Source organism: Diceros bicornis, chromosome 34, assembly GCF_020826845.1.
Source record: "Diceros bicornis minor isolate mBicDic1 chromosome 34, mDicBic1.mat.cur, whole genome shotgun sequence".
Lineage (NCBI taxonomy): Eukaryota > Metazoa > Chordata > Mammalia > Perissodactyla > Rhinocerotidae > Diceros > Diceros bicornis.
In genome coordinates, this window is record NC_080773.1 from 24,327,629 (window position 1) to 24,597,776 (window position 270,148).

At 51.6% G+C, this 270,148-nt stretch overlaps 21 protein-coding genes across 38 annotated transcripts in view; 8 read left to right on the forward strand and 13 right to left on the reverse strand.

The window, feature by feature from the left end:
- Nucleotides 1-7,561: 7,561 nt before the first annotated feature.
- MAMSTR (MEF2 activating motif and SAP domain containing transcriptional regulator) lies at nucleotides 7,562-12,222 on the reverse strand. Of its 2 annotated transcripts, none has more exons than XM_058529765.1 (8): nucleotides 12,123-12,222; nucleotides 10,873-10,911; nucleotides 10,089-10,234; nucleotides 9,727-9,911; nucleotides 8,893-9,352; nucleotides 8,426-8,605; nucleotides 8,291-8,345; nucleotides 7,562-8,120 (listed from the first exon to the last, which is right to left on the reverse strand). In XM_058529765.1, the coding sequence occupies exons 1-8, from the start codon at nucleotides 12,178-12,180 to the stop codon at nucleotides 7,837-7,839; spliced, it is 1,407 nt and encodes a 468-aa protein (XP_058385748.1). In that variant the 5' UTR covers nucleotides 12,181-12,222; the 3' UTR covers nucleotides 7,562-7,836. The 2 variants fall into 2 exon arrangements, with proteins under 2 accessions (XP_058385748.1, XP_058385749.1); XM_058529766.1 differs by having other exon boundaries at nucleotides 10,089-10,264.
- A 1,419-nt stretch (nucleotides 12,223-13,641) lies between these two features.
- RASIP1 (Ras interacting protein 1) lies at nucleotides 13,642-27,610 on the reverse strand. 2 transcript variants are annotated; one of them, XM_058529768.1, is made up of 12 exons: nucleotides 27,256-27,610; nucleotides 26,958-27,098; nucleotides 25,681-26,366; nucleotides 23,736-24,091; nucleotides 20,414-21,067; nucleotides 19,386-19,423; nucleotides 19,000-19,151; nucleotides 18,778-18,881; nucleotides 16,462-16,705; nucleotides 16,084-16,256; nucleotides 14,630-14,777; nucleotides 13,642-14,070 (listed from the first exon to the last, which is right to left on the reverse strand). In XM_058529768.1, the coding sequence occupies exons 2-12, from the start codon at nucleotides 27,092-27,094 to the stop codon at nucleotides 13,871-13,873; spliced, it is 2,892 nt and encodes a 963-aa protein (XP_058385751.1). In that variant the 5' UTR covers nucleotides 27,095-27,098; nucleotides 27,256-27,610; the 3' UTR covers nucleotides 13,642-13,870. The 2 variants fall into 2 exon arrangements, with proteins under 2 accessions (XP_058385751.1, XP_058385750.1); XM_058529767.1 differs by having other exon boundaries at nucleotides 18,778-18,893.
- Nucleotides 27,611-27,619: 9 nt separating this feature from the next.
- Nucleotides 27,620-32,118, reverse strand: IZUMO1 (izumo sperm-oocyte fusion 1). 3 transcript variants are annotated; one of them, XM_058529771.1, is made up of 9 exons: nucleotides 30,902-32,118; nucleotides 30,471-30,545; nucleotides 29,989-30,075; nucleotides 29,715-29,735; nucleotides 29,291-29,371; nucleotides 29,015-29,115; nucleotides 28,596-28,749; nucleotides 28,078-28,279; nucleotides 27,620-27,776 (listed from the first exon to the last, which is right to left on the reverse strand). In XM_058529771.1, exons 1-9 carry the CDS (start codon nucleotides 31,134-31,136, stop codon nucleotides 27,653-27,655), a joined length of 1,080 nt encoding a protein of 359 aa, XP_058385754.1. In that variant the 5' UTR covers nucleotides 31,137-32,118; the 3' UTR covers nucleotides 27,620-27,652. The 3 variants fall into 3 exon arrangements, with proteins under 3 accessions (XP_058385754.1, XP_058385755.1, XP_058385756.1); XM_058529772.1 differs by lacking the exon at nucleotides 29,291-29,371 and having other exon boundaries at nucleotides 28,080-28,279; XM_058529773.1 differs by having other exon boundaries at nucleotides 28,080-28,279; nucleotides 29,989-30,545; nucleotides 30,969-31,033.
- Nucleotides 32,119-32,283: 165 nt separating this feature from the next.
- On the reverse strand, nucleotides 32,284-36,219 carry FUT1 (fucosyltransferase 1 (H blood group)). Of its 2 annotated transcripts, none has more exons than XM_058529770.1 (2): nucleotides 35,646-36,219; nucleotides 32,284-34,707 (listed from the first exon to the last, which is right to left on the reverse strand). In XM_058529770.1, the coding sequence occupies exon 2, from the start codon at nucleotides 34,703-34,705 to the stop codon at nucleotides 33,593-33,595; it is 1,113 nt and encodes a 370-aa protein (XP_058385753.1). In that variant the 5' UTR covers nucleotides 34,706-34,707; nucleotides 35,646-36,219; the 3' UTR covers nucleotides 32,284-33,592. The 2 variants fall into 2 exon arrangements, with proteins under 2 accessions (XP_058385753.1, XP_058385752.1); XM_058529769.1 differs by lacking the exon at nucleotides 35,646-36,219 and adding an exon at nucleotides 35,233-35,506 and having other exon boundaries at nucleotides 32,285-34,707.
- A 283-nt stretch (nucleotides 36,220-36,502) lies between these two features.
- On the forward strand, nucleotides 36,503-39,320 carry FGF21 (fibroblast growth factor 21). The gene is made up of 3 exons (XM_058531003.1): nucleotides 36,503-37,975; nucleotides 38,135-38,238; nucleotides 38,910-39,320. Exons 1-3 carry the CDS (start codon nucleotides 37,741-37,743, stop codon nucleotides 39,198-39,200), a joined length of 630 nt encoding a protein of 209 aa, XP_058386986.1. The 5' UTR covers nucleotides 36,503-37,740; the 3' UTR covers nucleotides 39,201-39,320.
- A 29,261-nt stretch (nucleotides 39,321-68,581) lies between these two features.
- BCAT2 (branched chain amino acid transaminase 2) lies at nucleotides 68,582-83,543 on the reverse strand. 7 transcript variants are annotated; one of them, XM_058529805.1, is made up of 11 exons: nucleotides 82,364-83,540; nucleotides 79,165-79,239; nucleotides 78,631-78,834; nucleotides 74,175-74,285; nucleotides 73,966-74,085; nucleotides 73,718-73,881; nucleotides 72,072-72,214; nucleotides 71,817-71,902; nucleotides 71,459-71,599; nucleotides 71,312-71,386; nucleotides 68,587-70,178 (listed from the first exon to the last, which is right to left on the reverse strand). In XM_058529805.1, the coding sequence occupies exons 1-11, from the start codon at nucleotides 82,562-82,564 to the stop codon at nucleotides 70,140-70,142; spliced, it is 1,359 nt and encodes a 452-aa protein (XP_058385788.1). In that variant the 5' UTR covers nucleotides 82,565-83,540; the 3' UTR covers nucleotides 68,587-70,139. The 7 variants fall into 7 exon arrangements, with proteins under 7 accessions (XP_058385787.1, XP_058385792.1, XP_058385793.1 ...); XM_058529804.1 differs by having other exon boundaries at nucleotides 68,582-70,178; nucleotides 73,718-74,085; nucleotides 82,364-83,543; XM_058529809.1 differs by lacking the exon at nucleotides 82,364-83,540 and adding an exon at nucleotides 82,252-82,326 and having other exon boundaries at nucleotides 68,582-70,178; nucleotides 73,718-74,085.
- Nucleotides 83,544-84,231: 688 nt separating this feature from the next.
- On the reverse strand, nucleotides 84,232-111,171 carry HSD17B14 (hydroxysteroid 17-beta dehydrogenase 14). The gene is made up of 9 exons (XM_058529835.1): nucleotides 110,999-111,171; nucleotides 110,480-110,518; nucleotides 110,180-110,262; nucleotides 109,508-109,574; nucleotides 105,537-105,628; nucleotides 85,630-85,734; nucleotides 85,324-85,391; nucleotides 85,122-85,218; nucleotides 84,232-85,020 (listed from the first exon to the last, which is right to left on the reverse strand). Exons 1-9 carry the CDS (start codon nucleotides 111,084-111,086, stop codon nucleotides 84,847-84,849), a joined length of 813 nt encoding a protein of 270 aa, XP_058385818.1. The 5' UTR covers nucleotides 111,087-111,171; the 3' UTR covers nucleotides 84,232-84,846.
- A 112-nt stretch (nucleotides 111,172-111,283) lies between these two features.
- Nucleotides 111,284-135,758, reverse strand: PLEKHA4 (pleckstrin homology domain containing A4). Its single transcript, XM_058529850.1, has 20 exons — nucleotides 135,249-135,758; nucleotides 134,701-134,790; nucleotides 133,438-133,545; nucleotides 132,025-132,097; nucleotides 131,811-131,911; nucleotides 131,543-131,652; nucleotides 130,478-130,693; nucleotides 129,829-130,108; nucleotides 129,241-129,315; nucleotides 128,358-128,405; nucleotides 128,145-128,225; nucleotides 127,831-127,980; nucleotides 126,779-126,877; nucleotides 124,491-124,631; nucleotides 123,163-123,262; nucleotides 123,015-123,091; nucleotides 113,671-113,832; nucleotides 112,700-112,758; nucleotides 112,166-112,278; nucleotides 111,284-111,857 (listed from the first exon to the last, which is right to left on the reverse strand). The coding sequence occupies exons 2-20, from the start codon at nucleotides 134,782-134,784 to the stop codon at nucleotides 111,595-111,597; spliced, it is 2,340 nt and encodes a 779-aa protein (XP_058385833.1). The 5' UTR covers nucleotides 134,785-134,790; nucleotides 135,249-135,758; the 3' UTR covers nucleotides 111,284-111,594.
- Nucleotides 135,759-136,913: 1,155 nt separating this feature from the next.
- On the forward strand, nucleotides 136,914-140,388 carry PPP1R15A (protein phosphatase 1 regulatory subunit 15A). Its single transcript, XM_058529787.1, has 3 exons — nucleotides 136,914-137,326; nucleotides 138,058-139,536; nucleotides 139,957-140,388. The coding sequence occupies exons 2-3, from the start codon at nucleotides 138,067-138,069 to the stop codon at nucleotides 140,305-140,307; spliced, it is 1,821 nt and encodes a 606-aa protein (XP_058385770.1). The 5' UTR covers nucleotides 136,914-137,326; nucleotides 138,058-138,066; the 3' UTR covers nucleotides 140,308-140,388.
- A 66-nt stretch (nucleotides 140,389-140,454) lies between these two features.
- Nucleotides 140,455-149,273, reverse strand: TULP2 (TUB like protein 2). The gene is made up of 12 exons (XM_058529802.1): nucleotides 148,796-149,273; nucleotides 148,519-148,551; nucleotides 148,009-148,060; nucleotides 147,473-147,599; nucleotides 146,731-146,868; nucleotides 145,419-145,540; nucleotides 144,432-144,743; nucleotides 143,422-143,534; nucleotides 142,785-142,899; nucleotides 142,601-142,699; nucleotides 142,194-142,365; nucleotides 140,455-141,900 (listed from the first exon to the last, which is right to left on the reverse strand). Exons 1-12 carry the CDS (start codon nucleotides 148,852-148,854, stop codon nucleotides 141,767-141,769), a joined length of 1,476 nt encoding a protein of 491 aa, XP_058385785.1. The 5' UTR covers nucleotides 148,855-149,273; the 3' UTR covers nucleotides 140,455-141,766.
- Nucleotides 149,274-149,536: 263 nt separating this feature from the next.
- Nucleotides 149,537-168,910, forward strand: NUCB1 (nucleobindin 1). Of its 2 annotated transcripts, none has more exons than XM_058529811.1 (13): nucleotides 149,537-149,603; nucleotides 150,013-150,179; nucleotides 152,766-152,873; nucleotides 155,357-155,489; nucleotides 159,901-160,004; nucleotides 162,628-162,813; nucleotides 163,048-163,138; nucleotides 166,185-166,243; nucleotides 166,475-166,567; nucleotides 166,666-166,758; nucleotides 166,997-167,167; nucleotides 167,625-167,721; nucleotides 167,996-168,910. In XM_058529811.1, exons 2-13 carry the CDS (start codon nucleotides 150,024-150,026, stop codon nucleotides 168,106-168,108), a joined length of 1,404 nt encoding a protein of 467 aa, XP_058385794.1. In that variant the 5' UTR covers nucleotides 149,537-149,603; nucleotides 150,013-150,023; the 3' UTR covers nucleotides 168,109-168,910. The 2 variants fall into 2 exon arrangements, with proteins under 2 accessions (XP_058385794.1, XP_058385795.1); XM_058529812.1 differs by having other exon boundaries at nucleotides 149,540-149,603; nucleotides 150,013-150,149.
- Nucleotides 168,911-178,895: 9,985 nt separating this feature from the next.
- Nucleotides 178,896-186,547, forward strand: DHDH (dihydrodiol dehydrogenase). Its single transcript, XM_058529828.1, has 7 exons — nucleotides 178,896-179,012; nucleotides 179,454-179,565; nucleotides 180,258-180,421; nucleotides 182,898-183,150; nucleotides 185,066-185,190; nucleotides 186,005-186,158; nucleotides 186,400-186,547. The coding sequence occupies exons 1-7, from the start codon at nucleotides 178,923-178,925 to the stop codon at nucleotides 186,507-186,509; spliced, it is 1,008 nt and encodes a 335-aa protein (XP_058385811.1). The 5' UTR covers nucleotides 178,896-178,922; the 3' UTR covers nucleotides 186,510-186,547.
- A 5,351-nt stretch (nucleotides 186,548-191,898) lies between these two features.
- BAX (BCL2 associated X, apoptosis regulator) lies at nucleotides 191,899-195,832 on the forward strand. 2 transcript variants are annotated; one of them, XM_058529846.1, is made up of 6 exons: nucleotides 191,899-191,982; nucleotides 192,555-192,606; nucleotides 192,702-192,848; nucleotides 193,203-193,338; nucleotides 195,157-195,261; nucleotides 195,647-195,832. In XM_058529846.1, exons 1-6 carry the CDS (start codon nucleotides 191,949-191,951, stop codon nucleotides 195,749-195,751), a joined length of 579 nt encoding a protein of 192 aa, XP_058385829.1. In that variant the 5' UTR covers nucleotides 191,899-191,948; the 3' UTR covers nucleotides 195,752-195,832. The 2 variants fall into 2 exon arrangements, with proteins under 2 accessions (XP_058385829.1, XP_058385830.1); XM_058529847.1 differs by lacking the exon at nucleotides 191,899-191,982 and adding an exon at nucleotides 192,032-192,325 and having other exon boundaries at nucleotides 195,647-195,831.
- Nucleotides 195,833-198,870: 3,038 nt separating this feature from the next.
- On the forward strand, nucleotides 198,871-200,446 carry FTL (ferritin light chain). The gene is made up of 4 exons (XM_058529825.1): nucleotides 198,871-199,180; nucleotides 199,347-199,493; nucleotides 199,831-199,956; nucleotides 200,127-200,446. Exons 1-4 carry the CDS (start codon nucleotides 199,079-199,081, stop codon nucleotides 200,277-200,279), a joined length of 528 nt encoding a protein of 175 aa, XP_058385808.1. The 5' UTR covers nucleotides 198,871-199,078; the 3' UTR covers nucleotides 200,280-200,446.
- Nucleotides 200,447-201,491: 1,045 nt separating this feature from the next.
- Nucleotides 201,492-217,041, reverse strand: GYS1 (glycogen synthase 1). Its single transcript, XM_058529784.1, has 16 exons — nucleotides 216,729-217,041; nucleotides 215,026-215,207; nucleotides 212,599-212,790; nucleotides 211,549-211,734; nucleotides 211,163-211,307; nucleotides 210,608-210,725; nucleotides 210,190-210,310; nucleotides 209,791-209,897; nucleotides 208,548-208,607; nucleotides 208,379-208,457; nucleotides 206,731-206,844; nucleotides 206,331-206,457; nucleotides 204,791-204,886; nucleotides 204,432-204,595; nucleotides 203,893-203,973; nucleotides 201,492-203,713 (listed from the first exon to the last, which is right to left on the reverse strand). Exons 1-16 carry the CDS (start codon nucleotides 216,844-216,846, stop codon nucleotides 203,390-203,392), a joined length of 2,214 nt encoding a protein of 737 aa, XP_058385767.1. The 5' UTR covers nucleotides 216,847-217,041; the 3' UTR covers nucleotides 201,492-203,389.
- A 365-nt stretch (nucleotides 217,042-217,406) lies between these two features.
- Nucleotides 217,407-236,869, forward strand: RUVBL2 (RuvB like AAA ATPase 2). Its single transcript, XM_058529814.1, has 15 exons — nucleotides 217,407-217,653; nucleotides 221,304-221,358; nucleotides 223,299-223,354; nucleotides 223,660-223,801; nucleotides 225,645-225,774; nucleotides 225,934-226,000; nucleotides 231,735-231,841; nucleotides 231,927-232,020; nucleotides 232,409-232,532; nucleotides 232,982-233,076; nucleotides 233,170-233,288; nucleotides 235,513-235,632; nucleotides 236,055-236,184; nucleotides 236,529-236,643; nucleotides 236,759-236,869. The coding sequence occupies exons 1-15, from the start codon at nucleotides 217,642-217,644 to the stop codon at nucleotides 236,782-236,784; spliced, it is 1,392 nt and encodes a 463-aa protein (XP_058385797.1). The 5' UTR covers nucleotides 217,407-217,641; the 3' UTR covers nucleotides 236,785-236,869.
- Nucleotides 236,870-236,988: 119 nt separating this feature from the next.
- On the reverse strand, nucleotides 236,989-237,861 carry LHB (luteinizing hormone subunit beta). The gene is made up of 2 exons (XM_058529848.1): nucleotides 237,588-237,861; nucleotides 236,989-237,298 (listed from the first exon to the last, which is right to left on the reverse strand). Exons 1-2 carry the CDS (start codon nucleotides 237,852-237,854, stop codon nucleotides 237,056-237,058), a joined length of 510 nt encoding a protein of 169 aa, XP_058385831.1. The 5' UTR covers nucleotides 237,855-237,861; the 3' UTR covers nucleotides 236,989-237,055.
- Nucleotides 237,862-239,013: 1,152 nt separating this feature from the next.
- SAXO3 (stabilizer of axonemal microtubules 3) lies at nucleotides 239,014-242,581 on the reverse strand. Of its 2 annotated transcripts, none has more exons than XM_058529827.1 (5): nucleotides 242,198-242,581; nucleotides 241,079-241,279; nucleotides 240,818-240,979; nucleotides 239,941-240,068; nucleotides 239,014-239,403 (listed from the first exon to the last, which is right to left on the reverse strand). In XM_058529827.1, exons 1-5 carry the CDS (start codon nucleotides 242,267-242,269, stop codon nucleotides 239,037-239,039), a joined length of 930 nt encoding a protein of 309 aa, XP_058385810.1. In that variant the 5' UTR covers nucleotides 242,270-242,581; the 3' UTR covers nucleotides 239,014-239,036. The 2 variants fall into 2 exon arrangements, with proteins under 2 accessions (XP_058385810.1, XP_058385809.1); XM_058529826.1 differs by lacking the exon at nucleotides 242,198-242,581 and adding an exon at nucleotides 241,560-241,959.
- Nucleotides 242,582-243,696: 1,115 nt separating this feature from the next.
- NTF4 (neurotrophin 4) lies at nucleotides 243,697-246,269 on the reverse strand. 2 transcript variants are annotated; one of them, XM_058529842.1, is made up of 3 exons: nucleotides 246,157-246,269; nucleotides 244,997-245,570; nucleotides 243,697-244,400 (listed from the first exon to the last, which is right to left on the reverse strand). In XM_058529842.1, the coding sequence occupies exon 3, from the start codon at nucleotides 244,386-244,388 to the stop codon at nucleotides 243,756-243,758; it is 633 nt and encodes a 210-aa protein (XP_058385825.1). In that variant the 5' UTR covers nucleotides 244,389-244,400; nucleotides 244,997-245,570; nucleotides 246,157-246,269; the 3' UTR covers nucleotides 243,697-243,755. The 2 variants fall into 2 exon arrangements, with proteins under 2 accessions (XP_058385825.1, XP_058385823.1); XM_058529840.1 differs by lacking the exon at nucleotides 246,157-246,269 and having other exon boundaries at nucleotides 244,997-245,653.
- A 4,161-nt stretch (nucleotides 246,270-250,430) lies between these two features.
- On the reverse strand, nucleotides 250,431-252,811 carry KCNA7 (potassium voltage-gated channel subfamily A member 7). Of its 2 annotated transcripts, none has more exons than XM_058529834.1 (2): nucleotides 252,175-252,811; nucleotides 250,431-251,276 (listed from the first exon to the last, which is right to left on the reverse strand). In XM_058529834.1, the coding sequence occupies exons 1-2, from the start codon at nucleotides 252,727-252,729 to the stop codon at nucleotides 250,467-250,469; spliced, it is 1,365 nt and encodes a 454-aa protein (XP_058385817.1). In that variant the 5' UTR covers nucleotides 252,730-252,811; the 3' UTR covers nucleotides 250,431-250,466. The 2 variants fall into 2 exon arrangements, 1 of the variants encoding a protein (XP_058385817.1); XR_009216725.1 differs by lacking the exon at nucleotides 252,175-252,811 and adding an exon at nucleotides 251,753-251,837 and having other exon boundaries at nucleotides 251,214-251,276.
- Nucleotides 252,812-261,751: 8,940 nt separating this feature from the next.
- SNRNP70 (small nuclear ribonucleoprotein U1 subunit 70) overlaps nucleotides 261,752-270,148 on the forward strand; it is a 16,575-nt gene continuing 8,178 nt past the window's right edge. For both annotated transcript variants that reach the window (XM_058529822.1, XM_058529824.1), the window contains exons 1-5: nucleotides 261,752-261,949; nucleotides 262,687-262,843; nucleotides 264,800-264,862; nucleotides 264,975-265,029; nucleotides 270,143-270,148. The exon at nucleotides 270,143-270,148 is cut by the window's right edge and continues 59 nt beyond it. In XM_058529822.1, coding sequence (XP_058385805.1) covers nucleotides 262,697-262,843; nucleotides 264,800-264,862; nucleotides 264,975-265,029; nucleotides 270,143-270,148 — 271 coding nt within the window. In that variant the 5' untranslated portion in view covers nucleotides 261,752-261,949; nucleotides 262,687-262,696. The remainder of the gene's footprint in view (nucleotides 261,950-262,686; nucleotides 262,844-264,799; nucleotides 264,863-264,974; nucleotides 265,030-270,142) is intronic.

A 270,148-nucleotide genomic window follows, 5' to 3' on the forward strand; every position in this document is an offset into this window, starting at 1 on the left:
AGATTCCATTGTAGTGATCAACTATGACACATCCGTACTCCAGCTGAAGGTTTTTAGGTTGTTTGCTGGTTTTTTGCTACTACAAATAACGCTGAGGAGAACGTCCTTGCCATTTGCCACTTTTGGCTGTCGCATGAGAAATGTTTATGCACGCAGGCTACTATTTCTTTTTTTAGGCTATATTATTAGAAATGAAATGCTGGGACATGGAGTATGCATTTAAAATCAATACTCCTGTGTGACTTGTGAAAAATTTATATTCCGTCCAATCCTGTATAGATGCCCATTCTCCCACAGTCTTGCAAATGTTGGAGATTACCATGCTTTTAAATTTTCTCCAACTTCTTGGGAGCAAAATGGTATCTTGTTTCAATGGCATTTTTCTTGGAGTGAGATCTCTTTTAGTCTTTTTCTCACTTTTCCTGAGCTTTGAAGTCAGTCTGCTAAGTGAGAGTCTGCCCTCTTGTTCCTCAAACTCAATAGGTCAGAGTGAATTCAGTACTTCTTCCCTCTGTTCCCCCAAACGTATTTATCTTCTGCTTGTTTTCTTTCCAGCCACACCAAGTTTTCTGGGTCAACCCAATCCAGAAACTTATTTTTAATTCTTCCCCTTTCTTTCTTTGTCACCTTCAGTTAGTTATGAAGTCCTGATTAGTTTTTTAAAATTCTAACATCAGGCGTAAGCGGTTAAGTGTGTGCTCTCCGCTGCGGCGACCCGGGGTTCATCAGTTCCGATCCCGGGCACGCACCGGTGCACCGCTGGTTAAGCCACGCTGTGGCAGCATCCCATATAAAGTGGAGGAAGATGGGCACGGATGTTAGCCCAGGGCCAGTCTTCCTCAGCAAAAAAAAAAAAAAGTTTCTTTGGGCTGGCCCCATGGCTTAGTGGTTAAGTGCACGCACTCCACTGCTGGCGGCCCAGGTTCGGATCCCGGTTGCACACCAATGCACCACTTCTCCAGCCATGCTGAGGCCATGTCCCACATACAGCAACTAGAAGGATGTGCAACTATGACATACAACCATCTACTGGGGCTTTGGGGGGAAAAAAAGGAGGAGGATTGGCAATAGATGTTAGCTCAGAGCCGGTCTTCCTCAGCAAAAAGAGGAGGATTAGCATGGATGTTAGCTCAGGGCTGATCTTCCTCACAAAAAAAATAAAATAAAATAAAATTCTAAAATCATACCTGTGAAGCAGTCACAAAACGCATACAGTTTAAAGAATAATAGGGCAGAAACCCCCATCCAGTTAAGGCTTAGTGTGTCAGGGAACCGCCAGACAACTCTTGGGTTCAGTGATTTGCTGGAAGTTTCAGTGAACCCTTATAAGAACCCAGCAAAGCCATTATACTCACTGTTGTGGTTTATTACAGTGAAAAGATACAATTTATTTATTCATTTATTTTTATTTTTTTGCTGAGAAAGATTAGCCCTGAGCTAACATCCGTGTCAATCTTCCTTCACTTTTTATATGTGGGTTGCTGCCACAGCACGGCTGACGAGTGGTATAGGTCTGGACCTGAGATCCAAACTTGCAAACCCAGGCCACCAAAGTGGAGCATGCTGAACCCAACCACTACGCCACAGGGCTGGCCCCAGGTTACAGTTTAAAATCAGCAAAGCAAAAGGTGCATAGGGTAGAGTCTAGGAGAGACCAGCAGGAAGCTTCTGGTTGTCTTCTCCCAGTGGAATCATGTGATCAGCACTTAATTCTCCCAACAACGGTGTGTGACAACACGTTCAAAGTATCGCGAACCGGAGAAGCTCACATGAGCCTTGATATCCATGGTTTTTATTGGGGGTCAGTCATGTAGGAATGCCTGGATGCCCACATGACTGACCTTAGCTATTCATTCCCCAGCCCTTCCAGAGGTCAAGCTGATGCCACATTACCCAAGGCCCCACCATAAACCACACTGTTAGCATAGACCATCTGGTGTGGCCCAAAGCCCCAGGTAAACAAAGACACTCTTATCAGGCAGGACATGCCAAGGGCTCAGAGGTTATGTCCCAGGAGCCATTCAAGGGCCAGTCCTTTCTTTGGAATGTGCAGGGTTTGAGCATTCCAAGACTGTTGAGTTAACCCTTGACTGCACACCTGGGATGCAGTCAGGATCCAGAAACATGCAGAAAGCCTCTCTCCCGGTGACGTTGATTCGCACTTTTGTTGGCATATTCCTACCTTTCTTTCTCCTTTCACCGTCTCTGGAAGTGTCTCTAAACAAAATAGTTTAGTTCTGCCCGGTCTTTATTTCCCAGCTTTATTGAAGTACAACTTATATGCAATAATGCCCACCCATTTCATACCAGCATTATTCATAATAGCCAAAAGGGGAAACCACCCAAATGTCCATCAACTGGTAAAGAGATAAACAAAATGTGGTCTATCCATGCAATGGAATGTTATTCAGCCATAAAAAGGAGTGAAGTACTGATACATGCTAAAACATGGATGAAGCTTGGAAATATTATGCTCAGTGGAAGAAGGTGGACACAATGGACCACATACAATTCCATTTATATGAAATGTCCAGAATAGGCAAATCCATAGAGAAAGAAAGTAGATTAGTGCTTTCCTAGGGGGAGAGGTTTGGGAGGAAATGGGCAGTGACTGCTAATGGGTATGGAGCTTCTTTCTGCAGTGATGAAAATCTTCTAATATTGATTGTGGTGCTGGATGCACAACTCTGTGAATATACTTAAAGCACTGAATTGCACACTTAAATAGGTGCATTGTATGGTATGTGAATTACATCTCAATAAAGCTATTAAAAGATTCAGCCACTTAAGTGTCCAGTGTGACTTTTGATAATTGTATAGTTGTGTAACCAACACCACCCTCAAAATATAGAAGAGTTTCTTTGTGCTCCTTTGCAGTTAATCTCCCAAATCCCAGCCCCAGGCAACCACTGATCTGCTTTCTGTCACTTTAGTTTTGCCTTTTCTAGAACTTTACATAAAGAATCGTTCCGTGTTTAGCCTTGTGTGTTTGACTTCTTTCACTTAGCATCGTGTTTCTGAGATTCATCCAGGTTCTTGCACGTATCAATCATTCGCTGCCTTTTCATTGCTGAGTAGTATTCCACTGTGTGGATGTTCCACACAGTGCCATTATCCATTCACCATTTGATGGGCATTTGGGTTATTTCCAGTTTGGGGCTATAATGAATAATGCTGTTATCCACATTTGTCTACAGGTCTTTGTGTAGACATATGTTCTCATTTCTCTTGGGAAAATACATAGGAGCAAGGTCTTCCATGAGGTCAGAGAGGAGAAGGGACTTGTCTGAGGTCCCCAACTAGGAAGAGGTTGGGCTCAAAGTCTTAACTCGGGTTTGGCACCAAAGTTGGTTTCTATGGCCCAAGGGGAGGAGAGTGGCCTGTCCTCTAGGGAATGAAGGCTCACAGCTCCCATTTCCCTGTTTTCCAGGTCAGCCACTTGCCCACTCCCTGCCCTGGCTCTGGGGTCCTCATGGCCAGGCTGCATGGGCTCTGGCAGTCCCCATCACCCACCAGGAAGAATAAACAAGACTTGAGGGCAAGAAGAGGCAACAGCCCAACAGACTGAAAATGAGAAAGCTGGACAACACCAAGGACAAGGCAACCATTGTGCACGGATGGTGGTCATGTGGGTGGGCACAGCCATTCGGCAGAGGAATGGAAGTCAAATCAATCCTGTGGGTCAGTGACAATCGCTGACACTTAATGAGCCCTCACTATATGCCAGGCATCATTCCAAGGACCTTACACAGGTTAACTCATTTTATTCCTCACGCCAACCCCACGAAGAAAGTACCGTTGCCTTTGTGCCCATTATATGGATGATGAAACTGAGGCTCAATGGCTTGCCCTAGGCCACACAGATAGTGATGGAGAGATAAGTCCACCCAGGTCAATCTGGCCTCATAGATGAGACTCTCAACCACTGTGGTACCTGCCTCTGTGTCAACCCACTCCTGAATGTGTTTCCCAGGGAAATTCTTTCACGGGCCAGCAGGGGTCTGTGTTTGATGATGATAATGATGATGAAGATGATGATCGAGGGGTGGTTGGTGGAGTTGGGAACTGAGGGGTGGTCACCACTAGGGCAGCAGAGGGAAAAATAAGGTGGAGGTAAAATGCAGAATAGAAGTCAGCGATAGAAGCAGCAGACTAGATTTGTGGTAACATACAGAAGGGAGGGGGAGAGAGAGACAGGGAGGGAGGGAGAGAGAAATAAATGGGGGAGGAGAGAGAAGAGGAAGAAGATGAGGGGGAAGGGAATGAGAGGGAGAGGAGAAGGAAAAGAAAAGCAAACAAAACACACTCTTCTCCATTCTACCCAATGAATATGAATGTATCCCTCCAGGGAATATGTCTATAAGATAAATTGGTACTTTTGGTAATTTGGCAAATGTATTCTTGGCTTTTTTCATGCTTCAATTGAGATCATGGGATGACAGATGGTGCAAGGGGTCTCCATCTGATCTTATCCTTCCTGGGTACCCCCATAGGTCCAGCCCTCGGGTTTCCCTGTCCCCTTGGGGGAAGACCAGCCCTCTCCTCAGTGGCAGGAGAGAGCCACTGAAATGTCTGGAGAAAGGCTGGGTAACAGGCTGCGGAGTATGCGGGACCCAAGCCCTTCCCCTCTGGCCCTGGGTTCAAACCCGCACACTCCACCCAAGCCTGCACCTGTCTTTCAAATCTAAGGAATTCCGGAGAATTCCTTAGCCGCCTCTAGTCCTCTCTTTGGGGCTGCCTACAGGCCCTGCAGAGTCTCAGTCCAAGGCCGCCCTCCTCTGGATGCAGGCGAGATGGGGACAGAGAGAGACAAGGAAACATAGTCAGGTAGAGATGAAGATAAGGCATAGAAGTGTCAGAAGGGAAATGGAGACAGACAGAGGGAGCCCCGCCACACCCCTTCTTGATCTTTCCAGAGCTGACTGCACCCCTTTCCCACCAGTTTTCAGCCTGACATGAAGTGTCCTGCAAGACCCAGCCACCACCCACCTCCTCTGCCCCAATTCTGCCGCAGCCCCGCCACCCACCTTGTGCTTCAGCAACCCTAACCTCACAAGGTTTCCCACATGGCCATGCCCTTCACACCTTCAGGCCTTTGCATGCTTATCTCCATCCACAAGGATGCTGTCTTCCTGGAGGCTCCTCTGACCAGTCCCTCTTCATCCTTTAAGTCTTAGCAAAAACGCTTTCTCTGACCACCCTATCCCATTTTCCCATGGCTTCTGGTACTTTCTAGGAGTCATGGCCCCATAATCCTTTGTACCACTGCCATGAAAATACTTATCACCCTGCACTGGGACTCTCTCTTTGCAAATGTGTGAGCCTCACCGGAGCAGATGCTGAGGCTCTCTGAAGTTCAACTCAAAGGGCACGGCCTGTGCGCTCTGATTAATCTAATTTAAACCCCCGCTCCAACACCTCCTGTAGGGCTGACGCTGGGCAGATCACTCCCCTTCTCTGACCTTCAATTATTTAATCTGGAAAGTGAGGATGACTAATTCTACGTGATTGGTTTGGGTGACAGCAAAGATTGCCTTTGCCACATGGAAACGAGTATTCATTCCTTTCCCTTTTTTTATCACGGATCTCTAATGATTGCCAGAGTTTTCAGATGTTGAGGCACTAGAATTGGAGATCAGCAGCTAATAACGATGACGAATATTGATTAGCATGTGTCACATGCCAGGTCCGTTTCGTGGACAGTCACCGTGAACACTCTCATCCACACTGGGCTGTAGGTACAGATGAGGGAACTGACAGCAAGACAAGGGGAAGTCACTGGCTCCAGGTTCTGTTGCATGTAACTGATCTGCTGTTCTTTTCCACCTGTGGTGGACCCAGGTCCCCTCAGACTCCTCTTACGGGCTCTGTGCTCCAAGCCCCCAGCTGCTGTGTGCCTTGTACATTAATCATGCCTTTTTATTTTCCATATTTCTGGTACTTTGACAGCTGGGGCCTTGCTGACATTGGAAAGACTGCCCCTCCCGGGGCTAGCCAATTGCTAGCGATAATAAAGGGTTGCCTGTGAGTGTTCCTCTCCTATGCAAGGCAGCCAACCCAGAGCCCAGACCCCCAACCACTTCCTTTATGGAGCTGTTATACCCCAGGCCACTATTGCTCTGCCTAAGCACCCCAGGACCAGAGTCCAGACAACTATGATCAGTCCCCACACCCCAGAGCCTGCTGAAATTATTCAAACGAGGCATTCTTACCCTGCCTCATATTTCCTTCCTGAGGAACCCACAATAAAGACACTTGGCCACAGTTCCCCTCTCCCCTTCTGCCTCTTGAATGACCCTGGTGCTTCCCCATGTGGCCCTGTGTGGTTTGGTGCACCCCCTTCCTTTGGGATCTGTGAGAATAACAAACTATCTTTCCAATGGCAGTCGTTTCTTGATCTCTTGACCATACCTGAATAATAAGAAAACCTACATTTGAAAACACTTTGCTGCCAACGGCTTACCCTGTGACCTTCTTTGCAGGACCGCCCTTGGTCTTGAGTTGCCTGGGAGTTTATGCCCCGCCCCCTTCACATGATCCATGGCCCATGATTGACTATAGGGGTGTAGTGGCAAGTTTCCAAATATGGCCCCCAATGACCATGCCCCCGATATTCACACGTTTGTGTGCTCCCCTCCCATATTCAGCCTAGGCTGGCCTGACTTGCATTAACCAATAGAATGTGGTGGAAGTGACATCGTGTGAGTTCCAAGCTTAGTCTTGAAGAGAATGGCAGCTTCTGCTTCCTCCCCTAGGAATGCTTGCTTTGGGGAGCGCTGAGCTACCATGTAAGAAGTTCAGCTACCCTGTGGAGAGACCACATGGACAGGGAGAACACTGAGACTACACAGAGAATGAGAGAAGTCCAGATGTCCCACAGCCCAGTTGGGTCCGGCCTACTAGCCATCCTGCCAAGGCACCAGACACTGCTGAGTGCGCCATCTTGAATGTTGCAGCCCAGCTGGGCCCTAAGATGACCAAGCCCTAGTTGACATCATATGCTGCTGAAGAACTGCCTCACTGAGCCCAGTCAGCCCATAGGAGTGTGAGCAATCATAGATAGTTATTATTTTAAGACTCTAAGCTTTGGGGTGGTTGGTCATTTAGCAATAATAAACCCAAACAGGGATCTCCCTTTGCCTCAAAGTTGGAAAGACTCTGTAACTTAATTTATCCTCCAGAGCTCCCCAAGGGATCAGGTTGAGGTTGGGACTTCATCTGAAGTCATCGTCTTGCTGGTCTTCTTCCCCTTCACTGTCCTGTTTCATCCACTCCTTTGTGGTTCCTCCAGGGAGCATTTCTTTAATAAATCATGGGCACATGAATCTTGTCTCAGGCTCTGCTTCCAAGAGAATCACCTCAGAGACGATGCTTCTGACTTTCTCTTCACCAACGAGGACCCAGGATGTGACTCCCTCTTCTCCCTCCCCACTCTTCCCTGCCCCTCTCCTGCATCCAGAAAGCACAGACCACCTTCCAGACTCCCCAGCAACAGGCAGCCATCTAGTCAGTGGGATGGGGGAAGAAGGTGGGAACAAAGACATCCATGAGGTCTCTGAAGGAAGCAGCAAGCAACTTGTTTGCCCTGGCCAGCAGCAAATGAAACCTCCCTGTCCCCCATCACACAACCATGGAGGGGATCATACGGAGGTTAGGCAGGCAAAATCAGGTGGTTGGCATATCAGCAGCAGATCTGGGGCCAGGTGGGGATATCTCTGATTTTGTGTCTGTTGTGGGAGGGGCTCTGCAGTTTGTTCCAACCCCTCCCTCAGGGAGTCTGTCTCTGCAACCTCCCCATCCCCACCAGTTCTCAGTCCCCGGAAACCCCAGAATCCATCACCATGGATCCTCCAGCAGATCCCACAGCCGGGTGCCACTGGAGTCACATAAGTCAGCAGAGAAGATGCTGGGGGCTGGGGGGCCACATCCCAGCGGGGGACCCCCACTCAGAGCCTCCAGCCAGTCCAAGGAGTCCGTGGGCCCCCTGGGAGAGGGGGATGGGGAGTTCGTGGGAGACGGGAGCGAGGAAGAGAAGACAGACGAGAGGCCTTCAGAGTCCGGGGAGGGGGAAAGCACGTCGAAGGAGCCGGGGAAGTCCAGGGGGATGGGGGGCAGCGGGACTGCAGGGGAAGAAATGGAGTGTGAGCTTAGGAAGTCAGGGATCCGGACCTCAGCCAGCCCTCTATTCCTCGTTTCCAGGAGTCTAGGTCTCCAGCCCACTCCTCCCTAGGACCCATGAGTCCAGAACCTCAGCCCTCTTTTCCCCAAAATCTAAAAGTTCGGCTCTTACCATCAGGTTCCACTTGATCCTCCAGGATGTCATCGATGCCCCGGTCCGGAAGCAACTGCGGACGGGCAGAGGCAGCGTGAACCTGAGACTCCGGCCCAGATCCTGACCGGAGACCCCTAGCCCGCTCCCTCTCACCTGAGCCCTGCGGATCGCTTCCTGCAGCTCCTCCTCCAGAGTCAGAGTCGCCGAGGCTGGTGCTGAGGAAGGGGTCAGCGCTGGAGCCGGAGCCGGAGCCGGAGCTGGAGCTGGAGTTATCACAAGGGTTTCCGCGGCACGTGGAAGAGCCGGCAGGTGAGATGTTGGGCTTGGCTTTACCTGGAACCAACAGGGGGGCGAGTTCCTATAAGCCACGCCCACTGGGCGCAACCCCAGCCACTCGCAACTTGTGGCTCCACCCCCTGGTCGCGTCCTGGCCCTTTGTTCCTCGACACCTCCCTTCGGCCCCGCCCCCTATTCTTTCATTGGCTTCTCTTCCTTTAAGATCCCCTCTCTTTGCTCTTAACCACGCCCCTCGCACTTCATTGGCTATTGTTTTCGACTTCCCGCCCTGTCCCGCTTTATTTTCTTCTCATTGGTCCACGCGCGCATAGCCCCGCCCTCACCGAGACCTGCCGCCGGGAGGCTCCCAGAGCCTTGGGCCTGAGGCGCGGCCAGGCAGCACCCGCGGGACTGTCCTCGCGCCGCGGCTTCGGCCTCTCGCGGGGCGTGGCGTCGCCGCGCATGCGCTCCAGGAGCATCGACTTGGTCCCTGACACCGGGAGGCCCCGCAGGCGCAGCTGCTGCCGGAGCTCCGAGACCTGGGGTGGAGGGCGGAGAGAGGCCATACTGGGAGGGCTCCGGGACGTAGGCGGGAGCTGGGGCTGGACACCTGGAAACCGAGAGACGAGGGACTGGGGACCCGGGCTCTTGGTCCCCACCGAAGGAGAGGGCCAGCCGGGGAAGTTACTCCCCACACTCACCGTCAGCTCCTCCAGTTTAAGGGTCTGAAGTTCCAACTTGTGTGGAGGGGGCGAGGGGCTGGGGATTCCTGGTAGGGAGGGAGTGAGAGGAGTGGGCTTCATCCTGGCGATAGTCATGAGGGGGAAACAGAGGTTAGAAGGGGCAGAGAAAGAAAAGACATTCCGGATTCCTCAAAGACAGGGGCTCGTGAAAATGCAGGAAAACGAGGTCCCAGAATTCCAGGAGTCCGAGGGAGCCAACACAAGAGGCTAGTTCTTGTGCATGGGAGAAGAGGGGCTTCTCTTGGGGGCTTAGACTCTTGGGTCGGAGGCCGGGACTCCTGGGAACTGAAGGAAGAGGGGCTGGGGACCTGGACTCCTGAGTCCCGGGAGCGGAGGGAGTTCGGGGCCGGGTTCCCCTGATCTTGGATTCTGGGTTTGACGGAGGAGGATGCTGGGGGCCTGAACTTCCTGCAGAACAAAACTGGGGGGTCATACCTAAGAGGTGGCTGCTGTGAGTTTCTCTCTTCCCACAGAGGTGGCCCTGGAGGACCCAGGGCTGACCCTTCAGCCTGGGGGTCTGCCCTGGACCGTTGTCTCGGCTCTGGGGGCATGTACTGGTGGTATGTCAAGTTCCCCTTGGGCTTGGGCTCCCTCCAGTGTTGGGAGATCTTAGGAGACTCCTGAAAAAGCAGGTATGATGTCATAGGCTTCAGCTGAATTCCCACTTTCCTGCCCCAGAGCCCCATGCAAAGGATGGGTTCAGCTTAGCACCCCAGAGAGTAGCAAAAAGGGCAGCAGCAAGGAAGACCAAAGCTAGACTATCAGGGGGACTTCCCCTCACACTGGTCGAGACTCACCTTCTTCAGGGACCTCCAAGCGCAGTATTCTGGCTCAGGGAGCAGGACCCCAGGGCTGAAGAGGGGAGGAGCGGGGCCCAAGGGCAAGGCTGGGGCTGGAGCCAGAGCCGGGGCTGAGGCTGAGATCCACGGATCTGGATCTGAGACTGGAGAGGCAGTGAAGGACCCTGAGAGGCCCGCAGGCAGCAAGCCAGGCAGGGAAGAACAAGGCTGTGTGGGAAGGAGGGCCCTGGAGGCCTCAGCCCCTGGGTACAGGAGGGCAGGCCCAGCAAGCAAAACCCAAGTGGTGGGAGCTGGGTGCCCAGACTCCTGAGTCTAAGGGCAGAGATGCTAGGGACCCAGAATGTACATTCTCAAGAAAGGCAGGAATCATGTCCTCAGACACCAGGGAGTGCGGTAGCTGAGGAGCACAGATTTCTGGGGTTTTGCTGGAAAGCAATGGGGCCAGCAGTCCTGGTCCTTAGGGAGAGAATCTGAAAGCCACATCCTGAGATTCGTATGTGTGCCAAGTGTGGAGTCTGGGACCCCCGTCTTCTCCAAAGAAACAGGATCTGGATTCATGCATTTCATTGGAGTGGGAAGAGCCACAGAGCAGGAAGCAGAGCTCCTAGTGGTGGGGTGGCCGGGGACCTGTACTCCTGGGTCCTCGGGAAAGGACAGGATGGAGTTTCAGTGTATCCTGGGGCATAGGGACAAAGCCAGCGCAGGATATCTGGTGGCTGCACTCCAGGGTGCCCCGGGGGAGTGGGGCCACCATCCCCTCCCTTTCAGGGCCCACACTTACTCGGGTCCTGATACCGTCTGTGGATCCGAAGCTGGAGGACTGTGGAGGGAGGAGGGAGGAGAAAGGCGGGAAGGGAGTGTCCAGGAGCATGGCCTGGCAGGCGAGTGCAAGCTGCAGTTGGCGGGACACGCGTGCCCAGCCTCCTTACACACTGCGTGCAGGCGGGTGGGCCGTCAGCCTGCTCCCTTTCCAGGGCCTCCCGCCTGCTCGCTGCCAGCACAGTGCTGAGGGCCAGAGCAGTGCTGGGGCTAGGAGCCAGCCAGTGTGCAGGCAGGAGCCCTGCCCCCAGCTCCACCTGCCCCCTTCACGAGTGTGTGCCCACCCCACCCTCGGCACAATCGCCATCTTGGCAGCCTGGCCCGTTTGCACTTTGCTGCCCTGTATCAATGCACCCTGCTTTGCACACGCATGCTCCCCTCTGTGCTACCTCTGGACCTCCTCACAGTCACCCCCTCTGCACACCTCCTTTCAAACATGCATTTCCCTGGGCTATAGTTTTGCACATTCGCCACTTTTGTGCTCTTGTCCCCTTTGATACTGTTCATCCTCGGCTCATTCTGTCTTGGCACCCACCCAGCCACATTAACACCCTTATTTGCACATTCAGGATTTGGCCCCCAGTTTTGGAGCAAAAACCTCTCTTTGCACAAAAATCTCTCTTCTGCTCTTTGTACACGTGCACTCTTTTGCACGCTCCTTGCTCTTTGGTTACTGGTGTCTTTGCACCCACCCAACCATGAAAGCACACTCATTTGCACACTCGAGTACGCTTTGCCTACTCAGGAATTGACCTCCAGTTCCACCCACTTGCATACTTTGTGCCTGCACTGGGACCTAAAATACAATCTTTGACACTTTCAAGACTTGAGAGCTCATTGTCCCCTCACCCCACTTCCACACTAGTCACTCTGAAATCCCCACTCCATGCACTCCTCTGCTTTATCCACCTGTCAATTTAAACCCCTGTTCCTTTGTAGTACCTGACCCTCTGCACACCCACCCTTAGCTCCCCACTCCCTGCTGTTCACATGAGCAGTGTATTAGCCATTTGCACACTCATTGATCCACCACAACTCGACCCCTTTGCTGGTGCCTGCTTTATGTACAAGTGACCTTTTGCACAGAAAACCCAAGCTTCGTGGGCCCCACCACCACCTCCCAGTTCACCCCGCCGTGCACGGTCCCAGAGTTACAGTATTCCCAGGACCCCGGGGACCCCTTCCCTGCATGCACAGAGAGAAGCCTCTCACCGGATCGGAACTTGGAGCGAATGATCTGGGAGCGCTGGGAGGAAGCCGCCAGGGTCATTGCCAAGGCTGGGATGGGGACCTGGACTGGGGGGAGGGCAGGGCCCCCACAGGAGGCAAGGTCAGAGTGGACGTCAGCAGGCTGCCCCTGCGTGTGAACGCAGCAGGGAAAGGGCCTAAGAGACTTAGGGATAGGAGACGCCTTGGGCCATAACTTCTGGATCTTGGGGGAAGAGAGGGCTGAGGGCCCGGACTCCCCGGTCTGAGGGAAGAGGGGCTGGGGGCCTGGACTCCCGGGTCTGAGGGAGGAGGGGCTGGGGGCCCAGACTGGGAAGGAAGGACCTGGGGTCTGGGACTCCGAGGTCCTAAGATAAAGGGCACTGGGGGGCCTGGACCCCAGGCCTATGGAAGGAGAGGAAGGAGAAGGGGCTGAAGGGCCAGAACTCAATACTCTGAGGGGACTAGAATCCAACATCCTTGATCAAGAGGGGAAAAGGGACCTGACAGTTCCCTGGGGAATGGAAAGGTCTCTGCCATCGGCATTTGAGAAAGGAGTAGGTGGGTGTCAGCCACCCAGGGTCTGTGAGGAAGGGACAAGGACCAGAGAGGTGACAAGAGAGTTAAGGCGGGTCTCCCCACCCCCCATCCCGGGGGCTTCTCACCAGGTGGGCTCGGCGCAGCTGTGCTCTGCAGCGGGTTGCGTCCCGCGGTTTAGGCTGGAGGCCACAGGCTCCGCCCCACCAGCCTGGGGCCGCCTCGGACCCCCCTTCCTGGGGCGTGCCGGGAGCCACGCCTGGGACCCTGCGAAGGGGCGGGCGCGCGGGCTGGGAGGGCCCGGGGCGGGGCGGACGTCGGGGTTCCCTGGCTCGCTCCTCCTCCGCGTCCTGGGGCTGCGGGGTCGGGCGGGGCAGCAGCGGGCGGACTGACAGAAGCAGGTGCCGGGAGGGGGGCGCCGGGTGAGCAGCAGGGGCAGGTGGTCGCGTCCTGGCCCTGCAAGGCAGGTGCCACCTGTCGCTTACTTTTTCCCTGACGCAGCAGCAGGAATCGGATTCAGAGGAGGGAAAAGTTCAAACTGGAGCCCCGGACTCCTGATTCTGAGGGATAAGGGGGTTGGGGGCCCCGATTTCCGGATGTGAGGGAGGAGGGATGCCAGAACAGGGACAAGAGGTGTTGCGATTCGGCAGTGTACCCAACAGGCAGAAAAGTCGAGAAGGGGGCTGGGAACCCGGACTCCTGTGTCTGCGGGAAGAGGGGGCTGGAGTATGGGCTTTTGGGGTCGAAGGAAGAGACGGCTGGTTCCCACTGGCAGGACTGAGGGCCTGATATTTGGCAGAGCAAGCGTAGAGCTCTGTCCCGAGATGCGTGGGAGGCCCCAGTGCTCCTGGGTTGAATTACATGCAAGAGGGCAAGCTGAGGCCGTGGCTATAAATACCTCCTTGGACTCGGCAGGAGCCCAACGCTCCAGTTAACGGCCCTGGTGCTATATTCCGCAGAAAATCATCATCTCTAGAGCTCTCGAGTCTTAACAAGCGAGGTGTTGCCAATACCACAGATACCTTTATTGCTCCTGGCGCTCAAATCCCAAGCCCATCTTCCCACCGTCCCATCCTCTACTACCCGAAAACTCAAACTCCCAGCATTCCATGCGGGGAAAAAAACTACAACTCCCAGAAAGCTCTGCGCTAAGGCGGGCTCCAGTGAGTAGAAGCCGGTGAATTTTCAAGGTTCGCGCGCTCGTTTTCTATTGGTTTTCAAGGAGGCGTGGCCACGGGAGGTCCGTGGCGGTGATTAGCCGGCAGTTCCTGCTGCTCAAGATCCCAGAGGAGGCGGCGGAGCCTGCGCAGTTCACGGTGCAGGGCGTCGTCCGTCACGGGGCCCGTGAGGCGCAGGCGCGAGCTGCCCAAGGGCAGAATGAGGGGAGGGTGGGAGGAGAAGCTTTCGAAGATGTCCCCTATGAGACCGAAGAAGACGGAGTTAAATTCTGAAAATGGGCGTGAGGCGGCAGTGACAGGGAGGCTGCGTCACCCCCGAAGGAAGGGAAAACTTCAGTCCCCAGCAACTTCTGGAGCAGGCTTCAAATGTGACTCTTGGAGTCCCCAAGCATCATGAGAGTTGTAGTTCAGACTATGAGAGGCCACCGTTGCCTAGGAAACGGGCGATGTAGTTGGGTTCTTGGGTCCATGAGGAAGGAAGGGCTGGGAACTTAGTTTTGTGGATTCCTTAGAGTGGAGTGGGCTGGGATTTGGACTCCTAGGTGAGGGGGCTAGATTATAGGGGGATGAGGCTGGGGCCTGAACCCCCGAGAAAAAAGAGAGCGCTAGGGGCTTGAGGTCGTGTATCCTGGGGGAGAAGGGGGTTTGGGGTCCAGCACTTAGGTCCTGGGGGAGGAGAGGGCTAGGGGTCCAGAATCCTGGGGCAGGAGGAGGAAAGGGCTGGGGATATGGATTCCTAGGTCCTGAGGACAGAAGAAAGCTGACAGCCCCAGTGCCTGTGTCCCCATTTCTCCTCACCTGTGTCCACAGCATCTCGCTCTGCAGGGGGAGGCTCCCACGTAGCTGGTGGCACACGGCCAGGACCCAGCTGGTAGTGGCTGAGCAGATGGTGGAGTTGAGCAGGGGTCAGTGTGGGGTGATCAGTTCGTAGGCTGCTCCATGAAGCCTGGTGGGAAGATGAGGTGAGGAATCTACAGCCACTTTGGGGCAACTAAAAAATTCTAAAGGGGAGGCCCTCCGTAAAGGGGGTGGATGAACTGGGTAGACAGTGGTGTGCCTGTACAGTGTCTTCCGGGCCTGGTTGTCACAGATGTGAATGTTGGGAAGGGCATGCTCTCAACTTTAAAAAATATGTGATTTGCTTCTGAATAAATGAGGATATAGGAGTAGGCAGGGGCGGAGAAGAAACAAAACTGGCCATTAGCTTATCATTCATTTCTATTCGTGAAGCTGGTGATGTGTCCGTGGGGATTCATTATTCTACTGCGGCTACTTTTTGCATCTGTTTGAAAATTTCTACACCTAACCTAGCTGGCATCAGAATCATCAGTGTGGTCAAAGCCAGAGGCTCTGGACCCAGCTGGTCTGGGTTCAGAAATCCCAGCTTGGTGACTTATTACCTTCTGCAAGTCATTGTGCCTCAGTTTCCTCATCTGTAAATTGGGGGAGAATAGAAACTACCTACGAGAGTTGTTATGAGGATTCAATATGGCAAGATTAGAAAGTACTTAGAACACTGCCTGGTGCTTATTAAACGCTCTGTGAAAGTTTGATAGATAAAAGTAAACAAATGAGGGGAGAATGGTGGCGTAGCGGTTAAGTTTGCACGCTCCGCTTCGGTGGCCCAGGGTTCACAGGTTTGGATCCCAGGCGCGGACCTACATACCACTTATCAAGCCATGCTGTGGCAGGCTCCCACATATAAAGTAGAGGAAGATGGGCATGGATGTTAGCCCAGGGCCAATCTTCCTCAGCAAAAAGAGGAGGATTGGCAACAGATGTTAGCTCAGGGCTAATCTTCCTCACCAAAAATGAATGAATGAATAAATAAATAAAAATGAAATTTTAAGTGACCTATCCTACCTGATTCTCAGTTTCCTTCTCCAAAAATATTGTCAATTGATAACCTACTTCATGGGGCTTAGTCAGCATCAACTAGAAACACTAAACACAGTGTCTGAAATGTAGTTTATGTTCAATGACTGGTTTAACCATCACATTCCTTGGTCTCATACCAGACTTCCTGAATCAGCATGTCTGAGGGAGGGGGCCCTGGAAACTATTATTAATAAGTCCCAGAGGGATTCAGATGCAGCCCAGTTTGGACACTGTTGTTGCTGGCTTCCTTCACCCAGGGTGTATGAGCTGAGACTGGGGATAAAATGGAGTCCGCGGGGAGATCCACAGGTGAGCTGAATGCAGAAGATGGCTGAGTGGGGCTGGGGAGTCAGAGGTCAGGGGTTAGGAGTCACCTTGAGTAGGGAGGTGCGGGGAATGCAGAGCAGGTTTACAGCCATGGAGAGTTTCCGGAAGAACTCAGTGGCAATGTCGCCCAGCCCAGCCCCCTGCAGCCAGTCCGAGACAAGGTCCAGGTTGGTTCGGATTTGGACGGCTCGAGACCACTGATAGAACGGTTGGCCTTGACCTGTGAGGGAAGGATATGAAGGGTGATGGGTGCGTGGACCCTGCCCTCCTGCCTCCCAGACCCTTCCTATCCTTCAGCTTGGGATCTGGAGCTTGCTCTCCAGAGTCCTCAAAGGTGAGACCTGAGCCTGTGGCATGTCTGACTTGACATGACTCTCAGTGGCTCCTGTCCCTACCTCCCTTCCCCTTCCCAGTCTGACCCTTACCTCGTTCCATCAGCGAGTTGAGAAGGGACGCATTGGAGAAGAAGAACAAGTAGCCAAAAGTCTGAGACACGAGGTCTGGGTGCAGCTCGCACTGGCTGGTCAGTTCCAGAGCTGCCTGGAACACGCCCAAGGTAGGTCTCAACCCCAGAGGCATGGACTCCAGATCTGCACCAGGCCCTGGCAGCTCTGCCCCACCTGTGAAAGGGTTACTATCCAGGAGAGCAGGCAGCGTTGAATACAGAGTCTGAGGAGATACAGAGATGCAAACAAGCGATCAGACTACAACTCCCAGGAAGCTTCAGGGTGGTAGAGCATGAAGATACTAGGGCGCTCCACCAAAGACTTCTGGGAGTTGTAGTCCATTCCATCTTTAACACCCTAAAGGTCTCCATTAGCAAATCTCTACTTTCTAGATGGGTTTCTAGCATTCATCAGGCCTGGGACACCTCAAGTCTTAAGAAAGCCATTTGTGGGGCCGGCCCCGTGGCTTAGCGGTTAAGCGCACACGCTCTGCTACTGGCAGTCCGCGTTCGGATCCCAGGCGTGCACCAATGTACGGCTTCTCTGGCCATGCTGAGGCCACGTCCCACATACAGCAACTAGAAGGATGTGCAACTATGACATACAACTATCTACTGGGGCTCTGGGGGAAAAAAAAAAGGAGGAGGATTGGCAATAGATGTTAGCTCAGAGCCGGTCTTCCTCAGCAAAAGAAAAAGTGGAGGATTAGCATGGATGTTAGCTCAGGGCTGATCTGCCTCACAAAAAAAAAAAAAAAAAAAAAAAAAAAGGAAAGCCATTTGTGACAACATGGATGGATATTGAGGGTATTATGCAAAGTGAAATAAGTCAGAGGGAGAAGGTCAAATACCGTATGATCTCCCTCATTAAGTAGTAGATAATAACAACAACGAACAAACACATAGAGACAGAGATTGGATTGGTGGTTACCAGAGGGGAAGGGGGGAGGGAGGAGGGCGACAGGGATAATTCGGCACATGTGTGTGGTGATGGATAGTAATTAGTATTTGGGTGGTGAACATGATGTAATCTATGCAGAAATAGAAGTATAATGATGTACACCTGAAATTTATACAATGTTATAAACCAATGTTACTGCAACAAACAAAAAATAAAAAAATAAAAGAAAGGCTTTCTAGAAGTTTCTTGGGTATTTTAAGACCACCTCTGGTGCCTTAGGGGACTTGCAGTTCTCAGCAGAGACAGCTCAAGGAGGACGTAGGATACTGAAGAAGAGGCCCCGTTCAGTCAAAGAATTATTTATCCAGAATTCCCGAAGGAAAGAAAAAGAATGAAGAGTCAGGAAGTGGGAGTGGGGTGGCAGTTAGCCAGTGGAAAGTAAGATCAGGCCAAGGACGGGAAATGAGGTCAGAGCCAAAGGAGAAATAAAAGCACGCTTGGTGGGGATGTACAGGAAGTGCAGCTTGGAGGAAAGCGCTTCACAAATCAAGGCTGCTCGAGACGTAGGAGACTATCTGTTCCATAAGATACCCTTTCGTTTTACAGATAGGAAATCAGGTCCATCATAAGCCAGAAACCCTGAGAATTCCTCAAGAAGCAACATCAAGATCAAGGGTGAGGGTGGGGAGCTGGGGCAGAAAGCAGGTCCTGAGGGATGGGCACTCCAGGAAGAAAAGGTTTGTGGCTCAGAAAAGGGAGTGAATTCAGAGCTATAAGAAGTGAAGTCAGCAAACACATGCAGTGAGGACTGATTCAAGAGGACCTTTAGTTTAAAGATTTTATTTGTTTATTTTTCCCCCAAAGCCCCAGTAGATAGCTGTATGTCATAGCTGCACATCCTTCTAGTTGCTGTACGTGAGACGCGGCCTCAGCATGGCCGGAGAAGCGGTGCGCACCCGGGATCCGAACCCGGGCCGCCAGCAGCGGAGGGCGCGCACTTAACCGCTCAGCCACAGGGCCGGCCCATGGACCTTTAGTTTAAATGACAGTGCCAACACTATTTGATCAATCTATCAGACTTCTCAGTGGCTGAAGGGTGGACTTAGAAAAAGGGAGCTTGAGAAAGTGATAATAGTGACACAACCAGGTAATGAGGCCAGCCTGTCAAGAGGAGATAGTGGCAGAGACAGGAAGAGAAGCCAGAAAGGCCGGAAGTGATTTCAGCTCAAACAGGAAGTAGTATCAGAAGAGCAAAGTGCTGGGGTGAAACAGGAAGTGATGTCACAGAAGCAGGAAATCTTGCACGGTCAAATAGAAAGTGACATCAGAGCAATGTGATAGAGTTTGAACAGGAAGTGATGTTCTATCCAACAGGAAGCAAGGGTCAAGCCAAACCTTGGTGAGGTAGTAGACAGACTGCTGGAAGGTGCACATGATGACCTCATCCAGGAGGGCCATGGCCTCGTCACATAATTCCAAGTCATTGCAGAGCTGTGGGTCTGAGGACAGGCCTGGGGGTGAGAGGGAGAACCAGAGGATGGCAGGCAGGAGCCCAGGTCCCCAGGGGCAGAAAATGGCAGGGAGCTGGGACAGGCCTGGGCCTGGGTCAGAGCTCACCCTCCTGGTCGGCCTCCTTCTCCATCTCCATCACCTTCTCCTGCACAAAGCTCAGCAACTCCGTCGTGTTGGCCATCCACAGCATGAGTGGCCGCAGCTCCACGGACACAGCCTCGGGGGTCAAGGGCACCTCAGGGACCCCTTCAGGGTGGCTGGAGAAGGAGGAAGGGACCTGTGACCCTTGCCCAACCCCCACCACAGTGTCCAAACCCCGAGATCTGGGTCTAATTGGTGACTGAGTCCAATCCCCATTTCACAGCTGGAAAAGTTGAGTCCCAAGGAAGAGCAGAAACTTGCACTAAGATATGCATGGGGTGAACACAGAACTGGCTGCAAATCCCGACCTCTGCATCCCTCTAGACCCTTCTCCCCAGAATTTCTCTTACTTCTCTGGCTGACGGTCTCCAATTTCTTTAATTTTTTCCTGTGGAACAGTAAGATCAGAATCAAGGTGAGGGGGATTGGAGAGAGAGGCCTATGAGTTAATACCCTGGTTTTTCTAGAAGCATCTTTTAGACAGAGACTCTCCCCACTTTTCAAATGGACTCTTAACTCTCAAACTTCAGAATGGTCTTTCCTCTTCCTATCTTTTTTTTTTTTTTTTTTTTTTGTGAGGAAGTTTGGCCCTGAGCTAACATCTGCCAATCCCCCTCTTTTTGCTGAGGAAGACTGGCCCTGGGCTAACATCCGTGCCCATCTTCCTCCACTTTATATGGGACGCCGCCACAGCATGGCTTGACAAGCAGTGCGTCGGTGTGTGCCCGGGATCCGAACCAGCGAACCCCAGGCCGCTGCAGTGGAGCGCGAGCACTTAACCGCTGCACCACTGGGCCAGCCCCCGCTCTTCCTATCTTTTAAAACACACAGTCCTATGATTGAGTGGTCTATCTCCCTCAGGTCCGCTTCTGCTCAAATGGAGTTTCCTTCTCACCCCAAGGAAACTTCCTAGACCTTGTCTCTAACTAGACCCAAGCTCAAGAGGATGGAAACTTTCCTCTATCTGAATGGTTTCTCCCTGACCTTTCCATCTGTAGGTCCAATGGGTTTTTTCTCCCTCGCCTCCAAGAAGGGTCTCGCCCACTACCGCTCCAAGCTTCAGGACCAGTGAGCTGCCCACTTCACCTCTCACAATGGTCTCTCCCAAATTCTTATCCAATGGGATGTCTTCCCCCCTCCCATCTCCCAGAATGGTTTTTTCCATTGTCCCACGGGTGCTCTTTAAGCACTGTGGAGGAATCCACAACTCCCAGCCTCCTTTGGGACTCCTTGCGCAATAGCGCAAGCCTCTCCTAAAGCATCGTGGGAGGTGTAGTTTTCTCCCACCCAACTACCAAATGAGTGGACGGTGGCGAGGGGAGGCTGGGGAAAGGACCCGAGGCGCAGCTGGGGCTGGAGGGCGGTTGGGAGCACTCACCCAGACAGCCTCCTTGATGAGACGGGCCAGGCGGCCCAGCAGGCGCGGCAGGTGGCCCAGCTCCAGCTCCCGGGCTGAATGCTGCACGCACAGCGCTAGCAGCGTGGCGGGCCCGAGCGGTGGCAGGTCCCCGGCGCCGGCGGCCGCGGTGCGCACGATCTCGCCCAGCAGCGCCTCTTCCTCGCGCGGCCGGAAGCGCAGCACGGGCTCGCGGCCGTCCAGGTAGGCGGCCAGCGCCTCCCCGCGCTCCTGCAGGCCTCGGCCGCACAGGCGGCAGGAGAAGGCCCAGCCAGGGCCCGGTGGCGAGGCCCCGGGGCGCGCGGGCAGCCATGGCGGCCGCGCTGGCCCCGAGCCCCCCGTGCGGGGGTCCTTGTACATGAATAGGAAGTGCTCGCCCAGCCCCAGCAGGTCGCCTGGGTGCAGCTCGGCTTCCCGCAGCAGGAGGCACCCGTTGTGCGTCACCGGGGCTCCCCGGGACGGGCGCACCATGGCCGGGGGCTCAGGGCCCGCTCGCACTGTGCAGTGACGTGGCAGGATGTCCGGGGCGTTGAGAAAGGTGTCCACATACGGGGCTGGGGATCCACCGCGGGTCGAGGAGTTCCCGCCCCGGCCGAACACGTGCTGCTCCCGCGTCATCACGTACACCACGAAGTCCTGGAGGGAAAGTGGAGACGCACTAAGGACACCAATCCACGAGGAAGGGACGGTTCCAAGGAGATCTCTTTCCCACAATCAACTTCCCCGTCAACCACCTCCCTTGAATGAACACTTCCAAGGAGCTCTCCTGGGATCCCAAAGGACTCACCAATTACCCCCACCTGCATGAGTGGACTCTTCAAAGGCACTTGAAGGACTGTCCTATAACACTCATCCTGAAGACTGGATACTTACAAGGAAACCCCTTTCTTACAAGGAAACATGGGTTCTACCATTTCCCTCCCTCAAAGAATGGATGCTTCTCAGGTCTTTCTCCAATGGACTCGCCCATCTTCTTACCTCCTCTGAATGGACTCTTTCAAGGCAATCCCTTCTTGCAGTGGATTCTCCCATAACATCCAGCCCAAAGAATGGGTGCTTCCAAGGACAACACACTCCCATTACTAAAATGGACTGTCCCATTACCCTCATCCTCAAAGAATGGACCTTCCCAAGGAAACCTTCTTTCTCCAAGGAGCTCTCCCATTTCCCTACCCCTGGCCCCACTTGCCCATCATCCTACCCCCATGATAGAGGCTTGCAAAGACATTTCCCCCTCCAATAATAGTTTCTCTCAATATTCCCAAGGCAAGGAATGGATACCTTTAAAGAGACTCCCCCTTTGAACAAAAGTTTCTTCCATTATCTCCACCCCATGAATGTACATTTCCAAGGAGACCCCCTGTCTACAATGGACTGTCTCATTTTTTTTCCCCACTCCATGATGAACTCAATTCTAAGGAGACATAATCCTACAATGGACTCACCTATTACCTCCACTCCCATGATGGAGGATTCTGAAGGTGCTCTCCCTTCCATCAATGGATGCTCTCAATATTCCCATCCCAAAAAAGAACATCTCCAAGGAGATCTCCATATAGTGGCTCTTCTAGTAACCCCATCTTATAAATAGATGTTTTCAAAAAGACACTCTTCTTATAACGGAGTGTCCCATTTCATCCACCAAATGAAGAAATGCGTTCCAGAAGACCCCATCCTAAAAGTGACTCTCACATCTCCATCCTATAAAAATGGAAGAGCTCAGTCTGACCTGCTTCCTAAAATAGACCCTTCTGTTCTCCATGCATGTCTGAGAGAATAGTCATCCTGATATCCATAAATCCCCTTCCTACGCTGAACTCTTCCATTACCTTTACCCCGTGGATGGATGTTTCCAAAGAGACCCCTTCCTGCAATGGATTTGCTCATCTGTTTCTCTAGAAAAACAGACCTTTCCAGTCTGACCACCTTCTGAAGGTAGAATCTCCCCTTTTCCATCCCTGTCTGAAGGAATGGAGTGATCCAAAAGACATGAACCCTTTTCTAAAATGGGCTCTCCTGTTCCTTAACCCAAGAAGAGATGCTTCCACAGCACATACAATGAACTCTCAGGTTACAGCCACCCATGAATAGACAAGTGCAAAAAAATTCCTTTCTATAATAAATTCACCTCTTACTCCTGTTCCCAAGGAATGGATACTTCCAATGAAGCCTCTTTCTTACAAAGAAATTTCTCATGAACCTCACCCAAAAGAATGGGTGTTTCCAATGTTTCCCCCTCTTCCTGTAAGAGACTCTCCTGTACTCCCAGAATAGATCCTTCCAATTTGACTACCTTCCCAAAATAGACCCTACTATTCTCCAACCTTGTCTGGAGGAATGGGCTGTTATAATATATGCAAACCCCTTCCTACAATGAACTTGCCCTGTCACCTCGCCCCAACAAGGATGAATGAATTCTTCCATGCAAGCCCTTCTCTGAAGAGTCTTAACCTCTCACCCATACACACAGCCAAGCCACCTAACCCAATTGGATCCCTCTCTGACGGTAACAATAGAACTGGTCGATAAGCTCCACCACCTTCTAGAGTGGGCTTTCCCATTGATCCCAGCAGTACCTGTTGAGCTTGGCTCTACCACTGTTACCCAAATGTGGACAAAACCATACGGCTGATTCTCCCAATCACACAAAAAAATGAATATTTCCAATACTATATTACATTTCTATCAGTGAAATAATTTCCCACTGACCCCCAACTGCTAATCCTTTCTCCCTCTCTGCTCCCTACCACTCAAACACGTTCTCCTGTTACCACCGAAATAGTAAAATAGAATTATCAGTCCTACCTGCCCCCATCAACAATGGTCAAATCGTTCCAATGTAAACCATCACTTTAAAAAAATGGATTAGTCTACTCCTCCCAAGAAAATATAGGCTTACCCAGAACAAGATCCCAGGCATCAATCAAATTATCTCCCTCCTCTAGAAGACAGACTCTTCCATTATCCCTCCACTCCAAGAAATAGATGCTTCCAAGGAGATCTCCTTTCTACAATAGGCTCTCCCATTCTCCCTCCACGAAGACAGCTCTTTCCTCCAACTTTGAGTGAAATGAACCATTCCCTACTTGTCCCTCCAGCAGAATCTTTCTCAGCCATATATCCTCCAGCACTACACCCCTAGTCTCTGACAATGATATCTTCTACTCTGGAACCTGGCTGGGACCTCACCTTCCAGCACACCTGAGACTACCGCGACCCAAGGAATTCTGGGAGTTGTAGTTTTGTCGCCCTTCAATCGAAGGGTGGGGCATAGGGCTCTCCCGGTAGGACAGGCTGCGCTCACCTGGGCGTCCTGGTAGCCCTGGAGTAGCAGGAAGTAGGGGTGGTTGCTGGGGGCCTGGATGAGGCACTGGGTCAACTGATCGAAGTCGCCGGGGTCTGCAGGTCCGATTTGGGCGTCGGCTGCCCCTGGGGCCATGCTAAGGGCCTGCTGCCTGCGCTCCTGCTGCCGCCGCCGCCGACCCTGCAGGCTGAGCTCCGACACGCTGCGCCGCAGGGACAGGTTTTCCGAGCGCTCCTTGCCCCCGGATCCAGCCGCGGGCCCTGACCCGGACCCTGGGCCAGGACTAGCCAGCGCCGCCCCACCGGACGCTGCCCGGGAGCGGTTCTTCTGTGGCCGCCACGAGGGGGCGCCCGTGCCTGCGGAGAGAGAGGGAGAGCGGTGAGGCCAAGACTGGAAAGAGACATAGGAAGGGATAGACAGACTCAGAACTGGAGATTTTAGAGACAAAGTATGGGCTACAGGGAGGCGAGCTGCTTCCCACCTTTGCGATTTTGCATATGCTGTTCCCTGTGCTGGAACACACTTTCCACCTGACTCCTACCCATCTTGCCGTTTTCAGCTCAGAAATTAATTCATTTCTTCAACTACTATTTTTTGAGGACCTACTATGTACCGGTCACTGTTCTAGGCACTAGGGACTCCACAGTGAACAGAGAAGACCCTGCCCCCAGGGAAACAGAAACCACCTTCTCCTGAACACCCTTCCCTGACTTTCCAAGTTGAAGCAGAGAATGGCACCACTGGGCACTCTGGGCTTTGGGCCCAGAACAGCCCTGGCACATAGTAGGTGCCTAGTGGAAATGAGCTGAACCAATGAAAATGATGTGTTTCTCACTAGACTGTGAAATCTAGGAGGGTGGGGACTTCACCTGTCAATGTGTCCACTGTATTCCCCCGGGTCCCTAAATAATGTGTGGCCCACAGTAGGTGCTCAATGAATGCCTTTTGGGGGAAAAAAAAGACAATGATGGCTATCATTGCCATCCTTAAGTAAGCAATGTGCCAAGCCCTGCGCTAAAATCCTTTATATAGATTATCTCTTTGAATCTTCATCTAGGATTTTGCTGAGTTCAACTGGCTAAGAATGGATTGGAATCCAAGTCTGAGTTCAAAGCCCATGATTTTAATTGGTACACAACTCTATCTCCAAATGGAGACTCTGAAACACAAAATCAGTTAGAGGGCTCCCTGAGCAGCCCCTCTAGCCCTGTGAGCCAGGCCCCACCCCTGCGAGGCTCTGCCTCGAATTTGCTATTTCACCACTGGCGCCACCTCCTGTTCCAGGCCCGGCCTTCTCAAAGACCAGGCCAACATGTAAGCCTAACTTTCCTTGGCCTCTACAAACCCCTCTTCGTTTCCCATACGCCACCCTCAAGCCCCCACTCACACTTTGCAGCCAACCCAGCACCTGCTCCAAAGCCCGCCCCTCTGAGGCTCCGCCCATTCTCAGTCCGTGACCTAGCAGCCCAATTCTTGCTCTCCAGGTCCCTCCCCCTTCTAGGCTCCGTCCACATAGGCCCTGCCCCTCACTGACCACTTCAACCTACTGCTCTGGGAGACCTCCTGCCCCGAGGATCCGCGCCCCCACGCATCTGCCCCGCCCAACACCTCTTGCTCCGGGCGACTCTATTCCGCAGGCCCCGCCCCAGCATCACAGGCCCGGGCCAGCGGCTCTGCACATTCCCCAAGTGCATCACCCTCTGGCCTAGCCCATCTAGCTGCCGCCGACGCTGCCCCAGCTGCGCCCTCCACTTGACCGGGTGCTTTAGGTCCCGCCCAGTCCCCGCGGGCCCCGCCTCCAGCCCGCCTTCTGGCCCCACCAGCCCCGCAGGCCCCGCCCACCCGGCTCCGCCCCCCAAGCCGCAGCCCGTCCCTCCCACTGGTCCCGCCCCACGCCCCGCCCCGTCCCGCAGGCCCCGCCCCCAGAGCCCCCGGGCCGGCTCACCGTCGCTGTCTGCAGCCCCGAAGGCCTCCTGCTCCAGGCGGCGCGCCTCCTCGCGGCCGCGCAGCTCGAAACGCCGCGCCCAGCCGGGCCGCGCCCGCCACAGCTCCTGCACCAGCAGGGGGCGCTCCGAGTCGCCCAGCACGCGCAGGTGCTCGGCCCGCCACTCGCCGCTGCCCACGCCGCCCGCCGCGGGCCGGCCCAGCGCGTCGCACAGCGCGAAGGCGTCCACGCAGCTGCTCTCGCCCGGGCCGCCGCCGGGGCTGCCGGCCAGCCCGTAGCGCTCCAGCGCCTCGGCCACCAGCTCGCGCGCCGTGGAGCGCGCCGTGGCCAGCACGCTCTTGTAGTTAGCGCCCGACGCCAGCCCCGCGCCGAAGATCTTGAGGACCCCCGGGGGCGCTGTGGCGCGGGCGGCCAGCGGGGGCTCCGGGGCCACGCCCGCCGCCAGCTCTGGCAGCTTCTTCTCGCTGGCCCAGCGCTGCGCGCCCCCCGGAGTCCCGGGGCCTCCCGCGCTGCCGGACCCCGTGGCCCCGGTCCCCGAGCCCCGAAAGAGCTGGGAGATGCGCTTGGCGCGGCTCCCCGAGGCTCCTCCGGCCGCCTTGACCGCGCCCACCCGCCGCAGCTCCACGTGCGGCGGCGGCGGGGGCAGCGGCTCGCTGCTGCGGCTCCCCGTGTCGGAAGATGAAGACCTGGGAGCCCGCAGAGATGCGAGAGAGAGACCCAGACAGGCACGCAGAAACAGGAGTGGGGGTTAGAGAAGGAAGAGGGAGGTGGGCAAAGATCCAGATGGAGGGGACAGAGACCCAGAGAGGGAGGGACAGAGACCCAGAAAAAGAGGGCAACAAAGAGTCAGAGAGGGAGCGAGACCCACAGAAGGGAAAGAGACGAGGGGCATAGGGAGATGGGAGGTGGACAGAGGCGAGAAGCAAAAAGAGAGAGAAAATACATAAATAAAGGTGAGTCCCACAGAAGGAAATTCCAAGAGGTGAAAAAGGAGGGGAGGAAGGAAGGTGAATCAAGGCACTGCTCCTATGTCCCCATCCCCAGGTCCACCCGGCTTAAGCCCATCTCCAGACCCAGCACTTCCCCCACCAGGCCCTATATCCCTGTGGCCCAGTGTCTCCTCCCGCCTGCCAGCTTGCTTGCCCATTCAGGTCAGGAACAGAAGCCAACCTTTTCGGGGTCCCTGGCATTACCCAGTGCAGGGACGCGGTCATAAACAGGGACCGATAGGAGTTAGGTGGGGCAGGGGCGGGAGTCCCCAGGAGGTGGGCACTCACTTGACGGAGGCGGCGCTGGGCCAGCGCCGCCCCAGCTTGGCCAGCTGCTTCCGGGGAGAATTGATCCACAGGCCCACCGGGAGATGGAGCTTTCCGAAGCGGGGGCTTCCGCCCTCCTTCCGTTCACCAGATAGCATGGCCCTAAGGAAGGGTGGGCATCCCCTGAGTGGTGGGGATGAGGTGGAGGGGGACTTGGACTCCTGAGTGAGGGCGGAGGGGGCTGGGGCTCCGAGGAGTCGGGGTGGAGGAGAGGGATGGGAGGCAGCTGGGGATGGACTCCTGGGTCCCAGAGTCTTACCCTGCTTCGGGTCCCCGCAGCACCCGGGGGCCCTGGCTCCGCTGGCCTGGGTTGGTCCTGACCCCACTGCTCCTGCTCAGCCTCTGCCCCAGCTCCCGGCACTGGGTGGGGGACAGGAAAAGGAGAGAGGAAACCCGGCAGGAAGAGCGGGGAGGGGGCGTCCTGTGAGGGGACCGGGCCTGGGGGAGGAGATCTGGGTAGGGTTGGCCCTGCCCCGCTCCTTGATTCTGGAATTAAACACCGCAGCCAGTTGGTCCCTTCCAAGACCCAGGGGGCCCGGTTCCCAGCCCCTCCTTCCTCAGACAGGAGACCATCCCCAGACCTCTCCTCTCGAGGAAGGAAAAGTTAGGATCAGACCCAAGGAGTGAGTCAGATACTTAGACAACCAGATAAATCTTTATTTGCTCCTTGATTTCTTGGCCTTTTCCTCTGGAACCTGGGATTGCTGAGCAGCTCCACTGACAGTGCCAAACCAGGACTTCACGGAATCGAGGATCTTCCCAGACCGCAAGCAAATTATCCTGGGGGAGGGTAGGTGCAAACAGCGGAACCAGGTGAGGTCCTAACCGAGTGAGGGATACCCCTCCCAGCCTCCCGATATCTGACCTCGTTCTAGTAATTATCCAAGCTTCGCCCCCCCCCCGGTAAGCCCCGCCCCGTTTTCTAAGCCCCGCCCCGTTTTCTAAGCCCCGCCCCGTTTTCTAAGCCCCATCCCCAATGGAAGTCCAGCTCAGAGCACCGTAGCTCCCAGAAACCCCGCTGCGTTAGGTTTTTGGAAGCGCCGCCCCGCACTCCAAGCCCTGCCTTCAGTGGGCGGCTCACACGGTCGCGACGCAGGCTATTAGCACCACAGAGCCCCAGATCAGCAGCCCTATCAGGCGCCCTCGCAGCATCTTCACGGGATTCAGCGACAGTGACGGCGGAGATTGCAGGGTTGTGGGCGACTGGGGGCGAGCCAAGGTCACCTCACCCTGGGTTGGGACGCCTGGTAACGGTATCTCCTCCTCAATTCTTTTGGGCAACACTGATAGAAGAGGAGGAAGGAGCCGTCCTGGGAGGGCGCGAAGGTCCCGCCGTGGCCAAGGCAGGCCCTCCCCACCTCAACCCGCCGCAGGACCCAGGCCCTCCAGGAGATAATCACGCCTCCGACTGCGTGAAGCCGGAACCCTGAGGGGAACACTGCCACCATGGCCAGAGGCCACACCCAGGGCGGGAAGCCACACTCCGAAACCACACCCCAACGGGAAGTTAAGCCCCATAGGCCGCCCCCCTGAAATTGACAGCCCCCACCCCAGGACCTTGAATCCCACCCACACTTCTCTCAGCTCCCCTGTGCTGACCTGTGACGTGAAAATGGATGACCGTGGCTGGGCCGGACCTCACGGTGCCCAGCTCGCAGCGGTAGGTGCCTTCATCCTCTGGACCCACCATGGTCTTGGTCAGGGTGGGCTCTTTCCCCTTGGACACCAAGGTCTCAGCATTGTTCCCCCAAACCTAGACCCAAGCTCAAGGGGTCACAGAGGCCTGGGGAATTCAGGGGTCGGGGGAGTCCAGGGGTGAGAAGATCACAGGCCCTCGGTGTGGGAGATGGGAGTCCAGGGTGTACTGGTCGGGGCATGGGGTCCCCGGGGGGTCAGTAGAAGCCAAACTTGGTGGGCCATGGGTCATGGGGGCGCAGGCGTGTGGATACAGGGACCAGGGGGCTCACACGGCCTGATGGACTTGGAGTTCAAGGGTTACAGGAGTTGGAGGGCCCCACCCTGTAAAAGCTGTAATCGGTCAGGCCTTGAGACACTTGATGCCAGTTGAGGTGACAGTCCAGGATCATGTCTTCCATTTGATGGACCTTGACCTTGCGCTCTGGGGATGGGGGGGTCACTGTGAGATTCTTGGCCCTTCCCCCACCCCCTTCCACTCGGTCTCGGCCCGCCTCTTCTTGTCTGCTGGCTCCAGCATCCGGCCCCTCTAGACTCAGTCTCTCCTCTGGCTCCGCCCCTCTCACGCCCACACCTCCTGCTGGGCCCAGCTCTCTCACCCCCGCAATCCAAGGACTTGCGACAAGCGTGAACCTGCTTCTCGCAGTTACTGCACCAGATCATAGTCTGCAACATCATACCTGAGGGGGCAGGGTCAAGACTGTGTTCACCTACTAAGAGGAGGGGCTAAAAGAAGAGGGCAGGGCCAAGGGCTGGGGCGCGGTCCTGTGCCGGATCCCTAGGAGGTCAGCCCGAGGGGCGGGGCTCGAACGCAGCCCTGTAGGAAGGCTCAGCGAAGAGCGCAAATAGAATGTGACTCGCTCCCCAAGAACTCAGAAGCGCGGAAGGAATCCTGGAGACCCAGGAACCTCTTAGACGCGGAGAATGAAGAAACCCCGAGACCCAAACGGGGGAGGCGAAAGGCTGGGTATTCACGGGGCAGGGATGAGGCATAGAGGACCAGCTCCCATAATCCGGACTCACCACATTTGTTGGGACAAAAAGCTGCCTCCGGAGAAAGAAAAAAAATGAGAATCAGATTTCTAAGTTAAAGGGGATGACAGAGGGGGTGAAGGAAGAGGCTGGGAGCTCTTGGGTTTGAGGGAGGAAGGACCTGGGTGCCTGGACCCCTGGGTCTGAGGGAGGAGGGGGTTGTGAGAGCTGAGGGACCAGACTTGGAGAAGCAAGGGGCTGGGGACAGGGACTCTTGGACTGTGGAGGGAGGAGGCTGGGTTGCTGGGGTCCCATTTTCCCTCACCCTCTTTTTGGAACTGAGCAGCGTAGCTGGCAAAGTTGTCCTTTTCCAGGCTCAACATCCAGAACAGCTCCTTCACGAAGAGCTCACCTGGGAAGAAGCAGGATGACGCGGAGTGGGTCCACCCCCCACCCCTTCCCAGGTGTGAGGTACAGGAAGTTTGCCTCTGTCTGCAGAGCCTGGCATTCTGCTTTCGGGCATTCTCAGGGAAGAAGAGTGAAATTGAATGACCACTTAACATAATACTGGCCACTTGACTAAGCAACAACTGGGATGAAGACACTGTTATGGTCTCCATTTTTAGAGGTGAGGAAGCTGCGAAATCCCTCGCTCAAGGCCATACAGCTGGAAAGTGGCAGAGCCAGAATTTGAACGTTGGCAGTCTGGCTCCGGAGCCCGGTATCTGACCACCAGACCAGGCGCCACTAGCGATTACTTCCCTGAGAGATTCTGGAGCCCCTCCCCTGGCAGCTCTGTGCATTTACCTTTTACATCACTGTCCGTGATGCGTTTCAGATCCTTCAGGAAACTCCAGGATGCCTTTTTCAGTGTGGGCTCATCTGTGGGGGGAGATAGAACACCAGATTTCAGCGTTACTGGAGTCTCATTGGCTCTCCTAGTCTTAGAAACTACAATACCCATGGGTCCACTGGGCAAGAATAGGCCTGGTTAAGGGGGTTACCCGCCCGTTGCCTTCTGGGAGTTGTAGTTTTCTTTGCATAAAATTACAGGATAAGGGGTACGAGAACACGATATCCGCTGGCCCTGGGGAACCCCGGAATCTGGGTCCCACCCTTCTCCATTTCCGAACCCAGGAGACTCCGCCTCCAGCTCTTTCCCCCCTGGACCCAGCAATTCTGGCCCCAGACCCCTCCTTTCCCAGGTCCCAAAAGTCCGCGCTCCGCCCTGCCCTCACCGACGACCCCCATATAGGAATCCTCGTCAAACGGCAGTTCCTTGAAATCCTGCACGGCTTGCTTTACCCTTTTCATCACGTTTTTGTGATGCTTGGGCTCCAGGTGGCCAGGCAGGTAATCCTTCTCCAAGGAGTTTAGCGCCTCCACGACCTCTGAATCACACATGACACAGCCTCGGGCAGGAAGCAGACAGCCGGCCAGCGCGACCACCAGGAGGGGAAGTCGTGGCCCCATCGCGGCCAGAGCGCGCAGAGCCGGGGGGTGGGGGGTGGTTCTCTCACCCCAAACCGAGAGGAGGTGAGAGCCAAACCGAGAGAAGCCCCTCCCCGAGACTAACGGACCCCGCGTTTGCAGGGCTCACCCTTCTCTTTAGGAAACCGAGAAGTCCCGATGCACCCTAAACAACCGCTGCCCGACCTTGACTCCTGACTGTTGTACCCTCAAACACTAGGGTTCGCTGAAGAGCCGAGTCCAAGTTCCGAGGGCTTTTAAGAGAAGGCGACGGGGCCACGTCCTTCCAATCTAATATTTTCCCACGACTAAAATTAAGGATCTTGTTGGGGGCGAGGATGAGGATGGTTGCATGGTATAGGGGGCTTTTGACTGGGGTCAGAGTCACGGTTCGCTCCTATCTACAGGGAACTCCCACAGCCTCCGCCTTCTAGCTTCCCACGAGGGGCCCAATTCCCTAGACATATTCCCTGGGGTTTCCTTGGCCCCGCCCAGAAGCCCAACTCTGAATCTGATTGGACTCCAACAAAAGGAGGCCCCGCCTATCGCTCTGATGTCACAGAGGCGGCCGTCTTTTCAGACTAGAACTTTCCCAGCATCTACAGAAAGGGAAGTACCGTGTCTGCTCTAGCTTTCCAGGGCCAAGGAACTGGCTTCTGACCTTCAGCTTCCTCCCCTCCCTGGGCCCAGGACCGAGGCTTCCGGCTAGATGCCCACTGCCCTTTGGAAACCCTGGCGTCGAGCCACAAAGACGAGGGACGTGGCCCTTTCTAGCCCTAGGACTACGACTCCCAGAAGGCCTCGGGGTCTCTCCCTAGCTGATTACCGCAGCCAACCCCATAGCTTTATGGGAAATGTAGTTCAAGAATTACACTCTGGCCCACTCCCTCCACTTTCTCTCCCGTTTCTGGGACCGGGCGCCAAGGCCTCAGAGGAAGAGAGGTCTGGGGGCCAATACTGAGTCCCGAAGAAAAGAACTGGGGCTCAGAGACCACAGCTCACACAAGTCCGGCAACAAGAGGCTGCCAGATCTGAGCAGAGACAATACCCCAAGACATGAGTCATGACAGTCCCCGGAAGTTCCCCACTTTTCATCCTACTCACTCACACACACACTCGGGCACACAAGACTCCAAAAGAAATTGCAGACACGGGTTGGTGAGGTGGACTTTTAATTCATATCTCCCACTCTCCCACCTATGGCAGCTGAGTAGGGAATGGTCCCCCAACACTCCCTGAGAAGACTAGAAAAGGGGCTTAGATTCTTAGACAACTGTGATAAAGTATCTACCTTTACCCCCTTCAAAAAGCACCAAGGGGCTCCTGAAATCTGAGTCAAGAATCCCAATCTCCTTGGCCAGACCCCTCCTGGCTGTGTCTGAGGCCAATCCCGGGTCTGCATCCCTTCAGACCCTTTCATCTCCGACTTGCCCAAAGCCAGATTTAGTGGCTCTGTGAATTCAGGGGCAGACGATGATTGCCAAGGGGAACAACTCCTGCAGCTTTCTGCAAGCCCAGAGGGCACGTTTATGCCAGCTGACTTCCAGAAAGTTCCAGAAAATCGATCCCATCACCCCCAGCAGCCCAGCTTAATTGGGAAGAGACAACCCGAACTCGGAGCCAAGATGTGCAGTGCCTGTCTTTGGCAGTTTTTGAGCTTAAAAAAAAAAGTGTCCCTGGATTTCTGGAAGCCTTGCTCCAAAAGCTGCAGTACTTCAGCAAGACAGCCCTCTTCCCCACTTCCCACCTTTTAAGTCTATCTGCTCCCCAAAAAAGTCTTTGTGGTTTTTTCAGGTGCTGAGAGGTGGGATAGAGTTCCGCTCTGCTCACACACTTCTGCAGCTACTGAGAGACTGTCTTCTATCAATCTTTCTGGCAGTGGTGACATGTTGAGCTTCTGGTAGTACCTTCATTAGATTCTTCGCTGAAGTCATCTGGAATTCCAGAACCCCATCCCCTCTGGAAGGGCCCTGCAGGCTTCTTCACAGGCATTAGAACTGGCCCTCTCTAAAGCAAGTCCTCCCCTCTAAAATCACCCCAGAAACACAGAAAGGGAGTTGGTGAGTGCTTCCTCTAGAACCACCCGAGTTCCTTCAGTCCTGAGGATCCAGGGGAGGAGAAACATCTCTTCTAGAAAAGACCAGGATGGTCAACTAGAGGGGGGAGTTCCCCGTTCCTGGGGGGCAGTCATCTAGAAGTACTCTGGATATGGGCTTGAAGAGCAGGTGGGCACTGTGCCTTCTAGAACTGCCAGGAGCTTCTCCAGACATTGCCAGCCATCAGGAAAAAGATCTTCTGATGGTTCTAGAACATTCAGGCAGTTGCAGAAAGCCCCCCTTTCTTTCAAATTCTAGCCAACTAGAATCACTCTAGAAGTGGGTACCCACCTGCTGCAGGACCACAACCTTCTCCAGAAGCTGCTAGGCCTCCAGAGAAGCACAATGCTGGCCCTTGATCAATCAGGCTATTCCAGGAAGTCTCCCTGCCAGTGTCTGGAGTGGAGACAAGTCTGCATTAATGCCCACCCACTCAGGCAGGAAGGCAGCCTCAGGTTTAAAGATCTTCAGGAAGTTGGAGTCGGGCAGGGTGAAGTTGGCCAGGTAGACAGTGTCTCCACCAGCCAGGTAGGCAGCCCAGAAGCCGAAGGTGCCAATAGTCATGATGGTGTGGTTGCACTGCATGAGCAGCGCAAAGTCCTTCCCCGGTGAGCCCTCCTGCCCATTGCCAGCAAAGATCACATCCCCCCGGGAGGTGTCAATGTTTTCCCGGCACCACCCCATGCCGTTGCTGGTGACCACGAAGATGGGGGCTTCATGCCGCTCCCGGAACCAGTCCATAGCCTGCTGGAGGTAGGCGCGATCGCCCACCACACCCTTCCAGCGCTGGGGCATAACCTGCAGATAGTCCCCACGGCGCACGTGGACACCCACAAAGGTGCTCGGGCGGCCCCCCGTGCGGCCCAGGTGGAGCTGACTCAGTAAAGCCTGGGCCTCTTGCCGAAGGTGGTCATGCAAGGTGAACTCGCTGCGGATCTGTTCTCGGAGATGGTGGAAGAAGGTCCAGGAACAGGGGAAGCCAGTGAACTTCAGCAAGGGCTCCTTCAAGCGGGCATACTCCTCCGACATCCAGTCATGCAGCTCCAACTCTCGCCAAGCCGTGTGGCGGTCCACCTCGGGCGCCAGCACAGGCAGGGTGATGCGGAACACGGGGGCCAGGGCGGCGTGCATGGCGGGCAGGATGAAGGCCTGGCGGCCGTTGAGCTGGGCCAGGGCCAGCAGCGTGGCATACTGCCCCATCTGGTTACCAAACCGGCCATCTGGGTAGATGGTCCAGGTTCCTGTGAGGGAGGCAGGCTGCTCCGGACAGGAAAGGGAGGTGTTGGAGGTCATTGGCGTGCCCGACAGGCATAAGATGGACACACGAGATGTCACCACGCGGCGGTCTGGACACAGGGCAAACAGGTCTACACCACTGTGAAAGAGGTCTTGGTGGACGTGGAGGAAGAAGACTGACGAAAGAACACAGACTAGCAGGAAGGTCAGACAGAGATGACGTGGGCTAGGGGCCCACATGGCTGCAGGGGAGGAAAGGTGAATTAGCAGGTGCTCAGAGCCTGAGACACAATGAGGAAACTAAGGTTTCGGCCCCCTGGGTCTGAGAGAAAGGGGGATCAGGGTCCAGGACTCCTGGATCTGAGAGAGGAGAAGCTGGGGGCTTGCAATTTCAGGGGATGAGGATGGGAGATGGTGATAAATTGGTGGTTTCCTAGACAGCAGTGGTCCAGGATCCAGCTCCTCATCCCCACATCTTGGAATCTCGCTCTCCAGGCCTGGAAGGGCCACTGAAGTTGGACCAATGTTCCACCAACTCCTTTCCCAGGTGTATGAGGGGCAGAGTCCACCACCGAGGTGACCAGGAGCAACAGGCCAAGAGGAACATGTGAGGCTGTAGGCCCAGGACTGGATGAGGGATCTTGGTCCCTGGAGGAGCAGGAGTGGGGAGTGGGGGTGGGGAGACTCCTCCGGTTGCACGGGGTTAGGAGTTGGGCGGACTGAAGGCCCCGATTGCTGGGTCCGAGGCATCCGCAGTTCTCACTCACCTGAGCTCCTGGCGGGTGGCAGATCCACAGACGGCCTGGCGTGGCTGGAGCGCACGGTCTGGAAGTGCGGCCCACATCCGGCCGTCCCCGGAACCCCGGACTCCAGGTTCCCAGGCCCAGCAGCCCTCCCCTCCACGCCGCCTCCCGGGACTGGCTGCAAGGGCTCGGGGAGGGGAGGATGGAGACGGGGGCGCGGTCCGGAATTCACAGCCTCCGCCCCTCCTGGGCTGCCTCGCAGGTAGCTCCTAGGCGGAGCCCCGCCCCTTCCCTGGCGAGGAGTCCTGGCGCCCGGGGCTAGGGTGGTAGCCCCCGCCTTCTGCCCCCACCACCACGCCCCCAGACCCGGGGACCGCGACCCAGCCCCCTCCTCCCCGGCACTGGCCAGAGAGGAGGCTCCGCCCGGGGCAGCCTACCTGGCCTCCTAGCAGCCGCATCCTTCCGTGGACATGGAGATCTAGCGCCCAGCTGCAATGCTGGACCTAGGCGTTCTGGTCTGTCGATCTCTCTCCCTTCCCCTCCGGTGCCTGGGTCTGCACTGTGTACCTGGATGCACACAGCCCGGCCACGCCCCAGCCGCTGGGAAGGGCTGGAACACCAGGTCCCGGCGGGGAGGGAGATCCTCCTCCCCTGCCGCAGCCTCCCGTTGGAGATGGAGAACCTGTTTCGCCAGGCTGCTCCAGGAGCGCCTGGACAGCCTCTTCCAGCTCTCAGGGTCCCAGGCGTGGGAGCCTCCAGCCTGAAGGTGTCCCCGCGCCCACCAAGGGCAGCTGATCCCCATATCCGCCCCGTCCACTCGCAAATTCGGGCCCCAGCCTCTCCTTTTGGGGGATTCTAGGGTCTGGCGCCTGACTACTGCTTTCTAGACCGGCACGTGGCGAAGGCAGCCTTTGTCGAGGAGGGGAATGAAGAAAGCTGGAGTGGAAGAGAGTGTGTCTTCCCTGCCTCCCGCTGAGGGCGCGGCTGCTGGCGCAGAACAAAGGCCTCTGCTCCCCTGCAGACCTGAAGCTGTTTCTACTGCGGAAGGCGGCTCCCCCCTCCACCCACCCGGCCGAGCTGTCTGACCATTGTCATTCAATAAATCAAAGTCAAAGACTCAGGAATTCGACCTAACGCTTCAGAGACTTGACCACAATTTCTCCAGACCCAGAAATCCCAGCCCCCAGCCCCTCCTCCCTCAGACCCGGGAGTCCAGCCCCCAGCCCCTCCTCCTTCAGACCCGGGAGTCCAGCCCCCAGCCCCCTCCTCCCTCAGACCCGAGTGTCCAGTCCCTGCACCCGTAGGTTTCAGGAAATTGCCCACACCGCATTCCCTTTGGGCTCCCTCAGCCCCCTCAAGAGTCTGGCTCTGCTGCCAACTCTGAGTCAGAGACTTTTATCCTCCCCGCCCCCACTCCCACGCTATTTTTGGAGCGCCTGTTTGGGCCTGCCGTAGCTTCTCTGGTGAAAGAAACACCAGGATTACATCAGGGAGGAGGAGGCGGCCTGGACCTTGGGTGTCTGGGCAGGGGTTAGTGACGTTGAGGTTGGCTTGAGGTCAGGCGAGAGGCTAAAGGCCAGGACACCTGTGTCCCTGTGCAGGATGCTTTGTCATGTGGCAGTTGGTGCTTTCCTGATGATCAAGGAACCTCAGTGACCCCCAGAAACCTAGAAATTCAGGTGGAATGCAGAAATTCCAGTGGTGGGACACAGTCTGCATCAGTCAGCCAGGGAGGCGGTTTTCCAACATTCCAGACCCTCCTCCCTCAGACTCAAGAGTGGGGCCCCGAGCCCCTCCTCCCTCAGATCCCAGAGTCCAGCCCCAGCCCCTCATCCCTCAAACTCAGGAGTCCAGACCCCCAGCCCCTCCTCCCTCAGACCCAGGAGTCCAGGGCCCCCAGCCCTTCCTCCCTCAGACCCAGGAGTCTGGGCCCCAGCCCCTCCTCCCTCAGACCCAGGACTCTGGGCCCCCAGCCCCTCCTCCCTCGGACCCAGGGGTCCAGACCCAGCCCCTCCTTCCTCAGACCCCGGAGTGCAGACCTGCAGCCCCTCCTCCCTCAGACCCAGGGGTCCGGGCCCCCAGCCCCTCCTCCCTCAGACCCAGGGGTCCAGGCCCCCAGCCCCTCATCCCCCAGACCTGGGAGTCCAGGCCCCCAACCCCCTCCTCCCCCAGACTCAGGAGTCCAGGCCCCTAGCTGGAAGGACCCCCTGATTGCATCATCCGTTCAGGCTGACCTGGCCACGGTAGAGTCCTAGCTACCGCCAAGTGGGTCAAATATCATGGGTCAGGCATGGGGAAGGTGATTGGGCAGGTCTGTCAGGATATAAATTCCCGAGCTTCTGCATCCATCCCAAGAGACTTGGCTGTCCTCTCAGCTGGGAGTCCACATGCGAGAGGACCCAGGCACTTGGGCTCTCTGAGCAGCAATCCGTGAATCTGCTTTCCCAGACCACCAGGATCTGAAACAGAATCTAGACCATTCAGCTCTTCAAATCCTAGACCCCAGACCTCGCCTGAGGACGTGAGCCATTGATGGACTGGAACAAGGCCGGGTTGGAGCACCCAGGACTGTGGGTCCCTGTGCTGGCTGTCTTTCTACTGGGAGCCTGCCAGGCACACCCCATCCCTGACTCCAGCCCCCTCCTCCAATTCGGGGGCCAAGTCCGGCTGCGTTATCTCTACACAGACGACGCCCAGGAGACAGAGGCCCACCTGGAGATCAGGGCTGATGGCACAGTGGCAGGGGCTGCCCACCGGAGCCCTGAAAGTGAGTGTGGGGGCAGGGCCTAGTCCTGAGGGAGGAGGGGCTGGGGGCCTGGACTCCTGGGTCAGAGGGAGGAGGGGCTGGAAGCCTGGACCTCTGGGTCTGAGGGAGGAGGGGGCTGGGAAAAGGCCCTGTGAATCCCTGACCAATCTCTCCGCTCAGGTCTCTTGGAGCTGAAAGCCTTGAAGCCAGGAGTCATACAAATCTTGGGAGTCAAGACATCCAGGTTTCTGTGCCAGGGGCCAGATGGGACGCTGTATGGATCGGTGAGTCTCCGGGACCCCCCTCCTTGCACTCCACCCTTCCTCCAATCATCTTCACAATCTGGGGTAGCACATCTTGCACCTGTGGCCCCAGGCCAGGCTTGGTTGGTTCTACACTCTCTGCATGCCCCAACCTCACCGAAAGCCCTGGAGGTGGGAGCCGTTGTTAGCGACGTTTGCGAGAAGAGGAAACCGAGGCTCAGGCAGATCCAGGACCAGCCCTGAGTCACGAGGCCTGCGAATGGCAGAGTGGCCTGAGAGGCCAAGTCTTGTGACTAGTAACCCCTGCTGACCACACGGGTTCCTGTGGGCCTGGCTCATCCTGGACGTGGGGTCACTCAGGGAACCCATGGCCTGTAGAGGGACCAAGACCTTGGGTGGCAGCCAAATGCCTCTGCTTGACCTTAGCCTTGACCTGTCCCTGGGCTGGAATGTTCCTCTTTTTGAAGTGGGGGCAGGAAGGTGGGCCTTAAAGAGGCATGAAAGAGAAGCCTGATTCTGTGGTGTCCTGGAGGAGGGGCTGGGGCCTGGACCCTGAGTCTGAGGGAGGAGGGGCTGGGTGCCTGGACTCCTGGCTCTGGGAGAGGATAGGGTGGGGGCCTAGACCCCTGGGTCCTGCAGCAGGAGGGCGTAGAGGAATCTCATGTCTCTGATCTCTGCTCTTGTCCACTCAGCTCCACTTCAACCCCGCGGCCTGCAGCTTCCGGGAGCTGCTCCTTGAGGACGGCTACAACGTCTACCAGTCCGAAGCCCTTGGCCTCCCGCTCCGCCTGCCCCCCCACAGCTCCCCACACCGGGATCCAGCCCCTCGGGGACCTGCCCGCTTCCTGCCGCTGCCAGGCCTGCCCCCAGCGCCCCCGGAGCCTCCAGGGATCCTGGCTCCCGAGCCTCCAGACGTGGGCTCCTCAGACCCCCTGAGCATGGTGGGGCCTTCACACGGCCGAAGCCCCAGCTACGCCTCCTAAAGCCACAGGCTGTTTGTCGTTGGGTCTCCTCTTTATTTATTGGGTTATTTATCTTATTTATTTTTTTATTTTTCTTACTTGGGATAATAAAGAGTCTGAGAGGAGGATCAGAGTGAGCACGCGTGAGTGTTTGAGGGAGAAAATTGTGTCTTCCTCCTTGTCTCCCATTGACCCCCAAAGGCCCTCTGCCCCCCGTTGCTGTAAGGCTGCGAGAGGGTCCCAGCCTACCCCTGGGCCTCAGTTTTCTGTTCCGCTAAGGTGTCCCTCGGGACTCTGGACTATCCTCACCTTTGCTCTTTGACAGGACCGGACTTGCCATCCCCACCACCCCACCCATGCCCCAACTTCGTGTTAGTGTTGTGGAACTATTTCTCAGGGGTACCTCAGTAACAGGATTTTTTTGTGTGTGTGACGCTGCAGACCCACAGCCTCATGGGAGATGTAGTTTTCTGGGTTCATTTAGCACTAGGAATGGGAAGACATCTTGGTCCTTAGGGCTGGGGGAAGGACTCTTGCATCCTGAGGGTGTAATTGGTGCTAGGATGGCACTGTTGGGTCCTGCCTGGATCAGAGGGCCAGACATCTGGACACCTGGGTCCCAGGAGAACAGGAGAATAGGAGCTGGGACCCTGATCAGTGGGAGGAAGGGTTGGGGGCCCAGACTCCTGGTTCGAGGGTGGAGGAACTGGAGATTGGGAGTCCTGGGTCTCAGGAAGAGGAGTTGAGGATCTGAATGCTTCCATCCAGGTGCTTATGGGCTTTGGAGTGTAATGACATCCTTTCACAAGAAGGGACTTTGTCCAACCACCAAAAAGAAAGGATAATTATGTAACACGATAGAGGTGCTAATCATCGCTACAATGACAATCATATTACAATATACAAATGTGTCAAATCAACGTGTTATGTGCCTTAAATTTACACAATGTTATATGTCAAATATATTTCAATAATAATTTTTTTAAGTAGGAGCTTTCTCCTTCCAAAAGAGAGATTCTATTGAGTAAGTATGAGATCTCTGAGGACCCAGAACACCCCGGCTTCTTCCAACCTTCCTATAGCCGCTATACCCACCTACTGATTGAAGACCCAAAGACACACACACACACACACACACACACACACAACACGCACGTGCACAGAGGATTTGACAGTCGCTGTTCTCAGATTCTGCAACCACGTCCTGAGCTGTGAGGGCAGCCTTCCCCTCTAGGGGGTGAGGACTGGTGGGAAATCTTCAATCTTCACAACACTTGTGTTTCTTTCTTTTTCTTCCTGTTCTGGTACTGGTTTGGCCCCACACACTTATATTTTGGCTCATGGGGCTCCATCGTGAGCTGGTTTTGTGGAAGATGTTGTTTGTGAGTTTTGCTTGCCCTACTTGGGCATGTTTTTGGGGGCGGGGGGTGGGATTTGGGAAGATTAAGAAACTGTGCTGCCTAACTTGAATCTAATCGTGAGGCCACATCAGACAAATTCCAATTGAGGGACCTTCTGCAAAACAACTGGCCTTGACTCTTCAAAAATGTCAAGGTCGAGAAAGAAAAAGGGAGGAATGTTTCAGATGAACGGAGACCAGAGAAGTGGCACAGCAAAATACAGTTCATTGAGCAATCCAGATGACATCCTGGACATTAGTAAGATACTTGATGAAAGTGGATTGAGTTCCGTACATTAGATAGTAGTAATTTATCCACATTAAATTTTCTCATTTTGACCCTTGCGTTGCGATTATTAAAAAGAATGTCCTTGTTCTTAGCAAATACACACTGAAGTATTTAGGACAAAGGGGCATGATATCTCCAATGTTTTGTCAAATGTTTCTGGAAATGTAAATATGTAATAACATGGAGAGATAGAGGGTGACTGATAAAGCAAATGGGAGGGCGGGAATAGTGATAATTGGGAAGCCCAGGTAAAGGATACAAGGAGTTCTTTGTACAAGTCTTCAAACTTCTCTGTAAGTTCAAAATTAGATCAAGTTACTCCTGCCTCCCCAAAATTCCACGCTGTAGCTCTGACTGCTCTCTTGCCTTCTTCCAAACATTCTTCTAAATGCATGGGGTGAGCTTTTAAGAAGAAAGAGAAATCTTCAAAAAAAGAAAGAAAAGGAAGCAAAGTGGAAAGAAAGTTCAGAGAAGCAGAAGGGATGAGAGGGAAGAAGAAAACTTAAGAACAAAGCAAAACTCTCAGTGGAAAGTGTGAAATGACCATGCAGCTTCCTGGAATTTGCTGACACTGTGATGTGGACACAGGTTTCAAGGTGAAACTCAGAGGGTCACAACTTCAGTGAAAGCCTGGTGTTTAAAACCCCAGCAACCTACATACAACGGAATACTATTCAGCCTTAAAAAGGGAGGAAATTCTGACACACGCTACACCATGGATGGACCTTGAAAACATTCTGCTAGGTGAAAGACGCCAGACACACAAGGACAGATACTGGATGGTTCCACTTAGATGAGGGACCTAGAAGAGGCAAATTCATAGAAACAGGAAGTAGAATGGTGGTGGCCATGGGCTGGGGAGGATGGGGAGTTAGTGTTTAATGGGGACAGAGTTTCAGTTTAGGATGATGAAAAAGTGCTGGAGATGGATGACGGGGATGCTTGCACAATAATGTGAATAAACTTAATGCCACTGAACTGTACACTTAAAAATGACTAAAATAGTATACTTTATGTTGTGTGTATTTTACCACGATAAAAAAAAAAATCCACCAACCTGTCCTAAAAAAATCTTCAAAGAGATTTTCCTGTTTCTGTTGGGGCTCTGGATGAAGAAAAATAATTCTCTGTTGAAAATTGTGTCAACACCCGACCAGTCTCATATGGGATGGGTGTGATATCACACTGGCTGGTTGTGGTACTCCCACGCTGAGAAATCAATGGGATAGTGGTTGGGCTCGTGATGTCCCTGGGGCTTCTGGCCAAAACAAAGATGAAGCTTCTCTGGAGAGACGCTGCTCAACTCAGATCTCACAGAGGAAGGCTTGAATGAGCTCATAATCCAAAATCACAAAATACACAAGAGAACAAGGCAAGTGGCATATGCCAGCAAATACATTGAGCACCAGCACTAGACAGCCCCTCCCCACCCTGGAATAACTTTAGAGTGTAAAACCGTCAAAGAAAAACAATTATTCAAGATGTTTCCTTAATATTATGATCAAGGGCTGGCCAGGTGGCATAGTGGTTAAGTTCACGCGCTCTGCTTCGGTGGCCCGGGGTTTGCCGGTTTGGAGCCCAGGCGCGGACCTACACCACTCATTGAGCCATGCTGTGGCGGCGTCCCGTATACAGTATAGAAGAAGATAGGCACAGATGTTAGCTCAAGGCCAATCTTCCTCACCAAAAAAAATAAAATAATAAAAAATAAAATAAAATTATGATCAAATACACACAACATAAAATTTACCATTTTAACAAGTTTTAAGCCTCCAGTTCAGTAGGATTGAGTATATTCTCATTAATGTGCACCAATCCCCAGAACTTTTCCATCTTGCAAACTTGAACCTCTGTACCCATCAAACAACAGCTCCCCATTTCCCCCTCCTCCCAGTCCCTGGTCACCAGGCCTCTACTTCCTGTTTCTATGAATTTTACTACTGAGGACACCTCATATAAGTGGGATCTTACAGTATTTACCTTTTTGTGAATATCTTATTTCATTTAACATGTTTTCAAGATTCATCCATGTTATAGCACGTGTCAGAATTTTCATCCTTTTTTTTTTTTTTGGCAAGGAAGATTAGCCCTGAGCTAACATCCATTGCCAATTTTCCTCTTTTTGCTGAGGAAGATTGGCCCTGACCTAACATCTGTGCCCGTCTTCCTCTATTTTGTATGTGGGACACCGCCACAGCATGGCTTGATGAGCAGTGCATAGGTCTGGCCCTGAGATCTGAACCTGAGAACCCTGGGCCACCAAAGCAGAGCACACGAAGTTAACCACTATGCCACTTGGCAGGCCCCAATTTTCTTCCTCTTTAAAGCTGAATAATATTCCATCATGTGGCTAGACCACATTTGAGTATGCATTCACCCATCGACGGGCATTTGAGGTGCTTCTGTCTTTCGGCTATTGTGAAAAATGCTGCTATGAAAGTGGATATACAAATATCTCAAGACGCTGACTTCAATTTTATTTTATTTTTTTTTTGAGGAAGATTAGCCCTGAGCTAACATCTGTTGCCAATCCTCCCCTTTTTTGCTGAGGAAGATTGGCCCTGGGCTAACATCCATGCCCATCTTCCTCAACTTTATATGGGATGCCACCACAGCATGGCTTGACAAGCGGTGCATCGGTCCGTGCCTGGGATCCAAACCTGCGGTTCGCCGAAGTGGAGTGCACAAACTTAACCACTACGCCACCGGGCCGGCCCCTCAATTCTTTTGATTATATACCCAGAAGTGGAGTGGCTGGATCATATGGTAATTCTATTTTTAATTTTTTGAGGAACTGCCCATGACGGTTCATTTTATGTGTCAACTTGACTGGACTAAGGGACGCCCAGATAGCTGGTAACACATTGCTTCTGGGTGTGTCTGTGAGGGTGTTTCTGGAAGAGATTAGCTTTTGATTCAGTAGACTGAGTAAAGAGACTCACCCTCACCAATGTGGGTGGGCATCATCCAGTCTGTTGAGGGTCTGAACACAACAGAAAGCCCAAGGAAGGGCAACTTCTCTCTTTCTCTCTTCTTGAGCTGACACATCCATCTTTTCCTGCCCTTGGACATTGGAGCACCTGGTTCTCTGGCCTTCAAACTCCAGGACATACACCAGCAGCCCCCTGGGTTACATCACTGGCTTTCCTGCTTCTCCAGCTTGCAGACAGCAGACTGTGGGACTGCTCAGCCTCCATGACTGTGTGAGCCAATTCCTATAATAAATACCCCTTTATATCTATCTATATGTCCTATTGGTTCTGTTTTCTCTGGAGAACCCTGACTAATACAGCGCCATACTGTTTTCCACAGCAGCCACACCATTTTACATTCTCACCAACAATGCTCAAGAGTTCCAGTTCCTCCACATCCTCAACAATATATTATTTTCTGGTTTGGGTTTTTTTTTGCTAAGGAAGATTCACTCTGAGCTAACATCTGTTGCCAATCTTCCTCTTTTTTGCTTCAGGAAGATTAGCCCCGAGCTAACATCTGTGCCAGTCTTCCTCTATTTTGTATGTGGGACGCCACCACAGCATGGCTGACAACAGTGGTGTAGGTCCACAGTGGGATCTGAACCCGTGAACCTGGGTCACCAAAGCGGACCACACTGAACTTAACCGATACACCACCAGACCAGCCAATGTTTTGTTTTTTGATAGCAATGTTTTGCTGTTTTTTGATCCTGATGGGTGTGAGGTGATATATCATTGTGGACTGGATTGCATTTCCCTAATGATTAGTGATGTTGAGCATCTTTTCATGTGCTTGTTGGCCATTTGTATATCTTCTTTGGAGAAATGTCTATTCAAGTCCTTAGCCCATTTTTAAATCTGGTCATTTGTTTTTCATTGTTATTGAGTTGCAAAAGTTCTTTCTATATTCTGGATATAAACCCCTTATCCGATATATGATTTGCAAATATTTTTTCCCATTCCATAGGTTGACTTTTCACTCTGTTGACTGTGTCCTTTGATGCACAGAAGTTTTTAATTTTGATGTGGTCCCATTTATCTATTTTTTTGTTGTTGCCTGTGCTTTTGCTGTCAATTCCCAGAAATCATTGCCAAATCCAACTCCATGAGACTTCTCCCCTAAGAAAAGCTTTCTTCTAAGAGCTTTAAAGTTTTAGATCTTACATTTAGGTCCCTGATGTAATGGAGTTAATTGTTGCATAAGGTAAGGGTCTAAGTTCATTTTTTGCACGTGGAGGTCCAGTTTTCCCAGCACTATTTGCTGAAAACATTGTGGTGAGTTGTTTAATGCCAGAAGAGCCTTTGTGTGTGGACAAAAATATTTACAACTGTTTAGGTTTTTTTGGTAATGATTAATTAAATTTTAAATAATCAACTTTCCTCTAAACATTCACTGACTACTTCCACAGCTAAAAATAGCAAGTCATGAATTTCACAATTTTGTATTTCCCCAAACATTTGAACATTGATAGCAAATTCAATCAATGAACTTTTCACAAGTCTAGTATCTCAGATTTCCTTAAGCGAGTTAAGTGCCTTGAACAGAAGAAAAACAGTAGTACGATCTTGATCATATTTTTCACACGTCTAATGTACCAGATTCTCACAAATGCTTTAAATATCTTCAAGGATGGACAAATAGCAGTACAGTGATTATCAAATTGGTCTGTTTCCTTACATTAAACTGGTCACAAAAGTGCCAGCGTTGTGGATATAAATGTATTTCTTCAATACTTCTATTCTGATCAAGATTTTGATTCAACAATCCTGATGCGTCTTCTTACCTGTGATTTTTCTTACCTACAAGAGAATTAGGCTTCACTCATCCGCCAGCTGAGGTTGAGTTAACAGTTTGATGATTGAAGACTCAGGCCTGGGACACGAGTGCCGGGGTCCCTTCCAAGCTGGTTCTCACCAAGCCTGAGTTCAAAGGACAGCCAGACTTTGTCACGACCACATGAATTAGGAAATTGACTTTGGTGATCCTGATTTATTTCCTACAGCTGTTTGCTCAGAGTATCATATCTTTAGAGTACAGCCTGAAAAACATGTTCTAAGAGTCATATCATTTTAATAGGCTGGGAGGTGAGATTATTAGGAGCTATTTGTTCTGGGGCCTTCTCTGTTAAACGTGTGGAACATTTCCTCTTTTATTATACACCCAGGGTGAGCCAGTTCTCCCTCTGCTCTGGTGAGGCTGCTCTGTTGTCTCTTTAGCATGAAGCTTGCCCTCCAACTCCGCGACCCTCTTTGACAACCGCCAGGAGTGGCAGGAGACTGGGGACAGGAGGGGTGAAGGGACTTCTTTCCCACCTCCTGCCCCAGCATGCATTTTCCCAGCAGCCTGGGGCAGCAATGTCTCCAGCTTCCAGTTACTTTAGGCACTTCCAGCACCAGCCAGCCGCACCGCCTTGGTAGGGTGATCTCCAGCCCTCTCGGACAGAGATACTGTACCCCACAGTCCACACCCTCTTACTCATAGCCCCCTCCCTAGATGTCTGAATTCTCCCTGCAGAGGCCACTCCTTCAAGCTCCTACCCCCTGGGTGTTTGAGCTGCTTCTGATAACTATTACCTCTACTACCTCAGGGATCAAGTTTTGCCCTTCCAGCCTTCTAGTGTTTGTGTAACCAATTCCCTCTAATAAATTACCTGTATTTGAAATATCTGGCATGGTTTCTGTTTTTCTCTGTGGCTCCAGAGACCTGGTCTGTTTCAGTTCAATTGAAAACCTCTGGTCAAATTTGAAATCACAACTTATCTTTCTAATAAAGCTTAAGATCTACCATATTGACAATGAAAATGAACACGTTCAAACATCTAAAGATATTTTTTTTAAAAAAGATTAGAAATGATAAAAAGCAAGGCATTATTAAAAGACCGGGCAAGTTCGGAGAAGAGCAAAATAGAAGAACTTCTAGCAGGAATGAAACATACAAGGAAACAAAATAGTCATTGAAAGGAAAAACTTGTCAGAAGAGTCAAACAGCAGATGAGAAACAGCAATAGGCAGCATTCGTGACCTGGAAGATAGATCTTAGTATATCACCCAGAAAGCACCACAGAGAGAAGCTGATGGAAAATTGAAGAAGAAAATAAGAGTCATGGAAGGTAGAACGAAAAGGTCCAGTAAACTTCTGGAAGAAAATGTAGAGATTAAGGGAGAGGTAAGCTTCAAGAAGATAATGGCTGAGCGTTTCTAGAATGGATGAAAGAAGTGAATTCTTAGATGTAGGAAGCACAATGTGTCTTGGGCAGGATCAAAGAAATGCACACCTAGACATATTCTAGTGAATCTGCAGAACACCAAAGACAAAGAGAAGACACTTAAAAAAGCCAAGGGGTGGGAAACTGGCCTACAAAGGAGAGACAATTAGATTGGCAATCGATTTGTCAACAGCACCAATAGAAGCCAGAAGTCAGGGGTGTAATATCTCCGAGGTGCTGAGAGAAAATAAATAAACCCAGACTGAAATACAACCTACAACACCTTTAAAGAATGAGAACAAAATAAAGGCATTTTCAGACAAAGAAGAATGGGAAAATGTTTATTCTAGGGGCACCTCCCTGAGAGAGCTGCTGAAGAATGTAATTTACCAGCAGAAACTAAACAAGCATGGCTTCAGACTTTTATACAGCAAGGCTTACTTCAAGAAGGCCATGGAGCAATGCCCATCATGACCACAAGGAAATAAAGCGTGATCCTAAAATTTCATACCCAGCCAAACAATATAATGACAATAGACAATATTTCTGAGCATGTCAGAGTGTGGGGCATGGAATTTCCATGAGCACCACCCTACAAAGGTATGACTAGAGGTGAATGGAGATACTATGTCAAAAGAATAGAGGAATTAAGAGAGATTTCTACAGAAATAGGAGAGACTTCTGATTTGAAAATGGTGGTGGATGGGAGAAACAGCCATTTTGGCTCCCTTCCTCTCATAAAATACCCCAAATACCAAAAACCACACCTTTTAGCCCCTGATTTTTTTTTTCACCTAATGCTATGTCTTGGAGCTCTTTCCATAGGAATATCTAGAAAGCATTTCATTCTTTTATACAGCAACAGTATTCCAGTGGTTGGATGTACTGTAATTTAATAAATCTCTTTCCTTTTGATGGCTACTTGAGCTGTTTCCAATCTTGATGGCTACTTGAGCTGTTTCCAATCTCTTGCCACATCAAAGAATGCTACAGTGAATAACCTTGTAAATACTTCATTTGGTATGTATATAGATAACTTGTAAGCTAAATCCACCCAAATAGGATGGCTGGGCCAAAGAATACATTTGCAATATTTTAGATGCCGCCAAATTGCCCTCTATATAAACAGCACCAGTTTGTACTCTTACCTATGATCTGCATTCCTTCCTCCCCACAGAGTATGTTATCAGACTTCAGGATTCCTGCCAATCTGATACAGGGAAATGGTATCAAGATGTGGCCTCAATTTGCATTTCTTTTTTTGTCAGTGAGGTCCAGCGTCTTTCCATAGATTTACAAGCCATTTGAATTTCCTTCTCAGGGCACTATATGGGTTTGTCCTTTGCCTATATTTGTATTGGTTTGTTGGTCTTTCTCATAATGGTTTCTATGATTCTTTATATTAGAAATTAGCCCTTTGAATATGAGTTGCAAATAATCCCCCCCCCCATTTGCCATATATCTTTTGAGTTTGCTTAAGGTGTTGCGTGTGCCATGAAAAATTTGTCCTGAAAAAATAGTAATTTTTCTTAATTCTGAAACAATCACAAACTTATTTTAAAAATTTAGAAGTACGGTACAAGCAGCTCTTACTTTCCAGAACCGTTTGAATAAGAGGTCCACTTGAAGTCCCATCATCACATTAATAACACGCTTGAGCATTTATCTTTGTGTGTGTGTGTGAGGAAGATCAGCCCTGAGCTAACATCCACGCCAATCCTCCTCTTTTTGCTGAGGAAGATTGGCCCTGAGCTAACATCTGTGCCCGTCTTCCTCTACTTTATATGGGACGCCGCCACAGCATGGCTTGACAAGTGGTGCATCGGTGCGCGCCCGGGATCCGAGCCACCAGCAGCAGATCGGCGCACTTAACTGCTACGCCACAGGGTCGGCCCTGGGCATTTATTCCTTACAAAGTCATTCTCCTACAGAACCACAGCACGACCATCAAAATAATGCATTACTATCCTGGAATCTTAAAATTGCACTCAAGTTTTGCCAATTGTCCCAATAATACCCTTTGTAGCAAAAGAATGCAGTTCGGAATCATCCAAGGCTTCAGTTGTCAGGGCTCCCAGGAAAGACCAGTTCCTCAAACTTTCCTGACTTGCATGACCTTGAATTTTTGAAGATGATAAGCCAATTATTTTGTAATCTGTCCCCTAATGCGCGTTTGTCTGATGTTCCCTCATGATCAGGTTTTTTGGCAGCAAAAATACTAACGTGATGTTGTGGTTTTTTCATTGCATGTCAGGGGCTCCCAATATCCATCTCTCCAGTGACGCCTGATATTCACCTCGGCCACACGATTAAGGTGGCATCCGCCAGTCATCGCGAAATCACTCTCTCCCCCTCTGTAATTAATGAGAACTTTGTAGGGAGGTACTTTGAAACTATACAATACCCCACTCCTCATCAAACCTTCAAATTATCATTTAATTTCTCTCTGTGTAGACTCAGAGTTTCCTATTTTATTCCATAAGTTGGGAATAAAATTCCTATCGTTCTTTATTTTTGGTGGTCAAAATTCTTTCTTTTGATGTGTTATTTGTTTGTTTGGGGAGTGCTCAATTTAGTCCACTCTTTTCCCAATAGGAGCCCCTTCATGCTGATTTCTGTGTCCTTCCGACACGCCCTCATCACCCATTGAGCATTTCCTTGCTTTCTGATACAGCAAAATGTCCCAGGCTTGTTTTCTTCATTCTATAACTCAACTCTAGGGTCAGCCGTTACTCCAAGGACCTCTGGGTTCTTTTAGTAGAGAATGGGAATCTGAGATCCGAACCCTAAGGGGGGTCATTGCTTCTTCTGGGGTTTTGTTCCTCACAGGTTCTCCCAGTGAACAGAGTTTATAGAAGAATATAGATACAGCTATAGATAGACAGATCCCACATATTATATATGCATAGATAATGTATATATTATATATTGTGTCTATATTATGTGTATGGTATATACATATATAGTATATATAGATACACACATATATATACACATATGTACATATACATACACACATATATATACAATATGTGTGCATATACACACATCTATGTATTAGGTATATCTACATATACACACGTGTTTATTAGGCGGATGTACATTTATATATTTCCATATCTCTTTATGCATATTGAAAACTGTGAATTCACGACAATACTAGTCCAACCAGTCAAGTCCAACTCCTCTAGTTCCATATTTATTACCCCCTGCTCCGGCAGTGAGAAATCTGACTTCCACTTTCCTTAATTTACTTCTTTGATCAATTCTCCTGTATATTACCCCTCCCTCCTCCACCCCCACCCAAATTCTCATCACCTTGTCTCTCCCCAAGCCAGTCGGCCCCTCTCCCAGCACAAACGCCTTACACCTCCCACTTGGGAACTCCTACTCTGCTGAGCTGCCCTACAAGTAGATGCCCTGCTCACCCCACTCAGGTCCTGACACCCCATTCTGGGCCACTGTCCTCACCCCTACCCCCAGCTGGCCTTCCCTGCTCCACCCAAGGGCCTTAGGACTATATTGTTCAGGAAGAAACAGAAAAGGAGGAGGAAGAATGTTTGATTCTAGTCCATGCCTTTAAATGTATCAGTATTTTCTTTTCTGGCTTCTGCATTTTGACTCATAATTCAAAGCCTTTCTCCACACCCAGGTTATTAGGGAAACTTTATGGTATTTATTTCTCTTATTTACATTAAAATCTTTGGTTCATTTGGAGTTTATTCAGTATATTATTTTTTCCATTCTTTCCTTCTATTGGGTTAATGGGGTTTTCTTTATTCCCCTTTTTTCATATTTATTTTTTTATCAAAGTTATATATGCACACAGTTTAGTCACAAAGTGTTACGTGTTCAGTTTAAACTTTCACATCCTGTCCCGTTGGCAATTGATCCCTGAATTAGTTAAAGCAAGGTCAACCACTGAGGCAGATAAACTCTGAAATACCAGTGCTTTAAACAACTGATTTTCATTTCTCATTCACATAGAGTCCAATCAGCAGAGAGGCTGAGGGACAGGAACCCAGACTGATGGCAGCTGGGTGGTCGTAACATGTGGCTCCCAAGGTGTCCCTGGATGTGGCAGCCAGGCTCCACCAGGAGCCCCAATAATCTCCACCTCCTAATGCCACACGCTATGTAGTCCTCTCCCACAATGCACTAGTGTTGGTCTATGTGACCAACAGCACATGGCAGAAGTGATGGGACATCACTTCTGAGAGTAGGTTATAAAGACTGTGGCTTCCATCTCGGGCTCTCTCTCTCTTTCTCTCACATCACCTGCTCTCAGGAAAACTAGCTGCTGTGCGACAAGAACACCCAAACAGTCAATGGAGACGCCAACAGCCATGTGAGTGAGCTTGGAAATCAGATGACTGCAGCCCTGGCTAACAGCTTGACTGAAACCTCATGAGAAAGCCTGAGCAAGAACCACAGGCTAAGCTACCCTGGATTCCTGACTCTCAGAAACTATGTGAGATAATAAATGTTTGTTATTTTAAGCCATGAGGAATTGGGGGGGGTAATTTGTTACACAGCAATAGATAACTAATATACTGTCATCCACATCCAATCATCAAGTGGAGAAGAGAGAGATGGACACATGGGGAGATTTTTGTGAACCAGACCCGGAAGTGGAGCACAGCTCTCTTGCCTGTACTCCATTGGCCAGAACCAGTCACATGACCCCACATCCACGCAAGAGATGCTGGGAAATGTAGTCTCTCCATGGGCAATATGGAAACCAATTCCTGGAAGTCAGCTGCCTTTCTCTGTCACCACCACTTCTTCTGCCTGGGGAATTCCTCTCCGTCGTGACCTAGTTCAAATGCTACATCTTTGAAGAGACCTTTCTCAATCCGTTAGCCCACTCCACCCCTCAATGACAACACTCTCTTTACTAGATTCTCACTAAAATGCGTAAGTTGGCATTAGGGTTGGGTTTGCTTCTAAACATGTCTGATTCACCATCCACCTCCGTCCTCCTCACAACCCTGCTTCCTGGAGGATTAAGTGTGTTTCAGCATTGTTTCTGGGCTTTTTCTTCCAAGCTGCTGATCTCTACTCAGCAAACTGTGAAGCTGGTACTTTTAAGTCCACACACGTGCAGACAATGAAAACTTATAAGACCCCATGGATTATAAGGTGCATCCTGACTTCAGAGATGTTAAAATTTGCCCCTTAGATCAATGAAGCAGGGTCTATAAGATATTCTGCCTCCTGGATTCACTTTTCCCTTTCATGGCATCCAAGCTAGCAGGTGGCTAACTATGCAAGACAGGGCTGCAAAGTAAGAGCTTCATTATTTTTTTTTTTTTTTTTTTTTTTGTGAGGAGATCAGCCCTGAGCTAACATCCGCCAATCCTCCTCTTTTTTCGCTGAGGAAGACGGCCCTGGGCTAACATCGGTGCCCATCCTCCTCCACTTTATATGGGACGCCGCCACAGCATGGCCTACCAAGCAGTGCGTCGGTGCGCGCCCGGGATCCGAACCAGCGAACCCCGGGCCGCCGCGGCGGAGCGCGCGCACTTAACCGCTTGCGCCACCGGGCCGGCCCCGAGCTTCATTATTTTTAAATACTCAGCATGAAAAGTTTCAACTGGGTTTCAAATCCATTTGCCTTATCACAAGACCTTTCAATATTAGTCCATGAAAGAAAAGAGAAAGCTGTTAGGTTAATTTTGAAGCTTTTTATTCTGACATATAACATAAATACGTAATACATTGTCAGTGCAAATCACCAATAACCATTCTATAAATAAGAAAAATAGATGAGTTTTATTTGAGCCAAGCTGAGGACCTAGCCCAGATGCACAGTCTCCACCAAAGAAGAAAGCTCTCTGGAGAAGCATGGTTTTCAGTACAGTTTTATACCTTTTTAGAACAAAGGACGTACATCAGACATGTCAAGAATACACATTCCTCAAAGTTTCAAAGAGATATTTAGTTACAGATTAGCATGTACACAGCAGGTCAACATGACGCTGATGTCTGGGAAAGGAAACTTATCTTCAAAGGGGTGCTGGTACTGGTGTCCTAGGAAAGGAGGTATGCATCCATATCTTCAAAGAGTGCATTCTTTACTTTGGGATAATGTTTAATGCGTCGTTTACTTTAATGATTAAAGCAGATATACAATGTACGTTTGACAGGCCATAAGCCAGGCTTCTTTAGTTCACATACAGTTCAGGCTGAATCAGGTTTAAACCAGAATAGCTTCCCCATGTAGGGGAGGAAGACAAATCCTCTACCCTCTAGATCCTTCTGGCCGGGCTACGAATTAAATTGACAAGAGATAGAATAACAGGAGAAAATCAAACAAAGCTTTATAACATGTATACATGGGAGAAACCCAGGAAAACTGAGCAACTCACCAAAATGGCCAAGGTTGTCATCTTAAATACCATCTTCAGTTAAAGGCGAAGGAGGATGTTGGGGGTGGAGGGGAGTCAGTTATGGGAGATTGCCAGAAAAGCACAGTCAACAAGAGTAAGGTTACTATGCAGATTTAAGTCCTTGCCTTCCGAATTGATAAGTTTTTAGAGATAAGATCATCCTCTGCTTCCACCTGGTACAGAGAGGGAGACGGCTTTACAAATGGATATTTCCCTTACAAATGTAAATGTCTCTTACAAAGGGTAACTTCTACTTCTCAGAGCTTCTCTCCAGTCTGCAGTTTCTTGAAAGTAGCCAGCTGAAAATAATCCTCATGCCAAAGAGATACATTTTGGGGTGGCCAGTTTTGATCCCCCTCATCACTCCAATTTTGTGTGTGTGTGTGTGTGTGAGGAAGATCAGCCCTGAGCTAACATCCGTGCTAATCCTCCTGTTTTTGCTGAGGAAGACCGGCTCTGAGCTAACATCTATTGCCAATCCTCTCCTTTTTTTTTTTTTTCCCCAAAGCCCCAGTAGATAGTTGTATGTCATAGCTGCACATCCTTCTTAGTTGCTGTATGTGGGACGCGGCCTCAGCATGGCCAGAGAAGCGGTGCGTCGGTGCGCGCCTGGGATCCGAACCTGGGCCACCAGTAGCGGAGCGCGCGCACTTAACCACTAAGCCGTGGGGCCAGCCCTAAAAGTTTATTTTTAGAAAAATCAGCAACCTACAGAATGGAAAGACAAAATTGAAAAAAGAACACACACACAAAAAGCCTAAACTAAATTAAAAACAAAAACAAAACTGAAAAGACCAAGTGTTGACCAGTAACATAAAACCCTCATACACAGCCGGGGGGTTGTGCATTAATAACACATGCGCTGTAGAACCACTGATTGGTATATGCTAAAGCTGGATATAGTCATAAATTTTATATGTACAAGTCCCAAATTGGAACCTACTCTGTGACATTGTGATTTATAATAAGAAATATACATTGGCTCTTGTCCTGATTCTGGCATTGAGCTCCCAAAACCCTTGGAATTTCCCAAGTGGTCAGAATGATAAAAGTGTCCTGTTACTCATAATAAGCCACTTTCAACCACATTTGAGTTTATGCTAATGAGGTGACTTATGGAAAGCCCCTAAGGATGGGGGCTGGTTGCCAAGGGAACCAGTCACGTGATTAGAGGATTGGAACTTTCAGTCCCCCGTCCCCATCTCTGGGGAGGGAAGAGGCGATGGCAGGTTGAATCAATCGCCAATGGCCGGTCATACCTATGTAATGAAGCCTCCAGAAAAACCCAAAAGGACGGGTTTCAGAGAGCTTCCAGGTTGGTGAAGACATGGAGGTTCTTGCTGCCAGTGTGGAGAGCCCAGGAAGCAAGAAAGCTTTGTGTCCCTTCCCCATATCTCACCCTATGCATGCCTTCCATCTGGCTGTTCAGTCTTCTCACAGGAAGCTCCCTGCTTCTGCCCTCGCCTCCCTCTGTCTGTTCCCCACACGCCGCCAGAAGGTGCCTGTTTCCACTTACGCAAGGTCAAGCTCCTTTTCTGCTGAGATAGGTAGCTTCAAGTTCGGGCCGAAAAAAGTCTGAGAGCTCACGGTGAGCCCACAAGTCTCTGAAGGGTCTGGCGCCTTCCCTCTCTGCCCTCTTATCCCACCCTCTGCCCCTGGTTTGCTCACTCCATTCCAGCCACACTGGCTTCCTGGCACTTCCTGAAAAACATAGGGCACCCTCTAGCCTCAGGGCCTTGCACGGGCTGTTCACTTTGCTTGAAATATTCTTCCACCAGACACCCATGTGGCTCGCCCCTCTTGCTTCAGGTGGCTGCTCCATGCCCCTTTCTACCAGGAATTAGAGGATATTAGAGAATCGTTAATTTCATTAGGTGTGGTAAAGGGATTTACAGCAGAAAAGAACACCTTCTAACAAAAAAAGAGATAAGAAGGAGGCTAGAGTCGAGATGTGACAGTTACCATGATCACCTCAAGGCTGAGCTATGGGCAGAAATTAGAAATTACATTTTAACCTTGACTGTCGCCAGATGGCCAGAGAACAATGCGGTAGTTTTTCTCTCCACTTAGGACATACAGAAAGCCCTGGGCACAAGATACACTATAACTGGAAAGGACGACCAATTGGAACTGGACTCAGCCTTAGCCTTGCACACTCTGCACTTTTTGCCTTTATAAACCAGCCACCCCAAGACCAACGGGGGGGGGGGTCACCTATCAACTTGTGGGTTGAGGTGTACTTCCCTAGTTTGCAAACCTTTTTTTAATAAAGCCTCTTTTTTCTTTAAAATTGCATTTTTGGGGGCTGGATGGCATAGTGATTAAGTTTGGTGTGCTCTGCTTTGGCGGCCCAGGTTCGCAGGTTCATATCCCAGTCACAGACATACACCACTCGTCAGCCATGCTGTGGCAGCATCCCACAGACAGAGGAAGATTGGCAACAGATGTCAGCTCAGGGCAAATCTTCCTCAGCAAAAAAAAAAAAGGGGGATTCAAAACCTCTCACAATGGAATGCACTTTTTGATTAATATGCAAAAGCTTCTGAAAGACAAAATGACTTCAAAAACAGCTCTAAAAAGGATCCTTACAGCAAAAAGAAAAGAATATTTAATAAAAATCTTTGGCCACCTGAACAAGTTCATCTGCAAGGGAGCAATTTAGATCCAACTATTCTTTTGAGTTTTGTGCCTGAGACATGGATAAAATTTTAAAGATCTCTGTTTGTGTCTATCTGTCTGTGTATGTCTGTGTATGTAAGTCTCTATATGTATTTATCTGCCTTTGGATGATATAATATCTAAAAAACTCTAATTGGCTGGAAGTAAGGGCTTATATAAATTATTTCTAAATGTAATAGAAACTAGCCCAGATGTCAATAAAAGATCATTTAAGTTTATTGGTTTAATAAAAACAGGCATGTCTTCTGAGTTATCAATATTAAATACAATGCAAACATATACTTGGGTTTGCTGGTTGGATGGGCTTATGATGTTTCTGTTGTGGAATCTGTCAGCAGGGGGAATGACTTGGGATGATGGTTAACTATTTAATGTCTAACCCAAACATAACTGTTAAAAACAAATGTTTAAATAAATGTAAATAAGGCCAGCCCCGTGGCTTAGTGGTTAAGTGCTCGAGCTCCACTACTGGTGGCCCGGGTTCGGATCCCGGGCACGTACCGACGCACCACTTCTTCGGCCACGCTGAGGCGGCGTCCCACATACAGCAACTAGAAGGATGTGCAACTATGACATACAACTATCTACTGGGGCTGTGGCAGGAAAAAAAAAAAAGGAGGAGGATTGGCAATAGATGTTAGCTCAGAGCCGGTCTTCCTCAGCAAAAAGAGGAGGATTAGCATGGATGTTAGCTCAGGGCTGATCTTCCTCACAAAAAAATAAAAATAAAATAAAATAAATAAATGTAAATAAGATAAAAGCTTATACTAAGTTAAACTAAATAATGGATATTCATTGAATATCTAAATCATTTCTGGATAGGATGGTAAACTGAGACACTGATTGCTAAACATAAGTTTGTCTAGTTTTGGCTTTCTAAGTTTTTTTTGCAGAGACAAACACTATTTGGGTCTATCCATAGACATGTTTTGTGCCACATTGAAAAGTCTTCTGGGGCCGGCCCCGTGGCTTAGCGGTTAAGTGCGCGCGCACCGCTGCTAGCGGCCCGGGTTTGGATCCCCGGTGCGCACGGACGCACCGCTTCTCCGGCCATACTGAGGCCGCGTCCCACATACAGCAACTAGAAGGATGTGCAGCTATGACATACAACTATCTACTGGGGCTTTAGGGGGAAAAATAAATAAATAAATAAAATTTAAAAAAAGAAAAGTTTTCTGTAAAGAGAAATATGCTTCTAGAAATTATGACATGTGTTTATGGGTTTGCTAATCTACTACAGGATGCTGATATATGATAGACAGTTCACAACTGCCTGCTTCCTAATTTTCACTGGAAAGTAAAGATTACAAATCACTAAAAAAAAAAAAGTTGGAAGAAGAGCTGAGAATACAAAATGAATCAAAGAGAAAATTTCAGAACACTTAGAATAATAACAACACGTAAATTAACTCTATGTAAACTGAGTGAATTGATGCTGAGAGAATGCAGACAAAGCAGCAGGAGCCCCTTTGAAGATAAGAAGCAATGACTCTCGGGGGCCGGCCCGGTGGCGCAGGCGGTTAAGTGCGCGCGCTCCGCTGCGGCGGCCCGGGGTTTGCTGGTTCGGATCCCGGGCGCGCACCGACACACTGCTTGGTAAGCCATGCTGTGGCGGCATCCCATATAAAGTGGAGGAAGATGGGCACAGATGTTAGCCCAGGGCCGTCTTCCTCAGCAAAAAAAGAGGAGGATTGGCGGATGTTAGCTCAGGGCTGATCTCCTCACAAAAAAAAAAAAAAAAAAAAAAGAAGCAATGAATCTCATGAGAACTTTCTCCTACTATGGGAGGATTTAACGTAATTTCCTGTTTTTCAAACTATGGTCCAAGACCATTGACAAATTATGAGTAACATTTATTTAAATAAAAAATGTACGTGGCATCTACATTTATCAATATAGATAAATGGATAATACATATATCTTCAATTTTATCTATAATACATAGATAAATTTATTATTAAATTTTTTTCAATTACTTGTATGATTTTATATATATAGGTATATGTTGGACAATAATATACAGTATATTTCTCCCTACCTGATGCCTCCAGAATTGAGAAACTTTTTTTTTCCCCCAAAGCCCCAGTAGATAGTTGTATGTCATAGCTGCACATCCTTCTAGTTGCTGTATGTGGGACGCGGCCTCAGCATGGCCGGAGAAGCGGTGCATCAGTGCGCGCCCAGGGTTCCAAACCCAGGCCGCCAGTAGTGGAGCGCATGCACTTAACCACTAAGCCACGGGGCTGGCCGTAGAAACTTTTGATAAGTGAGTATTCTTATTTTCATGGCAATATAGTTGTTTGCGTAAGTTCAATAAGAATCAGTTCTCCTTACAGAAGGACACATTTGGAAAGACTGGTTATATTGCCAACACTTTGACTGGAATGTCATATTTGAGAGAAACATGGATAACCTCAGATATGACGAAACAGCTTTGAGGAACAAGGATTGATTTTATGAAACAAATAAAGCCTTTTGGAAATATGGCCTGTTACCTTGCACACAGGGTTCCCAGCAACCTTACCAGGTGAGTAAAGAAGGTCCCTTCCCTGGCAGGTGCAAGAACCTCAGGATATTTTGGGGAATCTCAAAAAGACAAGATTTCAGGGGCTGGCCCAGTGGCGTAGCGGTTAAGTGTGCGAGCTCCGCTTCGGCGGCCCAGGGTTTGCAGTTCGGATCCCGGGCACGCACTGATGCACTGCTCATCAAGCCATGCTGTGGCGGCATCCCATATAAAGTAGAGGAAGATGGGCACAGATGTTAGCCCAGGGCCAGTCTTCCCCAGCAAAAAAAAAAAAAAAAAGAGGAGGATTGGCATCATATGTTAGCTTAGGGCTAATCTTCCTCACCAAAAAAAACAAAAAAGAGAGAGAGAGACGAATTCAGGGCCAACCCGGTGGCATAGTGGTTAAGTCTGCATGCTCTGCTTCAGTGGCCCAGGGTTCAGAGGTTGGGATCCCGGGTGCGGACCTATACACGGCTCATCAAGCCATGCTGTGGAGGCATCCCATATACAAAATAGAGGAAGATGGGCACAGATGTTAGCTCAGGGCTAATCTTCCTCACCAAAAAAAAAAAAAGAGAGAGAGAGAGAGAGGAATGCACCCAAATCTGTAGGTATTGCAGGGGAAGTCTGATGACAATTCCTTGGCTTGGGTTCCTGGCCTCGAGAGGTCTTTAAAGCTCAGTCTGAGATTCCTTATAAAAAGTTCCAGCAAAGCAGATTTAAAAGAGCCTTATGATCAATTGCTATTCTTGCTGTACTTATGTAAATAATTGGGCCAAGTTTATTAAAACTAGACTTATTTTGCAAACCAATGAGTCTTAACTTGGCTATCTTTGGTAAAAGTGAGGGTGATTATAGAGAGAAAAATTATGTTTCAGTAAAAACTATAATACATATTTGTGGATAATGGATTCTAGTTCTGTTAATTGTCTTGGAGGTTTTTATTTTTTATCTGTGAACTGGACTAGATCCTGAATTCCTCTAGTTTCCTCAAATATCTGGTACAGATCTCCAAACTAACACTTTCAGTTTTTTCCATCCTTTTCATTTGGAATCATTGAGAACTGAAACCACCTTTTTTTCCTGAGGCCCTGCAAACTGGAGCTGGACAGCTTGGTATAAACTTAAGAGAGGTCACCATGATAGTCCATGTTTAGACAATTTTCATACCTGTTTCTGTGTAAGCTACTCAAAAAGTTTACCTGAACACACGATGACATCACCAGAGACATTTCAAACTGCAAAACATGCTTTGACCCTGACATCTAGAAATCCTCTTGGGCTCAGGAATTAATTCACAATTTGCTCCAATCATTAACCTTGTTTTTCTTTTTGTTTGTTTCATCAGATTTCACTTGAGGTTCCAGGCACTAACCTTGATTGGTTTACAGGCCTCTTCTCCTAGATTCCCCAAGGAATGAGGTCCATTATGGACGGGATAGTAAATTTTGGGCTATTTTGCTAACATGTTTGGTCATCTATGTAATTATAAAATGTGGACTTAGGTGTCGTTCCAAAGCCACTGATCAGAGTACAAAAATATTAGTCATGCAAAGCATTCCTCACTCTCCCCACCTGGTACCAAAAAATACTTTAAAATAAAGGTAGAACAATTTCATTCCTCTGACCCTGATCTTCACCCTTTCACAGCTGGAAGTAGCTAAAGAGGTCTTTGCCCTCATTCCCCAAGATTGAGGAATGATCATAAAGCAGTGCAGATTAAAACCAAGAATGAAGGAGTTAAAATTTCCCTGGGTTAGGGTGAAAGGTGACTCATACCAACAAGGTTGACATGGGAAACAAAGTAACCAAAGTCTCTGAGCTTGTTTTGCAGAACAGGAGGACCGCTGATAAGAGAGCAACTTGCAGACAGTTCCCCCCTCCCCTGACTAAACATTGCACAGTTGATGTGTGGACACCACCCCACCACTGGCAAGCCACATGATGCTGGTTCAAGCCACCACCCACGTTCAGACCATGCCACCCTCTGATGCCGCCTATGTGGGACTGGATGGAACCCAAATGGCCGAGGGGGCACTTGGGCATCGAGGGACCTAAATACTCCCCAAATTGATCAAAGGTGTTGCCCTGGTGAACCCATGATCAACAGGGGAAATGGTAAAAGAAAGAGATAAGAATGAGGCCAGAGTCAACGTGACGGTTACCACGACCAGCTCGAGGTGCAGCAGGGCTTGCAGGAGGCGGTGGGCAGAGGCACAGACACAGACATTTCTATGGGCAGAAACAAAAAATTACATTTTAACCTTGACTGTCCCCAACTGGCCAGAGAACAATGGGGTAGTTTTTCCCTGCAGTTAGGACATTTAGAAAGTCTGCACAAGATACACTGTAACTGGAAAGGGTGACCAAGCGGAACTGGACTCAGCCTTAGCCTTGCACACTCTGCACCTTTTGCCTTTAAATACCAGCCAACCCAAGACCAAGAGGGTCTCACCTATAAACTTGGGGGTTGAGCTGTACTTCTCTGGTTTGCAAACCTTTTTTTAAGAGAGCATCTTTTTTCTTTAAAATTTCACTTTTGCCTCATCAAGCTGTTTATTTCGGTTAACACTTCACTGTTGGGAGACACCAACTGAAGCATGAGGGAGTGAAAATGTCTGAAATGGACTCTAACCTGGTTCAGCAAATACGGAAATATTAAGACAGAAGCAAATGTGTAGCAAAATGTGGCAAAATGTGGCAAATTGCTGAATGCCAGCGGTTGGTATAAGGTGTGAACTGTGCTATTCTTTCTGCTTTTCTGTACATTTGACATTTTTCTTAACAAAAAGGTTTCCTAAATGCCACCTAAGTGAGGCTTTTCCTGACCACAATATTTAAAATCACGCTCCCTTCCAACACTCCCTTGTCCTTCGGTGCTTGGTTTTTTTCCACAACACTTGTCTCTATTTAACATACATACATACAAATTTTATAGACTTTATAACAAAAGTATATAAATAATATATACTTATAAATATATAAATTTAAATGTATAAATATATTATACTTTATGATACATAAATATACTTCATAATATATAAGACCTAAACATATTATACTTAATAGTATATAAGTATGTGAATATGCTTAATAATATATAATATATATTTTATAATATAGAAGTGTATACTTTACAAGAAACATAACATAAATATATTTATGTAAACACATTAAACAACAGAAAGTATATAATTTGTAATATCGATTTTACCAACGTGTCCTATTTACTCTGTCCCCGCCATCCCACTCCATTGGAATGTGAGAGCCAGGAGGGCAGAGGTGGCCTCTTGACTTTTTCCCTGCTGGATCCCCAGTCTCAGCCCAGGGCCTGGCAGACAGTAGGCGCTTAAGCAACGTTCATGGCATGAATTAATTCCCTGTGCCGGGTCTCAGAGCAGGCCCAGCGGTCCCTCGGGGCGGGTAGATGCTTCACCTGGGGCGAGAGTGTCCGGGGGCGGGGCCAGGTTTCCTCAGCTCTGTGCTGCTCGCTGAGCCCCGCCTACTTTCAGTGCCCCGAGTTGCGGCGCCCCCTGATGCAGGGTCCGGGACAGTGTACCAGGCACGACTGTCCTATTTAATCCTCCCAACAAGCCTACGAGTGAGGTGCTAATAGGATCCCCATTTTATAGATGGGGAAACTGAGGCCCGGAGAGGGGGTCACTTTGCCCATAACCCACACAGCTGGAAGACGGAGAGGCTAGGATTTTAACCCACACAGTCTAGCCTCAAAGTCCACGTTCTCAACCACGAAACCTTACTGTCCTGGGGAAGGCGCCGGGAGGCGTGTGGATTAAGTCTAATAAGCTATGCACGCTCTTACCTATACTAAAATGAGTTTCTTGGAAGAAATATTTCCCGACCACTAGGATTTGGGTGTGTGCGTGGAGAGGGATCCCATTAGCCTTCCCTGACCGCTCGGACTGTTCATCTCCCAATAACGAAGGCCCAGGGCATGGGCCACCCACCTAGGTCAATGCCAGCCTCTCGGGCCCTGAGCCCGCGGCCACCTGCACCTGCAGATCCTCATCGACCCAAAGGGGCGATCAGCAGTTCATCAGGTACCCTCGCCGCCTCGGTGTCCGTGCCTCGGCCCACCGCCTCCTGCAAGCTCTGCTGCGCTTGGCCCCGCCCGGGTGGGCGAGACAGGAGAGCGGGGGGCGGATGGTGGGAGCCGGCGGACACCTGCGGGAGCAGAAGGTCAGCGCGGGGGCGCCTGTGCGCCTTTAGCCTAGCGACCAGTGACGTCAACAAATTTCAGCCATCCGATTGGCTACACTGTCACCAAGCTTCCGCTTCTTGGTCCGAGAAATGAGCACGTGCTCGGGAATAGGGGTTCTTAACCAGGCGTTAATGAATCAGGGCTGGACTCGTAAATCTTTTGAAATTACGTGCAAAATGTGGGCATATAACATGAGCATTGGTTTAGGATGTGGACGCAGGTGGGAGGGGGGAGAGACATCCTGGGTTCCCCAGCCCCTTACCACTGAAGTAACCTGGGCCAGGGACCTCTGGATCTTAGCACACTCATCTGTAAATGGAGATGAAAGAAATACTCTAGGGTTAGGGTTAGGGTCAGTGCCAACTACCCGCTCAGACAAAGCCCCGGACAATGCTAGCTATTATTTATTACGGGCAGCCTTTAACGGGGCAGCACGCTTAACACATTATCTGTGTGTGCAAAATTCTTATAACATAAAATTCACCATTTTAAAGTATACAATTCAGTGGCATTAAGTACATTCACAGTGTTGTGCAACCGTCACAACTATCTAATTCCAGAACATTTTCATCATTCCAAAAGGAAAACTCCAAACCATTAAGCAGTCACCTCCCATTTCCTCCCTCCCTCCCTCCTGCAAACCACTAATCTGCTTTCTGTCTCTATAAATTAACCTATTCTGGAGATTTCATATAAATGGACTCATACAACATGTGGCCTTTTGTGTCTGGCTTCTTTCACTTAGCATGATGTTTTCAAGGTTCAGCCGTGTTGTAGCATCTATCAGTGCTTCATTCCTTTTTAAGGCCGAATAATATTCCACTGTGTGGAGAGACCATATTTTGCTTGTCCATTCATCCACTGATGGCCATTTGAGTTGTTTTCACCTTTAGGCTATTGTGAGTAATGCTGCTATCTGATTTCATATGCAAGTTTTTGTTTGAATATCTGTTTTTAATTTTGAATTCTTTTGAATATATACCTAGGAGTGGAATTGCTGGATCATACGATAACTCTATGCTTAACTTTTTGAGAAGCTGCCAAACTATGTTCCACAGCGGCTGCACTACTTTGCGTTCCCTCCAGCAATGCACAGAGGTTTCCATTTCTCCACATCCTCACCAACACTTGTCATTCGCCTTTTTTTTTTTTTTCTGTTATAGCCATCCTAGTGGGTGTGAAGTAGTGTTTCACTGTGGTTTCGATTTGCATTTCCCTAATGACTAATGTGTGGAGTATCTTTTCATGTGCGTGTTGGCCATTGGTATATCTTCTTTGGAGAAATGTCTATTCAAGTTCATTGCCCATCTTTAAACCGAGTTGTCTTTCTGTTGTTAAGTTGTGGGAGTCATTATATATTCTAGACCCTTATCAGATATACGATCTGCAAATATTTTTCCCATTCTGTGGGTTGTCTTTTCCCTCTCTTGATAGCGTCCTTTGATGCACAAAATTTTTAATTTTGATGAAGTCTAACTTATCTGCTTTGTCTCCTGTTGCTTGTGCTTTTGGAGTCCTAAGAAACCATTGCCAAATCGAAGGTCGTGACAACTTATCCCTATGTTTTCTTCTAAGAGTTTTATAGCTTTAGCGCTGACATTTAGATCTTTGAACACTTGAGTTCATTTTTGCATATGGTGTGATACAGGGGTACAGCTTTTGCATGTGGATATCCAGTTGTTCCAGCATTGCTTGTTGAAGAAACTCTTCTTTCCCCATTGAATGGACTTAGCTCCCTTGTCAAAAATCAATTGGCCATAGATGCGTGGGTTTATTTCTGGACTCTCAACCTGTTCCATCGATTTCTATGCCTGTCTTTATACCAGTACCACACTGTTTTGATTACGGTAGCTTTGTAGTAAGTTTTGAAATCGGAAAGTGTGAGTCCTTCAACTTTGCTCTTCTTTTCCAAGATTGTTTCAGTATTCGTGGTCCCTTGAAATTCCAGATGAATTTTAGGATGATCTTTTCCATTTCTGGAAAAAAAAAAAGGCTGTTTTTTGGTTTGTTTTGTATTTTGATAGAGATTGCGCTGAATCTCTAGATTGCTTTGAGGAGCATTGCCATCTTTATCATATTGTCTTCCAATCCAGGAATACAGGGTATCTTTCCATTTATTTGTGTTGTCTTTACTTTCTTTCAGCCACGTTGGGTAGGTTTTGGTGTACAAGTCTTTCCTCTCTTTGGTCAAGTTCGTTTTTAAGTGTTTTATTCTTTTTGATACTATTGTAAGGGGAATTGGTTTCTCTTTGTTTGTATGTTTTGGTGAGGGAGATTGTCCCTGAGCTAACGTCTGTGCCAATCTTCCTCTATTTTGCATATGGGAAAATATGTATGCCGCCACAGCATGGCTTGATGAGTGGTGTGTAGGTCCGTGCCCGGGATCCAAACCCAGGTGCCAAAGCAGCGCATACAAACTTAACCACTACCCCACCAGGCCAGCACCAGGGGAATTGTTTTCTTAATTTGCTTTTCAGATTGCTCATTGCTAGTGTAAAGAAATACAACTGGTTTTTATGTGATGATCTAGTATCCTGCAACTTTGCTGAATTTATTTATTAGTTCGAATAGGTTTTTAGTGTGGATTCTTTAGCATTTTCTACATATAAGATCATGTTATCTACAAATAAAGATAGTTTTACTTCTGCCTTTATAACTTAGGCATCTTTTATTCATTTTTCTAGCTTAATTGCTCTGGATAGAATTTCCAGTACAGTATTAAATAGAAGAGGCGAAGGCAGACAGTCTTTTCTGGCTTCTGATTTTAGGAAGAAAGCTTTCAGTCCTCACTATTGAGTATGATGTTGGCTGAGGGTTTTTCGTAAATGCCCAAGCCAGTGTTTCTTAAACATGTCCCAGGGGTCGGCCCCGTGGCTTAGTGGTTAAGTGCGTGCGCTTCACTGCTGGCAGCCCGGGTTCGGCTCCCGGGCGCGCACCGACGCACCGCTTCTCCGGCCATGCTGAGGCCGTGTCCCACATACAGCAACTAGAAGGATGTGCAGCTATGACATACAACTATCTACTGGGACTTTGGGGGAAATGAATAAATAAATAAAATTATAAAAAAAAAATCTCCCAAAAGAATTCTTCCCAAACAGGTGTTCTTCGAGATGTTAGCAAGCTTTTATAGTGCCATAAAAATGGTTTTAACCAATCACACATTGAAAACTGCTGAACTGTGCTTGGACTCTCCCACTGGAACTCGCCTATTGCATTCCGTTCTCTTTTCGCCTTTGAGACTTTATCCCAACACCGGCCGCCAGGCGGCGCGGTAAGCACCTCTTAGCAGCGCCTGAAACCACCAAATCTCGCTGTGGTTGGGTTAATTATTTGAGATTTCTTTACCATCCTGTATTTTAAATAGTTTTTCTTTTCTTCAATTTAACCTAATTCTTCATTATTTTTCCTTATAACAAGGAAGATATATGTATATATATATTATCTTTTTTTATTATCATCATTATTTTTATATGATACTAGGTGTTCCTGCCCAGAACCTAATTGATTTTATTAATTTTCTTGATTGGCTCATAAACGTAGAATTGGTATTTAGCATTTACAGCTAGACTAAATCTGATTTGTTGGACTCATTATGAATTATTGTTTTTTAGAAACCAATAAAATTGTTCATATCCAAAAGTATGATGGTGAAACATGATTAGTGAAATTAAGGCATTTACAGCTTCAGAAAATCAAATTTGCAAAATGGTTTTATTATATGTGAATCCCAGGATATTTTTGTGATTTTTTTTCAGAATTTTGATTACTAAATTAAATGAAAATGCATATTTTGGTTCTTTCCACTTGGTGTGTATTTATTATTTCCAAATGAAGAACATCCTTAAGCATGAAGATGACAAAATATTTTGAAAAAAATCATCAGGCCAGCCCAATGGTGTAGTGGCTAAGTTCGCGCACTCTGCTTCAGCAGCCTGGGGTTCGCAGGTTCAAATCCCAGGCGTGGACCGATGCACCGCTCATCAAGCCATGCTGTGGAGGCGTCCCTCATACAAAAAATAAAGAAAGATGGGCACAGATGTTAGCTCAGAGCCAATCTTCCTCACCAAAATAAATAAATAAAAATTTAAAACATTTAAAAAATAAAAAATCAATTTTCTAAAGCCATTTAAGCCTACAGTCCCCTAAGTATTTTATAATTAAATACATTTAATCTTTACAGATATTCATTTTCCCACAAAATTGGACAGCTTTTTGAATAAAGCTGGAAAATCAGAATCACAAGGCAAATTCAGTTGTCAAAAATAACAAAAGCACTTTTATAGTGCTTTCTACATGCTAGGCCCTGTTTTAAGCACTTTACATATAATAACATTTAATTCTCAGTATGGCCTTAATGGGTGGATACTATTATCCTCACTTTAAAAATGAGAAAACTGGGGCCAGCCCGGTGGTGCAAGCGGTTAAGTGTGCGCGTTCTGCTGCGGCGGCCCGGGGTTCGCCGGTTCGGCTCCAGGGCGTGCACCGATGCACCGCTTGTCAAGCCATGCTGTGGCAGGCATCCCACATATAAAGTAGAAGAAGACGGGCACGGATGTTAGCCTCGGGCCACTCCTCAGCAAAAAAAAAAAGAAAGAGGAGGATTGGCAGATGGTAGCTCAGGGCGGATCTTCCTCACACACACACAAAAAAATGAGAAAACTGAGGCCCAGAGAGGTGAACTCACTTTCTCAGCTTCACACAGCTATTAGGGGATTGAAAAAAAGAGTTGATCTCTAATTAGGCAATGTGAGAGAGTTATCTAAAATGTGAATGTGTGTACCCCAATAAGTCTCTTCTTTACCCTAAGTGTCTTATTTGCATTGAAACATGATCAAATAAAGCAATAATGGCAGGGCCACCCCCTTGGCTTGGTGGTTAAGTGCATGTGCTCCGCTACTGGCGGCCCAGGTTCGGATCCCGGGCGCACACCGACGCACCACTTCTCCAGCCATGCTGAGGCCGCGTCCCACATACAGCAACTAGAAGGATGTGCAGCTATGACATACAACTATCTACTGGGGCTTTCGGGGGGAAAAAAAAAGGAGGATTGGCAATAGATGTTAGCTCAGAGCCGGTCTTCCTCAGCAAAACGAGGATTAGCACGGATGTTAGCTGAGGGCTGATCTTCCTCACACACTCACACACTCACACACACACACACACACACACACAAGCAATAATGGCAAGCAAGCCTACTGGCGTCTCCCCACAGAATGTCTGTCTCACACAGAAAAAGCTTGAACCCTTTTTAAAAGGGAAGAAAAGAAGAGATAGCCCTTCTGGATTCTTTCATCAAGGGAAGACAGGTTTCCCAGAGACCTCCAGGCAAATTTCCCCTTGTGTCCCCTTGGCCCATGACCATCCCTTGAGTAATTCTTGAGAAAAGGGAATGACGGGGTGTGGCAATGGTTGGCTGCTGCCCCAACTAATCAGAATTCTAGTCCTAAAGCTGAGGGCTGCCGGACAGGCCGCAGACGGAAGCTACCCAATAGGGTCTCCCACAGGATCTCCCTACAGCTGGATCAGAGGTAAAGCGACACAGCCGGGGTCACACACCAAGCCGATAACAGAAGCAGGTTTGACTCCAGACCTGCAACTGGATACGCCTGGTCCTAACGCCCTGGTCCTAACGTCTGGCTCTTTCTACACCTCCAAATAGCATTAAAGCATGTGTGTGAAAGGACCAAACTTAGGATACACAGAATCACAAAGTTAACAGGGACTATGTTTTATAGATTTCTAGATGTTCACCCCCTCCAACAGTCCAGTATCCAGCCTCATGCCACACCCACCAGGGCCCACTATCTGTAGTACTGCCTGCAGGCACTGGAAGAGAGTGAGCGGGGGCAGCTCTGGGTGTAGAAAGACCCCTTTTGTAACCGAACCCAGTTTGTTTTTGCCCGTCGCCCAGAAAGCCAATCACCAAATCAAAGAGATTGCAGCAGAGAGTTTAATCACAAGGCAGCCAAGTGAGGAGGCAAGATAATGAACCTTAAATCTGCCTCCCTGAAAATGGTGACTGAGGGATATTTATGGGGTAGGGGACAGGTGTGGAAATAGATGATTAGAGGTGAGGAGAGGTGAGGTAATTGGTGAGCTGCGCAAGCGTAGGCAAGCTGCATGGCTCTTCATAGGACGCGTGTTCACAAAATGGCAGCCTTAGCACGATCTGAGGGTGGAGTTTTTAGCTTCTTGACGTCAAAAAAGTCACCTATCGGGCATCTTCGAGGGCCCCGTTGATGGGTTGGTGGTCTCAACCGGCCTGAACTGGACAAGTGGTCCTAATTCCTGAAAAACAGCTCAAACATCTGTTACCATGGTGACCCAGGCACCAGGGAGATGTTATTTATAGGAACCTAGTGGGAGTTGGGTAATATCTTGCCTAAGCAGCCCAGTTAACAGTGGGCAATCGAACAACTAAAAGCTATAATTACTAGTTGCAAAAAAAAATCCCTTTAGTTACTAGCTACCTAGTCATTAATGGCTGTTTATCGGTTTCACGTCAGGGCCAAACTTGAGGCCAGAGAGGAGGCTGGGACAAACGTCCAGGCAGAAGACAAGGTCTGACCTGATGCAGCGCCAAGGGGACAGAGAGGAAGAGACAGACAGAGCAGAGTGACAGGGCTTTGGGGGCAAAGGGGTACAGTGCCGAGAGATCTGGTCTGGTGACTGGATGTGTGGTTGGGCTGTCCCCAAGACGCGGAAGTGGGGGAAGTGCAGGCTAGTGGGAGAAGATGCTAAACTCAGTTTGTGATGAGGTTGAAAAACCTTCCAAGTCAGAGAAACTGCCAGAACATTGGGGGCTCGGATTGCTGGGTCCTTAAAAATGAAACCGGCTGAGAACCAGGATTCCTGGTTAAAACACTAGAGTCCCTGACTTGCATCATTGGAAATGACAGCTACTGTCTTGTTCTTTGGCATTTTACTTCAAAATTGCAGCAAAAAGAGGGAAAAAATATACATGAACAGCAGCACCAGGAGATCCGGCCTGAGAACGGAGTGATGCGGGGTCGGGGCCAAATTACACCCTTACCCACAACACGGAGCAGCCGGGAGGCCAGATCCCCAAGGCCTGAGAGGCGCGGCTAGGGGCCCAGACGCCTGGGTCCGGCCCTTAAGGCTTTGGGAGTGTAGCGACCACGTGGGGGCGCCAGAGACCCAGGCGTCCCGGGCCCCGTCCTTTTATTTTATATTGCACTTCAGGTGAGTCATTGTAGGGCGGCGAGGGTCCGGCGGTGACTACACGCTACATGTCGGTGGATCCCAGGGGGTGGCCGGCACAGCCCGCAGGGTCATACTGGGAACATCCACTCGTGGGCTCTTGTTCCGTACTGCGGGACAACAGAGGCGGAGCGTGAGAGGGAAGCCACACTGCAACTCCCAGCAGCCCTGGGGCGTCCCAGGCTGAGCGCTGGCGGAGTCGCGCCCCAGGACCTCATGGGAAATGTAGTCCACTTCCCAGAGGCCCGCAACAATCATGGGCGGGGGGGGGCAAATTGTGGCAAACACGGCGCAGAGAAAGAAGGGAGATGTAGTTCTGCAAAGAGGAGTCGTTGTTAGGCCCCGAAGGCTCTTGGAAAAAATCGTTTCCAGCTGAGAAAGCACGGATAGTCAAGAGAGGTGTGAAAAAAAAGAAAAAAGAGAGGTGTGGTTGTAGGTCCCGCTGCACCGGAGTTTATAGAAGGTCATAGGAAAGATGGCTCTAGGTCCAGTGCCCAGAAGGGAGCCCAGAGGTTCTCGGCAAAGATATCTCGGCTCAGACGAATGGAAATACCTCCAGAGGCTCATGAGAGGAAACATTAACAGGGGGCCAAGGTCCAGAGGCTTGTAGAGGAAGATTGCTTGGGCCAAAGGGGTTTAGTAAACCCAGGGCTCCAGGGAACCCAGGGGAGAGATCTTCGTGGCCAGAAGGCGGCTTCAAGTCCCAGAGGCTCATGGGAAGAGGATTTCGCCCCCTAGAAGGCTACACATGAGCAGCAGAGGCTCACGGGAAGGGCCTTTCTCCCACGGGAAGGCTACACGTGAGCAGCAGAGGCTCACGGGAAGGGCCTTTCTCCCACGGGAAGGCTACACGTGAGCAGCAGAGGCTCACGCGAAGCGCCTTTCTCCCACGGGAAGGCTACACGTGAGCAGCAGAGGCTCACGGGAAGGGAAGATTTCTCCCACGGGAAGGCTACACGTGAGCAGCAGAGGCTCACGGGAAGGGAAGATTTCTCCCACGGGAAGGCTACACGTGAGCAGCAGAGGCTCACGGGAAGGGATTTCTCTCTTTGAAAGGATACTCAGGGGTGGCAGATGTTCAGGGAAGGGGATTTCTCAAGCCAGGGCTCCAAAGGCTCACAGGAAAGGGTCATTTAGCCCCAAGCCGTGTTCTAGGCCACAAAAGCTCAGTCCAGAGGCACATGGGACGAGAACTTCTCTGGGGAACAAGCGTCCAGCCCATTTCCCAGCGAGTGCGCCTCACCTGGATCGCCTTCAGCTCCTTCTGGAAGCGGAGGACAAGCTCAGGCCCATTTTCCATGGTGGGAATGTGGAGGTGCTGGGAAGAAAGTGCCGTGAGGACCGGGCTCCTCCCCCTTCTCTGCCATCTCCAATGGCAGCCCCACCTCACCTTGCCTTCGTACAAGATTTGGTGCACAGGGCAGACCTGGCAAGCGGTGCCTGAGCCAAAGACTTCCCGAACCCGTCCCTCTTCCAGCGCCCGCAGCATCTCCTTCATGGTGATCTTCCGCTCTACTACCCGGAACTCACCCTGCGGGGCAAGAGACAGATACATATGAGCCCAGCTGCACAGGCCCGCCTCTGCCTCCCTAAGGATGCTGAGAAAGACAGAGACCCAAGTCGGGGAGACAGACACCCAGAGAGAGGAGGGCAGAGACATGCCAGTGAGCCCTAGCCCCCTGATGCTTTGGGCCCCCAACATAGCAGTACCCCATCATTCCCGCTGCCCGAAGACACCACGTCCTCACCCAGGTCTGAGCCAGGTCCAGCAGACTCTGTCTCACTACTCCAGGCAGGATGACACCGTCCAACGGGGGCGTCACCAGTTCCAGCACTGGGTCAAGTGTAAGGGATGGGGGTGTTACCTCACACCCTCGTGCACACCCTCCCATCCTCTGAGGAGCCACCCCACCCACCCCCAAGCCCTGAGACCGGCAATCTGCTAGGAATCATGGTACCACCCACTTCCACCAGGGCTTGGGTTGGGTTATGGGTGGGCTCACCCCCATCCTCGTGGGTCCAGTAGATGAAGATGTTCATGGTGCCCACCTCAGTGAGCTGTTGGTCAGGCCCATACAGCCAGAGGACTTGTTCGCAGCCCTTCCTTTTTGCCTCCAGCTGCACAAACACCGTGGGCCCATAATTCCTGGTGGAGAGCAACATAGGTGACCAGGGTAAGGGACCCCCATCCTTCCCCAACATGGTCCTGGATGAGTCTTTCCATACCGGGGCTGACCCTACTCCTCCTCAACTCACAGCCCTCCCATGGCTCCCCAGTGCCCCCAAGACAGAATCCCTGGCCAGTAGCTTGGGGTCAAGGCTCTAGGTGGTTGGTGCCCCCTTACCTTCCTTTTCCCACTCTGCAGATTACAGTACATCACTGTTTTCTTTGCTGGGATCACTTCCGCACCCAACTCCCCAAATGACCAAATCCCTAGTGTCCTTCAAAACCACCTGTGATGTCACCTCCTCTCAGCGCCATTTCCAAGCCTCAGGCTGGGTTCCAGGCCTTCTCTGGGATCCCCCAATAAATAGAGCCACCTCGACGATTTCCCATATCATCCTGTTTTAATACTGTCTCTCACCCAGAGCGGACTTCGCCCCTCATCTGCTCACAAGCTTCCCATGGTTCCCCATTGCCTTTGGGACAAGATCCCAGCCCCTCAATCTTGTGTTCAGGGCCTATCCTGGTCTGTGACTCCTTGTTAAGCCTTTTGCAAAAACCAGACTTATGTTTTTTTTGCCGACAACTTCCGTGACTCTGCCCCCTACCCTGTCCCTACCCTGTCCCCACACCTGTGGCCCCTAGGATTAGAAATTGTTTACCATCTCTTGTACCCAGGAAACCATCACCTTCCTACCCATCAGACTCAGCTGAGGTGTCACCACGTCCTCTGTGAAGTGTTTCACAATGCCCCAGTCACCTCCATCAGAGCACAGGCTGCTCTGGATATTGGGGCTCCCACCAGCCTGGGAGCCCCTGGAGGACAGGGCCCAGATCTGACTCATCCGTGTCCCCAGTGTCACCCAGCACAAGGGCCTGGCCCTTAGGAGACCTCACAAGATGTGTGTTGAAAGGATCTGAATCAACTCCCAGCGGAGGCCACACTTGCTGTCCCAGCATGCCCTTACCCCATCCTCAGCCTGATCACCACCCAGGAGACCCTTTCTGCCCTGCTGAGCCAAGGGCTCTGGAAAGATAGATTTACTCAGAAAGTCCACACGCAGGGTGATGGGCGCTGGAGGCCCAGGGGACTATGGGAGCCAAGCGTGGGGGTGGGGGTGGGGCTGGTGGAGCATGGGTGTTCAGGGTAGGCTACCGGGGAAGAGACCAATGAGCTAAGTATAAACTTAATTTCTGGAAGCTTCTTGGGGGACCAATCCTGGTTTCTCCACTGACCTCCACCCAACCCCTTCCTGTCTGAGCTGACTTGTCCACATGCCTTAGCACAGACTCCCCCCAGTTCCCCACCACCACAGTGCCAATGACATCACATCCCAACATGCGAGCACCGCTGTCCCCAACCATGTGAAACAGGACAGGGGGGACAAAAGACATCCAAAGACACATCCCAAAGTGCGGGCACTACACCCTGTGTCTCTGAGTCCAGTGTGCCAGACACGCGGGGGTGGGGGAGGGACTACTTACCCCCCCAGCTTGTAGTTGCCGACCCCACCCACCCAGGCGCGGATGAATGTTGGGTCAGCAAGGAGGGAGACAGGGCTCACGGCGTCTCCAGGGAAGTATGTGCCCACTGGGCAGAGAATGACGTACAGGAGGGCTTGCGTGGGAGGGCTGACACCTAGGGAGGGCTGTGATGGGCAGAAGGGGACATCAGGGACGCAGGAGTCCAGGCCCCCAGCCCTCCCCTTCAGGACCCCCCCCCCCAGGCCCACCTCGTTCCCGATGAACACAGGCCGCACGTAGAGGCTGGTACCCGTGCTGGCAGGAACCCAGTCCTTGTCCACTTCCACCAGCCGGCGGATGCACTCGAGCAACTCGGCCTTGTCAAAACTCTAGGGGGGATTCCGATGAGTCAGGGGGCCCTTGAAGCCCTTACGCCACCCCATGCCCTCCTCCCCGCAGGCTGGCCAGGGCCCCTCACCGGCAGGCAGAGGCGCAGGGCCGAGCACAGCATCCGGTCCATGTTGAGCCAGGGTCGGAAGAGGCGCACCCGCTGGTCGCTGCCTCTGAATGCCTTCATGCCCTCAAAGAGCTGTGGGGGACAGGTGGGTGGGTGGCTCGCAGACCACCTCAGACAGTCACGAAGAGACGGTGAGAGACACCAAGACAGAGACTGATAACAAGGATACAGACACAGAAGGATGCAGAGAGACTGCATAACATGCTGAGCACAGAAAGGAAGAGAGAGAGACAAAAGAGAGACGGATAGAGACCCAGAGAGACTTGAGAAAGCAAAGGACGGAGACCAGAGAAAGCAGAACACAGAGACCCAGAGACAGAGGTGCAGAAAGAGTGCCCTGCTTAAACCCTTCCCATGTTACTGGTTGTGTTTCTCAGGAATGATGACAATGTGGAAGTGATGTTTTTAAAGAGTCCTTGTGTTTTAGAGGAACACTGAGATGGCTATGGATGAAATAATACAATGTCCAGGATTCGCCTCAAAATCATACAGAAAGGGGAAGAGGATGGAAGTCCAGAAGAAACAAGACGGTGACCAACATGTGCTAACTGATGAAAGATAAAGGAGAGAGGATGTTATATCATTCTACTTTTATGCTTGAAATTTCCCGTAAGAAAAACATTTTTCAAAATACAAAACAAAAGTTGATCCCCACCCCTACCCTGTCACTCCCCCCAGCCCTGGAGGCTCCACAAGATCTGGTCTCTCTCCCCTCAGCCTCCTATACTAACAGTGCCCACTGGGCCCCCACTGCTGCCACCGTGGCCACCTCCTGCTCCCAGGTTTTGCACCTGCTGGATCCTTTGCTAGGACACTGTCCTCCTTGCTTCGCCTCATGTCTTCCAACTCACTTCTCAGGGCTCAGCTTAAATGTTACATCCTTCATGGTGTTACATCCTCACCCCCAGACAGGTCAGGGCACCCTGATTCCTTCCCCATGGTTCCTTGTTTGCTTCTTCAATGTTGGCCTCACTACAAATGGGAAGTGCCCAAGGGTCCCCTGTGTCCAGGGCAGGGCTTGGCACTGAGTAGGTTTTTGTTGAATAAATGAATAACTAAATGCATGAATGAAGAATGACAAAAAAAAAAAAAAGCAAAAATAAAAGAACAAGGGAAAGAGGTGAGAGTGGGAAGAGGCTTTATCAGATATTAAAACAGATTATAAACCTACAGTACTTAAAACAGAGTGACACTGATATATGAGTAAACAGAATGAACAATGGACAAAACTAGAAAGTGATTATAAAGCAATGGGGGAAAACATGGTTAATTCAATTAAATGGTGCTAGGACAACCAAATATCCATCTAGAAAAGAAAATTAAATTGGATCCCTACTTGGGCAGGCCCCATGGCTTAGCGGTTAAGTGCGCGCACTCCGATGCTGGCGGCCCGGGTTCGGATCCCAGGCGTGCACTGACGCACCACTTCTCCGACCATGCTGAGGCCGCGTCCCACATACAGCAACTAGAAGGATGTGCAACTATGACATACAACTATCTACTGGGGCTTTGGGGGAAAAATAAAATTTAATAAATAAATAAATTAAATAAATAAATAAATTGGATCCCTACCTCACACCTCACACTAGGAAAAATTCCAGGTGGATTACAGATTTAAATGGAAAAAAAATTAAACCATAATAACTATAGAAGAAAACACAAGATAACTGTTTTATATCTTGAATTGGTGATAGTATTCTAAATATGACAAATCACAGAAGCCAAAAAAGAAAAGACTGATACATTTGACTGCATAAAAATAAAACAAACTGGGGAGAGATTTTCAACTCCTATCAGAAATGGTTTATCTAATATATAAAGTACTTCAACAAATAAGTTTTTAAAAACCCACTCTGATAGAAAAATCAGCCAAGAAAATGGACAATTCACAGAAAGGAAATAGTAATGGCTCTTATGCTTGTGAAAAGATGGTCAACTTCATTCATAATTAGGGGGAAAATGCAAATTAAAATGACTCTGAGATATCTTTAAAACCATTTAGGAGATTAGAAAAGATCTAAAAATTTGACAAGGGCTGTCCAAGGTATGGAGTAAACTGTCTCTGCTGGTGGGCGTGGAAACTGATACAACTTCTACAGATGTGGATGTAGCAATACTTATCACAATTACAAGCTCACACACCCTTTGACCCAATGGTTCTAGAAATTGAGCAGAGATTAAGATACACTTGCACTTAAAGAAAGTGATGTGTTTACTGCAACATTGTTTGTAATGGCACAAGAATGGAAACAATCTAAATGTCCAACAATAGGGGATTACCTAAATGAGGCATTGTTAAGATGGAATACTATGCAGCAGCAAAAAGAAGGAAAACACTCTGAAGGCTGCTTAAGAATCTCCAAGGAAGAAGGCAAGATGTCAAACAGTGAGTGGACAGGATGCTACTTTTTGTGTGAAAAGAATGGAGTGAAACAATTATACACATCAATGCTGATATCCAGAGAGCAGAACTCTGGAAGGACATGGGATGTGGTACTTGGGGCTGCCTCTGGTGGGGTAGGGGAGGTGCTAGGTGGCTTGGGAGCTGGGGAGGTCTATTCCCTTTTTAACTTTTAGAACTTTGGACTGAGTGAATATATGACTCATTTTTTAAAAAGATGTTTTTAATTTAAAAACACTCCAAATAAAATTAAAAATTTAAAAACACAGGGAGACAAGGGCAGAAAGCAGATTAATAGTTGTCAGGGACTGGGGCAAAGGGCATGGGGAATGACTCCTTAACGGGTACAGGGTTTCTGTTTGGGGTGATGGAAAACTTCTGGAACTAAGCAGTAGTGATGGTGTACAACATTGTGAACGCACTAAATACCACAGAATTGTAGACTTTAAAATGGTTAAAACAGTATATTTCATGTTATGCATATTCTTATGTATGAGTGTTATTACCATGATAATAAAAAATAACAATACAAGTGGTTCACTTGTTATTCTACACATGCCCCAGAGTGAGGATGACACGGGGACATGAATTTCCTGTGCCTTCGGCTGGCTTCAGTTCCCCAGGTGCCCTGTATGAAAAGGATGGCAAAAACATATGTTTTGTACGCCGGGGCCTCTAAATCCCTTCATGTGCACTCACTCAACTGAAGAGAAGGTACTGGATCCCCAGCTGGAAGACAACCTGCTGTGTTGGGCTCAAAGGAGAGGTAATAAATGGTGATCTCCCCAAACCACCATCCTGGGGGGATCTGTGGACAGAATCCTGATTGTCTGTCCTTGGTTTCTAATTGCCACCGGAGGTGTGTCTCCTCTGCACAAAATTGACTGGTTCTAGTTAAACGTCCAGAGCAGGTGGGGAAAAAAATCCTCTCAGAATTCTGGTAAAAAAAAAGAAAGAAAAACATGCCGAATGTCACAGATTCCTGCCCTAGGGACAAAAATTACTCAAACTGCAAACCAGCTACTAGGACCGTAATACGTTCATTCAAATCTTGTCACAACTAGAGTTTCCTCAGGGACACTCTGCATCCAGCCATAGCTTTAAGTCGTAAGCCAAATGCCTCCTGGGTCTCTCTCCTTACAGGCCCCTCACCGAGTCTGGCAAAGCTGATCCTCCTCCTGAGTCCCTAGTTGGGGACAGTCCCCTGGTCTACCTGGTCACCTGGCCAAACCTCTGGGCACCATCCTTGGCCCTCCCTTGCCCCCTCTCGCTCAGCCCACCAAATCCCTCGTGTCCCTGAATCTCTTGGCCTCATCCCCTCCCGTCCATCCTCCAGCTCTACCCCTAGCTCAGGCCTCCACATCCACCTATTCTCTTCTCTCTAGACCTTCACCCCAGCCCGACATCCAGGCCTCCAGCTCATCCTCCACGTGGCCTGAGAGGGGTCTTGCTATACCCAGGGCTGGCCCTGCCCCTCTCCTGCTCAGAGCCCTCCATGGCTCCCACCGCCCTTGAGAAGGTCTTAGCCCCGCAGCTCCTCTGTGGCCCTGATGACATCTTTAGCTTCCTCCACCACCTCCAATCCCACAATTCCCCCCAAATATGCCAGCTCTTCTTCGTATTATGTCTTTGTACTGGCTGTCCCCTTGCCCTCTAACACCCTAAGCTATCCTCTTTGGCAGGACAGACCCCACCTTCCTTCCAGTTGGAGGCAGGATCAGGTTCCTCGTCCAGCCTCCCACAATGCCTCAGCTGCCTCCACGAGAGCACAGATCTCACTGGGTTGTGGCCAACATATGCAGTTTTCAAGTGAAGGAACTAGGTCTGCTCATCTCAAGGAACCCAGCATCACCCAACACAGGGCCTGGAACATGACAGGCCTCAGAAAACGGATGATGAATGCACGGAGAGAAGAAACACACAAAACGCAAACCCAGGGAGGTGGGCCCGGGCAAGAGACACAGCAGGAGGGAAGAGATGCACAGGCAAATGGGATAAAGGTCACCGCCATGCCACCTGCTGTGAGTAGTGAATGGCGGAGCAGGCTGGGTGCAGCATGAGGTTCTGGAAGGGCTGGATTCGGGGCTGGCCCCAGCCCTTCTCCTCATTCCATTCCACCATTAGCATGTGGTCGGTGAATGTCTTCCCAAACACCAGGGGCTTGCTGGGGTCAGGCTTCTTATGAGGCTTCTGCGTCAGTTGCAGCTGCAGGTCTGCAGCCTGAGAAAAAGAGAGGCACCCGGGTGTCCTGGAATCTGGCCACAACCTCCAAACTAAAAAACTACAACTCCCATGAATCCCTGGGGCTAAGACCTAGAGAGAAGAGGATGTGTAGCCCCATGGGCTTCTGGGACATGCAGTTGCATTTCTCTCCCACTGCCTAATGGCAGGCCATTAAGCTACCCTATTGCCATCCACCTTCACCTTTGGGCCCTGGACCTTCTGGAGATGCCCACATCTAGCCCCCAGCCCTCTCCTCCCTGAAACCTAAGAGTCCCAGCCCCCAGCCCCTCCTCTTTGAGATCCAAAAGTATAGTCTCCTCCTTTTACCTTAAAGTTGGATGAGGCATATCGTCTGGGGCCACACAGAGGCCAAGGGACAGGGAGAAGTTTTCGGGCCCAAATCTGGGGATGGGGACAGAAGTAAGAAAGGTGGTGAAGCCAGGAGAGAGAGCAGGGGGCCCTGGCACCCCTTGTGCCACCTCCTGCACTTGGGAGGTCCCTCTGGTCTGCTGTGCCCCGGGCCCAGTGCATTCTCAACAGGGCATATGGCCCTGGCCAAGACCCCTCCCCTGTCCTGATCAGCATATAGCAGGAGGAGATCCTGAAGGAGGCCAAGTCCCTCCTTCAAGTCCATGAGGGCCATTGCTAGAAAGAGCTGAATCAGCTCCCATCCCCTCCTCCATGTTGGGGCAAAGTCAAACGCAGGCGCCTCCCACCCCAGGGAACTTTGGTCCCAGCCCTGAGACCAGCTCAGACAGAAGACGATGAGGGAAGGTGTGCAGGTAAGTGAAGGCCTCCCTGGGGGACCCAAATCCTGACAAGAGTTAGAAAAGTGAGGGACCTATATATAGGTCATGCTCCCCAGTACCCGAGAGCTGGGCCCCCAGCTCCCTCCACTGTCAGACCCAGGAATCCAAGTGTTTATTCTTTTAGGGTATTAGATCAGCTGGGCTCAGATTACCTGGAACCCCTAACCCTACACCTTGGACACCAGTGATTCTGATTTTGTTCAGATCCGGGGGCTGAGGGGCAGCTACATGGACCTGGGGGGTCACCCCAGTCATCAACAGACACTATTCAGATGAACACTTCCCTGTGGTCCTGCCCGTGGCAAGCAGGGGAGAGCAGGTCTGGCTGTGTCCAGCAGGGTGGCCTCTCCCCAGTGTCTTTTGCCCTCACAATGCCTCTTTCTCCAGCCTGGCGGGAAGGCAGCTGGGTCACGAGGTTGAGGGAGACAGAACAGCCTAGCCTGCTCCTGCCTTGAGAGCTGGGTGAGCTGATACCAGCGAGAACGGACCTGAATGGCAACAGTCACTGGTCAGTAGGTGAGTCCTGGGGAGAGTGAGGCCGCGGGTCTGCAATGTCCTAAAGTTGGGGCCATCAAGTCTGAGGGGTCCTAGATAGTGTGGGGCCCAAGGGCTTCTGGGATGATCAGAGTGTGGTCCCTGGCATGGCCTCTAGGTGGCAACGTGTAGCCAGCCCAAACTTGTAGCCACGCTCCTGTCCAGGATGGGCCAAGACACTCACAGTACAGAGAAAATATGGACACACGGGGGAGCCAGCCAGCATCTGGGCGGGAGAGCAGCCCTCAGAGGGAGCTAGAACCGAGAAAAATAAAAGTGAGTACGACAGGGATGAACAAGAATGAGAAAACGAGAGAGACGTGGAAATAACAACACAAATTTAAAAGACAAAAATCAAGGCCAAGAGATGCCAAAATAGATATGAGCCTAAAGAGAGACAAGAGACAAAGGGAGAGAAACTCAGGCAAAGCCAAGCCTGGGGAAATCAAGAAAAAATATGGGGGGGTGGGGCATAAAAGGAAGCCACGAGAGAGAATGAGGGAAGAGGAGAGAAAGAAACGAAGACCAGACTTTAGGTGACAGAGAGCCAAGTGAAAGGGAGACCTAGAGGAATGAGGCAAGATTGGGAGAGATGAAGCGATGCCAACACCTACAGAGAACTATCTCAGTGTTGCTTAAAGACAGAGATATCCAGGAGAGAGAGAAAGGAGAGGCAGAAAAACACGCCCACAACGCAGAGAGAAGGTGCTGGGCTCGGTGTCCAGGAGATTATAAACCTCCACTGGCCATAGAGATTCTGTCACACTGGGGGAAGCTGCCTTCACCCCCCCAGGATATTTCTCTAGGGACAGGGGTCTCACCTCAGCTCAGACAAGGTGCCATCTGATACCATAAGCCATGGGGATTGGGCCCGAAGGAGACCTCAGATGGTAGATAGGCTTTGGAGACAAAGCGTGTTAAAGGATTGGGGCTGAATTACGAAATGGAGAAGGGTTCTGGGGGAGTGCCAGGGCAGGGCTCTGTAACATGACAGAACCTCCTCCCATCACGGCTCAGGAGTGTCACCATTAAAGCCCAGGATTGTCTCTGTCATAGCTTAGCACTGTCCTTCACACTTCAGGACTGCCCCCACATCACAGCCTAGGGAAAGTCCCTCTCATAGTGCAGTGCCGTCCTTGCCTCAGCCGGGGACTGTCCCTATCACAGCCCCAAAGTGTCCTTGTCACAGCCCAGGACTGATCCCATCACATGCAGAACTGTCCCATTAAACCCGGGACTCTCCCATCGCAGACCAGGACTGCCCTAGGACAGCCCAAGACTCTCCACATCACAACCCCAGACTGTCCCCATCACTGCCCAGAACTGTCCCACCACAGCCCAGGAGTGTCACCATCAAAGCCCAGATTGTCCCAGTCATAGCCCGGGCCTGTCTCCATTAGTCACCGAGACTCAGAGAGTAAAAATCTACCCTGCTATCTCTCCATCAGGCTGGGAGAAGAGTCCCAGATAAAGTCAGGTGCAAAGTTAACAGGAAACACTCCTCCCAAGGTTACGCTGCAGCTGTCAAGGGTTATCAAGACTCCCTTCTTGGAGTTCTTATTGTTTCCCTTCTGACCGAGAAACCTTGTTCTCTAAAATCATAGACTCCCCGAAACTCTGCCGGTTGACACCCCACCAGTAAGAAGGGACCGTCCCACTCTCGCCTGGAGGATGTGTCACTTTGACAGTGAGAAGCTGCCTCGGTTTCCACTCTGGGTGCAGAGCTTCAGATAAGAGGTCTCGAGACACAACATTCCACATCTATCTCAACATTTAGTTCCAAGAAAATAGGGTCTTGGGTCCAATTCCGAGTCCAGATCTGAGACAGAACTCTGTGTCACCATCCTACCCCCACCCCTAGAGGTCCCCGCGCCCCCTCACCCCCACCTCAGGCTGACTATTCCCTCCTTAATGTCCCCACCCCAGTCGCATCACTGTCCCCTCCTCCACGTTTCCTTCCGCATACCTCCCATCCGGGTCCCCTTCCCACCAATTACGTCCCCCCCATCCCCCATTAAGCCTTATGCTCTTTTTCAGGGACCCCCTCCTCCTTGGCGGCCCACAGCGGAACCTGAGCGCCGCAGGAGCAGCTCCAAGCCCGAGGAGCTGCAGGTGAGTGGTCCTCCCGGAAGTGCGCCTTCCTGCGGGGTTCCCCAGCCCCAGGCGTGGGGCCGCAAACCCACCTGACCCAGTGCGGCTGCGGCCATGGTCGGTGCGGCGGGTAACTCTGCTCTCCCGAGGCGAGGTCCCAAAAAAGCACGTTCCGGCCCCGCCCCGCTCACGCCACCTCCCGCGGGAGGGCTGTCCACCCGGCACCCCAGGCCAGCCTGGCCTCCCCAGTTATACAGCGCCCGCGGGGAGCCGGGCTCTGCTGCAGAGCGCATGCGCTGGAACCCTCGCGGCGTAGGGAGGTCAATTGATACCCACCCTCCTCCCAGCCTCCACCCAGATTCTGTTCCGGCCACGTCCCTGCCTTGCAAGAGCGTGCATGCAGCGGTTTGCAAAAATGCATTTTAATATTTACTGTCACGGAGTGCTAACGAGGAGAAGCAGCCCAAGGTAAGGGAGGGGAAAGGCCCTGAGCAGAAACCTCCGCCTATCTCGATCCCTTAGTGAAAAGGAAAAGCACACAGTAAATGTTGGCAGGCGCAGATAGCATGAAAGAATGTACAGGAAAAGGGAAAGGACTCGTAAGAGGGCTGAAGGGGTTGCAGTCAAACCCTGTTTGAATGTAGTTTTTCCTTCCAACGACAAAATATGAGTATTCTGTGTAACTTTTTAAGAGATCAGAACACACACGGTTCACCATGCCTCCTCCCAGTCCCTTTCATCAGTGAGGCCGGAAAAATGTCAATCTCCCAACTCATCAATGAGTCTCTAAGAACAGCCCCCGGAGCAGGATTTCCTGGTGACGCCCCTTCATGAGTGACACCCCAACTTCAGGACCCCCAGAGGCAGAGTGAGCCAATTACAGCCCCTCAGGATCCCTCTAATCTCCAGCAATGCAAACCTGCATCAGTGTCCCGTATATGGTACTCCTTGGTCACTGTGCCCCCCAAAACATCCGGTGGTCAGAGTTCCCCCAACTCCTGCATCCTGGTTACTGTGACACCAAAATCTTTTTCCTGCTGAATCTTCAAACTCCGGTCCCTAGGCCACTGTACCTCCGTAATTCTACCCTGGGTATTTTGCCCCCAAATTGTCCCCGGGTCACTGTCCCCCAGCCCTAACAGCCACAGGCCCAGGCAGTCAAATTCCGATCTCTCCCTCTCAGGGCGTTGTCCAGTTTTTCCTCTTCCCCAGCCCTCCTCCCCAAGCACCAAGCCTGGGGCCGTAGGGGTGCGGCGCCCACTGACCGCTCCCGTCCCACCTCGCCAATCAGCGATTGCCGCCGATTGCCGCACACCCCCCGCCGCGGCCAATCCGCAGCAGACATGCAGCTCCACCCGCTCGCCTGGGGCTACATACCCGGCCCCCTCCTGGAGAAATCCAGGGTTCCCAGTTTCCTCTTCCCCCAAACCCAGGAGTCCCTACCCGAGCCCCTCCTCCCTCTGACTCAGGAGTCTCAAATCCCAGCTTCCTCTTCCCTCAGCACTTTTGGCTCCTGTCACCCTCCTGCAGGCAGCGATGTCAAAATTCCTTTCCCCGAAGGGCCACAAACAAAGACGAGGCCTTTTTGCTTTCATTCCTCCATTATCCCCTAATTAGAGCTTAATGTACTCGTCCCTGCCGGCCTTTAAATTAGCGCACAGGTAAAGCCGACCTGCAATTCTTTCCCCAGGAGCCCCGGCCGACTGGCTCCTGCTGCAAGGCCCGTTGGGAGTTGTAGTCCCTGGGGTAGAGGCCACGCGTGGGAGTGATACCGCCTCAACACGCGGTTGCCATATTGTAGAAAAGAAACTGTATTGTAACTTTGAAGGACCTCTGATTAACCCCAACACGCTCTGTGGATTTTATGGCCCCTCCCAGCTGCTATAAGTTGATAACTTGGTTCTTTTGAGTTCCTGAGGAATGTGATGACACCACCACCCCCCACCCCCACCCCCCGCCCGGCCCCGGGCAGAAAGTCTACGCTGATAGCCATCATCAATGCCAACTGAAAGATCAGGGTGTAGGGCGTTGCTCTGGTCTCTGATGCATATCCAGTAAAACAAAATCTATGAGGAACTAAGAACAGATGGATGCCCCCACCCTGAGACCAGGTATCTGCCTCCACCCAGAGACCAGCCCCCTATATAACTGGCCTGTAGTCTTTGTTCTGTAAAATGGTTCTTTGGGACATTAGTCAGCCACCTTCCCCCTTACTAGCAAGCTGCAATAAAGTTCTTTCTCTCCTACCTCCTTGCCTCTGGACTATTGGCATGTCTTATGGCAGGCAGAGGAAGTCTCCTCTTGAGTGGTAACAGGAGCGCATGGGGCTGGGGGGGCGGGGATTGTGGTGTGGCAGGACTCACAAAGGGTGGAAATTAAATGTAATGATGCCCTCCTTCTTCTGGCTCCAAATTGCTTTTATGGGACCCTGTGGGGTGGTTTGGCACATGCTAAGTGGTAATGTCTGGAATTGGGGGCTGCACCCAAGAGGCATGTGGTAGAGGCTAGAATTTAGGAGACTGAGTTTAGGGTGGGAGAGTCCTAGTCAGGGAGGCCCAAGGGGAAACGTGGGAAATCAGGGAGGGATGGTGGGGGCTTCCACAGGGGCGCCCCACTTGGCCTTGCACCCATACCCCAGCTCCGCACCCCCAGTCACAAACAGCTCAATCCCTGTGCAGAAGTTGGCTTCGGAGGCCAGGAAGACGGCGGCAGCCCCCACCTCAGCTGGCTGGCCCATGCGGCCCAGGGGCTGGGGAGAGACAAGGGACAAAGGAGGTCAAGAGGAGGCCCCACCTGACAGCCACCCCCGAAGCCACCCCTATACCACCTGGATCTGGCCCCCACTCGTACCTGGGCCAGTGTGCCCTCTCGGATTGTGGCCGTGGGGTCTGGCGTTGAGGCTGCCAGCTCCTCCCACAATGGGGTCCAGATGTTTCCTGGGGAGATGCTGGGGAAGGGATCAGGGAAGTCGGCTGCCAACACTGCCTCTCAGGCTTACTCCCAGTCTTCCCAGTCCCCCCAGGAGGCTCTCAGCCCACTTGGAGCAGCTCACCAGTTGACTCGGACGCCATATTGACTCTCATCCAGGGCCAAGGCTTTGGTCATGGCTGTTACTGCCCCCTGCAGGAGACAGATGGGCAGAAAGTTCAGTCCAGGGAAGATGAGGCTCCTCCCATCCCCTCCTCCCAACTAGGGGGCATCCAGCAGGGGCATCAGAATGGGGAAGCCCTGCCCTCCCTGCAGGCTTCATTGGGAGGCACCAGGCTCTGTTTCTTGGGAGACACCTGGCTCATAACAACATGTCACCGGTTGAGGCCCCTGGGGCCCCAGGGAGGGAGTGAAGGAAGGGGTGGGGTACCTTGGTGGCCACATAGGGAACAGCCTGGGACTGGCCAATCGCCCCGACCAGGCTGGAGATGTTGATGACGTTCCCCCGGCTCTTCCGCAGGTGCGGGAGGGCAAGCTGGGGAGACAGGAGGCGGAGTAAGCAAACCAAGGCCCTGGATCTCCTCCAGCCCCACGGAAACCCAGCCTGATGTCTGGGACAAGGGCCATCTCCCTGATATGTTCAATAGTTGATCTGTAGCATCCAGAACTCCAGAGCACACATTCTCTGGTTTGCCCCAGTGTCTCTGGGTCTCAGCACTTAAGGGAGAGCTCTGTGGTCAGAAGGTGATGTGAGAGGCCTTCATGAAATGCACCCCATATTCTTTTTGTTGCTGAGGAAGATTGGCCCTGAGCTAACATCCATGCCCATCTTTCTCTATTTTGTATATGGGATGTCACCAAAGCATGGCTTGAAGAGCGGTGCATAGGTCCACGCCCGGGATCCGAACCTCCAAACCCTGGGCCGCCAAGGCAGAGCGCGTGAACTTAACCACTACGCCACTGGGCCGGCCCCAAAGTGCACCCTGTATTCTGCCAACTTCTCTCCTGTGACTCCCTGGCTAGCTGGAGGTCTCTAAACTAACTCTCTCTCCCTCTCCTGCTCTCTCTCCCTCCATCTCTCAGTTCTTTTGCAGCACATGACCTTGAATAAACTCAAATTTTATCCTCCCCCTCACTTCCCTTGGGCAGCTGAGCTGGCCAGGCAAGGCCTGTTCTTGCCACTAAAGAATTCTGAGCACAAGCCTGCTCCCCTAAGGGGTTCTCAGAGTGGGAATGTAAATTAGCTCCCTCTCTGGTTCACGAAACCAGCTCTTTCCAAACTTCTGCACTCCCTCAGAAACAGCCTCCACCCCGTTCTCAGTGCTGTATCTTCAACACACCCGGAGTGCTCCTGTAACTGAGTAAGAAGTTAAAAAGTCTTCCCTGGGCTAGAAGAGAGCCAAAACTTTGAGATAAGCTTTGCTAACTGCAGCTGTGCATACTCAGCATAATCAACTCGTGTGTAAAACTAACCAAGTCTTTCTGTCCCTTCTTAGTACATGAGTGAGCTGTCTTTCCCAGGCAATCAAGGTCCAGACGTCAAGATTCAGCCTCACAAGGCCAAACGCAGGCTGGTGGGAAGGTGCCAGCACGGCCACATGCTCCCCCTCGCTTACCTAAACCTCCAGCACACGCTCTCCCTCACAACCTTTAAAACTCCTTGCCTCCCATCTTTTGGGGAGACGGGATGAAGTTGAGGGCTCACTCTCATCTCCCAGCTGACGTCACCCAAAATAAAAATGCTTTCCTTGCCATAAGCCTGGTGTTCTAGTTTTATTTGGCCCCTCTTGTGTAGTGGGTAAAGAACCTGGGTATGTATCCAGTAACACTTTGGCGAGCCAGCCAGGAGGCTCTTTGCCCACGGCTCTGCGGCCCCTGGGCCGACTCGAATTTCCTGGGAAGCTATCCGGCAGCTGCCTAGGTGGCCCCCAGCACCTTCCATCTGACCAGGCCCCACTGACTGTAGGCAAATTTCTTATAGCAAGGAAACAGGTTCTAGATTTGTTTGTTTGTTTGTTTTTGCTTCTGGTGAGTCGATGGACTCAATCTGAGACAGGGTAAGTCACCTTGAGGATGCTCATGAACTCTCTTCCCCTCCATCTAGGGTTCCTTCCGTTCACGGAGGGACCATCTGGGCATGCATTCGGAGTGGGAACAGTTGTAGGACTTTCTACCCTAAATCCAGGAACCGGTTCACTGGTGTTTTTCTGTGTCTGGATCTGTGTGTCTGTCCATCTCCGTGTATTGGAATGGGAAACATGCTGTCTGTCCCCAAGCGGAGCCATTGGGGCTGATTCTGAGTAGATGGTCTAATTATAGTTATAAGCCAATGTCTAAAAGGGAGGATTTTCTTTTGTAACACCACATGGCCACAATATTCTTTAGGCTCTGGGGAAAAAAATGGCCAAACAACGGATTCTTAAGTTGGAAAAATTTTCAGAGAGCTCTCATCATAAACAGCTGTTTTATTGGTACCTATAAAAAGACCAAAGTAAAAGGAAAATACAATGACTAGTCTTAAGACGAGTCTTAAGAACTTAACCAAACTTTGGGTCTCAGCTTCTTCTCATGGTCTTACAGATGCTGATGAAAACATTAAGCTAACAAAAAAAATAAAATAAAAGGAAGATGAGGAAAAATAAAAGAACTCTTTTCAACAAGGTGGAAATTTTTGAAGTTTTTCAATAATAATAATAATAATGTAAATAAGACAAATATTAAAAGTGGAAAAGCAAAGAGGAATCAAAAAGGGAAGAGTCATAGGATGGAAATCTTTAGCTAGTTATTAAAAAGAAAAGTGGGATAAATGGAATGGACATGAATGAGGTTAAAACAAAGGTTTTAATAAAACACTGCCTAAGGTTAGATGGGCCAGAAGGACCCTCTACTGGCCCCTCAACATTAAAGGACCTCAGAAAAACCTATTTTATTCACCCCAGTTGGAAAAAATTTAAAAAGCCAGAAGGCAGAATTCACAATGAGAAACCTGATCAACAATTGTTTGGGGCAACAGTTAGACCACTAAGGTTGATAAAATTATACAGATTAAAATGTATTGAGCTGGGCCGGCCCCGTGGCTTGGCGGTTGAGTGCGCGCGCTCCGCTACTGGTGGCCCGGGGTTCGGATCCCGGGCGCGCACCGAGGCACCGCTTCTCCAGCCGTGCTGGGGCCTCATCCCACATACAGCAGCTAGAAGGATGTGCGGCTATGACGTACAACTATCTACTGGGGCTTTGGGGGAAAAATAAATAAATAAAAAATTTGGGCCGGCCCCGTGGCTTAGGGGTTAAGTGCGCGCACTCCGCTGCTGGCGGCCTGGGTTCGGATCCCGGGTGCGCACCGACGCATCGCTTCTCCGGCCATGCTGAGGCCGTGTCCCACATACAGCAACTAGAAGGATGTGCAGCTATGACATACAACTGTCTACTGGGGCTTTGGGGGGAAAAATAAATAAATAAAATCTTAAAAAATAAATAAATAAATAAAATAAATAAATAAAAAATTTAAAATGTATTGAGCTAATATTATGTGCAAAGGTTATGTCAACTTTGCCTGATTGTTTTTTCAGAAATGAATGTTATGTCTGGCTGGGAATGCTTCCCCTACACAGTACTGTAATAGTGAAACTTGTTTTTTGTGTGTGTGTGCATGAGGAAGATCAGCCCTGAGCTAACATCCATGCCAATCCTCCTCTTTTTGTTGGGGAAAACTGGCCCTGGGCTAACATCTGTGCCCATCTTCCTCCACTTTATATGGGACGCCGCCACAGCATGGCTTGACAAGCAGTGCATCGGTGCGCGCCCGGCATCCGGAACCAGGGCTGCCAGCAGCGGAGCGTGCGCACTTAACCACTAAGCCACCGGGCCGGCCCGGGTGAAACTTGTTAATGGAATCCTAATATAAGTTGTAATTAGAGGTATAAGAGTTGATAAAATTAAGATAAAATTTTGTAAAAATTGGTATATTTAAATGGACTTCATGTAAAATGATTACATCTCTTTTGCCTGATTGTATTATAGATTATGTTATGGGGATTAACATTATATCTCACTGGGAACGTTTCCCTGCCTGATATTGTAAGACGTATAAATCCACCCTTCAGGTAACGTTAATTAAACATGCTAACGGAAATATCACTTTAAAACGGCCAAAATGGGGCAGTTTCAGTTTACCCAGACTGGTGTATTTACATATGCAGTTGGAAAAAAGCCAGCTACAAAGTTAAACAACCAATGGGAAGCCTATTTTAATCTTCTGAGGCTTCTAAATGAAATCAGGAAGACTGTACTGCCTCTTTAAAAGAAAATAATTAAATAATTAAACATGCCAGTAGCCAAAGCCAATTCTGCTCTCCTCTCTCCTCTCTCCTCTCTCCTCTCTGGCTGAGCTTCCCCCCTTCAACTCTCCCGAAATTCCTGACCTAAAATTAAGCAAGTGAAAATAAGCAAACTTTTGAGATAATTTGGAATTATAATGGTCATTCTGGGGAACCTCTCTTCCAGCCAAGGCCACCTTAAGGGGACAACCTTAAAAGAGAGGATTCAGGGGCCGGCCCTGAAGCATTAAGTTAAGTTCATGCAATCTGATTCGGTGGCTGGGGGTTCGCAGGTTCAGATCTCAGGCGTGGACTGGCACACCGCTTGTCAAACCATGCTGTGGTGGCGTCCCATATAAGGTAGAGGAAGATGGGCATGAATGTTAGCCCAGGGCCCATCTTCCTCAGCAAAAAGAGGAGGATTGGCAACAGATGTTAGCTCAGGGCTGATCTTCCTCACACACACACACAGAAAGAGGATTCAAAACCTCTCATGATGGGATGCAATCTTTAACTAATATACGGAAACTTCTAAAAGGCAAAGTTATTTAACATATTATTTAAAAAAGCTTATTTAAGCTTGTTGGTTTGATTGAAATAGGCATGTCCTCAGAGTTGTCAGTACTTGGATATGATGCAGATGTGCAGTCTGGGTTTACTAGTCAAATAAACTCACGTTATCCCTGTTACAAATTCATCAGCGAAATAACAGCTTCAAATGATAGCTAATTTTGTCTAATGTCTCATGAAGTTTCCCTGGGTATTCTAAACATAATTGTTGGAAAAAAAATAATTTAGATGGGTAAAAATGGGTAAGACAGAGATCCCTCTGAGAACAGGAACAAGACAACGGTGCCCACTCTCACCACTCCTATTCAACACAGTACTGGAAGTTCTGGCCAGAGCAATTAGGCAAGAAAAACGAATAAAAGGAATCCAAATAGGCAATGAAGAAGTGAAATTCTCACTGTTTGCAGATGACATGATTTTATATATAGAAAACCCTAAAGAATCCATCAGAAAACTATTAGAAATAATCAACAACTACAGCAAAGTTGCAGGGTACAAAATCAACTTACAAAAATCAGTTACATTTCTATACTCCAACAACAAACTAACAGAAAGAGAACTCAAGAATACAATCCCATTTACAATGACAACAAAAAGAATAAAATATCTAGGAATAAATTTAACCAAGGAGGTGAAAGACTTATACAATGAAAACTATAAGACATTATTGAAAGAAATCGATGATGACATAAAGAAATGGAAAGATATCCCACGCACATGGATTGGAAGAATAAACATATTTAAACTGTCCATACTACCTAAAGCAATCTACAGATTCAATGCAATCCCAATCAGAATCCCAATGACATACCTCACAGAAATAGAACAAAGAATCCTAAAATTCATATGGGGCAACAAAAGACCCCAAATAGCTAAAGCAATCCTGAGAAAAAAGAACAAAGTTAGAGGCATCACAATCCCTGACTTCAAAATATACTACAAAGCTATAATAATCAAAACAGCATGGTACTGGTACAAAAACAGACACACAGATCTATGGAACAGAACTGAAAGCCCAGAAATAAAACCATACATATATGGACAGCTAATCTTCAACAAAGGAGCTAAGAACACAGAATGGAGAAGGAAAGTTTCTTCAATAAATGGTGCTGGGAAAACTGGACAGCCACATGCAAAAGAATAAAAGTAGACCATTATCTTACACCATACACAAAAATAAACTCAAAATGGATCAAAGACTTGAAGGTAAGACCTGAAACTATAAAACTCCTAGAAGAAAATATAGGCAGTACACTCTTTGACGTCAGTCTCAATGGGATCTTTTTGCATCCCATGTCCACTTGGACAAGGGAAACAAAAGAAAAAATAAACAAGTGGGACTTCATCATACTGAAGAGCTTCTGCAAGATAAATGAAACCAGGATCAAAATGAAAAGACAATCCACCAGCTGGGAGAAAATATTTGCAAATCATATATCCAACAAGGGGTTACTCTCCATAATATATAAACAATGCATACAACTGAACAACAAAAAAAACAAATAACCTGATCAAAAAATGGGTAGAAGATATGAACAGACATTTTTCGAAGGAAGATATACAGAAGGCCAATAGGCATATGAAAAGATGTTCAACATCACTAATCATCAGGGAAATGCAAATCAAAACTACACTAAGATATCACCTTACACCCGTTAGAATGGCTATAATCATCAAGACAAAAAATAACAAATGTTGGAGAGGATGTGGAAAAAAGGGAACCCTCATTCACTGCTGGTGGGAATGCAAACTGGTACAGTCTCTATGGAAAACAGTATGGAGATTCATCAAAAAAATTACACATAGAAATAGCTTATGATCCAGCTATCCCACTTCTGGGTATTTATCCAAAGAACTTGAAATCAACAATCCAAAGAGGCTTATGCACCCATATGTTCATTGCAGCATTATTCACTATAGCTAAGAAGTGGAAGCAACCCAAGTGTCCATCGACAGATGATTGGATAAAGAAGATGTGGTATATATATACAATGGAATAGTACTCAGCCATAAAAAAGACAAAATTGTCCCATTTGCAACAACGTGGTTGGACCTTGAGGGTATTATGTTAAGTGAAATAAGCCAGACAGAGAAAGACAAGTACTGTATGACTTCACTCATATGTGGAATATAAACTAACACATGGACAGAGAGAACAGTTTGGTGGTTACCAGGGGGAAGGGGTTGGGGGGTGGGCACAAAGGGTGAAGGTGCACATTTATATGGTGACTGACAAATAATAATGTACAACTGGAACCTCACATGTTATAAACTATTGTGACATCAATAAAAAAACGGGTAAGAGGTTTTGGGTGCAATAATTATGTTTTATGATATATATGCTTGAAAGATAGCTTCCAAAAACTTTTTGGTAACTTGAAACTTTAGAATTTTGCTAAATTAAGTTAAATAATAAAATTTGTTGAGTATTATGTCATTTCCACATGAGATAAAATATTATAAATTGATCACTAAACATAGATTTGTCTGCCTTTGGTTTCTTATCTCAAAGAAACTGAAAGATGCTTGGGTTTATTGATAAATATGTTTTGTGCATGCTGAGAAATTTTCTGTGAGAAAGCACATATTTCTGGAAAGTCTGTATACAAGGAAAGGAAAATGTATGTTTTCAGTACAGAAGGCATAAAGAATAGAGATATTTTTGTTTGTTTTTTTTTTTTTAAGAGAGAGAAATTTGTCCTAAAGTACAAGGGAAGAAAAGAAAGGAAAGAACGCATAGGACAAATTCCAAATGTAAAAAGTAAGTGACAGAAGGTTTGTGGAAGTAAAACCCTGAGGAGTTTTGTGCATGATCAAGTTGGCTAAAGTAAACTGGTGGAAAATTAGGATTTGGCTTTCTCTCTTATAAAGGTAATTTTCTTAAACTTTTGTTCTGCTGTTTATAGAGGTTAAAAAGATGTTCCTTTGAGAACGTCTAGCTAAAAGACAGAAAAACCTATGTTTTGTTAAAATAATTTCCTATGTTCTAAAGGACTGAGGTCTGTCTATTAAGGTTTTGGTTTTTTTTGTTTTTGTTTTTGTTTTTTTTTTGACTGTTTGAACTCTCTGTTTCCCTTTGACTGTTTCTATTGTCATCTTGATTAAATGGACAAGTAGGCATTGTTTCTTATTTGACTAAGTGTTTTAAAACCTTTTGATATTTTTGATGAACTTCTGCCAAAATTAAAGTCTTTCTTTTGACTTAAAAAGGAACTTTAAGAATGTTCAATCAGCCTTGAGACTTCTCAAAGAATTTGTTCTCTCTTTCTATAAAGAGGAAGATATTAAACTAATTAGATTTAGTTAGTATGTTAAATTACATGGGAAATATTGTCAAATAAATAATAATAAGACTTTCTAGGTTATATTATGTGGGTAAATTTTATTAATATAAGTGTTTTTTAAAAAACATATAACATTCCAAAAGTTGTGATCTGTCCTGGTAGTCAGTTATAATGCTAGCTATTATCTCAAAGTGCTGTATGTTACAGAAATAGCCAAGTGTCTTTATCAATTGCCGTTTTTGAATGTTTTGTCATTTGCAGAAGGTTGTTGTTTTACTCTGATGTTTTTGCAAATATGTGTCATCTTCAGAAAAGCTCACACAAAGGACTCTGGCACTCACTCTAGAACACAAGTTTCTGATAAACTTTCAGATCATAAAACTCAACTGGTTAAGAAATCACAAAATTCTAACTGAGAAACTAATGACTTTGTGAAACTACTAACAAGATTAAGATCAAGAATTGATTATACAGGACTAAATGAACTGATGAAGATGACTAGTTTTTATGCCTTTGAAATATTGCTGACTTTTTAAAAATATTGTTTTGTTTTTTTCAGATTTAAGGAAAACTTTTTCTCTTCTCTCTCAAGCTAACTATGACATAGCAATTACACGTTTGTAAGCAGAATTGAAACATTTATCTTTTTCTCTATACCTGATCACTCCAGAATTTGGAAACTCTTAGTGAATAAGTATTATTTTCATGGCAGTCTGGTTGTTTGCATAAGTTCAATAAGAATCTGTTCTCCTTATGCAGGGCACAATCGGAAAGACTGGTTATATTACCAAAGCTTTGACTGGAATGTCATATCTGACAAAGATTGGACTTTATGAAATAAAGCCATTTGGAAATATTGTCCTTGTACCTTGTTTCCAGGGTTCCCAGAAACCTTTCCAGATGAGTAAGGAAGGTCACTCCTCTGGTAGGTGCAGAGAACCCCAGGATATTTTGGGGACCTCAAGAAGAAAAGAATTCACCCAAATCTGTAGGTATCACAGGCAGAGTCTGATGACAAGTCCTTGGCTTGGCTTTCCTGACCTTGAAAGGCCTTTAAAGTTCAATCTGAGATTCCTTACAAAAAGTTCCAGCAAAGCAGATTATTTATTTATTTATTTATTTATTTATTTATTTATTTTTGTGAGGAAGACCAGCCCTGAGCTAACATCTGCCAATCCTCCTCTTTCTGCTGAGGGAGACTGGCCCTGGGCTAACATCCACGCCCATCTCCCTCCACTTTATATGGGACCCCGCCACAGCGTGGCTTGCCAAGTGGTACGTTGGTGCACGCCCGGGATTAGAAACCGGCGAACCCCGGGGCCGCCGCAGCAGAGCGCGCGCACTTAACCGCTTGCGCCACCAGGCTGGCCCCGAGATATTTATTTATTGATTGATTGGTTGGTTGGTTGATTGATTGATTGAGGAAGATCAGTCCTGAGCTAACATCCGATGCCAATCCTTCTCTTTTTCCTGAGGAAGATTGGCCCTGAGCTAACAACCGTGCCCATCTTCCTCTACTTTATATGGGACTCCGCCACAGCATAGCTTGACAAGCCATGCATCAATGTGCACCCGGGATCCAAATCTGTGAACCCTGGGCCGCCAAAGCGGAGTGTACGCACTTAACCGCTTCGCCACTGGGCCGGCCCCATAGCAGAGAAGATTTAAAAGAGTCTATATGATCAATTGCTATTCTTGCTGTACTTATGTAAATAATTGGGCCAAGTTTATTAAAACTAGACTTATTTTGCAAACTGGTTAGTCTTAATTTGGCTATCTTTGGTAAAAATGAGGGTGATTTTAGAGATAAAAATTACATTTCAACAGAAACTATAATACATATTTCTGGATGATGGATTCTGGTTCTGCTCATGGTCTTCAAGGTTTTTGTTTTCTATCTGTGAACTGGACTGGATCCTGATTCCAGTTTCCTCAAATATCTGGTACAGATCTCCAAATTAACGTTTTCATTTTTTTTCCTGTCCTTTTCGTTTGGAATCATTGAGAACTAAAGCCACCCCTCTTCCTGAAGCCCTGCAAACTGGAGCTGGACAACTTGATATAAACCTAAGCGAGGGCACCATGAGAGCCCATGTTTGCACAATCTTGATGCTGTTGCTGTGTAAGCCACTCAAAAGGTTTACTGAATGCCTGATGACATCATTGGAGACATTTTAAACTGCAGGGGATGCTTCAACCCTGACATGTATTGACCGATCATCCCCTGAGCTCAGAAATTGGTTTATAATTTGCTCCAATCATTAACCTTGTTTTTCCTTTTGTTCCTCTAGAAATGCTTCTTATTTAATACCTGGTTACTCGCTTACACAATATAGGCCTAACTTTGGGAGACCCTTCCTATGTTCTAGAGATGATCCAAAAGACCTGGAGGGAACTTGAACTAAGGGACTAGGCACTGTCAGATGCTTCTCTGCACCGTCTTTGTCATAGAGACTGTGTCCTATTGAAATCCTGGACTTTGTCCCTGCTGGATGGGACCATACGAGAAACACCACAAGGAACGGGAACCATGCCATGTAAAAACATCACAACTGGGATCACTCAAACCTTGGCTGGCTTCATACTCTAGACACTGACTTCTCTGAATGCTTAAGCGAACCCCTGACAGACTGTAAGTTGCTGTTCAGAACACAGTCTCCTAAAGATAAGTAATAAGTAACTCTCAGGCTCTTACCTTACTCATTGGACTATTAGACAGCAGGCTACTTGGCTACATCAGATTTCACTTGAGGTTCTAGGCACTAACCTTGATTGGTTTACAGGCCTCTTCTCCTGGATTCCCCAAGGATTGAGGTCCATTATGGAGGGGATACTAAAATTTGGGCTATTTTGCTAATACGTGTGGTCATCTATATAATTATAAAATGTGAACTTAAGTGTTATTCCAAAGCCATCGATCAGAGCACTAACATATCAGTCATGCAAAGCATATCTCACTCTCCCCACCTGGCACCCAAAATTATTTTAAAATAAAGGTAAAACAGTTTCATTCCTCTGATCCTCATCTTCGCCCTTTTACAGCAGGAAGTAGCTAGAGCGGTCTTTGCCCCCATTCCCCAAGATTGAGGAATGAGCATAAGACAGTGGGGATTGTAACCAAGCATGAAGAGGTTAAAAAATCTTCCCTGGGCTAGGAGAGAGCAAAAACTTTGAGAAAAGCTTTGCTAACTGCAGCTATGCATATTCAGCATAATCAACTGTTGTTTAAAACTAACAAGGTCCTGGGGCTGGCCCAGTGGTACAAGCGGTTAAGTGTGCGTGCTCCACTTCGGCAGCCCAGGGTTCGTAGGTTCACATCCCGGGTGTGCACTGACACATTCCTTGTCAAGCCATGCTGTGGCGCCATCCCATATAAAGTGGAGGAAGATGGGCATGGATGTTAGCTCAGGGCCAATCTTCCTCAGCATAAAAAGAGGAGGATTGGCATTGGATGTTAGCTCAGGGCTGATCTTCCTCAGAAAAAAAAAGAAAGAAAGAAAGAATTAAAAAAAAAAAACTAACCAGGTCTTTCTGTCCCTCCTTAGTATATGAATGAGCTGTCTTTACCAGGAAATCAAGGTCCAGACATCAAGATTCAGCCTCACAAGGCCAAACACAGGCTGGTAGGAAGGTGCCAGTATGGCAACATGCTCTGCCTCCCTTACCTAAAACCCCAGCTCATGCTCTCCCTCCGCTACCTCAAACCCCAGCACATGCTCTCCCTTGCAACCTTTAAAACCCCTTGCCTCCCATCTTTCAGGGAGATGGGACAAATTTGAGGGCTCACTCTCATCTCCCAGCTGACGTCACCCAAAATGAAAACACGTTCCTTGCCATAAGCCTGGTGTTCTAGTTTTATTTGGCCCCTCTTATGTGGTGGGTAAAGAACCGGGGTATGTATCTGGTAACATTCCAACCTCAGGGCCTTTGCACCTGCTCCTCCCTCTGCCTGGAATACTTTTCCAGAGATAGCCGTGTGACTTACTCCTAGGGTGACCAACCATCCCGGTGTGCCTAGGACTGAAGGGCTTCTGGGCACATATGACTTTTCAGTCCACAGTTTCAGTGCTAAACTGGAATGATCCTGGGTAAACCTACCTCCCCAGCAACTTCAAATCCTGTTCAAATGTCACCTTCTCAGGGAGGCCTTCCCTGACCATCCTTTAAAATGGCAATCTGCTTACCCCTGGGTCCACATCCCACTTCCCGATTCCTTTTCTCTGTGGCACACACCCTTTTCTGACATGCCACATATTAGTAAAAGTAAGATACCCAAAGATTATCTTTGGAATAAATATATTTATTGAGTACCTACTCTGTGCCTGGTCCTGTTCTCAGTACTTTGCACAGATTAGCTTAGTTAATTCTCACAACTCCAGGAGGTAAAATCGATAGCCCCATTTTACAGGTGAGGAGACTGAGGAACAGAAGGGTGACTGACACTCAAGTCACTCAGAGGGTCACGTGACACCTGACAGAGCCCGGATTTGCAGCTGGGCAGTCTGAGACCAAAACCCATAGCCAAATAAGAATTTCTGACAACTCTGACTGTTAAGAACTTTAAGACAATTGGAGGGCCGGCCCCACGGCTTAGCGGTTAAGTGCGTGCACTCCGCTCCTGGCGTCCCGGGTTCAGATCCTGGGCGCGCACCGATGCACCACTTCTCTGGCCATGCTGAGGCCGCGTCCCACATGCAGCAACTAGAAGGATGTGCGGCTATGACGTACAACTATCTACTGGGGCTTTGGGGGGAAAATAAATAAATAAATAAAATCTTAAATAAATAAATAAATAAATAGACAATTGGAGCCTGCCTGAGGTGAGCATGTGGACATTGTGGGTGGATTCTAACCTTCAGCCTCCTCCTCAGAGTCCGCCCCTCCTTCATCCTCGCCTCCTCCCTCACTCTCACCAGCCTGGAAACAACTCTCCCTCCCACAGCCCGAGGGCTCACCCAGCCCCCACCCCAGGCCCTGCCCCTCCTCAATCCTTATCCCTCCCTGTCCAGCTATTTAACCCCCTCCCCAGCCCAACCTTGCCAACAGGAGGTCCACAAGGGCTGAGACAACAGTTCATTCATTCACCACCCCCATCCCAGCACTGGCCCCACAGCTGGCACTCAATATTTGTCACACACTCCCTGCAGCCCCTTCCCAACCCTCCTGCGCATTCCTTGGCCAGCGTCCTCCCCGCTCCCAAGGTCACCTAGCACCTCCGTGTAGCTGCAACAAGGACTAGCTGGACTCTTACCGACCTGACTCTCCCTCTCCTCCCTCCCTCCCTCCCGTCAGACACCCGGATCTGGAGAGCCTGGTTCTTCTGGATGTCCTGCAGCCTCGCTCTGGCCTGACTCCATTTCTCCTAAACGTTGGGGTCCTGGGGTCTGCTGCCCACTCCCTTAGCTCTGCCAGGGGCACCCCCACTTTGCTGGTTCCCCACCAGCATCTCTTAAATCGACCTGCCACCCTTGGGCATCTCCATCGCAATGTCTCAGTGCAAAACTCACCCCACTGTCTCCCCCCAAAATCGGCCTCTCTCCCTGGTTCCCAGACTCAGACGTGGGGCCCACTCCCAGCCAGCATCTGAAGCGCGGAGACATGGCAGTCTTCCGGAGACTCCCTCGGTTCCTCATCTGATCCCATCCATCACCAAGCCCCGGCCACTGTGCCTTCTAGGGAATCTCTTGAATCTATACAATTCTCTCCATCTCATTCATTCATTCAACAAGCATTCATTGAGCACCCATTATGTGCCAGGTAGTGTGGTAAATGAGGAGAATACCAGAGGAAACTAGACAGAGACTTCTGCCCTCGTGAAGCCCATGTTCTGCTGGGCAGGCAGCAAGAAACAGATAAATGAATGCATTATGGAATGTTCTAGAGTGTGATCAGGACTGTGAAGCAAGAAGCTGTGCAGGACGAGGGCAATGGGAGTGTTGGGCTGGGTGCAGTTTCAAACAGGAGACTCAGGGAGGGCTTTGGGGAGGTGACATCTGAATATTTTGAGTCCAGATGTGAGCTGTGGGGATGTCTTAGAGAAGACCGTGCCAGGCAGAGGGAACAGCAAGTGCAAAGGCCCTGAGGCAGGACCAAGCCTGCTGTGTTTGGCAGTGCCGAGGCCACTGTGGTGGGAGGTGAGGCCAGAGAAGGAACAGGGGCCAGAGCGTGTGAGGCCTTGAAGGCCACGTCTTCTCACTTGCACGTGTGTGACCGTCTCCTAATTCTGGTTTCCCACCCCACATTTTGCCCTCTGATCTGTTCCTCATACAAGAGCCAGAGTGATCTGTTAATATCAACGACCTGTTAGTATAAATGGGATCACATCACTTCCTTGCTCTTGAGATAAAGACCAGATACCTCAGCACAGTCCTCAAGGCCCCGTGTGATCTGCCCTCCCAGCTCCTTCCTGCACCACCCCTTGCGCTCATTCCACTCAGCCCCCCGAAAGCACCAAACTCTCTCTCACTGCCAGGCCTTTGCACAGGCTGTTCTCTCTGCCAGGAACACGTGCACCTCACATGTAGCCACATCAAAGACCCACTGGACTCATTGGTCTGACTCTCTCTACCCCCTCCCTCCCTGGGACACCCGATCTGGAGAGCCCCCTCCCCAAGTTAATGCTTCTCCTCTTTCACTTCCTCCGGGAAGCCCACCCTGATCCCCAGAACAAGCCAGTCTCCCTGTCACACATCTCCCAGAACCACACCTACCTCCTTTCTCGCACAAAACACACTCACCCATAAAAACTCATCTCTATGCTTATTTGTTAGCACCTGGCTGCCCCACAAGATCCATTTCTTTGACTATGTAAATATCCCTAATTCCTACATTGTTTTCTCTAGTCTAGGGAATCACAAACTTTGGCTTGTGTCAGAATCCACTGAGGAGGCCAAAGATCCAGAGATTCTCATCCAGGAGGTCTGGGTTAGGGCCCCAGAATCGACATTTCAAGAGCTTCCAAGGGATGTTGGTGGTGGTGATGATGATGGTGATGAAGGTGATGGTGATGATGATGGTGATGAAGGTGATGGTGATGGTGGTGGTGATGATGATGGTGATGAAGGCGATGACGCTGGTGGTACCGATAATGATGGGGATGATGATGATGGTGATGGTAATGATGATGGTGAAGATGTTGATGGGACGATGGTGGTGATGAAGGTGATTATGATGGTGGTGATGATGATGGTGATGAAGGTGATGATGATGGTGATGGTGATGCTGATGCGGATCATAATGATGATGGTGGTGATGATGATGGTAATAATGACGGTGATGATGATGTTGATGGTGATGAAGGTAATGATGATGGTAATGGTGATGATGATGGTGATGATGATGATGGTGGTGATGGTGATGAAGGCAATGTCGACGGTAATGGTGATGATGGTGATGGTGATGGTGGTGATGATGATGGTAATGATGGTGATGATGTTGATGGTGATGAAGGTGATGGTGATAGTAATGGTGATGATGATGGTAATGGTGATGATGATGGTGATAGTGATGATGGTGGTGATGGTGATGAAGGCAATGAAGACGGTAATGGTGATGATGGTGATGATGATGGTGATGATGGTGATGAAGGCAATGACGACGGTAATGGTGATGACGGTGATGGTGATGATGGTGGTGATGATGGTAATAATGACGGTGATGATGATGTTGATGGTGATGAAGGTAATGATGATGCTGATGGTGATGATGGTGGTGACGGCAATGATGATGATGATGGTGATGATGCTGATGATTATAATCATGGTAATGAAGTGATGATGGTGGTGATAATGGCAGCCACTTACTCATATTGACAGATTTCTTTGCAATAGGCACAGTTTTAGGTGCTGGGATAGAGGCATGAACAAGCAAACATCTTTGCCCTCTGGAAAACCAAATGCAGTGAGCGGACCTCACAATGGAGCCTGGTGTGAGCAAACCTACTCTAATAAGACATTTGGGAACAACTGGGTGAGTTTAAATAGGGCTCGGGTATTAAATGGTAATAAGAAATTACTGTTAATTTTATTAGGGGATCTAATGTCAGTCTGCTTATGGAAAAAAAGTCTTAATTTTTAGGAGATGCTTACTAAAGTATTTGGAAATGAACTATCATGCTGTCATAATATACTTTATTTTTTTTAATAATTTTATTTATTTATTTTTTCCCCCAAAGCCCCAGTAGATAGTTGTATGTCTTAGTTGCACATCCTTCTAGTTGCTGTACCTGGGACATGGCCTCAGCGTGGCCAGAGACGCAGTGTGTCGGTGCGTGCCCGGGATCCAAACCCGGGCCGCCAGCAGAGGAGTGCACACTTAACCGCTAAGCCACGGGGCCGGCCCAATATACTTTATAATACATTGGAAAATATATATATATATTTATGTGTATATGTGCATATATATATATGACATAGCAAAATGTGAATAATTGTTAAATACAAATGATGGATATAGGGCCATTTATCACACTACTCTATTTTTTTAAATTATTAACATTAGGTTAAATTTATTTTTAAGTTAAAGCAATGTTTTGCACTCCCTTGCGGCTCAGGTGGGGGTAACTGTGAGGTGCCTGTTTCTCGCTGACCCCCAGGGGATGGCGCCCCACTTACTCCAGCAATAACTTGCCCATTGATGCCCTTCACCAGCTGCCTTGTGCGCCCACAACTACGCCCCACCTGAGGGCAGCGCCTCCTGGGATTGCCTCCCACACACTCTGCACCCCAATCCCCATCTAGGGTCTGCTCTTGGAGGAACCCCAGCTAACACAGGTGTGCCCCTGGTACTGTGATGATGTTAAGAATTCCAACAATCTGAAGAAGGTCTCTAGATTAGCGAAGACCATGGTATCAATGTTACTCTTGCTGTGATCATGTAAGAGAATATTCCTGTTTTTAGGAAATACACTCCAAAGTGCTGAGGGGTAAATGGACATCACACCTGCAAATTACTCTCAAATAGAGAGAGAAAAATGAAGCGAATACGGTAAAATATTAACATTGGGCAGTCTGGGTGTGTGGGAACTCTCTGTGCAATTCTGGCATTATTTTGTAAGTCTGAAATTATGTCAAAATAAAAATAAATAACCATTCTAATCCATTGGCAGTATTTCTGAAGTTCTTGCTGATGAAATCATAGCATGTCTGGGTAGGGAATGGCAGGAGGCAGTTGACAGAACACGTTTAACAAAATGCTTATAATTGCTAAGCTGGAGTTGGAGATGGGGAGCCTCTTGTTCTTAAATACACCCAGCTAGTTTCTGCCCCAGGGCCTTTGCACACTCTTTTCTTGGTGAGTGATACACCCTGTGCCCTATTTCTCCACTTCTTTCCCTCCCACTCAGAGTTCAGCTCAAGTCCCAACTTTTCCCTTCTACTTCTCCCAAGCTTCACTTGCCCAACCTGTATCTCACAGACCTTGAACCAAGTGAGGTGAATTGGCCACAAAAAATCAGAACGGGGCAAGGTTCATGATAAACAATAATAACTTGCAGATAGTAAACTCTGTGCCAGGTCTGTTCTAAGGGCTTTGTGAGTATTTAATTTAAACTCATTCAACTCTTAGAACAACCCTGTGAACTAGGTACTATTATCAGCACCATTTTTTAGATGAGAAAACTGAGTTGCAAAGAGATTGAATAACTTGCCCAGTGTTGCACGTAGGAAGCAGCAGAGAACTTAGGCAAGTGAGTCCCAGATTGAGACCACTATTCCCACGTGAGGCTTCTGGACTAGCCACACAAGTAACAGAGTCAGGTAGTCCAATAGGGAGGGGTGGGGACTGGGGCACAATGGAGACTGTCACCCTGCTCTGTGAGTCCAGCTTGCCAACTTTTCAAGAGAAACCAGAAATCTGGTTGTTTATGAGACATCTCTTTCTTCTTAAATGCTGGCTACTAAGGAGAGAGAGAAATACCCTTTATGGGCTGTGGTGTATGTGTGTCTTTTTGTATGAAGGTGCCAGTCTTAGAAGGCACCCAGAAACTGGGCACAGGAGTGAGTCTACTGGTCGAGCAAGGGATTACCCAATCGCCCCGGGACATTTTGCTTGGATCTCAGATGGGCCCTCGAAGACAGACAGTGGCCCTCTGGCCCACTCCTTGGACCCCTGTCTATACTCGCTCTTCTGAGCTCCTCCAGCCTCAAACTGATGTCTCCAGGCCTCGCCCCCTCCCCAGACCCAGGAATCCCCTGTGGATGTGTACCGGGCATCTCCCACTCAACAGGTCCCCCACTCCACCTGCTCCTCCCTAGGCTTCCCCGCCGCAGAGGATGGCAAGTCTGCCTGCCAGTTGCTGGGGGTAGGAAAGGGGGAAACAAATTAACCAAAAAACCCCATTCCTTTCTTTCTCGAGTCCACCCCCTTATCTAGTCTCTTAAGGAAATCTTGACAATTCTACCTTCAAAACAGATCCAAAATCGGAACCACTGCTCCCCAAATCCACAGCCACCAGCCTGGTGGGATGTGACATCACCTCCCGCCTGGACCATCGCCTGGACCATCTGGCCACCTCCCCACTGGGCCCGCTGCATCAGCCCTCGCCCCCAGGCTGTTCCCCAGGCGGCTGCCAGAGGGCACCAGTTCCCACTTACAGCAGCTCACATCCAGCCCTCGGCTCCGAAGACTTAAGTGGGCTTCCAGCTCAATCAGGGTCACAGCAAAGTCTTCTCTGGTTTACAAGGCCTAGATAATCTAGGCCCCTTTGCACCCTTTCTGCCCTTGCCTCCAGCCCCCTTCCCCTCGCTCACGCTGCTTCAGTCACACTGCCCTCCTCGCTGCTCCTCCTACCCTCCCAGCAGTCCCAGCCACCCCAGGGCCTTTGCACTGGCTGTCCCTCCACTGGACTGCTCTTCCCCACACACCTCCTTGGGGTCTGACTCAAATGTCACCTCTCAGGGAAGCCTTCTGACCACTCTACCCTGTCTAAAAGCGCACACAAACATACTTTTTCAAAAAACTCTCATCTAGTAAAGATGCATAGTGAATTATTTACAGGTGAAATATGATGTCTGGGATTTGCTTTAAAATACTCCAGCGAAAAGAAAGAAAGAAAAAAAGTGAGCAGCCTACAAGAGGCCAGAATGGTAGAACGTTGATCATTATTGGCACTGGGTGATGGGTGCGTGGGGTTCAGTACGATTCCCTCTGCTTTTGTGTATGCTTGCAAAATGCCGTAATAAAGTTTCATAAAACAGCATTTACACCCACCCACCTTTCCTTCACTTTTTTGCACAGCACTTATCACTCCCTGATCGGACCGTCAATATTTACCGGGTCATTGTCTGTCTGTCTGTCTCTCCCACTTGGAGGTCAGCTCCCCAAGGGCAGGGATGTTGTCTGTTGTGTCCTCGGCTGGGTGCCCAGTGCTTAGCACATTGCTGGCACTCAATCAATATATGCTGAGTGAATGAAGTGAATAAAAAGTGCTATGATGAAATAAACAAGCTGTTCTAGAGAATGAATATATCTGAGCAAGGGTGGTTGGGAAAGGCGTTTCTGAAGAGGTGATATTTGAACCGACATGATATGTAGCTGGCAGGTATGGGAAGATTCGGAGGAAGGGCAGAGAGGTGGAGGGAGATGCTCTTTGATCCTAAGAGCTATTCATTGCGTGGCAAAGCTGAAACTCCCTGTCTCAGTCCCTCCTCCTATTTTCTTTTCTTTTCTTTCCTTTTTTTTTTTTTTGGTGAGGAAGATTAGCCCTGAGCTAACATCTGCTGCCAATCCTCCTCTTTTTGCTAAGGAAGATTGTCCCTGAGCTAACATCTGCCCATCTCCCTCTATTTTATATTTGGGACGCTGCCACAGCACGGCTTGATGAGCAGTGAGTAGGCCCGTGCCCGGGATTCGAACCCATGAACCTGGGACCTCTTAAGTGGAGCGTGTGAACTGAACCACTACAACACCAGGCTGGCTCCTCCCTCACGTTCTTAACATCCCCCACTACCACCACCACACCACTCTGGAAGGTCCTGGAAGGTTCCTAAGCAGGCTGGGCTATGGAGTTACTACAAAGTAGCTTTTGCTGGATGGAGGGATTTGTACTGTTTCTTTTCTGCAAAGAATGGAGTCCTTTTGGAATAAGACCAACCAAGGCACAGAAAACATTTTGCTCTCAGATAAAGTAGATCTGACAGTCTCCCTGCCAGGAGGCCGCCTGCGCTCACCTTGGTCAAGGTGTATGTGCCCAGCAGGTTCAGTTCCAGCAGCTGCCGGAAGCCCTGGGTGGAGGTCTCCTCGGGCGGCTGCGGGGGCGGGTCTAAGGGCGTGGGAGAGAGAGCAGAGAGAATGAGAGAGCCGCGTGAACAGGGGGATGTGGGGGAGAAACCGGGGTGGGGGGAGGGGGACGCCGCGTGGCAGGGGGCAGACAAGAGGGTCAGGGATCTTGCAAGGACGGGAGGCTGCAGAGCGGTTAATAAAGAGACAGTCTCGGGGCCAGAAGTCCTGGGTTCACACCTCAGCCCCGCCGCTCCCCGGCTGTGTGGCCTTGGGCAAGTCACTCTGCCTCTCTGTGCCTGTTTGCTGGTCTACAGCAGGAGGATAACACTTTGTTCTTGGGCTTAGAAATTTCTTGGGTCAATATTTGTGCTGGACACTCAGTACCATAACGTGTTTGTTAAACAAATAGAAAGAATTTGAGGCGTGCGGCGGGGGGGGGGGGGGGGGGGGCACAGAAAAATCAACATTCAGAAGAAAAGGAGGGGCCGGCCCAGTGGCTTAGCAATTAAGTGCGCGCGCTCTGCTGGGGTGGCCCGGGGTTCGCAGGTTCGGATCCCGGGCGCGCACCGACGCACCGCTTGTTAAGCCATGCTGTGGCGGCGTCCCATATAAAGTACAGGAGGATGGGCACAGATGTTAGCCCAGGGCCAGTCTTCCTCACACACACAAAACAAAAAGAAGAAAAGGAGCTGAGAAGCTAGGAGAGTGGAAACAAGGGGAAAAGACAGGCACTGGGAAGAAGGGGGCCTGGATGCTCCAAAGGCCTTAGGAGAGGAGTAGGCGAGGGGACAGAGGTGGGAAACAAGGCGACAGGCAGAGACTTGAGGAAATAGTGGGTTATTCCTCCCCAGAGAGCCAGGGCTGTGGCCTCGCTTCCTTCAGGCACCTGTGCAAACATCTTCAGAGAATCCACCCGCGATCCAGATCCTCTGTCCAAAGCAGACCCCCACCCCCTGTCACTCCCTAGGCCCTCAGTCGGTTTTGTTTTTCTTCACAGCCTGTATCACCACCAGACACGCTAGTACATGGTCATTCTCATTATTCGAGGCAGTTATGGTCTACAAAGTCGCCACAAACACTGAATTAGTGAATACTGACCATCGCCCCCCGGGGAAATAAGCACATATACTATTATATGATACTACACAATAATACACACACGTTATGGACTGAACGTGTGTCCCCCCAAAATTCATATGTTGAAATCCTAACCCCCAGTGTGAAGGTATTAGGAGGTGGGGTCTGTGGGAGGTGACTAGGTCCTGAGGCAGGAGCCTCCTGAATGGGATTAGTGCCCTTAGAAGAGAGACCCCAAGAGCATTCTCGCCCCTTCCACCACGTGAGGACACCACGAGAAGTGGGTCCTCACCAGACACCGCATCAGCCGGCGCCTTGATCTTGGACTTCAGCCTCCAGAACTGTGAGAAATACACGTTTGTTGTCGAAGCCCCCAGTCTGTGGTGTTTCTGTTCCAGCAGAAAGAACAGACTAAGTCTACACGTATATGTTAAGATTATGATCTTAAACCCTACAAACAGCTCATACTGGTAGACTCTATTTTGTAAATAAGGTTCAGAAGTCGTCAGTGACTTGCCTGAGGCCACTCCCGCTCACAGGCGCCAGAGCTGGGATTCAGACTCCTCCAGCGAGCCCCAGGGCACCGAGCTCCCTGCACTGCACCGCCCCCTCACCTCCCGGCTCTGTCCTCTGGGCACCTCTCTGCTTGAGAGCTGAAACAAGAGGCCAGAGCGTCACCTCCTCCGACCTCAGCTGGGAACACACGCCGCTACAGGCAACTTCAGTTTTGCCGGTCTGCTCACATCCGCGAATAGCGAGAAAGCTCTGCGAGTACTGATTCTATGATTACGAACAAATTTTTAGGTGAATTCCCAAATACGGAAAACTGGAATAATGCGATTAACTATACCTGTCTTCTCTTGTCTATTTCCTTGCTCTAGAATGTGAAGCCCACGGGGGCTGGAATGTTTTGTCTATTTTGTCCATTGCTAAATCTCCAGTCCTTAAGACAGAACTTGGGACACAGAATGTGCTCAATAAATTTGTCGAATGTATAAAGGACACAGAGAGAAAGGATGAACTAGTATGTGCCGTCTCTTTAATCCTCACAACAATATAAGGAGGAAAATGCAGCCCAGGACTATTGGTGGTGAGCACGACGCAGTCTATACAGAAACTGATATATAATAATGTACACCTGAGGGGCCTGCCCCGTGGCGTAGTGGCTAAGTGCGCACTCCGCTGCTGGTGGCCCAGGTTCCGATCCCAGGCGCACATCACCGCACCACTTGTCAAGTCATGCTGTGGCGGCATTCCATAGAAAGTGGAGGAAGATGGGCACAGATATTAGCCCAGGGCCAGTCTTCCTCAGCAAAAAGACGAGGATTGGCATGGATGTTAGCTCAGGGCTGATCTTCCTCACACACACACAAAAATAAAATAATGTACACCTGAAATTTACACAATGTTATAAACCAATATGACCTCAATAAAATAATTTTTTTTAAAAAACTTGGTCTTTTTTATTTTTAAATTTTATTTTATTTTATTTATTTTTTCCCCCAAAGCCCCAGTAGATAGTTGTATGTCATAGTTGCACATCCTTCTAGTTGCTGTATGTGGGACGTGGCCTCAGCATGGCCGGAGAAGCGGTGCGTCTGTGCGCGCCCGGGATCTGAACTGGGGCCGCCAGTAGCAGAGCGCGCGCACTTAACTGCTAAGCCACGGGGCCACCCCAATAAAATAATTTTTTAAAACATGCAGCCCAGAGAGGGTGAGCCACTTGCTCAAAGTTGCCCAGCCAACAAAGCAGGCTTCTTTCTACCACGGCCTTGCTGTGTGACCTCCATGCAATCAGTTCACCTCTCTGAGCCTCAGTTCACCACCATGAGACATTCTTATGAAGGGCCGTCATCAAGCTGATGGCAATTTCCCCTGGAAGCCACCACACCAAGCCCTATAAACCATGCACCGTGAGGACATCTTCACAGCCATCGGCAAAGAGAAGGGCCATGGCCTCGCTTCACAGATAAGCAAAGTGAGGCTACAAGATGGAAGCTGTTTGCCCGAGATTGTACGATAATTATGCAGCTGATGAATAAATGAAAAGCAATACGGAAAGTACATACATATTGAGGGATATGAGGAAGCCATTTGGTTTAAAACTAATTCGGCCTGACTTTGTTTTTCCAGAATGGTCTGGTGTGCCCTGTCGAACATGCATTGTGCATCTGTTTTAAACGTTTACAACGTCCCAAGCAAAGAACGCTGCCTTTAAAGATAGGGATGTAGGCCTCCCCCCACATCAGCATTTCTTTAAAGATAAGTATTTCCTTCCAGAAACTAAGGTCACAGGGACCTGCCATGCTAGCAAAACATCTCGTGACTGTAGTAAAAGAGATATTCCTGTTATACGTGGCGTCTGTTCCTTGTTCCAAGTCAGTATATAACTACACTGTACACCCCGATGCTTCGGAGGGCTTCCTTCCTTGGGGAAGGTTTCCTCCCAGGCTATATGGTCCTCAGATTAGCTCATGTAATCAACTCACCCCAATCTTGATTTATAGATTGATTATTGATTATTTGTGTTGACAATGCTGAGTAGTTTCCCTTATTCAGTATCCACAACAACCCTATATGATGATCATGGTCATTCCCATTTTAAAGATGCAGAAACTGAGGCACAGTGAGGTGAGGGCACAGGTCTGGGGGCACACAGCAGGGAACGGACAGAGCCGGGATTTAAGCCCAGGCATGGAGGATTCCATAGCAGTCCTGTCCTGTCTAAGGGGACAGAGGGGGAGGGGGCAGAGACAGGGAAACTGAGGCAAGGGAGGAAGGCGGGGGAAGCCAGGAGGCGTGTGGACCTCAGTGGGAAGGGCCCTCAGGCTTCACAACTCACGGTAGCCGGCGTTGTTGACCACACAATCCAAGCGGCCAAAACGGCGGATGGTCTCAGAGATGAGGGTCTGAGGAGAAAGACGGGTCGTGAGGGAGCAGTGTTGGCCCCGGGCCTTGGGGAGCCCGGGCGCCCAAAAGCAAGGCGTGGAGGTGGACGCTGGAGTCACAGTTGAGGGAACAGGAGCTGGAGGAAGTGAGGGACCCTCCCCACAAATCACCAGGCATGGCAGGAGAAGAGGAGACAGGGAGCCGGGGAAGGTGGGGGCTAGATACTAGATCGACACTGATTGAAGGGAAGGGACAGAAACCCTGAGATGGGCGAGGGAAAACTCTTACAGGAGGAGACCCGCTGTGATAGATTTTTTTGTTCTAATCCTCACGACAGAGTGGCAAGAGTCTTGAAGAAGTAGGAGATAAAGGAGAACTTTCCCAGGAGACACAGGACCTGGCCAGCAGAATCAAGGAGAGCCTTGAAACAATACTGAGCTGGTCCCAGTACAATTTAGCCAGGAGAAGAGGGAAAGGTAGAGGGAACAGCATGTGCAAAAGCCTAGAAGAGAAACGAGAGAGAGAGAGAGAGAGAGAGAGAGAGAGAGAGAGAGAGAGAGAGAGAGAGAGAGAGAGAGAGAGAGAAACTGCTGGAGATCCGGAGTAGGGACCGAAAAATACTCACCCTTATGTCTTCCTCCTGAGTCACGTCACAGAGGAGAAAGACAGTTCCAGGAAGCTCCCGCTCCAGGGCCCGGCCCCCAGACTCTGCAGAGAGAGAGAAGGGCTGGGGGTCCGGACTCCCAGATCGGAAGGAGGGGGCTGGGGGCCCGGACTCCCGGGTCTGGGGGAAGAGGGAGTTGGGGGCCTCCCCGACTCCTGGGTCTGAGGGGCCCGGACTCCCGGTGCTGGGGGAGAAGGGGCTAGGGGTCCGGACTCCCGGGTCTCGGGGAGGAGGGGCTGGGGGTGAGGGACCAACACTTACCATCTTTGTCGCAGATAATCACTTGGGCCCCGCTTTGCACTGAGAACAGAACAGGTTACCCCAGCACAGACCTTGGCGAAGCCTCTGCTGCCCTCTTGTGGCCACCTGGAGTGGGGACTATCTCCCTCCCTGCTCCCTCTGACCCCAAAGTCTCGTGATGATCCCCTAGGTCAAAGGGCAGAGGCCTTGACACATATTCTTCTTGGCTGCTCCAGGTGCCTGCTGCGGCTCCCGAGCCCCCACCCCTGGGATCCAGAGCAAATTCTAAACCTGCAAGAGCCATTCACCCCTTTTGTAGCTATAACTGAAACTCAGAAAGGAAGTAACAGCGTTTGGGTGACACGCCAAGACCTCAGGCCCTAGGCTACCCCTGCCAATCCCTTCGTTAGCATTACAATTGGCTTTTATACGATAAGAATCTTGACTCCGGTACTGAAGACCCTTCTTCCCACATCCATTAGCCCACGGGGTCCCTCCTCTCCCAGACTCCAATATTTCGAGCAGCCAGACCCCTCTCACCGAACGATCGCACGATCCCGGCTCCGATGCCGCGCCCGCCCCCGGTTACAACGACCACCTTCCCGGCATAGCGCGTTCCCGTGGCCATTCTGCCTCAGTCCGTGTCTCCCACTGTCACTCACTCTGCCCCTCTTTCCACCTCCCAAGTCCCGGGAGGCCGAACCATAAATAGAGGCTGGATCCTGGAAGCCCGGCCCTGGGGGGCGTTGCCAGAAAGACCAGAAGCCTGGAAGTTTGGCCCCAGCCCCTCCTCCCTCAGACCCGGGAATCTAGGTCTCCAGCCCCTCCTTCCTCAGATCTACAAGTCTGAGGTCCCTGTCCCTTCCTCCCTCGGGACCCAGGAGTCCAGACTCCAGCTCCGCCCCTCAGAGACCCCACAACAGACACAAAGAAAGCTATTGACTAAAAGTTCAAAGTTTTAATCCGAATTTGGACAAGTGTTGGGAAAACCAAACTCTGGCCACCGAAACCACTCGCCGGCAGGCCACCGGAGGGGACTAGATCACGCCCCCCGGTGCCCTGAGTGGCTCCAGATCTCGGGGCGGTACATCCAGGCCACGCCCCCACGCTCCGATTGGCTGCCGCGTTTGGGCGTGTCAGAAGCTGGACTGCAGCAGAGTAACTCGCAGAGGCCACGCCCCCTCATCTTGCGTCAGGGCGGGAGGGGCGGCCCCAGGATCCCACGAGGACTCCCAGGAGGCGGGGCCTGCGCCGCGCCCACTACCTCGGCGGGAGAACCCGGTGGAGCGGGAATTGGCCAGTGGAGGAGATCTTGGGGCCGAGGACACCTGGGGCGTGGGGTCTGACGGAGGCGGCGGCGCAGGGGGAACAGGGTCTCCTCGGGAGTCCAAATTTCCCCCTGGAGAGGACGATTGGGGAATGAGAATGGCAAACCTTGGGATTCGGGAGTCCAGACCCCCAGACTTTTCCTCCTTCAGACCCAGGAGTCCCGACCTCTCAGTACCCTCCTCCAGACCCAGTAGCCCTAGATCCCGATCTCCTCCCGCCTGGGATCTAGAATTTCCAAGCCCCGTCTAGCTCTTTCCTCATCAAGACAAAGGATTCCCAGCCGCCCTCAGACCCCTCCCCACCAGGACCTAGGATTCCAGGCCTCTGGCTCCCTCTTCTCTAAAACCCAGGAGCCCAAAGTCCCCAGCCCCTCCTCACCTATCATCATTCTGTGCCACTGCGATGCCTCAGTAGCCAGGGCTTGAGAGAGGCTGAGGACTCGCTCCCGGTGACCTTCGGATGTTGGCAAATAAGGGGTGGTGTTCCTTGGACTAGAAAAAAAGAGATTTGGGGGACGTATACAATTATCCAGTACAGAGAGGACCTCCGTGCTGCGCGTGTCCTTCTGGGAGTTGTAGTCCCTAGCACGTGTCTCTAAAGGTCTTTAAACATGGCGCGGCCCTCATAAAAAGCACGCGTGCATTATGGGATTTGTAGTCCAGTCGCTCTTAGACTTCACCGGTTTTCCAGACGGAGGAGCGGAGTGTGATATCTACCCAGTTTTGCAGTTTTGGAAACTGCAGTTCTCACTGCGGATCTAGGGCTTTCTGATGGCCCAGGAACTCAAGCGTCTCCAACAGGTTCTGCGACCTGCACTTCAGTACTCAGGAGACATTAATAATAGTGCTACTATTCCCTTCCCCTTTGGCAAATGGATTTCCCTGCTCCTGGCCGCGCCCTCCTGTTCCCTACCTGCTCCAGGACCCGGAGCTTCTGAGCCATTTCGGGGCTCCTGAGTGTCCTGGGACAGGCTGCAAAGGAATTGGGGCATTAGAATTCCTCACTTGGAAGTCCCCACGTTCTCATTTTGAGGGTGAAATGAAGGGGGCTCAGAGAGGGGATAAAATTGCCCCCGGAGACACTGACAATGTGTAACTTTACATGCGCTCCTGGAAAACAGGTTAAGATCCCGCCCCACCCCTCCACTCCCCAACACACACGCAAGCTTGTGTGTTCTGGGAAACGGCTTACTACAAGAACCCTTCTTCTCCATATGTCTTAGATAAGACTCAGATGACACCCCGCACCCCTTGTTTACCTATGACAAGGCCAGAAACAGGCCCTCCAAACTCACATTCTCTACCTCACAAATGATTAGCTGAACTGTTTGTCTCCCCAAAACTAGGTAGACACAGAGATAAACGGTTGGTGTTCAGCTGACAGAGACGCCCCCCGATTACAAAAACAATCCCAATCTTGAATCACCCCACCTATGATTTGTCTAATTCCTTCCTAGAAAAGTCTAAGATGAAACCATCCCACCAAGACACTCTGATCTTAAGATCTGGGGTGCTCTCCCCCACTGCAATAGCATGAATAAAATCGATTTCCTTACTTGCTCAAAAAAAATTATTTTTGCCTTTGATAACACTGGGCTTCCAGTCCAGACCTATGACCTCCACGCTGAAGGGAGAATGCTGATGAGGTGGAGATGTTGTCTCTGCCCCACCCCCTACCACACCCCACTTCCATTCCCCACGGCTAGGGGAGCCAGAGTGCTGATTTCAGCTCAAGTAAAAGTTGGGGCAAATCTGGAAACCCAGTTCTGGGTAAGGAAGTAGGGAACATCCCCATTTTACAGAGAGGGAAACTGAGGCTCTAACTAGGAGCAGAAGACCCGCTACCACCCCATCGCCCCACCTCGCACCCCTAGTTCCCCTCACCCTTTGTTCCGTGTCAGGCTGGCGTCTGGCTGGGGACAGTGTCCTCCTCAGGGTGAGGAGCCGAGGGGAAGCCGGGCGAGGGAGCGGCCGTCCACACTCCTGGTTTCTGCGTATCCTCTCCAACTGCTCCTGAGCACTCATCCGCGGCCGGGGCACGGGAGCCTGGGGAGATGAGAAACACCTCGAGACCCCAACCTTGGGCCTCCACGTTATCTCTTCCCTGAACCTCTCTGTCTCCAGTCTTGCCCTCTCTAGAAAGTTCTCCACTGGACCTCAGAGGAATCTTTCTGCACCCAGAATTATGCTGCTCTCATCCTCTTACGGCCATCAAGCACCCTCAGGACTACGGTGTTTGAGGTCCTGTGTGGCCTATTCCCTACCCACCTCTCAGGCCTCAACCCCATCAGCCACCCTATTTGAACCCAAAGCCCCAGCCTAACAAACACCCACACTCCCCTAGATATATGAAGCTTCTTCACACTAGTAGTCAGGACCCTGGGTTGCTTGTGTTGGGGATCAGAATTTGCGATGCCAAAATGTGTCTCTTTGGCTTGATTATTTTTTTTTTTTGAGGAAGATTAGCCCTGAGCTAACATCTGTTGCCAATCCTCCTCTTTTTTTGTTTTTTTGTTTTTGCTGAGGAAGATTGGCCCTGGGCTAACATCTGTGCCCATCCTCCTCTACTTTATATGGGACGCTGCCACAGCATGGCTTGACAAGCCGCGTAGGTCTGCCCCCAGGGATCCAAACCTGCAAAACCCAGGCCACCAAAGCAGAGCGCTCAAACTCAAACTCTACCCGCTGGCTTGATTATTTTTTAATAAAAAAAGACTCAAAACGAAACTATGACTTTCCCCTAACTGCCTAAAAAAGGAAGGCCTGTCCCAGGACAGGCCACGACCACAGATAACTCTGGGTATGGTAGACTGGGAGGGTCCTTGCTAAGCCCATTTTTATCAAAGTTCTCTCCCTTGGGTCTCATTGTCTATAGATGGCCCAGCAAACATTTGTTTACCAAACATTTGCCTTTCCATCTCCATGTAAATTGCCTTCTTCCCCTTTGAGGTCCCAAACCACTACCCCCAACATCCTCCTTTGTCCTTAGCTGAAAATGGTATTTAAGGTAGTGGTTCCCTCATTTTGGCAAGTTACTCAGTTTTCCTGGGTTTCTGCCACGTATTCATGTTATTAAACTTTGTTTGGTTTTCTCCTGTTATTCTGTCTCACATCAGTTTAATTCTTAGATGAGCCAGAAGGACCTAGAGGGTAGAGGAATAGTTCTCCTTCCCCCACACGTGTGATGAAAGACAATTTTAACAACAAAAGGAGGAATGAGATGTAGTAACTAAACTGTTGAGAGGATCAGTTTGGGTTGGCCTGAGAGAGGACTTGATGAGCTCTGTCTTGCCCTCAAAACCCGAGAGAAGACACACCCAGGAGGAACACCCTGTGACAATTGGAGCTTTGCTGCCACAAGCCAGGGAACTACCGGAAGCCAGGAGAAAGGCCCAGAACAGATCCTTCCCTGGCACCTTCAGAGGGAGTATGGCCCTGCTGACACCCAGATCATGGACTTCTAGCCTTAAGCACTTAAAACGAAGGAGGACAAAGATAAATCAAAGAAAATATCGTTCACCAAAAGGAAACCAGAACTTGAAGATTTGGAAAATTCTCAGCCTATCCAGATTGCAAAAAATGAGAGAGAATGCTCTGGAAAGAACGCCAAGGGTGTGGCTGGACAACCTGTTTGCTAAGAGATTAGGCATGTGACATGTGGATCCTATAAATCATCTCAGCAGAAATGCTGCCAGCTTGAACTGAAGGGGACAGACAGGGGACGAAATGAAGGAAGGCTGTCAGATTTCTAGGATGCTACAGGCAGGAAACGGGCCGATAGGGCTATCTGGCTGCACACATCTGTTATCCTTCAGGAAAGGGGGCAATTTGGACACAGACATGTACACAGGGAGGACACCACATGACGAATGGAGTTATGCTTCCACTAGTCAAGGGAATACCAGAAGCCTGGAACAGATCCTTCCCTAGAGCCTTCAGAAGGAGCATGCCGCTGCCGACACTTTGGTTTTGGATTTCTAGCCTATGGAACTTCGAAAGACAATAAATTTGTTGATTAAGCAAAAAAAAAAAAAAAAAATCAGAGGGAAGAGAACTCTTAGCTGCAGTCTCCAACTAGAAAATTCTATGGAGCCAGCTTGGATCAGCTGCTCATTGTAGGTCCAATCCCAGCAGATTACTCTGGTTTACTCTAATTTGGCCAATCTTGAGTGACACGTCCACCTGTTATAAAAATGATGGCCCCTGTATATCGGCCGTATGTTATTTCTTCACAGCAGCCAGATCATTGGCCCAAAAGCCTGCTCTCGCCAAATTCCAACTTTTACACATCCACTTGCCTTAAACATAGCCCAGATAGGCAGATAATTTTAGCCATGTATAGCCTGCCTGCTTTGAATACTCCACAAAACCTTGCCTAACATCCGCTCGCCATAGATAAGGTAAATTTCTGGTAGGCCAGTGGTGCAATGAATAAGCGTCTCACTATAGATCAGAAAATAACATAAACTTGCAGCTCTAAAACACCCCAAGCTGCTCCTGTTCTCTGGAGCTCTCTGACCCAGGGACTCCCCACCTTACCACTGCGCCGACATCACCTAGACCCTTAAGCCCCTTCTCGGATCTCCCTCTCCCCTGAGATTTCCCTTGCCCCGTTCCCCTTCTGGGCAGTGGCCCCCAGGCAGTAACCTCTGGAGGGTCTCATCTGTGAGGGACTTCTCCCACAGGCAAACCTGTCAAAGTATGGACCAAATAAAGCTCGTGTGTACCACTGCCACCTCGTGATCATATAATCCTCCGTGCTCAGCTCTGAAACCCCCGGAACTCACTACACACCCCCTGAGCTCTGGACAGTGGCAGCCCTCGGAACCACGTGGTTGGGGGGAGGGAAGAGCAATTCCCAAGACCACTGTTGTTCGGAACAGCCCCAACAATCCAGGTCCTTTGCAGACACCACTGAGAATTACAAAGTTCCTCCCTTCCTAGGAAAGGCCTGATTGATTGTTTTGTATCCACGATGAGAAGGCAGCACCAGAAATGCTTTTAAATCTGATCGAGCAATCGCAACGCACCCCAATGGCGCTTCTGAAAGCCAGCCAATCAGAGACGACCCCGTGTTGCATCAGCCAATCAGCAACAGACACACAGCTTCCGCGGCTTAAGGTCCACCAATCCCTAAACACTCCTGGCCGAAAGCCCACCAATCGCTGAACTCCATGCTAGATGACGTCAGCTTTGCTGGGGGAGAGTGTAGCTTAGAAGAATTGGTCCGTCCTGCGTAAGCAAGTAATAAATTCAGCTTTGTTTCTGATACAGACCAGGAGCCTCTTTCTTTGACACCTCACGGTTCTGTCTCTTTGGACTACCGTTTTCTGCATGGCCAAACCATTCTTTCATTCATCCAGACTCGGCTTACCTATCCTTTAAGAGGCTTCTCAGTGCTCCGAGTCCCCCTGTGAAATGACTTAACCATGTCGGGTATGTATGAGGACTGCGTTTGTGCCTCTCCCATCTCAGACTGGAGAATCAGCGCTAATTCCTGGCCGGGTCCCCAACACCTTCCACAGGGCCTGGCCCCTAGAAGGCCTCGAGAAAAGCATGGTGAGCAAATAAAGGAATTTGGGATTTCTTCCTGCAGTGGCCACACCTAAAAGCTTAGGGGGAAGGGGACAGTGGCAGCTCCCTGGCCCCCAGACACCCTACTTGGATTGGTCTTGATGTCTTAGTGCCCATCAGAATGGTCCTGTCAAGTCCACAGGCCGTACTTTTTCTGCAGGAACCCTTTTCCAGCTTCAGGATGGGGGAAGCCATAGAAAAAATAGGGGTTTCATGCACTTTCACTACACAGCAAACTCAACTCAAAAGTGTAGGTCCTGGGCCAGCCCGGTGGCATAGAGGTTAAGTTCCGTGTGCTCCACTTTGGCGGCCCAGGTTCACTGGTCTGGATCCTGGGTGTGGACCTACACTGCTCATCAAGCCATGCTGTGGAGGTATCCCACATACAAAATGGAGGAAGATGGGCACAGACGTTAGCTCAGGGCTGCTCTTCCTCAAGTAAAAAGAGGAAGATTGGCAACAGGTGTTGGCTCCAGGCCACTCTTCCTCACCAAAAAAAAAGAAAAAAGTGTAGGCCCTTGAAAATAGGGACTGGTCTGGGGACCCAGCGTTGTGGGGCTCGGCACTCAAAAAGGGTCTGAGATGATGTTCGTTGACCCCAATTGAACAACTTTTCAGTAGGCAGAAGTTCTGGAGACCAGAGTTCTGTGCTCCCAAGAGACCATGTACAGTTGTATGGGTTGCTCACTGCCCAAGGGCTGAGCCCTCCACTGACCAACCCATGCTCCACCCACACAGAAGGGGTGCCTGTCTCTAATTCACAAAAAAGGCATCCTGTAGGCTAGCAGAGGCCCTGGCTTCCTAAATCCCAACCTCAGTCTGGACATTTGCATGAGCTGTTCCCCTGTTTCCCCATTTGGTAAATTCTAACTCATTCCTCAAGGTCTCTCTGCCTCCAGGAAACCATCCCCCACGTGACCAGGCTGTCTGGTAGCTGTCCTCCGGAGTGCCCCAATGCCTTGTGCTTTCGCCATCACACCATACACCTCCCTCTGTTCTGACCGTGTTTATCTCAGAAGCTCCTCGATGCCTGGGATCCGGCCTGACTCAGCTCAGGAACCACAGCGCCCAGAAAAAATCCAGTACAGAAAAGGCCAGAGCCACAACAGCGCCGGTGAGAAGAATCGCAAACATGAGGCTCAGAATTAATTAACGTTTTCGAACTTGAACTCCTGTCCTTACCTCGCCCCACTCCCACCCCATCTCCTGCCTGGTAACTCCATTCTTCCAGGCGCCCAGGCCAAGAACCTTATCGTCATCCTTGACTCCTCACACCCCATCTCTAACCTGCCAGGAAATCTTGTGGGCTCCACCTTCAAAATCAGCTCCCCAAATCTCTTATCTGTAATTCAAAAAAAAAAATCTGAAAATTGACATTTGTTTTCCTAAATTTTGTGCCAATATCCACCTGGTGGTCGTATGTATGACGTCACTTGAGTCTCTATCACCCAAGCTTCTGCTGTCCACTGCTATTTTCTTGCTTTTTTTGTTATTCGTGACTTCCGGCTTAATTGCTCTCTGAAGATGTTGAAAAGAGCCAAAGATAGCCCCAAAGATAGGGAGAAAGGGGCCACAGAAACATCTGTCATTTCCAAGAGCTGAGAAGGTAGCATCACTTCAGGAACAGGACTGTGGAGCATCTGCTGGGACATCTCAGTGAACATGACCCACGAGATACCCTTGAATGTGATGTGACATAAACCGAAAGACATGTCGTGGAAGTTTTATGGGGACAATAATGACCAGAAACTGATGACAAATAGAGAAACTCTGCAGAAGGCGAAACATGAAGACCTGGACTGCAGGTTGATGAAGAAGTAAGTGGATGCCCCTGACTGGCTTTTGGTCAAGAAATAAGCTAGGAACATTCCACAAAGACCTGAATATTAATCGTGAGCACTGACTGGCAACACCGAAAAGGCATATGATGTAAAAAACCTGAATATCCGGAGTGACAGAGCATCTGCAGATGACGAATGACATTGATGAGTTTGCTAAGATAATATCTGATGAAAACTGAGTTCTGGAAAAATGTATACTGTGGACAAAACAGCTCCATAGCAACGCTGGGCTTCTACAAAAACATCACCAACAGCAATGAGAGATGACAGTGACAGGCTGGAAGGATGTCAGGCTCACGTGATCTGTTCTTGGGTGTGCTAGAGCCGCAGGCACACACAAGACACAGCTGGCAGTGCCTGGAAACAGCCAACCTCCAAAATGTTTGGAACATGTCTATAATTTTCCTGGGCATTATTATGCAAACTAGAAATCATGAGTACCCAGACAAGTCTTTCTGGACGAGTTCAGTAATCACTTTGTGATCAGCAGCATGAGATCATTGCAGACAAGCTAGACTGGAAGAAAATGGCTAAGTTTTGGTTCCTGAACAAATGTTCTAGAAATTTCCTTCCTGAATGTCTTGTGAAGAGTGGTATCTGGGGGGCATTAGCTTTCTGCCTCGTGTGGCATCTTTACATACAGCTTGTAACCATGGAATTTTACACTCCCTGAAGAGCAAGACTAACACCACCAACTCTTAAAAAAAAAAAAACTGTAAGGCCAGCCCGGTGGCATAGCGGTTAAGTGCACGCGCTCTGCTGCAGCGGCTCGGGGTTCGCAGGTTTGGATCCTGGGCACGCACCAACGCACCGCTTGTCAAGCCATGCCGTGGCAGCGTCCCACATAAAGTAGAGGAAGATGGACATGGATGTTAGCCCAGGGCCAGTCTTCCTCAGCAAAAAGAGGAGGATTGGCATCAGATGTTAGCTCAGGGCTAATCTTCCTCAAAAAAATACAAAAAAAGTCCTGTATACTGGCTGCAGGTATCAGGAACTCAGAACCCAACACTTCTTAGAAATGCCACATTTGCAGCTGCTAATACTCGGAACGAGGTTCATAAATAATCGCAAAGAAATGCAAACACAGACTTAGGACTCCAACGATGTTCGAGGATGACTCTGCAGATGAAAACACAAGCATCGCCTTTTTGCAAAGTCCTCAAGCACCCGGATGTGGTGCCACTGATGAGAAAAGGACAAAGCTGCACTGTGTTATTTATGCCCAAGGTGATCAGGTACCAGTGGAAGCTCCTACTGGACGCTGACAACAACCGGCCTGTTGGGCACTCGTTGGGGGATGAGAAGCCACTGACACGGTGTGAGATGCAGAAACGTGAGGGGATTACAGTGATGACGTTGATGAGTTGGGGACACAGACAAATAACTCCCCATGGATGAAATGGTGAGCTGGGTGATCAGTTCATTGCTCACTTTCCACACTGTATATTTATCAGTGTCTAAGAGATACTAACCAGTTTATTCAATTAAAGGGACACTGCCCAGGCAAGACACTTTGTTAAGGAGCAGATGACACGGCCAGAAACTCTATGAAGGCCACCTGCCTTGTCCCCAGGGGCTCCCCCTGTTAGCCCTGCCTCAGGTGTCTGACTCCAACTCGATGATGGCGCTGATGGCTTGACCAATGACCCCTGTCTCGAAAAGTCCTCAAGCCACCAGATGCCATGAGCATTGACTGCACATGTCCACTGAGGTATTTGGCTTCATTTGCACTGGGACGTGTGACATGATTTTTTTTTTTTTGGTGAGGAAGATTGGCCCGGAGCTAACATCTGTGCCAATCTTCCTCTATTTTGTATGTAGGACACCACCACAGCATAGCTGGATGAGTCGTATGTAGGTCTGCACCTGGGATCCAAACCCACAGACCCTGGGCCACTGAAGCAGAGCACGAGAACTTAACCACCCCACCATCAGGCCAGCACCTCTGCCTTTTTTTTTTTTTTTTTTGCTGGGAAAGATTGGCCCTGAGCTAACATCTGTTGCCAGTCTCCTTCTTTGTTTTTTTTTCCTCCCCAAAGCTCCAGTACATAGTTGTATATTCTAGTTGTAAGTCCTTCTAGTGCTTCCATGTGAGCCTCTGCCACAGCACGGCTACTGACAGACGGGTGGTGTGGTTCCACGACTGGGAACCAAACCCAGGCCGCCGGAGCAGAGCGAGCCAAAGTTTAACCTCTAGGCCATCAGGGCTGGCTCAACATCATGTTTTACTAAACCTTTGCCTTAGAAATAAAAAGTGCCTGATATGTATGATCTATTTTATTCCACTCTGACTCGTTCATTTTGTAGTTCACTGCTATATTAAAAAATTTTGACATTTAAATTGAGATACTATTTAGAGCCTTTATCCCATTTAGTATGAATATTCATACATTTTATTAATAAAACGTCAACGTGTTTGATCAAGACGCCGCTGGAGGTTAATATAATACGTAGTATATGCGCCCTATTACCCGTCTAGAATCTGCAAAATTTTGCATTTTGAATCACTCCTGGTCCCAAGGGTTTTGGATAAGGGTTGAAGCCCCATATATCTAGAATCTGATTCCCTCTCAACATCTCCACTTCTTCTAACTTAGCGGAAGCTGCTGTTATCTCCCTCCCGGACTCTCCCAGCCGCCTCCTCACTGGGCTCCCGGCCTCAGCCCTCGCCGCCACAGTCTGTTTCCCACACGGCCACCAGAGGGCGCCAGTTCCCACTCACGTCCCTCTGCTCAGAACCCTCCCTGGCTCCAGGTCGCTCAGAGTCAAAGGGAACCTCCTCACCTTGTACCACAAGGCCCAGCACGATCCGCCCCCATCACCCGTCTGTCCTCACATCCACCCCTCTCCTCATTGCTCGCTTACTCGGTTCCAGCCACACTGGCTTTCTAGCTGCTCCACCAACACTCCAGGCTCTCTCCTGCCTCGGAACCTTTGCAAAGGCTGTTCCCTTTGCCTGTCACGCTTTTCCACTAGATATCCCCAAGTCTCGCTCCCTCACCTCCTCAGGTATCTGTTCAAACATCACCTTTAAATGAAGGCTCCCCAGACCAAGCCATTTACAATTGCACCCCTCCCCAAGCATCCCAAACCCCTGTGTCCTTTTTCTATTTATTTAGCACATATTATATATAAAAACGTATAGTAAATTGATTGTTTATTTTCTGCCTCTGACATCCACTAGAATGCCAGATTCATGAGGGAAGGATTTTTTTTCTCATCTTGTTCATGTTTGCGTCTGGGTGCCTAAACAGCCCTATGCAATAGAACTTTCCATGAGATGGAAATGTTCTATATCTACACTGCCCAAATAGAGCACTTGAAATGCAGCGAGTGCGAGTGAATTAATTTTATTTCATTTTAATTCATTTAAATTGAAATAGCCACACGTGGCTACTGGCTACATTATTGGATAGCAAAGAGGATATTTAAAACATATGTGTTGAATGAATGACTGAATGAATGAATGAATGGAGTCCTTATTATCCAGGCACTATTTTCAACCCTTGATGGGCATTCATCTAGTTCGGATCCTCACATCAGCTCTAGATAGTAGACACTGCTATTAGCTTCATTTTGCAGATGAGAAAATGGAGGCAGAGAGAGGTTTAATAACTGACCCGTAGTCACACAGCTTTGAAGTGGCAGAGACAAAATCCAATCCCAGTGCTCTTAACAAATAGTGTTCTCTCTGCTCTGGAGTGAGGCCTTAGAACTCCTCTCTCCCAGCTGATTCCCCAAGAGTGGGGGGTCGGTGGCGGTCAGATCAAAGGGTTACAGGATGGACCTGAGGGGACCAGATGGACCGCCTACCTTGGTTCCTGGCTGCGGGGAAGGGAGGCGGCGACCCTCAGGGCTGGAAGCCCGGGAGACCCTTGGAGACCCAAGACCTGGAAGGGCAGAACAGGACTTGGTGAGGACAGGGGGTGCCAGCAAGTCCCACCCAACCCAGGACACTCACCTGAGCAAGGGCTGGCGAGGTCTCTGTCGCCCCCGGGGGGCTGCCCCCAGTCAGTCTCAGGGGAGCGGGATGAGCTCAGTTCCAAGGACTCAGCCAGGCTCTGGAGGGGTTGGGAAAGGGAAATAATGATTATCATTATCATTATCATTATGATTTTTCAAGCATTTAGCAATTCGGACACAGCATGAGTTGGATTAAGATTGAAAACCAGGAGTCAGACGACCTGGTTTCAAATCTCAGCTCTGCCATTTATTAGCTGTGTGACCCTGGGCAAGTTACTTTGCCTCTCCAGGCCATATTTCACCTTTTGATATGAAGATTGAATTCATACATGTAAGGAACTGAGAACAGCGCCTGGCACACGGCAAGGCTTATAAGGGCAAGTTTTACAATGATTATGTATCTGGCGCTGTGCTAAGCACTTCACTTGCATTATCTCATTGAATCCCCTCAATCAACCTACGAGGCAGCTACTATTATCCCTATTTTACATATGGGGAAACTGAGACTCAGAGAATGAGATCAACAACCAACGGCACAAAGACAGCAGAGCTGGGATCTGAACCCAGGTCTTCTGGATATGTGATCTGACGGTCAGGGTTACCAGCGGCTCTAACCCAACCATGACAATCGTGGCTCCTGCTTCCTCAGGGCCTACTCTGTGTCAGGCACTTTCCAGTCACGATTTCCCTTTCTTACAGAATCCTTCAAGGTGGGGGTTATGATCAGCGGTGTCTGGTAAATGTTTAACAAATGTCTCTCTGGGAGAAAAGAGCCCTCGTTGGTAGTGTCTGCCAATTTCTGTGGTGTAAAGACTCCCACCGTGGTGAATTTCAAGCTACCAATAAGACATCATTGAAAGTAGAGTTGAGAGAGCCGGCCCCGTGGCTTAGCGGTTAAGTGCGCGCGCTCCGCTGCTGGCGGCCCGGGTTCGCATCCCGGGCGCGCACCGACGCACTTCTTCTCCAGCCATGCTGAGGCCGCGTCCCACATACAGCAACTAGCAGGATGTGCAACTATGACATACAACTATCTACTGGGGCTTTGGGGGAAAAAAAATAAATAAATAAAATTATTTAAAAAAAAGAAAGAAAGTAGAATTGAGAAGAGATGCACGCTAGCGGCTCTTGGGAGGTGTTGGCACACCACCACTGGACCATGATCACAATCTAACAAATAAGGAAACAGAGGCTCCCTGAGCTTAAGATACTTGCCTGAGGTTGGTTAACTGATCAAGGGAGAGAGAAAGAGACAAGTGGGTGATGAGCCGGGCCAGACGCAGATAGGGCAGGAAGCTGGGGGTGGGGAGACAAGTGTGTGAATCTCACCTCCCTCTCTGAGGACTCCTCGCCTTGGAGTGCGGGGGATGGGGAGTGAGGCTCAGTGTGGGGGGGTGGTTTCTGGGGGCCCCCCAGACCCGCCAGCGTGTCTTCCACCATCCACAGCTGCTGCTGAGCAGACGCTCTGTCCTGGGGAGAGGAAAGGAATTTGTTACTCAAAGGCTGGAAAATGCAAGGAGGGTTAAAGTTGATAGGCCACAGAAAGGGTCTGAAATCAACTGGACTATATTTATGGAGTCATAAATGGACTACGTGTGCATATGGAGGCTATATCTGTGGATTTCCATTTCCATATGGATATCCTACTGACCAACCACCATTTATCATAAACACTGTCTTCTCTTTACTGCTCTGCAGTGTCACCTCTCTCATAAATAGGTGACCATATAAATACATGTGAGTCTGTTTGTGAATACCCTATTCTATTCTTTTGGTCCACTTGTCTAACCTTGTGTCAATACTACACTGTCTCACTAACTGTAGCTCTACAGTCAGACTTAACAGCCAGTTGTGTTAGTCCTCTGGTTTTGTTCTTGGAAGTTGGCTTGGCTACTCTTGGCCTTCTGCACTTCCAGATACAATTTAGAGTCAGCTTGTCAATCTCCACATAAAAATCTTCCGGATCTGTATTGGGATTGCTGATCCCCACTGGGGAAATCAACTTGGGGAGACTCCATCTTTCCATTATTGTATTTTTCCTATCCATGAATATGGTATATCTCTCCATTTATAGAAGTCTTCTTTAATTTCTCTCATTGATGTTTTGTGGCTTTCAGAGTAGATGTCTTACATATCTCTCATTCAATTTCTTCCTGGAGATTTAGTTTGTTTATGTTAATTACAAACACTACTGTTTATAAATATTTATTTTCTAATGGTTTGGTATTAGCAGACAGGAAGACAATTGATTTTTGCATATTATCCTTGCATTTAGTGACCTTGCGGAATTTGCTTATTCTAATAGTTTATCTGGAGATTATTTTGAATTTTCTACGTATACACAATCATGTCATCTGTAAATAAAGACAGCTTTACTTCTTCTCTGGTCCTTATACCTTTGATTTATTTCTCAGGCTCACTTGTCCTGTCTAGGACCCTGGTATAACGTTGACCAGAACTGGTAATAGCAGACACCCTTGTCTTATTCCAGATATCAGGGGGAAAGTTTTCAATATTTCACTGCCAACTATAACGTTTGCTGCAGGTTTGTTATAGATGCCTTATCAGATTAAGGAAGTTCCTGTCTATTCCTACTTTGCAAAGAGCTTTTATCATGAATGGATGTTAAATTTTGTCGAATGTTTTTCCGGCATTTACTGAGATGATCATGTGGTTTTCCTCCTTTATTTTGTTAGATGTGGTGAAACACATGGACCGATTTTCAAGTGTTACATTAACCTCGCATTCCTGTAATAAACCTGATTTGGTTGTGATGTATTGTTCTTTTCACATATTAATGGCTTGAGTGATGTTTAACACAAATAGGTGGGGGATTAGAGTTGAAGGGTGGATTTTAAGAAGAAGTGGGAGGGGTTTAGCATGAAGAGGGTGGGGCCTAAATCTGTGAGTATGCATTTAATTCTAGAAGTCAATGTTTTTTGCTTGAGGGAGATTGTGTCTGAGCTAACATCTGTGCCAATCTTCCTCCACTTTGTACGTGGGATGCCACCACAGCATGACTTGATGAGCAGGGTGTAGGTCTATGCCCAGGATCCGAACCCACAAACCCTGGGCCACTGAAGCAGAGCATGCAAACTTAACCACTATGCCACTGGGCCATCAAGAAGTCAATGTTTTTAATTAAAGATATGTGATTTAGAAACTTAACTACTAGGCTTAGAGTGAAGAAGTGGGTCTGAGACTAAGCAATGGGGCTTATACCTCAGGAGTGAGTCTTGAACCAAGGGACAGGATTTAGAACTGGAAACTCCCAAGGATAAATTTAACAGCAAAAGTTAGGAGACAGAATGTAAGAGATGAACTTGCAGGGGACAGGGCTGAGGGGTGGAGTTTTGACACGGAGGGCAGGGCTTCAAAACAGGATTCAGGAGAGATTTAGAACCAGAGGGGAGAGTGGTTCTGAACCTGAAGGTAGGTCTTAAAATGAAGGGCTTGGTCTTAACTACAATAAGAGGTTTAAAAGGAAAGGAAAGGACAGAGGAGGAGGAGCTTGGGAGAAAGTGGGAGGGGCTTAGATTATGTGGGAGGGGCTTAAATGCCAGAAGGGTATCAGAGTGAACTTAAAGTGGAGGGTGGGGCTTGGGGCAGGGACGTACCTGGGGGGACCCGAGATGCAACAGGTACTCAAGGGTCTCTCTCAAGGTGCCCAGCTCCTGCTCCAGGCCGCTGTATGTGTCCCAAACCCGCTCTCGTTCCTCAGTTCCCAAAAAGAGGAGACACGGGATTAGCCTGCCCACCCACCAGAACTTCCCCCACTCCATCTTTTCCCAGCTGAGGAAGAGGAAGAGAGGCCTGGCCCCTGGTGCCCAGGAGGTATATGGACTACAGTTCCCAAGATCCCCTTTGCTTCAACTACTGGGAACCCCAGTGTCTATATGGAACCTGCCATTCCAATGAGCTGCTGGTGTAGACAAATAACAGCTTCCCCTGAATCCTCTGGATTACCTCTGCACTCCCCTAGGGCAGCAGAGTCTACAGATCTAATGAATTCTTGGAACAGCCAAGATCACAGCTCCTATGCACCCCTGGGCAGCAGAAACCTCCTTGCCAATATCAATAATAATAATAACAATAGCAGCTGCTAATATTTAATAGGCATTTACCATGTGGTAGGCACTGTTCTTAGCTCTCATTTAATTCTTGTGAGGTAGGTACTATTGTATAAATGTCTCCATTTTACAGATAATAATAATTAAAGCTAACAATTATTGTTTACCATATACCAGGTACTTAAGTATTAAATAGTCATTCATTCATTCATTTACGTATATTTACAAAATCTTAACAATGACTCTATGAAGTAAATACTATTTTTATCATTTCAAGTATATATAAGAGGCATCTAAGGCCCAAAGAGGTTAAGTAACTTTTCTAAGGTCACACAGCTACTATGAGTAGGAGCTGAGACCCAAAGCTAGGAAGCCCATATCAAATTCACCCTCGTAAACCACTAAATTAAGTTCTGCTGTTTCTTGGCTGCTTGCCCCTCACCCTCTAGGACTGTCAAGATCACTGGTTTAAAATTCGGGGAGGGGGGAATTCTCAAGAGCTACCTTCCCAAGAGCCTTTGCGGGTAGGTCCCCTTCAGTAACAACCTGTAGAGTCCTGGGGGTCTCCTGGGAGGAAATGCCCCTTCCCAGATGCTCACCTGGGTCAGATGACAAAGAGTGGCCCTCACACTGACCAGTCGGTCCTGCAGGAGGCGCTGGCGCCCCCAGGCCCTCCCGGGAGCCGCAGCCTCCCTGGTTGTTTGGCTCAGCTGCTGCCTGGTCAACTCCAGGGCTGCTTCTAGCTGCTCCTGCACCGAGAGGGAAGGTGGTTAGACTTCTGAAGCCACACCCAGCCCCAGGGAGAGAGAAAAGAGAAACTCTCCCACATCCTTGGGCATGCTGGGGATCAGGAAGGGCTAAAGGCAGGTGGAGAGAAACCAGGTGTCCCCACCCCCATCCCAGAACCCGGTACCTTCTCCTCCTGCCTCTGGTCTATCTCCTCCTGTAGCCTCCTCAGGAGCCGGTCCTGCCCACACAACTTTGTCAACAGAGTCTGCAGAAAGGAGAACAGGAGCTACGTGTGGACCAGTTCCGGCTCTTCCGCCTACCACTCCCCCATCCCCATCTAGAGCATTCTCTCCCCAACTCTGGGAACTCAGCAGGGGTTGGATCAGGGAGAACTTACATCTGTCTCCAAGCTCTGCTGGAAGGTTGAGTCCAGGGGGGGACCTGGCTGAGGAGAAGAAGAAAAGCCAGGGGTCACGTGGACAGACAGGTCGTTATTGTAGCCCAGTGCTGAGCCAAGCCCTGTTTCTGCTGACAGACACGTGTCTCCTTATTAGCTTCTTCTAAGCTTCAGCAAACCTTAGTAGACCAATTGCCAAATTCTTGGCTTTAGAAGGATCTAGTGGATCCTCTTACCAAAGAGCTATAGCAAATGCTACAATTAACAGAGAAAATTTAGACATTTCCTTTATGATTAAGAATAAAACAAGGATGCTCACTACCACTGTTGCAGTTTAACACAGTATTAGTGATCTTGACCAATGCTAGAAGATAAGAAAAAGGAAACAAAAAGAAGTGTAAAGACAGGAAGGGGAAGGATAAAACTATTATTTAGAAAAACCAACAGATTCAAAGGGCGATTAGAACAAATAAGAGGATTCAGCAAGGATGCCAGGCCCAAGATGAAGCTACAAATACTAATAGCATATCTCTACACCATCAATACCTAGAAACTATGACTTAAAAAGAAAAGAAAATACCATTCAAATAGCTATAAAAATTATCAGGAATTTAGGAGCTATCTTAACTAAGAGCACATAAGATCTCTCTGGAAAAATTTTAAAACTCAAATAAAAGACCTAGGAGATGATATGAATGAAAGGAGAGATATTCTCTATGTATGGCACCCAGTTTGTGGCAGCCCTAGGAAACTAACAGAAGCACCTACCCAGGGACCTTGAAATATCTTCTCTAGGCACATTCATCCAGGAGATGACATTCTCCATAGCAAAGAAAGCAAGGGAGGGGCCTCTGGCAGATTGGAGGTGCCCCAGGATACCTACCAATAAAACCATGGAAGCCCGGGTCCCAGGAGGTCTTGGGGGCAGCTGGAGATATGTGGAAGAGCCAGAGGGGACCTGGGAAGAATACTGAAATAGAGATGTCTAGAAATCGGCATGTCTTAGTCATATATATTAGAGTGGGTGTGTCCAGAATTGAAGTGCCTTAGGAGACCCTTTGAGGTTCCGCACTGGGCCCCCACAACTTCCTCAACTACTTGCTCTCCAGCTGTGTGCCACTGTGGGGACAGAGACGATGATAATAAATGGACAAGCCTGGCTAAACAGTCCCAGAAGCCAATGGAAGTTGCAATCTACTCTCACTCTCAAATTTGTGGTTAGCTGTGGATATTCTGGGCTACAATCCCAGGACGCTCAGAGAAAATAGTAGGTGACCAACTTGGAAAGATAAACTGGAGACACAAAGCAGATGCAATCCAAACTATCCCTCACAGCATTGTCTTGGAGTAGTGTATTCTGGACTACAATCCCCATAATGCTTAAGGAGTAATCGCCAGAGACGAGCCTGAAAAGACAGCCCTGAGGACTGATGGGAGATGTAGTATCCCTCCCCATCACCTCTCTGCTCACCTGTGTTCTGGCCTCCTGACTCCAGTGCTGGGGACTCCTGGGGGGCCTGCCTCCTCCAGCCTCAGAGGGGGGTCCTCGGCGGGGAGTAGGGGGCCGGGAGAGGGTCTGGCGCTGGGGGCCCCAATCCAGGGGAGGCCGGACATCAATACGACTCAGGGGGGTATGGGGTCTGCCAAGGGGTGCTGTGTCACCTGAGGAGGGAGGGGGTCTGCGTGCAGGAGCAGAACGGGGCCGGGGGAGGCTCAGAGGGGAGGGAGGGCGAGAGAGGGGAGTGAACAGGCTGTGGGGAGGAGAGAATCGGGGAACTGGGTCAACTAGAGTGCCCTCATCCCACTACCCACCAAGTCAGCCTCAGGTATGATAGTGTCTCCCTTCAGTACGTCTCACTGTCCCTCTAGAGTAGAACCCTCCTCTACTGCCCAGATCCTGAATAATTTCCTCCTTTGTGGCATCTCCTCCTTAGGACTTCTCCCCTACAGGCTCTGACCCCGCAAGACCCAGCAACTCACAGTCCCAGGAGAAAGTACTAAGCCACGCCCCTAATCAGTGCTAGTCCCCGCCCTTCCCAGGCCACGCCCCCAACTTCGTTTTCCCTCTGAAGCTCAGCCCTATAGAACCTTCTCGTCCCAGACTCCCGAGTCCAACTCACTCTGGGCTCCTTGTCCTCCGAATCCGGGGTCCAGATTGGAGGTCGGCCGTAGGGCTGGGAGCGAGCAGCCCGGGTCGGCCACGACCTCTGGAGATCCGAGCCACCTCCGGTGATTCTGAGCTGCGCCCCTCTTCCCCTCTTCTCACCTCCGGGGGACCACCGGGGCCGCCAGGGCCCTCCCCAGACTGGGGACGTGCAGGTGACCTGGGTCGCCCACTAGCGAGTGGGCACAGAAAAAGACATCACTCCTTTGAAACTCATGACAGCCCTTATTCTCTCTCTCTCTTTTTTTTTTTTGTGGGGAAGATCAGCGAGAGCTAACATCTACCAATCCTCCTCTTTTTGCCAAGGAAGACTGGCCCTGGGCTAACATCTGCGCCCATCTTCCTCCACTTTATATGGGACGCCACCACAGCATGGCTTGACAAGCAGTGCGTCTGTGCACGACCAGGATCTGAACCAGGGCTGCCGCAGCGGAGCATGAGCACTTAACCGCTACACCACCGGGCCAGCCCCATGACAGCCCTTATTCTCGATTCATAGGTAAGGACACAGGGAGCTACACAGAAAAAAGGGGAGATGATGCAATATAAATCATTGTCCCCATTGTGCAGTTGGGAAAACTAAGGCCGGAGTGTGAAGGGACTTGTGCGGGGCCACAAGGTCCATCCAGGTCGCTGGACCCAATGCCCCAGACTACTATAAATCTCCAGCCTGAAAACGGGCATGCGGGGACAGACAGCCTGAAGCTTTTCTTTTTATATCTGACATTGTTTAGGTGACAGCCCCAGGGAGTGGAGACTTCTGAGGGACCCAATCAGAGAGTGTGGAATATTGATGGCGGGCTGGACCAAATGGTGGGCGGAGCTTAGAAGAGAAATACTTTTTGCTGATTGGAAGAGATGACGTTCCTGGAGGTGGGGCCTGAAAGGCGGAGTCTCCTTAGCTAGAAGAGGAGTGATTGGCCGTTGAAGGGGCAGGGCCTCAAGGGGCGGAGTTGGGGATGATTAGACGGACTCGGATTGGAAGTACAGGGTTAGGGGCGTGGCATGGACCCACACTCACCAATCGTCCCCCTCTGCGCGGGAGGCCCGGCCCAGCGCCCGTAGCCAGCCTCGCAGGTCCTCTAGCGTGTCAGCGGCCAGGACGTAGGTCCTCATGCCTGGGTGCTCCGCCTGCGGGAAGAGAGAGCTGGGGACCCGGACGCCCGGGACTTCTAAAAAGGAAGACGCCCGGGACCCTGGTCAATATCTTTTATCTCCAATAATGGATGCTCCAATGCCTGCCCCCATGGCCTAGTGCCTTAGTGTCCATGGGCGATGGAGAGACTCACGGTGAAGGTGAAGCGCCGCCCTCGGGGGGCTCCTGCCCCATCTGGCCTGATACTGTAGCTGGGGAGTAGGACGCTGCCCAGGACGCTCTCCTCGCGGCTGTCTGCAAAAGAGGGGCTGGGGTCAGGGATCACACAGGGATCTGGAGGCTGAGAACCTAGAGGACAGGGATGGTGGGAGGGGGGCCCGCCTACCCCATGCCAGCTGGGCACTGACCCTTGTAATAGAAGAGGCAATGACCAGAGAGGACGAACCAGCGGCGTTTCCAGAGCCGGAGCCCGGAGCTGTCCTGGGGAGAGAGATTGGGAGGAGAGGCCTGAGTACAGCGGAGAGGAAAAAAGGAGAAGGAGACAGTGACACTTGGGGACAGAGACCCAAAGAGAGGAAAGTAGCAGAGACGCATGTTTGACGCAATAGATTCAGATGGAGAACTGGAAGCCAGAGCGTTGTGGTTGAAAGGCCATCGATTCTGGATACAGCCCAACCTGAGTGTGTCTTCTAGCCCCACCACTATGCCCTTAAACAAGTCATTTCTCCACTAGGACCTTCATCTGTCACTTGGGGACTGAGAAGTTACAGGAAGGTTGGAACGAGATACTGTACCACATGTGGGTAGCGGCTTTATATTCCAGACTTGGTCCGATTATTCTGGAGCCTGAGACAGAGAGGCCGTAACCCCAATCCTGTCTTCCCATCATCTCTGCTTGAACTGCTCCACCATCTCTAACCCTATGCCCCTCTTCTCCTCTTCAATCCGTTCCCACAGAACCCAGCATGATCTTTTAAAATTATGGCAGATCATGTGAGTTCCCTGCTCAAAACAAAGTTTATCATCACGCTTAGAATAAATCTCAAATTCCTTACCCTAGTTTACTGGCTTGCTGAGAATCTCAAATTTGGGCATGCATGAAAATTACCAGGAGGCATTGTTAAAACACAGGTTCCTGGGACCCGTCCCCAGAGCTCCTGTGCCAGTAGATCCAGGGTGGGACCTGACAATGTGCATTTCCAGCATGTTCCCAGGTGACACTGATGCTGCTGGTCCAGGACACGTTGAGAATGGCTGCCCTGCCAAACCTCTCTCCCCCCTTGGCTCACTCCAAACACCAAGCTTTGACCTGCTGCAGGGTCTTTCGCTCTCGGATTCCCTCTGCCCCCCAGATCTTAGCATGAAGGGGTCCTTCTTGTCCTTTAGTTCTCAGCTCAAATGTCATCTCAGAGAAGCCTTCCCTGACCAACAGTCAAACGCAGCTCTCATCCCTCAGCCACTTTTGAGCACATCCCCGTGTTATTTCTTCGCAGCAGTTCCTACAATCTGAAACCATCGAGTCCATTTATTTATATGTATGAATTCATTATCCATCCCTGCCCCACCCCCATCTTGAATGTACAGTACTATAGACACTTGTTTGTCTTATTTGCATAAGTGCCCCAGGGCTTGGTACCTTGTAAATATTCAAGAAGTCGTCACTGAATGAATGAGTGGATGAATGAAACAATGGCAGAATAAGAGAAGTAGTGATAGGAAAAAAAGAAACATATTTGGAGACTTGGAAGGAGAGAAACAGCAGACAGCCAGGGGCACAGCCTCTAGCGGGGGTGTCCTTTCCCTTTTCCTGCTCACCCCACCTGCTTATGAAGCCAGCCTCGGATGTGCACGGGGAGGTTGGGATCCCTTCTGAGCGCATTGCCCCTCTTCCCGAAGGCGTGGACCTTGCTTACTGCCCGGGTGGGCTTCTGAGGAGAGAAGGAGAACAGAAGTGAACAAGGCCTCGGGATGGGCTTGGGGAGGTGGTGCAGCGGGACGCAGGCAACCTGAGGCCCTCACTTGGCTGCCTTTAGAAACCAGGTCAAGGAGGGAGCTGAGTTTCGAGATCGGAATTGCGTGTGCGTCGTGCAGAGTTGAGAGACACTCTGGATGGGCAGACGGAGGTGTTCGGAGGCAAGGAAGAGGCTACTGGCTGATGGGGAAGGCATTTGGGAATCAAGAGTCCACTGCCAAGGAAAGGATGCCCTTGGCCACCAGAGTCAGGGATGTAGGACAGCCTGTGGGATCCGAACTGGAAATATTGCCTGGGAGGGCCTCATCATCAGGAGGGTCCTCCATGCTGAGTCCCTGGAAATGGGTCGGCCAGAATCGAAGGACACCTCAGTGCCGGGTAGTGACATCCCTTAGCAACCATGTCCACGGTAGAGAGATGGCTCCAAACCTCTCCCAACAGATGGAGCCCCCTCTCCTGTGCACACAAGCATTTCAGGCATCCACAGCCAGATTCCCACAGGATGCCCTTCCTTGGGGATGGTACTGACCAAGATCAGGATCAAATCTGTGGATTCTGAACTCGGGAAAATGGACATGAGTGAAGAGAATGACAGAAGGAGAAGAAAATAAGTGTCATCACTGAACTTTGGGCTGGGGTGAAGATTTAGGATGCAACTATCTCAGGCCTCACGGGGTCTTATTGTCAGAGAAAGGTCTTTCCTTATCGGATTTCAGAGCTGGTTAGATGGGATGGCTAGAGACAGGCCAGGGAGTTCTCAGTCCTAATCAAGAGTAGCCACCACATCTGAGTTACTGGGGGGAGGCGGGGCTCATGTCTGGGGAGTGGCCCTATCTCAGCAACCAGAGTCAAGCCGAGTTATTACTCTGGCTTCAAATTAGGAAAATAGGAGGGGTGGGGACAGTTGGGAGTGGCTCTGAATTCCTAGCTACAACTGGTGGGCAATTTGGGACCTTACTAGGTCTGGGAGACCTCGTTGCTAAGGATCCTTGCTCTTAACAACCAGAGTCCCTAGGGTGGCGCTGAACCCAGGCCTAGGAAACAGGAGGATGGGGCAGCCCAGAGCCCCGCCCCCCCCACTAGCCCCCCAGCTCCACCAAGAAGCTCGAACCTTGGTGCTCAGGCTGCCCAGCGAGGAGATGGTAGAGGCGCTGCTGGCTAGGCTGAGGCTGCTCCGAGGTCTGCCCTCCTCCATCGAGGGCTTGGGGAGAGAAAGAAAGGGACTGTGTGCATATCTCTGCAGCTGACCCGGCTGGGGACAGAGACGGGGTCAGGGGCTCGCAGGTCGGAGGAGGAGGCTGAGGAGAAAGAGCCTGTTGTTCGGGGCCTGGGGGGTTGGAGGAGGCCCTGGCCCAGACCGCATACCAAGAGCGATGCCAAGAGAGGTGGGCGGCACTGGCAGCTGCGGGGAGGGGGCAGCTGTCTGCAGCCCAAGACAGAGAATAGGGGGTCCTTTATTCTCGCCCTCTGCCCTCTGGCCAGGAATTTGACCCTCTCTGTGCTGAGGGACCCCCCCATGCCCTGCCTCTTTCCGGCTGCCCCCGGCTACCTGTCTCCTGCCCTCCCACATGCACCCCTAAACCACCCCTGCCAAGCCCTGGGGCACCACCCAGGAATGCAAACCCAGGCAGCCCCTCCCAGCCCAGCCAGGAAACTTACCAGCTCTGAGGTCCCAACAACAGGGAGCAAGAGGGCTGTGTGGGTGCTGGGACCACAGTCTCCCTCCTTCTCCGTCTGTTAGGTGCTGCCTCTCATAGACCTCAGTCTTGCTTCTCACCTGCTCCCTCACACTCTTTTTGTCTCTTGTCTCTTATAGTCTCTCTTTCTCTCACACTCTCCCTTTCTTTTCGGCTGTCTCTGTCTCCAATCTCACCTTTTGTCTCTCTAATCTCTGTCTCTTCTAGTCTCTCTGTCACTCATTCTCTCCCTCGCCCCCCGTATCACTTTCTCTTCCAATCTTTCTGTTTCTGTCCAAATCTTTTTCCCCCGAACTCAGAGAGTCTCTTCCTTAAGTCTCCATCTCGTTCTCCCTCTCCCTCCCCCTCACAATCTCTTCCTCTTTCTTTCTCTTTCTTGCCCTCCAGGTCTTCTGTCTCCTCCTCTCTCCCAGATTCTCCTTCTCACTTTCTCTCTTCCTCCCTCTCCCAGTTTCTCTTTCCTCTCTGCTGGTTTGCCAGCCGCCCACGCTGCTGTCTCCCCTCCCAATCCCGGCTGACCCCGCCCCTCCTGGCCTCCCCACCACAGCCTGACCCCCTGGCTCAGCTACCCCCACAGCTGAGGGGAGGGGCTGGGGCCCCCCTGACTCTTGGGTCCCTGCTGCGGTGGGGGCCTGGAAAGCCGGGGTCCCATAAGGGCTGAGACTGGGATTCCTAAATGTTTGGAGAGTAGGAGGTGGGCGTGGACTCCAGGGCCCCGGTGGGCTGGTTGTCATCAGGGGCATGGGTCATTGGCCCCCTGAATGGAGGTAGCTTGGATCTTGGAAGGGGTGGGAGCTCAGATTTCTGGGTACCTGAGCAGGTGTGAGCCAGGAAGCAGGACTCCTGAGTTGTGAATGGAGCCGGGGGTCTGGAAGCGTGGCTTTGAGTGGAAGGGTCCCAGTCCTGCAGGGAGGAGGGAGTGGCCCTGGATCCTGGATTCTGGCTAGAGCAGGGTCAAGTAGCCAGGGTCAGATGTCCACCTCAGATCCAGGTGAGAATTCTGTTCTAGACTGAGGATGACCCCCTTAGGAGGGAAGCATGGTTCAGGGCGTATTTTGAGAAGAATTGTGGACCCGGAAGGGGGGATGGTGCGGCAAGGGCCGGGAATTGGGGCTGTGTCTCTGGGCCTGGAACTTGTGGCAGACCTCCCATGAGGTTCATTGATGCTACCCAGCAAGAATTTGAGTTTGTGTAAAAACAAGGCTTTCGTATGAGTTTGAAGCAGGTGAAATTGAGGAGTGGAATCTTGTGCCTGAGGCCAGGAAGGGGTCTGAGCTTTTGGTTTAGTATCCACTCACTACATATTTGCTGAGCACCTACTGTGTGCCAGGCACTGAGAAGAAAGCACGGAGCAAAGCCAAGTGCTGCCCTCAGAGTGCTGACATTCTTGTTCTCATTTGCAATGAATCTAGACTCTACTGTGACCACCTTGGGCAAGTAACCTCATTCCCAAGACTCACTTTCCTGATCTGCGAAATGGAAACAATAATACTATCCCACACCGGGGAGGACGTGAAGGTGGGAGAGTCTAGACTGGGACCTGCTGGTTAAATTGGGGAGGGAAGGCGTTTGCCTGGAACAGGAGTTTAGAGACGTCCCTCTCTGCTAAAGCCATTCACGCGTTTGATTGACAGCTCGCCTGCTTCCGGGCGTGGCTACGCTCCGAAACTCCGCCGTGACGTCACAAAGCTCGGACTTTCCGCGAGAATTCCAACCCTATTTTCCCTTCCCCCACGTCTTCGTTTCGAAACCCCGCCTCTCCTAGTGACGTCATCACGTCCGGCCGCGTTAGACTATAAAAGTCTCGCGGGCGGCGTCAGAGCTGATTAGCTCCCAGCTGTTGACTGCATGTATTTTCTGGCACGACTCCGCGTCCGTTTGTCGCGACAGCGCTTGGTGTCTTGAGTGACTTGAGTCACCGAACCCGACGCCGGAGGGCGAAATGAACGCACTGGCCTCCCGAGCCGTCCGGACCTGCGATCGCTTGTGGAAGACCGAGCCCGCGCTCCTGCCCCCGGGGTGACGCACAGCCCCGAGCCGGTGAGTGAGGGGTCGGAACGCCTGGGTCCCGAGGGGCTGGGGGCTGGGGATCAGACTCCTGGTCGGTAATGAGGAGGGAGCTTGGGCTTCTGGGTACCGAGACAGGCGGGTTCGGGGGCCGGGACTCCTGGGTCCTGAGGAAGGAGGGCCTGGGAGCTAGAACTCTTGTGTCCGGGGAGGCTTGGGGGACAGGGACGGACTCCAGGGCTCGGACTTAGGAAGAAGAAGGGATTGGGACCCTGGAGTGCTGAGCCTAACGGAGGAGGGGTCTAGGGGCCAGACTCTTGGGTCTCCAATGAAGGAACCATATGGGAGTCGGAATTTTTGAGTCTCCGAGGGAGGAGGGTGATGAGGGCCCGACTTGTCGATCCTCAGGAGGATGAGAGAACCGGGGACTAGGACTTTGTCCCCACGGGAAGCAAGCAGAGGACCTGCGTTCTCAGTTCTTGGGACCGGGACTTCTGGGTCTGAGGGAAGATGGGGCTGGGGGCTTGGCCTCTTGGGTCTAAGGAAGGAGAGACCTGGGGACCTAGACTCCTGGGTATTGAGGGGAGAGGTGAGAACCACGGGAGAGAGATGGGGAGTGGCTGGGATTAGAAAGGAATGTGGGCGGGGACTCTGCGTTGCTATTTGTGTTACTACTTCTGTTGCTGTGACTCACGGTCATTCCCTGATGCTATCCCCTAAATGGCTTTTAAACTTTATTCCCTTTTTTCCTCCCTTTTTCCCAGCCCAGACAGATGGCCCCAGGCCAAGTGCCGCATCAGTCCGCCCCCTGGAAGGATGCCCACCCCTTCCTCCTCCTCTCCCCGCTGATGGGCCTCCTCAGCCGGGCCTGGAGCCACCTGAGGGGCCCAGGATCTCCAGAGCCCTGGCTGGTGGAAGCAGTAACGAGTGCAGATCAGGAAGAAGCTGGCTTGGAGGGAGAAACTAAGGCTTCTCTGGCCACCCACCATGCCCCCGGGGGCAGGTACCCTCAAGAGGAGGATGGAGAAGCATCATGGGGGACCTGCCCTGACCTGAAAGCCAACAGTTCTCTTCTTGAAGCCTGGGGACTCTCAGATGATGCTGATGAAGAGTATGGTGAGGAGGAAGCCACCAGTGTCCCTAGAGAGCAGGGAAGTGAATTTATAGATGGCCAGCCTGTTCCCCTGTGCCCCAGCCTTCTGATAAGAACCCTGCAAGACCCTCCTAGGGAGGAGGAATCTGAGGAAGGAGGAGTTGCTGAAGATAAAGAAGCCATCACGTTCTCTTTTCCTCTGTCACACTGGGAGTGTTGTCCAGGGGTGGAGGAGGAGAAGGATGGAGAAGCTGTAAACAAAGAAAGTCCCAGAACATCTACTTCCTCCTCATCTCCGGGATCCAAACCCACAGCTTGGGTAGATTGCTCAGGGGAGGAAGAGGATCGAGCAACCAAGGAAGAAGAAAGAACAATTAAAGAAGCCACGAAGACCTCCATTTCCCCCTCAACTGCAGGCTCCCACCCCAGGGCCTGGGAGTGTTGTTCAGGAGAGGAGTCTGAGGAGGAGAAGGACAAAAAGGCTGAGAACGGAGAAGCTGACCCAGAGCCACACTCCTCAATTCGAGCCCAGAGGCCCCTGCTCAGGCCCTGGCAGTGTCAACCCACTAAGATCACAGAGGAAGACGATGAAGAGCAAGATGAATTCAGTGATTCAGGAGCAGCTGAGGGTCCCTCTTCCATCCCCCCCACAAGTGCCTTCCTGAGGGCCTGGGTGTATCAGCCAGGAGAGGACACAGAGGAGGAGGCAGATGAATTCAGTGATTCAGGAGCAGCTGAGGAACAGGGAGCAGCTGAGGGTCCCTCTTCCATCCCCCCCACAAGTGCCTTCCTCAGGGCCTGGGTGTATCGGCCAGGAGAGGACACAGAGGAGGAAGATGAGGAAGAGAATGAGGATGACGATGATTCAGAAGCAGCTGTCTCAGGGCCAAGTCCCTCCCTTCAGGCCCAGAGCGCCCTCCTCAGGGGCCGGATATATCAACCTGGAAAGGAGACAGAGGGAGGGGACGCTGCTGAGGAGTGGGGAGAAGCTGGGCCCTGCCCCTTCCGAGTGGCCATCTATGTACCTGGAGAGAAGCCGCCACCTCCCTGGGCTCCTCCTCAGCTGCCCCTCCGACTGCAAAGGCGGCTCAAGTCTGCAGAAACTCCCACCCGGGAAATGGACCCCGAGACTCCCCTAAAGGCCAGAAAGGTGTGTGCTGAGGGGTCAGATTCTTGGGTCTTAGGAAGGAGGGGGCTGGGAGCTGGAACTCCTGGGTCTGGGTGCGGAGGGCTGGAGGCCCCAACTCCTGAGTGCCCCGTGTGTTGCAGAGGGTTGCATGTCAATTCTGTTGGGAGAGCTGTGTTCACTGTAATGCAATCCTTTGCAAGAGGCTGGGCCCCTGTGGGAGGAGGGAGCAGCTGTGGCTCACGTCACCCTCAGGGAACCCACATCCACCCTTAGTGAGTCAGATGAGAATCTGGTGGCAGGCAGGTGACTGGCGAGATAGCAAGCATTTTTGTGTGATTAATTTTTGTTTGGTTCTCTCTCTCTCCTCCCCTCCCACCTGTGGCCACATGTATCTTGTGTCTCTATCCTTGTCTCCTGGTGGCTGTGCCGGTCCGTCTCCAGGTGCGGTTCTCTGAGAAAGTCACTATCCATTTCCTGGCTGTCTGGGCAGGACCAGCCCAGGCCGCCCGCCGGGGCCCCTGGGAGCAGCTGGCCCGGGATCGAAGCCGCTTCGCCCACCGCATCGCCCGGGCCCAAGAGGAGCTGGGCCCCTGCCTCACCCCTGCCGCCCGGGCCAGAGCCTGGGCACGCCTTGGGAACTCTCCCCCTTCTCTGACCACCATACCTGCCCCTACCCATGCCTTGCAGATATCCTCCGTCCAGGCCACGCCCTTGAGCCATGCTGTGGCCTTCCCCTCCCCTTCTTATGTGTCTGTATCTCCTTGCCTGGACCTCAGTGGGAGGCGTGGCTAAGATCATGTGGTTTACCTGTTATTAACTATTTATTTTTTTTAAGTGTTGGTTTATATAAGGAATAAAGCCTTTTGATTTGTAGTGAGCAATGTCACCGTGTGTTTCTGAACTGACAATATCTACTGCTTGTGGGTCCCGGAAGTAGTTGGGGGGAATAGCATAAAGGCAGTGCCTCAGGGCCGGCCCCATGGCTTAGCAGTAAGTGCACACACTCCGCTACTGGTGGCCTGGGTTCGGATCCCGGGCGCGCACCGACGCACTGCTTCTCCGGCCATGCTGAGGCCGCGTCCCACATACAGCAACTAGAAGGATGTGTAGCTATGACATACAACTATCTACTGGCGCTTTGGGGGAAAAAGAAATAAATAAAAATTTAGAAGGCAGTGCCTCAAAGGTAGGATAAACTACATTTCCCATCATCCCTCGAATTTGTCTCTTCTCGTCCTGAAGCTTTTGAACTAAGGTCTGGTGGGTTTTTTAGTTTTTCTTTGGCTTCCACCTAAATTTTATTAAACTTGGGACAATTATCTTCCCAAAGGGGCTGAGAGCTAGACTCATTGATCCCTAACAAAGGGTTAACCCCCAGTTTTCTGTGCCTCCCTGGAATATAAAGACTCATCCTCCTACTGGCCTTGACATGGTGAGTTTCTCAAGGTTTTCAGCTGCCTGATTTCACATTTATAAGCCCTGTGTCCACAGACTCCATTTTCTTATCTGTAAAGTGTGGCTAACAATTGCATGTACCCTATGGGATGGTAAGGCCCCAACGGAGTTCACATTTAAAACAATGCTTGTCAAATAACATGTTCTGTAAGCATTAGCTAGTGTTGGAATTATTCTCTCTCACCCGTGCGTGTCTTCAATTACCCATCCAAGTTTACGCCTCCAGCTTAGAACTCTTCTCTGAGCTCATAAGATCTGTCCAGCAGTTCAAACAAGAGGGGCCCAAATGTCCTGCGCCGTGCCCAGCCTCATCCCCTGCCCCCTCCGTGGGTTCCCCAGTCTCCGCCTACACTATCCTCCTTTCATTTTCCCAAACAGACCAAGCCCCCTTCCACCTTAAGACCTTGGTATGAGCTGTGCCTACTGCCTCATGTTGCCATCCCTCACCCCTCTGGCTCAGCTAGTTCCTGGTGATTCTTCAGATGTATGAAAATCCCTTCTTTAGAGATGCCTTGCTCTGACCCAGCCGACTTGTGCCTCCACGTGCTTTTCTCCTTCACAGCAGATGAGCATTTTGATTTTTTGTTGTTGAAGACCCATCTGCCACAACCCACTCTCAGTCCCACAAGAGCAGATACTGCTGAACAGCCTCATCCCTAGAGCACAGGACTGGGCACCCAGGGGGCGTTCTAACAAGTGTTGGTCACTAGTAAGGTGGTGCAACAGGCGGCGCGCTGGGGCCCCTTCTCCAAAGCAGCAGGCACAGAAGCTGATGAAAGTATGATACTTCATTGGATTACTCACATGCCAGCTTCCCATCGAAACTGGACAAACAGATGGCGAAGGCTTGGAGCGGGCAAAGGGGGAAGCGGAAGTCCATGGTGAACGTGTCTGGGTCCACGCGGCCAAACTGGAGCACCAGGTAGTTCGCTGCGGAGGAAGTCAGGAACTAAGCCTCGCGTGATTCCTGCTGTCTCGGCCGCGGGCCTCTGAGCCGCTAGAACTACGACTCCCAAGAAGCTGTGCGGCGCCCTTACTAAGCCCGGAAACCCGCTGAGGGCCGTTGTAAACTACAGTTCCCAAAAGGCTTCGCAACAGCGTGGAGTCGGCCCTGCCTAGGAAAACGCTCAAGTGCTGATGGGAGAGGTAGTTCTCGTCCCCGTTCACGCCCCCGGCCCCGTTCACGACCCCATCCCCCGGTAAACCGGTTCCAAGGAGCTCACGGTCATCCGGATGCACGATCTGGAAGTTTTTGACCGAGGCCCGAGTGACTCGACCATGAAAATCGAGCACGTAGGCGCCACTCTCGTCGCTCCACGATGGAGCCTTGTTTTGCAGCATGACTAGCCCCTGGCTGGCGCCCCGTTGGAGGCGACTCAGTAACGACTCCTGTTCCTAGAAGGTAAAGTAGGGGGCGTGGTTAATCTACCACCAATTGGCTTTTTTTCTCTGGACTCAGCATTTTGAGTCCCTAGTCTCTCCTCCCCGAGGCACAGAAGTCTGACAGATTCCTCCCGGCTTCACATGTGACCTGTAATCCATCGGTCCCCTCCTCCCTTAGGACGTAGGGGCAGTCCCCCAGCCCTTCCTCTCCCACTGACGCAGAGATTCTCAACATTAGCTGACTCACATTTTGTGGCTGGACGCTGATTCTCTGGTTCTGGGCGTCGATTCCTGGAATGATCACAGTCATTTTCCGGGGCCCTCGGAATCCCAAGACGTTGGTCTCCTGAGGGTATTATGCTCCAGTTGGCCTGGCTCTTTCTCCCTCCCCACTGTCCTGCTCCATTCTCTCTCGTCTTCCAGACACTCACATAACACACAGCCCCCAGCTCCTCCCTGATCCGAGCAGTTTTCGAGACGAAATTCTTCCTTTCGGGATTCACCCCATTGTCGAAGATAGTGAACTTGGTACCCAAGACATTAGACCTGCTCCAGGAGGGAAGTGGCCAGAATAAAAATAATAATTGTTACTGTTTTGCTGCACGTTAAGTACTGTCCCATGTCATCTCATCAACTCTTCCCATCAATCCTCTACATAAGACTCATGTTCTGTGTTCCAGGTATCACAGTCCCAGCCCCCTCTCTTTAGCCTCCTGCCTTGGCCCTTTAGGAATGCTCTACCTTCTAGGATGCAAGAACTCACACATCCCAGCCCTCTTCTCCCACAGGAACTTGGAGGCCCAGCCCATTGCCTTTCAAGAAGTCAAATGTCTTAAAAATGCCAGTCTCTGCTCCAAAGCCTTCAGTTCTATTCCCGACCACCCTGGGGCTACAACCTGAAGAACTACAAAACCCATCAGTCTTGAAGAGAAAAGGCCCTAGAGCAGGTGGAACTTGTGCTCTATGGCCTACTGGGAAATGTAGTTCAATTGTCCCCTTCTCCTCCCCCCACCCCCACCCCCAGACCCCCTGCCACCTGTTTCTCACACACATCAGGGCTCTGCCCACCTGACTTTGCCCACAAAGTTGGCCCCATCCCGAGACAGGTCTGTGGGGTCAAGGGAGATGAGGTAATTAGAGGTTTTGCTCCTTTTTCTTTTGCGCCCAGCCAGAAGGAAGTGCTGTGGATGGGAGGAACAGTCCATCAGAACCGATTTCTGGTATCTGGCTAGGGCTAGGGGTCCAAAAACAAGGAAACACCATGTCCCCACCACATAGGAAAAGATAATGGACCAATAAGAGTCCCAAGGCTTGCTGGGAGATGCGGTTCTCACTGAAGGAAGTCATCTGCTGGGTCCTGAAGGGGAGCTTCATATCTTAATATCTCCCCCTCATTCCTTGCGCCACTGGGTCCAGGGTCGAGGCTGAGCCGTCAGGGGAGAACCTGACTGGCAGGCAGGGCCTGGCTTTGGAGAATAGGGAAGACCCTCACTTGGAACACAGCAGCAGTACTTCAGTAAGCGTTTCATCCCGGAAAAGCAGGTCTGGCACCAAGTAGAGGAAAAGCCTCTTTCCGGGAGGGATAGATTGCCTTGAGGAGAGGCGGCCATACAGAGAGAAGGCCAGACTGAGAGGGGCCTGGCTTGGTCTGGATGGGAAATCCACGAGGGGAGGGGCTTGGTTCCTGAGGGGCAAGGCTTATCCCAGGATTAGGTGGGGCCTAATAGCAAAGAGGCTCAGTGGAGGGGCCAGACTTGGACCGACAAACATGGGGCCAATACCGCGAGAGGGTCTGTAAGGGGTAAGGTTTTCGATCCTGAGAGGGCGTGGCCTGACTTTGAATAAGGTGGGCCCATCTCGAGAGTAAATGGGTAGATGGGATGGGTAAGGCCCCTGCGACTGGGCTCTATAAGGAAAGGAGCCCAGATCTGTGAGGGACAGGGCGTGGCTTTGGAGTTGACACGTCCTAGCTCAATGACGAGCAAGGCCTAGCTTCATGAAAGTCTTGACCTCGCTCAGAAAGGGGCAGGATCTGCCCCTGGGAGGTGGGGCTTGCTCCCGAGGCTGCCAGACCGCACCTTCCAGCCGTCCGCCGCCTCCAGGTGGAGATAGTAGAGAGGGAACATGCCCTTGTCTACGCCACGCTTGTCGCGGCTGATGCGACACTGCACCGTGCGGCCACGCAGCGCTGGCCGCAGCACATACGCTTCCATGTCCTCGCCCAGCCGAGGGCCTGGGGCGCAGGGAGGCGAGCGGGGCGAGCTCCCCACATCGCTGCTGCCCACGTCGCCCTTGCTTCCTGGGGCCTCGGACGCCTCCTCGTCGGCCGCTCCTGCGAAGTTCCTCACTGTAGACTCCGACTCCCCTTTCTCCTCTTCCAGGTCTTCGCCCTAGCCCACGCGTCAAATTTAAGTTGAGGGACGGCCGAGACCCGCCCACCACCCCCCCCCCCCCCCCCCCGGCAGCCTTGCCCACTACTGATTGGCCATCCCAGTTCCGGGTTACGCCTTCTGTCGACCATGTTTTGTGCCTATTGGTCAAACATCTCGGCCACCTGCTGATTGGCCAACTCGTTCAAAGGGCCCACCCAGCCAAGCCCTCATCATCTGTTGATTGGCCAACACCATTAGCTTCCCTCTGCAGCCACACCCACTCCATCTACCGATTGGAGAATCCCTTTGAAAGCACCGCCCATTCAACTAAAACCAGTGTTGACTCGGTCTAGATAACATACAATACGGCCCAGATCTACCCAACTGAAGCTATTTATCTCACTTTGATCAATACCAAAGTGAGTGCCGACTGACCATTCTGTTTCACCCTCTCCAAAGCTCGCTGCCTTTTAGTGGGCTGGATTTCAATGTATATGCTCACATTTTTCAAATCCTCTAGATTGACTTCATAGAAGGTACACACGCAGAGCCTCTGCCAGCCCAACCATAACAGGTTCCACCCGCCAGTAAAAAGGGCCTCTGATTGACCGGCAGAATTTTAGCCCCACCCTCTCTAAAGTCCAAGGCTGGCCCTCCTCCTCCAATATTCTGATTGGCTGGGCCACCTCCCACCTTGCTGGAGGCCAAGTCTCCACATCCCCCGTAACCATCCACTCTAGGATTTGGTTCTGGACTGGGTGCCTCATATTCATCTCCAACATCCTGAGATTCGCTCTCGTCTTCTGTACTGGTCCCTAAGGGGTGGAAGAAGCCGGAAGAAGACTGAGCTCAGGACACCTGGGTTCCAGGAGCTTGGGAAAAGGTCACCAGTGCTGGCCGGAGAAGGCCAGAACTCCTGGGTTTCCAGCCCCAACTTATTACTCATCGCTTTCACTTGCCCAGTTCTCCTCCTCCCCCATGTACACGCGGTTTACACGGGCTGAGAAGTCACGGACTGCCCTGCGTCTAAGGACAGGGAAGGGTTAGTGTCTTCCCTTTCCCTTGTCCCAGAGAGAGCATCAGAGAGACTGGGGAACTAAAAAGGGAGTGGGGAGTGGAGTTTGAGATGACCTTTGAGTCCTGTTATTGAAATCGTTGCTCTTGTCATGAGGAAAAAAAGAAATGTCACTACAATGGAATATTATTAAGAAATAAAAAGGAATGTGATACTGATAATGCTATAACATAAATGAACCTTAAAAACATGCTAAACAAAAAAGTCAATCACAAAAGATTATAAACTGTATTATTCTATTCAGATGAAATGTCCAGAATAGGCACATCTAAAGAGACAGAAAGTAGATTAGTGGTTGCCTAGGGATGGGAGAAATGGGAGGACGGGGGTGAAGACAGATAAAAGGTACAGTGTTTCTTTTGAGGGTGATGATAATATTCTAAAATTGATTTAGTATGTTTACATCTCTGTAAATATACTAAAAACCATGGAATTGTAAACTTTAAAGGAGTGAATTGTATGGTATGTGAAATATATCTCAATAAAGCTGTTACAAAAAAGGGGGAGGATTTGCCACATGGACCAGGGGTCCAAATTTCACCTAATGTCCCCAAAATTACCAGATCCTTGGCGGGCTGGCCAACCCCTGCGTCGAGTTCCCGGAGGCTCTTTACAAGAAGGGGGAGAGACAGGAACATCCTCCACGGAAACTTCCTCCAGCTCCGGATCGGAACTCTCTGGTAGTCAGGATAGGGAGTGGGACTGGAGAACGGGATTTTTGAGTACCAGGGAGGAAAGGGCTGGAGATTCAGATTCTCGGGTGTTGGAGGAGGAGGTTCAGGACCTGGACTCCTCGGTGTGGTGAATGACGGGGCCTGTGGGGGCCTGGACTCCTGGATTCTTTAAAGAGCAAGGATTGAGGTTCCAGACTCCTGGGTTCTAGTGGGAGTGGAGTTCTAGGGTATAGCCGATCCAAGGCCTTAAAATTACCTGCTTCTGTCGGCGACGCCATGGGACCGCGCTCGTGGCTGCCATCTCCACTGCAGCTCACTGTGCTCAGGTCACTGCGGGCACCAGAGCGCACATGTGTCTCGGGCACGTTCTCCTGGAGGAAAGGTTTCCCGAGGCCTGGGAAAAGGTGCGGCGACGCTCATTAACACGATGTACAAATTCCAGCACTCTGCGAAGAAGATCCGCCTCCTCACTGAGCTCTCAGACACGGCCCCCGATTCACCATCCAAACCCCCGAGACACACTCAGAACCCAGACTCCATCCTAAGACTCAAACAAGCACGGCCCTACAGCTAAATTGTTGTGGACTCCGTGCGTAAACGATCCCACACCGGGCTCTCAGTCTCTCCTGGACCTTGTCTCTCAATTACCCAGGCCTCGCCCCAACCCCGGGCTTTGCCAATTTCAGCCCTCAGATTCCTCCGAACCGGGTCCGCTGCTTTTCCAGGCCCCGCCCCCCAACTCTGCCAGGCCCCGCCCCCGGGCTCTCTAGACCCCACCCCCGCACCCTCTGGGCGGTCCCCGGCTTTCCAAGGCTCCGCCCCTGAGCCCCCACCGGTCGGTCACTCGGGCTCTTCTGGACCTCGCACACGCGCTCCACCAAGTCCCCGCCCAGGGCTCCACCAGGCTCCTCTGAGCCCTTTAGGCCCCGCCCCCGTGCTCCCACGGACCCCTCCCTCCAGGCCTACCCCCCTGACAGACCCTAGGAACCTTTCCTCACCGCAGCCACCCGAGAGGCGTTCCTCTCGCCTCTGCAGTCGCCTGTGCCGCAGGGAAGTGTCAGAATTGGCCTGAACCATGAGGGGCTCTTGGCGCTTCCTTCGCTGCTTCTTCTCAAACAGCCGCCGCTGTGGGAGCGGGAAAGGAGAGTGTGGGGGCCAGGAACCAGACCGGAAGACGGGTTTAAGGGGCCTGGGGCAAGGGGAGGCCTGCATCCGTGGAAGAGGTCCAGGAGTCCAGGCCCTAATCACTCAGCTCCTCCTTCCTCAGATCCAGGAGTTCTGGCACCCAGTCCCCTCCTCCCCCAGGACTTAGGAGTCCTGCCCTCCAGAGCCCTTGTTCCTTAGAAATTGCGGAGTCTCATCACCAAGGTTTACTTCTTTAAGATCCCGAGTTCCTGTTTTCTCATTTCCCAAGTGCAGCACTTGAGAGAGCCAAGGAAGGCCGGGAGTCCCAGAGCAAGTCCTGGGGATGGGGCTCCTGGGGAGCTATGGAAGATGGAAGAGTGGGGGTGGCAGGATTCCTGGGCATTAGTACCTGCTGTTCCAACTTCTGCAGCCTCATGGTGACGAGCTCATCCCCTAGAGCCCTGAGAGAGATGCAGACTCATGGTGACAGCAAGCAGGGCACCTCGGTTGCCCAAGAGGCCCTCCATCCCCTCCTTCCCCCTGCCCAACTTAGGGTTCTGAGCACTTGTGAGGTCACAGAAGGGGCAGAGCCTAAGCCTGCTCCCCCAGTTCTGAAGCTTTCTCCCAGCGCTGGCCTGTCTAGAATCCGGGAGTCAGAGCTCCCAGGCCCCTCCTGTCTCAGGACTCAGAAGTCCAAGGCCCCTGCCCCTCCTCTTCCAGACCCATGAGTCTTCATAGCTCCCTGCCTTTAGGTAGGACCCAGAAGTCCAGGCCCCCAGCCCCTTCCTACAAGGCTGATGGTGTTGAACCTGCAAATACCGTCATGGAGTCAGAGCTGAGTGGATGTGGGCAGAATCAAACTCTGGGTTCCCGGTTGCAGCCCCATCTCCATCCCTGCCCATCCCGTTTCCCCACTCACTCTTTTTTCCATGTGTCATTCTCCTGCGACGTTCTGGAGAAGCAAGAACCGGGAGTCAGGACTCAGACCCAACATCCCAATGGATTCTGCCCTCCAATACCTGATTTTAAGTTTTAAATTTTCTCCTGGACCCAGGCAGCCTGTTTCCAGCTTTCATCACTATCAGGGGTCCAGGATTTCAGTCCTCTCTCCCCGAAAACATCTCTCCTACACCCAGGCATGGGAACTCAGGACCTCAAACACCCAACCCCAGTGACCCCAGACCCCCAGCACGCACCTGCCTGGAGTCCTGGAGACTCCTTCTCCTCCTCTCATGCCTGGAGAGGCTTTCCACATTCACGACTCAGTGCTTTGCCTCTCTGGCCAATTTCTAAACATACCTAACCCTCTCTTTGGAAGTTGAGGACCTAATCTATGGGTCTCTGGGAAGTAAGCAGGGGAAGAAAGAGGACTCAGAGGGAAGGGACCTGCCCTGATCCCCTCCCTCCTGTTCCCCCAAGCTCCACTTCCAACAAAACTATGACCCCGGGCCTCTGCTGCAACCAGGCAACCGGGCTCCCGGGGGTTCTGAATTGGAAGGGTATGCGGGTGTTCCTTAAAGAGACCCAAGAGAGGCCGCATCGCAGCCTCGCTCTACACCTCTCTCTTACATAAGAAACTATAAGGTGACCTGTGCCAATTGCTACCGATCTGTAACTCGCAGCCACTTCTTGGGGAGAAAATAAATGGGAAAACTACGACTCCCATGAAGCGAAGGGGCCAAGATGCCCACGGAAGTTGACTCATTTCCCCCCGGCCTGCCTGCAGGGAGTTGTAGTTCTCTTTGAAAGCATCGGCTCTCCTTTCGCCTAGAAGGCAGGAAATACGACGTCAAGAGGTAGGGCTTCCGAGAAAGGAGACGAGGCTTTCGAGAACAAGCGAGAGACTTCGACAAGGGGCGGAGCCGCTAGACAGTGACGAAGGGGCCTGGAGCCAGCGTGGACCAATCAGGCTTCTGGGGGCGGGAAAGTGGGCGTGGCCGGGGGGAATCAGCAGGACCGCGCCGGAGGTCCTAGCCTTGGAAAACGCCCTCTGCGGTGAAGGAGGTGAGGGCATGGGGGCTTCTAGACTCTTGGGTCCTGGGGAGGGGGGAAGGTGGGGGACCAGAGGGCTGAAAAACTGGGTCCCGGGGGAGGACGAGCTGGGCACCAGTACTTCTAGATCTTGGGGTAAAAAGGGGGCTGGGGGCCTGGACCTTTGGGTCTGGGGAAAGAGGGCAAGGTTGCGATCCCAGATTCCTGAGGCTGAGCGAAGAGGGTGCTGGGAGCCAGAACTCCTGGGTCTAAGGAAGGAAAGAGTGGAGGCTTGGAATCCTGGCTCCCAGGAAACGGGACGCTGTCTGGACTCTTGGGGTGGGAGGGGGCGGGGGTGGCGGCGCCGGGGGCCCAGATTCCTGGGTCCAGGGGAGGAGGAGGTTTGGGAACAGATATTATTCACCTCTTCGTCCGCCCACAGACCACGCCGCCATGCCTCCCTCTGGGCCGCGCGCTGCCCTCCTCCTCCTGCCACCGCTGCTGCTGCTCCGCGCTGTTCTGACCGTGCCCCTGGAGCGAGGGGTGCCCAAGGAGGAGAGCCCCGCGACCGAGAGCCCCGTGAGTGGCCCTGCCCTGCTCTCCAGCCAGGTGTTTGCAGTGGTACTGCGATTCCCGCAGACCCCTTGGGCGGATACTCCCGCACGGATGCGGCTTGGAGTTTGCCTGCCATTCTTTGCAGTCCCAGGGCTTTGACGTGGTGAAAAACTGGAGGGGAAGCGGAGGGAACAGATTTCTAAGTCCGTGACTCTGAGGTGTGGGAAATCAGGTCAGATTTTAGGTGAAAAATCTGCATCACCGCCCCCCCCAAACCTCTCTGTTCTTTTTAAGACCCTCTCCCCTCAAAAAGGAATCTGAAAAAAAAGAACTACATTTCCCAGTAGCACCTTGAGCAGGTGTTGTTAGCTAACTGAGGTATTCTCACTTCACGGAGCTCCTGGGAGTTGTAGTTTAAATTATGAAGGGGTATGTAATCTGTTCATTTATTAATTCCAACACGTGTTTATCAAATGCTCTGAAACCTGTGTTCTTAGGGAATTTGGAACTTTAAATCCTCAAAACCAATGCCCTGACTTGTGGCCTGAATCCTCCTACAGCTCCCTCCAGGAATGGGCCAGTCCCTGTCTTTGGAACAGATCATTCCATGCTCCTGTGTTGCACGTCCCCACCCACGAGTTAGGCCTGTGCTCCGTGAAACCTTTGCAGACATAGAAGGACAGCTTTGAGTCCCCTTTTCCTTCATTCCTTCCACACATTTCTTGAGCACCTTCTATGAGCCAAGCACTGTGCTGGTGCGAGCCCCCTGCCCTCACAGACCAGCCTAGCTCACCGGGAAGACAAACGGCCAGGCTCCCTGAGAATGGACATCAAGGGTGATGGTCAGCAAAGAAGGGGCACTTCAGCTGAGATCTGAAGGGCAGGGAAGAACATTCCAGGCAGAGGGAACAGCCTGGGGAAAGGCTGTGTGATGGGGGAAAGCAGAGTGAGTAGAGGGACTTGGAGGAGGCCTGTGTGGCTGGAACAGAGTGAGCGAGGGGGAGATGAGGTCAGAGATGGGACAGGGGCAGATCGTGCAGGGCCATGGTGGAGAATTCCTTTATTCTGAGGCTAATAGAAAGCACAGAAGGTTATAAACATTAATAAGAACAACAATCAATAAGATTGACAGCTCCTACTAAGTACCAGGCACTGTGTTTAACATTTAAAGATATTAACTCATCTAATCCTCACAACAGCCCCTATGAAGTGGGTACTCATTAACCTTACTTTACAGATGAGGAAACCGAAGCACAGAGAGGTTAAGTAACTTGCCCAAGGACCGAGGTTGCCAGCTTTAGCAAATAAAAACACAGGACAGCCAGTTAAATTTGAATTTCAGATAAACAATGAATAATTATTAGTATACGTGCACCCCATGCAATATACCTATACTAAAAGTTACTCGTTGTTTATCTGAAATTTTCATTTAACCAGGCTTCCCAGCAGTCCTAACAACATCACCTGACTAGTAATTGACAGATTTGGGATTCCAGCCGCTGTGTTTGGCTGAATGATGGCCCCCAAAGATGTCCACGCCCTAATTCTCAGAACCTGCGAATATATTACTTAGGGGGGGCAAAAGAGTGTTTGCAGGTGTGATTGAGTTATGGCTCTTGAGGTGAAGAAATGACTGTGTATTATCCAGGTGAGCTCAATGTAATCACAAGCGTTCCCTATAAGAGGGAGGCAGGAAGGTCCAAGTCAGAGGCGATGTAATCAGAGGTCAGAGTGATGCGGGGCCACGAGCCAAGAAATGCAGGCGGCCTCTAGAAGCTGGAAAAGGCAAGGAAATGGATTCTCCCCTGGAGCCTCTAGAATAAGCTCACCTTTGCTGACCCATTTTGAACTCTGACCTCCAGAACTCCAAGAGAATAAATTTGTGTGGCTCTAAGCTGCTCATTTGTGATGCTTTGTTACAGCAGCCGCAGGAAATCAGTACACCCACAGTAACATAGCTGGGTGACCCACTACCATTTCTCAAGCACCTACTGTGTGCTTCTCGACATATATAATGATAGCTAGAATAGATTATCTTTTATATCATTTTCATCATGCGAGGCCATTTATCTCATTCGCTTTTCACCACAGCTCTGAGAGGTAGGGAATTTATTGACTATTTTACAAATGGAAGCGTGAGGCCCAGGAAGAAGAAAGTGCCAGCCACCTACACACGGCAGGGCTGGAACCAGGAGCCCAGGGATTTTCATCTGTCTTATTCACTTGCTGTGTCCCCTAGAACAGCGCCTGGCACACGGTAGGGGCCTGCTGAATGCTTGTTGAATGAATGAATGACTGAATGTATGTTTCACTGCTTGCCAACAAATACCAGTGTGTCCACTCTTTAAGCACCCACTCGGGGGACAGTGTTGGGTTGGATGTTTACCCGTGTGATTTTCATCTTATCTTCACTACAGACCTGGGAGGAGGTGACAGCTGAGGCCCGGAGGGTCAGGCAGATGGGGATTAGAACCGGGGTCTGCTGGCTTCAGAGTCTTTGTCCCATGGGGCAGGCCTCCTGCTGCAAGTTGGGGGATGGGGGTCCCTGGGTCCCTCAGCAGGCGCCCTGAGTCCTTCCTGCAGGGAGGGACCAGAGAGGGGTGGAGGCTGGGGCTGCTATGTTCGTCCTTGTCCCCTCAGGACACAGGCCTGTACTATCACCGGTACCTCCAGGAAGTCATCAACGTGCTGGAGACGGACGGGCACTTCCGTGAGAAGCTGCAGTCTGCCAATGCCGAGGACATCAAGGTGCGGCTGGGTGCGAGGGCGATAGGAGGGGATGCCCTCAGAGGGCAGAGTTCGGGAAAGGACCAGCTTCCCTCACGGGGCCCCGTGGCTCCAGCCCTTACAAACCTGAGACTCTGGAGAAGTCGCTTCTCGGGGTCACACAGCTGGGAAGGGATTTGGGGAACACAGTGTGTGGTTAAGCACTGTGACCTCCCCTCACCATGCCTCAGTTTCTCCATCTGTGAAATGGAGTAATCACAGAACCTGCCTCATGGGGTTCCGGTTAGGATTATCCAAGGTAAGCCGTGTGAAGGGTTCAGGTGGGCACAGAAGCCTTCCTTAGTAAGTGCTGTGTGAGTGCTGGTTCAGCCGAGCGCTCAATGCGCTGCCTTGTACACACGAAGAATTCAAACCCCAGAGATGCTGTTACCACTCGTGTCACCTCCAACTCTCACTCGGCCTCCAGAGGAGAGGTGATTATCCCCATTTTACAGAGGTGGACGCTGAGGCCCTGGTAGCAGTGTTTGTCCTTCCTGTGGGCCCGGCTCTCACCCCCTGGGCTGGCTGAGCCCACAGCCCACACCCCACCCCATCCCCCAGGCAGTGTCCCCTCGGAAAGGAGGCTGGCACTCCCCTGTGAGGTGACAGGGCTGCCTGCCACTGGATTCTCCTCCCCATCGTACACCTATTAGGGTGCATATAGGAATGTCCCCTCTGGAGAAGCCACCCGCTTGTGTGTTCTCCAAACACCTCGGTCCAGGAGAGGCCAGGGCCTGGGACTGATGGGGAGGTGGCCCTGCTCCCCACGAAACCTCCCAGCATTCCTGGGGCTCCGCCCAGCCCCCAGAACCAGAGATGAGCCCAGCCCCTCCCATTGCCCAGCTGGGGAAACTGAGGCCCAGGAGCCCACCCAGCATGCCCAAGGTCACACACCTGGGAAGTGACGTCAGAAACAGAGTGGCCACTAAGGCAGGCAGGTTCTGGAGGGAACGGTGCCGGGTCCAACCCCAGCTCCACCTCACGCTCTCCTGGACAAGTGGCCGCACCCCTCTGGGCCTTGGTTTCCTTCTCAGAAAACAGGGAGGCTGATGAACAGTTTCCGGGTTGGGAGGGGTGGTTGGGCGAATCAGAGATAATCCGCACATCAAGGGCTTGGCCTGGCACATCGGAAGCCTGAGTGGGTGTCCGTCGTTTCGTTGTTGGTGGCGATGACATCAGCCCCAGTTTTGAGGTCCAGGGCAGGAAAAGGGTGTGCTGGGGTCATGCAGTGAAGTGGTGCCCGGGCTGGGATTTGAACCCAGGCCCCAGGACACCAGCTTGGTCATCAGGCTGGAAACTGGCCTTCCATCCTCACTGTCTGAGGGACCTTGGGCAAGTGGCTTGTCCTCCTGGGCCTCAGTTTGTTCATCTGGACAATGGGGTCATGGGCAGGATGAGAGGACGGACTCAGTGACTCCAGCACAGGGCTTGGCCCATAGTAGGTGCTTGGCTGGTTGAGGTTAATATGACCATCACTGGTGTCACTTTGTCCTGCTGCCTCTGCAAGGGCCACGCCCCCCGTGGGCTGGAGAGACCGATGTGAGTCATGAGTGATTGAGAAAGCGACCTGGGCAATAACAGAGATAGCGGAGGGTGCCGGGGAGCCCCAAAGAGGGGCCCAGCCCAGCCTGACAAGCGAGAGGGGTCTTCTAGAGGGTGGGCCCCACCTCCCACACACACCTGAGGGAGGTGTGACTCTGAGTGGACGTGGCTGTGGTCTAGAAATTGAAATTTGCGTGTGTTAGGGGTGGCACTTCAGACATTAGGAGCTGTGTGCATGCAAAGCATTCTGGAACCTTCAGCTGTCTGCTGGTGGTTCCTCATAACTGACATAAAGACCAGATACGGGGCTTGAGGGGTGGGTGGGTGCAGGGTTTTGAGTGCTAGGCCCAGGGATTCTGTCCTGGGGGCACTGGGGAGCCATGGGGGGCTGTGAGCAGGAGAGGGGTGGGGTCAGCTCTGATTGAGAAGCAGACATAATCCAAAATGATAATAGAGGTAGCTCAGAGAAGGCACCCTGCTCAGCCCAGTGTGTATGTGTGTGTGGGGTGGGGGAGGCCAAGGGGGTTGTCGATTCTTCCCAAGGGAGGTGCCATCTGCTTTGAGTTTTGAAGGACAATGAGGATCTGGTTAGGCTTGAAAAGTCATGGTAGAGAATCCCAGGCAGAGGGACCAGCATGTGCAAAGGCCCAGAGGTGGGGAAAGAGCCTGGAGCATGGGGGCCTACGCCCAGTTAGCGTTGCTGGAACCAAGAGTGTGATTTGATGACCGAAGGGAGATGGTGCTACAGAGGTGGGCAGGGCCTCAAATGCCAGGCTCAGGGGCTGGGACCTTGTCTCGGGGGCTCTGGGGAGCCTCAGGGGGCATAAGGAAGTTTCTAGAATGTTCCAGAGAAGGACAAGGCTGCCCAGCATGCCCTGTCCTGGACCTCCAGCCTGACCAGCATCCCCTCTCCCTCCGGGCAGAGCGGGAAGCTGAGCCGGGAGCTGGACTTCGTCAGCCACCATGTCCGCACCACGCTGGACGAGCTCAAGCGGCAGGAGGTGTCAAGGCTGCGGATGCTGCTCAAAGCCAAGATGGACGCCGAGCAGGAGCCCAGTGAGCAGGGGCGGGGGTGGGGCGGGAGGTGATTTTGTGCTGGGGTCTCAGTCCCCTGCCCCTGTACAATGTGCATCGAAGATTGATCAAATTTTCTTCCTAGCACAATCTACTGTTAACATTACTCTGTTGATGGTTGGTTGGTTTTTTCTGTTTTGGCTAATTTTTATTTTTTAAAATTATGGTTATTTAAATTTTTTTTTTTTCTGGTGAGGAAGATTGGCCCTGAGCTAACATCTGTTGCCAATCTTCCTCTTTTTGCTTGAGGAAGATTGTCCCTGAGCTAATATCTGTGCCAGTCTTCCTCTATTTTGTATGTGGGACGCCGCCACAGCATGGCTTGATGAGTGGTATGTAGGTCCACGCCCAGGATCCAAACCCGCGAACCTGGGCCGCCAAAGCAGAGCATGTGAACTTAACCACTATGCCACTGGGCCAGCCCCTAAAATTTTGGTATAACTTAAAACTTACAGAAAAGTTGCAAGAATAGGACAAAAACCTCCCAAATAACCTTAACCCAGATTCTCCAATTGTTAGCATTTGCTCCCTTTGCTTTGCACTCACATTTGTGAGTTCCTTGCAGACGCTGTATCCCTTTACACCTAAATATTTCAGTGTGATTTTCCTCAGTACAATGATATTCACCTCCATAACCACAGGACAGGGGTCAAAGTCAGGAAGTTTAACAGTTAACACTGTTTTTCCTTGCTTAGTCATTTTCTCTCTCCCCCGCCAGAATGATTCTAATTTCCTGGTATTTATGTCTGAGGCTATATTTTATAGTCTAATTATTTGGCTAAAAAGAAAAAAAATGTGCGTGGAGGAGAGAGATCTGGGTGACTTCAGATTCCAAGATCCCGTCCTATTTATAACATTCCTAGATACAGCTTGTTGGAGTATGTGTCTGGACCATGCTATTTCTTTTAAACAGCTTTATTGAGATATAATTCATCTGTCATACACTTTACCCATTTAAATTATATAATTCAGTGGGTTTTAGTATATTCAGAGGTATATGCAACCATCACCAAAATCCATTTTAAAACGTTTTCATTGCCCCAAAAAGAAACCCTGTAGCTACAACCCCATTCTTCCCCCACCCACCCGTGGCAATGGCCAACCTACTTTCTGTCTCGATAAATTTGCCTATTCTGGGCATTTGATATAAATGGAATCATACAATATGTGACCTTTTGTGGCTGGCTTCCTTCACTCAGCATAATGTTCTCCAGGTTCGTCCACACTGTAGCATGGGTCAGTGCTTCATTCCTTTTCAGGGCCAAGTAATATTCCATCATATGGATCTACCACATTTGGTTGTATCCATTCATCGGCTGATGGATGTCTGGGTTGTTTGCCCGCTTTGGCTATTATGGACCGTGCTGTTTTACTTTCACTCTGTGGTATGTTCTGGTACTGGTGGGGCATGTTTTGGCCCATCACTAAGTGTAAGAACATTCCCTTTTGTTGAGATTCACCTCCAGCTTCTTTCATTTCCTGACACCCCGTGAGGCTCCCGTGTTACCGATGGGGACCCTGAGCCTTGGCGGATGGTGTTGAGGGTCAATAGGAGAGCCGAGCTTTCTTTTCTTTCCTGACTCCTTTTTTTTCTTTTTTTTTTTTTGCTGAGGAAGAGTCACCCTGAGCTAACTAACACCTGTTGCCAATCTTCCTCTCTTTGTATGTGAGTCTCCACCACAGCATGGCCACTGACAGGCAAGTGGGGTAGGTCCATGCCCGGGAACTGAGCCCAGGCCGGCGAAGCAGAGTGCACTGAACTTAACCACTAGGCCACTGGGGCTGGCCCTATCGGACCCTTTTTATCTGTTGACCAAACACGTCATGAGTCCTACTGTGTGCCAGGTACTGACTGGGTGCTGAAGCTCTGAGGTGACCAGGCAGGCATGGTCTCCAGCCTCCTTCCGCCGTGAGCGTCCACGCCTCCTCTGCTGCGCGGTTTTAATTATGACAGTTTCAGAGTCTGATCTGACGTCTGGTAAATTAGGTGTTCCCTTGTCACTCATGAGAAAAATATCGCCTGTTCCTGGCTGCTTATTCTGTCCCACGCGCTGTGCTGTGTACTTCAACTTGCGTCCCTTCGACAACTCACAGTGTCTCCGGAATCTGACCACTTCTGTCCACAGCCGTGGCCGCCACTCAGGTCCCGCGTGAATCACTGCAGTCGCTTCCTCCCTGGGCCCCCTGCCACCCCCTGCTATGCCCATTGTTTGTTCTGTTTCCCATGCAGCAGCCAGGCGGATCCTGTTAGCACCTGTGTTAGTTTCCTGCGGCAGCTGTCACAAATTACACAAACTTAGTGGCTTAAAACAACACACACTTATTCCCTTACAGTTTGGACATCAGAAGTCCAAAATCGGTCTCACAGGGCCAAAATCAAGGTCTCGGCAGGGCTGGATCCTTCTCGAGGCTCTAAGGGAGAATCTGTGTCCTTGTCTTTTCCAGCTTCTAGAACTACATTCCTTGGCTGGTGGCCCCTTCCTTCATCCTCAAAGCCAGCAGCATAGCATTTTTTTTCAGTTGTCACCTTGCTTTCTACTATAGTCAGATCTCCCTCTGCCTGCCTCTTATAAGGACCCTTGTGATAACACTGGGCCCAGGCAGGTGATCCAGGATCATCTCCTCGTCCCAAGATCCTTAATTTAATCACACCTGCGAAGTCCCTTTTGCCAGCTGAGGTCACATATTCACAGGTTCTGGGGATTAGGATGTGGACACGTTGGGGACTGTTATTCAGCCCATCATAAGACCCAATTCAAGTCCTGTCTGTCCTCTGCTCAGAACCCGCCGTGGCTTCCCAGTGCCCTCAGGATCAAGTCTACACTCATTGCTGGTTGGAGGCCCAGCCGAGCCCTGCCTCGCCCGCCCCAGCCCCTCCCTTCCCCTGTGTGTTTTAGTAAGTGCTGGACTGCCACATGTCTTTCTCACCCCAGGACCTTTGCCCGTGCGCTTCCTTCTGCCTAGGATGTTCTTTCTCAGGGCTCTTTGTGTGGCTGAGTGAGCTCAGATGTCACCTCCTCAGAGAGTCCTGCCCTGACCGTCCTGCATGAAGGAGCCCCCATTCAGGTCCTTTGTGGTCGTGTGTTCATCCCTTAGCCGCCTGTCCTTGTCTCTTGACTGGGTGCCCCAGGGGGGCACACGCCGTCACTGTCTGGTTCCTGTCTGGTGTCCACAGTGTCAGGTACAGGGTCTGGCCCGGATTGGGGCCTCAGCACGTATCTGTGACATGAATAAGGAATCGTGAGATTCGAGCTGTTCTGTCCCTCCTCTGGGCTCCCCCAGGCCCAGAGCTGCCCCCACTGCCGCACGGGCCACCTGGATCCCAGCCGCCTGTGTGTGTCTTTCACCCCCACCGGACCAGGAGCCACTGAAGGGCCGGCCCGGGCCTGATTCACTTCTGGGGCCGTGGGAGGCCTCTGGAGACGTATGTTCAGGGAACAAGCGGGTGCTGAGTGTGTGTGTGTGTGTACTCTCCCATCCTGGCTGCTTGTAAATTCCCGGATGAGGAGGTTGCCTTACTTTGCTAAGGCTGCTGTAACAAAGAACCCCAGACTAGGGGCTTAACCAACAGACATTTATTATCTTACAGTTCTGGAGGCCAGAAGCCCAAAATCAAGTAGGGTTGGTAGGGTTGGTTCCTTCTGAGGGCCATGAGGGGGATCTGTTCTAGGTCTTTCTCTTTGGCTTGTAGATGGCCATCTTCTCCCTATGCCTTTTCACATCGTCTTCCCTCTGTGTGTGTCTCTGTGCCCAAATTTCCTCTTTTTATAAGGCCACCAGTCGTATTAGGTTTGGGTCCACCCTAATGACCTTATTTTAACTCAATCACCTCTGAAAAGGCCTTCCCTCCAAATAAGGTCACATTCTGAGGTACTAGGGGTTAGGACTTCAACAAATGAATTTTAGGGCACACAATTCAACCTGTAACAGGGGTCAAGTGCACGTGCTCTGGAGGCCAACAACAGGTTCTAATCCTCACTTGTCCACTTCCTAGGTGGTGACCTAGACAAGTCACTTCCCTTCTCTGGGCCTCAGTTTTCACATCCATAACATGGGATAATCATAGCAGCTGTGTTGTAAGATTTTTGTGGAAAGGAAATGCATTAATATATTTAATGTGTTTAGAGCAGGGCCTGGCATGTAGTAAGCACTCAGTACATGTTACTTATTATCATGGTTATTATTATTTTAAGCATCAGACTTGGCCATGGCATTGCCTCCTCCAAGAAGCCCACCCTGATTGTCCCAGGCTCATTCAGGCCATCCTCTGGGCTTCCCCAGTGCCTTCTGTGACCTCCTTTAGAGCACATCTGGCCAACGACAGGGATTTTGAAACAAAGAACATTCCATGAGTTGTTTTTGTTTGTTTTTTCCCCTCTTCGCCCTCATCCAGATGTGCAGTTGGATCACCTGAACCTCCTGAAGCAGTTTGAACACCTGGACCCTCAGAATCAGCACACGTTCGAGGCCCGGGACCTGGAGCTGCTGATCCAGACGGTAGCGTGAGGGGGAGGCAGAGGACGGAGGGGGAGACGGGAACGGAGCCTGGGAGGTGAGCCCACTTGCTCGCCGTGCCTGGCATGTCCCCTGAGGTCGGCGGCTGCAGAGGGCCTGCAGAGGGGCGACGGTGTCTAAAAGGCCTCCTCAGGTTCTCTACTGGGAAGCCAAGGTGTAGGCAAGACAGGCTTGCTCCTCTCAGACCTGGTTTCAAATCCCTCCTGGGTTTTGTCCTTCCCATATGACTTGGGATGGGGGCCGTCCTCTCTGTGTCCTTGCGGGGGGGGGCAGAATAATGGTCCCCCCAAAAGATGTCACATCCTAATCTGCGGAACCTGTGGATATGTGCCCTCACATGGCAAAAGGGACTTTACTGCAGTAGGAGAGGAAAACAATGTGACAACAGAAGCAAGATGCTACGCTCCTGGCCTTAAAGACGGAGGAAGGGGCCACAAGCCCGGAATTCAGCTCTAGAAGCTGGAAAAGCCAAAGAAAACGTTTCTCCCCCAGAGTCTCCAGAGGGAGCAAAGCTCTGCCAGCACCTTAATTTCAGCCCAGTAACGCTAATTTCAGATTTGTGGCCTCCATATGGTGAGATGATAAATGCGTGTTGTTTTAAGCCACCAAGTTTATGATAATTTGTTACAGCAGCCGTAGGAGCTAATGCAGTCCTCATCTGAGAAATGGGATCCACAGCCCTCCCGTACGGAGAAGGCCAAGTGCGGGGCTGGGGCATGGAAGGGGCTGTCCAGGCCTGCCCCTGCCTCTCCCTGGCTGACACTCCTTCTGCGGCTCCCAGCACCAGGAGGAGAGATGTAATCTCTCAGCCTGCCTGGGGCCCTGCTCTTCCTGCTACTGGAGCGCCATCTAGTGGCCATGGAGATAATAGCAGTAGCCAGTGGATGTTTTTGCTGCTTATTTCTAGAACATTCCAGAAACTGTGCTTTTCTCTAGCCCCACTGTCATTCTCGTGGTCTCAACTCCCATCATCTCTCATAGCCACTTCTTCACGGGGCTCCTCCCTTCTGCTTCCCTCTCCAGCAGCGTTTCTCAGCGCTGTTGACGTTTGGGGCTGGATGGTTCTTTGTTACGGGGGCTGTTTGTGCTTTGGATGTTTAGCAGTATCCCTGCCCTCTACCCACTAGATGTCAGTAGACCTCCCCTAGTTGTGACAACTAAAAACATCTTCGACATTGACAGCTGTCCCCTGCGGGCCGCAGTCATCCCAGGTCGAGACCCCCTGCCATGCCATCTGTTTCCCACACAATACCTGTGTTAGTTTCCTGTCGCTGCCGTGTAACAAATAATCACAAACTTAGTAGCTGAGAACAACACGAATTTATCTTACAGTGTAGGTCAGAAGTCAGGAAGGGTCTTATTGGGTGTATTAATTCCCTGTGGCTGAAATAACAAATTACCACAGGCTCGGTGGCTTAGAATAACAGAACTGCGGCCGGCCCCGTGGCTTAGCGGTTAAGTGCACGCGCTCCGCTACTGGCGGCCCGGGTTCGGATCCTGGGCGCGCACCAACGCACTGCTTCTCCGGCCATGCTGAGGCCGCGTCCCACATACAGCAACTAGAAGGATATGCAACTATGACACACAACTATCTACTGGGGCTTTGGGGGGAAAAAAAAAAAGGAGGAGGATTGGCAATAGATGTTAGCTCAGAGCCAGTCTTCCTCAGCAAAAAGAGGAGGATTAGCACGGATGTTAGCTCAGGGCTGATCTTCCTCACAAAAAAATGAAAAATAAATAAATTGTTTAAAAAAAATAAATAAATAACAGAAGTGTATTCTCTCACGGTTCTGGAGGCCAGAAGTCCAAAATCGGTATCACTGGGCCAAAACCAAGGTTTCCCTAGAGGCTATAGGGGAAGCCACTCCTTGCCTCTCCCAGCTTCTAGGAGCTGCCACCAGTGCTTGGCTTGTAGACACATCATTCCGATCTCTGCCTCCGTCGTCACATGGTGCTCTTCCTGTGTCTCTGTCTTTTCTGAAGCCTTCTTATAAAGACACCAGTCATTATCCAGTAAGACCTCGTCTTCCCTACATCAGCAAAGACCCTATTTCCAAATAAGGTCACATTCTGAGGTTCTGGGTAGACATGAATGTTGTGGGGATACTGGTCAACCCAGTATACTATTGTTATCTCCATTTTATAAAGGTGGAAACTGAGGCACAGAGAGGCTGAGTAACTTGCCCAAGATCACACAGCTACTGGGATTTGTTCACACAGCGCAGCCTGGGTTTGAGCCCTGGGCAAAGAAATTAGAGACCTCATGTTCTTTACCAGTTAGCTGTACTGCTTTCCGAATTAAGTCCACCTCCTGTGGTGTTCCTTATTACTTATTCCTCCAAGATCTTGAGATTGTGGAGGACTTGAAAGAGGTGGGTTAAAGTTGCTGTTGTGTAAACATCCTAATCTGTTTTGAACAAACAGAGAGGAGGCTGCGTTATGGGGCAAGAGTGGGTCATAGAGACCAAGAGGTGAGATCAGAACATGAGACCCAGGACAGGGTGGTGGTTGGGCCAGCTTCAGAGCCAAAAGCCTGGCATTTGGAGGTTGGAATTAGGGGCTGCGCATAGAGGTGAGACGAGAGTGACCGTCTGCCTTTCCCCAGGCCACCCGGGACCTTGCCCAGTACGACGCAGCCCATCATGAAGAGTTCAAACGCTATGAGATGCTCAAGGAACATGAGAGACGCCAATATCTGGAGTCACTGGGAGAGGAGCAGCGAAAGGAGGCAGAGAGGAAGCTGGAGGAGCAACAGCGCCGGCACCGAGAGCACCCCAAAGTCAATGTGCCTGTAAGGACCCCTATTCGTGCCCACCCCCATGTCCAACTCTCCAAGCACCACAAGAAAGTAGCTGAAGAACTACAACTCCCAGTAGGCCCTGAAGCAAAAAAGTCCCTTTTATAATGTACTCAGCTGCCCCAGGGGCTGCTGGGAGTTGTAGTTTTCTTGCTTGAGGGGAATGACATTTGAGGGATGGGGGACCCAGACTTCTTGCTCATGAGCCCTTGGCTCTCCCCTCCACAGGGCAGCCAAGCCCAGTTGAAGGAGGTATGGGAGGAGCTGGATGGATTGGACCCCAACAGGTTTAACCCCAAGACCTTCTTCATACTGCATGGTAAGGTGGGGAGGGAGTCCCAAGACCCAGGCTGAACCCTGAGGCTCTTTCTGGGGCCTGAGTGCTAAGAAGGGGTCTCCCCATCTCAGTGAGGCTTAGGCAGCCTGAAGGGGTCAGAGCCCATTTCCCCTGGTGGTCTAGAAGGCCCTACTCCTCCCTATTACTAGAATCTTCCATGAAAGAGCTGGCCCTCTTCTGGGATACACCAGACCTGCAGGTTCTAAGGACTGGCCAGTATCTTCTAACTGAGCAAACCAGGCTTGGCTAGGCCTGGGTCCCCCTCCCACGCAGCCCAGAAGCCCTGGTCCCCTCTGGGAGCCCTGTGGCTAAGGGTCGGCCGCTCTCTAGTCAACAGGCCTCCAAGGACCTGGGAAGCCCCTTCTCCATGGTGGTTCAGAGGCACATTCTCCTTCATTCTCTTCCTGTTGGGAAACAGCCTGGGGTTGCCAGGCCCCCTCAGGTGTGCCCAGGACCCTGACCCAGAAGCTACCACCTGTCCACAGAGCTTAGCAGGGCCTGATTCACTCATCCAGCAAACATTTACTAAGCTCCCTCTAAAGACCAAGCTTCTCAGGGATCCCGTGGATAAAAAGAGAGTCCCCCCTCACAGAACCGGTGGTCAGGCAAACATAATACTGTGTTTCCGTGAATCTGAGAGACCGTGGAGTGTAAGAGGCACTAGAATTTTACATAAGCTGCCCGTTAAACTGACACACCATGGGTGACAAGATGCCACCCGATTTCAGGGATGATAAAATACGGGGATAAAGAAAAGAATGACATCTTAGAATGAGTGAAGTAGGTTCTATGGTAGAGTCTCAGGTAGTGACATGTACCGTGGTTACAAGGACAGCAGGATTAAGGGCCTAGAGTGACAGTTTTAGATAGCCTGCTCAGGGAACGTTTTGCTAGACCAGCACTGTCCAATAGAACTTTCTATGCTGATGGAAATGTTCTAGTCTGTGCCATCCAGCACAGCAGCCACCAGCCCCATGTGGCTGTTAAGTACTTGAAATGTGGGTATGACAACTAAGGCACTGAATTTTTTTTGTAGGTTTTTTTTTAAGATTATATTTGCTTCTTTCTTTCTTTCTTCTTTTTTTTTTTTTGAGGAAGAGTGGCCCTGCATTAACATCTGTTGCCAATCTTGCTCTTTTTTCTTTTTTCTCCCCAAAGCCCCAGTACATAGTTGTGTATTACAGTTGTAGAGTGTAGCTCTTCTATGTGGGACGCCGCCTCAGCGTGGCTTGATGAGCGGTGAGTAGGTCCGCGGCGAGGATCCGAACTCGTGAATCCCGGGCCGCTCAAGTGGAATGCGTGAACTTAACTGCTATGCCACTGGGCCGGCCCCTGCAGTTTTGATAAGTTAAATTTTTTAAAATTTGTAATTGTAAAATACACATAACGTAAAACCATCTTAGCCATTTTAAGTGTACAGTTCAGTAGTGTTAAGTACATTCACATTGTTGTGCAACCAATAAAACTCTTTTTATCCTTGCGAAATTAAAACTCTATATCAGTCAACAACTCCCTGTTACCCCTCCCCCCAGCCCCTGGTAACTTCTATTTTCATTTCTGTCTCCATGAATTTAACAACTCTAGCTACCCCATATAAGTGGAATCATACAGTATTCGTCTTTTTGTGACTGGCTCATTCCGCTTTGCATAATGTCAAGGAACTGAACTTTTCATGGTATGTGATTGTTATGCATTGAAATTTCATCTGTCCCGTGTGGCTAGTGGCTGCTGTATTGGACAGCCTAGCTCTGGAGATTTGAGCTGAGACCTCAGAGAAGTGAGGGGTTGAGCTTTGCAGATATTTGGGAAGAGCGTTCTAGGTGGAGGGAACAGTAGGCACACACAGGGAAGAATGAACTTGGTGGGTTTCCAAGGTCACTGGAAGCAGAATGCGGGAAGAGAAGAGGGATAAGAAAGACAGCTGAGGAAGAGCAGGCGTGTTTGGCAGGAAAGATTGGGAACTGCGTCTGCTCAGGTTAGATTAGAGATGTCTGTTGGACATTTACGTGGAGATGGAGAATAGGCAGTTGGCTATTCCGCTGTGGAGGTGGCTTAGAGATGGCATTGAAAGCTGAGAGACCGGAGGAACCCATCTAAGGAAGTGCTGGCCAGTCAAACTCTCTTTGTGACAATGGAAGATGTTCTGTGTTGCCCAGGAGAGCGGCCACCAGCCACATGGGGCTATTGAGTGCGCGACATGTAACAAGTGCGACTGACAAACTGAAATTCTAATCTTAATTAATCTTAATCAGTTTAAATTTAAACACCCCTGTGGCTAGTGGCTACCATTGCACAGATTCCCAGATTAGATAGAGAAGAGGGCCCAGGCCTCAGCCCCGGGGTGCACCAATGTGTAGAAGTCAGGTGGAGGACAGAGCCAGCAAAGGAGAATGAGGGGCAGCCCAAGAGGAGAGAGTGATGTTCTGGAAGCCAAGGGCAGAAAGGCAAGTAAGATGCGGGCTAAAAATTAACCACTGGACTTGCAAGGTCGAGGTTCCTGGTCACCTCCGCGGGACCAGTGTGGGTGCTGATGTGAGTGTGTGAGTGAGCAGAGGAGTGGAGACAGTGAGCATGCCCAGGAGGCTGAGGAGCCTGGAGCCCTACAGCCGTATTAGCTGGGGGGTGCTCCTCTGGCAAGTGGAGTCGGCCCTGGCCTGGTCCTCTGGGAGGCAGAGGCCCCTGACACCCCTGGATCCTGGGCACAGGGCGCCAATCCTGGGCACAGGTCACTGGGTGCTAAGAATCAAGTTGTTCTGCATGACAACGGCCCAAGAATGGTCCCAGTGAAGCCCCACCTTCATTTACTCCATTCTTGGGACTCTCGTTGGTAGGGAACGGGCTGTCCCAGCAACAGGCCCATGGGGCGCTGAAGCCCAAAGACCGCCATTCTACTATCAGAGACCTGGTGTTACCTGTCCTCTGATATCAGACCCCGCATCAGCCCCAGATTCCTTCTCTAGCAGGTCCCTCAGGGACCTGACCCACTGTGTTCTCAGTCCCCCAAGATACCTTGTTGTCTCCCCCTCAGATATCAACAGCGATGGCGTCCTTGATGAGCAGGAGCTGGAGGCCCTCTTCACCAAGGAGGTGAGCATCTTGGAAGCCGTGGGCGCAGAGGATGCCCAGATCAGCCACCTGTCCCCTCAGGTCCCCCTGAAAACAACTCCCAGCAGCCCCTGGGGCAAAAAGAGGCTGCCGGGAGTGGCAGGGTGCCCCAAGGACTGTGAAGTTGTCTGGTGGTTTAAGGAGGTAAAGTAACCTAAGAAAGAGGTTGCCCTGGACCCCTCCATACGTCCTGCCTCTCTCTTGACCCTACAGCTGGAGAAGGTGTATGACCCAAAGAATGAGGAGGACGACATGCGGGAGATGGAGGAGGAGCGGCTGCGCATGCGGGAGCACGTGATGAAGAATGTGAGAGGAGGGACCCGGGCCGTGGGGGAGGGGCCGGGGGAGGGGGCGGGCGTGGAGAGGGGCCCAGCTCCCTCACTTACCCTTACCTGGCTCCCCAGGTGGACACCAACCAGGACCGCCTTGTGACCCTGGAGGAGTTCCTCGCATCCACCCAGAGGAAGGAGTTTGGGGACACCGGGGAGGGTTGGGAGGTGAGGACATGGGGGATGATCTGGGTCCTGAATCTCTCTCTCCCAGCCCTAACTCATCTTTCAGGGCCTCTGTCCCCTTCTCTCTCTGGGTCTCTGTCCTCCCCTCTCTCTGGGTTTTTATCCCTCTCCCCGGGTCCCACTCAGATCTCTTCCATCCTCCACTAGCCGAGCCCTCTCCATCGTGGGTGGGCCAAGGCTGGAGTCACCCTGCTGATGGCCTCTGTCCCCACCCTGGCAGACGGTGGAGATGCACCCTGCCTACACGGAAGAAGAGCTGAGGCGTTTCGAGGAGGAGCTGGCCGCGCGCGAGGCGGAGCTGAACGCCAAGGCGCAGCGCCTCAGCCAGGAGACGGAGGCTCTGGGGCGCTCCCAGGGCCGCCTGGAGGCCCAGAAGAGGGAGCTGCAGCAGGTGACCGGCCAGGGAGGCTGGGTCCACTCTCTGAGTCCCTGGTGGCTCTTGTCCTTGTGTGTCCAGAGGCTGGGAAGGCCTGAGGCCACTGTGTTAATCACTGGTAGAGCCTCAGGATGCAGCTGCCATCTTGAGTGAGGGCAGATGTCCCGTCCCTGATAGCTCTGCGGCTGCCATGTTGGATAAGGGCAGGGGGCTTCTCAGAGGGAGATGGGGGAAAGTCCAAGGAGAGAGAAAAATAGACTCAACGAGGGTTCAGTGAGGGCTTCCCCGTCCCAAGGTGCAACCCAAACCATGATGGGAGGGCGAACTGGATCTTTATTATTAAGCTCAACTGTCATTGAGATAGAAGAACTGAGGCCCAAAGAGAAGGGCCTGGTCCATGACCACTTAGCCGGTTGCCATGGAGACTCAATATCTACCCTCTTGCCTGTGCAATCTCCCCCGCCCCCTGCAGGCTGTTCTGCAAATGGAACAGAGGAAACAGCAGCAGCAAGGCCACAAGGACCTGGCCCCCGGCCCTGAGGGACAGCTCAAGTTCCACCCAGACACAGGTGCTGGCCGCTGGCTCAGGGAGGAGGGAGGGGCTGGGGGCCTGGACTCCTGGGTCTGAGGGAGGAGGGGCTGGGGGCCCTGACTCCCGGGTCTGAGGGAGGAGGGGTTGGGGGAGGAGGGGACTGGGGGCCAGGACTCCTGGGTCTGAGGGAGGAAAGGGCCAGGCCCCTGGCCCCTAGGTCTGAGGGAGAAGGGGCTGGGGCCCGGACTCCCGGGTCTGAGGGAGGAGGGACTGGGATGTCCAGTGCTACCATTTCCTCCCTCCATTTTCAGGTGACACACCTGTCCCAGCTCCAGCTGGTGACAAGAAGGATGTGAACCCTTCAGAAAAGAAGGTTCCTGAACAGCCCCCCGAGCTGCCCCAGCTGGATTCCCAACACCTGTGATCCCTCCGGGACCCCAGCGCTCTGGGTTCCTACCGAGGCAGCTGATGGGAGGGGGATGAGGTGTCACAATCAGCCTCCCCTGGGAGCCGGCAACACGTGTGGCCCCTGGGGGAGAGGAGACGGGTGGCACTGCACACATTGCTGCCCAGGCCCCGTATCTGCTGCGTCGGCTTCCGCTGCCTTCCAGTCTGTGGTCCCTCCTTTCTGTTCCCCTCCAAGGGTCCCGCCTTCCCGTGTCCCGTCAGGCGCTCATGAGGTCGGCGTAACTTAGGGAAGCCCCTCTCCCCCGAGGGGTCTGCTCCGTGCCTGCCTTTCTAGATGGTTTGGCCTCACTTGCTGCCGGTTGTGGCCACTCCGGCATCCTGCGTCCCCACAGCTGCTGGCCTCCTCCCTGCTGCTCTGGGCCCAGCTTCTGGTGGTTTATGGGGCATGGGTGGTCCCTCGAGAACTTTCTGTACCTTTTGTGGGACCAGCGATGCCGCAAAGACTGTGTCTTCCCCGTGGCTGGGGGCGAGGGGCGGAGGGTCCTCAGCATGGCTGATGAGCTCTGACACCAGGAGCCCGGACCCTCCCTGACCCCTGGCTTCCAGCTGCCTCAGCCCCCTCCCTGACAACTTGGCCCCTAACCCTTCCCCACACAGCCCCAGAAGGGCCCTGGAGCTGACCCTGCCCCAGGAGCAGGTTCCAACCCTCAGCCTCATGTGGGAGGCCTTGAGGTCGGCCCTGCCCGCCTCTCTGGCCCTATCTCACACTGCTCCTGCTCTGTACTCTACTTCCATCCAAATACACTTTCTGGAACAAATCTATGCCTCTGTGTCTTTGTCTATACTGTTCCCTCTGAAACCCCATCTCCACTTCACCTGTCAAAGTCCTCCTCATTCTTTAGGATTCGATTCAAGCGTCATTTCTGAGAGGCTCCGTCCTGGCATTTTTCTGTCCTCTCCATGGGTCCACTGCCTACACACACAACTTCAGCAGGATCCCCTCAGCCACAAGGATGGAAAACCCAAACCTAGGCTGCAACAATGAAGAAAAATGCATTATCACCCAAAACGATAGTTCCAAGGTAGAGTGGTTTCAAGACCAGGGAACCACATTCTCCCATCTCCTAGCTCTGCCATGGTAGGTGTGGGGGCTGCACACCTCTTGTGGTCTCAAAGTGGCTGCAGCTGCTCCAGATGTCACCTCTCTGCACCAACAGCTGATGAAGGAAATCGATAGAGGCTACATGTCAGAGCTTCCCCACACCCATCCAAGAGCTGGTCTGCCAGCACACCACTGGACATAGGGCAGGTCTAGTTTGGCATCCACAGAGAGGCCCAGATGATAAAAATTATCTGGGAGGCTCGTTAACAATACATATTCACAGACCCTGGAATGTCCAAGGAAGCATCCTGGGAAGTTAGTTATATGTGCGACTCCCCCGAGCTGAACCTCAACAACAATGACCTTTTGCAAACATGAGCCACAGCCTCTGCTTCTCTTGGAAAACCATGGGGGCTGAGCCTTAGTGACCCAGTCTGGAAAATGGGCATAAAATGGTAGCAGCCTTCCTGCATTCTTTGAAGGATTTGATCATAATACACATGAATGACATGGCTCCTGGCCTGAAATTTGAGGTCAGCAAGCTGTAGCTATTATTATTGTTTTTATATGGACACATTTACACAATAAGAGTCTCTGGGAACCTGTCCTTGACTCCCATATCTAAGGGACCCATTCCCATCATCCAGGATGCTTTCCACATTGTGCAATTCTTTATTTGTACGGGTGTCCACTTGGTTGTCTCTGTTGCCCACAATAGACTCCAAGTCCCAAAAGGAGCAAGGAGAGAGAGGCTGCTGTCTGTCAAGTTCACTGTCCCATACAGCAGAGTGCCCTGCATGCAAAGTCAAGACAGGGGCCAGCCCTGTGGCATAGCGGTTAAGTTCGACACCCTCTGCTTCAGCAACCCAGGTTTGTGGGTTTGGATCCCTGGCGCAGACCTACACCACTCATCAGTGGCCATGCCGTGGTGGCGACCCACATATAAAGTAGAGGAAGATGGGGACATATGTTAGCCCAGGGCTCATCTTCCCCAAGCAAAACAAGAGGAGGATTGGCAATGGATGTTAGCTCAGGGCTAATCTTCCTCAGCAAAAAAAAATAAAAATAAAAAAGTCAAGAAGGGAGTCACCTTTGCTCTGGAGCAACCTCTGCCCAGATCAATACGTGCCTCCTGCCTGACCTTTCCTTCCAGTCTTAAATCGACAGAATTATATTGGCCCTTTATGTTTAATCTGAAAATGATTTCCTTTTTGATCTGCATGTGCAAAGGTCTTAAAATGATTAACTCTCTCTTGGGCATGTCCTGTCCCTGACATTCCTACCCCACATTCTGGGTCTCTGTTCCCCTCTGTATTAACCATGTGTTTCTGACGTCTTGACATCTGGGGCCTTACAGACCCTGGAGGATGGCCCCTCCCAGGATTAGCCAGTGGCTAGAGATGGTAAGCTATTCACCAGCTAGTGGCTGCACCTTCCAAACGCAAACCAGCCAATCCAGAGCCCAGACCCCAGACCCCAATCAGTCCTTTATCGGGCTCCTACAGTTCTGGGCAATATTCCCATCCTCGTCACCCCAAGCCAGGTACCAGACAACTCGGGACAGCCCCTACACCCCGGAGCTTCCTGAAATTATTCACACTAGCCAGTCCTAGACTCGCTTACCCTGCCTTGCCCGTTTCTTCCCACAGAAGCCACAAGGAAAGCTCGTGCCCACAATTTCCCCTCACTCCTGCCTTCTGACCAACGCCGGTGCTTCCTGGTGTGGTCCTGCATAGCGTCGTGTGCCCCCCCTCTTGGGAACTGTAACTATCTTTTCTTTTTTTAATAATTTTATTTATTTATTTATTTTTCCCCCAAAGCCCCAATAGATAGTTGTACGTCATAGTTGCACATCCTTCTAGTTGCTGTATGTGGGACTCAGCCTCAGCATGGCCGGAGAAGCGGTGCATCGGTGCGCGCCCGGGATCCGAACCCGGGCCGCCAGCAGCGGAGCGCGAGCACTTAACCGCTAAGCTACGGGGCCGGCCCACAAACTATCTTTTCAACGGCAACTGTCTCCCGCTCTGTGGCCTCACCGGACCTCAATAATAATAAAACCTACACTTACTTTCTCTGTATGGGTCTCTGTGGTAGAGAGAATAAAGACTTCTCCAAAATGTCCATATCCTAATCCACAGAACCTGTGAATATGTGGCCTTTTGTAGCAAAAGGAACTTTGCAGGTGTGATTAAAGTAAGGCTCTTGAGATGGGGAGATGATCTTAGATTATTGGGGTGGGCCCAATGTAATCTCAACAGTCTGCATAAGAGGGAGGCAAGGGGATGACAGTCAGAGAAGGAGATGTGACCACAGAAGGTTGTGGACAGAAATTTGTACCCCTGGCCCTGGTCTAACAGGTGAATCGAGCAAGCAAATTGCACAGGCTTTAAGTCAGTACAGTTACATCCGTGCTGTCCTGTGAAGCAGCTACGCAGGCCATCTTCAGCCTTCAAAATGACCTTGCAACCCCACACCTCATGACTGAAGACACCAGCTGGACAGATCCACAGCAGGAAGAGATAAAGGGGTCCCTCACTTTCACATTTCCCAGCCCCCATTTCTTGGAGGCTGAGGGAATAATTAAGGATCCTGGTCCTTGCCTCCCTCCACACATAGAAGACATCAGCATCTCTGACCTTGTCTGCTGTAGAACCAAGGAATTCTTGTTGATGTTGCCTTCAATGTATAATCTAGAGAAAAGCCCACATGTACTCTATCCCTTTTTTGACATATATGAAATCTAGTCGTAAGGTTTTTTTCCTCTTCCTTCACATACACTGTTTTGTGAAACAGATATAAGCTACACTTAAACCCATGTACCCCAGAGCAGTTCCTTGGAATACTCTGTTGGACTGTTTCTCAGGATTCAAATTCCTCACCTTGATTATCAAATAGACTCCTTTAATTAACCTTTACCCAGATTTTTTTGTGTATGTGTGAGGAAGATTAGCCCTGAGTTAACATCTGTTGCCAATCCTCCTCTTTTTGCTGAGGAAGATTGGCCCTGGGCTAACATACATGCCCCTTTCCTCCACTTTATATGGGACACCGCCACAGCATAGCTTGACAAGTGGTGCGTAGGTCCACACTCAGGATCCAAACCCACGAACCAGGGCCGCCAAACCAGAGGGCACGAACTTAACTGCTATGCCACCTGGCCGGCCCTTACCCAGACTCTTTATTTCAGTCCACAAGGTCAAAGTGATTCAGGGCCAGGAGACAAGAAATCTTGGTGGCTTCTAGAAGCTGAAAATTCAAGGCAAGGAAATGAATTATTCCCTCAGAGCCTCCATTAGGATGGCGGCCGTGCTGACACGATGATTTTAGCCCCATGAGACCCATTTTTGACTTCTGACGTCCACAAGTGTAAGAGAATCCATTTGCGTGGTTTTAAGCCACTGAATTTGTGGTAATTTGTTACAGCAGCTGCAGGAAACGAATATAGTCTTTTTTTTTGTTTTTTGTTTTTTTGGTAAGGAAGATTGGCCCTGAGCTAACATCTGCCAATCGTCCTCTTTTTTTGCTGAGGAAGACTGGCCCTGGGCTAACATCCGTGCCCATCTTCCTCCACTTTATATGGGACGCGGCCACAGCGTGGCTTGACAAGCAGTGCGTCGGTGCGCACCGGGGATCATGAACCAGTAAACCCTGGGCCGCCGCAGCAGAGCGCGCGCACTTAACCACTTGCGCCACCAGGCCGGCCCCCGAATATAGTCTTTCTCTGAGTCTCTGTCCCTCTCTTCTCCCTTCTCTGAGTCCGCCTTCACTTCAGTCACTAAAGCAGCAAACTTTCCTCTCCTCATCTTTTTCACGGTCAGAGGTCTGGACGGCAACCAGAACTCTCACAGTATTAACACCGATACCATTACTGATGGTAGCAATTTCTTACAGCAGCGTGCAACGCTAATACACAATAACACAGAGTAGCTAACAGTTCTCTAGCACTTAGAATGTGCCAGGTACCATCCCAAGCACATTACATATTATAAATAACAATTCATTTCATCCTTACGAAAACCCTGCAAGGTAATTACCATCATCAACCCCGTTTGACAGATGAGCCAAATGAGAGAAGCCAAGTCACTTGCCTGAGGTCCCACAGCAAGTAAGTGGCAGAGCTGGTCTTGGAACCCTGACAGGCTGGATCCAAAATCCGCGCTCTGAAGCATCATGCAATGTTCTTTTTGGCACTGAAGCTCCGCTCCAAGAATTCCAGCGAATAGTTTATTAACGAATAAATGCTACGCTCTCTCCTTGGCGTACTGTCCACCCAACCCTTGCATGGTTGACAGTTTCTGGGTGACCTTTAATGTCACAGGTGCTTTTCTGGCACTTAATGTGACCCGCTTCATCACCTCCTTTCCTCCCTCCTTCACACCCCATCGCGTGCAGGGTGAGCTCTTTGACCCTTCACAAATAGCCCAGTTGACCTCTCTAGATTTATCGTTCATGCAGCCCCCACCCCCACCCTGGGTTCCAGGCTCTCATTTCTCAATGGATCCAGCTTCCTCATGCCTGGGTTGCTTCCTCTGTCTGGAGTGCCATCTCTCCTTCTAGGCCTGGAAAGCCCCCATCAGCATCTTCCAAAATGCATTTCGATCATCACCCAACCTGCCCAGCCTCTTCTGGTCCCCAGGCTGGGCTAGCAGCAACCACCCCCCTGGCCCCCAACCCTGCCTAGCCTTTGCACCATTATGGCGTACATCTTCCAGGACTGTGACGTTCTGGGGCTGTGCATGCGTTTCCTATTGATGCTTCAACAAATTATCACAAACTTAATGGCTTCATACACGAACTCATTATCTTATCGTTCAGGAGGTCAGAAGTATAAAATGGGCCTTGTTCGGTTAAAATCAAAGTGTCTGCAGGGCTGCGTTCCTTCCAGGGGTTCTGGGGGAGAATCTGTTTCCCTGCCTTTACCAGCTTCTAGAGGCACCTGCATCCCTTGGCTCATGGTCCCTTCCTCCAGCTTCAAAGCTACAGCGTGACATTTTCAAATCTCTCTCTCACTCTCTTCCATAGTGACATCTCCTTCTCTGATTCTGACCCTCCTGCCTCCCCCTCATAAGGACTTTTGTAATTACATTGAGCCCACTAGATAATCCAGGAGAATCTCCCCATCTCAAGATCCTTAACTTAATCACACCTGCATAGTCCCTTTCACCATGCAAAGCCACACATTCATAGGTTCTGGTGACTGGGACCTGGACATCTTTGGGAGGAGGGCATTATTATGCCTTCCTGCATCTGTTCCCCTCACCAGAGATGGGCAGGGAGTGGGATGAAGTTCATTTCTGGGTCCCCAGCATCACTCAGCACATGGCCAAGAGTAAAGTGAGTAAAAACATTTGCTGAGTGCCGCCCCTATGGCATAGTGGTTAAGTTCGCGTGCTCTGCTTCAGCAGCCCGGGGTTCACAGATTTGGATCTCAGGGGCAGACCTACACACTGCTCATCAAGCCATGCTGTGGTAGCCTCCCACATACAAAATAGAGGAAGACTGACACAGATGTTAGCTCAGGGCCAATCTTCCTCGCACCCCCCCCAAAAAAAAAACTTTGCAAAAAAAACTTTGCTGAATGAATACGCGAGTCATGCCAATGTTGCTGCGGGTGCCACAACAAGAAGTTGCCCAAATTAGATCTTTGTCCCTACTGCTCCTGCTGAACACCCTTCATGGTCCTCTCCAAGCCCTTCATGACTTCTCTCCTGCCTGCTCCCCCAGCCCCATCTTCCATCACACTCACCCACCATCTTTTTTCTTCAGCCACACTGGCCTTTTTCCAGTTCTTAGAGCATACTTAGCTCTTTCCCACCTCAGAGACCTTCCTCATGCTGTTCCTCTCCTGCTGTTCACCCCACTCGACTGACAGCTGCAGGAGGACAGAGAAAGCATCTGTCTCATTTCTGAGGTGTCCCCAGGACCTAGCACAGATTAGATGCTCAATAAATATTTGTGTTCTGTCGGGAGGACTGTCTGTTCAATGACCCTGGAGGCTCTTTCTGGAATTCCTGGCTATGAGGTGGCTGGGACAGGGCCTTCCCCTCATGCCATGATTTCAACTTCCTCCGAGGTCTCTAAGTGATGTTGCCAGCAAGTCCTGGAAAGTGCTGGCAGCCAAACTCACACAATATGGTACCCAAGCTCAGAATGGATTTGCCACACTTTCAAAGCCATCAACTTTCAAAGCCATCATTTTGCTTGTCTCGTAAAGAGGGCAAGAGAGCTAGGAAGTGGGTATCTTTTTGGAGTACAGCCCCAGAGTGTAGCAATCTGCACCCCAGCCAAGTAGGTCCTGCCGGAAGACATCAAAGAAATGGACTCTTTTATATGTGCTCACCCTCTGCCCCTAAATTCCACCTCATGTTCTATGCCCTCTGTTCATTCCCTGGCTCTTATTCTGGGTCCCAGAAACGCTGTCACGTGTTTGACCTCCATGGTCTGCCTCCCAGGGATGGAAGGTGCCTGACCTCCTGAGCAGAGGGTTCTCATCCCAGGTCAGTGATTTTCCTTAATCAATTACAAATTAAATCAAACACAGCGGACACAGTTCAGCGCGTGGACTCTGGGACCACGCTAGTTGGGTTTCAATCCTAGCACGCCCACTTTCCAGCTTTGTGACTTCGGGCAAGTTTTTTGACCACTCTGTGCCTCAGTTTCCTCATCTGTAAAATGGGGCTACTTGAAGACTCACTTCAGAGGGCTGTTGGGAGAATTATACGCGATAATATTGAGAAAGCCTTTAGAACAGAGGCAGGTACAGGGGGCCCCATATAAGAGCTTTGCTGAATAGACTCAGGCAAATAAAAGCGTCCAGAAAAGTACAGAGTAAACGACAGACCCCCTTGTGCCGAGGGTGCCCAGACTGGCCAAGCCTTAACAGATTGCCATGATTGCTTCAGATCTTTTAAGACATAAAACGTGACAGAGTTGAGGCCCTCTGTAGCCCGCCCACAATCACATTACCCTCTTTCTGATTCAGAGGAAGCCACTCTCCTGAACTTAGAGTTTTTCATTCCCATAAATGTTTCCAGTTCATTACGAAACAACAATGTACCTAGAAACAATACATAGTACTCTTGTTCTTAATTTTATTTATTTATTTTCTCCCCCAAAGCCCCAGTAGATAGTTGTATGTCACAGCTGCACATCCTTCTAGTTGCTGTATGTGGGACGCGGCCTCAGCATGGCCGGAGACGCGGTGCGTCGGTGCGCGCCCGGGGTTCCGAACCCGGGCCACCAGCAGCGGAGAGCACGCACTTAACCGCTAAGCCACGGGGCCAGCCCCATAGTACTCTTTTACATGTTTCTAAAGTTCATATGAAAGGGCTGTACCCCTGTGATGTCACTTTATTTTTTTTTCACTGAAGTTTAAGTTTTTGAGATTCCACACCAATACAGTGTGGGGTTAGTTCATCTATTTTCCTTGCTACTTGGCACCCTCTTGTTAGAATTGGCCAGAGTTTACTGGCTACCGTTTTTCTAACAGTGGCTGCTCCCAATTTTGAGCTATCACGCCCAATGCTGCAATAAATGTTCTTACCCATGTCTTCTCAGGCACAGGTTTGAGAGTTCCTCAAAGGTATCTATCTTCTACCCCAGACAGAAATCGCCGGACCACGAGACACGCTCATTTTCTACTTTACCAGATATTGGAAAATGATTTCTCTGGGTACATGAACTTATGGCCAACAATTTTTAATTGTAACTTTTTATTCTGAAATCATTTAAGAAGCTGCAAAAATAGTACAGATTTCCTGTGTACCCTACACCAGCTTCCCCGCAGTGATATCATAGGTAACCATAGCACATTGTGGAAACCAGGAATTGATACTGCTATGTTATTTAATCAGGTACAGACCTGATATCGATTTCACCAGCACTTACTCGAATTTACACGCACTGTAAAAAATTTCTAGGGCCTGGCCTGGTGGTGTAGTGGTTAAGTTCGCGCGCTCCACTTCGGCATCCTGGGGTTCGCAGGTTCGGATCCCAGGTGCAGACCTACGCACCACTCATCAAGCCATGCTGTGGCAGCGTCCCACATGCAAAGTAGAGGAAGATGTGCACGGATGTCAGCCCAGGGCCAATCTTCCTCAGCAAAAAAAAAAAAAAAAAATTCTAGTGTGTAGTTTTATGAAATTTTCTCAAATATGAAGATTCAAGTATCCATCGCCACAATCAGGATACAGAACTGTCCCATTCCCACACAGACACTCCCTTGTGTTACTTCCCCAAACCCTAACCCCTACCCCGCTACCGCTGGTCTGTTCTCCATCACTACAATTTTGCCACTTTGAGGCTGTTGTACAAATGGAATCATACAGTATGAAATTCTTTCAGATTGGCTTTTTTCGCTCAGGATAATGCCCCTGGGATCCATCCAAGTTGTTGCTTGTATCAGTTGTTCATTCCATCTTATTTCTGAGTAGTATTTCATTATATCTACATACCAGTTTGTTTATCTGGCTCCTTAAAGGACATTTAGGCTATTTCAGCTTTGGGCACTGATGAAAAAACAAATATAATATAAATAAATAATAAATGTAATAAACAGATAAAGCTGCTATGAACATTTGTGCACAGGTTTTTGTGTGACTGTTAAGTTTTTCTCTCTCTAGGATAAATACCCAGGAGCATCAATTTTTTTGTAATTCCTTTTTTTCTTTTTCTTTACCGTAGTGATATTGTGTCTTCAGTGCAATCCATTAATATTTTTATTCAGCAGTTTGTGTGAGCTTGGAACCTGTGGGCCCCTGTGTGAAACTCAGATCTTAATCAAACGTCTACTCGGACAGGAAACTGACTACTTTGCTGTGGGTGACGTTGGCCGGCCCTCCGGCAATGGACGTAGAGAACAATCATTTGCTGTATTTTGCAGAGCAGACCCGAGAGCGCCATTAATCCTCTTAACTCTGTAGAGGTAAACGCTATGGTGACCTCTGTTTTCCAGAAGAGAAAAGTGAGACTCAGAGGGAAACCCTTTGTGCAAAGCAACACAGCCAAAAAGTGGCAAGGAGGGGTTTGGAACATGCCAGCCTGGCTGCAGGGTTCTTCGGAAGCAGGACAGCCTGGCTTCTAAAACCCTGGTCTCCGGAAGCAGCCAATGTGCAGGTCTTCGCATCCTGGCCGTGAGACCTCGAAAAAATGATCACGGCTCTCGGGTCTGTTTCTCCCTCTGTAAACAGACTGCAGTAGAGCCTAGCTGGCAGCTCTGTGGTGAGAAGTTAGGGAGGAGGAAAATAAAGCGCAGACCTGGGGGCCTGGGCCACAGCAGGAGCTCTAGAATACTAGTAATTATTATTATCTTTGTTATTACTGTTCTCTTTCTGTCTCTCTGGACAATTCCCAAGAGTGCGCCGCTTTCTGAGCCAGGGTCGAGGGAAGGAGGACAGGAGATAAGCCCCAAGGGTCGAAGTTGACTAGAATAGAAAGCCTCGCCCCTCATGTCACGTGGTTAGACGTTTCCCTAAGGCAAGAGAGGTGTTTCTGATCCCACCCTCATAAGGCGGGGCCAAAGGCGCGCTCTTCCAATGGGGCGCTAGATTGAAAGAACCGCCTCCTTTGCATACGGGACTGGAGGGGCGCGCAGGCCCGGTGGCCAATGAGAAGCGGCGGAGGGGCAATAAGGGGCGGGTTTAAATGCCACGCCCCGTGTGGGCGGGGCCTCAGGTATTTAATTCCTGCAGGGCGCAGGCAGCAAGGCGTTGGGACTCCAGGTTTCTGCGATGGCGCTTCGTTGGGGCATCGTGTCTGCTGGCCTTATCTCCAGCGACTTCACGACCGTGCTGCGGGCGCTGCCTCGCTCCGAGCACCAGGTCCGCCCTCCCTCCGGAGTCCTGGGGAAGAGCAGGCCGGGGGGGCCGGGACTCCCGCGTCTGAGGGAGGAGGGGGTTAGGGTTCCGGGCTTCTGAGTCCCCAAGGCAGTGAAACAAACTCTAATCCCCTACTCACTCCTTCTCCACCTCTGTCCTGTAAACACGAGTTCCGTGAGGTTTGGGAGGGTCCTGATCTGAGCTGCTGTGAAGAGAAGTAATTTAGATATTAGGGGATTTAATAATCTCTCCCCCAGATCTCTGTTTCCCAGGACCCGAGTGTCCAGCCCCCTGTCACCTCCTCCCCAGGACGACATCCCCCCTCCCTCCTCTTGAGAGATGTAATGCTTCCTTACCCCGGAGCCTCTTCCATCCCCTCCCTCCCATCCACCTGTCTTCCTCACCTGCCCCAGCCCCTCAAGTCTGACCCTGGCGTCCCTCCAGGTGGTGGCGGTAGCGGCCCGCGACCTGAGCCGGGCGAAGGAATTTGCGCGGAAACACGACATCCCCAAGGCCTACGGCTCCTACGAGGAGCTGGCCGAGGACCCAAACGTGGGTGAGTGGCGAGGGCGGCCAGGGCCACCGGGGCGCTGCCTCCAGGCCGCTCCGTAGGAGATGCAAGGCTTCGCGGATGGGCTAATCCCTTTGGGCTTCTGGACCGACCTTGGGCTGGGAGGCGGAGCCACAGGAATGGGTGTGGTCTGGGATTAGCTGTCTAGTATTCAATTGCGCTAAGGGGCCGGGCCTCAGCGGTAAGGGCGGGGCTCGAATTTCTAAAGAAGCTGAGGGAGGCTTTTCAGGCTTTAACTATGCCCTGTGGCCGGGGCTTGTGTTCCCTCGTGGCCTGGGTGGAGAGGCGGCACGGTGTAGTTGGACAACAGCCTGGCTCTGGAGTCAGGCTGCCTGAATTCTCATTTTCCTCTTCTGCTGGCCCCTCTCAGTTTCCTCATTTGTAAAACGGGCAAAATGATAGTATCCACTCCTTGGTGGTGTGGTGAAGCTGAAATGATTTAATATGATAATTTCAGAATGCTGGAAATAATCTGAAGAAAATAGAGTGGTGGTAGAGAATGGTTTGCTCCTTCCTATTGGGAGACTAGGGTTTGACCACCGCATAGGACTTCGTCCCTGGTTGGAGGACCTGGGTTCTTTGGATGCTGGGGGCGGGGCCTCTAAGTTGTGGGCGGCTCCCATGGGGCTGGAGTGGGCAGGGCTTCTGATCTCTGGACCTCCTTCCCCCGACGCTAGAGGTGGTCTACATTGGCCCCCAGCACCCCCAGCACAAGGCCGCCGTGCTGCTATGCCTGGCAGCGGGCAAGAACGTCCTGTGCGAGAAGCCCCTGGGCGTGAACGCTGCGGAAGTGCGGGAAATGGTTGCGGAGGCCCGATCCCGAGGCCTCTTCCTTATGGAGGTGAGAGTGGCGGGGCCATTCCAACATCCAACGGAGCGCTGCTTGCCATTAAAAAACACGGCTGCCAGTGGGCATTTTTGGAGGAACACTAGGGAAGGGTTATCAAGAGTTCAGAGGACCACAAAATGTACTGGGGCCGGTCATTTGCCAAGATGGAGTTGGCTTATGCCATGGATCTACAAGCAACATTTGTCATGGGTGGGAGCCATTGCTTTTGACCCTTAGCAAACATGGCCTCCTTTGTCAGCCTTTCAGAAAAAGATGCCAGTAGTGAAAATGGCATAGAATGGCAATGGGCTTAGTTTGGGTGGATTTCCAGAGATACAGGTTGGAAGGACCAAGGAACCCCTTACCAACCACAAACGTCAAGCAGCATTAGTTTTTGCCCTAATCACACTTGTCTACCTATAGCGGCCTTTGACATCTTGCAGATTGCCAGCAATTAAAATGGCCGCCAAGCGACAATGGATAGTGCTAGCAGTTAAGATGGCCACCCAATGGCCCTAGAAGCTATTGTCATGTTAAAGGGTATTATGGTTCTTAAATACCTTGCTGTGTGTTCTGTCAGTAGTAGCAATGGCCACCTCTTACTTCCCCGTGTCCTATCTAGCCGTCCTATGCCCAATATTGCTGAGCCTCCCAGTCTGCAAAGATCTATATGCCCAAGAAGTACATAGTCAAGATTTAATATGGTTACTGTGGTTCTCACTCTGCCTTGTCAGTGCCAAAATTCTGTGAGTTTATGCCTTCTTCATGTTTATTGCCACCTAATGTGTGCCAGATTCAACCCTAGGAATTAGAGTGGAGACTCATAATGTATAAGACACAGGCTCAGTTTTCAAGGAGCTCAAGGTCTGCTATGGTCAGGGAAATGGGCAATCCCAAAGTTGCATGGTCAAGGAGGTTTCTGGCAGGTAGGGGCTGACCTGAGCCTTAAAGGAAAAGTAACCAGAGGCTGACCCTGTGGCGTAGCAGTTAAGTGCGCACGCTCCGATGCTGGCGGCCTGGGTTCAGATCCCAGGCGCGGACCAAGGCACCACTCGTCAGGCCACATTGTGGGGGCGTCCCACATAAAGTAGGGGAAGAAGGGCACAGGTGTTAGCCCAAGGCCAAAGGAAACAGAGCCAGAACGGGAAAGCAGAGTTAAGACTTAAAGGAAATAAGAATGGGCAGATTTCACGTATTTATTTACTTATTTTTTTGCTGAGGAAGATTCACCCTGAGCTTACATCTGTTGCCAATCTTCCTCATTTTGCTTGACGAAGATTCGCCCTGAGCTAACATCTGTGCCAGTCTTCCTCTATTGTGTATGTGGGTCTCGCCACAGCATGGCCGCCAATGAGTGGTGCGGGTCCGTGCCCGGGAACTGAACCCAGGCCAGTGAAGTGGAGCGCGCTGAACTGAACCACTAGGCCATGGGGCCAGCCCCAGATTTCATGTATTTAGTATGAATTTGATCTTAGGTCAAGATTTCCAGCTTTAGAGTCAGAGGAGTCTAACTCCAATTCCCTAGTTCCTAGCTCTGTGACCTTGGGCAAGTAATTTGACTCCACTGAGCCTCAGTTTTCTCATCTATAAAACGGACATAATGATAGCTACGTGGCAGGCATGCTGGGAGGATTCATTACGCAAAGTATGTACACAGTTTCTTGCTCATAATACATCCAATAAACAGGAGCTGATGTTAGGCAGTGAGGAGCCATAGAAGGGGACTGAGTAAGGGTGAGAGGGACTCAGCTCTAGGAAAAGGAAAGAGCCCTCTGGGGCCATATGGGGATGGACTGGAGGGGAGAGACTGACTGTACTAGTTTGCTAGGTCTGCTGTAACAAAGTACCACCACAGGCTGGGTGGCTTAAACAACAGAGATTTATTTTCTCACAATTCTAGAAGCCAGGAAGTCTGAGATCAAGGGGTCTGCATGGTTGGTTTCTCTTGAGGCCTCTCTCCTCGGCTTGTAGATGGCCGCCTTCTCCTTCCTTTGTCTTCACATGGTCTTCCCTCTGTGCATGTGTCTCCGAATTTCTTCGTCTTCTAAGGACACTCGTCCTGTTAGATTAGGGCCCACCCTAATGACCTCATTTTAACTGAATTCTCTTTTTAAATAACCCCATCTCCAAATACACTCACACTGGGAGGTACTGGAGACTTAGGACCTCAATGTGTGAATTTGGTGGGGACACAATTCACGTTGGGAGACTAGGGTGATGGTCCAGATGGGAAAGGACAAGGCCAGAGTTGGGGCCATGGGGATGGAGAGGCAGGGGGAGGGCAGAGAGAGTCAGAGGCAGGAGGGACACAACTTGCGGACTGACGGGCTGTGGGAGGAAGGGGGAGCAGTCTTGTTTGGAGACTGGGGAGCAGTGGGTACTGCCTCAAGACCAGGCCCCAGAAGGGAGAACGAGTTGGTTAACTCCTGGGTCCTGACCCCTCTCCTTACCTTTCCACGTCCTACGTTTTTCCCTCCGTGGTCTGCAGGCCATCTGGACTCGCTTCTTTCCTGCCGTAGAAGCTCTGAGGTCTGCTCTGGCCCAGGGAACTCTGGGGGACCTTCGAGTGGCTCGGGCAGAATTTGGGAAGGACGTCACCCATGTACGCCGGTCTGTAGACTGGGCCCAGGCTGGCGGTGGCCTGCTGGACCTCGGCATCTACTGCGCCCAGTTCATCTCCATGGTCTTCGGTGGGCAGAAGCCAGAGAACATTTCAGCTGTGGGAAGGCGCTATGAAACAGGTATGGTCTGTCCTGGACTAGTTGTCGCTCAGAGAAGTGACCCTCTCTTCCTGGGAGCACTGAGCTGGGAATAAGTCTCCCAGCCCTTGAAAATCAGACGAGACAGATGGAGGAACTTCCCACCAGACTGGAGGCCATGGGCAGGCTCTGTACTGGGATTTTGCTGTGTGATCTTAGCGAAGGGACTCAGCATCTCTGAGTCTTAGTGTCTGGCAAAATGTCAATAAGTGGGCTGTCATAAGGAATTAAGGAAGTAATTGTTGAGGCAAATGGTAAGTAGTTAATAAATATAAACTTTGAAGTTGTCTCAGTTAGCCTTCGCTGCATAACAAACTACTTAGTGACCTCACATAATGATCATTTAGTAGCTTGTGATTCTGTGGGTTCCTCAATTTGGGCTGGGCTCAGTGTGGGTAGTTCTTTGGCTGGTCTCACTCAGTCAGCTGGCTGTTCCCTGGGGTGGAATGGTCTACAGGGGCCTCGCTTATGTCTTGCAGGCATTGGCTATCATCTGGGGAGCCTTGGTTCTCCTCCATGCGGCTTCTCCAGCTGGCTAGCTCAGCCTCATTCACACTGTGGGCTCAGGGTTCCGGGGGCAGCAAAAAGAAGGCAGGCCCCAGTGTCCCACTGTCCCATGGCCCAAAGCCAGCTCAGATTTCAGAGATGGGCAAACAGATGGTTCCTCTTGATGGAAGGAGCTATGAAGTCACATTGCAAAAGGGGTACTCGCAGAGGAACGAGGGCAATGACTGGGGCCATGTTTGCCAACAGTACCACAGAAGTCAGTGAACAACCAGGAAGACGATACATGGGGGGAATGTCCACTTCAGAAAACTGTTTCAGTCTAATATCTGGCCCATTTCTAGGCTCAAAAGGAGTTAGAGCAACAGATCCCATTTATCAAGTCCTTCCTCTGCATTAGGGTTATTAGGCGTATGATCCCCCTGAGGTAGATATAATGCAGCTGTCCCCATTTCACAGATGAGGAAACTGAGATACAGAGAGGGGCAGTGACTTATCCTGGCTCACATAGCAGATCCAGGATAAGAACCTGGGCTTATCTGAAACCAAAGAGAAGTGGGTCAGTAGCTTCTTCCATGCATGGCATGCCTGATGTGTTCCAGAACCAGGCTAGGACTTTACATGCTGTATGTAGTTTAACTAATGTTTATATATATCATATATATTATATATATATAAGCTTATATATAGCTTATTTATAAGTTTATATATATCACTTACTGAGATCTAAATAGCCTTCTCAGTGCTTTGTGCATTTTGCATCATTTAATGTAGTATTTGTAGAACCCTATGAGGCAGTTTCTATTATTATGCCCATTTTAGAGATGAGGAAACTGATCCTCGCAAACCTATACCACAGGTATTTACAGAGGAGGAAACTGAGGCTCAGAGGTGAAATCTCTCTTTTTTTTTAAGCATATATTTGTTTATTTATTTACTTATTTTGGTAACAGCTTTACTGAGATATAATTCACATACCATACAATTTATTCATTTAAAGTGTATAATTCCATGGCTGTCGTATATTCACAGAGTTGTACATTTATCACCATAATCAATTTTAGAATATTTTCAGTAATCAAAAAAAAAAAAGACCTGCACCCAATTCTCCCAACCCCCTGAGCCCTAAGCAAGCACTAATCTACTTTCTGGCTCTATGGATTTGCCAAATGTTGGATATTTCCCACAAATGGAATCCTTGAATATGGGACCTTTTGTGTGTGGCTTCTTTCACGTAACGTTAGTGTTTTCTGGGTTCATCCACGTGGAGCACGGACGGTGCTTCATTCTTTTTCAGTTCTCTAACCGCTGCATTAGAGACGAGCTCTGTTGTTCAAGGTTCCACAGGCAGGATCTGAGGCTGGGCTTGCCCCTCTCCTGTGCCTTCCCGCAGGTGTGGACGACACCGTCACTGTGCTCCTCCAGTACCCAGGAGGCGTCCATGCCAGCTTCACCTGCAGCATCACTGCCCAGCTCACCAATACGGCCTTCGTGAGCGGGACCAAGGGCATGGCCCAGGTGAGGCGTGACCGGCCGAGCTAGAACGGGCCCAAGTGCCAAGAACCACGACCCTTAGCAACAGGAGTGGGCCAGCTGTGGCTGCTGGAGCTGGACATGGGCTGAAGCAGCCTTTCCCTGCACCATTGCTAAGGAATCCATCCTCAACCACTAGGCCATGGGATGGGGTTTGGACCTCTAGGCTTCTTCCTGAGGGTGAACTTGTTGGTCTGTCAAAAATCCTTAGTCCTGGGGAGAAGCCAGTTCTTATCAATTGTGCTTAGAGGGCAGTTGTGACCTTTGGAATTGCTTCCAGGACAGGATCTGGGCACGACCAAAGAGCGGCTTCCTGGGACCGTGTTGCTAGAAAGATATCTTATTCTTAGCAGAAGAATTTGGACCTTGCCCTGGCTGTGTCTCTGTATTTGCATTTTGGCCTAGACTTCAGTATGGGGATAATTTAGGCTTCCTAGGGCCCCGGGTGAAAAAAAAAAGTCTTCTAGTGGATAAGAAGGTGCTGGATTGTCTAAGTCTCCTTCTCGACACGGGGATTCACACAGATGCAAAGATAAGCCGTTGCACTAGGCCTAAGCATCGGGTTGGAGAGGGGTTTGCCCCTGGGGGGTGGTAAACAGACAGGCTTCTAGTGTGACATCCGTGCTACTAAGGAATAAACCCCCAGCAACTTGGGGCGGGGGGCAAACCAACCTGAGGATGGAGGGCTACCAGCCCTTAGCTACCAGGTACGAGAGGGAGGTCCCTGAGCATCACCAGGCAGGAGCCCCTAGCAGCCCTGTTGGTGAGGGCAGTAGGGCCACCTCTTATCTCCTCCCAGATCCTCGACCCCTGCTGGTGCCCAACAGGGCTGGTGGTGAACGGGGAGCATAAGGAGTTCCCACTGCCCCCAGTGCCAAGCAAGGAGTTCAATTATACAAACGGAGCAGGCATGACTTATGAGGCCAAGCACGTCCGGGAGTGCCTGAAAAAGGGTAAGGATGTAGAGGACGGGGTTACAGGGTGGCAGGGTGGTGTGGCAAGCCTGGTAGGGGAGGTGGGCCCCTCCCTACCCCTCAGCCACTCAAGCAGCTGTTTAGAACTACATCTCCCAGGGCCCCCTGGGGCATCCATCTGCTTGAACCCTGTATTACTGTGCTTCATGGGATTCTGGGAATGGTAGTTCTTTGGGTCTTTGGAGTGTGAATAGGAGTCCCTAACTACACTCTCCCCCAGGCCTGAAGGAAAGTCCTGTGATTCCCCTGGCGGAAAGTGAGCTCCTGGCTGACATCCTTGAGGAGGTGAGGAAGGCCATTGGAGTCACCTTCCCCCAAGACAAACACTGATGTATGCCCTGAATAAATCACGACACGGTTTCCACAGAGATCTTGATGGTGGTGATTTGGCGGGAGCTGCAGAAAGCCTACCACCAAAGGGGTCACTAGAGAATAAATATGGTGGAAGCAAGTGGGGAAGGGAGGAGGGTGGGGTTAGGACCCCATTTCTCACAAGCTCCTGGAGCAGGCACCTGTGGGCAGATCCACAGTTTGCCTGCCCCAGACTGTGTGACCTTGGGCAGGGAACAGTGTGTGGGAAGGAGCTGTCCCTAACTGCACTCTCCCGCAGCCTCTCTCTGCCCTTGTCTCCTCATCAGTATAGTACCCACCACCCTGTGGTGAAGATTCAATGGGAACAGGTATATGAACAGCACACAGTAGCTTCTCAACAAATGTTAGCTGAGGGCCCTTCACTGTGAGGTCAGGCCTTTCCTGAATTGGCCTCCAGAAGCTCCAGGCCTTCGTTATGGTACAAAGAGTCATTGCAACAGGAAAGAAGGGATCTGCCTTCCCAAGAGTTTCAATGGCCTTACTGGGAAAGCCTGGGTCATATGCCCCCCTGTGTAGTAGGGTTAGGAAGGCAATCCCACCCAAATTACAAGCAGTTGGAGGGGGCTATATGGAGGTCCTTGGCTGACCAACTCTGTACTCTAGGCAAGGTCTAACTTTCATATTTTTCTGTAGCAGTGAGGATAGGTGAGGTTACGCTGCAGTAACAAACAGCCCCCAAATCTCAACTTATCATAACAGGTTTACTTCTCATTCATGTTATGTATCGGCTGAGGGTTCTGGTCGGTATGTATCTGGGATCCAGGCTGCCAGAGCCACTACAATCTGAAGTCCTGCTAATCACTGTGGCGGAGGAAAGAATGCCCTGGAGGCTCTTGTACCAAAACTTAAATGCTCTGACACATACACAACGTGCATAACCTCTAACAAGTTATTGGCCAAAACTAGTCAGATGACTCAATGAACCAGAGAGAGTCCAGGAAGTTCAATTCTACCAGGTTCTAGAAGATGGAGATGGATACATGGGGTTTCTGACACTAACAACTCTCACTTTGAGCAAATGAGCAATTTGTAGAAATTTCAGATCACTGGGGCTGGCCCGGTAGCACACCGGTTAAGTTCATGCCCTCCACTTTGGCGGCCCAGGGTTCCTAGGTTTGGTTCTCGGGCAAGGACCTACACACTGCTCATCAAGCCATGTGCAGCAGCGTCCCATATACAAAAGTAGAGGAAGATTGGCACAGATGTTAGTTCAGGGACAATCTTCCTCATAAAAAAAAAAAAATTTCAGATCACTGGGGCTGTCCTGGTGGCACAGTCGCTAAGTTCGTGCACCCCGCTTTTGCAGCCCAGGGTTCAGGGGTTTGGATGCTGGCCGAGGACCTACACGTTGCTCATCAAGCCATGCTGTGGCAGCATCCCATATACAAAATAGAGGAAGATTGACACAGATGTTAGTTCAGGGACAATCTCCCTCATGCAAAAAAATAAATAAAAATAAAATTTCAGGTCACTAAATGACTAGACATCAATAAAATGAGTTGTCTATTCCAAATCCCATTACACATCATTCAGCTATCTCTACATTGGGTTCAGCCAGCCCTCTGCTTGCTTGGTTTCAATCTTTTGTGTGACAGAGATGGCTAGATGTTCCCTTAATAACCATTCACCCATGATAGGGAAGTTTTCACTAGACACATGGCTGTACAGCTAAAGACTACATTTCCCATGCTCCCTTGCAACTAGGTCTTGCCGTGTGAATAGGTTCTGGCGAATGGAATGTGTGCAGCATCTGAGTTAGGGCTTTAAAAGGCAAAGAGGATGGCCTCCCTTTCAACCTCTCCCTGGTTCTGGAGTGAGGATGTGGTGTTGGGCATTGGCGTGTACATCTCACACTATGAGATGGAAGCCATGTGTTGTGGATGGGGGAGGAATAAGCCAGAAGGATAGAAGAAAGACGCGATTATGGAGGTAGGCATGCCCCAAGATCTGCAGGGTGAGTTGGCAAACTGGAGACCCAGGAGTGCTGATGTTTAGTTCCAGTCCAAGTCGGAAGTCATGAGTAGCAGGAGAGCTGATGGTGTAGTTCTCATCCAGAAGCTGGCAGCTTGAGACCCAGGAAGAGTCGATGTTTCAGTTTGAGTCTGAAGGCAGTCAGGCAGAAAGAAGTCTTTCTCACATGGGGGAGGGTCCGCCTTTTTGTTCTATTCAGGCCTTCAACTGATTGGATAGGCTCACCCACATTAGGGAGGGCAATCTGCTTTATTCAGTCTACTGATATAAATGTTCATGTTATCCAAAAACACCCTCAAAGAATCATCCAGAATAAAGTTTGGCCAAATATCCAGACACCCTGTGGCCCCAGTCAAGTTGACACATAAAATTAACCCTCACAGCCCCTGACACTGGAAGGGACGTTGAAGCAGAGGAGCCAGCTAAGCCACACCAAGATTCCACCTATAGTTTACATCTTGTGATGTACATCTATAACTATAAAATAGCTATAAACTGTATTTTTCTTTGTTAGAAGAGTCTTTTTTTTTTTTGAGGAAGATTGGCCCTGAGCTAACATCTGTTGCCAATCTTCCTCTTTTTTTCTTTTTTCTCCCCAAAGCACCAGTACATAGTTGTATGTCCTAGTTGTAGGTCCTAGTTCTTTTATGTGGGACGCTGCCTCAGCATGGCTTGATGAGCAGTGTGTTGGTCTGCGCCCAGGATCTGAACCTGCGAACCCCAGGTGGCCAAAGTGGAATGCGTGAACTTAACCGCTATGCCACCGGGCCAGCCCCAGAAGAGTCTTAAAATATCATTTTATCTCTTTTGTCTTTGGATATACAATAAATAGCAGATTCTACTAGATTCATTGTCTTATAATAATATGTAAGAGATATTTATTATTACCAGTGAGCCACGGGAGGGCTGTGAGCGGGGGAGGGCCAGGGTCAGCTTGGGTATAGAAAGACCCTTCTAGATCCACATAGGGGATGGGCTGGAGAGGAGGGACAGGGGGCCTAGAAGTGGGGCTGAGTAAGAAAGTTCTGTCCAAATGACACAGCTGTCAAGCTGAAGACCTGAGAGCAACCATGACAACTGTTCAACTTTGGCAAGTCCATCCCCCTCTCCAGGCTTGGTTTCCTCATCTATAAATAGGCTATAATTATTCTAGGTGTATTAGTTATCTATTGTTGTGTAACAAATTGCCCCCAAACTTAGCAGCTTAAAGCAAAAATAAACGTTTACCTTCTCACACAATTTCTAAGTGTCGGAAATCCATGAGTGGCTTAGCTGGTGGTTCTGCCTTAGGATCTCTCATGAGGTTGCAGTCAGGAGATTGGTGGGGACAGCTGTCATCTGAAGGCTTGGCCGGGGCTGGAGGATGTGCTTCCAAAGTGGCTCGTTCACAGGGCTGGAGGACTTGGTTCCTTGCCACTTGTGTTTCTCTGGAGGATGACTGCTTGAGTGTCCTCACCACATGGCAGCTGCTTCCTCTAAAGCAAGTGATCCAAGAGAGAGCACGGCAGAAGCCGCAGTGACTTTTATGACCCGACCTTGGAAGTTACACTCTGTTATTTCCACAGTATCCTATTGGTCACACTGGTCTGCCCTATTCAGTGTGGGAGCAGACAACAGAGAGGCATGAACACCCGGAGGTGAGAATCACTGGGGCCCATCTTGGAGGTGGGCTTCACAGTTTCAGCATCTTTATTATTGTAAACAATTTTGACTTCAGAATTATCTAAAACGTTTTCTCCTCTCTACTCAACAGCTGTGCTGTTAAGAGGTTTGTGGCTGCATGAGAACCCCTTTCTTCCCTTCTCTGTAGCTAGGGTAGAGAGAGGGCTAATTCATTGGGCTGGAATAACAGACACAGATAAAGCCAGTTTCAAAGTTAATAGGAAACACTATTTCTCCCAAGGACATGCTTTCTTATTCACAGAGAAACTCTGTTCTCGAAAATCAAAGTGTTGGAGATTCTATCAGTAAAAATGAAACATCCCACTCTTGCCTGTAGGATCTAAATCATTTGATACAGAGTAGCAACCCAGGTGCAGAGCTTCAAACAAAGGGTTTCTGGACCCAACACGCCACATCTTCATCTTGTAGTTTCCAAGAATACAGGACCCTGGTTCCTCTTCACAGTCCACACTTGATGTTGACCCTGCTTTGCTTCCAGCCTATCATTCAGCTGTCAAACTCCACTCTTCCCCCAAATCCTATAATAACTCTATCTTTATCTTTGTTTGTCAAGATGCCCTATGGTTTCTCTGTTGTATGGTGTCCATCATCGCCATGGGTCAATAAACTTGACTTTGTCCTGGTAGTGTTATGCTGATGGACTCAGACACCTATAATCTTCTATTGCTGTGGCTCCCAGCCACCCATGGGACATAGATCCATTCTCTTATATGCCCCAACACTTCATCGTCTGACACCAGCCTATTTTTCTAATCTGAATTCTTTCTTCTTATTATTTTCTTTTTAAAAGGAGACATAATAATTTCCATACAGTAAAGTGCACGTCTTATGTGTACAGCTCAATGAGTTGTTTTTTGTGTGTGTGAGGAAGATTAGTCCTGAGCTAACATCTGTTGCCTATCTTTCCTCTTGTTGCTTGAGGAAGATTGTCCCTGAGCTAACATCCATGTCAGTCTTCCTCAATTTTGTATATGGGACACCACCACAGCATGGCGTGATGAGCGGTGCATAGGTCCACACCCAAGATCCGAATCCGCGAACCCCAGGCTGCCAAAGCAGAATGTGCAAACTTAACCACTACACCACTGGGCTGGCCCGCTCAATGAGTTTTTAAACACGAGTATACCCAAGTACACAACACACAGATCAAGATATAGCACATCTCAGGCACCCCAGGAGCCTCTCTTGGGCCCCCTCCCTGTCCATACTTTGCCAATCTATCACCATAGATTAGTTTCCCCACCTTTTGAACTTCAGATTCCTTTTATTTTCACACAAATATACATAAATATTCATAGGCTTTAGCCATCGCAAACGTCTCGCCCCAATGAATGCTATTTTTGGCCTCTAATATTCTTCTCTGATGTGCACTCCATGTTCCTTCCATCCTGGGAGGGCTCAAGTCCCACCAAAAACTTCTAAAAATATTGCATGAATGAAGGAAGGAAGGAAGGAAGGAAGGAAGGAATGAAAGTTATAGCTGCGATAGAATGGATGGCCATCGGAATGGCACCACGATCAGTTCCTAAATGAAGTGCTGATGGGACAGTCACGTGATAGAGGCCGCGCCTCCCCAAGCAGGTGAGCCAGGTGTGGTCACGTGACCCGCGGCCCTGCGGGGCGCGGCCATCTTGCGGGGCGGTCACGTGAGAGGCGCACGTTCAGCGGGGCGCTCACGTGACCGGGGGCGTGCTGCGGCCGCCCGGGCGGACCCGGCGAGAGGCGGCGGCGGGAGCGGCGGTGATGGACGGGTCCGGGGAGCAACCCAGAGGCGGGGGTGAGGCGGGAGGCACACGGGCGGGAGGAAGGCGAGCCCCCTCGCCGGCCGGCCCGGCGATCCGTCCTGCCGGTCCGGGGCCCTGCGATCTCCAAGCACTCCGGGGAGAAACTCCCGGATCCGGTGCTGCCAGCCAGCAGCCCCCTCCCTCCCCGGGGGTCCCCGGCTTTCTGGCCTCCGCGCCCCGATCCCTTCCGGCCTGGCTCTCCTGGACCCCCGAGAAGCCGGAGACCCCAGAAACCAAGCCCCCGGGCAGGCCCGGGCTTGTCGCCGGCACCACTTCCTGGTGGGAGGGGCGGGTCCTCCCCTCTGCCCCCTCAGGCCAGGGGTCTGGATGCATGAAGTCTTCCCCGAGCCTCCTCCCCCGGAAGAATGTAGGTCACAGGCGCAGGCTTCCTGCCTCTTCCTCCATCACGGACTCAGTTGTCTGGACCCTCAGTCACTTTATCTACCAGGGACCCAGAAATCCAGGGCCCCTAGCGTTGTCCTCCTCAGGCATCATGAGCCACCCCAGTTCCCTGGTTCCCCAGGACCCAGGAGTCCAGGCACCCTTCCCCTCCTCTCTCCTCTAGGGCCCACCAGCTCTGAGCAGATCATGAAGACAGGGGCCCTTCTGCTTCAGGGGTGAGTCTGAGTCTGGTTATTGCGGAGCGGAGCGGAGCGGAGGCGTGACGCCCCATTCTGATTCTGCACCCTCCCCCACCCCACTCCCACTCTAGTTTCATCCAGGATCGCGCCGGGCGAATGGGGGGCGAGACACCCGAGCTGGCCCTGGAGCAGGCGCCCCAGGACGCGTCCACCAAGAAGCTTAGCGAGTGTCTCAAGCGCATTGGAGATGAGCTGGACAGTAACATGGAGTTGCAGAGGTGTGTGTGGCCCTGGGGCCCAGGAGTCCCAGCTCCCTGCCCACTCATCCCCTAGGGGCCAGGCCCCCAGCCCCATTCTCCCTCAGACCAGGGTCCCGGGCCCCACTATTCAACTCAGCACTCTGGACTCCCAGCCCACCCCCACCCCCCAGGATCCTGAAACCCTCCTTCAGGGAGCCGTTTTCCCCACTTTCCTAAATGTCCATCTGTCTGTTATGCCTCACGTTGGCCTCTTGCTTTTCATCTCAGCCTGGCTTGGGCCTCAGTTTCCCTATCTTTGGTAAGGGGTGGATGCCAGGGTGTCCACACTGCCTGATCCTGCCTCACCAGCACGGGCTCTCCTCTTTCCTGCAGGATGATCGCAGCCGTGGACACAGACTCCCCTCGCGAGGTCTTTTTCCGAGTGGCAGCTGAGATGTTTTCCGACGGCAACTTCAACTGGGGCCGGGTTGTCGCCCTTTTCTACTTTGCCAGCAAACTGGTGGTCAAGGTGGGCGGCTGCAGGGCCGTGAGCCCAGGGAGGCTTCTCTCAGACCCCTGAGGACCTGGGAGTCCTGAGATCAACCCCTGTGGCAGCCCAGGAACCACAGAGGGAATGGAGAGAGACAGCTACGGGCTGACTGTCTGCTCCTTCATTCACTTATTCATTCAAGAAACATTTATTGGGTCTACTATGTATGTGCCCAGTCAATCTATACTCAGCACCCAGGACGCAGCTCTGAACAAAACAGGCTAGGGCCCTGCTCTCATGGAGCTCACGTTGTATGATGAATGCTGAGAAGTAAACTAGGGTGACGTAATCGTGCAAAGCTCAGAAAAGACTTCTAAGAGGAGGTGACAAAGCCAAGGCTGGAATGACAAAAAAGATGCAGTGATATATAAGGATCGGGAGAAAGGCATCTGCAGAGGGCACAGCAAGTGCAAAGGCCCTGAGGTGGGACCAAGCCTGGTGTGTTGAGGGCAGTGAGGAGGTGCGTGTGGTTAGAACAGAGTGAGGAGGGGGAAAGGGTAGGAGATGAGGGCAGAAGGCGAGGGGTCTCGTGGGCCACTGTAGAGACTTCAGCTTTACTCTGAGCGAGACGGGAGTGATTGGCTGGTTTTAACGGGAGAGTGATGTCACCTGACTTAAAAAGATTATTCTAGATTATTCTAGGGGCCAGCCCGGTGGCATAGTGGGTAAGTTCATGTGCTCTGTTTTGGCGGCCCCGGGTTCGCAGGTTCAGATCCCGGGCGCGGACCTACACACGGCTCATCAAGCCATGCTGTAGCGGCGTCCTATATACAAAATAGAGGAAGATGGGCACAGATGTTAGCTCAGGGCCCATCTTCCTCACCTAAAAACAAACGATGATGATTCTAGCAAGTATAGCAAAATGTTAATTGTAAAATCTAGGTTGCCAGTATATAGCTGTTCACTGTGAAATTCTTTTAACTTTTGTCTCTGAAGATTCTCAAGATAAAACATTGGGGGATGGGAAGCTCAACAAATTGTTCTGGCCATTGTGGGTAGAAAAAGGGATGATAGGGCACCAGGGCAAAAGCTGGGAAGCTAGTGAGGGGGCAACCCTATGAGAGTCCTGGCGAACAGTGACTGACCTAGACTCAGGTGGTGGCAGTCAAGGTGGCGAAGGAGCTTTCTTGATGTGTTTGCAAAATTGAGCTGATGGGGCTTGCATGTTGGAGGTGAGGGGGGACAGCTGTCAGGGTGATGGTAGGGCTGTAAGGAGCTGGGGACAACAGGGGAGAAGCAGCCAGATAAAGGGTGGGAAGGGCAAGTTCAGGGGGTTGGAGAGCAGGTCGTGGGTAAGGGAGGTGTCAGGTCTTACCTGGTCTGGAGTCAGAAAAGCCCTCTCTGGGGAAGTGACATAAGACCTGAGCTTTGAGGAATGAGTGTAAGTTTGCTTAGTTCAGGCCTGTTTGGGCAAAATAATCAGCATGTGCAAAGGTCCTGAGGCAGCGAAGAGTCTGGTGGAAATGAAGACATGGAAGAAGATCCGTGAGGCACAGAAAAGCAGCAGAAAGTTGAAATGCAGTCGAGTCACAGCCTTCACAGAGTGCCTTGTGGGCCGAGCTGTGCCTTTTAGTCTTTATCCCGGGGCTACTGGGGAGCTGTGGAAGGTTTGTGAGCAGGGCAGTTGACAGTGACAAGATCCAGTTTACAATTTATGAAGCTTATTCTGACTGTGAGTGGAAAAGAGACCATAGAGGGGCAAGAGAGGAAACAGATTTGAGGAAGGAGGCTTGGGGCCACTGTCCCCAGGCAGTGAGGACAAGGCTGAGTCCTTAAGTCCCACCCCACTCCCCACAGGCCCTGTGCACCAAGGTGCCCGAGCTGATCAGGACCATCATGGGCTGGACACTGGACTTCCTTCGAGAGCGGCTGCTGGGCTGGATCCAGGACCAGGGTGGTTGGGTGAGGCCTCTGGGACCCCTGGGCCTTCCTGAGCCCACCACAGTGGTGCCCCCGCCCCATTTTTGGATCATGTGGTCTATAATGTGTTTCCTCACATAAGTGGTCAGCCCCTGATTCTTCTGGTACCCACTGACCTCTCTGTGACCCCTGACCTCTTGGTGACCTCTGACCTCCCAGTGACCCCCTGACCTGACTAGCGCCTTCTGCCCTCCTTGGTGCCTCCACTTCCTCTGGAATCCCTCAAGTTCTTTGATAATCCTTTGACCCCAACTCTGTGGTACCTGTTCATGCCCTCTGACCCCTCTCCCTCGCTGATCTCTCATCTGCTGGCCCAGGGGCTGCCCCTTGGCCAAGATGCTGAAGTGACTCATGTCCCTGTCCCCAGGATGGCCTCCTCTCCTACTTTGGGACACCAACGTGGCAGACAGTGACCATCTTCGTGGCCGGAGTGCTCACCGCCTCACTCACGATCTGGAAGAAGATGGGCTGAGGCCACCAGCTGCCTTGGACTGTGTCTTTTCTGCATAAATTATGGCATTTTTCTGGGAGGGGTGGGGATCGGGGACCATGGGCGTTTTTCTTACTTTTGTAATTATGGGGGGGGGGACCGGAGTGGTCTCGGGGGGGGCAATAAACCTCTTTCGGGCCACACTTGAGCGTCTGAGTCACTGGGCCCACCCCCTGACTGTGGCAGGAGACCGGGCCTCACGTGCTGACACGTTTTCCTGAGGGTGCCCAGTGCCCCCTGGGGGTTAGTGGTGAGCTGCATCCCCGCCCTGGTCCTGAGGACAACGGAAGCAACTCAGATCACGGGTTGCAGCCCTAGGGCATTGTGTTGGAGGCAGCACTGGGCAAGGCCTGAGCCCCGCTAGACGAGCCTGGGGGTGTGGTGGGGAGAACAGGGCAGCAGGGTGCAGAGCAGGCTTCCTGGGCCTGGGGAACTAGGGCCTGGAAGCTTCCACCGTATGGGGCCACAGGAAGCTGCACATTTACTGAAGTGGAGGAGGGAAGAGGGGTGGGGAGTGGACCTTGAGAGGACCCGGGGAGCAGGGGAGGGCTCTAGAGCTGGCACAGATAGGGAGGGAGAGGGGTCAGAGGGCATGAATAGGTACTGAAGAGTTGGGGTCAAAGGGTTATCAAAGAACTTGAGGGGAAGCTACTGGAGGTCTGCGGGTGAGAAGGCTGGGACCAGAGGGTCCAAGGGAGAAGAGGAGACCTGAGGCTATGCTGTGTGGGGGGAGATAGGACAGGTGGCTAGAGACTGACAGGCTGTGGGGGGTGGGGGGGAGGAGCTCTAGGGCCTGGTCAGGAACTGGCTGGGAGGCCCCAGGAGCGGAGCAGGCCCCAGGAAGATGCTGAGCTCAGAAAGGGGCCTCGCAGATTTAGACACAAGGGGACTGAGAATGAGATCACTCAGAAAGAGTCAGTCTGTCGTCCCTTCTCCCTGGATCTCTGTCCCCCTCTCTCTCTGGGTCTCTGTCCCCCCCTCTCTCTGGGTCTCTGTCCCCCCCTCTCTCTGGGTCTCTGTCCCCCCCCTCTCTGGGTCTCTGTCCCCCCCTCTCTGGGTCTCTGTCCCCCTCTCTCTCTGGGTCTCTGTCCCCCTCTCTCTCTGGGTCTCTGTCCTCTTCTCTCTGGGTCTCTTGTCATCCTCCATATCCCATGGTCTCCCCCAAACCCCATGATCTCTGTCCGTCCTTCAGATCATCTGCTGCACTCATTCCCCTCCCTCCACCTGTGAGCACCTTCACAGTCACCTCTCCACCTGTGGGACCTGCCTGAGGCTAAAGGTCTTCAGGCTGGGCTGTGAGATCTGGTGAAAGAGTAACTCGGGCACAAGGTGACTACGTGCCTAGGGCCACTGCCCCTCCCCAAGAGTCTCTGCCCAGAGACACCAAGTCAGTCTGGGGAGAGATGTCAGACAGCTAAGACAGCAGTGAGGGGAGGGGACAATATGGCCACAGGCAGGAGCCCAGAGAAAACACCCAGGGAACTAAAAAGACAGTAAGACAAAGCCCTCAACAGGCGGCACCTTGGGGGAGAGGGCCAGACCTAGAGCCCAGGGTCCCGGCCAGACTGCAGCCCGGCCCCCCCGCCGAGATGAGGTCATGAGCCCCTCCCCGCCCCTCTGCCCGAGCCCCTTTCTTCGCTGAGTTCAGCATGACTCAGCACCCTGCTCTCCTGGCCACCAGCCCAGACGCCCCTTGAGGACCCCAGTTACCCGCCTGGCCCCATATCCCCTTGGTCAGCGGGTAGCCTGCCTGGGCTGCTCAGAGGGGCTCCTCTGCCAAGGAGGCCCTGAACTCTCCCCCACCCCTAGCGGCTTCAGCCCCCTGCCCCAGCCCAAGAGTGGCTTCCATGAGGGCACTTAATAGGGTGAAGTTCCTGTCCTTGTGTCTGCTTTCCCCGCCAATTACCGGGAGCTCCCTGAGAGCAGAGGCCTGGTTTGAGCAGCCCCCAGCCACCAGCCTGGACCTGGCGCACTTGAAAAACGTCCATCGGTCGAAGACACACATCCACAAGTCCCCAGACCCTCCTTATTTCCCCAGGACCCAGGCTGCTCTCCGTCCTTGAAGGAGCACGTGCCAGGCAAGACAGGTACAACTTCACAGAGACAGAGCCAAAGAGAATTCCCAGAGTCTGGCTGCCTTTAAAATAGTTCCCAGGAAATTCGGCCTCAGAGAGCCCCCAAAGCTGCAGCGTCATTTTACCCCTCCCCTTCTCAGCTCCCAGAAAACCAATGGGCCCCTGAAATAGCCCCAAAGCATTCCACGTGGCTGAGAACCTTCCCAGGGCTCCAAAGGGCTCTCCAAGACCCTCTACTTCTTAAAAAAAAAAAAGCCCCCACTAAGCTTCCAGAAACATCTGTCTCCCCCACTCCCAGGGCTGAACCCTAAGGCTCTCGAACAACTACTCCTTTAATCTTGCAGATCACCTCAAAGACCTGAAAACCTCTTTTGGGAAGGTTCCAGAAAAACAAAGACTTCCATTGTGAACTCTAAGGCTACAGACACGCCCCCACCTTTGAGCTAACCTCAGGGCTCCAGGTCCCCCGTCCAACCCATCTCCCAAAGAGAGCTCCAGAAATATCATCTCATCGCCTTCCAAACTTCCCAATGATCTGAGGACCCCTAGCTCCCAGAACAAACACCAGTCATCTGGAGGTCTCTGCACCTCTGAGGAATGAACACCCAAGGCTCCAGAAAAGTCCATGCTCTCGGAGAGAACCCTAGAATCCAAATACTTTCCTGAGACACCTCCAGGACCCCAGGATCATAATTTTCCAGGGCTCCTCATGTCTCCACCAACCTTCCACCTACAAGAGAGACCCCCCCCCCAGAACCCCATGACTTCCCCAAATCACGCCAGGACCTTTGCCTCCCGCGAAACTCCCCACCCCCCAATTCCCCATTTCACAACACCCTCGCGCTACAGGCGCGTGACTGCCCCATCTCCGGGCGGGGGTCCGGAACTTCTATCGGCTCGCGATTGGTCACGCGCGGGCTCCAGGCCCCGCCTCCCTCCACCGCAGATTGGCCGATCGCGCTCTTTGAACGCCCCACCCCGGGGGCCCGCGTGCTATAAAATAAGCCGCCTCCGCCACAGCCTTTCGCAGCGCGCTCGGCGTCTCCCGGATCTGTCTCTTGCTTCAACAGTGTTTGGACGGAACAGACCCAGGGACGCCCCCCTTCTTCCAGCCTCCGATCACCTTCCAACCTCTCTTCCAGTTGTAGCCTTCGGACCAGCTCAGCCATCCTCTACCTCCGGCGGGACTAACCAACACCGATTTTTTGAGCTCAGCTCCTTACTGCCATCAACCATGAGCTCCCAGATTCGTCAGAATTATTCTGCCGAAGTGGAGGCCGCGGTCAACCGCCTGGTCAACATGTATCTGCGGGCCTCGTACACCTACCTCTCTCTGGTGAGGGTCCCCAGGACGCCCCCTGCCCAAGTTTCCCTCAACTGCGTACCTCCGGCTTTCTGCGCACGCGCTGGTCTTCTTTGTCCCGTCGAGTAGTCAGAGGGCGGAGTCCGCAGGCCGGGCCTCGCCTCCCGCTAACCGTTGTTCGCGCCATCTCTTCCCGCAGGGCTCCTATTTCGACCGCGACGATGTGGCTCTGGAGGGCGTGTGCCACTTCTTCCGCGAGTTGGCGGAGGAGAAGCGCGAGGGCGCGGAGCGTCTCTTGAAGATGCAAAACCAGCGCGGCGGCCGCGCCCTCTTCCAGGACTTGCAGGTAAACAGGGTGCGGGCAGGGGACTACATCTCCCAGCAGTCCTTGCCCGGGAGGAGTCGTCACCGTTGGTTTAGGCACCGCGTGGGCTTCTGGGAGATTGAGTCCGGTCTTGTGCGGGTTGTTTATTGTGGAGGCGCACCTAGTTCCCCCAGCACGTGGCGGTGTAGACCGCAGCGTCGTCTCCTGGGACGTGCAGTTTAGGAGACTAGGGGGGTTAGATACAAGCTTTTAGACCGATTTGCGCGCTAGCTTCTTTACCCCAGCAACTGCTGGGAAATGTAGTTTTAGTCCTTTGCAGGGTATGTGGCTCGTTCTGAGCCGTCTGTTTTCTGTATAGAAGCCGTCCCAGGATGAGTGGGGCAACACCCTGCAGGCTATGGAAGCTGCCATGGCCCTAGAGAAGAATCTGAACAAGGCCCTCTTGGATCTGCATGCTCTGGGTTCTGCCCACTCAGACCCCCATGTAAGTACCTTCTTTCATCCCTATCTACTTCTGGGACCTTCCCGGAAATGAAGCTTACATCCTAAGCCTTGGTCTCATATGACTGGGCAGCGGTCCTTCTGAGCCTCTTTCCCTGTCTGTCACAATGTTCTCTGTAAGTGGCAACATTTTCTTCTTTTTCGTCATTCCAGCTTTGTGACTTCCTGGAGAACCACTTCCTAGAGGAGGAAGTGAAACTCATCAAGAAGATGGGCGACCACCTGACCAACATTCACAGGCTCGCTGGCCCCCAGGCTGGGCTGGGCGAGTATCTCTTCGAAAGGCTCACCCTCAAGCATGACTAGGAGCCTCCGCAGTCCAGCAGCCTTTGAGGGGCTCTTCTGGCAGCCCCTTGGTGTCAGAGCTTCTGCCTGAGCCTCTCCCTGCAGCCACTAGGTAGCTTTTTAACCACCCTGGAGCCCTCTCCCAAGCTGTGGACCAAATAGAAACAATAAAGCTTTTTGCAGCAGCTGGTAGTTGTGTGTGTGTGTGTATGTGGTGTGGGAAATGAGGTGGGGTCTGTTTTCACAAGGCTTACAGCTGTACTGGGCTGGGAAGGACAGAAGCTGGGTCCGTCTCCCATGTCTCTCCTGTGTGGTTTTTTTTTTTTCTTTGAGGAAGTTTGGCCCTGTGCTAACATTTGTTGCCCGCTCCCCCTCCCCCGTCCTCTTTTTTTTTTTCTCACCAAAGCCCCAGTACAAAATTGTATATCATAGTTGTAGCTCTTCTATGTGTGGCGCTGCCTCAGCATGGCTTGGTGAGCGGTGAGTATATCACACCTAGGATCTGAACCAGCGAACCCTGGGCTGCTGAAGCAGAATGGGTGAACTTAACCACCACGCCATGGGGCTGGCCCCCTCTCTTCTAAGGCTTGATCTCACCTGTAGGGTGTGTTGCAGTTGCAGGTTCTCTGCTTTGCCAGGCTGTTAACTGTCCTTCCTAGATGGTAGAGCCCAGACTCCAGGGAGAGTCTAGTTTTGTTAAGACCTGGGGTTGGTAACTGAAAGCAGACACTGTTGGAGATAACATAGTAACCAGAAACAGGTCTGTGCCAGGCACCGCCAAGCTGGGAAAATAGGTCTCTGGCTCAATCCTGGGAGGGTAAGTAGAATTATGAGCTCCTTTATATGGGTGAGTTGAGGTTGTTAGGATGGAAATTGCCCATGGCAACCAGGAAACACACCCAGGTCTGACCTCCCAGGGCTGCTTGCTACACCTGCTCTCCAGGTCAAGGAGCAGATAAGAACTCAAGTGGATCTGAGCAGCTGGAAGCACGAGATGTGCAAGAGAGGCTGTGCTGGGGCAGGGCGGGGGTGGGGGCTTGGGACTCAGCGCAGAACGGAAATGTGAAACTTGGGGCTAAATTCTCATGGGAACTAAAGAAGCTTGAAGATGGCTTAGCAGGCAGCTGGTGGGGCTGTTACAAAACTCTCAACTGTTGACCCCACTACCCCTTCCCTGTTTTTGGTAGAAGAATCTGAGAGGATACTATCCCTTCCCTGTTTTTGGTAGAAGAATCTAAGAGGAAGTGGCTGCTAGACTCGTATTCTTTTGTCCACTCAGCACTGTGCCCCTCCTGCTGTCACCGCACTTTAGGGGGAGGGGGCTTCTATGTCTGTCACAAACACAGTGGCTAACAGGAAGGACGATCACACACCCAAATCCAAACCTCTGGTGTTTTCTACTCCCCTGAGAAGCGATTGGTTCAGAGATGCACGTATAGCCTAGTGAAGACTAGAACGGAAAGGAAAAAGATTTTTCCTGAAAACACAGCCATCTAGGGGACAGTAGGGCCAAAGACCAGAGCCACAGTCCTGGTAACATATTCTAAGCTAGTGCTATCCAATAGAACTTTTTGCAACGATGGAAATGTTCTATACCTGTGCTGCCCAATAGGGTAGCCATGAGCCACAGGTGGCCGCAGTTGCTATTGAGCATGCGCATATGGCTAGTGCTGCAGAGGAAATTAATTCACTTAAATAGCTACACATGGCTCCGGGCTACCTTCTGATCCTTTGTGCGGCGACACAGTCCCTTTCTGCCAAAGAGAGCATGAGCCAAGTTTTTGCCGCTTGCAAGTCAAGTCACAACTAAACAAGCCAGAGGTACCTTCTCTTGAAATAAGACAGGAATCCAGACTAGCAATCCAAGTCTCTCCAAGACAGCAGAATGAGACAAGGGATCAGGGACCCAGGGGTGGGCAGGGAAAGAGAGGAGGCCAGGAGGAGAGAGAGGCCAGCAGCAAGGCCCTCATTCAAGCCCTCATGTCGGACCAGACCTGAGATTCTTAAATATAGATGTATTTTTTCATCTCTGGACACACTTCAATCACACTCCTTCTGCCCCCACCCCCCCAACTGCAAACCAAGTGCATTTGACACAGCACAGCACACGTGAGGGGCCCCTCCCTTTCACCAAAGCTGGGGGCAGGGCACAACTTGGGGGTGGAAGAGCCTCGAGGTAAATATGGAGGTTCTAGAACCCAGTGGGCCCAGTTCTAGATCAGGGGAATGGGACCAGGATGCAGCACAGTGGTAAGGTTCTAGATTCGGCATGGGACCTAGAACCCAGTGGTTTCATGGTGGGTCTAGCGATTGGGGATTGTAGGGGGAAGAGCCAGTCTGTCCTCAGCAGGGGGATTCCCTGGAGGACACAGAAGGAGCCTGGAGATATCAGGGAGAGCTCAGACTCAGGGAAGGAGTAGGGTCTGGTCCAGAAAAGGCCAGAAAGGCATCTAGACCAAGACTGTATGTTCTCCAGTAGGAATGAGAAGCCAAGTGGTTCTGTTCCCCTTTGCTTGGCCAAAGTGTGGAGGAAGAGGGGAGCAGGGGATGAGGGATCCTCCAGGCAGAGCCAGACAACCCAGAGAGGGCTGGATCAGAGTCAACACCAGCTCCCTGGCCTGAAGCCCAAGTTCCGGAGTTGAAATGGAGGAACTTCTGCATTCAGTGAAGTCCCTGAAAGTGCCCAGTTCTGGAGTTGATTGTCCCATTAGCAGGGATGCCACGTGGTTTCCAGAGCTTGGTGGCCCCCAGGCCAGGCCTGAAAACGGCACGTTCAGCATGCTGTAGAATTGCAAGCCACAAAGGGCTCTAGGAGCCCGGAAGGCAATAAGCCAGGTTTCGTAAAACCTCTGGCACCACGGCAGGATAATGGCCGAGTCCCGGGCTCTGGGACCCGGGCCAGGCCTGGCGGACTCCAGGGCACAGATTGTGCATTCTGGAACCCAAGAAAGGCACGGAGTTGTGGGTTCTGGAGTATGGGGATTCCAAGAGCTAGCTAGAGGGGCCGGACTGTACGGCAGAGGGGGCGGGGCTGTGGACCCCACACAGGGTTCCGGATCTGGAGTGCGGTTTTTTGCATCCACCCTCTGGATGGGGGAGGCAGTGGGGGCGGGGAGTGTGGGGCAGGGGACTTAGTTGCGCTCCTCACCCAGGGAGCTGGCGGGGCTGAGGGGCTCGCTGGGGGTGCTGAGGGAGCTGGAGGCCCCCGTGTCCACCGAGCCGCGCTTGCTCCCGCTCGTGGAAGAGGTGCAGGAGGCGCGGCGCGGCCACTCCGGGGCGCGGATGTTGCGCCGGTCCTTGGCGGCCTCCTCGTCCTCGTCGTAGCGCTCACCATCCTCATCCGGCGGCAAGTCCCGGGGCTCCTCCTCGTCCTCGCTCTGGTGCGGGCTCGAGTGTCGCGACAGCGAGGGCGACGGCGGCACCGAGGCCGGCCGTGGGTAGCGGTAGCCCTGGGTCTGCGTACGGGGTGTGGGCACAAACCTTAGAGTGGGCGGAGGTCCCTACAATCCTGCCCAGGCATCCAGCGCCCCCGAAGCCTTCCGATCCCGGGAGGGACCGCCCCCCCACTTACCCCCTTACCCCCACCCCAGCCCTCTATCTCCTGGCCCACCAGAGAGACCCCGGGTCCACTCACCGCGTCAGCCTCGTGGGGCTCGTAGGTGAAGTGTTCTGGAAACGCCTTGGCCAGCGCCATGTGGCGCGCGGACATATAATACTTGGGGGAAAGAAGCGGAGGGGGCGTCAGGGGGCGTCAGGGGGCGGGAAACGGCCCCCGCCCCCGGCAGACGTGGAGGAGGGCGAACCCTGGCCACATCTCTTATGCAGATGAGCACACTCTGAGGCGCCTCCAGTTGGCCCCTAAGCCAATTAGCCATCTTCTAGCTCCACCCCTTATGTAGATTAGCAGAGCTATGATTGGACAGTCTCTGAGCCATATTCCCATGAACAGGACGGAATTCTCAAGTCAGGTACCTTTGGGCCACACCCTTATGCAAATAGGAGCACTTCTGCCCAGTGAGGTCTTCCTGCAAACGTTAATTTCTTAAAGGGACAGCAACTGTTACAGGTAGGAGGAGACCGTGCGCCCTGCGCCAGCCTTTGAGACTGAGGAATCTGAGACCCAGAGCCGGAAGCGGCTGATTCACCCGCAGAGGACAGGGAAGGGAGTTATACCCGGCCTAGGTATTTCCAGTCCAGAAGGTCGGAGAGGCGCTCCGTGCGGTTCCGCTGGATGATGCGCTGCCGCCGGCTCTGCTGACAGAAGCTGTAGAGGAAGGAGGTAAGCTGCGAGCAGGAATCATCCAGGCTGCGGAACCGCCGGTCCAGAATGTAGATGCCTGTAGGGGCCAGGACGGGGGCTCAGAAAACTGACTGGGGAAACCTTCCTTCTCCCTGGGACTCTGTGGCACCAGGACCCCTCCTCCCCCTGGGACCCAGGAGTCCACCCGCTCCTCTTTTCTCTTAGTGATCCAGGAGTCCACACCCCTCCTCCCCAGGATCCAAGAGTCCCGGCTCTCAGTTTGGGCGCTGACCGTAAGCTGAGGGGTCTGCGATGTGTTCCTCCATGAAGCAGCCGAAGCCGGAAAGGTTGGTGGAGACACTGGGGATGCCCATAACCGTGCATTCAGCTGCGGGAAGGCGTGAGATGGCCCACTTAGCTTTCCCCTCGTTTACCTCTTAAATCGCGATAAACGCCTCAACAGCGCCCTCTACTGGCGCCTTTACCAGGTGCTGGGCGCTGTGCCGAGGAAGTCAGGATCCGAAAAAGCAGGCTGTGCATTAGACTATAATAGTCTGAAAGAGGAAGCTAAGAGGCTCAGGAAAGGGAATTCACTTGCCCCAAGGCCTCGGGATGAGGAAAAGTCTATAGCTGGGCGATAAGGATGCTAATTTATTGAACATGTACTCTGGGCCAATGTCTACCATTTTACTTAATCCTCACAACCTGTAAGATACTTTCTTGGGCCAGACCATACTGGTTATCACAGCTTCAGTCTGTTTTGACAGGGGGTAAGAAAAGGTCTCTCATCGTTACTATTGCTGTCTACAGAGCACCTACTATGTCTAGTTTCCTACCTTAAACAACGCTGAGAAATGGTTCAAGGAGTTTGTTATAATTCTTATATGTTTCTAAAAATCTCTGTGAGCTGCAAAAGCAGGCACTAAATGTAACAAGGCTTATCGGAAAAATAGGGTTGGGGCCAAACACACAAAACCAATGCACCATTTTAACCACAGATGAAACAAAATTGGCAAAATTCCTAACTATCATGCAAGCACAGTTTAAAAGACTTCTTAGGGGCTGGCCCCGTGGTGTGGTGGTTAAGTGTGCACGCTCCGCTGCTGGCAGCCCCGGTTCAGATCCCAGGCGTGCACCGACGCCCCGCTTGTCAGGCCATGCTGTGGCGGAGTCCCATATAAAGTGGAGGAAGATGGGCATGGATGTTAGCCCAGGGTCAGTCTTCCTCAGCAAAAAAAAAAAAAAAAAAAAAGAGGAGGATTGGCATGGATGTTAGCTCAGGGCTGATCTTCCTCACACATATTTAAAAAAGCCTTGTTAAATTACTCATAAATTAAGAAATATTACATCAAATGTGGTATTTATTTAGCCTGAAAAACATGAAAGTAGCTTGACTGAAAAGGGTGTGAGGAAGAGTTGTTTGGATCACAGCAAAATGTCCCCAAACGAGGGAGAACTGCAAATGAGCTGTTCCAACTTGGAGCTCATGTCTAAAGGGAGCCAACAGGAGGAAGGTGGAGGCGATGGGCACTGGGGACAGCTCGGGGAGGCTCTGCCATATTCACTTGTGTTAGTGAACTGTGCATTCAGCTGCTGTTATTTGGGGGGCCAAATATCAGCCAAGTGGGGGAAATTGCATGTGACCTGTGACATCAGCCCTCCAGTTATGCGTTACATGAGCTACTGTGTTACAAAAACACACACTGGAGCAGAACAGACAGTTGCCATTGCCTTGTTTTGCAAAGAAGGAGCCTGGGGCTCAGAGAGGCAGAGTGTCTTGCCCCAGGATTATGCCAGATCTGACCAGGACCCCACCGCCATGCTGCACTCACCCGGCGTGTAGCCCCAAGGCTCATAGTAGGAGGGGAAGACCCCAAGGTGGCAGCCACGGACAAACTCCTCATAGTCCACAGGGAGCAGGGGACTGGTGGAGGAGAGGAACTCCGGGTGGAAAATCACCTGGCAGTGAAAAATAAGGACTCAGTCCAAGCACCTTATGTAGCGACTACTGAGATCCCAGAGTTGGCCCAGAGAGGGTAAGAAACCTGTCCCAAGTCACACAAGTCAGTGGCAGGACAAAGTTTTGAATCCAAGTCTGTCTGCCTCAGAAGCTAAGGTTCTTTCTAAACATAACAATGCTTTGATAAACTAGGGAGATGGGGAATGTAAGGCCCAGGCTTCCCCCTGCACCCCTCCACCCCATGCCCAACCCACCCTGCCCAGTGCCCTCACCTTAACCCTGTCAGCACTACTATTGAAGAGGCCAATTCGACGGATGGTGGTCAGGATGGGGTCCGAGGAGTCGTCCAGCATATTGTGGGTGCACACAGGAGGGAAAGACTGCCGCTGTAGGGGCCACAAGTGGGGTGGGGGTCAGGGAAGGGACAGGCTGACTCTGGGGATCCAAGAAGACTACAATTCCCACCAGGTTGTGGGGCAACCAGCCCAAGAGATTCCTGGGAGTTGTAGATTTCCTGCTTGGCTCTATCTGTAAAGGTTCTCCTTTCCCCTTAACCACTATGAGCTGAAAAGAAACTACAATTCCCAGCTGTCTTTGAGGCAGAGCCAGGGTTAACATGCCCCACCGACTACAGGGAGTTGTAGCTATCTTGTTCTGTATTCTTGGCTCTGTCATCAAATTCAAAGGAACTTGAACTCGCCCCAGTGGACCGTGGCAGAGACTGTGCCAATATGGTAGCAAGCTTCAGGGGCTGCTGGAAGTTGTAGTTTTCTTATGAAAATCCTGGATCTCTTTCCAGGATCTCTTTCCAAACCTTTACACTCCATCTTGTAATTCCCTCCACCTCCACCTCAAACAGAGGCCCAGAGAAAGCACAGTTCCCAAGAGTCACTGGAGGAAGATAGAGGTAGTGTGATAGAAGTGCAGGGGCTGCTGGGATGTATAGTTCTTTGCAAATAGTCCATCATTTTAGCAAAAGTTCTACACGCCTTCCGTCTACTGACTCCAGGGGCCCAGAAACTACAACTCCCAGCAGCCCCAGGGCAGAAGCATGCTCCGTAAGGCAGGCCACCTTAGGGACTATTGGAAATTATAGTTTGGCAAAACCAATTCACACCTTGTTTGTGCAACTTGGCTGTCTGGGTTTCCATTCCCCAGGAAATGGCTCACTAACCCTGACCATAGGCACCAAAGACTCTTGACTCCAGAGAATAAAAGAACTCTAACTGCCAGAAGTCTATGGGGTAAGGGAAGTGTCAATGTAGCAGAAAGACCCAGAGGCTGCTGGGAATTGCAGTTCTCATTTAGTGACAGCCAATCTTCTCTAAGGTTCCCCATCCACCTAATTCCAGTAACCTTCCAGTAATCTAAAGAAGCTGCAACTCCCAGGAGTGTTTGGAGACTAAGATACAGGCAATGGGATAAGAAACAGTGGCTGCTGAGAGTTTTCACTGTTCTCCAGGGAAAGATAAGTGTTTTAGCTGTCCTGCTGGCTCTATCTCAAAAGAGGCCCAACCAAACTACCACTCCCAGCTATCTCTGGGGACAGGGGTGGAGCTAGTACACAGCAAGGCCCAAGGATAGCTGGGAGTTGTAGTTCTCCTTTTGTGGCTATCTTGACTTTCTAAAGTTCCCTTTCACCTTTTGTCCATTGACCATGGGGACTCAAAGAAACTACAACACCCAGCAGCCCCTGTGGCAGAGTAAGTCTTGGGAAAGCAGGCTGCCCTAAGGGCTTCTGGGAATTGAAATTCTACCAGTCAGCTCACACCTTTCTGACGCCCTCAGCATAATTTCCGCAATAAGGGCCGCCCAATAAAGCAGAATTCCCAGCAATCTCTGGGGTCAGAGCTAACAAGGCAAGCTGCGTCTGGGGCTGCTGGGAACTGTCATCTCTCTGCCCAGGGGTCCAAACCATACCTGCGTGGCAAAGATGGCTCTCTTCATCATAGTGAAGTCCTCCTTATCCAGCATCTTGTTCATGTCCGGGAGGCTCCCCCTGCAAAGCGAGCAGGGGTGTGCATCTGAGAATGGGTGAAGGGGGGGGTTAGGGTCCAGGAGGGTGCAGGGCTGAGGGCGGGACACTCACACCAGCAAGGATTCGTAAAGCTTCCTCCCGAACTTCTCCTTCACCGTGTTGGCCGTATCCCTGGAAGGAGCAAAGTGACAACATCACATACACCCCAGTCATTTATTGTTAGGCTTCTAGGGCAACTGGGAAACTGAGGTCTGAGTAGAGAAGGCCTGGGGATTCCGAGCTGGAGGATGGGGATCCAGGGAACAGGCCCTGGAAGGCTGGGACCCTTGTGCCTTGCATTAGCTGTGTGGCCAGGGACAGATGGCCTTCCCTCTCTGACTTCAGTGGTTTATCTGTCCAATGAGGATAAAAATAGAATCAACCTCAGAGGTTCGCAGTGAGAACTCGATGAGGTCATGACAAAAAGTGCACAGTGCCCGACACACAGTGAGCCTTCCAGAAATGTCAGCTATTCTTAGGACTTCTAGTCCTGGCCCCATTTTATAAAAAGGGAAAATTATGTTCTGAGAGGAAAATTTATGTACACAAATAAAGCTAGCAAATAGTGCCACCCTGTAGCTCCAGTGACATCCCTCTGCTCACAGCCCTCCCCTAGCTCTGGCCCCATTTTCTACCCCATCTCCCTAGGGCACTCTGCTCCAGCCCCGCTGGCCTCTTTGCTGTTTCTCAAACACGCCTCAGGACCTTTGCACTTGCTCTTCCCTCTGCTGTTCACCAGATACACACAGGCCTCCCTCCCTCATTTCCTCTATTGGTCTCTACCCAATGGCACTTTCTCAGTGTCACCTGTCCTGACAACCTTGTCTCAGTCCAGTCCTTTTATTTTTTTGCCAGAACACTTTCTAGAATTTTCTAGCATGGAACTCAATGAGGGCAAGGATTTTTCTTTCTTGTTCACAGCTATGTCCCCAGGGCCTGGAACAGTGCCTGGCACACAGGAGGTGCTCAATGAATATCCGATGGCTAATGAATGGGTTTTATGGATGAGGAAACTGAGGCTCAGAGAGGGGGAGTGGTTTGCCTAAAGTCATAAAGCCAGTGAGCGTCAAAGGCATGAGTGGCACCTCGCTGGTTTGATATCAGAGCCCTGGTCGTGCTGTCACACTTGTCCCGCCTGCGACTTCTTACTGCCCCCTGCCCTGGAGGCATCTTAAGCAAGTGACTTCAGTAGGAATCCGTGGGGCAGGTTGATCATGTTACAGATGACAAAACTTGGACTCAAGGAGAAACACTAGACCCAAATCACAGAGCTGGGAGTGGGATCGGCAGGGATCCCGGGCCCAGGGCTGCTGACCAAAGCTGCTTGCGCACGGCTTGGCCCTTGAGGGTTTCCACGTTGAAATTGTTGGTCCGAGCAGGCATGATGAAGAAGGCGACCACCGTCTGCTCACTGCCGTTTACCTGGAGCAGAGGAAAAGTGGGGGAGGTTAGGATCACGTGGGAGAAGGCTGAGGCCACCCACCCTTTCGCATCCCCCAAGACCACTAGGACCCTGCCATGCCCCTTCCTGTCAAGGAGAATTATGCGACAGAGTTACTATCCCCACTGAGACTCTGATCTTCTTTCTGGGTCTCTACATCCCTCCCACACACAGGGGGTTCCCTATCCCCACCTCCTGGGGTCTCTGTTCTCGCCAATTATGTACTTATTGTCTTTCTCATCCTCCTTTTTCCCCTTGAAGCCCAGGCCTTACTCTGAGCAAATAGTTGAGCCGGGCCAAGGCCTCCAGGAAGACGTCAGCACCCTTGTTGGAGAACTCGTAGCGGCCGGCGATAAAGAAGTACAAGGTCTTGTCCAAGTTGAAGTCCAGGTGCCTAAAAAGCCACAAGGCAGGGTGAAGCCAAGGCCCTCGCCCTCTAGCCCTGGCCTTGAAACTACAAATCCCAGAAGTTACAGGGGCAAAGAACATCTTAGACAGTGCGGACGCATCATGGGGACTCCTGGGAGTTGTAGTTCTTTTCTCCTTAAATGGGGATCTTCTGCAATACTCAGCCACTGTTCTGGCGCTCAGGAACTCGAGGCTGAGCCCCTAGCTGTCCGCTCTCTTAGACCCAGGAGTCTGGGCTCCCAAATCCCTCTTCTCTCCAGACTTAGGTATCTGGCCCATGTACCCATAAAAATGGCCGCGCACAAACTCCTGGATTCGGGCCTTGCTCTGAGCGTGGAGGTTCTGGAACTCATGCATGGCAGAGAACTTCTTCACATTCAGTCCATTGGGGGTCACAATATCTAGGAATGGGGGAGAAGGTCCACTTTTCATTTCTTCATTCAGATCAATGTGGTTGAATGAATAAATGAAGGAAATTCCAAGAATAGAAGGAGCTGACCAGCCAAAGGCCTTCTGGGAGTTGTAGTTCTCACATCCACTGAGAATTGATGCTATAGCCTGGAAAGAATAACTGGTTCTAACACTGCTTTTCTCAAAAACAAAATCCAGTGAACCTCCATCCTCTTTCAGAAGACCAATAGCTACTTTAGCCAATAAAAGAATTTTCCCATTCTGAAATTAATAGCAAAGAAACTACACCTCCCATTAGCCTCTAGGGCAGCCTCATATGCAGGCCATCACCCTAGGGCCTTCTGGGAGTTGTAGTTTTTTGCTCTTTACGGGCCTTGGCATAGACAACTACCTCATTCATGTCTAGGGACTCCAGCCTGTGCCCTACCTGGTTTCCTCTTGAGTAGGTGCTGAGCCTCGATGGCAGTGATCTGGGACACGGTAGTGAAGACATGAGTACAGTGGGCCGCTGCCCGCTCCATGCAGTAGCGATGATAAATTTGCCTCTCACCAGCTTCTTTGTCCACATTGAACTGGGCAGGAAGGGAGGGTGGTTAGGTTAGGAGAATTGGGTAGAAGACTGGAGGTCCAGACTGGGGTCCTGGGGGAGGCTGGAGCTGGATGCTGGACTCCTGGGTCTGAGGGAGGAGGAGACTGGGGACTTGGACTCCTGGGTCCTGGGAGAAGAGGGAGCCTGATCCCCTTGGGCTCCGCAGACAGCTTTGGGCTGTCCTGAAATACTGGCAGCCCCCACCTGCCACAGTCCCGGCTCACATTCTCCAGGTTGTTGTAGAAGTCCACAGCACCAGCACACAGGTATCGCCCCAGCAGCGTGGCGTGGGTGGTGAAGATTGTAGCCACAGGCAGCCGCCGGGCACGGCACAGGCAGAGCCCGATGCCCGCCAACCACTCGTGGAAGTGTGCGACCACATGTGGCTTCTCCTCACTCTGGGCCAGGAACTGTGGGGCAACAGAGACAGGGCCACTGTGTCTCCACATGTGTCATGAAGATGATCAGCTGGCCCCAAAGTGGACGAGGAAGCAGAGGAGACAGAAGCCACCACCACTGCACAGAGTGGGCGGTGGCCCATGCAATCCCCATAGGACGAGGAACTAAATCCCTTGAGGCAGCCACCAGCTGACCTCATCCCCAGAGGCTGATGGGAGCTGGGGGTTTTTTGGCCAACCTTCTAAATCCCAGCAGGGCTGAATTGGAAAGACTTAAGTTTTAGTGTTCCCAAGTCCTGGACACAATTCCTGGAGACCCTTGTCTCAATCAAGAGTAGACCTGTACCTGATACTGAGGACTACAACTCCCAGAATGCTCAAGGAGCAGCCTGTTCATTAACTTTGTCCCAGGGCATGAGAAATGAAGTTTCTTGAGCCTTTTAAAACCTAAAAGGGAGGCAGAACCAGGATTCCTGGTTCTCCGATAGGCTGGGGTTTCCAAAACATCCAAGGGCCCATCTGAGAGCTAAATCCAGCCAATATCAGACTAGAGAACTACAACTCCCAGAATTTCCCGGGGGGTGAACCCTCCAGCCTGGCCAGCCACCCCAAGAGCTAACGGCTCAGAATTCCTATATTTGGAAGACTGGAGTGAATGAAGCTGGGGTTGGGAGTTTGGGTCTCTGAGGAAAGAAGAGTCTGGGCCCCTGGATATCCACGTTCCCAAAGGTCAGAGCTAATCCTTGGATTAAAGGACCTACAACTCCCAGAATGCCCTGGGAGAAGCCAGCCACCCTCTGGCCAGGGGCTGATGGCCATTGTAGTTTTGAGCCTGGGGTCGAAAGGAGAGACGTGGGGACTGGCGGTGGGGCCTACCTCACCCAGGAACCAGGTGGTGAGGAAGCCAAAAAGGACGGCGTCGTTGGCCTCACGGTCGTACCAGGGCACCCCGATGTTGCAGGTGTCCCAAAGCTCCCCCTTCCAGCGTTCCAGGGCCCAGGCTGAGGCCCCCACGTCCAGGAGCACCACCAGGGGGCTCCCCTCGATCAGCCAGCGCCCGAAATACACCTGGGGGTGCCAGAGGGAGGCTCAGGGCTTTGGCCAGACGTCTCTGGGCACAGCACCTGTGGTTCTCCCATCCACAGGCAGATGCCTGGGTTTCCTGCCTCAGTTCTTTCACCTTCTGTTTCTGTACCTGCTGCTAATTTCTCACCCGCCACCTGACTTTCTGCTGTTAGTTATTCCCACCACCATCTTTTTCCATCTCTGTTGCAACATTGCCCTGTCCCTTGCTTAGTCTCTATAACTGCTGTTCTTGTCCACCCGCTCCCTCCTTTCTAGCCTTATAACTGCACATTCCACACGTCCTGTCTCTACGCCCCCGTTGCCTTGTTTTCCACCTGCTAATCATTTCTGACCTGCTGCCTTGTTTCTGTGTTTTCCACCACATTTCTCTCACCAACCACCCTGTTGCTTTCTCCCATGATCTTTTCCTTCTACTAATTCCTTCCACTGGATACTTCTGTTACTGTTCTCGCTGCCATATTTCTTCTACCCACTGCCTTGTTTCTTTTTCTTTCTTTTTTTTTTTCTTAGGAAGATTAGCCCTGAGCTACCATCTGTTGCCAATCCTCTCCTTTTTTTGCTGAGGAAGATTGGCCCTGGGCTAACATCTGTGCCCATCTTCCTCTACTTTATATGGGATACCACCACAGCATGGCTTGATAATCGGTGCGTAGGTCCACACCTAGGATCCGAACCTGCGAACCCCGGGCCGCCAAAGTGGAGCGCGTGAACTTAACAGCTATGCCACCAGGCTGGCCTCAGCTGCCTTGTTTCTGACCTTTTCACCATATATTTTTTACCTGCTGCCTCTTTCCTCTGCCCTTTTGTACTCTGCAGCCACATTTCTAATATTGCCTGCCCTCTTTCCATGCCCAGGTCTGCAGTTTTCTACCCACTGCCATGTTTCTAAGCCTCGCTGTCTCATTTCGGCCCCTGCCACATTTCTCTGGTCTGCCGCCTTCCTCCAGAGACCATGGCCTGGGTTCTGGGTTCTGGGCCTGCTGCCACAACTCTATTCAGCTGACAAACAGTCACGCTCCTCCCTAACCTGGCTTTTCCCAGCCTTGGGAGCCTGACCCCAATGTCCCTCCCCCTCCCAGCTGTTGTCTGCCCTTTTGCTGGGGGGGGCTATTCTTAGGCCCCCAGCACGTGGGAAGCAGCTGCCATGGGGGAGGGCTGTGCTGCCCTAAGGTTCCTTAGGGACACAGTCCAGCCTGACTGGACTCAAAACCCTACTCGACACCAGAGGCTGTGAATGAATGAAGGAACCACCAGACTTCTCGTTCCCAGATCCCAACCTGTCTGTACGTCAGCCCTGCTCCCTCATGGTCCTCTCCTTGGGTGGCAACTCATCCTTCAGTCCTCATCGGAGGCCCTGGGACTCTCCCCTTCTCTCTTTAACCCCTGGCTCTGCCCACCAAAACTCGGTCGCCTGGGTCTCTCCTCTCTTCAGCAGTATTCCATCTTCCTCTCTCCTTCTAGGTCTTTCTCTCTGAAACATGGGGCTGCCTCTCTTCTGTATCTTGACTCTGTCTATCTCCCTATTGCTGTAGCCCCTGGGGCCACCATCATCTCTTGGGACAGTCAGTCTCTCCCCATCCACCTCTCTCCCTTTGTCTCCCTGTCTGCCTCACTCCGCAAGCTCTGGCTGTTTACAGTAATGATGATGATGATGATAACTATGACATAACAGCTCACACCCAGCACTAACTCCATGCCAGGAACCGGATTGAAGACTTTATTAACTCTTTCATCCTCCCAACGACCCTATTAGGGTTCATAGCATGTTCATCAGCCAAGGTCACATGGGCAGGAAGTACAGAAGCCGAATTTGAACTTCAGGCTCCAGAACCCCTATTCTGGCCCCCTGCCTCACCCCAAGTCCACCTCCCCTGGGTTCTGTCTGGCTGTCTGTCTTTCCATCTAGCTCTTATTCTCTCTCTGGGTCTGAGGATCTTGATGTCTTGGGACCATCTCTCAGTCTGTCTTGTATCTGCTGTCTGTCTATTCATCAACATCTTAGAGCTTGGGGTTCACCCCCCACTTCCCGGGATCCTGCATTTGCTGAGCGTCTGTCAGTCTTACCTTGTCTATGTCTGCCTGGGAAAGTACCAAGCCACCTGTGTTTCTGTGCATGCCTCCCTCTCCCCCTGTGGCTGTCACCTCCGCCCCTTCTTCTGGTGCTCCCACCCCGACCTCGGGCACCCGCCTCCCTGCTCTCGGCTGGGCATGTCCTACCTTGCAGCCCTTGCTGTTCATGGAGTCCAGCGTCCTCTTCAGGGCCGGGGTTGGGGGCTCGAGCAGCTCCACCTGGGTCCTCACGCCTTGCTCCGTGTACGGTCCCACGAGGTAGTAGTTGTCACCCCACTCATCCCCTGTCACCTTCGCCTTTGTTTGCAGCACCGTGTAGATGCCACCCACTGTGGGCGCAAGTGCGTGAGGGCAGGCCCCAGCCGAGGTCCACAGCTCTGGGACCTGGGGTGGGGTGGGGGGCTGTGGGAGGCGCTGGGGCCCTAGACCTCTGGCTTAGAGGGAAGACGGCACTGGGAGCCAGCCCATCCTTCAGAGTCAGAGGGAAGAGAGGATGGGGGCTGGAGGACAGTACTCCTAAGGGGGTAGGGTTAGGACTCTGAGGGAGGAGGGGGCTCAGACTAGACTTCTGAGACTGAGAGAAAGGGCTGAGGGCCTGGACTCCTGGGTCAGAGGGAATTAGCGGCTGGGGCCCCAAGGATGACACAGTGGACAAGGATTACCAGGACCCAGGTTCCTGAGTTCCCGGCTTACAGGAGCTGGGTTTAAAGTCTCACTCAGGCTCTAGGACACGGTACGGGAGAATCCCTCTTCATGGCCCTATTTAACGTCCCACAGTTGCCCAAGAGAAGCCAGAATTGTCCTTCCTTGCCCCCAGAGTCCCCCAGGGACTCTGGGGGGCAGTCTCCTCTCCCCAACTGAGGACACAGACATGCAGGACCCTGCCCCTTCCATGGCTCCACTCCAGACCCAGGAGTCTGGGCCCCCAGCCCCCTTACCTCCTGGAGCCTGGGCCCTGGTGACACATGGCTCCGTGGGGTGTTAAGACCCAGTCCCTTTCTCTCCCAAGAGTCAGCAAAGCAAAACGCTAGCTCTCTCCCTTCTGAGGAGCGAGACTGCCCAGCTCCTGGGATTCCAGTCCCAGCCTCCTCCAAACCCAGAACCTCAGGCCCATTGGAGCCCCAGACACAGAAATCCAGGCCCCCAGCCACTCCCATCCCAGGGCCCAGCCCCTGACCAATTTAGGACTTCCCAGCCTTCCCCGATTCCAGTACGCATGTGTCTGCGGCCTCAGGCCCCTCTAATCTTAGGAATCCATAACCCAGGCCCTCGGCTGCTTCCAAGTCTAGGCATCCAGGCCCCAACCCTCTCTCACCCTAGGATCTAAGAATTAGGGTCTCCAGCCTCCTCCCATCTTTACTCTCCAGTGACCAGTTCCCCAGATTTTCCCACCACGACTCATGCATCCTATCTCCCAGCCAGCTCTCTTCCAAATCCGGAGTTACATCCCTAGACCCTTCCCCTAGGGCCAGTTCTGAAACCCTGCCACTTCCCAGGTCCACACTAAGAAGTGCCAACCCCCCATCTCCTTCCCTGTTCAGGACCCAGGTCTCTGGTCTCTCGGAATCCTCCCTCCCGGACCTAGGAATCTTTCATTTCAGCCCCCTCTCCTCTAGAACTCAGGACCTGGGCTTCCAGTCTCTTTTCATCTTAACAGTCAGGCGACTCATCCCCTCCCCCCAGGGCCCAGAGACATACCCCAACCCCTCCTGAAGGACACAGGAGTCATAGGCTCCTAGCCCAGGACCCAAGAGTCATGCCATGTAGCCCCGTACCCCTATTACTCAAGAGTTCCGGGTCCCCATCCCCGACGGCCCTTCTCGTCCGGGCCCCCCGCCTGGCGTGCTCACCCTTGTTGGCCACCTCCCAGGCAACTTCAAAGAGCACTGTGTTCTCCAGGTCGAATTCATCCTCCCAATCCTCCAGTCCTGGCAGTGAGGACATGGACAAAGTGCGGTTTAGAGGCATGGCTGACGCGGGAAGGGGGCTCCAGAGGCAACGGATGGGGTCCCCGGAGGTGTCTGGGGAATGCACTGGGCAGGGTGCGGGGCCAGGTAGCTGGTGTCCGACGGGAAGCTTGCAACGCCCTCGGCTTCCTATTGCGAGACCGCAACCCCGCCCTGGAGCGCTCGGATCTGGGCAAGAGGCGGCCGCAGCGTCACTGAGCAGAGCGGGGGCCCTGCAGTGTAACCTCGCGGTCGCCAGGAGGCGGGGCCCGCCCCCAGCCAGCGCCATTGGCCCGCGCCCGGGGGCGGGGGCGCCCGCGTCTCCTGATTGGTGGACAGGATAGGGTTTGCCCTGCCCCACCACAGCCTTAGCGGTCCCTGCGAGCTCTAGGGGGCGGGGCTTGTCGCTACGCTAGCTGATTGGCCTTCAGCTCCGTCAATCCGAAGCCTGAGGTCCCAAAATTGGGGTGGGAGGAGGGAAGAGGATGGAATAAGGAAGAAAGGCAGCGTGGGGGACGTGTGGTTCCCCAAAGTGTTAAGAATTTTGCAATCGGCCTCAGCAAGGAGGCCTGGGTAAAAGGAGGAGGAGCCAGAAGGCGTTGGGAACAGACCCAGGAGTTCCGGGCACCCGTCTTCCAGCTCAGCCCCGGCGGGTGGGCGGGGCCTAAAAGGTGACACCACGCCCCCACAAGGAGAGTTTGCATATTTATGAGGAAACAACGAGATCTTTGGAGGACCTGGCAGTCTAGAGGGGCCAGAACGCCTCGTTCCTAGCGCATTTCCGTTTCCGCTAGGATATTGGCGGTTGGTGAGCATCATGGCAACCGTGGTGAGTGCTGGCGTGCGGAGGACTGAGGAGGGAACCGGCACTCCTGAGTCCGAGGGAGGAGGGGCCGGGGACCTGGACTGCTGGGTCCGAGGGAGGAGGGGCCGGGGGCCTGGACTGCTGGGTCCGAGGAGGAGGGGCCGGGGGCCTGGACTGCTGGGTCCGAGGAGGAGGGGCCGGGGGCCTGGACTGCTGGGTCCGAGGGAGGAGGGGCCGGGGGCCTGGACTGCTGGGTCCGAGGGAGGAGGGGCCTGGGGCCTGGACTCCTGGGTCCGAGAGAGGAGGGCCTGGGGTCTGGACTCCTGGGTCGGAGGGAGGAGAGGCCGGGGTCTGGACTCCTGGGTCTGGGGGAGGAGAAAAGGGGATGGTATCCCAGATTCCGGGTTTGAGTGGATATTCACGGTGTCAGTGGTCAGATCTGACCCCGTCATGCTATAGGCACTCCAACTTCCAATCCTCTGGGCGCAGTCAACCGCTGGTTCTGCAGTCGTTTGTCCTAAAGTCTGATGAGGGTTGTAGTGTTTTGGGCTCCCAGCCATCCGGGAGCCTTGGGCTGTTGATGGTGTGAATGGCACCTGAGTACGGGGAGAAGCGCAGGCGGGGACCTGTCTTGTGTGGTTGAGATCGTAGAGTCGCTTAGTGAGTCTTGAACCAAAAGAGAGCGTGTTGAGAATTCAGAAGGGGTTAGTGGGGAGGGGCAAAGGACTAGGAGTCCAAAGGCTTGGGATCTTGTCGTGGGATTGTTTTGGCCATTTTCATATTTCCAGCACCTCATACGGGGCATGCTTAGTGTGGATGCTCGATAAGTTATTACTTGATGGGCCGGCCCCGTGGCTTAGCGGTTGAGTGCGCGCGTTCCGCTACTGGCGGCCCGGGTTCGGATCCCGGGCACGTACCAACACACCGCTTCTCAGGCCATGCTGAGGCCGCGTCCCACATACACCAACTAGAAGGATGTGCAGCTGTGACATACAACTATCTACTGGGGCTTTGGGGGAAAATAAATAAATAAATAAAATTTTTTTTTTAAAAATTTCAATAAGTTATTACTTGAGTGTTTGAATGAATGAGTGCGTGTGAACTCCGTAAAGCAGAGACCAGGTACATTGGGCCTGGCACCAAGTACTTGCTTGAGAAACATCTGAATGAGGAAGAGATGTGGCCTTAGTTTGGGGGTTGGACTGGGCTTCCAGATGCCTCGGTTCCCATGGTGACCCCAGTGCAGATGGGGGAACGGTGGAGGTAAGAGTTACTGGTGCCTGGGGCCGTGAAATTTGAGTCTTTTGCTGCTACCCTGGCAAAGAGGGTGAATAGGGAAGCAGAAGAGAGAAGAGCGGTGTCCACACTCCTGAGACCCATCCCATGGGCACGGGTGAAGTATTGGGAGTATGAGGGGATGGTGGGTGCTGAGTTTTAAAATGACCTCTGTTGCCTTGAGGGGTGGTCAGAGGGCAGCAAGGGGTAGGAGAGGCTTATGATGAAAGGAAAGGCCTTGTCGGAGACAGGTCCGTTGACGTTGGGATTGCTAAGCGTTGGGATTCCTGGATCCATGTCTAGTTTTTTGCCTCAAGTAAGCTGTGTAGGGGTGTGTGGAGTATGTTCTCAGTCTTCTGGTTTGTGGGCAGTGTCCAGTGCTGTTGGGTTCCAGCCTCCTATGAGGAGAGAGTAGGTGGGAGGGGTCTCAAACAGCAAAGAAGGACGCTTGTGACCGTGTGGTGGCCAGGAAATCCAAACGCTTGGTTCCAGAGAGAGGAGACTTCCTTCCACTGGGTTGGATGTCTGCGTCTCCTCTCATTCTGGTGGAAGAAGGGGACCTGGGGGAAGGAGGAAGGGTGGGGCAGGTGGCCAGGGGGCTGGGTCAGCATGCTGGCTCCTTAGGTGTACCTTTCCTTGTTAGAAATTTTGAAATACTCCAAAGTGTCAGAAGAGAATCTAAAAGAAACTCAAGGACCCACCACCCAGATTTTGTTTAACAGCTTTATTGAGATATAATTCGCATACCATACAATTTACCCATTTAAAGGGTACAGTTCAATGGCTTTTGGTACATTCACAGAATTGTGCAACCATTCTCTCAGTTGATTTTAGAACATTTTCATCACTTTACAAAGAAACCCCGTACCTTTTAGCTGTCATCCTTCAATCCCCCCATCCCCCCTAACCCAAGGCAACCGCTAATGTACTTTCTGTCTTAATGGATTTGCCTCTTCTGGACATTTCATATAAATGGTATCATACAGTGTGCAACCTTTGGTGTCTGGCTTCTTTCACTTAGCATCATATTTTCAAGGGCCATCCATTTTTTAGCATCTATCAGAACTGCATTCCTTTTTATGGCTGAATGATATTCCATTGTATGGACAGACCACATTTTGTTTATCGATTTATCCATTGATGGACATTTTATGTTGTTTCCACCTTTTGGCTATTATGAATAATGCCGTGAACATTCGTGTGGACCTCCTGGGAGGTCCTCAGATTGTCCCAGGTGGTGTTTACTCATCTCTCTCCCCATATGAGAAGGGATGATGGCCGGCTCCTCTCTTCAGAGAACTGGGGACACCGGAGGCCTCAGTATCAGCTTGTTGAGTGAGCCCAGCATTTCAGTACATCATTCATTCAAACCCAAACATTGGGTCCCAGAGTGAACAAGAGAGATGTGGGCCGTGCCCTTTGGGAACTCACATCCCCTGGAGCTGAGAACGTTCGTCCAACAGTCTCCCTCCTGAACGTGAGATTACACAGGGACATCGGGCTCCCAAGGGAGGCCCTTCCTTCTGTCTGGACCTCCAGAGACCCTGGAAGTAGGCCAGCAAGGGTGAAGGACGGGGAGGGCCTTCCTTAGTGAGCGACGCTGGGTCTAATTCAGTGAGGGGAGGGCCGGCCCCGTGGCTTAGCGGTTAAGTGCGCGCGCTCCACTACTGGCGGCCTGGGTTGGGATCCCGGGCGCGCACCGACGCACCACGTCTCCAGCCATGCTGAGGCCACGTCCCACACACAGCAACTAGAAGGATATGCAACTATGACATACAGCTATCTACTGGGGCTTTGGGGGAAAAAAAAAGAGGAGGATTGGCAATAGATGTTAGCTCAGAGCCGGTCTTCCTCAGCAAAAAGAGGAGGATTAGCACGGATGTTAGCTCAGGGCTGATCTTCCTCACAAAAAGAAAAGAAAAAAAAACTTAATTCAGTGATGGGGGCTGGGAGAACAGGCTGAACTCAGGGATCTGCACGTGCAAAGGCCTAGTGACAGAGGTGGGACAGCGCTGTGCTAGGGGAACTGGGACGTCAGCAGGGGCCAGACCACTTGAGCGTCATGCCTGCTTTGCGTTGGTTCTGTGCTTACAGTTATGGGGGGCAGGGAGGACTTCTTCCTTTGCCAGATATTGGGCACCAAATATGTGCTAGGCCCTGGGGACGGGGCTGTCAACAAGACAGACACGGTCCTTGTCTTCCTGGGACTCAACCAACCAGCATTAGTTGGTGACAACCGAGATGGGTGGGAGTGATGGTTGTTTGGGCTGTCAGCCTGCCTGTGGGGAGAAGGAGTGGAAAGGACTGTCTAATGGGAGGTGGGCGGGAGGGACAGAGGAGGAGTTGGTGACCACAAGGGACCACAAGGGCTCTTCTGATGCGTCTTCCTCCACCCCCAGGCAGCCACAACCAAGGTCCCAGAGATCCGCGATGTGACGAGGATCGAGCGTATCGGTGAGTGAGTGTGGATCAGAAACGGGACCAACCCTGCCTCCCCTGTGCCCAGGACCCCCCGGGAGAGAGGGAGGCAGCCTGCACACCATCCTCCTATCTGGTTGGGGAGGATCCTGAGTTCCAGAACGGGGTCAGATGGTGCATGGGAGACCATGCCGGGCCCCAGCCCCAGGCTGCTCTGCCGCTGGCTTGGCTACCCTGGTTGGGCTCCTGGGTGTACCAGCATCCTGCTTGGAAATCCTAAAAGTGGATATTTGCTGAGTGCTTGCTGAGGTTGGCCCGGAACTGAATGTCCAGTACACCCAGCCCACACCAGGGCATTAGGTCCCTGAGGGCAGGGACCGGGTCTGGCTCATTTCCAGCTGTGTCCCCAGCACAGGACCTGGCAGAGGAGACGCTTCAACACATGACCATTGAATGCATGAGTTTGCATCCCACTGAATCCTTCCAGTAGTCCCACAAGGTGCATATTGTGACTGTCGTCCCATTTGTAGCTGAGGAAACCGAGACTCAGAGTAGTCAAGCCACTGGTCCCAGCTCACACAGCGAGTGTGCAGTGAATCCAGAAGCAGGAAGTTGGGGTGTAATGGGACCAGCAGGATGCGGCCTTCACAAGGAGCTTAACTTGCAGGGAGGAGACTGCACTCATTCATTCACATTCATTCATTCAGTGCTTCCAAGAGAGGCAGTAAAGAGCTTGTGGCTGTGAGCGTGGGTTCTGGAAGCATGCTGATGGGTGCCACTTCCAAGCCATGTTGCGAGGGGCTAGTTGCTCTCTGTGCCTCCGTTTCCTTATCTGCAAAATGGAGCTAGGATAGTTCACTTCACTGGCTGAGAAAAGATTCCATAAGGTAGTCTGCCTAAAACACTTCATGTGTAGATGCCAGCACTGTCTCAGCTGTGAAAGACCAGACACTGCTGCAGCTGGGGACCTGGTAGACACCAGCTGCACCCAGTACCTGCCCTCAGGGTGCTCACAATCTAGTCCGGGGTCAACAGATCTTTTCTTAAAGGGCCAGATTATCAATCTTTTCCCTGTCGAAAATATTCACTTCTGCCATTGCTTTGCAGAAGCAGCCACACACAGTATGTGAGTGGGCGTGGCTGTGTGCCAATAAAACTTTATTTTCAAAAACAAGTGGCTGGCCCCGAGACTGTGGTTTGCCCAGCCCTGGTCTAGTGTAAAGCATTGAAATCCTGAGTCTTGGGGCCGGCCCCATGGCATAGTGGTTAAGTGCGCGCGCTCTGCTGCTGGTGGCCTGGGTTCGGATCCCGGGCCTGCACCGATGCACCGCTTGTCAGGCCACGCTGTGGCGGTGTCCCATATAAAGTGGAGGAGAATGGGCACAGACGTTAGCCCAGGGCCAGTCTTCCTCAGCAAAAAGAGGAGGATGGGCATGAATGTTAGCTCAGGGCTGATCTTCCTCACAAAAAAAAAAAAAAGAAAGAAAGAAATCCTGAGTCTTTACCTCTCACTGGCTGTGTGGTCGTGGGCAAAGGACCTAACTTCTCTGAGCTCCCTCCTCGCATCGATGTCGGTGAGGGCCTGGGGTGGTTGTCGAACCCCAGAAGCACTCCAGGGTGATAATAGCTGGGACTCTGGTTTCTCAGGGTTACGTGGAACAAAATTAGAACCTGCAAGCCCTCTCAGGCCATAAACACAAAGTAATTATGACCATTAGCCCTCGTGGTTAGTTCCTGATCTGGTTATGTGGTTAACCAGGTCTCAGTGGGTTGGTCCTGCGGTGATGGGTCCTAAGGGCAGCACCAGTTTACTGAGCAGTTACCGTGTCCAGCCATCCCCCTGAGGAGGGGGAGATTCAGGCCCCCCATTTGACCAAAGAGGAAAGCAGAGCTCGGAGGGGAAGCACCTCACCTCCAGCCACACATTGCCACGAGCTGGCCACTAACCATGTCTTCTGTTTTTTTCCCCCACACAGGCGCTCACTCCCACATCCGGGGACTGGGGCTGGACGACGCGTTGGAGCCGCGGCAGGTAGAGCGAGGGGGCAGGAGGGGGAAGGCTGCTCCATGGAGGCCTCGGGCAGAGGGTACCCAGGGCCCTGGGGACTGTGGGGACTATGTTATGATCTCCCAGACCTTTGGCTACATATTTGTAAAAGTCAGCCACATGTAGAGTTTTATTTGTCTTAAAATGGGGTGAAAAAGGCTTTTTTAGCTTTTTCCCGAAGTCCCAGCCAACAGCGTCCTCTTTCATCTCACTAGCCAGGAGGCGGGGGAAGCGCCGTGGTAGCCCAGTAGGAAGTCACCCTGTGTGCTCTCTCGCCTCCCACCCCGCAGGCTTCCCAGGGCATGGTGGGGCAGCTGGCAGCCCGGCGGGCAGCTGGCGTGGTGCTGGAGATGATCCGGGAAGGGAAGATCGCCGGGCGGGCAGTCCTCATCGCTGGCCAGCCGGGTACTGGGAAGACAGCCATCGCCATGGGTAAGAGACCTCTCCAGGCAGGAGCCCTTCTGCTCTCTCTGCCAGATAATCCCTCCCCAGTAAGTCAGGGTCAGATTCAGCTATGTTTAACAGACAACCCAAAATGGCAGTGGCTTAAACACTCAGGCTTTATTCTCTGATGTAGAAGAATCTGAACGTAGGCCAATTAGGGCTTGTTGAAAGTTCCATGAAGTCTTCTGCTTTCCTGCCTCAACGTCTTCTGCACTTGCTTCCATCTCAGGGTCACCTCGTGTTCCAAGAGGGTTGCCTAAGCGCCAGCCGTCCCACCCATACTCCATGTAGGAGGAAGGAGAAGGAGGAATTGCAGTGAGCATATACCTTCCTCCCTTTACACGTAGCTCCCTTTAAGCAGCTGTCTTGGTACTCCCACACACTTTTGCTTATATTTTGTTGACTAGAACTTAATCATGTGGTCACTGCTGCAGGGGAGGCTGAGACATTAAAACCTTTTTATATTCTAATTTGGACCATTGCTATCTTAATAAATGGGGGTTCTGGAATTAAGGAAGAAGGGGAAGGCGGGCATTGAGTCTCTTGCAGTCCACTAGCAATTTAAGATCTTTTTACTCACAACTGTCCTTCATCCTCCTTGTTGAACTCCTATCCATCCTTCAAAACCCTACTCAGGCATCTCTTCCTTGGTGAAGCTTTCCTTGACCCCCGTCTCTTTCCACTCACTCCCACCTTTGTGCTCAGGCTATGGGGCCAGGCAGTGAGAAGTGGGGTAACAACCAGGTCTTCAGTTAAGAGAAAGCACACTCATTCGGGTGCCCTGGTGAGCCGGGCCCTGGACCAGACACTGGGGACACTTAGATGAGTAAGACCGAAGCCCTGACTGTAAGGGGTTTCTGGTGTGGGGGAGGTGGTTGGGGACACGGTCCCTTGGAGGATGATGTGTGCTATAATGGACAGGGGAGGCTCCTGACCCTAATGTGGGGGTGGAAGTTGTCAGGAAAGACTTCCCAGGTAAGTCAGTCCCCGAGCGAAGACTTGCAGGATGTCTGGCTGTCTCCGCAACAGACAGCAGGGAGCAGGGTATGCGGGCGCAGCAGGTGGCCACATCTGAAAAGGAAGAAACCCACCTCATGCTGGGCACGAGGGTTCAGTGGCTTCCTGTCTGGGAGTCTTGGCTCAGAGCTGGGCAGAGCCCTTGGGAAGGGGCTGGGAGAGGGGCTCGGTGCTTGGAGCGATTGCAGGAATAGCCCTGCTGTCCGCCAGCCAAGCCCAGATCCCAGGCCGTAGGGAGGGTCCGTCCCTGTGCTGGCTCTGGGCCACGTGACAGGGTCACGGCTGAGCACTAGTGCATGCATGCCTGCCCCCATAATCCCTTCTGTACAGGGTGCCATCCTGTGCCAGCACTTGCTCTGTTATTGCCCCATTGCACAGAGGGGCAGACGGGCTCGGGAGCAGCTGAGACTTCTCACGATCACGCGGCGCTAAGTGGTGGAGCTGGGATTCGAACCTAGGCAGTCTGGCTCCAGAGCCATCACTCTTAACTGCCCTTTCAGCCCCTTGGCCTCTACCCATGCTGGGCACCCCCAAGCCCTGAGGCTAAACAGCTCTTAGAGGTGGGGAGGTAGGCTTGGCGAGATTATAGGGTCATAAAGTTTGCCCTCCGGGCAGTGTTGGCTTCTAATCCAGGCCTCCCTGGGCAGCCCGCTGTCCCTGGCTTTCTCCTTATCTCCCTGTCTGCCCCACGGCACTGAGCCCCTCTCCTGTACTCTCCTTCCTGAGGAAGAGGAAGAGCTGGTTTGATGCAGAGTGGGTGTTGGGGACCTGGCACCAGGGCCGCCCCCACCTACCCAGACCGCCTCCTCCCCAGGCATGGCGCAGGCCCTGGGCCCTGACACCCCGTTCACAGCCATCGCAGGCAGCGAGATCTTCTCCCTGGAGATGAGCAAGACAGAGGCGCTGACGCAGGCCTTCCGGCGCTCCATCGGTGTCCGCATCAAGTAAGCATGGGACCCAGCACAGGGGATGGTGCCAGCTGCCAGCAGCCTTGAGACGGCCCCCTGCCTTGGCCGGCTGTCCTGTGCCCAAAGGCTCATGGGAGTTAGCAATTCCCGAGGCCCAGGCATCAGACTTTCTCCTCAGATCTACTCTCTGGCTAGGGAGGAGACCGAGATCATCGAAGGCGAGGTGGTGGAGATCCAGATCGATCGACCAGCGACAGGGACGGTGAGTCTGCTCCTGAGTCTAGGCCACCTCCAGGGCTGGAGGGTGGGGGTGTTGGGTCCATACTGAGGTCAGAATCCCATGGAATATTCCAACTGAAGATTGGAGCCATTTTTGTGCCTACATCAGGGGGTTTATCCATTTGTGGGAGACACCTTGAGCAGTTAAAACCAAGTAGTGAAATGACAGAGAAGGTCTGGAAGTTTTTCACAGTTAAATCTTTTTTTTAAATTTTTTTATTGGTGTCATAATAGTTTATAACATTGTGAAATTTTAGTTGTACATTATTGTTTGTCAGTCACTGTATAAATGCATCCCTTCCCCCTTTATGCCCCCGGCCAACCCCCTTGCCCCTGGTAACCACCAAACTGTTCTCTCTGTCCTTGTGTTAGTTTATATTCCACATATGAGTGAAATCACGCAGTGTTTGTCTTTCTCTGACTTATTTCACTTAACATAATACCCTCCAGGTCCATCCAGGTTGTTGCAAATGGGACGATTTTGTCTTTTTTATGGCTGAGTAGTGTTCCATTGTATATATATACCACGTCTTCTTTATCCATTCATCAGTCAAGGGACACTTAGGTTACTTCCACGTCTTGGCTATAGTGAATAATGCTGCAATGAACCTAGCAGTGCATAAGCCTCTTTGGATTGTTGATTTCAGGTTCGTTGGATAGATGCCCAATAGTGGGATAGCTGGGTCGTATGGTATTTCTATTTTTATTTTTTTGAGGAATCTCCATACTGCTTTCCATAGAGGCTGCACCAGTTTGCATTCCCACCAGCAGTGAATGAGGGTTCCTGTTTCTCCACATTCTCTCCAACATTTGTTGTTTTTTGTCTTGGTGATTATAGCCATTCTAATGGGTGTAAGGTGATATCTTAGTGTAGTTTTGATTTTCATTTCCCTGATGATTAGTGATGTTGAACATCTTTTCCTGTGCCTATTGGCCATCTGTATACCTTCCTTGGAAAAATGTCTGTTCACATCCTCTGCCCATTTTTTGATCAGGTTGTTTGTTTCTTTGTTGTTCAGTTGTGTGAATTCTTTATATATTATGGAGATTAACCCCTTGTCGGATATATGATTTGCAGATATTTTCTCCCTGCTAGTGGGTTGTCTTTTCATTTTGATCCTGGTTTTATTTGCCTTGCAGAAGCTCTTTAGCCTGATGAAGTCTCACTTGTTTATTTTTTCTTTCATTTCTCTTGTCTGAGTAGACACGGAATATGAAAAGGTCCCTTTATGACCAATGACAAATAGTGTATATTTTCTTCCAGGAGTTTTATAGTTTCAGGTCTCACCTTCAGGTCTTGGATCCATTTTGAGTTAATTTTTGTGTATGGCGAAAGCAGATGGTCCACTTTCGTTCTTTTGCATGTGGCTGTCTGGTTTCCCAGCACCATTTGTTGAAGAGACTTTCCTTTCTCCACTATATGTTCTTAGCTCCTTTGTTGAAGATTAGCTGTCCGTAGGTGTGTGGTTTTATTTCTGGGCTTTCAATTCTGTTCCATTGATCTGTGTGTCTGTTTTTGTACCAGTACCATGCTGTTTTGATTACTATTGCTTTGTAGTATGTTTTGAAGTCAGGGATTGTGACGCCTCCAGGTTTGTTTTTTCTCAGGATTTCTTTAGCTGTTTGGGGTCTTTTGTTGCCCCCTATGAATTTTAGTATTCTTTTTTCTATTTCCGTGAAGAATGTCATTGGGATTCTGATTGGGACTGCATTGAATCTGTAGATTGCTTTAGGTAATATAGACATTTTAACTGTTTATTCTTCCAATCCATGTGCATGGGATGTTTTTCCATTTGTTTATGCCTTCATCGATTTCTTTCAATATCATCTTATAGTTTTCATTATAGAGGTCTTTCACCTCCTTGGTTAAATTTATTCCTATATATTTGATTCTTTTTGTTGTGATTGTAAATGAGATTGTCTTTTTGAGTTCCCTTTCTGTTAGTTCGTTATTAGTGTATAGAAATGCAACTGAGGGCTGGCCCCATGGTGTGTAGTGGTTAAGTGTGCTCACTCCGCTGCTGGCAGCCTGGGTTTGGATCCCGGGTGCGCACCAAGGCACCCCTTGTTCAGGCCATGCTGTGGCGACGTCCCATATAAAGTGGAGGAAGATAGGCACAGATGTTAGCCCAGGGCCAGCCTTCCTCGGCAAAAAGAGGAAGATTGGCATGGATGTTGGCTCAGGGCTGATCTTCCTCACAAAAAAAAAAAGAAAGAAATGCAACTGATTTTTGTAGGTTGATTTCTTACCCTGCAACTTTGCTGTAGTTGTTGATTGTTTCTAATAGTTTTCCAATGGATTCTTTAGGGTTTTCTATACATAAATCATGTCGTCTGCAAACAGCAAGAGTTTCACTTCTTCATTGCCTATTTGGATTCCTTTTATTCCTTTTTCTTGCCTAATTGCTCTGGCCAAAACCTCCAGTACTATGTTGAATAAGAGTGGTGAGAGTGGGCCTCCTTGTCTTGTTCCTGTTCTCAAGGGAATGGCTTTCAGTTTTTCCCATTGAGTATGATGTTTGCTGTGGATTTCTCATATATGGTCTCTATTATGTTGAGATACTTTCCTTCTATACCCATTTTGTTGAGAGTTTTTATCATAAATTCATGTTGAATCTTGTCAAATGCCTTCTCTGCATCTATTGAGATGATCATGTGGTTTTTTTGTTTGTTTGTTTTTTTGTGAGGAGATCAGCTCTGTGCTAACATCTGCCAAAGCTCCTCTCTTTTTTGCTGAGGAAGACTGGCCCTGGGCTAACATCTGTGCCTGTCTTCCTCCACTTTATGTGGGACGCTGCCACAGCATGGCCTGAACAAGGGGTGCATCGGTGTGCACCTGGGATCCGAACCGGCGAAGCCCGGGCTGCCGCAGCAGAGCGCGCACACTTAACCACTTGCGCCACCGGGCTGGCCCCATGATCATGTGGTTTTTACTCCTACTTTTGTTAATGTGGTGTATCACGTTGATTGATTTGCGAATGTTGAACCATCCCTGTGTCCCTGTCACAGTTAATTTCTAACAGGCTTAAAAACCTGTTCTGTGGAATTTATGCAGCTTAGTACTGAAAGGCATTTCCCATCCAGCTTACGTGATAGATGTGATTCACTCCCTTTTTTTAAGCAAAGAATTTCTTTTAACCTTTTTGTTCTAAAATAAAACAGAAACAGTCATTCGTCACTTAACGATGGGGTTACGTTCAGAGAAATGTGTCATTAGGCGATTTCGTCATTCTGTGAACATCATAGAGTATACTTACACAAACCTAGATAGTAGAGCCTCCTACACACCTAGGCTCTATGGTGCTAATCTTAGGGGACCACTGTCGCTTACATGGTCTGTTGTTGACCGAAACATCGTTATGCAGGGCAGGCCTGCACAGAGAAACATGTAAAATAAGCATGTTTTCTAATAAATGATCATAAAGTAAATATCCTTATAACCACCATCAAAATAAAAAACTAGAACTTTGCCAGCCCCCCAAGCCCCTTCCTCATACCTCTTTCTACAACACCCCTAAGTCTCCACAGAAGTAGCCACCCTCCCCCGTTATCCCTCCTTTGAGTGTCTTTAGTTTCTTAGCCACTGTGCATTCCTAGACACTGAAGTTTGTACTGCGCGTTTTTAAAATTTCATAGTCTAGTTTCCCCTTCTTCTCTCTCTCTGCGTTACAGTTTATTGGTAGATCTCTCTCAATTTTTAATTGAGTAAAGTCACATAACATCAAATTAGCCATCAGCCATTTTAAAGTGAGCAGTTAGTGACATTTAGGCCATTCACACGGCTCTGCAAACACCACCTCTGTCTAGTTCCAGGACATTTTCATCACCCCAAAGGAAACCCGTACCCAGTAGGCGGTCACCCTCCCTGCCCTCAGCCCCCAGCAACCACTCATCTCTCTGTCTCTATGGACTTGCCTGTTCTGGACATCCTGTGTAAATGGAATCCTGGAACATGGGACTTTTTGTGTCTGGTTTCGTTCACCTGGCATGGTGTTTTTGAGTTTCATCCCTGCTTGTAATTCTCTTTTAAATACTAAGTCACACGGCCGGCCCCGTGGCTTGGCGGTTAAGTGGGCGCGCTCCACTGCTGGCGGCCCGGGTTCGGATCCCGGGCGCGTACTGACGCACCGCTTCTCTGGCCATGCTGAGGCCGCGTCCCACATACAGCAGCTAGAGGGATGTGCAGCTATGACATACAACTATCTACTGGGGCTCTGGGGGGGAAAATAAATAAATAAAATTAAAAATAAATAAATAAATACTAAGTCACAGCTGCGAATAAAATGCTAAATAAAAGAAAACTTCCAGGGGCTGGCCCAGTGGCGTAGCAATTAAGTGCTCTCACTTCGCTGCGGCAGCCTGGGGTTCGCAGGTTCGGATCCCGGACACACACCAACGTACCACTTGTCAAGCCATGCTGAGGCGGCATCTCATATAAAGTAGAGGAAGATGGACACGGATGTTAGCCCAGGGCCAATCTTCTTCGGCAAAAAGAGGATTGGCATCAGATGTTAGCTCAGGCTGGTCTTCCTCACAAAAAAAAAAAAAAAAGAAAACTTCCATGTGCTTCAAGCGCATTGACCTAACACACAGTCACCTTCTGTTTCTCTGTCTTGTCTGGACACCCTCCTCATTGGTCATTTGCTCCTCATTTTTAATGGAAATACATTTAAAGTGCATAATTACATCAACTTGCACTTTTTTTGTGTAGTGTGAGGAAGATCAGCCCTGAGCTAACATCCATGCCAATCCTCCTCTTTTTGCTGAGGAAGACTGGCCCTGGGCTAACATCTGTCCCTATCTTCCTCCGCTTTATGTGGGATGACGCCACAGCGTAGCCTGACAAGTGGTGTGTTGGTGTGCGCCTGGGATCCGAACCCGGGCCGCCAACAGCAGAGCGCATGCACTTAACCACTACGCCACGGGGCCGGCCCCTCGACTTGCACTTTTAATACCTGTTAACAGCCTCTTAAATTAGTCCCATCTATTGTGAATTAAATTCTGATGTTTAAAAAAAATGGTAGGAGAATATTTAAATATAGGGAAAGCTATTCGCAAGAGAGTTCTTTAAGTTAGATTTTGATTACAGGAGAAATCCGTGGATACAGCCTCCCTTTAAAAATTTAAAACCCAAACTTCTTTTAACTCCCTCCCCTATCCCAGCCCTTTATCCTGCCACCCGTCCCTATAAAAGGGACACTCACCGTGACAACAGGTGAAGGAGACAGCAGGCGGCTGGGTATGCTGGGAAAAGTCTAGAAGCTGTTGACTGTGCTTGCTTTGGTGGGGGGTATGGCATTTTTGTTTTCTTAGCTGTGTTTAGCTTAGCTCTGTTCTCTGGGTTTGTGGTCGACAAAAACACCTTTTATTTGGGTATAAAAAAGGAATGTTAGCGTGTGACCCCTTGGCCATCTCGTGGGTCCTCAGGCCTGTGTTGTTGTTCTTACAGACTTTATCTTTTAGATTTTGTGTTTTTACTGGGTTTTTAGTAAAAGCTTTATTAAGGGGCAATCGACGTACAATAAGCGTCCCACGTTGAAAGTTTGCAGAATGTTAGGTTCTGACATGTGTGCACCCTCGAAGCATCACCACGGTCAGGATGGTGCATATCTCCATCACCCCCAGAAGCTTCCCTGGGTCGTGACCGTTTTGAAGCTGTGCCAGGGAGACCTCAGGGCCCTCTCTAAGCCCCTTGCCTGGCCTCTCACCCCTCTCAGGGCTCCAAGGTGGGCAAGCTGACCCTCAAGACCACAGAGATGGAGACTATCTATGATCTGGGCACCAAGATGATCGAGTCCCTGACCAAGGACAAGGTCCAGGCCGGGTGAGCAGTGGGGGCCGCACCGGGCGGCCAGGGCGGGGTGCTCCAGCCCCTTCCTTTCCTCACTACCACCCTGCCCCCACTGCAGGGATGTGATCACCATCGACAAGGCGACAGGCAAGATCTCTAAGCTGGGCCGCTCCTTCACACGCGCTCGTGACTACGATGCCATGGGTTCCCAGGTGGGCCCGGGCTCGGGGGCCCCCTACTCCGGGCACTGGATGTGTCCATCTCCTCCATCACCCCCATGGCCCACAGGGTCTGGATTGTCCTGTCACCCTAACCCCATGTCCCTGCTACTCCTGGTCCTTTCCTGTTCCCTCTGGGACAGCTGGAGCCCCTCAGCTTGGCGCTTTCCTCATGGTTTCCAAGGTCTTTCAGGAACCCCCATATCTTTCAGCGCTCTTGAATGCCCTGGCCTTGACTACTTCTTGGGCCAGGGGTTTCTCAACCCCCATCTGGATTCCCAGCTTCATTCTAGGGAGCCCCAGATTCTCCCCCAGACGGAGCCCCTTTGGGCCGCACCTTCATGCTTTGCTCTGCCCTTGTCTCCGACCCCCGGCCCCATAGACCAAGTTCGTGCAGTGCCCCGACGGGGAGCTCCAGAAACGCAAGGAGGTAGTGCACACTGTGTCCCTGCATGAGATCGACGTCATCAACTCCCGCACCCAGGGCTTCCTGGCTCTCTTCTCAGGTGAGGCCCGTCCGTCCCACCCCGTCGCACCCTCACCCCTCCTGGCAGCTTCCCTCAGACCCACCCTGTTCCTGTGGCTTCCCTCCCTCCCCTGTCCTCCAGTACGGCCCTCCCACGACTACGGCACCCCCTTCTTCAGTCCCTGTGTGCTGTCACCTGTTCTCCATCTGTGAGTGTGGTTCGTCCCTCCCCCCCGTTGCTATCTGAGGCCCTCTCTCAGGTGGTCTGATGGGGGCAGGTCCCTGCCCTCTCCCTCCTGAGTTCTCTGACTCTGTTCCTCCCCTCGGGGGACGTTGCAGCCTCCCGGCTCTCCTGTCGCTTTGCCACTCCAGTCTTGGTGTCTCTGCCCTCTGTCTCAGTGTCCCGTCTTTTTCCACCTTCGTCCACCCTCGGGCCCTGGATCCCTGTCTGCTGTCTGACGCCCCCCATGCCACCCTTGCCTCCTGCAGGTGACACAGGGGAGATCAAGTCAGAGGTGCGCGAGCAGATCAATGCCAAGGTGGCCGAGTGGCGTGAGGAGGGCAAGGCGGAGATCATCCCTGGGGTGAGAGCTGGGGCACAGCCAGGGTGTTGGGGGGAGCGGATGGGCAAAGAGGGGCACAGGTGGTGGGTTTGACACATGCCCGATGGCTCCCAGGTGCTGTTTATTGACGAGGTCCACATGCTGGACATCGAGAGCTTCTCCTTCCTCAACCGGGCCCTGGAGAGTGACATGGCACCTGTCCTCATCATGGCCACCAACCGCGGCATCACCCGGTGAGCCGGCTGCTGGCCCCCTCAAGGGCCCCTGGGGAAAACGGGGTGCTCTGGGCGGCGGGTATAGCCCCAGGGTAAACGAAGCGTGTTTGTTGACCACATTATTAGGAAGGGGATGGGCTTAGCTGCTATAACCCAGACAAGAGGGTGTACTTCTCCCGTAAACAAGGTTGGCAGGTGGTCTGGGGTGGGTAGGCAACTCCACTCCACAAGGAAGTCCAGGGACCGTGTTCTTTCTGCTTTATTGTTCCTGTGACCCCTAGGGCTACAGTTCCCAAACTGTGTGCCAAGGCACTCTAGGGTGCTATAGAAAACACACAAGAGAATTGTGGGATATTTTAAGCTTTTGAGAGGGACACAGTGACATATGTTGGACACTGCAACTAGTTAATAAATAGAACTCTTAGTATTTCTTTTGGCCTAAGGATGCTGTGGAGAAATTCCTGAGACAGGAAGGGCACCAGGCTCTGATAAAGCTTGGGAACCTCTGCCCTACAGTGTCGCCAGCACCCCGTGCCCTGTTGTCCCAGCTGGCGCTCTTCCCCACCTCATCTATGTTTCAGCCCATAGAAGGGAGAAGGAAGTCGGGGGCCCAGAGGCTGTACCCAACACTTCCACTGCGACCCATTGCCCGGTACCACTTGGGTGTGTGGCTACAGCTGGCCATGCAGGAGGCCGAGGGAGGTCATCTCCAGCGCTGTAGCCACATGCCAGCTGAAACTGGCTGGTGGGGCTGGTTACCACTCCAGGGAAGAAAGGGACATGGCTGTGGGGACAGCGGGCAGCTTTTCCCCGGCTCTGTGCTCACCCCCTTTCCCAGGGGAGCTGCTTGGATCCTCAGAAGCAGCTCAGGAGACAGATACTGTCTCAGCCCCACTTTACAGATGCGGAGAGCAAGGCCCAGTGACTTGCCGAGGTCACCCATAGAAGGTGGCAGGGCCGGAATTCGATCTCCAAATGACTAAGGATTAGAGGAGATGGGCTGAGAGCACGTTTGTGGCAGCTGCAGATCGGGGCATGGGGTCTGCACACGGGGCATCTCCTGTGAGAGGCAGCAAACCTCCTCACTCATTATTGGCAGATTCTGTATTTGTGAATCTGCTTACTCGCTAAAATTTACAGTTATGCGTCGCTTAACAACGGGGATTCGTTCTAAGAAATGCATCGTTAGGCGATTTCGTGCTTGTGCGAACATCACAGAGTACACTTACACAAACCTAGATGGTGTAGCCTGCTACACACCTAGAGTCCATGGTACTAATCTCATGGGACCACTGTCATATATGTGGTCCATCGTTGACTGAAACATCGTTATGCAGTACATGACTATATTTGTAACCTCTAAATTGATATTCGCGACACTTTTTCGGTCATTTGCGGACATCTGCAGAGTGGCAAAAACTTTGAGTCACCCGACGTGGACACCCCTAACTGAGGTCAAACGGAGACACTGCCTTCTTGTTTCAGCTCTTGTGCTGTAAAGTGTCCTTTTCGTGATCTATTTAGTGCCACATTTGATGCTTTTTGTTGGTGATTTCGATGATTAAAATGGCCCCCAGCTGTCCAGCGTCCCTAAGCGCAGGAAGGCTAGGATGTTCCTTACAGAGGAAATCCGTGTGTTAGGTGGGCTTCGTTCAGGCCCCAGTTAGCGTGCTGTTGGCCCTGAGTTCACGGTGAATGGGTCAGTACTATATATTAAATAGGGCGTCTTCACAGAAACACGTAAACCAGGTTATATGTTGGTTGGTTGGCGAAAATATTGTGACCAAAGGCTCCCAAGACCCTAACCCTGTATTTCCCTAGGAGCAGTGGTTCAGTATTTGCTAATGGAGTGTTCGCCCCCACTTTCTAGAACGTAACTGCCACGCATATGAGAAGTGACTGTATTTCCTAGCGTCTGCCGTGGGCCGGGCCAGGTGCAGCAGAGAACAGGACCACACAGTCCCTCCTTGTGGAGCTCTGTGTCAGGCAGGGGAGTGAGACCTTGAGGCACTAATCCCCGACATAGACAGCTAGCTAAAACCACCGGCTCTAGGGGGCATTGACGCAGTCGGGGGACGGCTGTGCAATCAGGCGGTGACGCCAGCCGTGAGCTGAAGGTTAAGTGGTATTTGGCCCGGTGAGTGGGCTGTGGCAGGTGGGTGGGGGTTTCCAAGTAGAGGGAATGGAGAGCCGGGCTCTGGGAGCGTCACGCTGATGGCCCTCCCTTCCCCCTCCTCCCCAGGATCCGGGGCACCAGCTACCAGAGCCCCCACGGCATCCCCATCGACCTGCTGGACCGAATGCTCATCGTCTCCACCTCTCCCTACAGTGAGAAGGACACGAAGCAGATCCTCCGCATCCGGTGCGGGCAGGGCTGCCTGATGTTCCGGGGCAGGACCAGGCTGCGGGCCTGTGAGGCGGGGTGGTGTCAACAGGGACACTGAGGTCTGAGGGGGAGGTTTCTGGGCCTGCAAGAGGTAGGGCTGGGCTGGGCTGGGCATCTAAGCAGTGGGCTATGATCTGGGGGTGGGGGCCTCGTGGAGACGGGAGGGGATGTGCTGGTGACTGAGACTGGGGAAAGATCCCTGACGGGGGAGGGTCAGGAGGCCCAGGGTTAGGCCCAGCCCGTGCCTCAGGGGCTCTTCTTGCTCAGTGTTCTGTGATTCTGAGGACACAGACCCCACATGTCCACCAGGAGGTCCAGCAGCGCCCAGGGGAAGGGCCGTGGGGTTGCTGTGGTCAGAGGCCCAGCCCCAGCTGAGACCCCCGCCCACCCGCCCGCAGGTGTGAGGAGGAGGACGTGGAGATGAGCGAGGACGCCTACACGGTGCTGACGCGCATCGGGCTGGAGACCTCGCTGCGCTACGCCATCCAGCTCATCACCGCCGCCAGCCTGGTCTGCCGGAAACGCAAGGTCTGCTGGCTGAGGGAGCCCGTGGGGGGCCAGGCGGAGCAAGCGAGTGACCCGCCACTCCAGGGGCTTTCAGTGGGTTGTTGCATGGAGTCCTAGAACATTCATTTTCAAAGGCGGGGAGCTTTGGTCTCTAGGGTTTATTTCTGTATCTCCCGGCCTGACACATAGAAGGTGCTTGGTAAATATGTTGACTGCAAGTTGGTGCTGTTAAGTCCACTTTACAGATGAGGAAACTGAGGGATGGAGAGTTGGGCCCATAGACAGGAGGCGGGATGTGAACCCAGGCGATCTGGCCCCAGAGTCCCCACCCTGGGGCCCCACTGAGGTCTCGCCGCCCCCCACAGGGCACAGAGGTGCAGGTCGACGACATCAAGCGGGTCTACTCGCTCTTTCTGGACGAGTCGCGCTCCACGCAGTATATGAAGGAGTATCAGGACGCCTTCCTCTTCAATGAGCTCAGTGAGTGGCCCCCGCCGCTCCTGCACCCAGGGTCGCCCGCCCCACTGAGATGGCCTGCAGAGCTCAGGCCCTGCCTCTGGCCACACTGACCACGTGGCCTTCCTTCTTCCCACAGAAGGCGAAACCATGGACACCTCCTGAGCTGACGGCACCCTCGCCCCACCTCCCCCGTTTTCTACCCGAGTTCTGACACTGTGACTTTGTATAAAATGGTTCTGAAACTGGACCCATCGTGTGCGGGTGTGTGTGTGTGTGTGTGTGTGTGTGTACACGTGCACATGCACCCCGAGCCCGAAGAAAGATAACCCCAGAGTGCGGTTCGAGATGCCTTTATTGGGAGGGGAGGGGAGGGGAGGGGCGTCTGCTGGCTCCAGGAGTGGAGGTGGGCCTGGGAAGTTGGGGTGGGGGATCCTTAGAGGAAGAGGAGGCCTGGGAGTGGGGGCCGGTCACAGGCCAAGGACTGGGCCCTGGGACCCCCACAGTCGGAGCTGCTGAGGCGGCAGGGCCCGCAGCGACAGCTGAGGGCCACGGGGAAGGAGACCATCGGGTCCACACCAGGCGGGCAGCCCGGGAGCCGGATGGAGGCAAAGCGCAGCTCACGGTAGGTGCACACCGGCTGGGGCGCGGGCGGCAGGGCAGCCGGCAGCACCCGCACCTGGAGGCCGGGGGGGTGGGGGCGGAGGGCAGCATGAGTGTCTCCCGGGGGCCAGATCCTCCCCCGAGCTCCCAGACTCAGGCGTCCAGGGGACCCTCTGTGTTCTCCCCACACGCCCAGCTCTGACTCCCAATTCCCCAGCCCCTGCCCCAGGGGGCAGGCCACCCTTCCACCCCCGCTGCCACCTCCCGTCTTCTGTGGGCCTGCCCTGAGCCATCCACCTGGAGCAGAGGTGGCAGCACCCATCCTCAGGCCAGCAGGGCTGGCCCGCCCGCCGTGGGCAGCTCACCATGCTGGGGCAGTAGCCGGCACAGATGCTGGTGGTGAAGGTGATGCAGACGGGGCAGGCCTCGTTCTCGGCCGCCAGGGTGGCGTTGATGGGCCGGCACAGTGGCCGCAGGGGCCCCCTGGACGCCCACACCCCGCCCACACTCAGCAGCAGCCACAGCAGCAGCCCCTGGGACAAAGCCAGTGCCTCAGGGCCAGCCTGAGACCTCTGCCCTGGGCCCTCACCCTCCCAGCCCCCACATACACACATGCAGGACCCAGCTGACATCTTCCCTCAGGGCCCACCCCTCCACTCTGATCCCCCATCCTGTCACCCAGGGACCGCAGATAACCGCAACACCTCAGAAGGCCCCCTCAGGCCATGTCCTACCCACTTCCCTCCTGGCAGGAAGCCTGCTGGCTGTCCACACCGTGGAGAAAGAGGCCTCCTTCACCAGGTCACAAGACTCTCCCTACTCATGCCAACTGTGGGCTGGAGGGAGCTGCAAGGTGCCCAGGGGCCCTCCAGTCTTACCTGCAGCATGTCCATCCTCAGTGCCTCCCCTACTGTGTTTACCTGGTCTTATACCTGCAGGCTGTGGGGGCGGCAAGGCCACTGGGGGTGGCGGCATGGGGGTAACCTGGACACTAATCTCCCCGGGGGCGAGAGGCAGACAAGGTCAGGGAGGTGCAGACTCGAGTGGCTCACTGGAGCGCCGGCTCCCCCCACTCCCTGAGTGGCTCAGCACCAAGAAATAGGAGACACCCACGGTGAAGGCGACTTCACAGACTGAGTCCGCAGGTACTAGAGAGGTCGTGTTGGGGCACAGGAAGCAGGGTATAGGCATCCGGGGCTCTGCCCATCCTGCAGGCAGCCGGGGGAGGCTGGAGCTCGCCCCTCCGACGACCCTCAAATGGAGGTGGGCTGAAACTTCCCCTGCTCCCCTGCCATGGACTGAAAGCCAGTCTTGTGCCAGGGTCCAACCTCTTTGGGGTGGGCATGGCTTCAATATTGGATTCTATGCTCAGAGGCGGGGGTCCGCCTGCACCCAGACGCAACCTCCCTCCCCCGCCCCGCCCAAGGGATTCAGCGGGAGCCCCATCTCCCCCAAGCTCAGGCCTCCAGAAGCCAGAATGCCGGAGCCCAGCCCAGCAGAGAGCGCGGTTATAGGCCATTGAACTCTGTCATTGACTAATATAAGCGCTCCCTGTCTACCGCAGAGGGCGCGTCCCGCCCGCTGGCCCACCGCCCCAAAACGTCTTTTCCCGGCTCAGTCCCGCCCCCGCAGTCGAGCGAGAGTGTGTGGGGCTCGCCCCGCCCAGGGCCTAGTGGGCGGGGCCCAGGCTCTGTCCCGCCCCCACGTGGTGGGCGGGGTTCCCGATCTTAGCCCTGCCCGGTGCGCCCCAGTCACTGTCTTCCAGCCTCTCCTCGCCCAGGGGGCGTGTCCGGGGCGGGGCTGGCGCGTCCGGCTCAGAAGAGCGCGGGCTTCAAGCTGCCGTAGCCCGAGTTTTCGGTGCTGTAGGCTTGCGGCACGCTGTGGATGCCCGCCACGGGCTTCCAGTGGGGGCCGCCCCAGGGCAGCTCCAGCGGGCAGAATCGGTCGAGCCGGCGCAGTGGGTGCAGCGGGGGCCCATAGGACTCCTGAGCCAGAGACAAGGCCCCGCGGTGCGGCACGGCTGGCGTCACCGGGCGGACACGGGGCACGCGGGTCTCCGGTGGCCGGGGCGGCCGAGAGCAGCGCGTACAGGGTGGCCGCTGCGGTCCCCAGGCCTGGGGCGTATCCTCGAAGCTCCAGTAGGTCAGCGGGTCCTTGCGGGGATACGCAGACAACTCCTTCCTGTTGGGGGGCGGGGGGAGTAGGCAGGATGGGGAGGGCACAGCTGGATCCTAGGGATGAGGCTGAGTGAGGTTCAGACCTCGGGTCCTGAGGAGGCTGCAGACCCGAACTCCTGCGTTTCGAGGCGAGGACACAGTTGTAGGAGTGGGGGACCCTTTGGGTAGGATGGGGCTGGGAACTCCTAGCCTGGATTCCTGGGTCCTCGAGGCACTTAAGGGTCTGGAATATGGGGTTTTCGCATCCTTGGGAAGGAGTATCTGGGGACTCCAATATCAAAGTAGGCCCCGCCCTGGTCCCCCAGATCCAGAACTCCCTCTTGGGCAGTCCGCAGGCTTCATGTTCCTGAGAGTTGACACTAAGGATACCTGGGCGCTAAGAGGTAGGGGCTGGGGTCTGAACTTCCGGTTCTTGCCCTAGCAGGAGCTGCAGGCTGAGACTACTGAGTCAGAGAGGGGGAGCCGACACCAGGGGTCGGCGTCCCACGTGCCCAGACGGGGGTTGTGCAGGGGGCGGCGCCGAGCGAGGACCCAGGCTCACTTCGGGTAGGCCCGGAAGTCCCGGGCCGAGGTGGTCAGATAGAGCTCAAGGCGGTCCAGGACGCCCTGGTCGGATACTGTGAAAGCCCGGCCGGCCAGGTCCGGGTTCTTCGTCCAGGGGATTACAGCCTGATGAGAATCGGGGGGGGAGGGGTGAGCAAGAAAGAAGTTTCAAGTCCTGGGTCCCAGATTCAGAATCCGTCTTCCTTCAGCCTCGTCAGTCCTCCTGGACCAGGCGCTCACCCCCGCCCCCAGAATCAGAATCCTTCCTGACCAATCGCACGCCAGCGCACTTGAGCTTCGCTCCCAAATCAGAACCCTTACCAGCCTCACCTCCAAAATCCAAACACTTTCTGCCCGTCATCGAACACAAAGCCAAGCCCCCAGCCACAAAAAACCTTCCCGGCTCCGCCCCCAGACGCAAACTTTCCTGGTCCGGCCACTGGAATTCAGCAGCACCTTAAGCAACAATTCTTACTTCCTCCCAAGTGCGAGCTGCCCAGCCGCGACCCCGTCTAAGAATATTCAAGGCCCGCCCCCACGTATATCCTCTGCCTAGCTCCGCCCCCAGCCTCAGAATCCCCTCCTAGCCCAGCCCCAGGATTTACTAGTTGCGCCCCCAGTCTCAGAGCTGGAATTTCGGGTCTTCAGTCCCCTCCTCCTTCTGGCCCCGCCGCAAAAGGTTCAAGCCCTCCCCCAGTCTATGTAACCTCTTGATTCCGCCCCAGACCTTTTAGCCACGCCCCCAGACTCAAAATTCCTTCTGGCCCCGCCCCAGAGTCTCCTAGTCTTGTCCCTACCCTCAGAGCCCCTCCGACCCCGCCCCAGGCGCCCTAAGGTCAGTCCCATCGCGCCAGCGTGGCCTTCTACCCCGCTACCTGGGAGGGGCCCCCGCGGTGGTGGTCCGCAAGCTCCAGGGGCTGGGGCCCGACGCCGAAGGTGGCGCGCTGGTCCAGGCCGGGCCAGCCGGTGTACTGCGCCCTCGTCTCGCTGCACTGGTGCTTTGTGATCAGAGGGAGGCGCCAGCCGCGGTGTCTGAGCTGCGGAAGGCGATGCGGGGACCCAACGTGAGGGCGCACGGGACTCCAGTGCGGTCCCCAGCCCCGTCCCCAGCGGACCTCGGCATCCCAGATTCTTACCTTTTCCCCTAAATCCTTGATCCCCACAGTCCGCGTGGGGTCCGCAGGCTCTGGGGCCCTGGGCTGCGCGTAGGGCCCACCATGGGTCTTGGGCACGTAAGCCGAGCCGGAGGTCGTCTCCCATCTACTGATGACCTCGTCGAAATCCCAGATGTGCAAATCCTGCTTTGCGGCCGGGGGCAGTGGCTCCGCGACCGTGGACTGGGGAGAAGGCGCGGGACGTCAGCTGAAAAGACTCAGGAGTCCGGTCGGCTAGCCCTGATTTCTCCCCATCCCCCTCCTCCCTCCAGTTTCAGCCGTCCAGGTTCCTTGGCCCCATCTCTCAGACCCAGGACTCCTAGACGCTCCTCGTTCAATTGGACAGGAGCCGGAGCCCCCAGTCCGCTTTTCTCTCAGCACCAGGTGTCTGGATCCCCAGGCCACTCCTTCAGACACCTAGGCCCCCAGTCTCCTCATAGCCGGGAGCCTAGGGTCCTCTCACCTGCACAGTGGGCGGGGGAAAGGGCACGGATGGGATAATGGGGTGCGCGACACCACTGCTGGTGAGATGCCAGTTGGCCCAGGATCCAGGCGCCTCGGTCCCAGAGATTGGGGGCCACGGGGGACCATACCGCAGAGCTAGGGTCCGACCGGCCATGGTCCCACCCCCTCCCCCTAGCCAAGCAGGAGCAGGCTTGTTGTTGCTGTTGCCCCAGGCGACAGAACCCGCCCACTCTGAACCCAGCCAATGGAGGGCCTGCAGGCGTGTGGATGGATGGATAGAGGGAGAAAGAGACCCAGGCACAGAGGGACAGGGACTTTGCAAGAGGGGGACAGAGACCCCCAAGAGGGGCACAGAAACTCAGAGAAATGGGGAGGAGAGAGAGGAGGGCAGAAAGGGGGGAGGAGAAGGGGAAATAAAAGTTTCAGTGTTTTAAAGTTTTAGAGACATAGAGGCTGGGGGGGAGGGGACAGAGACCCAGCGAAGGGGCAGCACAGAGACCTGGGGGAGGGGTTCAGAGATCCAGAAAGGGGGGCCAGAGACCACCCAGCACATCAGGGAATCCATGAGAAGCACCCCCCTTTCCTGCAGGGTCCCAGCCTTCTCAGCCGCCTCCTCCCTCTGCCCCGACTGCCCACCTCGGGGGTAACGATTTCCAGACTTCTCCGGGGCTCTCCCTCCCTCCCTGTGTGTGCTGAAGGAGCCAGCATCGGCTTCGGCTGTCCCGCCTGCCTTTGATTCGGTTGAAAACTTCCACCTGGGTATGGGGGGTGGGCGAAGAGAGAGAGACCCACAGGGAAATACTTAGCAAAAAAGAGGGCGGGGTGCGGAAACAGCTTTGATGAGTGAGAAAGAAATACAGACTCGAATGGGTGAGAGACGGTGAGAAACAGACAGAAAGAGAACTATTGACCCAGAGACAAGAGACAGGAAGTGAGACAGAGAGACAGAGAGGGAGGCGGAGAGAAAGAGTGGGAACCACAGACCCGGAACACAAAGATGGGGGCAGCCAGACCCCCGCCCTGCCCTGCCGCCCCCATCCTTCGCAGGAACACAGTCTGTGTTGGTGGGGGCGGGGCGATGTCTATGTCCTTAGCCCAAAGCTGGTCCTAAAAGCATGTGTGTGTGTGTGTGTGTGTGTGTGTGTGTGTGTGTGTGTGTGTGTGTGTGTGTGTTGGCAACAGGTGTGAGGCTACAGAGTGGTAATACAGGAAGGGGTGTCCTGAGGGTGTGGGGTCTACCCCTGACTTCCCTTGTCACTTCCACACTTTAAAGACCTTTTGGTCAAGGCATCTGCCTCTTTAACATTATCTCATCCCACCAACCCATTCTTCAGACAGGGAAAACTGAGGCTGCCTTTTGCAGCCTGGCCCAGGGTCCCACTGACCCCCCTATTCAGGCTTCTGGGGCCCCTTCTGTTACATTTTCCTGGCTCACTCAAGGCCTATCAGTGTCCAAATAACCCCTGATCCCAGCCTGGGGGCAGGCCACTTGGTCAGAATCTCATGCCCTACTCAAGCTAGACCATTTTAAGGTCTATTTCATTCTCAACGTGAGTTAAAGATTGAGAGAGGGAAGGGGGGTGGAAACCCGACTCCAACTCCCCACCAGAGGCAAACTCTCTAGCATCCTGACCTCTTATCATTCAGCCCTGCTTGTGCTCCTACTGTGACAGAGAGCTCACTACCTCAAAACAGAATATTCTAAGCCAACATCTGCCCTATCTGACCAATTAAGATTTCTCATTTGAACCCTAGCTCCCAGCTAATTGCTTACATGTTCCAGTTTTTATGCCCCCTCACCCACTTCTTGTCATATCCTCTCTCCAGGGTGGGCAAGGTGATGTCCTCTGAGATTGTGTGGTCAGCGATTTAGAAGCTGAGGGCCTCCAATGGTCAAATACACCAGAGTTGATCTGACGAGTTGTGTATTAAAGCTGATAAACAGTAGGCACTCAGAAAATATTGGCTATTATTATCATCATCATTACCCTCAAGTTCATCCAAGAGAACTCCTATTCATCCTTCAAAACCCCATTTGGTTTCACCACCTGTCTTGCCCAGATTGAGCTCTCAAAATCAGAGAGCTGTGATTCTGTGACCATTTGATAAGTTCCCAAATGGAGGCCCAGAGCCCCCCTGAGGTCCCTCAGCATCCAGTTTTCTTCCTCTGCCTGCCCAGTTCCCGGGCATGGGCCTAGGCTCGGCCAGTCCGGCTGAGGAGCGTGCAGACACAGGCAGTGTCAATTCGAATCCATCGCCAGCCCACACGGCCCTGGGCATCGGTGGTCAATGCCCGCACATAGGACTGCTTGGCCTTACACTCGGACACCCAGTGCCTCCGGTCCACACCCCGGCAGCCCCCTGCACCCCCACCGGGGCTGCCTTCCCCGGCGCTGTCAGCCTTGCAGCGGGTCTCGAAGAAGTACTGGCGAAGGGGACTGCCACCAGCCGCGGGCACCTCGCCCAGCACCTCCACCTCGCGCCCACGCAGGTCCACGGCCGTCCGGCGGTCTGTCACCCAGCCGCTGACCGCATCGCACACGGCCAGCTCTCCCCGGCGGCTCGCTGGGGCTGTCTCGCTCACGCCCCGCCGACTGCGGTTGGCCGGGCTGCCTGCTGGCTCCCCGAAGGCCCCGGCCTCCAGCAGGAAGAGCAGAGGGGGGCCCGCGGGGGCGCCCCTGGACAGGGCTACTCGCGGGGACAGGAGGTCCCACTCAGGGGCTGGAAATGGGGGCAGTGGCAAGGGCGGGGGATGGGGCTCCACTGGGACGCTGGGGAGGAGGAAAAGTAAGAGGATGGGGAGGGAGCATGAGAGGTGGGGGAGCATCTCTCTGAGCACCTGAGGAGAGAGAGAAGGAAGCTGGAGTTAGAGAAGAGGGTAACAACTTAGTGGGGGACGGGGAGCACTCCAGGGGGACCTGCGTGCCAGAACCACTGGGAGGCCCTTGTTGTAGAACCTTGGGGGACCCTATATTCTAGGACTTGGATAATGTCCAACTTCTAGATTAATCATAATTATTCTACTACTATTACTAATCATAGCCAACAAATGGGGAAATACAGGCTCAGAGAGGTTAGTAACTTGCACCAGGTCACACAGCCAGCAAATAAGTGCCAGAGGTGGGACTCGAACTCTGTCCGAGCAACTCCACTCTGCCATCCTGCCTCTACAACCCCGAGGAACCCTAAGTCCTGCGGCCTGGAGGAAGTTTGAGGTTCCAAAATTCTGAGAAAGGAGACACAAGTTCAGCTCAAAACTGCCACCTAAGAAGGCAAGACACTTCCTCTTCCAGGCAAAGCCATGAAATTGACACAGGGCTGGGAGACACTGGTGGAGGTGTGAATACTGCAGGTTCTCTAGAACATTCTAGAAGTCTATGGTTTTGGGAAAGGGTGGCATAGAGGGGACTGGGAAGCAGCGTGTGGTTACCAGACCTGTCAGCACCTCCTCCACCTGCGAGCTCCCGGGCTGGGGGCCCCCAGACTCCGGGGGGCCCCTGTGGGGGACAGAGGTGGCCCCCTCCTTCCTGACATCTCAGGAGAGGGAGGGGGCAACCACCTAGGGGAAGAAGTGAATGGGCAAGTTATATAGGCAGGTGGGGGAGGGGGCCTGAACCCCTGAACACTGCCCTTCCCGGTGTTCCTCTTAAAATGTAGGGGACCCAAAAGTCAAGGCTGTGCCCCCTTCCCAGAGGCCCCTTCCCTGCCCAGGTGATGGCTCCTGGCTGGGATGGGAAGCAGATGGGGGTGGGGGGAGGCTGCGGATGGAGGCGGCTGGAAAAGATTACATCCTCCTCAGCCCATTCATCTCCCAGAAAGAGTGGGGGCGGGGCTGGCCTGGACACCCGGGTCCCTGAGGGCCCACACTCAAGAAGCCCTGGGTCCCCAAGGCTGCTTCCTGGAATGTTCCCTCCTCACAGGACAGGCCAGGGCCCGCCCAAGACTTCTACTACACATACCTGGAGTGGCTGCGGGCCCCGGCTGCGAGATGGGGAAACGGGAAGGGGGGCTGTGAAGAGGGGCGCATGTTGACCCAACCAGGACCAGGAGTCTAGGTCCCCAGCTGCCTCCTCTCTCAGACCAGGAGTCTAGGTCCCCAGCTGCCTCCCCTCTCAGACCAGGAATCCTGGTCCCCAGCTGCATCTTTCCTTAGGAGACCAGGCGCCAGCCCCCTCCTCTCTCAGACCCAAGGGCCCTGGGCCCCAGCCCCCTCCTCCTTCGGGAGTCCAGACCCCCAGCTCCCTCCCTCAGATGCAGGCTCCAGGCCCCCAAATCCCTCTACCTTCAGACCCAGGAGTCCGGACCCCCAGTGCCCTCTTCTCCCAGACCCGGGAGTTCTGGATTCAGGCCCCTCCTCCCCAGGTACTCAGAAATACGGACTCTCAGGTCCCTCCTCCCCCAGAAGACCTAGGCTGGGGGTCCCGACTCCTGAGACCCCGCTGAGGTAACGGGCTGCGGGTCTGGGACACTTCCCTCCTGCCTCAGTTTCCTCCGCCAAGCCCCGCCCCCGCCAGCCCCGCCCCCGTCCCTCCCTACCCGGGGGCAGGGCGACCCGGGCGCCGGAATGCCGGGGGAGGAGGCGCGGAGGCTCTCACCTGGGGCGCCCTCCTCGGCTCCCCCGGCTGCCCCTGGCGCGGCGGCGGCTCCTCCTCCTGCTCGCTGGCTGCAGGGACGCCCGCTCGCCGCCGGCTCCTGGCGGCTCGCGCTCTGGAGGGCCGGGCGGGGCGGGGCGGGGCGGGGCGGCGCCCGACGGCGGAGGAGGGGCCGGGGGATCCCGCCTTCCACACGCCGGCCGGGACCTCGGAAGCCCGGCCCGGCTCCGGCAGCCCTCGGCCCGCCTCAGTCCCAGGAGAGGGGGCCAGGCCCCTCCACCCCCAGACCCAGGAGTCCAAGCCCCCAGTCCCTTTCACCCAGATCCCGGTAAATCAGATCCCCATTCCCCTGATGCCTCAGTCTCAGGAGTCCAGGCCCCCAACCCCTCCACCCCAAGACCTGGGAGTCCGGGCCCCCAGCCCCTCCTCCCTCAGCCCCAGGACTCCGGGCCCCCAGCCCCCTCCTCCCCCAGACCCAGGAGTCCAGGCCCCCAGTCCCTTTCACCCAGATCCCAGTAAATCAGATCCCCATTCCCCTGATGCCTCAGTCTCAGGAGTCCAGGCCCCAGCCCCCTCCCCCCTCAGACCCAGGAGTCCGGGCCCCCAGCCCCTCCTCCCTCACACCCGGGAGTCTGGCCCCCAGCCTCTTTCCCCCAGGTCCCAGTAAATCAGATCCCCATCCCCCTGATCCCTCAGTCTCAGGAGTCCAGGGCCCCAGCCTCCTCCTCTCTCAGACCGGAGAGTCTGGGTCTGAGATTCCTTTGCCTTCTTTTGCCAATTCGGTGTCAACCCCGGGGCAGATTCCCACCCTCTGCTCTCATCCCCACTTTCCCAGGAGCCCCAGGCCAGACATTAACCAGCTGGGCTTGGGCAGTGATAAGACCCAAGGCTGGGGGAGACAGTGGATGTGGGGGGCTCTCCCACAGAGTCCCCTCTCCTGGAATTTCCTGGGTGGGGACTGTGGAGAGGGTCTTGTCCTGAGCTCAGGGAAGAGAAATTCAAGGTATTATAGGACTCAGGGATAGACAAAAGATATGATTTGGGAACAGAATGACCTGCTTAGAGAAAGTAAGTAAATAGTGACAGATGAAGGGAGACGGGGGAAAAGCACAGAAACGGAGAGAGAAAGGGGAAAGAGTCCCAGAGAAAGAGAGGGCCAGAGACCCAGAGAGAGACCCTAAGACAGACGAAGATCAGAGGGGACTTGGAGTCCCAGGACAGTCCTTCTGCAGGGCCCTGCACCCCTCCTCCGGAGCTATTTTCGGGAGGAAAACTGACACCCGCCTTGGGGAGGGGGGTCATCCCATACCCCTCCTTCAGTCTAAATATAGCATGGCAAGGTGGCAGGAAGGGTGTCCCCAGATTAGGGTGTTCCCCTCTCCTCCTCCCCAGCCCAGCCAAAGCAACATAGAAGGCGGCTGAAGGCGGCTACAGTTGTTTATTGGGGGAGGGGGGGAGGGGCACTTCCCAGTCAAGGTCCCAGAGGTCAAGGTCCTTGACCTCTCCACACACACCCCCATTCCTAAGCACCCAGCGAGTTCCCCCAAAACAGAGGGACTCGATGTAACCCAGTCTCTGATGAGGTAGCAAGGCGAGTTTTCAAAGAAGAGTAACGAGGAAGCAGTCTCTGTCCCCCTCTCTCTGGGTCTCTGACCTCCTCTCTCTGGGTCTCTGTCCCCCTCTCTCTGGGTCTCTGTCCCCCTCTCTCTGCGTCTCTGTCCCCCTCTCTCTTCGTCTCTGTCCCCCTCTCTCTGGGTCTCTGTCCCCCTCTCTCTGGGTCTCTGACTTCCTCACTCTGGGTCTCTGACCTCCTCTCTCTGGATCTCTGACCCCTCTTCTCTGGGTCTCTTCCCCACTTCTGTGGGTCCCTGTCCTCACCCCTAGGTCTCTTACCCCTTCCCAGGCTGCTGTTAGAAGTGACTACCTAAAGGTTATAGTATTTTCAACCTTTATCAAACTCTTCCCACAACCTGTACCTATTCTCTCTGTATAAAAAGGTGGTTGGGTTAAATCAGGGGTTTCCACACTGAATTTCTTAGCTGCAATCTGAGTTGCCAAGAGGGACTCCCTAAGAAGAGTATCCCCCTCAAACCAGTTCCCTTCTGATGCACCACAGCGGTGGCTCTAAATAAGATTTCATTTAACGGGAAAAAAAAGGGGGGTGGGGGAGTTTATAGCTAAAAATAACAACAACAACGCCACTCTGTAAACCACTGGATGGGTTTTAATAAATTAATACAATAAAGTACTTTGAATGATGTCTGCCACATAGGAAGCCCTATATGTGTTAGTGATTATAACCAGCCTCCTCCTCCTCCTCGAAATGCCCTTTTAGTACCAAAAGACCTCTGGAAATGTTTTGGCTTTGTGAGGGTGACACGCTCCCCCCTGAGCCTCAGTTTCCTTGTTTGTGAGAAACGAGGCTGTTGGACTGCAGAGGTCCCGCGCATCCCAGCAGGCTGATGGGGACATGTGGGGTCAGGCAGCCTGCCACAAGCCCTGGCCCTGGGGGACAGGCCACACGACCTTGGGAAGCCACTCCCATGCTCTAAGACTCTGCTTTCTCCCCCGGAAAGTAAAGTGGACCCCCCAGTTTGTCCGACCGCGGGAGGATGGGGTGGCACGCCTGATTTGGGATCTTTTTGTGATTCCGTGGAATAGAGACTCTGTGTCTCTCTCGGGTTCAGGGGCACTGCATTTTTCTGCCTTTTGCACTGACTTTCTGCATTTTTCTTTCTTGATTCTCTTTCTCTGGGGTGCTGTGGTCTGTCTCCAACTCTGGGTGTCAGTCCCTCTCTCTCTGGGTGCCTGACGCCCCCGCTCTGGGTCTCTATCCACCACTCTTGGTCTCTGTCCCCCTCTATCTGGGTCTCTGTCTCCGCGCTCTCTCTGGGTCTTTGTCTCCTCTCTGAGTCTCTGTTCCTCTCTCTTTGGGTCTTGGTGCCCTCTTCTCTGGGTTTCTATCTCTTCCTTTCTCTGGGTCTCTATCCCTCCCCAGGTCTCTGTCTCCCTCCTTTGGGTTTCTGTCCCCCCATCATGTCTGGACAGGGTACAAACAGTTTCTCCCTCATTCCCCTTCCTGTGTGGCTCTGATCGCCATGTCTGGAAGGAAAACTGTAGGGGAGGACAGATAGAGAGGGGGTTGAATAGAAAAACGAAGCAGGTGTGGGGTAAACAGAAGGAATGTCTACATCTTCCTGGTTCACCCAGAGGCCTTCTGCAAGAACAGCTGAATCTACAGATACAGAACCCAGCCCCACCCATTATAGTGAGTGACACTGGGCAAACCAGTTCAGTTCATCTCCAGAGTCCACAACACCACACTCACTCTGTGATACACGATTCCTCCCCAGTGCTGTAATCCTTGGGTCCTTTTGCTACTACTAAATGCAAAACAAACCAACATGGCCCTAGGGAACTCATACATACAGTCCAACACAACCCAACATTCCTACAGGACTCACAATGACATAAGCTGATGTAACTCAACTCAGCATGGCCCTACGAGACTCAAACAGTTGTACCACCCAACTGAACTGGCCCTACGAGACTCACAAGGTCATAAAACTCATTACAGCTCAACTCAATGTAGCCCCGAAAAACTTCCAGCCACATAACTCGACACAATTCAACCCAACAGAACCCTGAAAGACATACGGTCATACGTTCCAACCCAACTTGACCTAATGTGATCTAGAAAGCTCACATTCTATCACTTGACTCTTCGGATTTCTACATGACTGACAAATTCACAGAACCTAAAATAACATGGCCCTAGAAGAATCACCAAGCCACACAATTTCCAACATGTCTCAACTCAACTCCACAACACTATGCATGAATACGCAATCAGTCCCAACAATGCCATGGATGGCCACCTAACTTGACCCAACATTGCCCTAGAGGACTCACCAAACCACAGAACCGTGCACAGTGTAGTTGGACAAGACTCAGAGAGACTCGCAACCCAACCCAACCCAACAAGGAAGTAAGAAAGTCACAAAACTATGTGACCAAACCTATCTCAACACTACCCCTAAAGGCTTCACAAGCCTTTCACAACCCAATGCAATACAAACCAATGGAGTCTCCCTGTCAACTCAGCATAACCCATTGCCATTCACTGCCACCTAAGGAGGTATCCACAGTAGCTAACAAACCACACAACTGAAGACCCAAAAAGACTCAGTGTTCCCCAACTCATTATCACTTAACCTAGTTCTTCCTAAACCCAACCCCCTCCCCCTGACCTTCCCCTCCACCCCCTCCCTCCCTCCAGGGAAATGTGAGGTCCTGCAGACCTCAACTGTCCCTCACACTTCGGTGACCATGTGTTTCCCAGGCGGAGCCCAGAGTGGAGGTGGTAGCTCAGGCATCTCTCCATCCACCAACCCCCCATTGACCTTGCCCTCCAGTGGGCCACAGGGCTGCGTGTCCACGTGGCTGTACATTGCGGCCTCTTCGTCGTCTGTCTCCCGATGGTAAAAGTAGCTGAAGTTGGAGACAATGACCGGCACAGGCAGGGAAATGGTCAACACGCCGGCAATGGCGCACAGAGAGCCCACTATCTTGCCACCCACAGTAACGGGTGCCATATCTCCATAGCCGACTGTGGTCATGGTGACCACCGCCCACCAGAAGGACTCAGGGATGCTGGTGAAATGAGAGTCTGCCCGGTCGACCTCGGCAAAGTAGACTGCGCTGGAGAAGAGGACCACACCGATGAAAAGAAAGAAGATGAGGAGGCCCAGCTCGCGCATGGAGGCTCGTAGTGTCTGGCCCAAGATCTGCAGGCCCTTTGAGTGCCGGGACAGCTTGAAGATGCGGAAGACGCGCACCAGTCGGATGACTCGCAGGATGGCCAGTGACATGGCCGGCTGGCCCACCCCCCGCTGCCGGGCCAGCTCAGTGCCCAGTGCCACAAAGTAGGGCAGGATGGCCACGAAATCGATGAGGTTCATCACGTTCTTGAAGAAGGCTGCCTTGCTCGGGCAGGTCGCCAGGCGCACCAGCAGCTCGAAGGAGAACCAACAGATGCACAGCGTCTCCACCACAAAGAACGGGTCATCTAAGCGAGGCGGGGGTCCAGGCAGCTGGCTGGAGCCATTCAGCCGAGCAGGGAACTGCAGGGAGGAAGGGGTTCAGGGAGGACCACGCCAGGGCTGGGGCACACTGGAACGGCCATATTTGTTGTTTAAATATCCAACTACTTATCTACAAATTGGTCAAGAGCCGCTGCCCCCAGGCCCCCAGTAACCCAGCTGTCCTGACTCCTTCCCAGGACCCCAGGGATGGTCCCTGGGTGGCTGACTTTCCGGTCCCTCCTGAAATGACGCTAGAATGAGGTTCAACCTCTTCCCTCCCAAAGTCCTGCCCCCGGCGTTGATTTTTTCAGATAGGGAAGGTCCTCGCCCTGCCCTCCCCAACCCAGCCCAGACTATAATGGTTCAAGACCCTTCTGTACCCCAAATCCTGGGCCCCTCCTCTCACAGCCCTCAGCTCGGCTTTCTTTGTGACGGATTCCTCCCACCCCAGTCCTCAGACCCCACCCCTCTGTCTCCAGCTCCCTCAGCTGCTTTCTTCGGGCCCCTGCTCTCACCACCTCCAGCTCATCCTTCCCATTGGTTGTTGCCTAGACCCCGGAATTGTCAGGCTCTCCTCCGCACCTCAGCTCTATTTCTTAATGTACCTGTCCTCTTGGCCTTCTGATAGGCCTCCTATTCAGATCCTCAGGCCCCGCCTCCATTAAACTATACCCTCCCCACCCCCAGGTTTTAATCCCCTGGTCAGGCCCTGTCACTGGGTTACCCACTCCTCACAGCCCCTTGTCCCATCTATGATAGGCCAGGTCCTCCAAACAGGCCCCCAATGCCCCGCCCACCCACAGCCAAGCCCCACCTTCCTGAGAGGCCCCGCCTCCCACTGCCCCTTACCCCGCCTTTTGATTGGCCAGGTCCCCGTGGACCCCCCCCCAGCTGCTCCCAAACCCCGCCTCTCACCACCCGGGCCCCGCCCCCTCACCAGGCCGGCGGCGGACACCGCGGCGAGCCCCGGGCTGTCGCGGTCGTCGCGGAAGTCGGGCAGCGTCTCGAGGCAGAAGACGACGATGGAGACGAGGATGACGAGCACGGAGACGACGGCGAGCACGCGCGCGGCCTGCGAGCTCTCGGGGAACTCGAAGAGCAGCCAGAGCTGGCGCGCGAAGGCGCGGCGGGGCAGGGGGCGCTCGGGCGGCAGGGGGCAGCCCTCGTCCTCGCGCAGGCGCGCCAGCGCCGCCGTGCCGAGCCCGTAAAAGGCCACCTCCTCCAGGAAGATGTCGAGCGGCACGTGCGCCGGCCGCCGCAGCCGCCCGCCCGACTGGTAGTAGTAGAGCACCGCGTCGAAGCTGGGCCGGTGCCGGTCGAAGAAGTACTCGCGGCGCGCGCCGTCGTAGAAGCGGCTGCGGCGCACCGGGTCCCCGAGCAGCGTGTCCGGGAAGCGGCCCAGAGTGCGCGCCCGCGTCTCGAAGCGCAGCCCGGCCACGTTGAGCACCACCCGCTCGCAGCAGCCGCACGGCGGCGGGCACCGCGGCTCCATGGCGAGCGCAGCCCCGGCGACCCGCGGACGGACGTGTGGCCCCGACGCCCGACCCGGCCCGGCCCCGCCTCGGCCGCCGCCGCCGCCGCCGCCGCCCCAGCCTGGTGTCCGGTGTCCACGCGTAAAAATAGCCCAGCCGTCCGGCCAGGGCGCGGGGGAGGGGGCGCCGTGACCCCGGCGGGGCAGAGGGCGGCCGCGCGCCCTCTGCCGGGGCGCCCGCCTTTCCCCCCGGCCGCCGCCGCGCTGCGCTTTCTCCGCGTCTATCCCGCTTTCCGGCCCCCTTTCCCTCTGTCTCTCTATCGCTCGGGATCGCTGTCCTGCGTGTCTCCGGGTTTCCATGTGCGTCTCTTGTCCCTTTTTTATGAATATCTGAGCCCCTCTGTTGGAGTCACAAATTTCCACCTCTCTTTTCTCTCGTTCTCTTGTATGTTTCCGCGTCTGGCTTCGCTTTGGGTCTGCCAGGGATATATTTCTGAGTATCTCTATGAGTCAGTTGTCTCTGAATTTTGCCGTTCTAGAGGACTTTGTGTCTCTGGGGGTCTCTGTCAGTCTCTGTGTCTCTGGGTGTCTCCGGATCTCCGTCTTTGTTTTGATTCTTGTTTCTCGGGGATCTGTCTCTATTTATCTCTTGTCTCCCTTGCTCTCTGTCTCTCCCCTCTGTCTGGGTCTCTCTGCTTCTTGTCTCTCTGGGTCTCTTCTCTCTTATTATCTCTTAGCCCTCTGTGTCTCTGTCCCTGGATTTCTCTGGGGCTCCCCTTTGGGTCTCTTTCTTTCCCTGTATCTCTGAATTACCGCGAATCTCTGTCTCAGGACCTCTGGAGCCCTCAGGGTCTCCGGAGTCATATCTCTGAATCTCTCTTCTGACTAGCGCTCTAGGTCGGCTCCGACCCTATCCTAGTGGTTGCTCGGTCCTGGAGAAGCTCCAGCAGCTGCAAACCATGAGCATGTGCGCACCTCACCCGGTCCCCTCGCCAGGGTCTTCCCCGGGGTCTCCACCTGAATTCTCTGCCAGACGGTCTGAGAATCCAGCAAGTCCTGAGCTGTAGCCCTGAATAGTGCAGAAGGAGGCAGGGCCTACCAGGAACAGGTGGGGGGTGGGCTGTGGAGATGCCGCAGGGTCACTCGAAGGGACCGAAGGACAGACAGACGATGGCCTTCCAGCCACCGGTGTCCAATGACACCGCGTAAAAATAGCCCCATCTAGCCTATCGGATGGGCTTGGGGGGAAGTGGTGGGGATTGGTTACCCGGACTCCAGGGAATGGGGTCCCGGGCGCCCTCTGCTGGGGGACTAGAGAGAAACACTAAAAGTTATAACTCCCTGAGAATTCTGGCGCTCTACAATTTCTTTCTCGGATGCTATGTCACCATCCCTCTGGATTTCTGTATTCCTCTCTCTGGGTCTCTGTCCCCCTTATCTCTCTAGTCTTTTCTCCCCCCTTCTCTCTGGTCTCTGTCTCCTTTCTTCTCTGTCTCCTCTTGTCTCTCATTCTCGGAGACCACAAAGACACCCCTCTTCATGGATCTCGAAACTCTGTGTGAACTCAGCCCTCCTCCTCCCTGCAGCCACGCCTCTTACACTCTCCGCCCACTGGGCCTGAAGGTGGGTGCTTCTCCTTTGCCACTTCCAGACACTTCTACCACCCGCAGCTCCTCTGAAGGTCAAGCTCTCCGTGGACAGCTCTTCCCATCCTTCCCTAATGAACTCACCCCTTTCCCTTGTGACTACTCCCGCTCTTTCACGGAAGATTTTAGATCCTATCCATCCCTCTAAAACTACTGTCGTAGTTCTTAGTAATTTTAGTATCCCCATAGATGATCCTGCTGAAACCTAGCCTGTACTGGATTGTCTTTTCCAAGAAAGACCACATTTCTTGTCCTATGAGGTGGTCCCGAGCCTTACCACACCCTATCTCATGGAGTCCATGTCCCCGGCTTTTGGTGACTCCCTCAACTAACAGACCCCCTCGGAAGGAATGGCATGTGATTTCTGAGGTTGGGTCATAAAAGGCAACTTTCCGCCCCACCCTCTTCCTTGAGACACTTTTGCAGGCCAGTTGGCAAGGCCCATGTGGAGAGGACGCTAGGGTACTGGCCCTTGGCCCTGGCTAAACGCACAGCTGATCACCAGCACCAACCTGCAGCCACGTGAGTGAGCCATCCTGGAAGCACATCCTGCGCCAGCCAGGCAACCCCCGCTGATGCTCCTGGAGCAGAGATAAGCCTTCCCCCCAGATTGTAAACTTGTGAGCGAAATAAGTGATCTTTGTGGTTTTCAGCCATGCAGTCTCTGGGTATGTTACAAACACTGCGGGAATAGATAACCAGAACGGGACTTCTCGCTACTCTAAGCCCATCTATTTTGCCCGCTCCATTTCCATCTGTTTTGCCCTCCACCCTACCCTGGCCGCCCACTTTCTTTCTTTTTGTTTTTTAAAGTTTTATTGAGCTACTATTCACTTACCATACAATTCACCCATTTAAAGCGTACAACACAATGTCCATGCCCTCCTTTTTCCTATCAACCGAATTTTAAAAACTGTCAAGCCCACCAGCACATACAATGCATGGATTCTGTTACCGCTTCATTATCTCCGACTCCCCCCACCTTGTCCTCCCTTCACTCTTTCCTCTGCTTCCGCTGTTCCACAGTCCATCCGTAAAATCACTCCCTTTCGTGTGTCTTTAACTCCCTTGCCTATGACCCCCTCCAGGGCACTGTTGGGGCCAAACCCTAACCCTAGTAAATCCTTCTCTCACCTACTCTGTGCCTTCCCAGGGGGCCCTGAGCAGGGCCGGACCCCAAACCCCAGCCCTGCCTGCGATCCCGCTACGTGGCCCTCATCAATGTCCCCGCCGCCTCCTCAAGATGGCTGTTACCCATCTTCATTCTCCTCAAACCCTCCACAGCACCCTGGCCCTTCTCACCTTCAGTCAGCTGATGACCTCACTCCTCATTCCACTCAAAACATAAAAGCTACGAGAACGCTTCACCTTCCAACAGCCCATTCTATCATCTGCCTAGATGCTCTGCTTTTCATCTGTCCCCCCCCAGTCCAAGCCCAACATCTTGCCTTGTGTCCTGGATCCCATCTCCCGGTTCCACCCGCAGACTCTGCTCCTGTCATCACTCCTAATTCTCTTGTATCATCAGTGTGGGAGGCAGAATGATCGCCCCCCACCCCCAAAGATGTCCACTTCCTAATCCCTGGAACCTTTGAATATGTTACCTTCTATGACAAAAGGGACTTTCTGAATGTGATTAAATTAAGGCTCTTGAGTTGGGGAGATTATCCCGTACGATCTGGGTGGGACCCAATGAGGGTCTTTATAAGAGAGAGGCAGGAAGCTCAGATTCGTAGAAGATGTGAAGATTGAAGTGGAGGTCAGAGAGGAGAGAAGATGCTACATTGCTGGCTTTGAAGATGGAGGACGGGGCCATGAGCCAAGGAATGCAGGGGGCTCTAGAAGCTGGAAAAGGCAAGGAAATGAATTCTCTTGTAGAGCTTCCAGGAGGAACCAGCCCTGTGGACTCATTTTGGACTTCTGACTTCCAGAACTGTATGATAATAAATATGTGTTGTTTTAAGCCACTAAGTTTGTGGTAATTTGTTACAGCAGCAACAGGAAACCAACACAGTCAGTCTCTCCCATTCCTCAGTATCATTCCTGTCATTCCCATGTTATAATAACATCCCTTTTGTTACTTTTAATTTTGAAATATTGTTAGACTTACAGAAGAGTTGCAAAGATTGGTCAGAGTTCCTGAATATCCTTCACCCAGCTTCCCCTAACGTTAGCCTCTTACATTGCCGTGGTGTATTTGTGAAAAGTAAGAAATTGACATGGGTACAATACTATTGCCTGAAGGACATTCGGATTGTCTCCGCTTTTCCGCTAATGTCCTTTCTCCATTCCAGGATCCAACCCAGGATACCACGTTGCATTTAGTTGTCATGTCTCCTTATCTCCTGCAATCTGAGCTCATTTCCTACTTTCTCCCCTTTCTTTAATGACCTCAAAACTTTCGAAGAATACTGATCAGTTATTTTATAGACTGTCCCTCAATTTGTGTTTACCTGGCATTTTATCTTGATTAGATTAAGACTATAAAGTTTTTTGGGGGGGCAGGGGAAGAATGCCACAGAGGTGAAGTTCCCTTCTCATCACATCATATTGGGGCCCATGAGGCTGATATGTTTTATCATGAGTGATATTAACTTTGATCACTTGGTGAGGGTAGTGTCTGCTGGGTTTCTCCACTGTAAAGTTTTTATTTTTTCCCTTTGTAATGAAAGAATATTTGGGGGAGCCACCTGTTTTGTTCAGTCAAGTATATGGAGGTTTAATTTACATACAATAAAATTTACCTTTTTTTTTTCTTGTGAGGAAGATCAGCCCTGAGCTAACATCTGCCAATCCTCCTCTCTCTTTTTTTTTTTTGAGGAAGACTGGCCGTGGGCTAACATCCATGCCCACCTTCCTCCACTTTGTATGGGACACCGCCACAGCATGGCTTGACAAGCGGTGCGTCGGTGCGCGCCCAGGATCCGAACCGGCAAACCCCCGGCCGCCGCAGCGGAGCACGCACACTTAACTGCTTATGCCACTGGGCCGGCCCCTAAAATTTACCCTTTATGGCATATGCTTCTATGAATTTTGGCAAATGAATACAGTCATGGAACTGCCACTACAATCAAAACATAGAACAGCTCCCTCACCCCGCAGAGTTCTCACCTTCCCTTTGTAGTCAGCCTCTTCCCCGACTTCCAGGTGGTGGAAAGTACTGCTCTGTTTTCTCTCCCTCCGTCTCTGTGGTTTTGCTTTTCCCAGAATGTCAAATCAATGAAATCGTCCAGTACGTAGCCTTTTGAATCTGGCTTCTTTTGCTTCTTTAGCATAATGCACTGAAGATTCATTCGTGTTGTTGTGCGTATCAGTAGTTCTTTCCTTCTTAACACTCAGCGGTATTCCAAGTCATGACGTAGGCCCTTTGTTTCTATATTCACTGTATGTGAAGGACATTTGAGTTACATTTTGTTTATGGCGATTATGAATAAAGCTGCTATAAAAATCCATATACATGCTTTTGTGTGAACATAAGTTTTCAGGTCTCTTGAATAAGTAGCTAAGAGTGGGCTTTCTGGGTTGTATGATAAATCTATGCTTAACTTTTTTTGGCCATCAGCAGACAATTGTGTCATAAGACTTTCTATCTTAAAAAAAAAAAAAAAAAACTGGGGCCAGCCTGGTGGCGTAGTGGTTAAATTCATGCACTCCACTTCAGTGGCCTGGGGTTCGTAGGTTCAGATCTCGGGCGCGGACCTAACCACCACTCATCAAGCCATGCTGTGGCATGTCCCACATACACAACAGAGGAAGATGGGCACACATGTTAGCTCAGGGCCAATCTTCCTCACCAAAAAAAAAATTCCTTCCTTTACTCCACTTCCTTATCCTGCCGTTAACACCTCTCACTGCTCTACCCACCCCACCCCCGTTTTTTTTTGTGAGAAAGATTAGCCATGAGCTAACATCCGTGCCCATCTTCCTCTACCTTATGGGATGCTGCCACAGCATGGCTTGACAAGCAGCGCATTGGTCTGCGCCTGGGATCCAAACCTGTGAACCCCCTGCCGCTGAAGCAGAGCACTCGAACTTAACCTCTATGCTACTAGGCCAGCCCTCTCTGCTCCCTCTGTAGCAAAACTTCTCTAAAGACTTTTCCTGATCTGAAGTGTCCACTGCCTCTCCCCTTGTCTTGTCAGGTCACCTCTGGTTGCCAGACCTCAGTTCTTACCTTTGTGCATTTCTCAGCAGCATTGCACACATTGAATATGGCCTCTTTGCTGAAGCACTTTCCTTCTTGGCTTCCTGGACACCTGACTCTCCTGGTTTTCCTTTACATTCGCAATTACTCCTACTCAGCGTCCTTTGCTGGCTCTTCCTGTTTTATCTGAACTTTAAATGATGAAGGGCCTTGGGACTCAGTCCTCAGACTTCTTCCCTTCTCCGTCTTCTCTCATCTCCTAGATGAGTTCATTCAGTCGCATGAAGTACCATCTCTACTCCAGTGACTCCCAAATTAGGTTTCCAGCCCCAACTCTTCCGTGATTGGCATATATTCCAACTTTCCACTCCACAGCGCCACTTGAGTGTCAAAAAGACATCTCTGAGATGTCCAAACCCAGAACTCCTCCTTAATAATCCCACTCTTCCCTACGTCCTCATTCCCTAAATCAGTGGCACCATCATTCACCTAGCTGCTCAGTCTACAAATCTAGGAGTGGGGTTTATTATCATTATTATTATTATTAAGGAAAGATTAGCTTCATTTAAAATTTTTTTCTTTAAACATGTTATTTTGAAATAATTTCAGACACAGAAACGTTGCAAAAATACTACAGAGTTCCCATATATCCTTCACCCAGCTTCTGCCAATGTCCACTTCTTATATAACCATAGTACAATTACATGTCAGGAAATTAACACTGGTATAATGCTATTAACCAATAATACTTCAGACCTCATTTGAATTTCACCAGTTTTCCACTAATGTTCTTTTTCTTGTTCAGAATCGAATCTAGGATCCCACCTTGCTTTTAGTTGTCTCCTTCATTTCCGCTAGGAGTTATTTTTAACTTCTCCCTTTCCCATACACTCTAGTTCCACTCCTATAGCAACTGAATAAGTGAGCTCTGCCTTCACGATATATCCTGAATCCCACCACTCCTTTCCATTCCACTGCTACCATCTGGGTGCAGGCCACCATCTCTTCCCTGGAAATTGTAGCCTCCTCACCATCTCCCTGTTTTTTTGTGTGTGTGTGTGTGAGGAAGATTAGCCCTGAGTTAACATCTGTTGCCAATCCTCCTCCTCTTGCTGAGGAAGATTAGCCCTGGGCTAACATCCATGCCCATCTTCCTCTATATTACGTGGGACGCCTGCCACAGCATGGCTTGAGTAAACGCTGCTTAGGTCTGCGCCCAGGATTCGAACCTGCGAACCCCCGGGCCACAGAAGCAGAGCGCATGAACTTAACCACTATGCCACTGGGTGGCCCCTCACCATCTCCCTGTTTCCCCTTCAATCCCTTCCCTGAACTTTTTCTGTCCACAGCCATTGAAGGGACCTTTTAAAAATGTAAATCAGGTTATGTCCGTCTCCTGATCAAAACCCTTTAGTTACTTCCTATTTCATTTCAAATAACACCTGCCCTCTCCACGTAATACTTGATTCAGGCAAGGATCAGCAATGGCTGCTACAATCATGAGGTGAGAGATGGTTGGGGAACAGAATATTTGCATGGTGGCAAAGTCTAACTGCTCAGATTACCAAGGGGAACATGTACCTTTACAAAAAGAGATCTGGCAGTTAGCTCCTTGACCAGGCGACCAAACTCGGCATCATAATGGTGGGACCATCTGACATTACGCACCTCCAGATGTAATGCAATACGATGTCTGCAGTATTACCAGGGAAATGTTCTTGCCAAAAATGCTTAACTTCAGTGGATTCAAACCTTCAGACTCAACTTCCATTTTACAGGGAAAACAAGGGTAGTGCAACAAAGTAACCACCAGGAGGAAACCATCAGACAAACTCAGAATGTGGGACATTCTACTGGAAACGGGGTTGAACTCTGGGAAAAATCAACAACACAACGGGAAAAAAAAAGTGTGTGGGTGTGTGCATATGTGTGTCTACTCTATATTAAAAGAGACTAAAGAGACATGACAAGTAACGGCAATGGGTGAAATTTGATTGGCTCCTGGTTCAGATTAAAACAAAATATTCTTGGTCAGTTGGGAAAACCTGAATAGAGGCTAAACTTTCTTAGAGATGAAAATAATTTTGTGGTTATGTAGCAGAATGTCCTTATTCTTAGGAGATACATGCTGAAGCATTTAGAGGTGAAATGCTGCAATTTACTTTCCAATGGTAGACCAAAAAAAAACACATTACGAAGGCAGGTTTAGTTTTGTTTATTTTCTTTAAATTTTTTATTTTGAAATAAATTTAGAATTACAAAAAACCTCCAAAAATGGAGCAGAGAGTTCCCACATGCATACACAAATAAAGCAAATGTCAAAATATTTTTGAAAATGTCCTTTTATATGTTTCTTGAAACACGAAATTAGTCATTTACATTTTGTAATAATTTCTGTAATTATTATTAAACAGGCAATTGAACCTATCCAAAAAACTTAAAATACAATACTTAACTCCTGATGGGTCTACAGGGCCCTAAATAGCATGGCTGCTGACTCTAATCTCAGGGCAAATGACATGAGGTTCCTGCCATCCGTCCTAAACCAGGCCCTTTACACTTGCTGTTAACCCTGCCCAGATCTCCCTTCCATCTGGCCTTTGTGCAAATGTCACCTCTTCAGAAGTACCTTCCATCTTCGCCCTTTTTAAATTACCCCGCTCTCACTGCCCACCCTCTTACTCCGCCCTATTTTTCTTTATTGCGCAGACCACTATCCGAAATTATATTTATCTTTTTAAATGACTTTATTGTCTCCCTCAGTACAATGCAAGCTCCAAGAAGAAAAAGACTTTGCTTTAGTCACGTGCTATGTCCCCAGAGACCAAACAGCGCGCTTGCTTAATAGTTGTCGATTTAATAGGTTAGACATCAACTCGGCCACACTATTCACGTAGGGACTCTTTGCCAGGTGGCGGAAGGGTCTATTACGGTATAGACGAAACACGCATGCGCGCAAGATCCGGGAAGTGTGTTAAGGGGAGGGGCGGAGCATCGAGAAGAGTCTCGCGGACACCGGCGGTTGGAGCCGCGAGCGCGAGGTCGAAGGGGAAGGCTTGGTGAGAAGCGCGCGTGCGCACTGCGGCCTCCAGCCTGCCGCGGCAAAGGAGTTTAAGGTGCACGAAGGCGGGGTGGTGACCTCGCGCGTGCGCAGTGCCCGCGGCGGCGCCAGGTCCGTGTGTGTGGGCTGGTCTCGACTCGCGCGGCGCGTGCGCAGTGCGGCCGGCGGAGGGATTTGAGACCGGTTCCACCCCTTGCCCCTGTCGCGAGCCGAGGCCGCGCGGGCTCGTGAGCAGCGGCCTGGTTCGCGCGCTCAGTGGGTGACGGAGGCGGAGGGACGTGGACCCCGCCGGAGTAGAAGACAGAGTAGGAGTTCGTGCTGCTGAGGGGCCGCCGCAGCCGCTGCGAGCCCCCGGACCGTCGCCAGGCCGAGGAGGGCGCCGCGCGGCGGGTGAGTGTGACTGGCCTTACCGGGTGCGGGGCCACTACCCACAAGCCCCTGCGGTGGGCCCCAGTCCCTTCCCCGCGGCCGGGTCCCCGTCCCGCGCCACCGCCAGAGCACCTTTCTGCATCCCTTACCCACAGTCCCCTGGGCACTCAGGCCCTCTTGCCATGGCTCCCCCGCGGTCCCTTACCCACAGGCCCTTGCGGTGTGTTGCCTTTTTTTTCCTTCTCTTTCGCGGCATCCTGGACCCTTACCCATAATTCCTTTCGTCTCTGGGGTCCTAGATGTATTAGCCACAAGCCGTTACTTGAGAGGTTTGCTGCTTAGGACCCTGTCTTTTTGATTGGAGGCTTCCTGTGCCCCCTGCCTCATAACCTGTTCTCCAAGGTATGGGACCCCCAGCCGCCACTGCTGTGGATCTCCCTCGTCAGGATCCTTGATTCCCCCACAAACCCCCAGGGAACCTCTCGGCCTCACAGTTCCTTGCTTGGGACTCAGACTTTGCTCAGAAACCCTTTTTCCGTCCTTGTTTGCCTTACCGGCCTTGCCCTGCCCTCACGCAGCCTTCCCGAAGAACTTGCTTTCTCCTTCGGGTTTACTCCTTGGCCCTGTGACATAGGGTCACTCTGAGCCCTGGCTGAGATCCTGCCCCATTTCCCTCTTTTTCGGGGAGTCAAGGGATTGTAGGGGCTGCCTCTCCACCCGCCCACCCCCACACAAGGCTGTCTTGCTTTGGCCCTCAGACTTGGCAAGATGACCCAGTTCCTGCCGCCCAACCTCCTGGCCCTCTTTGCCCCCCGTGACCCCATCCCGTACCTGCCGCCGCTGGAGAAACTGCCACATGAAAAACACCACAATCAACCTTACTGTGGCATCGCGCCTTACATCCGGGAGTTTGAGGTGAGTTTGCTGAGCAGACTTGGGGTGGTTTGGGTTTTAGGGGCCAGGGGCCTGGATTTGGAGTCCAGTCTCTGGCTGTGTTCCAGCTGTGTGGTTTAGGCAGGTGACTTGCTCTTCGTGATCTTCAGTTTTCCTCTCTTAAATGGGGTTGATAGTACATCCCTTGTAGGGTTTTTGTGAAAATTCAGTGACTAGCAGTGGGGGATTCGGGCTCTGAAGGCAGGTAGTCTTTGGCACACGCCATTTATCAGCTGTGTGACCTTGGGCAAGTGGTGTATACTCTTGTGCATCAATTTCTTCATCTTGGGCCGGCCCCGTGGCTTAGCGGTTAAGTGCGCGCGCTCCGCTACTTGCGGCCCGGGTTCGGAACCCCGGGCGCTCACCGAGGCACCGCTTCTCCGGCCATGCTGAGGCCGCTTCCCACATACAGCAACCAGAAGGACGTGCAACTATGACGTACAACTATCTACTGGGGCTTTGGCGGGGGGCGGGGGAGGACTGGCAATAGATGTTAGCTCAGAGCTGGTCTTTCTCAGCAAAAAGAGGAGGATTAGCACAGATGTTAGCTCAGGGCTGATCTTCCTCACAAAAAAAAAAATTTCTTCATCTTTAGTGAGGGGATAATAGAATTTTCTTCATAACATTGATGGGGAATTAACTGCAAAATTTATGTTATGGGGCCTGGCACCAAACAGTCAGCAAATGTCAACGTGTGTTAGTGTATTTATCATCTTTGTGGCGTTCGTAAAGGGTTAGCACGGTGCGATGGGGTGCTTAAGACCATGGGCTTGAGAACTTGAGCTCTGCACCTGCAGGGTAAACACGAACACATGACTTAGGTTCCTGGGCCTCAGTTTTCTCATTAGTAAAATTGGGATAACAACATCCGTCTCTTAAGGTGCATCAGAGCGCACCTGAGAAATGCTGGCATGCAGCCAGCAGAGGAAAGTTCTGGCATCGAGTGGGAAAGGGCGGCTGGAGGCGGAGGAAGTGGCAGAGCAGAAGTTAGTAGCAAGATAACAGAAGGTTGGCTCTTTAGTGGGATTTGCCGCCCTCAGTGAGCTGGTACTGGGGAAATGTCACTAGCCAGTTAAACTAATTTAGTGGCTGCAGGTCAGTGGCACTCTTTGATGACCCAGGTCATGTGCCATTTACTCCTTAATGAGTGGTTGGTGAGACCCTCAGGAAATCCCCGGGGCCGGCCCGGTGCCTTAGTGGTTGAGTGCGCGCGCTCCGCTACTGGCGGCCTGAGTTCGGATCCCGGGCGCGCACCGACGCACCGCTTCTCCGGCCATGCTGAGGCCACGTCCCACATACAGCAACTAGAAGGATCTGCAGCTATGACATACAACTATCTACTGGGGCTTTGGGGGGAAAAAAAAAAGGAGGAGGATTGGCAATAGATGTTAGCTCAGGGCTGATCTTCCTGACAAAAATTAAAAAAAAAAAGAAGTGTCCGCCCCTCAGAGAGCGTTCAGTTGTTTGCTTCTGGGCACCGCACCGTCAGCTCCTTTTGCTTCAGGCCTGGTCCCGATTCCTCTCTGTGATAAAGAGAGATCCATTGCAGATTGTGCTTTCGATAAACACAAAAGAATTATTTTCTTTTTTCTAGTGTTTTTAAAGAAAGATTGTAAAATAAAAGATTGAGTTTTTATTATTAAATTCAGTGGGCATAAAGCTACCCCGTCAGATTGTTGTAGAAGTTTCTGAATACTTACGATTTCTTTACTTTTCGTGTCACGGACCGTTACCAGTTTGCAGATGGCATTGGTGCAAGGACCGCACTTTGATCTGCACCACTCCCCTGCCTCCACTGGCCTGGGAGCTGTCCCTGTTTGTTTACTTGTGTGTAGGGGGGGTGTGTGTGTGGCTGAATTGCTTATTACTTCCCAGATGGGTGTCCCTGGCCGTTTCCCGCAGTCCCTCCCACCCTGTCACCTCTCTTCTTGTTCCTAGGACCCTCGGGATGCTCCTCCCCCAACTCGAGCAGAGACCCGGGAGGAACGCATGGAGAGGAAGGTATGTATTTTTTGCCTCCTGGCTCTGTGACTTTTTTGCCACTTTCTCCAGGATGTTCCCTGGCATCAGGGCACTTCTTTCTGCCTTCAATTGTCCACCTTTCCCCTGACAGAGACGGGAAAAGATAGAGCGGCGACAGCAGGAAGTGGAGACAGAGCTAAAAATGTGTAAGTCTCTCTTTCCTCCTCTTTTTCTTCAAACTCGCCTGTGTTTCTCTCCCTCAACCCCAGGATCCTGTTTTGGGAAAGTGAGGTTGTTAGTGCACTTATTTAGTCCCCACTGTTTGCCAAGCATTGTGTTTGGCATTTAAGCAGGAGAGCGCGGAGAAGGGGTTGGCAGGAGGGGAGCCCTGCTACCTCGGGCTGTGTCCTGCAGGGGAGTGCACTCGGAAGGGCTGCCGAAGCCCAGCCGGGTCTCACCAGCTGAGGCAGTCCTGGCTCCACCTTACCTCCCTGACCTTTAGACTAGGGATGTTCCATTCCTTCTAGGTAAAGGAGGAGTTGGAGTACTGGACGGATATGCTGTAGCCAGTAACCAGACTTCACAAGAGGGTCCCATATCAATCTCAGAGGGCCCTTTCTTGTTGGAGCGAGGGCTTTGTAGTCAGGAGACTTGGGTTTTCATCCTACACCATGAGGCTGTAGTGAATCACTTCACTCTGAACCTTATTCCCTGGAGTGGCGCATTTCCTCAGGGTGCTTATGTAGATGCCTGCCGCCTAAATCCTGGGCATCTAGCTGAGCGCTCTTTGAGCCCTGACTCTCACTACAGTGGCCTTCCTGTCTTGTCTTGGATGCCTCAGAGGCATGTCAGACTCAGTGTCCAAACCAGTCAGGAGTCCCCCTCCCCACCAGCCTGGTGTCCTTTGGATGTTTCCTTCCCTGGGACGTGGCCATGCCGCTTTGCAAGTCGTAACCTCGGTTGTTGCCATCCAGTTTTTTTTTTAATTTAATTAATTAATTTATTTTTTCCCCCAGAGCCCCAGTAGATAGTTGTATGTGACGGCTGCACATTCTTCTAGTTGCTGTATATAGGACGCGGCCTCAGCATGGCCGGAGAAGCGATGCGTCGGTGCGCGCCTGGGATCTGAACCCGGACCGCCAGCAGCGGAGTGCGCGCACTTAACTGCTAAGCCACGGGGCCGGCCCCCAGTTTGTTTTTAACACCTTTCTTTTTTGTGCTTTCCCTACCCTGTCACTACTTCTCTGTCTCTGCTAAGTCCCCGGGGTTTTTTTTAAGTACAACTCTGATTGTACTTTCTCTGCTAACAGCTTCCATTTGCTCTCAGCATAAAGACCAGAGTCCCTTCACTGCCCACTGTTGCAGACTTGTCATGCACCGTGCTCCCCTCTCCTCCTGCTTTAGCCACACTGACCTCTTCTCATGCCTCATCCTTTCCAGATGGTCTCCTGTCATTGGGCCTTTGCCCAGGCTGTTCCCCCAGTTTCTAATGATACCTTGGTTTATGAGTAACAGCCCTTCAGATCTCTGTGCAGCTGTGGTTCCTCAGGGAAGCCTCTCCTGACTTCCTTGCTCAGGTCGAGTCCCCTTGTACACTGAAAGCCCTGAGTTGTGCCGCAGGTTGGTCACTTCAGTTTGCAGGGCGGATTCGCTGATAAATACCTGTCTCTATGCTGGAGGTTCGCAGTTGCTCTGAGGGGGCAGGGTGTGGATGGGACTTAACCACTGTGGCCCCAGCTCCTCTAGGACCTGGCACACGGAGTTGTTGGTAGCAGTTAACTTGAGAAGTCTTTCAGCTCTGCTGCTAGGGCACAGGCCTTGTGGTCTGACCCACCTGAGTTTTAATCCTGCCTCTGCCACTTACAGCCGTTTGACCTTGGATAACGTCCCCTTGGACGTTGTTTTCGCCACTTTAAAAATGGGATTCTGTGGCGGCTGGCCCCGTGGCGTAGCGGTTAAGCACGTGCACTCTGCTGCTGGCGGCCCGGGTTCGGATCCGAGGCATGCACTGACGCACCGCTTGTCAAGCCATGATGTAGTGGTGTCCCATATAAAGTGGAGGAAGATGGGCACAGATGTTAGCCCAGGGCCGGTCTTCCTCAGCAAAAAAAAAGAGGAGGATTGGCGTGGATATTAGCTCAGGGCTGATCTTCCTCATAAAATAAAATAAAATAAAAATGGGATTCTGGCATGTTAAACAACACTGTGAGGATGCAATCAGTCAATTCCAACTGTGGGAAATTGTATAGGACTAATTTGTGACCCAGTGCCTTCAACAAATAGATGACAAGAAAAAATGAGGGCAGGGAGTGGACCTTATGGATTAAAGAGTTGAAGGACACATCAACCACATGATAAGTGTGGAGCTTGTTGGATCCTCATTTAAATGAGCTAACTATAAAAATCCAGCTATGAAACAATTGAGGACATATGAACACTGGACCCTGGGTCTTGGTCTCAATGTCCAGGGTCCCAAAAGAATTAATGTTAAGTTTTTAAGATGTAGTAATGGTACTGTGGTTATGGTTTTTTAAAAAGTCTTCTCTCTGTTAGAGACTAAAATGGTGTATCTGGGGTTTGATATGAAATGCTCTGGTGGGTGTGGGTAGAGGTAAACAAGTGTGGCCGTGTGTTGGTAATTGAAGCTGGTTCATAGGGCTTCATTGTACTGTTCTTTACTTCTTTAAGTGTTTGAATTTCTCCATAATAGCAAAGAAAAAGGAAAGAAAGAATGGATTGCGTACAGTAGGGTTTCTGTGCTCCTGAGAGCCTCCGTCCCCAACTACAGAAGCTTGCTGTGCCTCATCGCAGTTCACAGCTCCCGTCCTCGGGGGCCTTGCACCTTGCTGAGCACTGGTGCACTTCATGTTATTATCTTCTCACAGCTTCTGAGTGGGGCATGGGTTGTTACTCTCCTTTTTAAAATGAAGAAAATGGAGGCTTGTCAAGGCTGAGTATGCTTACCAAGGGTGAGAGTTCTGAGATGTTTTCTCCGCCATCTAAAAGCCTAGGGAGGTTTCCCAACTCCACAGTCCAGTCTTTTGAGCCTCTGCTGCTACCTGGACAATCCCTTTAATCAGGGATTTCCCAAGGGCAGCGTTGCCAGCAGAATGGAGGGCAGTGGGGGAGTGTGTGTGCGTGCGTGTGCGTGCTGACTGGTGAACCGCTGACCACCTTTTGTTCTCTGCCGCCCTTTTTGAGTTGACCTGTTCTTCAGATACGTGGGTACTGTTGGTTTGACCGCACTAGCTTTTCCCGTTAGTCTCACTGCTGGGCCCCTTGGGTAAGCAAAAACTGCAGAGACTCGTGCATTGTGCCTGGGTGGTTTCGCCTTTGGTGTGCTGGGCACCTCCGGGCTGCCCGTCAGGAAGCTCAGCTCTCTGCTGTTTGACCTTCATCCACTCCCCCAGCAGCGATCATGCTCCTACTGTGGTGATTGTAGTGCTCCTGCCATACCTGTTAGACCACCTGCTGCCTGGTGTTGGTGAGGTGTGTTTCTGGTTGCTGCTGTCACACCTTCAGGTCTTCAGCCAAATGCCATCATCTCAGTGAGGCCTCTCCTGACCTTCCCGTTAAAACTCTTCTCCCCTGGGTGGGCCCCGTGGCATAGCAGTTAGGTGCGTGAGCTCCGCTGCTGGCAGCCCGGGTTTGGATCCCGGGCATGGACTGACGCACCGCTTGTCTGTGGCGGTGTCCCACATAAAGTGGAGGAAGATGGGCACGGATGTTAGCTCAGGGCTGATCTTCCTCACCAAAAAAAAAAAAAAAAAAAAAAAAAACTTCTCGCCGTCTTCCTGTTGTCATCTGGTAGAACTCATAGATGAGGCCCTTGTCGACCTTGTTTACCGTCAGCCTTCCTCCGTTAGTGTATGAGCTCCAGAGGGCAGGGATCTGTTTCATCTTGTTCACTGTTGAATCCTGGACACCTACCGCAGTTCCAGGCACATCCTAGTGCTTACTGGATGTTTGTGGGATGAATGGATGAGAGTGACCCAGTGCAGACTGAGGGACCTGGGCCCAGAGAAGTACAGCCCGGAGGGAGGAGGTATGCTGAGGAGCTGAAGGGGCAGGCACAAAGTTGGAGTTGTCTTCAGAGGCAACCATCAGTCTCCAGGTAGTTATGCCCTTAAATTTGGGCTCAGGCTTCCGCTTTTTAAGAAATTCTCTGAAGTCATCTTGAGCTTCGTTTATGTTTGCAGCCGAACCCTCTCACAGGAAATGGATCTACGACTTCAGTCGCTGGCTTCTTTCAACCCCCAGACTATCTTCGTGAGAAGCTAGTGCCCCGGGGGTTTAGTGTGGGAGCCTGGCAGTTAGAACGCCTGGACTGAGAGGTCAGGCTGGGAGGTAGAGCTGGGCTTGGCCTCTGCTGCTCTGATGATTCCCCTCTTCCATGCCTCAAGGGTTGGTTTTGTTGCCGTTTGCAAAGTGATGGTAAATAATTCTCAGCGTCCAGCACAGTGTCTGGGCCTCATTATGCAGTCAATAAATTATTATTATTATTCATTTTCTCATATTCTTCCAGAATGTGGTGAGTCCTTCTGAGGGTGACACTGTGTTGTAGAGGAACTGCATCCACTGTGCAAGGGGCAGGGTGCCCTTGGGGCCTTGGCGGGAGTCAAGGGCTGTTGTGTGTGCTGGGGCCACCATACTTGGTGAAAAGGACTTCTTCCCGGGCTTGACCCTTTAGAATCACCTATAGATTTGGTTTTGTAATAGATTCTGGCTCCTGTGTGTGGAGGTGTTATCCCTCAGTGGCCTTGTGGTGGTCAGGCTAGGAGTACGAATCCGATCAGCCCATTGCAAGCTCCAGCACCAGTCCCAGGTTCCTCCCTGAGGCCACGGGGCAGAGCAGGGCTTGGACTCGCCTCTGCTCCTGCTCCTAGCCTTAGGGTTACTTGATCTCAGGTTTCCCTGAGGGCTGTTGTTGCAGGCTATGCCACTGGGTGGCAGTGTGGCCCTGCAGGTGAGGGAGGAAGCTCAGCACCTGACTCTCCAGAGATGCCCAGTTGGTTACTCACACCTGGGAGGAACCAGGGACTTAGGATATATAAGTCTGGAATGGCAGTTAGGCTGGCCCCCATCCTGTTAGCATCAAGTCAGCCTTATCCCCTCTCTCCAACAGCCTGAATTGGCCACTTGGGTAAAGGCCACTGTACTTCAGGAAAACCAGGGCTCTGAGAGGGGCATGCTCAACGTCGCTGGGTCACCAGTAGTTTTCTTCTATCTAATGGGCATCTGCCTGCCTGTCTGTCTGTCTGTCTTGCTGCATGAGACTGTTGACATCTTCTACTTACAAATTCTCTTCTTCCTGTACAGGGGACC

What these genes read in the sequence shown, in the direction of transcription:
- NUCB1 (XM_058529811.1), top strand. Translation starts at nt 150,024, where the DNA reads ATGCCTCCCTCTGGGCCGCGCGCTGCCCTCCTCCTCCTGCCACCGCTG. An exon ending in AGGCCCTCTTCACCAAGGAG is followed by an intron (nt 166,244 to 166,474) that starts GTGAGCATCTTG and finishes TTGACCCTACAG; the next exon opens with CTGGAGAAGGTGTATGACCC. An exon ending in ACACCGGGGAGGGTTGGGAG is followed by an intron (nt 166,759 to 166,996) that starts GTGAGGACATGG and finishes CCACCCTGGCAG; the next exon opens with ACGGTGGAGATGCACCCTGC.
- RUVBL2 (XM_058529814.1), top strand. An exon ending in AAGGACAAGGTCCAGGCCGG is followed by an intron (nt 231,842 to 231,926) that starts GTGAGCAGTGGG and finishes CCCCCACTGCAG; the next exon opens with GGATGTGATCACCATCGACA. An exon ending in TGGTCTGCCGGAAACGCAAG is followed by an intron (nt 236,185 to 236,528) that starts GTCTGCTGGCTG and finishes CGCCCCCCACAG; the next exon opens with GGCACAGAGGTGCAGGTCGA.
- BCAT2 (XM_058529804.1), bottom strand. Translation starts at nt 82,564, where the DNA reads ATGCGCTCTGCAGCAGAGCCCGGCTCCCCGCGGGCGCTGTATAACTGG. An exon ending in ATGCCTCATCCAACTTTAAG is followed by an intron (nt 78,835 to 79,164) that starts GTAAAAGGAGGA and finishes TCTTTTTCTCAG; the next exon opens with GCTGCAGACCTGCAGCTGCA. An exon ending in CCCTGCGCCTCTGCCTGCCG is followed by an intron (nt 74,086 to 74,174) that starts GTGAGGGGCCCT and finishes AATCCCCCCTAG; the next exon opens with AGTTTTGACAAGGCCGAGTT.
- SAXO3 (XM_058529826.1), bottom strand. Translation starts at nt 241,715, where the DNA reads ATGGCCGGTCGGACCCTAGCTCTGCGGTATGGTCCCCCGTGGCCCCCA. An exon ending in TCAAGGATTTAGGGGAAAAG is followed by an intron (nt 240,980 to 241,078) that starts GTAAGAATCTGG and finishes CGCCTTCCGCAG; the next exon opens with CTCAGACACCGCGGCTGGCG. An exon ending in ACCGCGGGGGCCCCTCCCAG is followed by an intron (nt 240,069 to 240,817) that starts GTAGCGGGGTAG and finishes GATTCTCATCAG; the next exon opens with GCTGTAATCCCCTGGACGAA.
- GYS1 (XM_058529784.1), bottom strand. Translation starts at nt 216,846, where the DNA reads ATGCCTCTAAACCGCACTTTGTCCATGTCCTCACTGCCAGGACTGGAG. An exon ending in CTGGGAGGTGGCCAACAAGG is followed by an intron (nt 215,208 to 216,728) that starts GTGAGCACGCCA and finishes TTGCGCCCACAG; the next exon opens with TGGGTGGCATCTACACGGTG. An exon ending in ACTGGAAATACCTAGGCCGG is followed by an intron (nt 203,974 to 204,431) that starts GTATAACTCCCT and finishes CTTTCCCCCAAG; the next exon opens with TATTATATGTCCGCGCGCCA.
- HSD17B14 (XM_058529835.1), bottom strand. Translation starts at nt 111,086, where the DNA reads ATGGCCACGGGAACGCGCTATGCCGGGAAGGTGGTCGTTGTAACCGGG. An exon ending in TTCCCTATGTGGCCACCAAG is followed by an intron (nt 85,392 to 85,629) that starts GTACCCCACCCC and finishes TGTCTCCTGCAG; the next exon opens with GGGGCAGTAACAGCCATGAC. An exon ending in TATGGCGTCCGAGTCAACTG is followed by an intron (nt 85,219 to 85,323) that starts GTGAGCTGCTCC and finishes TCCCTTCCCCAG; the next exon opens with CATCTCCCCAGGAAACATCT.
- MAMSTR (XM_058529766.1), bottom strand. Translation starts at nt 12,180, where the DNA reads ATGACCCTGGCGGCTTCCTCCCAGCGCTCCCAGATCATTCGCTCCAAG. An exon ending in CAGACGGTATCAGGACCCGA is followed by an intron (nt 10,265 to 10,872) that starts GTAAGTGTGGGC and finishes TGCTGCCTGCGG; the next exon opens with GCCTCTCAGGGTCCTTCACT. An exon ending in CTTGGAGGTCCCTGAAGAAG is followed by an intron (nt 9,912 to 10,088) that starts GTGAGTCTCGAC and finishes CTGCTTTTTCAG; the next exon opens with GAGTCTCCTAAGATCTCCCA.
- KCNA7 (XM_058529834.1), bottom strand. Translation starts at nt 252,729, where the DNA reads ATGGAGCCGCGGTGCCCGCCGCCGTGCGGCTGCTGCGAGCGGGTGGTG. An exon ending in CGGTGTCCGCCGCCGGCCTG is followed by an intron (nt 251,277 to 252,174) that starts GTGAGGGGGCGG and finishes TCCTCCCTGCAG; the next exon opens with TTCCCTGCTCGGCTGAATGG.
- NTF4 (XM_058529842.1), bottom strand. Translation starts at nt 244,388, where the DNA reads ATGCTCCCCCACCTCTCATGCTCCCTCCCCATCCTCTTACTTTTCCTC.
- FUT1 (XM_058529770.1), bottom strand. Translation starts at nt 34,705, where the DNA reads ATGTGGGCCCCTAGCCCACGTCATCTCTGTCTGACCTTCCTGCTAGTC.
- RASIP1 (XM_058529767.1), bottom strand. Translation starts at nt 27,094, where the DNA reads ATGCTATCTGGTGAACGGAAGGAGGGCGGAAGCCCCCGCTTCGGAAAG. An exon ending in AGGGCTACCAGGACGCCCAG is followed by an intron (nt 21,068 to 23,735) that starts GTGAGCGCAGCC and finishes CTTTCCCTCCAG; the next exon opens with GACTTCGTGGTGTACGTGAT. An exon ending in CCCGCACCTCCCTACTCAAG is followed by an intron (nt 14,778 to 16,083) that starts GTGACTCCTAAC and finishes TCTTCCCACCAG; the next exon opens with GCTTCATGGAGCAGCCTACG.
- PLEKHA4 (XM_058529850.1), bottom strand. Translation starts at nt 134,784, where the DNA reads ATGGAGGAGGGCAGACCTCGGAGCAGCCTCAGCCTAGCCAGCAGCGCC. An exon ending in GTCAGGAGGCCAGAACACAG is followed by an intron (nt 129,316 to 129,828) that starts GTGAGCAGAGAG and finishes TATTCTTCCCAG; the next exon opens with GTCCCCTCTGGCTCTTCCAC. An exon ending in AGCCTGACACGGAACAAAGG is followed by an intron (nt 112,759 to 113,670) that starts GTGAGGGGAACT and finishes ATTCCTTTGCAG; the next exon opens with CCTGTCCCAGGACACTCAGG.
- PPP1R15A (XM_058529787.1), top strand. Translation starts at nt 138,067, where the DNA reads ATGGCCCCAGGCCAAGTGCCGCATCAGTCCGCCCCCTGGAAGGATGCC. An exon ending in CTCCCCTAAAGGCCAGAAAG is followed by an intron (nt 139,537 to 139,956) that starts GTGTGTGCTGAG and finishes GTCCGTCTCCAG; the next exon opens with GTGCGGTTCTCTGAGAAAGT.
- TULP2 (XM_058529802.1), bottom strand. Translation starts at nt 148,854, where the DNA reads ATGTGGAAAGCCTCTCCAGGCATGAGAGGAGGAGAAGGAGTCTCCAGG. An exon ending in AGCTGGGGGCTGTGTGTTAT is followed by an intron (nt 142,700 to 142,784) that starts GTGAGTGTCTGG and finishes TAATACCCTCAG; the next exon opens with GAGACCAACGTCTTGGGATT. An exon ending in GATCGTGCATCCGGATGACC is followed by an intron (nt 141,901 to 142,193) that starts GTGAGCTCCTTG and finishes CTTCCTCCGCAG; the next exon opens with CGAACTACCTGGTGCTCCAG.
- BAX (XM_058529846.1), top strand. Translation starts at nt 191,949, where the DNA reads ATGGACGGGTCCGGGGAGCAACCCAGAGGCGGGG. An exon ending in AGTAACATGGAGTTGCAGAG is followed by an intron (nt 192,849 to 193,202) that starts GTGTGTGTGGCC and finishes TCTTTCCTGCAG; the next exon opens with GATGATCGCAGCCGTGGACA. An exon ending in TCCAGGACCAGGGTGGTTGG is followed by an intron (nt 195,262 to 195,646) that starts GTGAGGCCTCTG and finishes CCCTGTCCCCAG; the next exon opens with GATGGCCTCCTCTCCTACTT.
- FGF21 (XM_058531003.1), top strand. Translation starts at nt 37,741, where the DNA reads ATGGACTGGAACAAGGCCGGGTTGGAGCACCCAGGACTGTGGGTCCCT. An exon ending in TGCCCACCGGAGCCCTGAAA is followed by an intron (nt 37,976 to 38,134) that starts GTGAGTGTGGGG and finishes CTCTCCGCTCAG; the next exon opens with GTCTCTTGGAGCTGAAAGCC. An exon ending in ATGGGACGCTGTATGGATCG is followed by an intron (nt 38,239 to 38,909) that starts GTGAGTCTCCGG and finishes TTGTCCACTCAG; the next exon opens with CTCCACTTCAACCCCGCGGC.
- IZUMO1 (XM_058529771.1), bottom strand. Translation starts at nt 31,136, where the DNA reads ATGGGGCCACGACTTCCCCTCCTGGTGGTCGCGCTGGCCGGCTGTCTG. An exon ending in CAAGTCCTTGGATTGCGGGG is followed by an intron (nt 29,116 to 29,290) that starts GTGAGAGAGCTG and finishes CCCCATCCCCAG; the next exon opens with AGCGCAAGGTCAAGGTCCAT. An exon ending in ATAGCCTGCGTCGCGACCGT is followed by an intron (nt 27,777 to 28,077) that starts GTGAGCCGCCCA and finishes ACCCTCCCCCAG; the next exon opens with GATAATTTGCTTGCGGTCTG.
- DHDH (XM_058529828.1), top strand. Translation starts at nt 178,923, where the DNA reads ATGGCGCTTCGTTGGGGCATCGTGTCTGCTGGCCTTATCTCCAGCGAC. An exon ending in GGCCGAGGACCCAAACGTGG is followed by an intron (nt 179,566 to 180,257) that starts GTGAGTGGCGAG and finishes CCCCGACGCTAG; the next exon opens with AGGTGGTCTACATTGGCCCC. An exon ending in GGGAAGGCGCTATGAAACAG is followed by an intron (nt 183,151 to 185,065) that starts GTATGGTCTGTC and finishes GCCTTCCCGCAG; the next exon opens with GTGTGGACGACACCGTCACT.
- FTL (XM_058529825.1), top strand. Translation starts at nt 199,079, where the DNA reads ATGAGCTCCCAGATTCGTCAGAATTATTCTGCCGAAGTGGAGGCCGCG. An exon ending in CGTACACCTACCTCTCTCTG is followed by an intron (nt 199,181 to 199,346) that starts GTGAGGGTCCCC and finishes CTCTTCCCGCAG; the next exon opens with GGCTCCTATTTCGACCGCGA. An exon ending in CCCTCTTCCAGGACTTGCAG is followed by an intron (nt 199,494 to 199,830) that starts GTAAACAGGGTG and finishes TTTTCTGTATAG; the next exon opens with AAGCCGTCCCAGGATGAGTG.
- LHB (XM_058529848.1), bottom strand. Translation starts at nt 237,854, where the DNA reads ATGTCAGCTGGGTCCTGCATGTGTGTATGTGGGGGCTGGGAGGGTGAG. An exon ending in CCGGCTACTGCCCCAGCATG is followed by an intron (nt 237,299 to 237,587) that starts GTGAGCTGCCCA and finishes CCCGGCCTCCAG; the next exon opens with GTGCGGGTGCTGCCGGCTGC.